Source organism: Dendrobates tinctorius, unplaced genomic scaffold (assembly GCF_039654945.1).
Source record: "Dendrobates tinctorius isolate UK_male_01 unplaced genomic scaffold, ASM3965494v1 ptg000028l, whole genome shotgun sequence".
In the NCBI taxonomy this organism is placed as follows: Eukaryota; Metazoa; Chordata; class Amphibia; order Anura; family Dendrobatidae; genus Dendrobates; species Dendrobates tinctorius.
Window position 1 is genome coordinate 37,077,550 of NW_027361696.1, and position 259,345 is coordinate 37,336,894.

Below are 259,345 nucleotides of genomic sequence, written 5' to 3' on the forward strand. Positions count from 1 at the left end.
TGGGCAGCTGCGGGCTGCTATTTTTAGGCTGGGGAGTCAGTACCAAAGAGCAGAGTGGATTTGCCTTAACTTCTATACCATTGATCCCTTTAAGAGACCCTGGGGTCAGAACCACAGAGCTGAGTGGAACGGTCCTAACTTCCATACCGGGGATCCCTTTAAGAGAGGCCTGGGGTCAAAACTAAAGCGCTGGATGGATTTGCTCTGACTTCCATACCAATGATCCCTTTAAGAGGGACGATGTGCCTATATGATGATTGATGTGTGATGTGTATATGGGCACGGGAGGAGGGATTCATTTCTGTAATGTGCTCTCTGCTCCTTTTTGGGGGCAGATAATGGCTGGGAGCTTATGTTCCCAGGGATGCTAGATTTCTCCCACCATGTCAGTGTCTGCTGAGGTGTTGTCAAGTGGGAAAACTTGCTCATAGCAACCAATCACAGCTCAGCATCTTTTAATCAGCTCTGTTGAAATGAGAGATGCTTAGAGATGGGTTGCAAGGAAAACTGTTGCTCATAGCAACCAATCACAGCTCAGCTTCTTTTGAACAGCTCTAATCCAGTAAAGGTGAAAAAAAAGGTTAAATCATCCTCTTTTTGGCCCATTAAACAATTAAAAAATACACATATTTGATATCACTGTGTTCATAAAAGTCTGATCTATGAAAACATAAAATAAATTAAACCGATTGGTAAACATTTTAGAGAGAAAAAAATCAAATCAATAAGATTGGATGTAGCAGCATTGTAATAAAATGCAATATGATGCGATCAACATATTGTATACCCAAGATTATATCAGTAACAATTTAAACTCAGGGCAAAAAAAAAAAAAATCTTCATATAGCCCTATATGCTGAAAATTGAAAACATTATGGGTCTCGGAAAATTGTGGCATATGCTAATTTTTTTTTACAAACTTTAGATTTTTTTTTGCAACTTAAATTTTAAAAAAAATTCAAAAAGCTATACATGTTTAGTATCAGCATACTCATACAGATCTGGTGAATCATATTGCCAGGTCAGTTTTTCCATATAATGAGCATGGTAAATAAAAAAAACAAACATAAAAAAATAAAAAATTGCCCTTTTAGTTTGCAATTGTTTTTTTTTTTCCCCAATGATGAAATGTGAAATGAATGATGTCACTCAAAATTACAAATATTCCAGCATAAAACAAGCCTTCAAATGGATGGAAGAATGAAAAAAGAAATTAAAACAAAAAAATGAAAAATAACCATGTGTGGAAGGGGTTAGCACTCTATTAAGACAATTCTAATTTAGCAACAATTCATGACAAATTATTCACCCTTAGAGATCATAAACCCTTTCAGCATAATGTCACATACAAAGAATGTATGTAGTAAGGAGCACATAGTGTATGAACTGTGAGAATTACACTATTTCAGAAATCTGAAATTACAGCTATACCAAATATTCCAGATCTGCAAAATTCCAAAATGAACACTTCCTATAGATCTGGTAGTTAATATACAGTTGATCCTTGCACAATTAAAATTAATAAACAATTACTTACAAACCAAGTCCCGTGAGTAGAGTGAGACACATTCCAGTTGCCTGCATCTGACAGTTGAGAAGTAAATTACCATACTTCATTTCCTGAGATTTGCAATATCCTATTTTGCAAATCATTCCAATATAGATTTTTTTTGTTAACTCAAAAGCTATTGTGCATTTCACAGACAATGTAACAAAAGAATTGGTTCTTCACTTTAATAACGTAAATGGTTATTCCCACAGTTGCAATATTTTTCATAAAGCACAGTAAATGTTTGCAGTCACTCCATGTAAGGCTAGTTTCACACTAGCATATGGAGGACTGCGGAGGGATGTTGACTTCCTCCGTGAAGCTCCGCCCATGGCCGCACCTCTTCCAGTCAGCACCTCTTCTGGTCAGCTCCACCTCCGTCAGCATGCGGCCTGCGTACACTATCTTTAGCATTGGGTATGCAGGCCTTGCTGATGTATGTGGATGCCTCCGCTTGTGTCGTTTGACGGTGCGGCGACCGCACCAAAATGCAACACGTTGCGTTCGGCGCAGGTCGCCGCACCATCAAAACAATGCAAGCAGAGGCATTCGCATACATCAGCACGGCCTGCATACCCAATGTTAAAGATAGGGTACGCAGGCCGCATGCCTACGGAGGCAGAGTTGATCAAGGTGTTGCGGCTGTGGGCGGAGCTTCACGGAGGAAGTCCACATCCCTTTGCAGCTCCTCCATATGCTAGTGTGAAACTAGCCTAACTGTTACAGAATTCTGAATCTTAATGTGTACATGTCAGGATTCTCCAATGTTGCTGTCGAGGGCGGGCGGTCATGTGTCCATCTAGATGTGCCCATCCACTCTCAAAACAAGTGAAATGAGAGAGGGGAGCTTATCAAGTCAGTATGTGACCAAATTTGTACAAATAGCATGCTTGAGTTCACAGGACTGTCCAGCCTAGGTAACTGCAACAGCGGTGTGTGGGCTATAAGGATTCAGAAGTCTGCAGTTACAGAAAGTGACTGCAGACTTTTACCACAATACTGGTCGACCCCTTTAATGTACAGAATAAGTCCAACATAATGATTCTTTCTTGTATGTTTGCGTCTATTCCAGCTCTGACTGCCACTATGCACATCCAGCTTCACATAGCTGAGTCGTCAATCATAATGATTCTTCCTTCTTGGCAATTAAAATCCATTTTACTATTTAATCTTTAACAAATATTCCATTTAACAGAAATCCTTGTTATACACAAGGGAATCAGAAAAAAGGGCACACTGCTGCTTTATGCGTGCAGACCACGGGGTTCAACCATCTTAGGCTAGTTTCACACTAGCGTTTATGAGCGCAGCAACGGCCTGTGCACGGCCGCCGCTAAGCCCCGCCCATGCACCTTTTTGACGGTGCGCCGATGTAACCAAACTGCAGCAGGTTGCGTTTGGCGCAGGTCGGCGCACCGTCAAAAGGACGCATGCGCCGCCAAACGCATACTGCGCACGGCCTGCGCCCCAGTGATAAAGATAGGGGACGCAGGGCGCATGCAGCGTCATGCGCCGGTGGGCGGAGCTACCGGCGGAGGCGCGGCAGGGGGCGGGGCTTAGCAGCGGCCGTGCGCAGGCCGTCGCTGCGCTCATAAACGCTAGTGTGAAACTAGCCTGAGGTCTTCTTCTTGGTCTTAAGTGTGAGCAGCGTCCAAGATGGTAACTCTCAGGAACTCAGTCCAATTAGGAATCCGACAATTTGCATAATTAAAATATGGTCTATACCCTTGTATTGCAGGGATAAAACTTTGTTATATGTGAAGTGTGCTGAAATTTAAAAGGCAAAGTGTTGCATTGTGCCCTTTTTCTCATGTTACATCATATACATCAAAAACTGTTAGGCTAAGTGCACACATAGCAGAAAATTTCTGCTTAAAAACCTGACTCTCTTCCCAGAAACCGCGCTTTTTTTCTGCACGTTTTCCACGCGGTTTTTGCGCAGAAAACGCTCGGTTTTTATGCGGTTTTTTTTCAGCGAGTTTTCAAAACGCATAGAACTAGCCAGAAACGTGGAAAAATCCACGAAATTAATGAGCATGCTGCGTTTTTTTACCGCGATGCGTTTTTTTCGCGATAAAAAGCGCATCAATATGCACAAAAAGTGCAAAATGCAAAAAATTAATGGAAAGCTTATTTTTGGCGGTTTTGTAGCGGTTTTATTGGAAAAACCGCTAAAAATAGCGCTAAAAAAACGCTGTGAACACAGCCTTAGATCTATTAGTGGTCACAAGCTCAGTGTTGTTTTGATTATTCATGAACTTTTTTTTGCCTCTAATATTCGGTAAAAAAAGGATGTTTATTATTTAGGCAAAAGATGCAATGACCTATCTTGAAACTGTTATCTCATATTTGTTTTCATTCTATTAATATTATTGTTGCATCTATAATATGCTAATAAGTCATTATAAAATAGCTTTACATCAATCTAATGTAGTTCTTATTTCATAATATTGTGTATCACAACTCCAATGTTAGAGTGGAATATATAAATAAATTAAAACAAATAAGAAAACAATTATAACTAGATCTTAAAAGATGCATTTTGATGAAAAAACTCGACTATTATTAATTATTGTCTTCATAGAAACAAGAATTTTTCATGTTCTACAACCTTTTGTCTATCTTTCTATACTGGAACGTCGGCAATTCAATATCAGCTGATTAAATCTTGCCAAGCGTTCAGACCATTTGGTACACGGCTTTCCAGTGTAAAGATCCAATAACTTTATTTAGTAAGATCCTCTTGCTGTTTCCTCCCCGCGAAGGTTTTTTTTTATCCTTTCTAAACCATAGAAAGATAGGTCACTCAGATCCCCTTTGTGTTCACCCCAGAAGTGCCTAGACACTGATGTGCAAATTGCCTCTTCAGAGAGAAAGTGGACTTGAACTCTATAGTGCCACCTGTTGGAAGTAGCGATCCTACAAGTCACAATCAACCCTTTAACGAGTCTTGCAATATGACTTAGGATTAAAGCCAAATCAGAATCTCAATTTGCAAACACGGAGTTTCGGGCTTTTGGCCCTTGTCAGTGCAAAGCATGAGATCTGATTTGGCTAGGTGAGAGACACTGATGAGCTTCCAATTGCCTTATCTTTTACTGCATCTGACAGATGTCTACGGATTCTCTTTTTTTTTAGAGGACCCGTGGTACATCCAATTTATTGCAGTTTACAACTGTTGCATTCAATAGAGTAAACTACATTCCTAGTATTACAATTGATGAAATCATTGATATGATATTCACTGCCATTTTTTACTGAGGCCATTTTTTTTGCAAACCTGCAACACTTACATTTCCTTGCTCCACATTTATAAAAGCCTTTCAGCTCTAGCCAAGAGTGAGATTTTTGTTGGCCAACAACATTATGTACACTAGGTGACAAAATAGACTGGATACATCGCTCTTTTCTAGAGACAAATCTAATTTTGCTGTTTTTTTAAATTTTCTCCAAATTCTTGTCTTGATTTAGGATAGGTAAATTTTTTTTTATGATTTTAATTATATCTGCATGTTGTGTTATTAGATAGATTGTTTTTTCTTGTGATTTTATTTATATCATTATTCAAAATAATTAACTCTTTTTCCACCAGTTCTAGAAAAGTGTCTAAAGGTACTGTCACACTTAGCGATGCACCATATGACGCGGTCAGGATCGCTGGTGCATCGCTAAGTGGTGGCTAGTGAGCTGCCACACAGGCAGATCTCACCAGCGACATCGCTGGGGACGGGGGTCGCTACTTACCTGTCACACCAGGCGATCCTGCATCCTCCCACCCGGCTCCACGCATCTAGCAGTCCTGGATGTTCTCGCGCGATCAGCGATAACCAACGGGGGAGCGGGTCGTAGGTAAGTATCAGACACAGCGATATCGCTAGCAATATCGCTATAACGTCACAAGTTATAGCGATATTGCTAGCGATATCGCTTAGTGTGACAGTACCTTAAAATAGACGGCCGAGATTTCAAAGTATAAAAAAAGGGGAAGTCCTGGTTCAGCATAATTTTCTCTAATTTGCCACTTTTTTTCCATAGCATTCATATTCATCAGGGTAATCTCTTCATCAAACAAAAACAGATTATCTTCTTCAGTTTCTTCTTCAATAGAACCAACTTTTTTTTTTAATCAAATATTAGAGACAAAAAAAAGTTTACGAATTATCAAAACAACACTGAGCTTGTGACAACTATTAGATCTAACAGATTTTGATGTATATGATGTATATTATGTAATATGAGAAAAAGGGCAGCAATATGCCTTTTAAATTTCTGCACACTTCACATATATCAAAGTTTTATCCCTGCAATACAAGGGTATACACCCTATTTTAATTATGTAAATTGTCAGATTCCTAATTGGACTGAGTTCCTGGGAGCAGGGTATGTTACTATCTTGGATACTGCTCACACTTAAGACCTGGAAGAAGACCTAAGATGGTCAAAACGCGTTGTCTGCACACATAAAGCAGCAGTGAGCCCTTTTTACTGCCTCCCTGTGTATATCAAGGATTTCTGCTAAATGGAATATTTTTTAAAGATGAAATAATAGAATGGATTTTAATTGCCAAGTAGGAAGAATCCGCTGGAATTATTATTTTTTTTTTTTCTGTGGCTATTGCATCATGGGTGTGCATCTCCCATTTCAACTCCGTGCGGCTTCCTGGCAGTAAGTGGATCTCCTAAAGATGACAGACTGGGTGAGCTGGCTATAACATTTATTGTGTCATAATGATTCTTTCAAGTATGATTGCATCTTTTACAGCTCTATCTGCTACTTTCTGCATCCAGCTTCACATAGCTGAGTGGTCAATCATAACAATTCTTTCTTTTTTGTGTCTTTTTCATCTCTATCTACTACTATCTTCATCCAGTTTCAGATAGCTGAGTGAGCGATCCTAAACTTTCACTGTTAAAACTTCTTTCCCTAGCTGCACCCTGCTTCTCTTCAGTGCTGCAAATCCCTTCCCTCCCTCTCCCATGAGCTCCTGACTAGTCTTACATCTAAGCTATCATCAGTCTACACTGTCGATTTCCCCTTATGCTTCTGTGCATAGCCTGCTCCTGTGCAATAACCTGCCTAACTACATCACAGTAGCTGTCTGTTTGGTATGTGAAATTGTTACATTTCATCGAGAATCAGAAAAAAAATAACCAGAAAGGCAGAAATACAAAATGATTATCATCTGATCTTATGTTACTGTCTTGTCACGTGACAATGGTTGTTGATGGAGACGAGCGAATCAATTCGATGTCAATGAAATTCAAGTTTAGTTTTATAAAATTTGCAGGTCCCAATAAATTAAAAAATAGCAATTTTATTTGTACAAAATGACAAAAGAAAGCCTTCCGTCTCTTTATATGTTGCAAAAAATTTCATTAGCAACAGAAGGCTGACATGACCTCAAGCTTGAGCTTGTGGGCTTCCCCATTATACCTTGCTGCCACTACATCATATGACATAGTCCTTATAGGGCAGGGAAAGAGGAGGAACTATGATATCTTGTATAAAAGGAGAGGCAGGGAAAGAAGCAGGCATTTCAGGGTGATTTAAGATAATGACAAGACATAAGGTACTGTCACACTTAGCGATATGACGCGGTCAGGATCGCTGGTACATCGCTAAGTGGTCGCTAGTGAGCTGCCACACAGGCAGATCTCACTAGCGACATCGCTGGGGACGGGGATAGCTACTTACCTGTCACACCAGGCGATCCTGCGTCCTCCCGCCCGGCTCCACGCGTCGCTCGTCCTCACAGCACGTCACTAGTTATAGCGATATTGCTAGCGATATCTCTTAGTGTGACAGGCCCTATAGAAGCTTCTAGTTCAGTAATACAGATAGGGAGAGATTATCATGAAAGATTAGACAAATACTTCAGATGATAATGTGTTGTACAACTTCAGCAGTGAAAAAATGAGTTTAGTAGTCTAGGAATAAAGCAGAGATTCAGTAGATACAAAGAGGGAGAGATAAGAGAGGGGGCAGTAGTTGTGCCAGATTCAATGTGATTGATCAGTGATAGGCTCTATACTGCTGGATTTGAGTTGCACTTACACATTTATTCCGACTGAATTAGAAATCAACAGAAAAATTTGAAATCAGTTGTCAGGCAGAGGCTGTGTGCTTGCTAGTCACAAGTGACTGTACAGAGTGTCACGATTGCAGCCGCAGACGCGGCCCTGCAGGCGCCTACACGCCGACGGCGAGGGGGCGGGCATCCCCCGGGGACGAGGTATGGACCCTTTATACCACAGAGGGGGACCCGTGCCTACCCGAACTAGGGAAGGGCAGCAACCTGGGCACTGTGGCAGCTGATCATGTGGACAAGGACACGTAGGACTTGATAAAACCACACAACTTCAGGTATAATAAAAGTAAAGTTTACTTAAAGTCACAGTACATAGACAAAACAGGGCTAAACCAGGCTCCCGATTCCACACCTCCCAGAAGGGTACCACCCAGTGGACCCCAAGGCACCATCGGATCACCGAGGCACTCATAAGCGGAACATCCGGACACAGGCAGGATGTCAGGACACGCGAGGTCATCAGGACACACGAGGTCATCAGAATACATGAGGTCATCAAGACACAGGCAGGACATCAGGGTACACGAGGTCATCAGGACATCAGGGTCACCCACAGGACATCAGAGTCACCGGCAGACATCAGACGGGAGTTGTTTGGTTCCAGACATCCAACATGATCTACAGGCACCATTGCAGTCATCAAGCTCCAGGCAGCGGTCATCAGGTTCCAGACTGCGGTCGTCAGGCTCAGGGCATAGGACCTAGGAAGGAACTCAAGCGTGATGGTGCTAACACCGCAGGATTGCTGGGCCTGCATGGAGCTAGCACCGCATGGTAGTCAGAGCACAGGATAGTAGATGCTCAGCAGGAACACTGGTTATAAAAGTCTCAGAGTCACTGAGTGCAGGGCTCCAAACACAGAGGGATTCCAGGAACATAACACAGCAGACAGTTCAGACATGGTCAGGTACTGGATAGGTACAGGATCAAGGATTCAAGCCTGGATACGCCGCCTCCAGGCCAGGGCGAATTTAGACAGGGTGAGGTACAGGATCAAGGATTCAGGCCCGGATATACCACCTCTGGGGCAGGGCAAGGGTACAGGACAAAGCAGGAATCAAGGCAGGGACTTTGGTACCATAACTGAGACAGACGAGGTCCAGAGACACAGACACGAGACACACATGGCAAAGTCCAGGAGCTTTGTGAGTTGTGAGTAGCTCTGGCCCCGCCCATAGGGCAGGGTAAGATTATAAAGGAGCTGCCCCTCAGCAATTGTCTGGGGACAGCATTTCAAGTACACACACTAACCCTGATAAAAGCAGGGGAGGTGTGGCCACGCACACCCTAAGCACACACAGAAACCATTGCAGCACAATCAGTGCAGGAACTGCAGCTTAGAGCACCTGGCATTGTCTGCAAGCCTAGACAGTGACACACGTTGAAAGTCATGCACCAGCTGCAAATGGCCTCACAACCCACGGACAGCTTCCACAGCGGTGACCAGGGACCGCACATGCGAATGGTCAAGCAACAGAGCAAAGACCTAACACCACAGGGGAAGAGTCTTGAGGAGATCATTTGCATATTCACAGTGCCTTCTGGGATAAGTGAAGAGTCTCCGCGAGCTCAACGATCACTGGGTTTTGGCGGTTGCAGCTGAAAAGAGGAAATCGGAAAACCAGGGGAAGAGTCTTGAGGAGATCATTTGCATATTCCCAGTGCCTTCTGGGATAAGTGAAGAGTCTCCGCGAGCTCAACGATCACTGGGTTTTGGCGGTTGCAGCTGAAAAGAGGAAATCGGAAAACCAGGGGAAGAGTCTTGAGGAGATCATTTGCATATTCCCAGTGCCTTCTGGGATAAGTGAAGAGTCTCCGCGAGCTCAACGATCACTGGGTTTTGGCGGTTGCAGCTGAAAAGAGGAAATCGGAAAACCAGGGGAAGAGTCTTGAGGAGATCATTTGCATATTCCCAGTGCCTTCTGGGATAAGTGAAGAGTCTCCGCGAGCTCAACGATCACTGGGTTTTGGCGGTTGCAGCTGAAAAGAGGAAATCGGAAAACCAGGGGAAGAGTCTTGAGGAGATCATTTGCATATTCCCAGTGCCTTCTGGGATAAGTGAAGAGTCTCCGCGAGCTCAACGATCACTGGGTTTTGGCGGTTGCAGCTGATAAGAGGAAATCGGAAAACCAGGGGAAGAGTCTTGAGGAGATCATTTGCATATTCCCAGTGCCTTCTGGGATAAGTGAAGAGTCTCCGCGAGCTCAACGATCACTGGGTTTTGGCGGTTGCAGCTGAAAAGAGGAAATCGGAAAACCAGGGGAAGAGTCTTGAGGAGATCATTTGCATATTACCAGTGCCTTCTGGGATAAGTGAAGAGTCTCCGCGAGCTCAACGATCACTGGGTTTTGGCGGTTGCAGCTGAAAAGAGGAAATCGGAAAACCAGGGGAAGAGTCTTGAGGAGATCATTTGCATATTCCCAGTGCCTTCTGGGATAAGTGAAGAGTCTCCGCGAGCTCAACGATCACTGGGTTTTGGCGGTTGCAGCTGAAAAGAGGAAAACCAGGGGAAGAGTCTTGAGGAGATCATTTGCATATTCACAGTGCCTTCTGGGATAAGTGAAGAGTCTCCGCGAGCTCAACGATCACTGGGTTTTGGCGGTTGCAGCTGAAAAGAGGAAAACCAGGGGAAGAGTCTTGAGGAGATCATTTGCATATTCCCAGTGCCTTCTGGGATAAGTGAAGAGTCTCCGCGAGCTCAACGATCACTGGGTTTTGGCGGTTGCAGCTGAAAAGAGGAAATCGGAAAACCAGGGGAAGAGTCTTGAGGAGATCATTTGCATATTCCCAGTGCCTTCTGGGATAAGTGAAGAGTCTCCGCGAGCTCAACGATCACTGGGTTTTGGCGGTTGCAGCTGAAAAGAGGAAATCGGAAAACCAGGGGAAGAGTCTTGAGGAGATCATTTGCATATTCCCAGTGCCTTCTGGGATAAGTGAAGAGTCTCCGCGAGCTCAACGATCACTGGGTTTTGGCGGTTGCAGCTGAAAAGAGGAAATCGGAAAACCAGGGGAAGAGTCTTGAGGAGATCATTTGCATATTCCCAGTGCCTTCTGGGATAAGTGAAGAGTCTCCGCGAGCTCAACGATCACTGGGTTTTGGCGGTTGCAGCTGATAAGAGGAAATCGGAAAACCAGGGGAAGAGTCTTGAGGAGATCATTTGCATATTCCCAGTGCCTTCTGGGATAAGTGAAGAGTCTCCGCGAGCTCAACGATCACTGGGTTTTGGCGGTTGCAGCTGAAAAGAGGAAATCGGAAAACCAGGGGAAGAGTCTTGAGGAGATCATTTGCATATTCCCAGTGCCTTCTGGGATAAGTGAAGAGTCTCCGCGAGCTCAACGATCACTGGGTTTTGGCGGTTGCAGCTGATAAGAGGAAATCGGAAAACCAGGGGAAGAGTCTTGAGGAGATCATTTGCATATTCCCAGTGCCTTCTGGGATAAGTGAAGAGTCTCCGCGAGCTCAACGATCACTGGGTTTTGGCGGTTGCAGCTGATAAGAGGAAATCGGAAAACCAGGGGAAGAGTCTTGAGGAGATCATTTGCATATTCCCAGTGCCTTCTGGGATAAGTGAAGAGTCTCCGCGAGCTCAACGATCACTGGGTTTTGGCGGTTGCAGCTGAAAAGAGGAAATCGGAAAACCAGGGGAAGAGTCTTGAGGAGATCATTTGCATATTCCCAGTGCCTTCTGGGATAAGTGAAGAGTCTCCGCGAGCTCAACGATCACTGGGTTTTGGCGGTTGCAGCTGATAAGAGGAAATCGGAAAACCAGGGGAAGAGTCTTGAGGAGATCATTTGCATATTCCCAGTGCCTTCTGGGATAAGTGAAGAGTCTCCGCGAGCTCAACGATCACTGGGTTTTGGCGGTTGCAGCTGAAAAGAGGAAATCGGAAAACCAGGGGAAGAGTCTTGAGGAGATCATTTGCATATTCCCAGTGCCTTCTGGGATAAGTGAAGAGTCTCCGCGAGCTCAACGATCACTGGGTTTTGGCGGTTGCAGCTGATAAGAGGAAATCGGAAAACCAGGGGAAGAGTCTTGAGGAGATCATTTGCATATTCCCAGTGCCTTCTGGGATAAGTGAAGAGTCTCCGCGAGCTCAACGATCACTGGGTTTTGGCGGTTGCAGCTGATAAGAGGAAATCGGAAAACCAGGGGAAGAGTCTTGAGGAGATCATTTGCATATTCCCAGTGCCTTCTGGGATAAGTGAAGAGTCTCCGCGAGCTCAACGATCACTGGGTTTTGGCGGTTGCAGCTGAAAAGAGGAAATCGGAAAACCAGGGGAAGAGTCTTGAGGAGATCATTTGCATATTCCCAGTGCCTTCTGGGATAAGTGAAGAGTCTCCGCGAGCTCAACGATCACTGGGTTTTGGCGGTTGCAGCTGAAAAGAGGAAATCGGAAAACCAGGGGAAGAGTCTTGAGGAGATCATTTGCATATTCCCAGTGCCTTCTGGGATAAGTGAAGAGTCTCCGCGAGCTCAACGATCACTGGGTTTTGGCGGTTGCAGCTGATAAGAGGAAATCGGAAAACCAGGGGAAGAGTCTTGAGGAGATCATTTGCATATTCCCAGTGCCTTCTGGGATAAGTGAAGAGTCTCCGCGAGCTCAACGATCACTGGGTTTTGGCGGTTGCAGCTGATAAGAGGAAATCGGAAAACCAGGGGAAGAGTCTTGAGGAGATCATTTGCATATTCCCAGTGCCTTCTGGGATAAGTGAAGAGTCTCCGCGAGCTCAACGATCACTGGGTTTTGGCGGTTGCAGCTGAAAAGAGGAAATCGGAAAACCAGGGGAAGAGTCTTGAGGAGATCATTTGCATATTCCCAGTGCCTTCTGGGATAAGTGAAGAGTCTCCGCGAGCTCAACGATCACTGGGTTTTGGCGGTTGCAGCTGATAAGAGGAAATCGGAAAACCAGGGGAAGAGTCTTGAGGAGATCATTTGCATATTCCCAGTGCCTTCTGGGATAAGTGAAGAGTCTCCGCGAGCTCAACGATCACTGGGTTTTGGCGGTTGCAGCTGATAAGAGGAAATCGGAAAACCAGGGGAAAAGTCTTGAGGAGATCATTTGCATATTCCCAGTGCCTTCTGGGATAAGTGAAGAGTCTCCGCGAGCTCAACGATCACTGGGTTTTGGCGGTTGCAGCTGAAAAGAGGAAATCGGAAAACCAGGGGAAGAGTCTTGAGGAGATCATTTGCATATTCCCAGTGCCTTCTGGGATAAGTGAAGAGTCTCCGCGAGCTCAACGATCACTGGGTTTTGGCGGTTGCAGCTGAAAAGAGGAAATCGGAAATTTGACTCATCTTTCATCGTTTTTTAAGAAATCTCAAGATGGAAGAGGCCAGGAGCCATTTGGTGAGCTGCATTTCTTGCTACATGTTCACAGATTTACCAGTGGAAAAGCCAAACTTCACATGCCACAAATGCAAGCTTGTGTCCCTGTTGGAGGAAAAGTTGCAAAATCTCGAAGAGAGGTTAGCTACGTTGAAGATCATTAAGGAAGGTGAAGAGTTCTTGGACAGAGCAGAATTATCTCTTCATGTTACAGAAAGAGAAGAAATTCGAAGTGCACCTGAAGAAACAGAGGAATGGAGACATGTGACCCAGAGAAGCAGGAGGATCAGGAGGCAGTCAGCACCCATACTGCTCAGAAACCAGTACCAGGCTCTCACGCAGGAAAACGATGAAGAAATACATCAGGATAAGACTTTGCCAACAAACAGCAACCTTGTACACCTTCAGAGTCCTCCTGGATGGAGAAAGAAAAATGTTGTGAAGAAGAAACGGAGAGTGGTGGTCATGGGGGATTCCCTGCTGAGAGGAACAGAGGCCGCTATCTGCAGACCGGATATAACTACAAGAGAAATGTGCTGTCTTCCAGGTGCAAAAATTAAAGATGTGTCTGACAGGATATCAGGACTCTTCAGACCTACAGATGACTACCCATTCCTGCTACTACATGTGGGGACAAATGACACCGCAAGAAACGACCTGGAAATCATCTGCAGAGACTTTGAAGACTTAGGCAAGAAAGTGAAAGAACTGGGAGCGCAGGTGGTCTTCTCTTCCATCCTCCCAGTGGATGGCCATGGAACAAGGAGGTGGAATAAGATTCTGCAGGTGAACAACTGGCTACGTCGATGGTGCCGTCAGCAACGATTTGGATTTCTGGATCACGGAGTGAACTACTTATACGATGGACTACTTGCTAGAGATGGGGTGCACCTTACGAAGACTGGAAAGCATGTATTTGGAAGTCGCCTTGCTACACTTGTAAGGAGAGCTTTAAACTAGAACAACATGGGAAGGGAAGCAAAAGACCAGAAAAAGCCATACACCTGACAAATGGTATTGAGAACTTTGCTATTAGAAGTGGAAAGGAAGAACAAAGACGAAATAATCTAATTAATAAAAATATTGGAGAAAGAGAAACCAATCACAAACTAAAATGTTTCTATACTAATGCACAAAGCATGGGCAACAAACAAGGAGAATTGGAACTACTAACACAGGAACAGAAATATGATGTAATTGGAATCACTGAAACTTGGTGGGACAATACACATGATTGGAATACAAGACTAGAAGGATACAACTTATTTGCAAGAAACAGACTTGATAAACGAGGAGGGGGTGTCGCATTGTATGTTCGAAACGCGTATATCTGCACAGAGATTGAAGCTTCAGAGACTGGGAGTTCTGTGGAAACTGTTTGGGTAAGAATACAAGGACAGAACAATGGAAAGGACACCATTGTAGGCATTTACTACAGGCCGCCTGTGCAAGCCGAATATATAGATGAACTCTTTATGCATCAGATGGCCAAGTTCTCCAAAAAATATGACATAGTTGTCATGGGAGATTTCAACTATCCAGACATTTGTTGGGAATCTCTCTCAGGCAAAACTAACAGGTCAAGGAAATTCTTATCCTCTCTTGCTGACAACTTTATCTTCCAAAAGGTAAGGGAGAAAACAAGGGGAACTGCTACCTTGGATCTAATCCTTATAAACAGGGAGGAAATGGTTGAGGAGGTAAAAGTGGCTGGGACCCTAGGAGGTAGCGACCATGCTATTTTAGAATTTTGGATTACTAGAGGTGGAAGACCTGTGAAGACTCAGACGTCAAGGTTAGATTTCAGAAAGGCAGATTTTAAGGGATTCAGAAAGAGAATTGGAGGGATCCAATGGCTGGATATCCTTAAAGACAAAAATGTCCAGGAAGGATGGGAAATCTTGAAAAATGAAATTCTCAAAGCACAGTTGTTAACAATTCCGAAAAGAGGGAAGAATAGGAAGCATTTAAGGAAACCAGGATGGATGAACACAGAACTTAAGCACATGCTAAAAAGGAAGAAAAAAATGTTTATAAAATGGAAAGAGGGAGGCATATCTAAAGAAGAATATAATGCTGTCTGCAGAACCTGCAGGGCACAAATCAGATTAACTAAAGCTGAAAATGAACTGAGGCTCGCAAGAGATGTCAAAAGCAATAATAAAGGATTTTGGGGATATGTCAAAAGTAAAAGAAAAGTCAAAGATGCTATAGGATTTTTACAGGATGAAAATGATGAAATGGTAAGACAGGATGTTGAGAAGGCTGAACTTTTAAATTCCTATTTTGCATCTGTTTTCTCTCAGAAAGGAAATGCAACATCAACTGTTATTCACTGTCCTATTAAGGGAATAGAAGAATCCAGGATATCTATAAACAGAAAGATAGTGAGGAAACACTTAGCTAACCTAAATGAATTCAAGTCTCCAGGTCCAGATGAATTACACCCCAGAGTACTGAAGGAGATAGCAGAAGAAATTTTTGAACCCCTCTCCATAATCTTTGAAAATTCTTGGAGAACAGGAGAAGTGCCAGAAGACTGGAGAAGAGCAAATGTTGTTCCTATCTTCAAAAAGGGGAAGAAGGTGGACCCAGGCAACTATAGGCCGGTGAGTCTGACTTCTATACCAGGAAAGATCTTTGAACAAATTATTAAACAACATGTATGTCAATACCTGGATAAGAATGAAGTGATTAAACAGAGTCAGCATGGGTTTCTAACTAATAAGTCATGTCAGACTAACTTAATTTCCTTCTATGACAGTATCACTGATTGGGTGGATCAAGGAAATGCTGTAGATATAGTATATCTTGACTTCAGCAAAGCATTTGACAAAGTCTCTCATACAATCCTTATTGAAAAAATGACTAAGTATGGAATGGACAAGGCAACTGTTAGGTGGATTCATAACTGGCTTAGTGATCGGACCCAAAGAGTGGTTGTAAATGGCTGCACATCCAGTTGGAAGAATGTCTCAAGTGGGGTACCACAGGGCTCTGTCCTGGGCCCTGTATTGTTCAACATCTTTATCAACGATTTAGATGAAGGAATTGAGGGTAAACTGATTAAATTTGCTGATGACACAAAGCTAGGAGGGATAGCTAATACTAGAGAAGAGAGAGAGAGGATTCAAAAAGATTTAAATAAACTGGAGAAGTGGGCAGCAACTAACAGAATGGTTTTTAACAGGGAGAAATGCAAAGTACTACATCTGGGCAATAAAAATGAAAAAAGCATATATAGAATGGGAGGAATAGGGCTAAGTGACAGCACATGTGAAAAAGACTTGGGTATACTAATAGATCACAGACTGAATATGAGTCAACAGTGTGATGCAGCAGCAAAAAAGGCAAATGCAATTCTAGGATGTATTAACAGAAGCATACAGTCTAGATCACGTGAAGTCATTATTTCCCTCTACTCCTCTTTGGTCAGACCTCATCTGGAATATTGTGTCCAGTTTTGGGCACCACATTTTAAAAAAGACATCAACAAACTGGAGCAAGTTCAGAAAAGAGCGACCAGAATGGTGACCGGTCTGCAAACCCTGTCTTATGAGGAAAGGTTGCAGGATTTGGGAATGTTTAGTTTGCAAAAGAGAAGACTGAGAGGAGACTTAATAGCTGTCTACAAATATCTAAAGGGCTGTCACATTGTAGAAGGATCAACTTTATTCTCATTTGCACAAGGAAAGACTAGAAGCAATGGGATGAAACTGAATGGGAAGAGACACAGATTAGATATTAGAAAAAACTTTTTGACAGTTAGAGTGATCAATGAGTGGAACAGGCTGCCACGAGAAGTGGTGAGTTCTCCTTCAATGGAAGTCTTCAAACAGAGGCTGGACAGACATCTGACTGGGATGATTTAGCGAATCCTGCTTTGAGCAGGGGGTTGGACCAGATGGCCCAGGAGGTCCCTTCCAACTCTACGATTCTATGATTCTATGATTCTATGATTCTATGATTCTATGTGCAGCTACGCAGCAGAGCAGGGAACTGAGCAGGTTCCATACAGGTAACAGCCAGCAGTATCCCAGCTCAATTAGGGGGAAAGGGGTTAAAGCAAAAAACATGCATTGTCATGCCGACAAGCAGACAAAGACAGAACAGCGTGACACAGAGTTTTTCTTTTTCTTATACAATCCTTTTAGTGAAGGAAAAGAAAATTCACAAAATCAAGACATTTAAGTGTGTGTGTCGCTTACAATTTTTTTAGTGTTCATGTCACAGCAATACAGTGCTATGTTGCACTTGTGGGCTTTTTGGTCATGTCTGCCTGCTAATTCTTATCACATTATTTTTTGGAAAGAAGGTTAAACTTTATTGAAAAATATATGTATACATTTTATTTAGCATGTCTATATTTGTATCTGCCCTACAAGTCCAATTTCACAACCGTACATGCCAGACCTATACTGCAGTGTGCAGTCAAATTCTGCTTGCTGTACATGTACTTACCTACCTAATATTTATTTTAACATTCTTTTTGTCAAGTTCTAAATAATAAGGGTTGAAAAGTTTGAAAAAGGTTGATTATTGTGTCGTATAAAATGTATGGTAAAAGAAAAAATGGAAATGAATGTGGTTGTGTAAAAGAAAAGAAAACATTTAATTCAAGGGTGTAGTAGGTGGTAAAAGCATCAGAAGCACCAACACAGCTATCTAGGCAGTAGTATGGTCAAGTGCAGAACACAATTGGCCTCCATTGCCTCTGCCAAACATTAAATTGGGGAGGAGTGGGAGAGTGTTGTGGAATATATAGTACATTACTTGTCCCCATCATCGCAGGATGATGTTACTTCTGACAGCCAGTGTCGCTGTCAGAGGTAAAATTATCCTGCTATGATGGAGACTAGAGTTGAGCGACTTTAGTCGTATCGGGTTTCATGAAACAAAATTTGTTTCAGATGAAACTGGTCCGACTAGGGCAAAAACAAAAGTCGGAGTTTCATCCGAAACCCAACCCCAATGCAAGTCAATGGGAACTAAAAGTCGGCATTGAGTGGATGAATGTCATCCGCTCAATGCCAACTTTTATTCCCCATTGACTTGCATTGGGGTCGGGTTTCGGATGAAACTCCGACTTTTTTTTTTGCCCTAGTCGGACCAGTTTCATCTGAAACAAATTTTGTTTCATGAAACCCGATCCGACCAAAGTCGCTCAACTCTAATGGAGACAAATGATGTGCCATATATTCCACATTGTTCTGCAAAGAACGGTCTGACTCATCAGTAATCAAGGATGATTTTTGGAGAGATTTTTTTTACTTTATAAAAATGTAAGTAAAATTTGACAACCCCAGAATATTGCCTATTTCTTGGTGAGGTCATTTTGACTTAACTAAGGCTTTGCTTGTTGTAAAGTACTTGACAAGAATTGGACACAGTCAACAGGTACCTCAGAGTGTTGCACATGTCTTTTCAGGGCAATTTTTGGAAAAATTAAAATAACCTGGTGATTATGAATTTCGAAAGATTCAGTTATATTTATTGCTGTTTGAGGTATTTTTTATCACTTTGAGGATTTTATCTTTTTCAATGTTGGTGACAATCATATTTCCCAAACTGGTGGCTTTCACAAAAACAATTTTAGAGGTTTCTGAAATATGTTCCCTATTCAAACTATTTGGATTAAACAATATTTAAAGACCACAGACACACAGATCCACTTGAGAATTGGACTTATTCAAACTTTAATAGTTAGAATATCTGAAGTACTAATTTCGATGATAAGATCCATCAGGGAAGGAACTTATTCTCCTCTATCACTTTTTCTAAGGAAATGGAATAATAGCCGATGCTGCTAAGTTGGTCATTTAAAAATTGACTTAAATTTAATAATCAATAATATGAATGCAATTTTAACATTTCTATTGAATTTCCCCATAGGGATATTGGCCATCTATGCCAGAAGAAGTCAACTAAATGAGAAAATAAAACCATTGGTATCCACATCGGTCCTGCAATTTATAGAAACTAATTGGTTATTTTTCACAAAAATTGTAGACAATGAACTTTAAATATACTACATATAGGAATATTTTTTAAAATATAATTCCTACTGATTTGTTTTAAAAATTAATCATGGAATCCTCTGACCTTTTCCATTTGAATATGACACAGCACATTATACAGAACGTACACTAAATGTACAAAATAAAAAAATGAATGATTATTATTTTATTTTATCAAACAGAACATTGAAGACTTTAGTAATAGAAGGATTGCAATATATCAAACTCTTCTTCATTATACAAGTGGAAAGCTCAATCACTTGCTGTCTATTAATGCATAGGTATGCTGTATCCTTCAAGGACAAAAATACAGTTTTTTTATATCTGCTCTTCTCTCCGGGCCAGTGGAAGAAGATCCTAAATTTGTTCCACTAACAAACAAAATTCTTTACTTTTTCACAGTTGCATATTCCACATCATCGTCATGTCGGGCTCTAGAAGAGTTTTGTCTAGCCTGTTTGGGATGTCTATGGGAAATTACTGAATATTCAACTTCAGTCGATGGCTGCGTCACCTAAAAAATAACAACACAACTAATTAAATTTGTAATATCACATTTTGTTAATAATCCACATGTAGACCAACAGGGAAATAAAAAAACAGCAGAAATTACATTCCAAGTTGAGTGGTAAATTCCGACTTAAATGTTGAGTTGTATCAGTTTGATTGATCACCTTATTTAATCAGTTTGACAATGTCCTGTCTAGCAATTGTGCCCCATAAAGATAGCAACAAAAAGTTAACTAGTGGTTCTAATGGAACATTTGCCTCAAGTTTTTGTTATGTGGCTCCAATGATATCGGTAGACAGAGAAGGGTCATATAATAATGAATTGGTAGGTTGTGAGTGGTTGTCTCATCAGAATTTTTCACCTGTCTTGGCACCATCTTTATTATATAGGTTTGATGCGTCCTGATTAGTGTTGAGCTTCCGATACTTTTTTCATATCGGATACCTGAATCGGAAGTTCCCATAATGCTATCAGCCCGCTCGCTTTTATCCAGCCAATGGGTTTCCTCAGAAGTGTGGGCACATCCTGTTAGGCATGTAGGCATGTTAACTATTGGCATGGCTGTGATTGGCTGCTGAAATGATGTCATGATGCACTATAAAAGCCACTGCCGCCGCCATTTCTGGTCACTCTGCTGTGAATTCAGTTAGGGACAGGCTGCTGTTGAAGACTGTGAGGGACAGTTAGAAATAGCGATTCTCAAAACAATATTGTGCTTTACCCAGGCTACATAAACCACCACTGTAGCTTGCTTTTCGCTAGCAGCAGTGTTCACAGCTGTCTGCAAGGGCTGTGTGAGTGCAGCTCACGCTGTGGAGTGGGTCCTGCAGCCACGTCTGGTTGTAGGCCGCCCAGCGTGCCTCACTGCTGCCTCATACATATTTTTCTTTTTGAGCTGCTTATTTTTCAAAAATTCTATCTAGTGTGCTTCCATCCGTATCCATATACGTTGGTTGCAAGCACTAGTAGTAGATAGCGGAGCCTTTCTGCAGCCTGTCAGTGCTAGTGCCCACTTAGCTGCACTGTTCACGGCTGTCTGAGAGGTCTCTGACTGTGTGTGAGTGCAGCTCACACTGAGTAGTGTGTCCTGCAGCTACGTCTGGTTGTAGGCCGCTCAGCGTGTCACTGCCTCACATATTTTTCTTTTATTGCAGCTCATTTTTTCTCCTATTAGTGTGCATCCATCCGTATCCATATACGGTGGTTGTAAAACACTCTAGGAGTACACAGCGGAGCCTTTCTGCAGCCTGTCAGTGCTAGTGCCCACTTAGCTGCACTGTTTACGGCTGTCTGAGAGGTCTCTGACTGTGTGTGAGTGCAGCTCACGCTGAGTAGTGTGTCCTGCAGCTACGTCTGGTTGTAGGCTGCTCAGCGTGCATCACTGCCTCACACATATATTTCTTTAATTGCAGCTCATTTTTTCTTCTCCTATTAGTGTGCATCCATCCATATCCATCTACATTGGTTGGTTGCAAACACTATATAGGAGTAGATAGAGGAGCCTTTTTTCTGGCTTGTGCCCTTCAGCTGCAGCCAGATTAGTATTAACCAATTTTTTTGGAGCCTCATCTTTTGCATTGTAGGTTACCTGCCTGCATTGTAATAGCTCCAGAAAGTTGGTGATATTCTGACATTCAAATCTTTGGTCACATCCTTTTAGTTTCCCCCCAAAAAAAAAAAAACAACAAAGTTAACCAAACACTACATTTGAAAGTTGTGTAGGCCACATTATCTCCTATTAAAGTGTAGTCGACACACATACTTCATAAAATTAGTGTTTCTTATACCTGTAACCAGCTGTTCAGGAATAAGCACACTAAGGCCCCCCTTTGTACTTTTCTGCCTATCTTTCTCAGTCTAGCAAGATGAAGAAGGCAGGGAGTAAGGCACGTGGCCGTGGGCATGGAGTTTCAGCAGGGAGAGGACGTGGGGATTCTGCCGGGAGAGGACGTGGGGATTCTGCAGGGAGAGGACGTGGGGATTCTGTGCCTGCTGTTGGCACCAGTGAGTCAGCATCCCCAAGTTTTAGCAGGCAACAGTCCTTTATGTGCAGCTTTGTAGGACCTCACCGTACCCCACTGCTGCGGGAGGAACAAATTGAAGCCGTTGTCGGATGGATGGCAGCTAACGCATCGACTTCAATGACTTCCACATCCTCTCAGGGCCAGAGCACCGAAGAGCAACCATCTGTCTCTTCACCACCTGCCAAAGTGCCCAGGCAGTCAGAGACCCCTGGACAGGAGCCATCACAGTCTCTACTTCTGTTCTCGGAATCTGTTGGTTTGGAAAGAGGGGGCCAGCCAAGCAGCATTCCAGAATGTGAAGAAGAGGGAGTATGCAGTGATGCACAACTTCTTTGTCCCTCTGAATCTGAAGAGGCGGGTGAGCCAGTGCCTATGGTCAGCACACCTCAGTACGCATCAGATGATGACGAGACTCAGTTACCACTTTCTGGTGCGTACGGTGCTGCAAGAGACAACCCAGGAGAAGCAGGTGTTTGAAGAGGGGAGTGTAGATGATGAGGTCCTTGACCCATCATGGCGTGAGGAACAGGAAGGTGGTGGGAGCAGCTCTGAGGAAGAGATTCCCCGAATGGCCAAAACCGGAGGGAGAGGGAGGGGGCAGACTTGGTTGCCTGTAGCCTCCACTTCGGCACCCGTTAGGAGCATTCCACTTTCAAAAGGCAAAAAGGGCGCTCCCAAGACTTGCAGTGCGTGGTCCTTTTTTGACACAGTTGCAAATGACATTTGCTTTGTCAAATGCAAGCTGTGTCATCAGAGAGTCAAAAGAGGGAAAAATGTCAGCAACCTCAATACCACTAATATGTGGAAACATGTGCGGACCAAGCACGAGCTGGAGTTACACAGACACACTGAAGACGTAGGCCAACGTACAGCACCACCTACCACCTCTTCAGCTCGTGTTGGGGCCTCTTCCTCCAGCTCACTCACTGCTGGTTCGGCTTCCACACAGGATCGCCAAGGAAGAACCTCTGGCACTGTTGTCCAGAGACCCTGTGACATTCCACCCACAGCACCACGTTCCCAGTCATCCTCACACTCCCAGGCCACTTGGCAGCCATCGGTAGCACAAGCATGGGAGAAAAGGCGGGCAAACTCGGCAAACCATCCCCGAGCACAGGATCTGAATGCTGACATTGCCAAACTACTGGCCCTTGAAATGCTGTCATTCAGGCTGGTGGAGACTGACACCCTCCGGGACTTCATGGCATTGGCAGTCCCACAATACACTGTGCCCAGCCACTTTTATTTCAGCAGGTGAGCCGTTCCTGCCCTGCAGAAACATGTGGAGGCAAACATAAAACATGCGCTACTAAACGCCGTCAGTAGCAAGGTCCACCTGATCACCGATGCGTGGACCAGTAACAATGGACAGGGACGATACCTTTCCCTCACTGCCCATTGGGTTAATGTTGTGGAGCTGGGTACAGATCTGGAGAGTGGCGCTCTACGTGTTCTGCCAACTCCATGGATTGCAGGAATCCAGTCTGTACACATTGACTCCTCCTCCTACTCCAGTTCCTCTGAAACAGCGCAGCAGGAGCCTGATACGACCGATTTGAGCACAGCCGTGGCCAAACGTCAACAGGCCGCACTGAAATTAATTTCATTGGGGAATCTAAGTCACACAGCGCAGGAGCTCTGGAATGCCATGAAGCAGGAGAGCGACGTGTGGTTTCTGCCAGAGAATCTCCAGCCGGGCTTGGTAGTGTGTGACAATGGCCGAAATCTGGTGGCAGCTCTTGGCCTTGGCAACCTCACTCACATCTCATGTCTGGCACATGTGCTCAACTTGGTCGTGCAGAGCTTTCTGAGGGACTATCCGGATCTTGATGCAGTACTGCACAAGGTCCGCATAGAGTGCGCTCACTTGCGGCGTTCCAGCACGGCAAGATCGCGCCTTGCTGCTCTGTAGCGCCGATTACGCCTTCCAGAACATCGCATCATATGTGACCTACCCACCAGGTGAAATTCAACGTTACATATGTTGGAGCGGTGGTGTGAGCAGCAGGCAGCAGTCATGGAGTACCAGCTGCATCAGGCGCAAACAAGTCGCAATGTGCGCCGGTCACACTTCAGCACCACTAAGTGGGCCTCTATGAAGGACATCTGCTTCGTTTTGCGTGCCTTCGATGATTCCACGCGGATGGCGATTGCAGATGATGCACTAGTCAACATGACTGTCCCCCTTATCTGCATGCTTCAAAAAACACTGCAAGCACTAAGGGATGAGGTTTTGGAAGAGGTGGAGGATGAGGAGTCCCAAATGCCATCTGCTTCTGGACAGTCTGCGCAACGCGCTTCCTCACAAAGGCCTAGGCAGGGGACACTTCGTGAGGAGGATGAGGAGGAGTCGATGGAGGAGGAAGACATCTCTCCACAGGAGTTAGGTACACAAAGCTGTAGTCAGTATGTACAGCGAGGGTGGGGTGATGCAGAGCAGGCAGAGATCACGCCTCAAGCAGGGGACAGCGGTTTTTGGCAGTTGGGAGTCTGCAGCACATGGTTGACTTCATGCTGCAGTGCCTGAGAAATGACCGCCGCATCGCCCACATTCTCTACACGGCTGATTATTGGGTGTACACCCTCCTAGATCCTCGCTACCGGGACAACTTGCAAACCCTCATACCAACGTTGAACCGGGAGCGTAAACTGCGGGAGTACCAAGACACACTGGTGCAGTCCATCATGTTTTCCATTCCACCCGACAGCAGTGGTGCTAGTGCTTTACAAAGCACCTCTGTTTGTCGACCCAGTGGAGGAAACTCAGCACAAAGAGGGAGCAGAGGCAGCGCCTCAGCACAAGGCAAGACCACTATGGCCCAAATGTGGCAAAGTTTTGTGTGTCCGCCACAATTGTCTACACCATCACTGACGGCTCCAGTCAGCAGGAGGCAACGTTTCCGTCAGATGGTGACAGACTACATGTCTTGCCCTGTGAGTGTACTCCCAGATGGCTCTTCCCCCTTCAAGTTTTGGGTCTCTAAGCTGGATACATGGCCAGAGCTTAGCCAGTATGCATTAGAGGTGCTGGCTTGCCCTGCTGCCAGTGTATTATCGGAACGCGTCTTTAGTGCTGCAGGTGGTGTACTAACAGACCGTCGCACGCGACTTTCTTCCGATAACATCGACCGGCTTACTTTTCTGAAAATGAACAAGGCCTGGATCTCCCCAGAATTTGCCAGTCCTCTTCCAGACTAAATAATTGGTTGGCAACTGTATCCTGTTGTTTTCATGTTTCTACCACCTGAACTATAATCCCTGGGCTTCAGCACAGCCAGTTGTTGCTCAGATGTGTCGTCTGCACAGAGAAAAACACTAGCTCCTGTGTTAATGGGGTTCAGTAACGCCAGCTGCTCCCCTGCTGTGTGGACGGCAAAGTCTCCTGCTCCATCCATATTCAAACTACTACTGATTTTTAACCCTGCTCCACTTAGGCCTCTAGCTCCACTGTCTCTAGTATTTCCCCTTGCCAACAACCCCGCCAGTGAAAGCTCTTAAGTGGCGTCTGCATAATCCACACTTGATCCAGTGTTACTTGGCCTCAGTCACGTCAGTTGATCCCCTGATGTGTGTCCGGCAAGGTCTCTTGCTCTGTTCACATTCCCATTACTAGTAGTGTGAATGAGGACAGAGCAGGAGACCTTGCCGGACACACATCAGGGGATCAACTGACGGGACTGAGCCCAAGTAACACAGGAACAAGCGTGGATTGTGCTGATGCCACTTCAGAGCTGTCACTGGCGGGGTTGGAGGAGAGGGGAAATACTAGAGACAGTGGAGCCGGAGGCCATAGTGGAGCACGGTTACAATCAGTTGTAGTCTACTACCTCTATAAAACGTGCTGCAAGTTGGCCTCAGCCAGCTCCATGCCTCATCCTGGGCTCCAACAATGTCAGTTGGTGTTCAGAAGTGCCGTCTTCACAGAGAAAAACACACTAGCTCCTGTGTTAGTGGGGTTCAGTAATGCCAGCTGTTCCCCTGCTGTGTAGACGGCAAAGTCTCCTGCTGCCTCCACATGCCAACACCATCAGGCCTCAGCCTACTCCAGGCCTCATCCTGGGCTCCAACAACGTCAGTTGGTGTTCAGAAGTGCCGTCTTCACAGAGAAAAACACACTAGCTCCTGTGTTAGTGGGGTTCAGTAATGCCAGCTGTTCCCCTGCTGTGTAGACGGCAAAGTCTCCTGCTGCCTCCACATGCCAACACCATCAGGCCTCAGCCTGCTCCATGGCTCATCCTGGGCTCCAACAATGTCAGTTGGTGTTCAGAAGTGCCGTCTTCACAGAGAAAAACACAATAGTTTCTGTGTTAGTGGGGTTCAGTAATGCCAGCTGTTCCCCTGCTGTGTAGACGGCAAAGTCTCCTGCTGCCTCCACATGCCAAAAAACAGCAGGCCTCAGCTTGCTCCATGCCTCATCCTGGGCTCCAACAACGCCAGTTGGTGTTCAGAAGTGCCGTCTTCACAGAGAAAAACACACTAGCTCCTGTGTTAGTGGGGTTCAGTAATGCCAGCTGTTCCCCTGCTGTGTAGATGGCAAAGTCTCCTGCTGCCTCCACATGCAAACTACTACAGATTTGTAACTTTGGTCAACTTAGGCCTCTGTCTCCACTGTCTCTAGTATTTCCCCTGGCCAACAACCACGCCAGTTACAGCTGTGAAGTGGCGTCTGCACAATCCACACTTGTTCCTGAGTTACTGTGGCTCAGTCCCGTCAGTTGATCCCCTGATGTGTGTCCGGCAAGGTCTCTTGCTCTGTCCACATTCACATTACTAGTAGTGTGAATGAGGACTGAGCAGGAGAGCTTGCCAGACACACATCAGGGGATCAACAGACGGGACTGAGCCACAGTTACACAGAAACAAGTGTGGATTGTGCAGACGCCACTTCACAGCTGTAACTGGCGGGGTTGTTGGCCTGGGGAAATACTAGAGACAGTGGAGCCGGAGGCCATAGTGGAGAACAGCGACAATCAGTAGTAGTCTACAATCTCTAAAAAACCAGCTGCAAGTAGTCCTCCGCCTGCTGCATGCTTCATCCTGGGCTACAACACAGCCAGTTGTAGCCTGGAAGTGCCGTCCGCACAGATAGAAACACTCGCTCCTGTGTCTGTGGGGTTCAATAACGCCAGCTGTTCCCCTGCTGTGCGGATGGCAAAATCTCCTGCTGCCTCCAACATCACACTACATGTTATTTTCCACTTGCTCCAAGTAGGCCTCAGCCTGCTCGGAGCATTGATCCTGGGCTTCAACACAGCCAGTTGCAGCTTGGAAGTGCCGTCCGCACAGATAGAAACACTCGTTCCTGTGTCTGTGGGGCTCAGTAACGCCAGCTGTTCCCCTGATGTGTGAATGGCAATGTCTCCTGCTCCATACACATGCCAACACCATCAGGCCTCAGCCTGCTCCATGCCTCATCCTGGGCTCCAGCAACGCCAGTTGGTGTTCTGAAGTGCCGTCTCCGCAGAGAAAAACACTCTAGCTCCTGTGTCAGTGGGGTTCAGTAATGCCAGCTGTTCCTCTGCTGTGTGGACGGCAAAGTCTCCAGCTGCCTCCAAACTCACACTACAACGCTTTTTCTCCTCGCTCCAAGTAGGCCTCAGCCTGCTCGGAGCATTGATCCTGGGCTACAACACAGGCAGTTGCAGCCTGGAAGTGCCGTCCGCACAGATAGAAACACTCGCTCCTGTGTTAGTGGGGTTCAGTAATGCTAGCTGCTCCCCTGCTGTGTGGATGGCAAAGTCTCCTGCTCCATCCACATTCAAACTACAACTGATTTTTAACCATGCTCCACTTAGGCCTCTGGCTCCACTGTCTCTAGTATTTCCCCTGGCCAACAACCCCGTGAGTGACAGCTCTGAAGTGGCATCAGCACAATCCACACTTGTTCCTGTGTTACTTGGCCTCAGTCACGTCAGTTGATCCCCTGATGTGTGTCCGTAAAGGTCTCCTGCTCTGTCCACATTCCCATTACTAGTAGTGTGAATGAGGACAGAGCCGGAGACCTTGCCGGACACACATCGGGGGATCAACTGACGGGACTGAGGCCAAGTAACACAGGAACAAGTGTGGATTGTGCTGACGCCACTTCAGAGCTGTCACTGGTGGGGTTGGAGGCCAGGGGAAATACTAGAGACAGTGGAGCCAGAGGCCTAAGTGAAGCACGGTTACAATCAGTAGTAGTCTACAACCTCTATAAAACGTGCTGGAAGTTGGCCTCAGCCAACTCCATGCCTCATTCTGGGCTCCAACAATGCCAGTTGGTGTTCAGAGGTGCCGTCTTAACAGAGAAACACACACTAGCTCCTGTGTTTGTGGGTTTCAGTAATGCCAGCTGTTCCACTGCTGTGCGGATGGCAAAGTCTCCTGTTGCCTCCAACATCACACAACATGTTATTTTCCACTTGCTCCAAGTAGGCCTCAGCCTGCTTGGAGCATTGATCCTGGGCTTCAACACAGCCAGTTGTAGCTTGGAAGTGCCGTCCGCACAGATAGAAACACTCGCTCCTGTGTCTGTGGGGTTCAGTAACGCCAGCTGTTCCCCTGCTATGCGGATGGCAAAGTCTCCTGCTGTGTCCAACATCACACAACATGTTATTTTCCACTTGCTCCAAGTAGGCCTCAGCCTGCTTGGAGCATTGATCCTGGGCTTCAACACAGCCAGTTGTAGCTTGGAAGTGCCATCCGCACAGATAGAAACACTCGCTCCTGTGTCTGTGGGGTTCAGTAACGCCAGCTGTTCCCCTGCTGTGCGGATGGCAAAGTCTGTGCTGCCTCCAACATCACACTACTACTGACTTTTAACCGTGGTCCACTTAGGCCTCTGGTTGTACTGTCTCTAGTATTTCCCCTGGCCTCCAACCCAGCCAGTCGCTGCTCTGATGTGCCTTCTGCATAATCCACACTTGTTCCTGTGTTACTGGGGCTCAGTCACGTCAGTTGATCCCCTGTGGTGTGTCCGGCAATGTCTCCTGCTCTGTCCCCATTCCCATTAATAGTTGTGGGAATGTGGACAGAGCCGGACACCTTGCCAGACACACATCAGGGGATCAACTGACGTGACTGAGCCCCAGTAACTCAGGAACAAGTGTGGCTTTTGCAGACAACTCTGCAGAGCAGCAACTGCCATGGTTGGAGGCCAGGGGAAATACTAGAGACAGTAGAGCCAGAGGCCAAAGTGGATCACGGTTACAATCAGTAGTTGTGTACAACAATATAAAACTCGCTCCAAGTTGGCCTCAGCCTGCTGCCTGATTGACCCCTGGGCTTCAACATCGCATGTTGCTGCTCAGAAGTGTGTTTGCCACGGGTACTCCCTCCTGCCCAGCCGGGTTCCAGCAACGTCAGCTGTTTCTCGGCAGAGCCTTTGGCCTAGGTGCCTCCTTCATGGTATCCGAGTTCCAGCAACGTCTGCTGGTCCTTGGTAGTGCTTTTTAGCACAGGTACCTCCTGCTTAGCAACCGTGTTCCAGCAAAGTCAGCTGGTCCACGGTTGTGCCATTGGCTCTTGTTCCTTTTGCTGCCCCTCCGGGTTCCAGCGCCGTCAGCTGGTTCTCGGCAGTGTCCTTGGCACGGGTACTCCCTCCTGCCCAGCCTGGTTACAGCACGCCTGCTGTTTCCGGGTAGTGTCGACGTCACTTTGCCACTGATGCGTTGTCCTGTCGTGTTGCGGTCGGGTTAGCCGAGTCTATGGTTCCTGCAGTTTCAGTGCTTCCTATGTGGGCTGCGGGTTCTGGTAACAAAGGCTGGTTTCATAGTGCCAATAGGACAAGCACTCCCTGTAGGACTGTGGGTTTCGGTAACTGCAACCGGCTCGCGGCCTTGCAACTTTGTTTTTCATGGGTACCTTCTGCTACCCATCTGGGTTCCAGCACCGTCAGCTGGTTCTCGGCAGTGCCTTTGGCTTAGGTGCCTCCTTCTTGGTATCTGAGTTCCACCAATGTCTGCTGGTCCTTGGTAGTGCTTTGGAGAACAGGTACCTCCTGCTTAGTAACCGTGTTGCAGCACTGTCAGCTGGTCCACGGTTGTGCCATTGGCTGTTGTTCCTTCTGCTGCCCCTCCGGGTTCCAGCACCGTCAGCTGGTTCTCGGTAGTTCCATTGACTCTTGTAGCTAATGCTACCCATCCGGGTTCCAGCACCGTCAGCTGGTTCTCGGAAGTGTCTTTGGCACGGGCACTCCCTCCTGCCCAGCCTGGTTCCAGCACGCCTGCTGTTTCCGAGTAGTGTCAACATCACTTTGCCACCGATACGTTGTCCTGTCGTGTTGCGGTTGGGTTAGCCGAGTCTATGGTGCCTGCAGTTTCAGTGCTTCCTATGTGGGCTGTGGGTTCTGGTAACAAAGGCTGGTTCCATAGTGCCAATAGGACAAGCACTCCCTGTAGGACTGTGGGTTTCGGTGTCTGTGGCCGGCTCGCGGCCTTGCAACTTTGTTTTTCCTGGGTACCTTCTGCTACCCATCCGGGTTCCAGCACCGTCAGCTGATTCTCGGCAGAGCCTTTGGCCTAGGTGACTCCTTCATGGTATCCAAGTTCCAGCAACGTCTGCTGGTCCTTGGTAGTGCTTTTTAGCACAGGTACCTCCTGCTTAGTAACCGTGTTCCAGCACCGTCAGCTGGTCCACGGTTGTGCCATTGGCTGTTGCTCGTTCTGCTGCCCCTCCGGGTTCCAGCACCATCAGCTGGTTCTCGGTAGTTCCATTGACTCTTGTAGCTAATGCTACCCATCCGGGTTCCAGCACCGTCAGCTGGTTCTCGGAAGTGTCTTTGGCACGGGCACTCCCTCCTGCCCAGCCTGGTTCCAGCACGCCTGCTGTTTCCGGGTAGTGTCAACGTCACTTTGCCACCAATACGTTGTCCTGTCGTGTTGCGGTCGTGTTAGCCGAGTCTATGGTGCCTGCAGTTTCAGTGCTTCCTATGTGGACTGCGGGTTCTGATAACAAAGGCTGGTTCCGTAGTGCCAATAGGAAAAGCACCCCATGTAGGACTGTGGGTTTCAGGAACTGCGGCCTGCTCGCAGACGCGACACTTTGTTAATCATGGGTACCCTCTGCTACCCATCCGGGTTCCAGCAACGTCAGCTGGTTCCCGGCAGAGCCTTTGGCCTAGGTGCCTCCTTGTCGGTATCCGAGTTCCAGCAACGTCTGCTGGTCCTTGGTAGTGCTTTGGAGCACAGGTACCTCCTGCTTAGTAACCGTGTTCCAGCACCGTCAACTGTTCCACGGTTGTCCCATTGGCTCTTGTTCCTTCTGCTGCCCCTCCGGGTTCCAGCACCGTCAGCTGGTCCTCGCTAGTTTCATTTGCTCTTGCAGCTTCTGCTACCCATCCGGGTTCCTGCACCGTCAGCTGGTTCTCGGCAGTGCCTTTGGCCTAGGTGCCTCCTTGTCGGTATCCGAGTTCCACCAATGTCTGCTGGTCCTTGGTAGTGCTTTGGAGCACAGGTACCTCCTGCTTAGTAACCGTGTTCCAGCACCGTCAGCTGGTCCACGGGTGTGCCATTAGCTCTTGTTCATTCTGCTGCCCCTCCGGGTTCCAGTACCATCAGCTGGTTCTCGCCAGTTCCTCAGCCTTCTTGTAACTTCTGCTACTTTTCAAAGTTCAAGCTTGTGGAAATGGTTTTTGATTCTCACTCTGGATCTCCCTGACAATGACCCTGAAGACGACGACCCTGAAGACCACACAGAAGAATACCTAAAAGATGACCCTGAAGAAGATGACCAAGAGGACAAAGAACAGGAAGACAACCACCAAGATGCAGAACAACAAGAGACAGAAGACCAAGAAGCATAAAAACCAAAAGCAGAAGAACATTAAGCATAAGACTAAAAATCTGAGCAATTGGGATTATCAAATTTATAAGCAGAAGAAGACTAATCAGTGTATGGGGGTGAGTCCGTTGCTCCTCATGGTGCCCCTGGAAAAGGCCTGCTGCTGCAGGCCAAACTGAACACGGACAAATCCTGTTGTAAATCTTTTGCGACAGGCTGAACGGAAGGTGTAATCTTCAAACTTTTAGAGATAACAACTACAGGAATGCCTGACACAAATAAGAATATGATGAAGAAGAATAGGAAGAAGAAGAAGAAGAAGAAGAAGAAGAAGAAGAGGAAGAAGAGGAAGAAGAGGAAGAAGAATAGGAAGAAGAATAGGAAGAAGAAGAAGAAGATACTGCTGCTGCTGAAGATGATGAAGGAGAAAGTGTGGGAGAAGTAAAAAGAAGGTGAATAGCATGGAAGTAGTGAAACATACATATCTGACAAAAAATTAAAGACTTTAACATAGTCAATATCTTTGTAACTACGAACGTCTTTAAAAAAAAAACAAATTCCTGCTATTCCATTTGATTGGGCTAAACCTCTATGGCTTTAATGTCTCCTACACCTCCCACAATACATTCTACATTATTATTAGTTGTTTTTCTCCATGTAGAATTAACCAACAGGGAAAGAAAGGGGTTTTTTTAATTCCGATATTTCTGTTCCATTGACTTGAATGGGACTTCCGGGATTGGAATCGGCGATACCCGAAACTTTTTTAGATCGGCCGATCCATTCCGATACGATATTTTTCAGTATCGGGTGGTATCGCTCAACACTAGTCATGATTATAGATGAGCGACTTTGCCTTTTTTCGGGTCGAGTCGGGTTTCATGAAACCCGACTTTCGCAAAAGTCGGGTCGAACGAAATCGGCCGATTATCGGGAAAAGTCGAAGGCCGACTGAAACACGAAACCCAATGCAAGTCAATGGGGAAGAAAAGTCGGCAGTGAGTGGAGGACAGGAAACGCACCTACAGTGCCCATTTTAATGCCAAAAACATCAATTCTTATTACTTAAGCTTGTCAACCATAATTTACTTTATAATAATAGTTAGGCATTGAAAATGGGGGGTTATTTGGCTAAAGTTGTGAGGGGGGGTGGGGCTGGCTCCAGATTTTCTTGGGCCCAGGGCCAAAGAGTGTCACTGGGCTCTTTTAACACATCCAACAATTCATGATCCTCTGATACGGCAGAGAAATAGTGGTGTAGTACAATGAAAAATACTTCACTTCTTACATCACATGACTGATATCCATTTTAAATTCTCCAATAGCTCCAAAAACGGACAGTATATTACTCCATACAGTATTATGGTCACCGCATAGTGCGCTATACAGAGTAATGAGGCCCATATATTTCTCCATACAGAATCATTGGTCCCATATAATGTTCAAAACAGTATATGATGAGCTCCACATAATGCTACAGTATATGTTGGTCCCCATGGATGAAGATTCACTGTCTTATGGGCCCAAATAATGCTCCATATATAATGGGCCCCATTTCTAATGCTCCAGTGTATAATGGGCCCTGTAAATGCCGCTCTGATGTCCACCTTTGGAATGCTCCAGTGTATGGTGGGCCCCATATATCATTCTCCAGAGTATAGTGCGCCCCAAAAATTGCTCCCAACCTTTAAACCAACCTTTAAAACATCTCTCTGCACTTGGACTGTTTAGGCAGAGGGCGTACAGACGTGATGTCATCGCGCTCTCTGACAAGAATGTCACTGTCAGGAAACGCGGAAGACGTCACGGCGGTGGAGCAGGGAGAGGTAAGTATTTCAACTTTGCAAGTGCTGTGATCCTGAGCAAGCATGGATGCCCACTCATTGGCGACGGCACGGGTACAGGGCCCCTCATAGTACGGCGGTGTGTCTGACGGCGGGTGTGCACCCCCACCTTCAGAGACACTCGATTGTACTATGAGGGACCCTGTGCCAGTGCCGTCGCCCAAGAGCAGGCCCACCCACCTGTCCAGGGCAACGGCACTCGCACGGGTGCTTGTGCCAGGTGGTGACCCCGGCCCTGGGTGGGGAGGCAGCCCAGTTAGGGAGGTTAAAAAAATGGCATATGTTGATGCTGGACATTCAGCAGCTGCAAATGGAGGAATTGGAGAAGTCTGAGGACGAGGAGGACAAAAGCGAGCCATTTTTCTGGCAACCTACGTGTCAGCAGGGGAAGGTGGGGCAAAATCCTTTAAAAGCCATGCATGGTTCATTTTAATGAAGGTTAGATAATCAACATTTTGGGTCAACAGACGGGTCCTTTTTTCTGTCAGGATTGATCGATCCAGCAGCACTGGAGACTCTTTCGGATAGCACACTAGCAGCAGGGCAAGCGAGCTCCTGTAAGGCATATTGTGCCAATTCAGACCAGGTGTCCAGTTTACAGGCCCAATAGTCAAAGGGGAATGACCTGTGAGGGAGAACATCGATATGGGAGGAGAAATAGTTTGTAACCATAGTTGACAACTGCTGTCTCCTGTCACTTTTAATCGATGCAGTATTAGCAGTCGTGTGAGCGGTACTTGAGAAATCATTCCACAACATGGTCATGAAGCCCCTGTGTCCAACGCCACTTCGGCTGTGTGCACCACGAACACCTCTTCCATGTTGCCCCCTACGGCTCGTGGGAGAACCATCACCGCCGCTGTGTGCTGGGAATGCCTCAAACAAACGGTTTAACAGAGTTGCCAGTATTAGCTCTAGGTTCTCCTGTGACATGATGTTTGGGAATTTGCCTTCATTGCATGGATCCAGTATGCTGGCCAACCAGTAGTCGTCATCGTTCATCATTTTGGCAAAGTGGGGGTCCCTTTTTAGGATCTGCAAGGCATAATCACAAATGTGGGCCAATGTTCCAGGTGTCAATGATGCACTGCGAGTGCTGGGTGGAGGAGCACTTTCTGGAAAATCAACATCCCTCCAGTCACGCACAAACCCTGTACCTGACCTTGCCATGACAACATTTTCTCTTGCCCCCTGAAAAGCATCCTCCTCCCCTAAATAATCATCCCCATCATCCTCCTCCTCCTCTTCTTCCTCCACCTCGTCCAGGAGAGTTCCCTGAGCAGACAATGGCTGACTGTCATCAAGGCTTCCCTCCTCCTCTTCCTCCTCGGCTGCAGACGCCAGATCCTTAATATGCGTCAAACTTTGCATGAGCAGATGCATAAGTGGGATGCTCATGCTTATGATGGCGTCGTCTGCGCTTACCAGCCGTGTGCATTCCTCAAAATACTGAAGGACACCTTATGGAGCAGGGCTGTTAACTCTGGATAATTATTGAGGAAGCACTGCACCACCAGGTTCAAGGTGTGAGCCAGGCAAGGTATGTGTCTGAGTTTTGAAGGGGCTATGGCTGCCACAAAATTCCGGCTGTTATCACTAACTACCTTGCCTGCCTCAAGATGTAGACTACCCAGCCATGACTCAGTTTGTCGCTGCAAGTAGTCGGCCAGTACCTCCGCAGTGTGTCTGTTGTCGCCCAAACACATCATCTTCAACACAGCCTGCTGACGCTTTCCACTAGCTGTTCGATAGTGGGACACCTCGTTTGCAACACTGGCAGCTGCGGATGGAGTGCTCGTGCGACAGCACTCTGTGGGCGAGCGTTCGCTTCTGGAAGAGGAGGAGGAGGAGGGTCGAACGCCTGCAGCCAACTGTTTCCTATACCGTGGGCTAGGCAGCACTTTCCGACCGCCGCTGTCCCCTGTGGACACTGCATCCACCACATTAACCCAGTGTGCAGTGATGGAAACGTAACGGCCCTGGCCATGCCTACTGGACCATGCACCTGTTGTGAGGTGCACCTTTCCACTCACTGATTGCTTGAGTGAATGGACAATGCGGTCTTTCACATGCAGATGGAGGGCTAGGATGGCTTTTCGAGAAAAGAAGTGCCGACTGGGTAGGTCATAGCGTGGTACTGCGTAGGCCATGAGCTCGCAGAAAGCTTCGCTTTCAACCAACCGGTAGGGCATCATCTCTAACGAGATTAGTTTGGCAATGTGGGCGTTCAAACAATGTGTACGCGGATGAGAGGATGAGTACTTTCTTGTCCTACTGAGAGTCTCTGGTAGGGTGAGCTGGACTTGAGAGCTGCATATGGTGGAACTAGCGGTGGACATGGCGGACTGAGAGAGGGTTGGTGATGGTGTTGGTGGTCTTGCTGATGGCCTAGATTCAGTCTTTCGTAGCAATAACATTGTGATTCCCTGACTGCTTAGGCCTCGCGACGACACCTCAACATTTGCTGCTGGTGGTGTGCTAACCGGTGGGCTTACAGTGGGGGAAGTGATGTAGCGTTGCTGGCTACCTTCATTCGGAGCAGGTGCACATGTGGTACGTGAGGTTTGGTAGTCCGTCCAGGCTTGCAAGTGCATGGTGGTTAAGTGTCTAAGCATGCAACTGGTATTCAAATTTCTCAGATTTTTCCCTCGGCTAAAGGTCTTTGCGCACTTCTTACAGATAACCTTTGCCTGATCATTAGGATTTTTTTCAAGAAAGTGCTACACTGCACTCTTCCTACTTTGGAAGACATTTTGAGGCCTTGCACACTGTGCTAATTTGACCGTCTGGCCAAGCTGTCCTGCAACCCTTTGGGTTTTTGTAAACTGTTTTTGGACTGCTATGGGCCTTCCAGATAACAGCTGTTGCGATGTCGATGCCTGCTGCGGATGCTCTTCCTCCTCTTCTGAGCTATTGGCAGCGGCACCCTCTTCCCCAAATGGATGCCAATCTGGGTCAACAACTGGGTCATCCATCACCTCCTCTTCAATTTCATGTGCACCTTCTTCTGTGTCACCGTGTAAGGTGGTATAGTATGTGGGAAGGGGCACGCACCTGAGTTTCATCAGGGTCAGATTCTGGCTCAGTACACTGCGAGGACAATGTAGTGCTCTGAGGAATGTACCAGCAGAAAAATCTAGCAGTGGCTGTGCATCAGTGCACTCCATGTACAATTCATCTTGGACTGGGTAATTCACGATTTGACTTGATAACCTAGGCATGGTATGTGAAAAGAGCTCCATGGAGTAATCTGTAGTGTGGCCTGCCGCATCCTTCACTTTTGGTAGGAGTGAAGGACACAAGGAAAAGTGTTGTTCCTGACCAGGAGCCTCCATTGACGACTCAGTGCTCTTATTTTTTGAAACTTCAGAAGAGGAGGGGATAGAGCTGGAGGCTGAGTCAGCAATGTAAGCCAAAACTTGTTCCTGAAGCTCCGGTTTTAAAAGCGGTTTACCTACTCCAAGAAAAGGGAGCCTTCGAGGCCTTGTGGAGCCAGACGATGACGCAGGCTCAACACCTCCTGCCTTAGGTGCTATTGTGCTTTTGCCACTACCAGCAGATGCACCACCACCCCCTCCACCATCAGTACCAGCTGGCAACCCCCGCCCACTTCCATGGCCTCTTCCACCATACTTCCTCATTTTTAGAAAAATGTACCCAAAATACCACCAACTATATGGTACTGTAAAACAAGGTACAAGGTGTATATAGTATTGGGGAGAATTGAAAGCTCCCTAGAGATTATCTCAGGCCCACTATAGATTACACCTCAATTTAACAGGCTGAAAAAGACAGGTTTAAAAACACATGTGACATGCACAAATGTGAAGAAGTCGGTCGGACAGTGTTCACACCACCCACTCTTATACCACGTGCCCATCTTAGGAAGCACCTGTCTGAATCCTGTTCATTTAGACACTGTTCATATGTTCAGGTTTGAAATACATTAGATAGGGACTGCTCCATTAAGGGTTACCTTGACGAGGTGGAGTAGCTTGGTATACATTTTTTTGCAAAAAAACGTATCGACTAAATACCCTGTATTTGTTGCCATCATTTTACCAGCACTTGCTGACTACTGTCATATTTGTTACTACAGGGGATTTCTGTACATTTGTCATTCTGTGTTTTCTTTTTGAAATAGGCAGGTGAATGACCAGGCACAAGGTGTGTGTATATAGTATTGGGGAGAATTGAAAGCTCCCTAGAGATTTTAGGAGGCTGAACTATTATCTCAGGCCCACTATAGATTACACCTCAATTTAACAGGCTGAAATAGGCAGGTGTATGACCAGGCACAAGGTGTGTATATAGTATTGGGGAGAATTGGAAGCTCCCTAGAGATTTTAGGAGGCTGAACTATCATCTCAGGCCCACTATAGATTACACCTCAATTTCACAGACTGAAATAGGCAGGTGTATGACCAGGCACAAGGTGTGTATATAGTATTGGGGAAAATTGGATGCTCCCTAGAGAGTTTAGGAGGCTGAACTATTATCTCAGGCCCACAATAGATTACACCTCAATTTAAGACCTCTTTCACACTTCAGTTTTTTGCAATCAGTCAAAATCCGCCAAAATTTGAAAATGGCGGATCCGCTTTTCTTGTTGCGATTCCGCTATTTTTTCCCATTGGGATACATTAGTGGCGGATTTTGACGGATGGTCGTCCGTTGCTCGGCGGATCCGCAAAATTCCTTGCGGATTCTGTCTGAGGGGGACGGAGCTTGCAACGTTTTTATTCGCCGTCAAAATGGTGGGTGACGGCGGATCCGCCGTCATCCGCCATGCGGTAGAATGGCCGCCTATGGGCGGCGGATCCGCCGGGATCCGTGATTTTGCGGAATCCGCCGGCAGAATCCGCAAAATCGCACTGCGCATGCCCAGAAGAAAAGATACTTTTCCAGACAGTCCCAAAACTATATAAGGTGGGCTAATTGGGCCCAGACATGCAGTAGCAGCCAGCAAGCCAACTAGCCTGCCAGACAGACAGCCAGCCAGCAAGCCAGCCTGCCAGACAGACAGCCACACAGCCAACATCAAGAGGCCTGCCAGTTACAGTACCAGCACGCCTGAAAGTGTGAGTATACCTATTTGTTTATGACATTTCTGTGTGTGTGTGTGTGTTTGGCCTGCTAGTGTGTAGCCTGCCTGTGTGTGTGTGTGTGTGTGTGTGTGTGTGGTCTGCGAGTGTTGCATGTCTGTGTGTATATTTATTTTTTTTCATACTTTTTTTTCTGTTGCATGTGTACTGCATTTTATTTTCATACAACTGTAATATTATTGTATTATTTATGCTGTGATTGTGTGGTGTACGGTATGTGGTGTAATTGGGCCCAGACAATCCGGCACCAGCCACACTGAAGACACCAAGCTAGACATCCGACCGCAGCCTGACTGATAGAAGACTGAACTAGAGCTATAAAACCTGCCTGTCCAGCTGCAAGTCTACCACCTGCAAGACCCCTGGAGCGTGTGTGTGTGTGTGTGTGTGTGTGTGTGTGTGTGTGTGTGTCTGTGTGTAATGCATTTTTTTTTTCCATACTTTTAATTTTTTTTTTTCTGTTGCATGTGTACTGCATTTTATTTTCATACAACTGTAATATTATTGTATTATTTATGCTGTGATTGTGTGGTGTATTGTATGTGGTGTAATTGGGCCCAGACATTCCGGCACCAGCCACACTGAAGACACCAAGCTAGACATCTGACCACAGCCTGACTGATAGAAGACTGAACTAGAGCTATAAAACCTGCCTGTCCAGCTGCAAGTCTACCACCTGCAAGACCCCTGGAGCGTGTGTGTGTGTGTGTATGGCCTGTCTGTGTGTGTGTCTAATGCATTTTTTTTTCCTGTTGCACGTGTACTGCATTTTTTCTTCATACTTCTGTAATTTTAATGTATTATTTATGCTGTGATTGTGTGGTGTAAGGCTGGTTTCACATTTGTGCTTTATAGCGCAGCGATGACATGCGCACGGCCGCCGCTAATCCCCGCCCCCCTGCCTGCCCCATCCGGTCATCGCCGCCTACTAGCGCACATGCCGTGCACGCCAAAATGCAACATGCTGCGTTTGGCGCACACGGGCACACCTTCAAAAGTGCGCAGCGCACGGCAAAATCATGCTAGCGCACGGCCAGCGCACGATCTGCGCACCCTATGCTAAAGATAGGGTGCGCAGATCGCAAGCGTCCATGTGCGCTAGTAGGCGGCGATGACCGGATGGGGCGGGCAGGGGGGCGGGGATTAGCAGCGGCCATGTGCAGGCCATCGCTGCGCTATAAAGTGCAAATGTGAAACCGGCCTAACTGGTATTGTATGTGGTGTAATTGGGCCCAGACATCCGGCATCAGCCACACTGAAGACACCAAGCTAGACATCCGACCGCAGCCTGACTGATAGAAGGCTGAACTAGAGCTATAAAACCTGCCTGTCCAGCTGCAAGTCTACCACCTGCAAGACCCCTGGAGCGTGTGTGTGTGTGTGTGTGTATGGCCTGTCTGTGTGTTATGCGTGTTTGTGTGGGTTTTTTTTTCATATTTTAATTGTTTTTGTTTTGCATGTTTATTGTATTTTATGTTCATATTTGCAACTGTGGTGTGATTAATGTATCTGTTGTATATCGGTGTTTTTTTATTTTTCATTTATTGTGGTATTTAAAATAAAGAACAGAGTAGCTCCTATTTGTGGGGAAAAAAAAATTATAAATGAAAAAAAAAAAAAAAAAACTGTTTTGAAAAAATCTCCGTAGTATCATTTTAAAACAAGGTAAAATTAAGTTACCATAAAGGTACATTAATTTTTTGGTATACAAGTGTGGTTAAAAGTGAGAGATTGCAACATGCCATCAAAAAATTCTGGGTATACACAGCAATTACACACCTTAAGTCACAGGTTAAACTCTTGGTGAGAGTTTTTCAGGGAATTCAAAAACATGCAAACACAGTGTGGGTATACACAGAAATTAGACACCTTCAATCACTGGTTACACTCTCGGTGAGACCTTCAATCACTGTGGTTACACTCTCAGTGAGAGTTTTTGAGGGAATGCAAACACAAAGTGGGTATGCACAGCAATTACACACCTTCAATCACTGTTTACACTCAGTTACACTTTTTCAGGAAATTCAAACACATGCAAAGATAAAGTGTGGGTTTACACAAAAAATTACACACCTTCAATCACTGTGGTTACACTCAGTGAGAGATAAGGGAATTTACACATGCAAACACTTAAAACTGCGCATACTTAGTTTCAGGGAATTATACTAATTATATACAAATGAAGATTTTTTTTTTATTTATTTATTTTTTTTAACTTTCATATCATTTTCTTTATACTTGCAGATCTAAGCATGAAGCACCACCAGCAAGGCAGCAGCAGAGACTGCCAGCCAGGCAGCAGCAGAGACCGCCAGCCAGGCCGCAGCAGAGACCGCCGGCCAGGCTGCAGCAGAGACCGCCAGCCAGGCCGCAGCAGAGGACAGGCAACCATTTCTAGTTTCCCTGTAAGTATAAAGGCCTGAAAGCTTATTATGATCCTTTGTATAGTAGCTTAACAAGTGTCTTTATACTTGCAGATCACTTCAGGAAGCACCGCAGCAGCCACCGCAGCTGACCCAGACCATAACGTCTTCTCCTGAAAGCTCCCCCTCACATCATCAGCGAGCTGAGGTAAATAATTTGTTGTTTTTTTTTTAACTCTTATTTTTTTTTTGTTTAAACACTATATCCATGTATTATGTTTTGACAGGAAGCTGATTCAGAGGAGCTTCCAGGAGGAGACGTGCAGGGTGGAGAGACACAAGGAGGGGGTGCGCAGAGTGTAAGTTTAGCACGTACACACATACATAATGCTACACCCAACACAAACATTCATCACAGTGCACACACAATAACTACGCATCCATCCAAACAAAATTTTTTTTTTGTTTTACAGTCTTCAGAATCAGGTGCCCACACTAGAGTGACTCCCAGGACATCCCAGGGTCGTCGAGGTGATGCCTCTGTTGGTCGGCAAATGGTAAGTAACCCTATTTGGATAAGTGATTAAATGAACATCATGTGTTTGAATAGAATGTAAATTTTTTTTGTTTTGTTTTGTTTTTTATCTTCACAGGTTTCACAGCGTGCTCCCCGGAGACATCTGGACGAGGGTCTAACTATCGATACAGATGAGCTCATCCGTGAGGTGGAAAACCGGGAGCTGCTGTGGAACATGGCAAACCATTTACACGCCGTCCAACCAACCACCCGACGGCTCTGGGATGAGGTCTGTTCTTCAGTTATAGAGAACTGGGAGGAACTCAATGCGAGAGCCAGGGATTTTGTGCGTAAGTATTACAACTTCAGTAAATTATATTCCAGCATGTGAAGTGTTGAATACTAAACCCCTTTTTTTTTTTTTGCTTCACAGGTGACAGTTGCTCCAGGATCGCTTCAAGAGGGACTACAACAAGGAGATGCAGACCCTGAGTGGATCGGGAGGACGACGGGGACCCCAGTACAAGAACTACAGAGCCCTGGGGTTCCTCCGATCAACAATGGTGTGCAGAAGGTAAATATTCCACAAACCATTTCTGTAGTAGAAATGTTTAACCAAATTTTTTTTCAGCAGAGTTAAATTAATTTATCAATATTTTTAATATATATTTTTTCTCCTTTTTTTTAGCACCATTTGCAGCACTCGGGAGTCTGCATCAGAGTTGCGTCCCTCTGGAGTGATCCCTAGTGAGACCGCCCCCGGTGACCACATCGAGGTATCCGACCCCTCTGTACCTACCCTCTTGTCTCATCCCTCTATCCCCTCCACCAGCACTGGAGCAGCAGGGCAGACTTCATCACATAAAGCTGCTGGTGACTACTTGTTCCCTGTTCCCCACCCCTCAGACACTGCCGCAACATCTCGACCAACTTTTGGTTCTGGCCGGCAGCGTCTGAGGAGTCAGGAAAGGATGACCTTGTCTGACTGTTTGAGTCTAAACTCATCTGTCCAGAATGGTTTCCACACTTATGGACAACAGTTATCTTCTGGGTTGACCATGATCAATCAAAGTATCATGGAACTCAGAAGATACATGGAACAGATGAATTTAGAATCAAACCAGACACCGAGACATACCTTTTTTCAATCCGTTGTCCGGCAAATGGAAGGTTTAAGTACTCACCAGCAGATGCGTGTGATGCAAGCCTGTCAGAATGCTCTAGTGGAAGTACTTGCAGAAGCATCCCATCCTCCCCCTGTCCATCCTCCCCCTGTCCATCCTTCTCCTGTCTATCCTTCCACAGTCCATCCTTCCCCCGTCCATCCTTCCCCCACCATCTATCATACAACCGTCCCTCCTCCTACCACTCCCTCTCCTTTCTCTAGTTCCCCATTCCATTCTTCCCAGTACCTTCCTTCCCCATTGCATTATACCCCAATGCCCTCACAATACCCACCCCCACATACACCTTCAATGTACCCACAAACCTCGTCTGTCCATTCACTCCCGTCCCAACCACATGTGTTAAACCCCCTTCCACTTCTGATCCTCACCAACTCCCTCCCCAGTCCTCCCCCCCCCCCGATGTGGTCAACCCTGTTAACCCCTCCAATACTATCTCCACCCAACATTATCACAATTTATAAAGTGATTTGTTTTTTCCAAAAAAAAAAGTAATATATACCAAAAAAAATTTTAGAAAAAAGGTTTAAGATACCAAAAAAACTGTTAAAAAAATATTAAAAATTCACAAAAAAAATAAAGTTATTACAAATTCACAAATAAACAATGTTTTTTTTTAAAAAAGAACTTTATTGTGTTGTTTCTTTTTTGTTCTTTCTTTCTTGGGAAATATTCAAAGTACACCAGTGGTGTAAAATGTAAACACAACACTTGGTAACACAACACTGGGTAATATTTCACAGTACACCGGTGGTGTACAAGGTACAAAAAACCAACACTTGGTAGCACAACATTTGGTACCCAACACTTGGTAACATATCAAAGTGTAAAACAGCGCTTGGTACACAACACTTGGTAAAATTTCAAAGTGTAAAACTTTACGCTTGGTACACAACACTTGGTAACATTGCAAAGTGTAGAACTTAAAAAAAAAAAACAACACTTGGTAAAACAAATCACATGGTAACACAATGCTTGGGAAAACCAAACACTTGGTAACATTTCAGTGTCAAAGGAAAAAAAAAAAAATGGTACTCACAATTGGTATATTAAGAAGAAAATTATATCATGTCATCTTGCCAGTCCACTTGTCCCTCTGGAGTCAGAAAATAGTCTGCAAAGGTGTCCCTCATTCTTGACACTGAGCCAGTACTCCGAAAAGTTTGCTACTCATAATCCCACAAGGTGGTTTCAGACAGATTTTCATCGATGGAAACAGGTTCCTTTGAAAGGACAAAATTGTGCAGGATTACACAGGCCTTCACCACTTCATCCACAGTCTCTGTTTTCATTTTAATGGCCATTAACAGAACTCTCCATTTGGCAGTTAAAATTCCAAACGCGCACTCCACCACTCTGCGCGCTCTGGTTAACCGATAGTTATAGATTTTTTTCCAGTGTGTTAATCCACGACTACCATATGGTTTGAGCAGTGTTTAGAAAGCTGAAAAGCATCGTCGCCAATGCACACAAAAGGCATTGGTGGCCCTGTTGTTCCAGGGAGTGGTCTTGGAGGTGGGAAGTCAAAACTGTCTCCATACAAACGACGGCCCATTGTGGACATCTTGAATACCTGAGAGTCATTAGAACGACCGTATGCACCAATGTCCACGGCAATGAATTTGCAGTTTGCATCCGAAATGGCCATAAGCACAATAGAAAAGTATTTCTTATAGTTGTAAAACTGTGAACCAGATCCCATGGGTTTCACAATCCTGATATGCTTGCCATCCACTGCACCGATGCAGTTTGGAAACTGGCAGATTTCTTGAAACTTGTCGGCAATCTCCAGCCACCTCTCCTGTGTTGGCTCTGGGATGTATTCCTCCTGTAGAGAATCCCACAATGCCCGGCAGGTCTGTTGTACAATTCCAGCAATAGTTGAAATCCCAATCCGGAACTGGAAATGGAGGGAGGTGAAGGATTCTCCAGTTGCCAGGAATCTGTTAAAAAAAGGGAAAAAAAGTAAAATTAATACAAACTACAAGCCAAAACATAACAATAAAAGCCTGCAGAATCTGAAACATTTTAGAAAGTAGATAACCTACCGAAGGGTCACCATCAAACGCTCCGCCGGTGATATAGAAAACCGCATTTGTGTGTCCCTTCTCCGGATTTGTTCTCCAACACGATCCACCAATATCTCGAACAATTCCAGCCTCATGCGCACGTAGTTGAAGAACTTGTCCGGATTATCCCTCAATTCCAGGTACAGTGTGGAAAAAACGCCATGGGTAAACCTCTGCGCATTAATGGGATGAATCCACTGGCGTCGTCTCCTCATACGCAGGAGTCGCAATCTTCTTTTCTCCCTCTGGAGAGCAATAATTGCCAACCGATTCAAGTGAAGATCAAATTCCACACAGAAGCTGTCAATACTCGCAATAACTCCTTCCAGACTCGCACTAACTCCTTCCATCGCTGCCACTAGCTCTAAAACCTTTCAAAGAAATTGTATCACAACACCCTAGATATATTTCTCCCTAGTTTCCAGTATCCTATCACATTTGGGAGCATTCTCCAAGAGCGAATCATATTTGGGAGCATCCCATTTTGGAGGTGTGGAAAAACTGATCCTCAAGAAAACGGATCCAACGGATGTGAAAAACGGATGCCAACGGATGGTACGGATCCATTTTGTTAAGGATCTGCACTAAAATCGGTATAGCGGATCCTTAAAAAAACGGATCCGTTCTCTCAGCTGGCATCCGTTTTTACACATTTTTAGCGGATCCGCCATTTTCAAATTTTGGCGGATTTTAACTGATTGCAAAAAACTGAAGTGTGAAAGAGGCCTAAAAGGCTGAAATAGGCAGGTGTATGACCAGGCACAAGGTGTGTTTATAGTATTGGGGAGAATTGGAAGCTCCCTGGAGATTTTAGGAGGCTGAACTATTATCTCAGGCCACTATAGATTACACCTCAATTTCACAGACTGAAATAGGCAGGTGTATGACCAGGCACAAGGTGTGTATATAGTATTGGGGAGAATTGGAAGCTCCCTAGAGATTTTTGGAGGCTGAACTATTCTCTCAGGCCCACTATAGATTACACCTCAATTTAACAGGCTGAAATAGGCAGGTGTATGACCAGGCACAAGGTGTGTATATAGTATTGGAGAGAATTGGAAGCTCCCTAGAGATTTTAGGAGGCTGATCTATTATCTCAGGCCCACTATAGATTGCACCTCAATTTCATAGGCTGAAATAGGCAGGTATATGACCAGGCACAAGGTGTGTATATAGTACTGGGGAGAATTTGAATCTCCCTAGAGATTTTAGGAGGCTGACAATGATGCTCTCAGTCCAAGAATGGCAGCAGGCAGCCTAATAAGCAGGACTGCTGCACACAAAAGTGTGGAAAAATGAACGTTTGGTAACTGTGCAGAAAAGAGGAAGAAAAGTATTTTTGCTTTGAAAAAAGCAGTCTGCACAGCAGTGTGCAAACAGCAATGCAGCTATCAGGGAGCCTTATACGGCAGCCTAATAACCAACAGAGCTGATGCACAAAAATATATCCTCCCCTGTCACTGCACACAAACTGTTGTGTTGTACATTGGAAATCGCTACCAGCAGAAGCAGTTTTTTTGTTCTTCTTCCCTGCCTAACGCTCTCCCTTATTCAGAATCAGCAGCTGCGACCTCTCCCTAATGCTAAGATCAGCAGAAGTAAGATGGTAGTCGGCATGCACGCCCTTTTATAGCTCCTGTGACGCCGCACAAAGCCAGCCAATCACTCGCATGCCCTTCTCAAAGATGGTGGTGACCGATGCCCATGTCATCGCGTTGCCCACAGTGTGCGTCCTCCATCATTGGCTGAAAAAGGGCCCTGGAAGCATCATTTGAAACGCGACTTTGGCGCTCTGGTCGCTGACCTCGTGGCCGACCTCACGCTATGGTCGGGTTTCGTTTCATGAAACCCGACTTCAGCGAAAGTCGGCGACTTATGAATTTGATCGTTTCGCTCAACTCTAATCCTGATGCATTAGTGCTTATACTTGGGCAGATAATTACTGTTGCCTTTTTTGCTGTGTTAATTATTGAATTTTTTGGGAAATGTAACTTACTTCTTGGCTTTGCTTTTAATTTCTTCAGAGCTGAGTCTTACGTAGCCGAATCAGGTGAGGGGAACCACCTCTGATCACCACGTTAATCTGGATAATAACCTACTGCACTTAATTTGTTCCCTAGCCATTTTCCTCATCATGAAAACTTATTTATATATGTACTGTTAGGTTATTTTTATGCTATAGAGGGATGTTCTAAATCTTAAACTCCACCTCTTTCAAGCAAAGTAGAGAATCACTACATGTGCTGGTTCTCACTCCAACAATCACAATCATATATTTAACCCCTCTCTCCCATTGGACGTACTATCCCAACCACGTGACCTGGGACTTAATACCCATGGATGGGATAGTACGTCATGCCCTTTAATGCGACATCGCAACTTAAGTCGCGGTGATCGCATTAAAATTCCGATGCCATGTTATCTTAGAGAAGATGCGGTCAGCATCCTGGGTGCTGTCCCTGCCCTCCCGGCCTCCCTATCGCTGTGATTGGCTGTTCAATTCTCACAGCATTTCTCATTGTTTCAGCCAATCAGATTGGCTGAAACATTGAGGTCCCAGGTTAGGATCGAGTACCGATGTATTCAATCCCAGGCCCGTGCCTGGCAACGCCAGGCATTGGCAAAAACCCCTCAGAATGGCGTGATCAACAATCACATCGATCGTGCCAATCGCAGGGCACAGCAGCGGTGTGACCACGCCGTGCCCTGCTGGTGACCTGCCTAGGATTGGAGCTGTGAGCTCCGATCCTAGGCTAGTGCCTAGCAACACCGGAGACACCAGGGCTATCTCTGATTGTTGGGATTGATGTGATCATCGATCCCACCAATGACAGGTCACAGCAGCTGTATGACCACTCTGTGACCTGTCTCTGACCTGTCTCTCATTTGTGTGCGACTGCTCTGCAGGTCCTCACAATAGCTGAGGATTCCTGCAGAGCGCTCACACCACTGAATCTCCTGCTGTGCTGGCCCTTGTGGTGCTACAGAAGCCTGTAACACCACAATCCGTGCTGAAGAAAGAAGACAGAAGAAAGAAGCGAGACTACAACCATAAGTGTTGATCTCTGATCCCTGCCTAATCTCTCTTCCTCCACCCCAATTTTTATTTTTTTATAGCTTTTTCTTTTCAGATAATAGTTTACATGTCCATGAGATCAGTCATTGCCAACAAACGGTTTTGTACCAAGTACTAGAAATGAACATTTTATTTACAATTATTTAATCTGTCCAATTACTTTTTGTCCCTTTAAAAACAGGTGGCACATGTTAAGGAGCGGAAACTCCTAAATCCTTCATCCAATTTTAATGTGGATACCCTCAAATGAAAATGGAAAAACTAAGGAAAAAGAAAAAGCGCAATAGGGTCTTATCTGGGTGGAAAATGGAATAAATTCAGATGGAATCTACTCACCTTTTCCAGAAGGGATACAAGCATGTAAATCAATGTCAGCCTGCTGCACGCCCGAAGGTTCACAACCGTGACCGCCAATATAACTCCTCTTGGATAAAATATTTTAACTCAGGCTTACTGTGTGCTGCTAGACCAGGATAGAATCACCACATGAGAAGTTTAACCATTTAATTCCCAACGCGTTTCAAAGTGTAGACCACTTCTTCCTCAGGGGATGACATGTAGTGAATAGATACAGCCTTCTCTGGTTAAATACATACAATATTTGAATTTAGGCGCCAAAAATCACATGTGATGAGAGGACAGATGTCAAAGTTCAAGGGTTAATAGAGCGTAAAATACATTTACAATTGTTCTTATTACTTAACAATTTAACCCTTTTGATTTCTGTTACAGATGATATGTAAAAATATATTGAAAAAAGAAGAAAGAATTCATTTTGTGTACTGAAAAAAAGGGATTATATGGGAGATGGAACGAACCCATTGAAAAAATATATATACCGGGTGAGTCATAAAGGACGGACGTTTTTAAACTAATCATAAAATCATTAAATATTTATTAAATATAAATGTATTCACAGATTTGGTTACGTATACTGACAAATATTTGACAAATTCAAGTGTGGAAAACAACATCTGCCATGTGGTGGCCATTATCAGTGATGCATTTCCAAAGGCGTTCTTGGAAGTTGGCATCAACACGTTCCAACACAACTCTGTCGATTTGGGCAACTTCCACTCGAATAGCTTCCTTCAGTTCTTGTAATGATCGAGGCTTAAGCTTGTATACACGTGATTTGAGGTGACCCCATAAGTAATAATCGCACATGGACAGGTCTGGGGACCTAGGAGGCCAATTAATATCGCCAAACCTGGAAATGATGCGACCAGGGAAGAGAGGGCGAAGAACGTTCATTGTTGCTCCGGCTGTGTGGGCCGTTGCCCCATCTTGTTGAAACCACACACTAGAGATGGGGATATGTTGCCGTCGTAACTCAGGAACAAAGAAGTTATTTATCATGGCGATATAACGTTGTGAGTTCACGGTAACAGTATTGCCATTATCGCCTTCGAAAAAGTACGGACCGATCACGCCATATTTGCCCATAGCGCACCACACCGTTACCTTAGGGCTGTGCAGCGGTCGTTCATGTAATTCTTTCGGATTTTCATAGGCCCAATAACGGCAGTTCTGCTGATTAACCATGCCATTGACATGGAAATGAGCTTCATCACTCATGAATAAAATAAGGTTGTCGTTTTGCTCAATAATTGCTTCCATCTCATGTGCGAACTTCAGTCGCGCTGCGTAATCCCCGCGCTCCAACTGTTGCACAATGGCCAATTTATAGGGGTGGAAATGCAGGTCTAAATGCAAAATACACCTTACTGTACGATTACTGAGGGCAAGTTTTAAAGAATGTTTCCGAGCAGATCGACTCGGACTACGCAGCATGGCTTGCCTGACGCGTTCCACATTTTCAGGGGTACGTGCCGTTCGTGGAGCCCCCGGTGGTCGTTTGTTCATTAGTGTACCTCGTGTACGGAGTGCTTCAACCCAACGTAGGATAGTGTTACGAGCGGGAACAGCTTGATTTCTGTGAATATTGAAATGACGCCGAAACTCACGCTGAACGGCTGTGATACACTCATTATTCTTGACAAAACTGTCGTACGCAAAAACGCGATGTTCTATCGTCCACGGCACCATAGCTTAAACTGAAACTAAAATAAAAACAATGCTTTCACCTCACAAACATAACCCCGCCTCCCGCACATCTCTACCTCCACCTGGTGGTGAGTTATAGCCACTTCAAATACATCCGTCCTTTATGACTCACCCGGTATATCATAGTCCAGAGTCAGTACCACTCGGCTAAAGAGGATTTCGTTTGGGAAAAGAAGACAAACGTCAATGGAAGAAAAGTTAAAAAATGTATTACATAAAAATATGTTTAATTAAATTACATTAAAAATTCCTTTTATTAAAAAGTGTAAATATGATAAAAATATGTAATAAAAAATAAAATACGTTGGATTAATATATGTGTGAATAAAAATTATTGTATGGGATTGGGAATATAACTCCGGAGGAAATATCTGAGAAAACATCAAGATGATTGATTGGTACATGGCAAAGGGAATGGACCTACAAAAATATCACTCCAAAACTACTTCATGAGAACTTCTTTTTTGGATCTACAGACTAAACACACTGAAACCCAATGGTCTTAACGAAATCACAGAGGTCTTTTTATAACTGCTCCTTTTAATGGTATAGCTTTCTTTTAACAATTTTTTGGAGTATATTTAGAGAGAACTTGTATATTTTTCTTGTTTTTTAGTAGAGCGTTCTCACTGAATTATTAATTTAAATTTTAATTATTTTTTACTTTCCTCTAATGATATTGCTAACACCAAATGTAACCTCTGTTCCAGGGATACGAACTCGTTCTCATGAAGTAGTTTTGGAGTGATATTTTTGTAGGTCCGTTCCCTTTGCCATGTACCAATCAATCATCTTGATGTTTTCTCAGATATTTCCTCCGGAGTTATATTCCCAATCCCATACAATAATTTTTATTCACACATATATTAATCCAACGTATTTTATTTTTTATTACATATTTTTATAATATTTACACTTTTTAATAAAAGGAATTTTTAATGTAATTTAATTAAACATATTTTTATGTAATACATTTTGTAACTTTTCTTCCATTGACGTTTGTCTTCTTTTCCCAAACAAAATCCTCTTTAGCCAAGTGGTACTGACTCTGGACTATGATATATATATATATATTTTTTCAATGGGTTCGTTCCATCTCCCATATAATCCCTTTTTTTCAGTACACAAAATGAATTCTTTCTTCTTTTTTCAATATATTTTTACATATCACCTGTAACAGAAATCAAAAGGGTTAAATTGTTAAGTAATAAGAACAATTGTAAATGTAATTTACGCTCTATTAACCCTTCTCATGTGGTGATTTTATCCTGGTCTAGCAGCGCATAGTAAGCCTGAGTTAAAATATTTTATCCAAGAGGAGTTATCTGAAATGAAAATGGAAAGTCTAAACTTCAACTGCATCTGAATTGTTTTGTTTAAAATTCATTGTGGTAATGTCTAGAACCAAAATTAGAAAAATGTTGTCTCTGTCCAATTATATATGGACCTAACTGTCTATGTGTGTGTTCATACAGTGGAGGCCAAAAGTATTGGCACCCCTGCAATTCTTTCAGATAATACTCAGTTTCTTCCTGAAAATGATTGCAATCACACATTCTTTGGTATTATTATCTTCATTTAATTTGCTTGCAAGAAAAAACACAAAAAAGAATTAAGCAAAAATCAAATCATTGAACATTTCACACAAAACTCCAAAAATGTGCCAGACAAAAGTATTGGCACCCTCAGCCTAATACTTGGTTAAACAACCTTTAGCCAAAATAACTGCCAACAACCGCTTCCAGTAACCATCAATGAGTTTCTTACAATGCTCTGCTGGAATTTTAGACCATTCTTCTTTGGCAAACTGCTCCAGGTCCCTGATATTTGAAGGGTGCCTTCTCCAGACTGCCATTTTTAGATCTCTCCACATGTGTTCTGTGGGATTCAGGTCTGAACTCATTGCTGGCCACTTTAGAAGTCTCCAGTGCTTTCTCTCAAACCATTTTCTAGTGCTTTTTGAAGTGTGTTTTGGGTCATTGGAAGACCCATGACCTCTGAGGGAGACCCAGCTTTCTCACACTGGGCCCTACATTATGCTGCAAAATTTGTTGGTAGTCTTCAGACTTCATAATGCCATGCACAAGGTCAAGCAGTCCAGTGCCAGAGGCAGCAAAGCAACCCCAAAACATCAGGGAATCTCCGCCATGTTTGACTGTAGGGACTGTGTTCTTTTCTTTGAATGCCTCTTTTTTTCCTGTAAACTCTATGTTGATGCCTTTTCCCAAAAAGCTCTACTTTTGTCTCATCTGACCAGAGAACATTCTTCCAAAACGTTTTAGGCTTTCTCAGGTAAGTTTTGGCAAACTCCAGCCTGGCTTTTTTATGTCTCGGGGTAAGAAGTGGGGTCTTCCTGGGTATCCTACCATACAGTCCCTTTTCATTCAGACGCCGACGGATAGTACGGGTTGACACTATTGTACCCTCGGACTGCAGGGCAGCTTGAACTTGTTTGGATGTTAGTCGAGGTTCTTTATCCACCATCCGCACAATCTTGCGTTGAAATCTCTCATCAATTTTTCTTTTACGTCCACATCTAGGGAGGTTAGCCACAGTGCCATGAGCTTTAAACTTCTTGATGACACTGCGCACGGTAGACACAGGAACATTTAGGTCTTTGGAGATGAACTTGTAGCCTTGAGATTGCTCATGCTTCCTCACAATTTGGTTTCTCAAGTCCTCAGACAGTTCTTTGGTCTTCTTTCTTTTCTTCATGCTTAATGTGGTACAAACAAGGACACAGGACAGAGGTTGAGTCAACTTTAATCCATGTCTACTGGCTGCAAGTGTGATTTAGTTATTGCCAGCACCTGTTAGGTGCCACAGGTAAGTTACAGGTGCTGTTAATTACACAAATTAGAGAAGCATCACAAGATTTTTCAAACAGTGTCAATACTTTTGTCCACCCCTTTTTTATGTTTGGTGTGGAATTATATCCAATTTGGCTTTAGGACAATTCTTTTTTTGTTTTTTCACTGAAGACAAATTAAATGAAGATAATAATACCAAAGAATTTGTGATTGCAATCATTTTCAGGAAGAAAATTAGTATTATCTGACAGAATTGCAGGGGTGCCAATACTTTTGGCCTACACTGTATGTAGTGTGTAAGTTGACCATGACACATGCAGTTCCTACATGCCATAGTATAAAAATATAGGACATTTTTGTGCCTATATTTTTATACTATATGGAGATAGCTGTGATCTTTTTGTGCCTGCATGACTGCGGAGATATAATGTGATTATGGATGTAGGCTTCGTTTATAGCGATGTGCTGGGATGCTATATTTAATGTGTCCATATGAAGTCACACTGTGTGGATTATATCTTTAATTTTGCAATTGGTTGTATACAATTGGTGTATTGGAACTGCATGTGTCATGGTCGACTGACACACTACGTATAAACACACACATATATTTTTCATGTGTATTTGTGTATGCTGCTCTAGATGACCTCCTGTTTTTGAGTTTTATGGTTTGAGGCATCTTATTTTATGTATTTTTGTTTTAATATTATTGAAATAAAGTAATACATTTTAATATTGGATAACTTGATAACATTTTTGATCTAAATGTGCTACATTTACTGCGGGGATCGATATGTTTCTTATACCAATAATGCACAATGTTCCCCACGAGATGATCCCAACTTTGACCATCTGTTCAAAGTTCGGCCGGTCATCGAACACTTCAACAAAAAGTTGGCTGAAATGTACGTGCCCCAAAGAGACATCTGTGTGGATGAGTCTTTAATCCATTTTAAGTGAAGGCTCAGATTCCATCAGTACCAGCCCATGAAAAAGGCCAGATACAGAATTAATCTCTACAAACTGTGTGAGAAAACCTCAGGGTACACCCACAGGTTTAGAGTTTACGAAAGAAAGGACACCACGATTGAACCCCCTGGATGTCTTCCTGTCCTGGGGTGAGTGGGAAAATTGTATGGCATTTGGTGCACCCACTGCTGGAGAAAGTTTATCACATCTACACCGATAACTTTTATACCAGCATCCCACTCTACAAATCCCTCTCTGTGCGAGGTACTACAGCTTGCGATACTGTCCGCAAAAATCAAGGAGGCCTCCCAAAAACACTACTTGGACAGATGATCAGATGGGGTGACAGCAGAGCCCAATGTAGCGACCACCTGCTGGTGGTCAAGTACAAGGACAAGAGGGATGTCCTTCTCTTGATCACCATGCATGGTGTTGGGATGCCCTCAGCACGGTTCGTGGTACCTCTACTCAGGTCAGCAATCTGGACTGTGTACTGGAGTACAACAAAAACATGGGTGGCGTTGATCTCTCTGATCAATTCCTCCAACCGTACAATGGTTTGAGAAAGGCCAGATTGTGGTACAAAAAGCTGGCCATGCACATCGTGCAAATGACAATGATCAACGCTTTCCTGCTGTCACAATGTGCATGCCACACTGATACGTCGTACCTTCAGTTCAAGGAGGTAGTGGTTAAGGCCCTGATATTTTTTGCATTCAGGAAGGAGCGGGCCTCAGTACTTCTGTAACTGAAAGTGCTTGTATCATACCAGATCAGCATTTCCAGAGGGTGGTCCCATCAACTGGAAGAAAAGGTAAGCCACCAAAAATGTGCCAAGTGTGTAACACAAGGAGAATACGCAATTACACCACTTATCAATGGACACCTGCCCCAACAAATCTGCTCTGTGTATGAAGGACTGCTTCAAACATGCACTACTAATTTACTTAGATTTACAGGAAACAGTAGATTAGTTACAAAAAGGGGGCACATCTAGATAAGTTCCTTGGGGGTCTAGTTTCCAAAATGATGTCACTTGTGGGATTTTTTTACTGTTTAGGTACATCAGGGGCTCTGCAAATGGAACATGATGGAAAACTTGCATTCCAAAATGACACTACTTCCCTTCCGAGCCCCGTTGTGTGCAAAAACTGTTTTTTCCCACATATGGAGTACCAGTGTACTCAAGACAAATTGGACAACAACTTGGGGTCCAATTTCTCCTGTTACCTTTGGAAAAATTAAAAAATGGGGACTAAATGATCATTTTTGTGATCAAAAAAATAGGATTTTTTGTTTTTACGCACAGGCATTATAAACTTTAGTGAAACACTTGGGGTTTCCAAGTTCTCACCACATATCTAGATAAGTTCCTTAGGGGGTCTAGTTTCCAAAATGGGGTCACTTATGGGGGGTTTCTACTGTTTAGGCACATCAGGAGAGCTGCAAATGGAACATGATGCTCACAGACCATTCCATCAAAGTCTGCGTTCCAAAACATCACTACTTTCTTTCCTAGCCCCGATGTGCCGAAACAGTAGTTTTCTCCCACATCATTATAAACTTTAGTGAAAAACTTGGGGGTTCAAAGTGCTCACCATACATCTAGGCAAGTTCCTTTGGGGGTCTAGTTTCCAAAATGTGGTCACTTGTGGGGGGTTTCCACTATTTAGGCACATCAGGGGCTCGCCAAATGCGACATGGTGTTCGTTCTCAATTCCAGCTAATTTTAGTTTGAAAAAGTCAAACGGCGCTCCTTTCCTTCTGAGCCCTGCCATGCGCCCAAACAGTGGTTCCCCCCACGTATGGGGTATCAACGCACTCAGGACAAGTTGGACAACAACTTCTGGGGTCCAATTTCTCCTGTTAATCTGGAGAAAATAAACAAATTGGGGACTAAATAATCATAACTGTGGAAAAATATGATTTTTTTTATTATCACGCCAGGGCATTATAAACTTTAGTGAAACACTTGGGGGTTCAAAGTGCTCACCACACATCTAGATATGTTCCTTAGGGGGTCTAGTTTCCAAAATGGGTTTGCTTGTGGTGGTTTTCCACTGTTTAGGCACATCAGGGGCTCTCCAAACGCGACATGGTGTCCGATCTCAATTCCAGCCAATTTTAGTTTGAAAAAGTCAAACGCCGCTTTTTCCAATCCGAGCTCTGCCTTGTGCCTAAACAGTGGTTTCCCCCCACATATGGGGTATCAGCGTACTCAGAACAAATTGCACAACAACTTTTGTGATCCAATTTTTCCTGTTACCCTTGGGAAAATAAAAAATTGGGGACAAAAAAATCATTTTTGTGGAAATATTTTTTTATTTTTTCACGCCCGGGCATAGTAAACTTTAGTGAAACATTTAGGGTTCAAAGTGCTCACCACACATCTAGCTATGTTCCTTAGGGGGTCTAGTTTCCAAAATGTGGTCACTAGTGGGGGTTTTCCACTGTTTAGGCACATCAGGGGCTCGCCAAATGCGACATGGTGTCCGATCTCAATTCCAGCCAATTTTAGTTTGAAAAAGTCAAACGGTTCTCCTTCCCTTCCGAGCCCTGCCGTGCACCCAAACAGTGGTTGCCCCCCCCCACATATGGGGTATCAGCGTACCCAGGACAAATTGGACAACGACTTTTTTGGTCCATTTTCTCCTTTTACCATTGGGAAAATAAAAAATATTGTTGCTAAAAAGATCATTTTTGTGACTAAAAAGTTAAATGTTCATTTTTGCCCTCCACGTTACTTCTGCTCCTGTGAAACACCTGAAGGGTTGATAAACTTCTTGAATGTGGTTTTGATCAGCTTGAGGGGTGCAGTTTTTATAATGGTGTCACTTTTGTGTATTTTCATCCATATAGACCCCTCAAAGTGACTTCAATTGTGAGGTGGTCCCTAAATAAAATGGTTTTATAACTTTTGTCAACTTTTAACCCTTATAACTTCTTAACAAAAATGTGTTTCCAAAATTGTGCTGATGTAAAGTAGACATGTGCAAAATGTTATTTATTAACTATTTTGTGTGGCAAATTTCTCTGTTTTAAGGGCATAAAAATTAAAAATTAGAAAATTGCAAAATTTTCCAAATTTTTGCCAAATTTCCGTTTTTTACACAAATAAATGCAAGATATATCGAAGAAATGTTACCACTAATGTGAAGTACAATATGTCATAAAAAAATAGCCTCAGAATCACCTAGATCCGGTGAAGCATTCCAGAGTTATTACCTCATAAAGGGACAATTTTCAGAATTGTAAAAATTGGCCCTGTCATTAACGTGCAAATGACCCTTGGGGGTGAAGGGGTTAATATTCACTCATACATTGCTGGCAGACTAATCACAGCCGTATATAGTTACTTAATAGAAAGGAGAGAGGTAATACTCTACTTTAGAAATTTCTGAAGAAATGAGTAATCAGATAAGTATCAAATTATTTAAATGGTGGAGTTTTTATCTCTTACAAAATTACTTACATCATTGTTGCTGTAAATTACTTGGTTTCCTGCAAAGCTCATATCAACTGAAGGCCTAAAATAAATAGAATCCAAAAAGAAAGATTATTCAACACAATTTTCTCTTAACAAACCACATGTGGGGGTTTGGGTTACACAAGAAAAATGTCTACATTACTTTGTGTTGGAGGTACAGTAGTAAGAAACTTAGTCCATGTATTTAAAGACGGACTCCTCTTCCCATCACATTGCTGTTAGGATACTGCAGGATATCTATATTAGATAGCATTGTGTACTTACAATTGCTCATTTTGCCTTTTTACCCAGCTAATTCTTCTCTTTTCCATTAGGTCTATGATATTACATGATTAGGGATGAGCAAGCATATTCGTGGGTATTCGATACTCGGCAAGTAATGCGTGTCATGCCCGCCATGTCTGTTGTGCCGCATGACCCCTGGAGCAGTGTGCACGTGCACTAAATTCTCATGCCCGTTATGTCTCATGCTGCAAGATCCCTAGAAGCAGTGTGCACACGCACCTCGTGACTGTTGTGCTGCAAGATACCTGGAGCAGTGTGCACGCGTGCCTTACCTCATGGCTGCACGCCATTGCTAGGTAACCATCCGTCTCTGCTCTGATTTTGCAATCCTCTCTGTATTCCTGGAACCCCTGATCATGTGACCTTTCCTATGTTCCAGCACTGCCTGATCCAGCTAACATCTCAGTGTTTGTGGAGCCCCTGATCATGTGACCTTCTCTATGGTCCAGCCCAGTCTGATCTAGCAACACTCTCTATGATCCTGGAGGATCTGAACCGGAAGTTCTCCCCTGGTCCTGACCCGGAAATGCAAGTGCTAATGCCCTATATCAGACCGCCCCTTCCTATGGTCGGGGCCTGAGTATCGTGTTGCTTCCCTGCATGGCTGCTTGGTCTGCTCGGTCGCTCTCTGTATTCTGTGCCCCTGCACTCTGCCCTGTAGTGCATCTCTGCACACGCTCTGTGCTTGTACTCTGCCTCTTGTCCCGTGCCTTGTCTTGTGCTTGTCCTTTGTGCCATGTTTTGTCCTTGTTGTGCTTTGCCTTGTAGTCCTTCCTGTGTTCTCTGCCTTGCCTGCTTTGCCATGTCTTGCCTTTGCTATGCTTTGCCTTGTGGTCCTTCCTATGTTCTCTGTCTTTGCTTGTTCTTCCTTTCTCTTACCTATGGTCTTCTGTTGTGCCTCCTGGCACACGCACCATTCCTCCTCTCTTACCTATGGTGCTCTGTAGTGCCTCCTGGCACACGCACCACTCCTCCTCTCCTACCTATGGTGCTCTGTAGTGCCTCCTGGCACACGCACCATTCTTCTCCTTTTATTTATGGTGCTCTGTTGTGCCTCCTGGCACACACACCATTCCTCCTCTCTTACCTTTTGTGCTCTCTGGCACATTACAGGGCTTGTCTGAAGGTCTCGCCCTTGACCCGGCTCTGGGCTTCGGCCTACGCTCCGCTGCTAGCTCTGTTCTCGCTCTGACCTGACTCTGTGTTTCTGCCTACATTCTGCTCCTTGCCCTGTACCTTGTCTTACCTTGTTTCTCGCCTTGCCTTGTTTCTTGCGTTGCATTGCCTTGTTTCTGCGTGTGCTCTTTGCATTCACCTGGCCTTCCTAGCCTCCTGTTTGTGCCTCAGCCGTGCCCGCCCTAGCCGTGCCCACCTGCTTGTGCCTCAGCCGTGCTTGTCGGCCAGTGACAGCCGTGTCGCCTGTTATGCCCCAGCCGGGTTCGCTGGAGTCTTGCCCGCCTATCTGTGCTGCAGCCTGACCAGCTAGCCAGTGCCCCAACCGTGCTCTCTGTGCTTCCTTGCACCCACGCTGTCTCTGCACTGTGTTTGCGTGCGCCTCTATTAGCATGCGCAGGCCCTCGCCTGCCCCGTGGCATACGTCCCTGTGCTTCTGTAAAAGTACGCACAGGTCTTGTCATGTACCCTGGCATGCCCCTCTGCTCGCGCAGGGCTCTGCCTTGAACCCTGACCCTGGCATGCCCCTCTGTACGCGCATGACTCTGCCTTGAACCCTGACCCTGGCGTGCCCGTCTGCACGCGCAGGACTCTGCCTTGAACCCTGAACCTGGCGTGTCCCTCGGCACGCGCAGGACCTTGTCTTGTACCCTGACCCTGGCGTGTCCCTCGGCACGCGCAGGACCTTGCCTTGGACTTTGAACCCTGGCGTGTCTCTACACACGCACCCTGTCTCGTATGTTGAATTTTGAACCCTGGCGTGTCCCCTACACATGCACCGTACTTTGCACGTTGAACCTGGCATGTCCCCTACACACGCACCTTGCACCGGACCCTGGTGTGCCCCTAGCATGCACCCTGCCTGGAATCTTGTCTTGGACCACAGCGTGTTCCCTAACAAGCACCATGTCTGGAGATCTGTCCTGCCTCCTTGCCTGTACCCTGGTTTGCCTGCTGGATTCCCTGAACCTGCCATTACTGCCAGAGATCGTAAGCATGAAGACTGCGGCTTGATGTCCGGAGCTGGTGTCCGCAGCCTGATGCCCTGATCCTTGCCAGCTGTCCGGAGTCCGATGCCATCGTGTCCTTGCCGGTAACCGGGCTTACCTTCTGGCATGTACCAGGACATGGACCTTGGCATGGCACACACACACTGTTAGGCGTCGGGTTACTGTCGCTGCACAGCGGGAATCCCGAGCCTTGCTTCCGACGGTCTCCCATTCCTCTACGGCAGCAGAGGAGGTTGCTCAGTAAACTCGTCAGTCCCGGCGCTCTGCCTAGACCAGCTCCATGGGTTTGCTTGCTGCTGCCACCTATGTCACAGCTATGGCAGTACATGCTGCTCAGCAACGAGATTCTCCAGGGACTAAGTCCCCATGTCGGGCCACTGAGCATGCCCGTGGAGTGATCTCCCATTGGAGATCGAAGGTCACATGCTGAGGTCCTGTTCCTGTTCGGATTGGCCCATCCGAGAAGCCAGGAAAGTCCAGGACGCTCGCGGCTATAAAAGGTTCACATGGCCGCTCGGCCATGCACTAGGATAGACTGTATTTTCAGACTATAAGGAGTGAGTGATGTATGCACGTATGAATGTCTCTGGTGACTGACTCATTATGAAACCCCTACCCTTGGTACGCATGTGATGTGCAGCCTAGCTTGCTAGCGCCCAGGCTTAGGCGTAGGTAGGTCAGAGTTTGAGTCATGCATTAGCCATCATCAGTGACTCAGCACGCCTCAGTGCGAGTGCTCCACACTCCATAGCCAGCGTCTATAGCGGCGTTCGTGGTAGCGACGCCACGCATTCAGTGGGTCTAGAGGGACTCTAACCCCGTGTCCTTGGGGTAGAGTTCTGTGGCCATTTGCTGTGCGCTCTTTGGCCAGGCTCTGTGAGCTAAACAGGCTCCGGCATCCACATTCAGCGGTTGTGCAGCTCTGTGAATTAACAGAGTCCGCTCCTGTTCACACTGGGTGACGTAACCCACGTGTGACTGTTTTCACGCCGCTCTATTCTTCCGCCATTGTCTAGCAGCAGTGTACCACCTCTGCACGTTGGACTCCGGGCTGCGAACACACCTACTACTACTTTATAATTTGGTGCATTCCGCCAGCCTTAACATTATCCTAGCGCCAGGTTCTGGCTAATAATGGCGGATGAACAGCGACTGCATAGGTACATCCAGCAGCTGGAGGGTAGGTTGGCAGCGCTAGAGCATTCCACCTCAGCTGCAGATGTTACCTCGGTCGCCGTCCAAGCAGCTACAGAGACTGTCGCCCGTGTCTCTATGGCCAGTCCTGCCCCGACCTTGTCCCGCCTCCCGCTGCCAGAGAAGTTCTCAGGTGATAGTGCCTCATGCAGGGGTTTCGCGAGTCAGTGCTCCATTCACCTGGAGTTGCTGGCCACACGATTTCCCTCCGAGCGGGCCAAGGTGGGGTTTATCATCTCCCTCCTGTCGGGCAGGGCCCTGGAGTGGGCCACCCCGCTGTGGGAGCGCGTGGATCACCTGGTACAGAATGCCACCCATTTCCTGGTCACTCAGAAGCAGGTGTTCCTGGGTCCTCGGGTCACGCACAATACCGCACTTCAGTTGCTGACTCTAACCCAGGGTGCGTCTCTGGTCAGCCAGTATGCCATCCTCTTCAGAACTCTAGCCTCGGAACTGGAGTGGCCAGATAAGGTTCTCATATCTGTTTTCTGGAGAGGCCTGGCTGATCATGTCAAAGATGCCCTGGCCACCAGGGAGGTGCCCACCACTTTAGAGGAGCTCATTACGGTCTCTACCCAAATTGACATTCGCTTCAGTGAGCGAGGGCTGGAGCGCTCCAGGTCCTGCCAATGATATAAGTTGGCTCCAAATTTTGCTAGACCACTGGAACCTCCCGGTCAGCCCCCCAAGCCTCCAGAGGCCATGGAGGTGTCCCGCACAGGGCCCAGGTCCCGGTCCACGTGGGTACCTCCAGTCTGATTCCGCTGTCGGCAGACTGGGCACCTTGCTAACCAGTGCCCACAGCGCTCGGGAAATGCTCCCGTCTAGTGGTTATCGGAGGGGACCTACTAGACACCGCGACTTTCTCCTCCAAGCTCTTGTTTAAAGGGGCGTTAGAGTTTAATTCATCCACTCTGATTGTGGAGGATTGCGTGGACTCTGGGGAAGAGGGCAATTTCATGTCATCTGCCTTCGCTCAACAACACGTAATCCCCCTGGTCTTACTACCTCAACCAGTCACCATCACAGTGGTGAATGGGGCAATACTCCCATCCCAAATCACCCACCAGATGGCTCCACTGAGACTCTCTTTGTCTCCTTCCCATCAGGAGATGCTGTCTCTCCTTGTCTTGCCCGAAGGGATCGATCAGGTCCTCCTAGGGGTTCCCTGGTTACGATCTCATTCTCCCCACATAGAGGGGACTTTGGGAAAAATCCTCGGTTGGAGCAAGTCCTGCGAGGGTAGGTGTCTGAGAGACTGCATACAGGTCGCTACTTCTGAGGTTCCTGCAGATCTCTCCTCGCTTCCCAAGCCATATCAGCAGTAGGCAGACATGTTCTCCAAGAAGGCGGCAGAGACCCTTCCGCCGCACTGCCCTTACGACTGTCCTATTGACCTCTTGCCCGGTGCTGAGCCTCCACAGGGTTGAGTATATCCCCTATCTCTCCCAGAGACAGAGGCCATGTCTCAGTATATCAGGGAGAATCTGGCAAGAGGATTCATTAGGAAGACGGTGTCACCGGCGGGAGCGGGATTCTTCTTTGTCCAAAAGAAGAATGGGGAATTACGTCCATGCATCGATTACAGGGGCCTTAACGCCATAACCGTTAAGAACAAGTATCCTCTGCCCCTGATATCGGAACTGTTTGATAGGCTACAGGGAGCGAGAGTGTTTACTAAGCTCAATCTGCGGGGAGCTTATAACCTGATTTGCATCCGTGAGGGGGACGAATGAAAGATGGCTTTTAACACCAGAGACAGGCACTATGAATATCTGGTGATGCCCTTCGGGCTATGTAACGCTCCAGCCGTCTTCCAAGACTTTGTGAACGACATCTTCCGGGATATGCTTACCACCTCGGTAGTAGTCTATCTGGACGATATTCTCATTTACTCTCCAGATATTGACTCCCACCGGAGAGATGTTCGCAAAGTTTTCGATCTCCTGCGGGCCAACTCTCTTTATACCAAATTGGAGAAATGTGTGTTTGAGCAGGAGTCCTTGCCTTTTCTGGGCTACATCATCTCAGCCCTGGGTTTGGCCATGGATCCTGCCAAGCTACAGGCAGTGATGGATTGGCAGGAACCCCTTTCTCTCAAAGCAGTGCAGCGCTTTATGGGGTTCATAAATTACTATCGCCAATTCATTCCCCATTTCTCAACTTTGGTAGCGCCTTTGGTAGCCCTCACCAAGAAGGATGCAAACCCCAAACTGTGGTCGGAGACTGTCTCCAAGGCCTTCGCCTCCATTAAGTCCCACTTTGCTAGTGCTCCCATTCTACATTGCCCTGATGTAGATAAGCTCTTCATCCTGGAGGTGGATGCCTCCTCCGTCGGTGCTGGAGCGGTCCTTTTTCAGAAGGACTCGCAAGGTCGGAAGCACCCATGCTTCTTTTTCTCTAAGACTTTCACACCGGCAGAGAGGAATTATTCCATCGGGGACAGGGAGTTGCTAGCAATGAAGCTGGCTTTCTCAGAGTGGCAACACCTCCTGGAGGGGGCTTGCCACCCATTCCAGGTGTTCACCGACCACAAAAATTTGGTCTATTTACAGACAGCCCAGCGGCTGAATTCTTGCCAGGCCAGATGGTCCTTGTTCTTCTCTCAATTCCATTTCACACTGCATTTTCTCTCCGGGGAGAAGAACGTCCGGGCCGATGCTCTTTCTCACTCCATGGTGTCATCGGAGGATGAGGAGCCTCAGCTGATAGTCCCATCAGAGAGCCTGAGGACCCTGGCTCCGGTTGCTCTCGAGTCTGTACCTCTGGGCAAAATATATATAAACTTGGCACACACCAAAGGTTTCTGATGCAGAAAGGTGATTTTTTAATTATACAACAGTACATACATACACAGACGTTTCGGTCTAGGACCTTCAGCAATGTACGATATATTGTACTGTGAGATTCTTAGTGACTGGGCTTTGTGAGATAGACCAATCCTGTGAGGAGGCACATGAAGCCGTCCCACTGCGTGGTGATTTGTGGAGTGTGGACGCAGTATCCACCGCGAATCCCAAGTGCTGCTTCTCAGGGTTGTGCCAACGGTTTTGTTCTTACATATGTACCTCTGGGCAAGACTTTGGTCCCTGCCCAACTGCGACCGGAGGTCCTCTCTTGGGCTCATTCGTCCAGGGTGGGTGGCCATTTTGGGATCAAATGGACCTCTGAACTCCTGGCGAGGACGTACTGGTGGCCGCATATGGCCCATGATGTCAGGGACTATATTCGGGCTTGCGTCTCTTGCACCCAGAATCGCCCCTCTCGGCAGCGGCCCGCTGGGGTACTCTATCCTCTGCTGGTTGCGGACAGGCCCTGCTAGATGGTCGGTATGGGCTTTGTGGTGGGTCTGCCCACTCCAGCAGCAGCACTGTCATTTGGGTGGTCACTAGGGTGATCGCAAAAAATCGATGTCGGAATTTTGTCCGTCTGGACCCCACAAAACGATTCCCCTTTCCAGATATTGAGATAGCCAAAATTTGAGCTCGATCAAACGACGTTAACCCGTGCCGCTCGTCGCTCAAAGTTTGAAAAAATCCAAATTGAGGTTTTTTAAGATTTAGGTATTTTGCATAGTCTGTTAGACTATAAAGAATGTGACAACAACATTGCAGAAATAGCCCTGACCAAATTTTCGAACCATTTTTGGTATTTGAATGCAGAGTTGGTGGGATTATCGTTTTTTGATCCCACCATTACAGACAATGAAAAGTTGTTAATGGCTAATAAATTGCTCAGTAGCACAGATGAACCATCAGAGCATGCTAGGGTTGTAAAGCCAAAAGTTAGGAAAGAAAAATTAAAAGAGGTAGGAAGTAACCGACTTTAACGACCTTCTGACAAAAGATGAAGAACAAAAACAATATGTCCTGCAAGTTGTAAGCAAATGCCGAGCATTATATTCTGACGTTTCAAAAACTACTTTAACAAAAGCTCTAGAATAGATTAGATAACTATGTAAAATTATCAACTCATGTAGGTAAGCGTGCTCTGATGATTCATCTGTGCTACTGAGCAATTTATTAGCCATTAACAACTTTTCATTGTCTGTAATGGTGGGATCAAAAAACGATAATCCCACCAACTCTGCATTCAAATACCACAAATAGTTCGAAAACTTGGTCAGGGCTATTTCTGCAGTGTTGTTGTCACATTCTTTATAGTCTAACAGACTATGCAAAATACCTAAATCTTAAAAAACCTCAATTTGGATTTTTTCAAACTTTGAGCAACGAGCTCAAATTTTGGCTATCTCAATATCTGGAAAGGGGAATCGTTTTGTGGGGTCCAGACGGACAAGATTCCAACATTTTTTTCCCCCCATATGAGATCCGGTCACCCTAGTGGTCACCGATCGTTTCTCCAAGATGGTGCATCTTGTACCACTCTCTCGGCTACCTTCGGCACGGGGTCTGGCAGCGTTGTTTATCAAACATGTTTTCCGCCTGCACGGTATGCCGGATAAGATTGTCAGCGACCGGGTTCCTCAGTTTGTGTCTCGGTTCTGGAGAGAGCTCTGTTCTCTGCTCAGCATTGAGCTAAATCTCTCCTCGGCCTACCATCCCGAGACGAACGGGTTGGTTGAGAGAGCCAACCAGACCCTGGTGACATATGTGCGACATTTTGTCTCGGCTAGGCAGGATGATTGGGCACCATTGCTGCCATGGGCGGAGTTTGCCTTGAACAATGCTGTGGCCGACTCCACCAGTCAGACCCCTTTCCTCTTAAATTACGGCCACCATCCACGTGACCCTGTGCCCATGCCTGTGTCGTCCACAGACTCTAGGGTGGCAGACTGGGTGGTGGAGGCACGTGACATTTGGGATCGCACGCAGGATGCTATCCGGGCCTCCAAGGAGAGAATGAGGTCCTCCGCTGACACTCGCCGGCGCCTGGCTCTGACCTTCGGCCCTGGTGACTTGGTGTGGCTCTCCACTCGAAACATCAGGCTGCGGGTGGAATCGGCTAAGTTCGCACTGCGCTCTATTGGTCCTTTCAAGGTCCTCGGCAGATCAATCCGGTGGTCTATCGCCTGGCTCTTCCACCACACTTGGCCATTTTGGACACGTTTCATGTGTCTCTACTTAAGCCGGTTCACATGTCCCGGTTTGCTGAGCCATCTGTAGGAACATCAGACCTGTCGTCAGATGAGTTTGAGGTCAATGCCATCGTGGGATGCAAGATGATGCGGGGAAAAAAAATTTATTTGGTGGATTGGAAGGGTCATGGTCCAGAGGCTTGGACCTGGGAGCCGGTGGAGAACATCCACGCTCCTCTTCTCATTGCGGAATTTGAGCGGAGCGAGGCTCAGAGAGGAGGGGGCCCTAGGAGGGGGGGTAATGTTAGGCGTCGGGTTCCTGTTGCTGCACAGCGGGAATCCCGAGCCTTGCTTCCGACGGTCTCCCATTCCTCTCCGGCCGCAGAGGAGGTTGCTCAGCAAACTCGTCAGTACCAGCGCTCTGCCCAGACCAGCTCCGTGGGTTTGCTTGCTGCTGCCACCTCTGGCACAGCTATGGCAGTACATGCTGCTCAGCAGCGAGATTCTCCAGGGACTAAGTCCCCATGTCGGGCCACTGAGCATGCCCATGGAGTGATCTCCCATTGGAGATCGAAGGTCACGTGCTCAGGTCCTGCTCCTGTTCGGATTGGCCCATCCGAGAAGCCAGGAAGGTCCCGGACGCTCGTGGCTATAAAAGGTTCACATGGCCGTTCAGCCATCCGCTAGGATAGACTGTATTTTCAGACTATAAGGAGTGAGTGATGTATGCACGTATAAATGTCTCTGGTGACTGACTCATTATGAAACCCCTACCCTTGGCATGCATGTGTTGTGCAGCCTAGCTTGCTAGTACCCAGGCTTAGGCATAGGTAGGTCAGAGTTTGAGTCAGGCATTAGCCATCATCAGTGACTCAGCACGCCTCAGTGCGAGTGCTCTACACTCCATAGCCAGCGTCTATAGCGGCGTTCGTGGTAGCGACGCCACGCATTCAGTGGGCTTAGAGGGACTCTAACCCCATGTCCTTGGGGTAGAGTTCTGTGGCCATTTGCTGTGCGCTCTTTGGCCGGGCTCTGTGAGCTAAACAGGCTCCGGCATCCACGTTCAGCGGTTGTGCGGCTCTGTGAATTAACAGAGTCCGCTCCTGTTCACACTGGGTGACGTAACCCACGTGTGACTGTTTTCACGCCACTCTATTCTTCCGCCATTGTCTAGCAGCGGTCTACCACCTCTGCACGGTGGACCCTGGGCTGTGAACGCACCTACTACTTTATAATTTGGTGCGTTCCGCGAACCTTAACACGTACCTTGCTGTTTTTGCCTGTTATCACATTTTGCACTTAATGTTATCCTGAATTTGCCTTAATGGAGATACCTTGAATGTCTTGTCTTGTTTCCTGCACATCCTTTGTCGTCAGACACTCGTACCTAGTGTCTACTTAAGCCGGCCGTCTGGTTCCAGCAGTCGTGGTGGCTCACCCCCTTGGTCTTGCCCCTGACACTCCCTGTATAGGGGGTGGTTCCTCAGAAGGTCAGCTCACCCTAGGTGGGTGGGTGCCATGACCCAGAGGGTCCACTCTAAAGAAATCGACTCAGCTTAAGCTGACCTCGTCACAATGAGGTACTCGGGGTACTCAAAACATAGCGAGTATTTCACTACTCGCCTCGCTATTCGGTTCTCCCGCCCAGCAGTTGCCAATCACAGTAATGCCGCACCCTTCTTGGTTGTGGGCAGCATTACTATGATTTGCTGGCCACCCAGCTTCCTATGAGTCACCAATCATAGCCTGGCACTAAGCCCTGCCTGCCGCCGCCATTTTCTGCACATTGCATGCAGAAACAGCTAGTGTAGGGAGAGTGTGAGCAGCTGCTAGGGAGAGTTGTGTTTTTTGGTTCAAATCAGCTAGAAATCCTCTGTGAAACCCAAAAGTCTTTTCAGAGCTGAATGTATAAGGTCAGGGACCGAGGAGTGACCGTTTTCCCAGCTTTATTTTAGGTCACATTTACCCCTGCAGGGCAGGTTTTTTGTGCTGCTGCCGTGCTGCATTCACAGCGAATAGCATGCACGATACTGCACAACTGACACGCAGCCAGCACCGCTGTCTTGTGTGGTGTCTGGGGTGTGTATTCTTGCCTTAAACCTCAGGGCAGTTTTTTTGTGCTGCTGCCATGCTGCGTTCACATAATCACAGCAAATAGTAAGCGCACACGGTACTGCACGGCTGACACGCAGCCAGCCCCACTGTCTTGTGTGGTGTCTGGGGTGTGTATTCTTGCCTTAAACCTCAGGGCAGTTTTTTGTGCTGTTGCGGTGCTGTGTTCACAGCGAATAGTATGCACGCACGGTACTGCACAACTGACACGCAGCCAGCATCGCTGTCTTGTGTGGTGACTGGGGTGCGTATTCTTGCCTTAAACCTCAGGGCAATCTTTTAGTGGCAACACCGATGTCTTGTGTGGTTACTGGGGTGCGTAATCTCACCTTAAACCTCAGGGCAATTTTTTTCTGCTGCTGCGGTACTGTTTGTAAAACACAAAGCAGTACTAGGCTGTAGTGCTATCTTCCACAAAGCACTAACTGTGCCTTGTTCCCAATATCTGCATCTGTACATCTGCTACTATGGCAGAAAAATCCAAAATTCCTAAAAAGGCTGTTGTGAAGGGACAGGGATGTGGACAAGAGGTCGTTGGTGCCCAACAAGGCACAGAGTCTGGGAGATTGAAGAAGGTTGATGCATCTAGTTTCCTGGCGAAATTTCCCGGTCTGGAACATAAACGGGCCTGGAAGCCAAAAGAACAAGAGCAGATACTGTCTTGGATGGCTGATCAGGCCTCCACGAAATGTTTTAGCAGCACCCAATCGTCCATGACAAAACAGTCTATTGTCCATACAGATAACACTGGGTTATCCTATTCTCAACCTATTCCTAGTTCATCACCCGGTCAGGAGTCACAGGAAACATTTGACCCCAACCTTGGTCATTCCAAGGATCTGTTTGGTCCGTTTTCTTTTGTTGCCTCTGGCCTCTCACCTTGCGAAATTGAAGAGGAACGTGAGGGGGTATCGTCTGTTGAGGATGGCCAAATATTTGAAACCCCACGTCCAGAAGAAAGCCACTTTCATCCACATGATATACCGGGTGAAGAGATGGAGGCTGGTGGTGATGACACACAGTTGCCATCTGTCCAGTCGCCAATATCAACACAGAAGAAGGATGACATGGATGATGAAGTGGTCGATGATGAGACCACTGATCCGACCTGGGCCATTGGCACACATAGCCAGCACAGCAGCACAGAGGAAGAAGGTGGATATGTAGCACCAACAAAGACACCAAGTCAAGGCATGGGTGCGTTCAGCCGCTGTCTGGAAATTTTTTTCCGATAGTCCTTCTGAACCAAATGTTGTCATCTGTAGCATCTGCCATAAGAAGCTGAGCAGAGGCCAGGGCAAAGGCAACCAAAGCACCACCAGTATGCGGAAACACATGGCAGCCAAGCACCCTAGTCGGTGGGATGAACAACAGGGTACCAAATCAGTGTCTGCGACTGCGGGTCAAACCATTGCCATGTCGCCTGTGATACGGCCTCACCAATCTTCTGGGCAGGAAGCAGGTGATCATCATACCTCTTGCTCACAAGCTGCGGTTGCACAGACACAGGTCACAACAAGCTCATCCACTTGTTTGTCCCAGGAAAGCATCCAATTGTCCGTGCCCCAGATGTGTGAAAGGAGGCGTAAATACCAAGCTACGCACCCACAAGCACAAATACTGAATGCGCATATTGCCAAGTTGCTAGCCGTGGAGATGTTGCCATTTAGGCTTGTGGGGACACAGTCTTTCCGTGATCTTTTGGCTGTGGCTGCCCCACGATACTCGGTTCCCAGCCGGCACTATTTTTCCCGGTGTGCCATCCCCGCGTTACACCAGCACGTCTTAAACAATCTAAAGCGTGCTCTCACTAACGCCATAACCGGGAAGGTCCATCTTACAACAGACACGTGGACAAGTACTTGTGGCCTGGGACGATACATCTCTGTTATGGCACACTGGCTGAACCTGGTGGAGGGTGGGACAAAGTCTCAAAATGGACCATCAACACATATCTTACCCACGCCACGAATAGCGGGCCCAACCTCAATCAGGGTTTCCGCCTCATCATATATGTCCAGTCTCCCCTCTTTCTCCTCCTAAGCTTCATCATCCTATGCTGAATTACCCAAGTTGGGAGCTGTGCAGCAGCGCATTGGCAAAGCGGCAAAACGCTCTGCTGAAGCTGATCTGCTTAGGTGACACACCACACACTGCAGCAGAGCTTTGGCAAGGAATAAAACAACAGATCGATCAGTGGCTCTCCCCACTGCAACTCCTACCTGGTCTGGTTGTCTGCGGCAATGGGCGTAACCTGGTGGCGGCTTTAAAGCTCGGGAAGCTGGTACACGTGCCATGCATGGCTCACGTGCTGAAACTGGTGGTGCAGAAATTTATAAAAACATACCCTGACTTGCCGTACCTACTTGAGATGGTGCGCTGTATTTGCGCCCATTTCCGCCACTCCTCAACCGCTGTTGCCGGTCTTGCAGCGCTTCAAAAGCAATTTAATTTGCCAAACCACAGACTCATTTGTGACCTGCCAACATGGTGGAACTCAACATATCATATGTTGACAAGGGTAAGTGAGCAGCAGAGGGCACTTTCTGAATACCAGCTGAAACATGCCCATCACACTGAGACTCAGCCAAGACACATAACAACTGTCGAGTGAGTGTGGATCGCTGATATTTGTGAGGTGCTTGATAACTTTGAGTACTGCACCAAGCTTGTGAGCGGTGATCAGGCTATTATCAGCATAACCATCCCTATGATATGTCTGCTGAAAAATCGCTGCAGAATCAAAAAATGAAATCTTTGCATGCCCAGCAGCTGGGTATGGAACAAGATTTCACAATGGGTGATCCTACCAAGCCCAGCCAATATCATCAGGTAACATTGGGGGATGAAGAGGATCATGAAAATGAGGAGGGAGAGGACTTCTTTTTCAGTGGTACCGAGGGGACATGTCATGCTACAGAGGGGAATCCAAACCCCAGCTTCATGTCTGTCCAGCATGGGTGGGCTGAAGAGGAGGAGGTGGAGGAGGAGAGTCAGTGTGAGGAGAGGATGGGTATTGTTCCTCCTTCAGGGGTCACAGAAAATTTGCCTCTATGCAGCTTGGTACACTTCCTATCTGACTGTCTCTGCCAAGACCCTCGCATAATCCACATTTTCAATTGCAACCTATACTGGTTGGCCACCTTTCTAGACTCACGGTACAAGGACAAATTTCCTTCGCTACTGTTGTAGTCACCAAGGGGTTTCATAATGGAATCCTTCAAGAAGGCCATTTTCGATAATTTGATGGCAACAGCACCCTCAGACACCACTGCTAGCAGAGATACCAGCTCTGTGCAACAGCATGCATTAATGGGGAGAGATACGCCAAGCAAGTCCAGAAGAGGTGGTGGTAAAATGTCCACAAACTGGGCCATCTTCAATAAACCGGCTCATCACCAAGGACTAGCTGGAACAGTAGCAATGTCAAGGCGGGAGAAGTTAAACAAGATGGTCAATGACTATCTAAGTGACCATACCTGCATCCTTCCTGACGCTTCTGTACCGTTTAATTACTCGGTATCCAAGCTGCATAGTTGGCCCGACCTCACCTTCTATGTCTTGGAGGTGCTGGCCTGCCCTGCTGCTGGTGTGATGTCAGAGCGTGTTTTCAGTGCCACTGGGGCAATCATCACAGATACACGCACACGATTGACTACAGAGAATGCAGACAGGCTGACTCTGATAAAACTTAACAAGGACTGGATTTCGCAACAGTATTTAAGCCCTCCAGATGACAGTATCCCAACCTAAAGTCACCCAACACGTTTTTTTTTTAAATTGGTCATCACATCCATGCCATTTCCTTCCCATACAAGCCCCTTTTCTTCTTCTTACACATGTTTTCAAAACCTGCTTCTGACACATGTACCTCATGGTCAATAAGCTAAAAACAATGTTACGTTAATTAATATTTCCCATCGGAGGCACTTGTGATGAGAGTGAGACCCTTCTTCCTTCATCAACCATACTATTTTGCCCCTTGGGCTAATTTTTGGAGGCACTATTGCTGTGCCTGGACATTGGGCACGGCCACCTCTATGCTAGTAGTCCTAGCTTCATCATAATTGTTTGTCCCTTCAGACCTGTCTTGCTTCCTTCATGAACTATGATACAGCCCCATGTGCTAATGTTTTGAAGCCACTAAATTTATGCCTACACATTGGGCAGTGGCACAACAAGGACAGTAGTCCAAGCTTTATAATTGTAAATCCCTTGTGATGATGATGATGAGGATGATGATGGGTGGCTTCTTCCTGCGTTAACCATAACACAGCCCCTACCCCTAGGGCAGATTGCTCTCCTTACACAACTTACACACTTAGCTGTCAGTAGATTGCCTCCATCATCACTCGCTCTTACGGTACTTCTGATATATCACTGGCACTGCGTACGTGGCATATGAGTCCCACTCTTCCGGCAAAAAACCAAAGGACTTAAAATAGTGTTTGTACATACTAGTGAAGCAGTGGTGTAAAAACAATCGTGCAGCCCCTGACCAGGTGCCCCGATGTTATATACATTTGTTTACAGCATACATTTTTTAACATTTGCACATTTTTTAGCATTTTCCTCAGCCCCCAGACTGCTTTGAAGGGTCCAGCAGACAATTACTCGCATTTTCCATTGGCTATCATTGGGCTCGCTATTCGTACCGAATACCCGAGTATTAGGGTATACTCGGTACGAGTATAGCGAGTCCGAATACTTCAGTACTCGCTCATCCCTACACATGATTAAAAACTCATTTGCTGAATCCTTCTAAGCTATATGTAGAAGGAGGAATTCAATTTTCCCTCCATTAGTCATGAGTCACTGCAAAAGTCACTGTCATGGGGAGGATGGAACATCTGGGTCCGGAGTTGAAGAAGGGAATGATTAATGCAAGGAAAAAAGCCTTCCTATTTCTACATAGAGCAGTGAAAAGAGAAGAATTAGCTGGGAAGAAAGGCAAAATGAGCAATTGTAAGTACACAGTGCTGTATAATATGATGATCACAATACAGAAAGAGGCTAAAAACTTTGAAGGGAGGAGGAGGAGAGGGACGAATGGAGGAGGAGGAGGAGCAGAGGGATGAGTGCTTCTTTAAAATATTTGTAGTTTTTAATAATAGAAATTGATGGCATATTGCTTGGTTATCCCTTCTATATATGATATGTGATGATCCTACTGCTTGGTTTACAACAGATCATAAGGTCAAAGGTACCTATGGACCTTAATGGTCTCTTTGACTGAAATTCCAGACATGACCTTGTATGAATTTGGTGATGCAGCTTGTATTTCAGCCTATCCTACTCAAAGAAATGGGGGCAAGCTCCAACTAGGATTCAAAGATAAACTCACTCTGATCTCACAGGAGGTGGTGGAGCATTCTGACTGCTCAGAAGATTTCCATGATGATTGTCATCCTTTACCAAATCGTTCTACGAGAAAACATTGCCATAATTAATTTTTTAAAATTTCCTGAATGAAGGGAATAGAAATATATAACAATGGTAACAAACACAATTAATTCACAATGGCATATGGATAAAATAAAAAACAATGGAGGAAGATCAATGTTGACCATTCAGAAGCACTCACCTTATTGGAAATCTTGGAAATCTTGGTCGATGTTTCATGAATTGAAGAGGACCTCTTCTTTCGTCTATTGAAAATAATAAAATGTAACACTGTAAATATATTCAAAAACTAAAGAACCATCTCTGTAAAAAAGTAAAAATATGAAATGTATGTTTTGAAAAAGTGAACATAACTTTTTTATCCTTCATCCTACATGAAGAATTTTATAGACAACACACATAGGTACAGTACGTAAATCCTTTTAAGGTGGCCTTGAACTAGATATTTTGAATGACTGAAAATGGTAATTTTTTGGGCAGCAAAGTCACTCACAAAATGGATGTTTGCAGGCTTAATATCTCAAATGCCGATTAATATGAATCTGAACCCAAAGTTAGGCCACAGATCACATCTGGACTCATTAAGACTTATTAAGACTTATTCAGGCTAACTTTTGAAATTTTGGATCAAAGCATAAATTTTAATAAACCAAACATGAATAATTCAGATTAAATATCCACCTGAAATAATATAATTTGAATTAAAAAAAAATTTTGGTTTCCAGAACTAACTATTGTCCATGATGACATTAACTATTCCCCCGGGTCATTTCACCTACAAGTTTAACAACATATAGTTGATTTGTTGATGATTTGTCCTCATCATAAATTACTTAAAGGACATAGTGAAACTCGCATCTATGCTGCGCAGTAAACGCAGAACATTTTTAATGCAAGAAAATTTTAGACTCGCTAATGGGTCGCCCTCCCAGGCTGTGGGGTACTCGGTACCGGGCCGGTCTCTCAGATGGGAATGTCACAGCAGCGGTGACCCGGTCCGTGGCCCTGGGCGCCCAAGTAAAAGGGAGATTGCATGGTGAAATGTAGTTGAAATCAATAGTTTGTGACGCCACCTGTGGTGTTCGGCAAGGGAGGTGTTAAGCCGACGCTGCATGCAGATCCTCCGGGACTGATTGTATGGCGCAGCAAAGATGTTATAGCTCCCCACAGGTGGAGCTGTAGTCCCAGTGTAGATGTAGAGACCAAGGGAAGGCGTAGGTGAGGCAATGTCGAGCACCAAGATGTAGCAGTGCTGGGTGTGTTGGCGCAGAAATAAGTGGAGGACACCAGAGCATGTAGTTCCAAAGCTTTACTCACAGTCTGTTGTGCAAACAGGTGCCTGCCTCCGTGCCGTGTCCTCAGGGTCAGGGACTCAGTCAACCTCAAGGCCAGATGGAATACTCCTTTCCAACACTACGCCAACATGTGCCTTTCTGAACGTCTCCGCTTATACCACCTTTAGATGAAGTACTCCTAGTACTGAGTTACACTGGAGTTTCTCCTGTCCGATGTTCCTATGAACTCTACTTGTACGGCAGACAGCTGTAGCCTGCTTCGGGGACTCCTTGCTACTAAGTTCCGGCTCACTATCCAGTTGCTGTTGTGCCCCCAAGTCTTGTGTGGGAATAAAGTGGTCACTACTTCTATTCCTCCGGTGTCTGCTGCAGGACCATTAGTATTCATACAACCTCAGGGACCAGGCCCCGGCCTTGTGCTTAGAACTTCTAGGAAGGGTTCTCCTCTAACCCACATCCTCTGTTCTCTTTTACTCCTCATGTTCCCTACTAATCCTTTCTTTTTTTGGAGAATCAGGCTTTCAGTCTATGTTGCGGTTTAAGAACATTTTGTATTCAAAATGCATTTTTTACAATATTGTGGCATTCCCATGATATGGACGAGACTTACAAATATTCCTTAATTTGTGATTTAAACAATCACAGTTTAGTTTTTAATATTTTTTCTTACCTTAAGCAAAGGCTCAGGAGCAGAATAAACAAAAGTAAAAAGAAAGCTCCGGCAACTGAACCCCAAATCACAGGTGAATACAAAATGTTATCTGTAAGGAAGCAGAAAAGTCAAAATGGCTTTAAGTAGGGAATTTAAATAAGTTGAGCAATGGAAATTAAAGGGAATCTGTCACTAGAATTTTGCTCTTTCATAGCTCTCAATGGATTGTGTTAATCTCTTCTGAAAAAAACAAAAAAAATAAGTTGCGTATTGGGAAAAATATAATTATTGGAATCTATTGAGAAAGTGAGTCAATGATGTTTCTAGTTGGAGAACAGTTACCCTTATAGTAGATCTCAGAGGAAGAGGAATCCCCGACACTGTTGTGAGCGATACATGAATATTGCCCATAGTTCTCTACATTGCTGCCCATGATTAGATTCTTGTCAGTCTCACTCCATAATATGGATCCATCCTTCATCCAGGTGTATTGAGTTACATCAGGTCGGCTGCTTCGGAAGTCACAGATGAATTTAGTGAATTCACCTTCATTCTTCACAGTGATGTGAACTCCAATTGGTGCATCTACAGTGGGGAGAAATAGCAATAAAAACACAAAACTATAAAATTTGTGACCCATCACGATGTTGATCTTAAGGAAGGCAAACAAAAATTCCACTGAAATATTAGCCAATTTACTAGAGAATCACTATTAGGATGCATTCCCACATTCAAGCAACAGATTTTTTTATGTTTTATCCTAGTTGCATCCTAGTTTATTTTGTTGTTTTTTTAAACTTCTGTGTTTTTTTCACTCATTAGGTGTTTTTTCTTGCAAACCAATCAAAAAACCTTGCAAAGTCACATTTGTTATTCAACTTTATCATTAAGCAACAGATCAGCGTGACACATAAGCAAATCAGAATCCTTACGATGCGCATTTGTATCTCGCCGGTACCCATACAATTGTTTAACCGAGTCTGATCCACAAATCGTATCAAAACACAACATGCTTTGAATCTCATGGAACTCAATGTAGGATCCACAATTTCAATAAATGAATTAATACACCCGAATTACCTTATGTGGCCAAGAGCAGGTTAGAAAAAAATTGGATAGCACTCAGTTGTGTCACACATATGTATGAACATAGCCTAAAAACTATTTAGGTCTTTAACATATTCTTTAGAGCTGAAGTAACAATTCACCTTTTGGAATAGCACATTCTAAAATTAAAGTGTTATTTTATTTCTAGATTTATTGTTTGTTTTTATTTTACAATATTCCATTTTTCCCCCATTTTTACAGAGCAAATTAAACTTTTAATAATATCTTGGAGCCATGATTTTTCTTTCACTTTTTAAAACTTAACACAAAATGGCAGAAATAAAAAAATAGATTTTTTCATTGTTATTTTTTTGTAATGTAGTTGTTTTTTTCCAACAAAATCTCTTATGAAAATAAACCATCCAATTCTCCTGAGACTCCAAATGGCAAAAATGTGAGTTGCATCTGACGCCTGACGTTAATATTGCCCTTGTACACAAAGAACCGCCATTTAATTTTTAGTTTTAACTGTAGCAATATTTTCTCTTTTACTGAGTTTTAACTTGAATTTTCGGGCCAACCGGGTCCTCAACTAATATGTGTCATTCACCATACTAAGTTTCCTAATGTTGGCCACAGAGATCTTTTGAGTCTCTCTTTTCTTCAAATCCGGCTGCTTCTGCATCCTTTAAGCCTATAAAATTAAAACTCTCCTCTCTTAGGTCATATGGACAAAAAAGAAATATATATTAATCTCCTGAATATATCAACACTACTCACAGAAACTTAGGGATATTTGTCTTTCGGGTGAAATTTATTCGGGTGAATTTTATTCTGAAAGTAGGACATTCAAGAAGAACCAGCAATGGTGATTTCCTAATTTCAAGCAGTTTATTGAAACAAAAGGTAACAACACTGGTGGGTATACCCCAACAAAAAATGTCTCAAAAAATTGTCATGCGGCCTTGAGCATGAATTACAGGTTGACAACAACATCTCCTGCTATTCTCAAGAGGAGTTACTGTCTGCTGAGACATGGCGTCCCACTCTTCTTGAAGTGCAGCAATCAGGTCATTGAGGTTCAGGGGTACAGAGTTATGAACTTCTACACGGTGACTCACCAGATTCCATAGGTTACATGTAAAAGCGTGCAGGAATAAGTATATATGTCACCACGGAGCAGACAGACCAACAGTTAAAGGGGAGGTTAATTTACAGGGAAATATACAGAATAATGGTGTAGATAAGAATAATATGTGAAGCTGGTTTAGCAAAACAGCTAAAAAGCATAAACAGTATTCGAACAGCAATAAAAGCTATTTTCCTATGGGACAAACTTATCAGTCCTCAGGGGTCTTGATTGCAGGAATCACTCTTGTCCAACGTTGGCACTGAGGCACCAGCGGTGCTTGCTGTCCTCTGTCTCCGGGGGTCCCTAGTGTAGTCCAGCTGGGGTATGAGGGGTTAACGCAGGAGCCACAGGGGTCTAAGGCTGACGATATTCCGGTCAGGGGCTCTGCCTCTACACACCAACCACAGCGACCCTGTACATTCTAAAGTCTCTCTGTACAGGTCACCATCCCATTATTAAATGCCCCTTGGTCACAGGGGAGCGTCTCAGCAGTTTACCCGGTCTCTCTGCACGGATCTGTGCCATTGCACGTGCTGCTGTCTCTACAGCTGCAGCCGTTGCTCTGAACACAGACTTCACACGGGGATCAGGACACAGCTCATCTGTCACTGCAGACTCCAACTGTTTGTAGTCACGGGCTACTGTCTCTGCAGGTCTATCTGTCCACGGGGGTCAGGGCGCAGCTCTAACATCTCCACAGTACACAGTCTCACATACTCATGTTCTGCGTTCTGCTGTCCCTAAGCGCGGTACCCCGGACTTTACTCTGTGACCAGGAGCTCTGTCTCTTCTGCACTCTCTGTCAGCGTCCTTCCCTGTCTACTGCCCAGGCTACTCTGAGGAAAGCCCACATTTTTTTCCCACCCTGTGCTCTGCTGGCTTCCTGTGCTCAGCCCCTCCTCTGTCCCCCGGGAAACCTGCTGCCCTGCTTAATGGTTCCAGGCATGGAGCAGAGGAAACAGCCCTCACCTGGCTCTTCTTGCACTTCACCCCCTTACGTTTATATGGGATTCAGGTGTGTAGAAAGTGCAGACCGCTCCATTGGAGGCACCCCAGTCTCCAGTAGCCGTTCCCTAATGATGTCACCTCAATGAACTGGAGCATTGTCATCCATGAAGATGAAATTAGGCCTACATTGTTCATGCAGAGTCACAATAGCTAGATTAATTATGTATGTAAAGTAGTAGGGGCTTGTCACCACAGTGATGTAAATGGTTTTGAATTGGAGACATAAGATTTATGGTGATGAATGGGGCCCTGTCATGTGTAGATTTATTTTCACTGTGATAAACGTATGTTCAATTTGCCTTTTTTCTGTTTTTTTGTGTTGTTCCAATATGAACAAGAGAAATAAACATGTGTATAACAAAACATATGCAATTGCAATAATTGTCTGGGAGAAATACTTAATTTTCTGTAACAATTCAAGGTTGCCATCACTTTCAGCCATGACTGTATATACCATAATAAGGATAAATGAGGCTGTTTTTTACATTGAAACTTGAGAACCTTGAGGAAACTCACACAAACACATGGAGAACATACAAACTCCTTGCAGATACAATGTATATAGAAAATAAATATTCAAGTTAAAGACTTTCAGGATACTAAAATATTAATGATAAGTAGAGTTGAGCGAAATGGGTTGGTCAAATTCAAAAGTTGCCGACTTTAGCTAAAGTCGGGTTTCACCGATCGAAACCCGACCATAGCATGAGGTCGGCCAAGAGGTCACCGATCAGAGCGCCAAAGTCGCATTTCAAATAATGCTTCCAGCGCCTTTTCTCAGCCAATGAAGGTGGACGCACACTGTGGGCAACGCGATGACATAGGCAGCGGCCACCACCATCTTAGAGAAGGGCATTGAAGTGATTGGCTGGCTTTGTGTGGCGTCACAGTGGGTATAAAAGGCTGTGACCGCCGACCGCCATCTTACTTCTGCCGATCTTAGAATAGTGAGACGTGTTGCTGCTGATTCTGAATAGGGAGAGCGTTAGGCAGGGAAGGAGAAAAAAATAGCTTCTGCTGATAGCGCTTTTCACTGTACAGTTAGTGTTCAGTGAAAGGGGAGGATTTTTGTTGTGTGCAGCAGCGCTGGTGGTGATTAGGCTGCCTTTAAGGCTACCTGATAGCTGCATTGCTGTGTGCACACTGCTGTTCAAACTGCTTTTTTCAAAGCACTCCAACTTTTATTATTTTGCTCTGGTCAGGTCCCGAGCGTTCATTTCTTCGCACACCGCATAGCCGTGTACGCTCCTCACACAACCGTGTACCGACTGGTATCACAGACAAATACAAGCTGTCTGTGACTCTGGAAGCAAACAGAGTCCACACCTGCGTGCAGCTGACCAGAAACAGAGTCCAGCAAATGAGTCCAAAGAGTCCAACATTTTGAGTCCAGCTTTCTGCAACGGAGTCCAGCATTCTGAGTGCAGCTCTACCCCATAGCTGCCACTCCACCAAGCAATGGCAGCCCTCCTTGCAGACACCATAGCTGATACTCCACCAATCCATGCCAGCCCTCCTTGCAGACACATAGCTGCTACTCCAGCACTCTGACTGGGCTGCCAGTGACTCTCCTTCAGCTCCATTATTTACCCAGGCTTGCTTGCAAATGAGGAACTTTCACCAGCAGTGATTAACACACCTGATACTCTTTTATAGAGCAATCACACCTGTTACATAATCACGAGCACAAACTAAGGTAACCAGAGTGCAATGACCCTAATGGCCACCGGGGGAAAAACTACAACTGAAATCACCACAGTGCAATGACCCTAATGGCCACCAGGGGCAAAACCTCCTTTGGCACACAGCCAAAGGAAAAAAAAGGTTACTTTGTGCATTTAATCTGTCAGATCCAACCTGGATCATGACAGTGTGACTCTGGAAAAACAAACAGAGGAGATTTTCCATTTTTCCAGACCTACACCGTATAGAGCTGTCCGCTTTTCAAACAGTTTCATATATCTGCTGTTTGATAATGGTCAAAACTATACAGAGACAGCGTGTGTCACTCCGTATAGAAATAGACGGAGATTTAAATTTTCCATACATACACCGCATAGCGGTGTACGCTCCTCACACACTACCGTGTACTGGCTGGTATCACAGACAAATACAAGCTATCTATGTGTGACTCTGGAAAATCAAACAGTGGAGATTTTCCATTTTTCCAGATCTACACCGTATAGAGCTGTCTGCTTTTCAAACAGTTTCGTATATCTGCTGTTTGATCACGGTCAAAACTATACAGAGACAGCGTGTCACTCCGTATAAAAATAGACGGAGATTTTAAATTTTCCATATAGACACCATATAGAGCTGTCCGATTCTCATACAGTATTGTATATCTGCTGTTCACATTACAGTCACATCTATACAGAGTCAGCGTGTGTGTGACACTCCATTAATACATGCATGGACGTTTCCATTTCTCCATACACCGTATTGAGCTGTCCGATTTTCAAAGAGTATTGTATATCTGCTGTTCGGATTACAGTCACATCTATACAGAGTCAGCGTGTGTGTGACACTCATAAATACATACACACGGAGATTGCTGGTTACTCAAAAAATGTATACAACTGTAAACTTCTGATACAGTACCGTATATCTGCTTGCTGGATTACGGTCAAATACATACTGGGAGAGCGTCTGTGACTAACAAAATATATACGTAGATTTAATAATACACCTTACACAGCTGGACGCTCCTCATACAGTACCATCTCTCTGCTGGTATTTTTGGTACATTTTCCCAAACATGAGGAAGTATGGTGGAAGAGGCCGCGGATGTGGGCAGGGGGGCGTGGCTGGTAGTGATGGTGGTGGTGCATTGGCTGGTTCTGGCAAAAGCACAATATCAGCTATGGCAGGAGGTGTTGAGCCTGCGTCATCGTCTGGCCCAAGAAGGCCTGTAAGGTTGCCTTTTCTTGGAGTAGGAAAACCGCTTTTAATGCAGGAGCATCAGGAACAGGTTTTGGCGTACATTGCCGAAACAGCCACCAGCTCTATTGCCTCCTCTTCTGAACATTCGAAACCTGCAAGTACGGAGTCATCAGTGCAGGGTTCTGGTCAGGAAAAACACCTTTAATTGTGTCCTTCACCCCCACCAAAAGTTAAGGATGCGGCAGCCCACACTTCAGATTACTGTATGGAGCTCTTTTCACATACCATGCCTGGGTTATCCAGTGAAATCCTGAATTCCCCAGTTCAAGATGAATCTGACATGGAGTGCACTGATGCACAGCCACTGCTAGATGATTCTGCTGGTACATTGACCCAGAGCACTACATTGCCCTCGCAGTCTACTGAGCCAGAATCTGACCCTGATGAAACTCAGGTGCCCCTTCCCGCATACTATACCACCTTACACGGTGACACAGAGGAAGGTAAAGAGGAAGGTGCAGATGACTTTGAAGAGGAGGTGATGGATGACCCAGTTCTTGACCCGGATTGGCATCCATTGGGGGAGGAGGGTGCCGCTGGTAATAGTTCAGATAAAGAGAAGGATCCGCAGCAGGCATTGACATCGCATCAGCGGTTATCTGGCAGGCCCGTAGCTGTCCAAAAACGTGGACCAAAAACTAAAAGAGTTGCAGGACAGCTTGGCCGGACGGTCAACTTAGCACAGCGTGCAAGGCCAGAAAATGTATATCATAGTAGGAAGAGTGCAGTGTGGCACTTCTTTGTCCAAAATCCTACTGATGAGGCAAAGGTTACCTGTAAGAAGTGCGGAAGGACCTTTAGCCGAGGTAAACAACTCAGAAATTTGAATACCAGTTGCATGCTTAGACATTTAACCAACATGCACTTGCAAGCGTGGACGGACTACAAAACCTCAGGTAGCACATGTGCACCTGCTCCGACTGAAGGTAGCCAGCAATGCTGCATCGCTTCCCCCACTGTAAGACCACTGCCACCGTTAAGCACACCACCAGCACTAAATGTTGAGGTGTCGTCGCAAGGCCAAAGCACTCAGGGAATCACAATGGTTTTGCAACACAACACTGAATCTAGGCCATCACCACCAATACCATCACCAACCCCCTCTCACTCCGTCCGGTCCACTGCTACTTCCCCCATATGCAGCTCTCCAGTCCAGCTCACCCTACCAGACACACTGAGTAGGACAAGAAAGTACTCATCCTCTCATCTGCGTACACTGTGTTTGAAAGCCTACATTGCCAAACTAATCTCATTAGAGATGATGCCCTACCGTTTGGTTGAAAGCGAAGCTTTCCACGAGCTCATGGCCTAAGCAGTCCCACGCTATGAGCTACCCAGTCGGCACTTCTTTTCTCGTAAAGCCATCCCAGCCCTCCACCTGCATGTGAAAGATCGCATTGTCCATGCACTCAAGCAATCAGTGAGTGGAAAGGTGCACCTCACAACAGATGCATGGTACAGTAGGCATGACCAGGGCCGTTACGTGTCCATCACTGCACACTGGGTTAATGTGGTGGATGCAGGCTCCACAGGGGACAGTGGCAGTGGAACAGTGCTGCCTAGCCCATGGTATAGGAAACAGTTGGCTGTAGGCTTTCGACCCTCCTCCTCCATAAGCGAAAGCTCATCCACAGAGTGCAGTCGCACAAGCACTCCATCCACAGCTGGCAGTGTTGCACACAAGGTGTCCCACTATCGAACAGCTAGTGGTAAGCGTCATCAGGCTGTGTTAAAGATGATGTCTTTGGGTGACAACAGACACACCGCGGAGGTACTGGCCGACTACTTGCAGCGACAAACTGAGTCATGGCTGGGAAGTCTACATCTTGAGTCAGGCAAGGTAGTTAGTGATAATGGCCATAATTTTGTGGCAGCCATAGCCCTTGAAAAGCTCACACACATACCTTGCCTGGCTCACACTTTGAACCTGGTGGTGCAGCGTTTCCTTAATAATTATACGGAGTTAACATCCCTGCTCCATAAGGTACGAAGACTGTGCTCGCACAGCCATCGCTCGGCCATACACTCCAGTTGTATGCAGAAGCTGCAGCTATTGCTCCACCTCCCCAAGCACCGTCTAATCATAGACGTTGCAACAAGGTGGAACTCCACCCTGCACATGGTGGAGAGACTGTGCGATCAGAGGCAGGCTGTAATACATTTGTGGGAGGATACACGAGCAGGCAGTTTGAGGGAAGACATCGAATTGTCTTGTGTGCAGTGGTCAAAGCTGAAAGACCTCTGTAAAGTCCTTCAGTGTTTTGAGGAATGCACACGGCTGGTAAGCGCAGACCACGCCATCATAAGCATGAGCATCCCACTTATGCGTCTGCTCATGCAAAGTTTGATGCACATTAAGGATCTGGCATCTGCATCGGAGGAGGAACAGGAGGAGGAGGAGGGAAGTCTTGCTGACAGTCAGCCATTGTCTGGTCAGGGAACTGTCCTGGACTAGGTGGAGGAAGAAGAGGAAGAGGAGGAGGAGGATGAGGGGGATGATTATTTTGGGCAGGAGGATGCTTCTCAGGGGGCAAGAGAAAATGTTGGCTTTCCAAGGTCAGGTACCATGTTTGTGCGTGACTGTAGGGATGTGGATTTGCCAGAAAGTGCTCCTCCACCCAGCAGAGGCAGTGCATTATTGACACCTGGAACATTGGCCCACATATGCGATTATGCCTTGCGGATCCTAAAAAGGGACCCCGCATTGCCAAAATGATGAAGGATGAGGACTACTGGCTGGCCAGCATTCTCGATCCACGCTACAAAGGCAAATTACACAACATCATGCCACAGGAGAACCTAGTGATAATAATGGCTAACAAACAAGCAACTCTGGTAAACCATTTGTTTGAGGCATTGCCAGCACACAGCAGGGGTGATGGTTCTCCCACTAGCCATAGTGGGCACAATGGAAGAGGTGTTCGTGGTGCACACAGCCGAAGTGGTGTTGGAGACAGGGGTCTCATGACCATGTTGTGGACTGATTTCTCAAGTACCGCTCACACGACTGCTAATACTGCATCGATTAAAAGTGACAGGAGACAGCAGTTGTCAACTTTTGTTACAAACTACTTCTCCTCCCATATCGATGTTCTCCCTCACAGGTCATTCCCCTTTGACTATTGGGCCTCTAAACTGGACATCTGGCCTGAAATGGCACAATATGTCTTACAGGAGCTCGCTTGCCCTGCTGCTAGTGTGTTATCTGAAAGAATCTTCAGATAACACAAAAGTCGGGTCAAACGAAATAAGCCGATTTTCGTGAAAAGTCGAAGTCCGACTGAAACACGAAACCCAATGTAAGTCAATGGGGAAGAAAAGTCGGCAGTGAGTGGAGGACAGGAAACACACCTAAAGTGCCCATTTTAATGCCAAAAACATAAATTCTTATTCATTAAGCTTGTCAACCTTAATTTACTTTATAATAATAGTTAGGCATTGAAAACTGGGGGTTATTTGGCTAAAGTTGTGGGGGGGTAGTGCTGGCTCCAGATTTTCGTGGGCCCAGGGCCAAAGAGTGTCACTGGGCTCCTTTAACACATGACACAATTCATGATCCTTTGATATGGCAGAGAAATAGCGGTACAGTACAATGAAAAATACTTCAATTCTTACATCACATGACTGATATCCATTTTAAATTCTCCAATAGCTACAAAAACAGACAGTATATTCCTCCATACAGTATTATGGCCACTGCATAGTGCGCCATACAGAGTAATGAGGCCCATATATTTCTCCATACAGAATCATTGGTCCCATATAATGTTCCATACAGTATATGATGAACTCTACATAATACTACAGTATATGTTGTTCACCATGGATGAAGCTCCAGTGTCTTATGGGCCCAAATAATGCTCCATGTATAATGGGCCCCATTTCTAATGCTCCATTGTATAACGTGCCCTGTAAATGCTGCTCCATTGACTGATGTCCACCTTTGGAATGCTCCAGTGTATGGTGGGCCCCAGATATCATTCTCCAGAGTATCGTGCTCCCCAAAAATTACTCCCAACCGTTAAAACAATTAAATAAGTCTCCTTGCTAGGGAATCCCTGTACTCTGGACTCCTCATCGTCCCCATCTTCCATCTCTCTGCACTTGGACTGTTTAGGCAGAGGGCGTACAGACGTGATGTCATTGCGCTCTTTGACCAGAATGTCACTGTCAGGAAAAGTGTTTGGTTTCCGGGGGGCAGTATGGTTGCAAAGCTGAACCTTAAAGGAATGTCCAGAAGGGAACCACCAGGAGAGGAGCCTGCGGCTTAATTGGACTCAACACGGGCAACCTCAACCATGCCATCCACAAAAAAGCTGCACAGATTGCAAGCTTAATTCCGTTAAAGAACGAGACTCAGGAATGCCCCCGCGGTCCGCATCCAGCTTACTAGAGGGACACACGAGGCTCTGGCACGCGAGATCAGCCAATAACAGGTCTGTCATGCCCTTACATGTCCGGGGCTGCACGCGTGCTGCAATGAAAGGACCAACGTGTATCGCTTACAGGTGCGGATAACACGTTGAACCCCGTTAGTGATGGGGATTTGGGATTACAATTCTTCCCAGCGAACAAGCATTTCCCAGTAAGTGCAGGTCAACCGTAATTCCGGAATTAGGCCTAAATGGCATTTCAGAAAGAATGTGAAAAAATTAAGTGTCCAAACCACAGGTGCTGTAGCTTGCTTAACAGCTGGGCTCCTCTGCTGAGTAGCACACAGTTCTTACATAAACAGGCGGCATAGCTTGGCCCACGGGTGGCCAAATCTGCTGAGTAGCATACACAGTTACTAGGCCCAAAGTATTAAATGGTGTAACCAGTCAAAAACTGGTTCTTTCATAAACAGGCGGCATAGCTCGGTTCACGGGTGGGCTCCTGTTCTGAGTAGCAAACACAGTTACTAGGCCCAAAAGGATTTTTGGGACAATATGCGGTAAAAAATTATTAGAAACACACACGGTGTAGCTCCTTCACAGGTGTACTACACCGCTGGCTACCAGACACCGCTACTTTACCCTAAAACTGTCTATTATCATTGAAAACCATTATTAATGTGAAAAAAAGATACGCTTTTGTTTAACGAAACGTACTCAAACAGCTGAATTTTTATCAAAGTGTTGTAGTTCGACGAATGGATCTAACACCACCCAAAACAGCTAGAATTTGAACTTGGCCAACAGTTCCACTCAAACACCACTCATCTGTAAACAGGAGGCAGACTCAGACGTCTCAGGCACAGTATGGATTCGACAAGATTGCAGAAAGTTGAGAAAGGGTACAGTATCTCCAGATAACAGGTATACATAGCATAGTTTAAACATTTAAAATCTCCGTGCTTATTTCCGGAGTCCGACAAAGACACTCACAGCCTCAGTATGGATTAGACAACAGTCTAAAAAGTAGAAAAAAAGCAAATGTTTTTGAAGCATACACCAGTAAACACTGTTGGGGTATTTTTAAATCTTCATATATATTTCTGTCTCAGTAAGACAGTCCAGACTCTCCGCAAGAGGAAACGAGATGGATAAAAATACAGACATAAAGTCGAGTGATTGCAGACATTTAGGAATTACTAATCATGGGAAAAACTCCCGGGAGAATTCTCAGAGGCGATGCTGACCCACAATTACTTTGTGTGTGGAGACAGCGAAAACAGTTCTTTGTGAAGAAAAGGTTGCTGTATCACATTACCATTGATCCCATCACCGTTACTCATCTCCATCAAATTTTGATCACAGGGAGAGATGTAGACATGGTCCTCACTGCCTATCATGATCTGTCAGGTAACTTAGGAGTGCAAAAGACAGAAGCCACAGGCTGTAGGCGATTCTATTGGATTGGCATGAGAGGGCACATTTAAAAATGTGGGCAAGAATGTCACACGTCTGTGAGTAGGAAAACTGGGAAAGATGATGATAAACCACCACTGCATCTCATTGTGAGCCGACGTCCATAAGAAATGGAAGCCATTGATCATCTGAAGCTAGAGCCCGGCCAGCAGGACAGGGCATAGCTACGTTATAACCATCATCTATCAGTTCACCAAATTTGAAGTGGCAGTCCCTTGGAAGGATTTGACAGCCCAGACTACACAGCGGAGGAGCAGGGAGAGGTAAATATTGCAAATGCTGGGGCCCTGCCCAGCAAGGGGGGCCCCCTTGTGGGCGTCAGTACTGGCACTGGGCCCCTCATAGCACGCCGGTGTGTCTGACGGTGGGTGTGCACCACCACCGTCAGAGACACTTGATTGCACTATGAGGGACCCTGTGCCAGTGCCCGCGCCCAAGAGTCGGCCCACCCACCTGTCCAGGGCAATGGCACTCGCACGGTTGCGTGCGCTAGGTGGTGACCCCGGCCATGGGGGGGAGGCAGCCCAGTTAGGGAGGTTTAAAAAATGGCATATGTTGATGTTGGACATTCAGCAGCTGCAAATGGAGGAATTGTAGAAGTCCGAGGAAGAGGAGGACAAAAGTGAGCCATTTTTCTGGCAACCTATGTGTCATCAGGGGACGGTGGGACAAAACGCTTTGAAACCCATGCATGGTTCATTTTAATGAAGGTTAGATCATCAACATTTTGGGTCAACAGATGGGTCTTTTTTTCTGCCAGGATTGAGCCAGCAGCACTGAAGACTCTGATAGCACACTAGCAGCAGGGCAAGCAAGCTCCTGTAAGGCATATTGTGCCAATTCAGGCTAGGTGTCCAGTTTAGAGGCCCAATAGTCAAAGGGGAATGACCTGTGAGGGAGAACATCGATATGGGATGAGAAGTAGTTTGTAATCATAGTTGACAACTGCTGTCTCCTGTCACTTTCAATCGATGCAGTATTACCAGTCGTGCGAGCGGGACTTGAAAAATCAGTCCACCACATGGTCATGAAACCCCTGTCTCCAATGCCACTTCTGATATGTGCACCACGAACTCCTCTTCCATGTTGCCCCCTACGGCTCGTTGGAGAACCATCACCACTGCTGTGTGCTGGGAATGCCTCAAACAAACGGTTTACCAGAGTTGCTTGTTTGTTAGCCAATATTAGGTTAAGGTTCTCCTGTGGCATGATGTTTTGGAATTTGCCTTTATAGCATGGATCCAGGATGCTGGCCAACCAGTAGTCGTCATCGTTCATCATTGTGGCAATGCGGGGGTCCCATTTTAGGATCTGCAAGGCATAATCTGACATGTGGGCCAATGTTCCAGGTGTCAATGATGCACTGCGAGTGCTGGGTGGAAGAGCACTTTCTGGCAAATCCACATCCCTCCAGTCATGCACAAACCCTGTACCAGACCTTGCCACGCCAGCATTTTCTCTTGCCCCACGAGAAGCATCCTCCTCCCCTAAATAATCATCACCATCATCATCCCCCTCCTCCTTTTCCTCTTCTTCCTCCACCTCATCCAGGAGAGGTCCTGGAGCAGACAATGGCTGACTGTCATCAAGGCTTCCCTCCTCCTCTTCCTCATCCTCCTCGGCTGCAGGCGCCTGCTCCTTAATGTGCGTCAAAGTTTGCATGAGCAGACGCATAAGTGGGATGCTCATACTTATGATGGCATTGTCTGCGCTTACCAGTTGTGTGCATTCCTCAAAACACTGAAGGACTTTACAGAGGTCCTTCAACTTCGACCACAGCACACCCGACAACTCCATGTCTGCCCTCAAAGTGCCTGGCCATGTATCCTCCCACAAATGCATTACAGCCTGCCTCTGGTCGCACAGTCTCTCAACCATGTGCAGGGTGGAGTTCCACCTTGCTGCAACGTCGATAATTAGGGGATGCTTGGGTAGTTGGAGCAATCGCTGCAGCTTCTGCATACAACTGGAGTGTACGGGCAACCGGCGGATGTGCGAGCGCAGTCTTCGCACCTTCTGGAGCAGGCCTGTTAACTACGGATAATTATTGAGGAAGCACTGCACCACCAGGTTCAAGGTGTGAGCCAGGCAAGGTATGTGTCGTAGTTTTGAAAGGGCTATGGCTGCCACAAAATTCTGCCGTTATCACTAACTACCTTGCCAGCCTCAAGATGTAGACTGCCCAGCCATGACCCAGTTTGTCGCTGCAAGTAGTCGGCCAGTACCTCCGCAGTGTGCCTGTGGTCGCCCAAACACATCATCTTCAACACAGCCTGCTGAAGCTTACCACTAGCTGTTCGATAGTGGGACACTAAGTGTACAACACTGGCAGCTGCGGATGGAGTGCTCGTGCGACTGCGCTCTGTGGACGTGCTTTCGCTTCTGTAGGAGGAGGAGGAGGCGGGTCGAACGCCTACAGCCAACTGGGGGAAACGATGTAGCGTTGCTGACTACCTTCATTGGAAGCAGTTGCACATGTGGTACGTGAGGTTTGGTAGTCCGTCCACGCTTGCAAGTGCATGGTGGTTAAATGTCTAAGCATGCAACTGGTATTCAAATTTCTCAGATTTTTCTCTCGGCTAAAGGTCTTTGCGCACTTCGTACAGATAACCTTTGCCTGATCATTAGGATTTTGTTCAAAAAAGTGCCACACTGCACTCATCCTACTATGGAAGACATTTTGAGGCTTTGCACGCTGTGCTAATTTGACCGTCTGGCCTAGCTGTCCTGCAACTCTTTTGGTTTTTGTAACCCGTTTTTGGACTGCTCCGGACCTGCCAGATGACAGCTGTTGCGATGTCGATGCCTGCTGCGGATGCTCTTCCTCCTCTTCTGAGCTATTGGCAGCGGCACCCTCTTCCCCAAATGGATGCCAATCTGGGTCAACAACTGGGTCATCCATCACCTCCTCTTCAATTTCATGTGCACCTTCCTCTGTGTCACCATGTAAGGTGGTATAGTATGCGGGAAGGGGCACCTGAGTTTCATCAGGGTCAGATTCTGGCTCAGTACACTGTGAGGATAATGTAGTGCTCTTAGTGAATGTACCAGCAGATAAATCTAGCAGTGGCTATGCATCAGTGCACTCCATGTCAGATTCTTCTTGGACTGGGTAATTCACGATTTGACTTGATAATCCAAGTATGGTATGTGAAAAGAACTCCATGGAGTAATCTGTAGTGTGGCCTGCCGCATCCTTTACTTTTGGTAGGGGTGAAGGACACAAGGAAAGGTGTGGTTCCTGACCATGAGCCTCCAAAGACGACTCAGTGCTTTTATTTTTTGAAAGTTCAGAAGAGGAGGCGATAGAGCTGGAGGCTGTCTCAGCAATGTAAGCCAAAACTTGTTCCTGAAGCTCCGGCTCTAAAAGCGGTTTACCTACTCCCAGAAAAGGGAACCTTCATGGCCTTGTGGAGCCAAACGATGATGCAGGCTCAACACCTCCTGCATTAGGTGCTATTGTGCTTTTGCCACTACAAGCAGATCCACCACCACCACCAACACCATCATTACCAGCTGGCAACCCCCACCCACTTCCACGGCCTCTTCCAACACACTTCCTCATTTTTGGTAAAATGTACCCAAAATACCACCAGCAATATGGTACTGTAAAACAAGGTACAAGGTGTATATAGTATTGGGGAGAATTTGAATCTCCCTACAGACTTGAGGACACTGAACTATTATCTCAGGTCCAGTGTAGATTACACCTCAATACAACAGGCTGAAATTGGATGGTGTATAAAATGTCTATATAGGACTGGGGAGAATTTGAATCTCCCTACAGACTTGAGGACACTGAACTAATATCTCAGGCTCAGTGTAGATTACACCTCAATATAACAGGCTGAAATTGGATGGTGTATAAAATGTCTATACAGGACTGGGGAGAATTTGAATCTCCCTACAGACTTGAGGACACTGAACTAATATCTCAGGCCCAGTGTTGATTACACCTCAATATAACAGGCTGAAATTGGATGGTGTATAAAATGTCTATATAGGACTGGGGAGAATTTGAATCTCCCTACAGACTTGAGGACACTGAACTAATATCTCAGGCTCAGTGTAGATTACACCTCAATATAACATACTGAAATTGGATGGTGTATAAAATGTCTATATAGGACTGGGGAGAATTTGAATCTCCCTACAGACTTGAGGACACTGAACTAATATCTCAGGCTCAGTGTAGATTACACCTCAATATAACTGGCTGAAATTGGATGGTGTATAAAATGTCTACACAGGACTGGGGAGAATTTGAATCTCCCTACAGACTTGAGGACACTGAACTAATATCTCAGGCCCAGTGTTGATTACACCTCAATATAACAGGCTGAAATTGGATGGTGTATAAAATGTCTATATAGGACTGGGGAGAATTTGAATCTCCCTACAGACTTGAGGACACTGAACTAATATCTCAGGCTCAGTGTAGATTACACCTCAATATAACAGGCTGAAATTGGATGGTGTATAAAATGTCTATACAGGACTGGGGAGAATTTGAATCTCCCTACAGACTTGAGGACACTGAACTAATATCTCAGGCTCAGTGTAGATTACACCTCAATATAACCGGCTGAAATTGGATGGTATATAAAATGTCTATACAGGACTGGGGAGAATTTGAACCTCCCTACAGACTTGAGGACACTGAACTAATATCTCAGGCCCAGTGTTGATTACACCTCAATATAACAGGCTGAAATTGGATGGTGTATAAAATGTCTATATAGGACTGGGGAGAATTTGAATCTCCCTAGAGATTTTAGGAAGCTGACAATGATGCTCTCAGTCCCAAGTATGGCAGCAGGTAGCCTAATAAGTAGGACTGCTGCACACAAAAGTGTGGAAAAATGAACGCTTGGTAACTGAGCAAAAAAGAGGATGAAAAGTATTTTTGCTTTTAAAAAAGCAGCTTGCACAGCAGTGTGAAAACAGAGGATGAAAAGCCTTAAAAGGCAGCATAATAACCAACAGAGCTGATGCACCAAAATATAGCCTCCCCTTGCACTGCACACTAACTGGTGTTTTGTACAGGCAAAATCGCTAGCAGCAGAAGCAGTTTTTTGTATCTTCTTCCCTGTCTAACGCTCTCCCTACAGAATCAGCAGCAGCTCTCCCTATTCTGAAATCAGCAGAAGTAAGATGGCGGTCGGCGTGCACGCCCTTTTATAGCCCCTGTGACGCCACACAAAGCAAGCCAATCACTTGCATGCCCTTCTCAAAGATGGTGGTGACCGCTGCCTATGTCATCGCATTGCCCACAGTGTGCGTCCTCCATCATTGGCTGAAAAAGGGCGCTGAAGCATCATTTGAAACGCGACTTTGGTGCCATGGTCGCCGACCTCGTGGCCGACCTCACGCTATGGTCGGGTTTCGTTTCATGAAATCCGAATTTTGCGAAAGTTGGCGACTTTTGAAATTGACCGACCCATTTCGCTCAACTCTAATTTTGTCCCACCTTCCCCTGATGACACATAGGTTGCCAGAAAACCACCTCGCTTTTGTCCTCCTCTTCCTCGGACTTTCCCAATTCCGCCATATGCAGTTGCTGAATGTCCAGCCTACAAATCAACATATGCCATTTTTTAAACCTCCCTAATTGGGCTGCATTCCCCCCCAATGGCTGGGGTCAACACCTGGCGCACCCGGGCAAGTGCCGTTGCTCTGAACAGGTGGATGGGCCCACTGATGGCCGACGGCACTGGCACAGGGCCCCTCATAGTACAATACAGTGTCTCTGACGGGGGGCCCCACTCACCATCAGACACACCAGCGTACTATGAGGGGCCCTGTGCCAGTACCGTCACTCACGCGTGTGCCTCCCCTGCTCGGTAATGGCCACAGCACTTGCAAATTGCAATCCTTACTTCTCCCTGCTCCACCGCTGTGTAGTCTGGCCAGTTAAATCCTTCACAGGGACGGCCACTAGAAATTTGGTGTATTGATCGATGATGGTTAAGATGTAGCTATGGCCTGTCCTGCTGGGCTCTACCTTCAGATGATCAATGGCTACCATTAGTAATAGCCGTCAACTTACAAGCAGATGCAGTGGTGCTTTATGATCACCTTTCACAGTTGTGATAGTCACAGACATGTGACATTCCTGCCACCATTTTTCAATGTCTCCTCTCATGCCAATCCAATAGAATCACCTACGGCCTGTGGCTTCTGTCTTTTGCACTCCAAAATGACCAGACACATCATGATAAGCAGTGAGGACCATGTCACGAACAAGCATTTCCCAGTAAGTGCAGGTCAACCGTAATTCCGGAATTAGGCCTAAACGGCATTTCAGAAAGAATGTGAAAAAATTGTGTCCAAACCACAGGTGCTGTAGCTTGCTTAACAGCTGGGCTCCTCTGCTGAGTAGCACACAGTTTTTACATAAACAGGCGGCATAGTTTGGTCCACGGGTGGCCAACTCTGCTGAGTAGTATACACAGTTACTAGGCCCAAAGTATTGTGGTGTAAATGCAGTCAAAAACTGGTTCTTTCATAAACAGGCGGCATAGCTCGGTTCACGGGTGGGCTCCTCTTCTGAGTAGCAGACACAGTTACTAGGCCCAAAAGGATTTTCGGGACAATATGCAGTAAAAAATTATTAGAAACACACACGGTGTAGCTCCTTCACAGGTGTACTACACCGCTGGCTACCAGACACCGCTACTATACCCTAAAACTGTCTATTATCATTGAAAACCATTATTAATGTGAAAAAAAGATACGCTTTTGTTTAACGAAACGTACTCGAACAGCTGAATTTTTATCAAAGTGTTGTAGTTCGACGAATGGATCTAACACCACCCAAAACAGCTAGAATTTGAACTTGGCCAACAGTTCCACTCAAACACCACTCATCTGTAATCAGGAGGCAGACTCAGACGGTCTCAGGCACAGTATGAATTCGACAAGATTGCAGAAAGTTGAGAAAGGGTACAGTATCACCGGATAACAGGTATATATAGCATAGTTTAAACATTTAAAATCTCTGTGTTTATTTCCGGAGTCCGACAAAGACACTCACAGCCTCAGTATGGATTAGACAACAATCTAAAAAGTAGAAAAAAGGAAATGTTTTTGAAGCATACACCAGTAAACACTGTTGGGGTATTTTTAAATCTTCATATATATTTCTGTCTCAGTAAGACAGTCCAGACTCTCCGCAAGAGGAAACGAGATGGATAAAAATACAGACATAAAGTCGAGTGATTGCAGAAATTTAGGAATTACTAATCATGGGAAAAACTCCCGGGAGAATTCTCCGAGGCGATGCTGACCCACAATTACTTTGTGTGTGGAGACAGCGAAAACAGTTCTTTGTGAAGAAATGGTTGCTGTATCACAGTACCGTTGATCCCATCACCGTTACTCATCTCCATCAAATTTTGATCACAGGGAGAGATGTAGACATGGTCCTCACTGTTTATCATGCCTATCATGTTCACAATTTGATGGAGACGAGTAACGGTGATGTGATCCACGGTACTGCAGTGAAGTATTTGTCATTGTACTATACCTTTATTTCTGTGCCATATCGGAGCATCATGAGTTGTGGTATGTGTTAAAGGGGCGCACTGACACTCTCTGATCCAGGGCACATGAAAACCTGGAGCCAGCCCTACCCCCCACAACTTTAGCCAAATAACCCCCAGTTTTCAATGCGTAACTATTATTATGAAGTAAATTAAGGCTGACAAGCTTCAGTAATAAGAATTGATGTTTTTGGCATTGAAATGGGCACTGTAGGTGTGTTTACTGTCCTCCACTCCCTGTCAACTTTGCTTCCCCATTGACTTGCATTGGGTTTCGTGTTTCAGTCGGCCTCCGACTTTTCCCTATAGTCGGCCGAATTCGTTCGACCCGACTTTTGAGAAAGTCGAGTTTCATGAAACCCGACTCGACGCTAAAAAAGGCAAAGTCGCTCATCTCTAATGATAAGTATTTATTATAAGTAGAGTTGAGTGAAACAGGTCGGCCAGATTCATAAGTCGCAGACTTATCGCAAAGTCGGGTTTCGCTGACCGAAACCCGACCACAGCGTGAAGCCAGCCATGCAGTCGGAAAAACGATCACCAAAGTTGGATTTCCCAGAATGCTTGCACGTGACTTTTTTCAGCCACTGAGCAAAGACGTACACTCTGGGCAATGAGATGACATGTGCAGCGTCCGGGAGAGAGAGAGTTTTTCTAGCGCGATCAGCGGCGCCCACGTGGTGAGCGCCGCTGATCACGGCCGGGTCTCAGCTGATTATCACAGCTGACACCCGGCACAATGTGTCAGGGGCAGTCACGGACCGCCCCCTACACATTAACCCCTTGCACACCGCGATCAAACATGATCGCGGTGTACCGGGGGTTAAAGGGTAGCATCGGCAGGGAGGGGGCTCCCTCGGTGCTTCCCTGAGCCCCCCACAGCAGCGCATTGTGTAGCGCTGCTGCGGGGGGGGCTCTTTCCCTACAGGCCCCCGAATCCAAGATGGCGACGGGGGCCTTCGGGGGCCTGCAGGGAGATGGCTTCCTCAGTGCCTGCAAAGCGCAGGCATGAGGAAGTCTGCAGTAGTGCCTGTGACAGATCGCTGATCTGTCACAGTGATCTGTCACAGGACAGTGAAGTCACCCCGGGGACTACGTAATAAAGTTAAAAAAAAATAAAAAAAGTGTTAAAATAATTTTTAAAAAAATCGCCAAATAAATTAGAAAAAAAAAAATATTCCCCCAATAAATCCATTTTTTGGAAATAAAAAAAAAACAATAAAAGTACACATATTTGGTATCGTCGCATCCGTAACGACCCGCCCGATGAAAATTTTCCCATTAGTTAACCCCTTAAGCGAACCCCTTAAAAAATAAAAAAAAAAAACGAAGCAAAAAATAATGATTTATTATCATACTGCCAAACAAAAAGTGTAATAACGCGCGATGAAAAAGACGCATATAAATATCCATGGTACCGCTGAAAATGTCATCTTGTCCCGCAAAAAATGAGCCACCATACAGCATCATCAGCGAAAAAATATAAAAGTTATAGCTCCCAGAATAAAGCGATGCAAAAATAATTATTTTTTATATAAAATAGTTTTCATTGCATAAAACCACCAAAACATAAAAAAATGACCTAAATGAGGTATCGCTGTAACCGTACTGACCCGAAGAATAAAACCGCCTTATTAATTTTACCGCACGTGGAACAGTGTAAACGCACCCCCCCAAAAGAAATTCATGAAACGCTGGTTTTTGTTCATTCTGTGTCCCAAAAATCGGAATAAAAAGCGATCAAAAAATGTCACGTGCCCAAAAATGGTACCACTAAAAACTTCAACTCGTCCCGCAAAAAATAAGACCTCAAATGACTCGGTGGGTCAAAATATGGAAAAATTATAGCTCTCAATATGTGGTGATGCAAAAACTATTTTTACAATAAAAGCCTCTTTTCGCGTGCGACAGCTGCCAAACATAAAAACCGCCATAAATAGTAAATCAAACCCCCCCCGTTATGACCCTCTTGGTAAGGGAAAAATAATAAACTTAAAAGAAAATGTATTTATTTCCATTTTCCCATTAGGGTTAGGGTTAGGGTTAGGTCCAGGGCTAGGGTTAGGGTTAGGGCTAGGATTAGGGTTAGGGATGTGTTGGGGTTCGGGTTGGAGTTAGAATTGGGAGTTTCCACTGTTTGGGCACATCAGGGGCTCTCCAAATGCAACATGGCGTCTGATCTCAATTCCAGCCAATTCTGAGTTGAAAAAGTCAAATGGTGCTCCTTCCCTTCCAAGCTCTGCCATGCGCCCAAACAGTGTTTTACCCCCACATGTAGGGTATCACCCTACTCAGGACAAATTGCAAAACAACTTTTGGGGTCCAATTTCTCCTGTTACCCTTAGGAAAATAAAAAATTGGGGTCAAAAACATCATTTTTGTGGAAAAAAATGATTTTTTTATTTTCACGTCCGAGCATTATAAACTTCTGTGAAGCACTTGGGCGTTCAAAGTGCTCACCACACATCTAGATAAGTTCCGTGGGGGGTCTAGTGTCCAAAATGGGGTCACTTGTGGGGAGTTTCAATAGTTTAGGTACATCAGGGGCTCTCCAAACGCACATGACACCCGCAGACCATTCCATCAAAGTCTGCATTCTAAAACGTCACTACTTCCCTTCCGAGCCCCGACGTGTGCCCATACAATAGTTTTCTCCCACATATGGGGTATCAGTGTACTCAGGACAAATTGGACAACAACTTTTGGGGTTCAATTTCTCCTGTTACCCTTGGGAAAATAAAAAAATTGGGGACTAATTGATTATGTTTGTGGAAAAAATACGATTTTTTTATTTTCATGCCCGGGCATTATAAACTTCTGTGAAGCCCTTGGGGGTTCAAAGTGCTCACCTCACATCTAGATAAGTTCCTTAGGGGGTCTAGTTTCCAAAATGGGGTCATTTGTGGGGGGTTTCCACTGTTTAGGTACATTAGGGGCTCTCCAAAGGCAACATGACACCCGCAGACCATTCCATCAAAGTCTGCATTCCAAAACGTCACTACTTCCCTTCCGAGCCCCGACGTGTGCCCATACATTAGTTTTCTCCCACATATGGGGTATCAGCATACTCAGGACAAATTTGACAACAACTTTTGGGGTCCAATTTCTCCTGGTACCCTTGGGAAAATAAAAAAAATGGTGACTAAAAGATCATGTTTGTGGAAAAAATACAAATTTTTTATTTTCACGCCCGGGCGTTATAAACTTCTGTGAAGCACTGGGGGGTTCAAAGTGCTCACCACACATATAGATAAGTTCTACATTCTATGTGGGGTATCAGCGTACTCAGGACAAATTGCACAATAACTTTTAGGGTCCTGTTACCCTTGGAAAAATAAGAATTGAGGGTGAAAAGATCATTTTTTTGGAAAAAATATGATTTTTTAATTGTACGTTTGTATGTTATAAACTTCTGTGAAGCCCTTGGGGGTTCAAAGTTCTCACCACACATCTAGATAAGTTCCTTAGGGGGTCTAGTTTCCAAAATGGTGTCATTTGTGGGGGGTTTCCACTGTTTTGGTACATCAGGGGTTTTCCAATCGCGACATGGCGTCCGATCTCAATTCTAGCCAAAAACGTCAAATGGCGCTGCTTCCCTTCCGAGCTCTGCCATGCGCCCAAATAGTGCTTTACCCCCACATGTGGGGTATCAGCATACTCAGGACAAATTGCACAATAACTTTTAGGGTCCTGTTACCCTTGGGAAAATAAGAATTGAGGGTGAAAAGATCATTTTTGTGGAAAAAATATGATTTTTTAATTGTACCGCTGTACGTTATAAACTTCTGTGAAGCCCTTGTGGGTTAAAAGTTCTCACCACATATCTAGATAAGTTCCTTGGGGGGTCTAGTTTCCAAAATGGGGTCACTTGTAGGGGGTTTCCACTGTTTAGGTACATCAGGGGCTCTCCAAACGTGACATGGCGTCCGATCTGAATTCCAGCCAATTTTGCATTGAAAAAGTCAAACGGCGCTCCTTCCATTCTGAGCTCTGCCATGCGCCGAAACAGTCGTTCCCCCCACATATCAGGTATCAGCGTACTCAGGACAAATTTCACAATAACTTTTGCAGTCCAATTTCTCCTGTTACCCTTGGTAAAATAAAAAAAATTGAACCTGAATTATTTTTTTTGTGAAAAAAAGTTAGATGTTCATTTTTTTTTAAATATTCAAAAAAATTCCTGTGACGCACCTAAAGGGTTAATAAACTTCTTGAATGTGGTTTTGAGCACCTTGAGGGGTGCAGTTTTTGGAATGGTGTTACTTTTGGGTATTTACTATCATATAGACCCCGCAAAGTGGCTTCAAATGTGATGTGGTCCGTAAAAATAAAATGGCGTTGCAAAAATGAGAAATCGCTGGTCAATTTTTAACCCTTATAACTTCCTAACAAAAAAAATGTTGGTTCCAAAATTGTGCTGATGTAAAGTAAACATGTGAGAAATGTTATTTATTAAGTTTTTTATGTGCCGTATCTCTTTGATTTAAGGGCATAAAAATTCAAAGTTGGAAAATTGCGAAATTTTCAAAATTTTCGCCAAATTTCCATTTTTTTCACAAATAAACGCAAGCTATTTGAATGAAATTTTACCACTACCATGAAGTACAATATGTCACGAGAAAACAATGTCAGAATCACCGGGATCCATGGAAGCGTTCCAGAGTTATGACCTCATAAATGGACAGTTGTCAGAATTGTAAAAATTGGCCCGGTCATGAACGTGCAAACCACCCTTGGGGGTGAAGGGGTTAAAAAGCGGTCCGGCATGTGGGTGTGTTTACTGTCCTCCACTCCCTGCCGACTTTTCTTCCCCATTTACTTGCATTGGGTTTCGTGTTTCAGTCGGACCTTCGACTTTTCCCGATAGTCGGCTGATTTTGTTCGACTAGACTTTTGAGAAAGTCGGGTTTCATGAAACCAGACTCGACCCTAAAAAAGGCAAAGTCGCTCATCTCTAGTTATAAGTATTTTTTCTTTGCACTTACGTAGCACAGGTATCTTGGTCAGGGTTGATTCTCCTCTCCCCACATCATTTATTGCAGCACAGGAATATGGCTCCTCGTTCCTGGTCACATTCCTTACTGTGATCTTCCATCCTTTCTCCGGTAATTTGATTTTGTTTTTCCCTTTGTACCATTCATACTTATAAACATCACGCTTGGAGAAACTGTTACATTGTAAAGTTACATCACTTCCTTCCGCCACTTCATCCTTCGCAATGACAGCAACATTTTTGGGTGTATCTGTGGAATGGAAAGATTATTATGGTTGAATTAAACTGTCACACAAGAAATATACCAGAAACAGTCTAGAAATGGGTCAGAAGGTAAGAATACCACTTCTTTCTTATTTTACTTGCCTTTCTTTTCTTACCCTGCTCTTTAACCATGCTCACATTTGCCATCACCATTTTTGCTCCACTAATCTTCACTCTCCTTCGCTACCCCCAAACCCAGCACTCTCGAACCAAATAACTATCTCCCCCTCTCACTTACCCCCTCCCCTTGCCTCATCTGCAGACCTGCTCCTTAACCTCAGACCTCTCCTACCAAAATGCAATACAAGTCGGTCACTCTTTTTCACCCACCTGCTTTCACTTTCTCTGCTTCTTCTCACTGCTGGTGACATATCCCCCATTCCTGGCCCCCCACCTCATACATCCCACTGATCCTCACCCCTATCTTTCTCACTGCCGCAATCCCTCACACTTAACCTGTGCCACTGACCCCCACCCTCCTTCTCTCTCTAGCACTTTGGAATGCCCGCCCCATCTGCAACACGCTCAACGACCTCTTCACAACCTTTACTTCCTGGCCCTCACTGAGACCTGGCTGACACGGCCTCCCCTGCCGCACTGATTTACGGCGGCCTCCACTTTACCCACACTCCTCGCCCTGGCAGCAGACATGGTGGAAGAGTGGGTTTCCTTCTTTTGAAAAACTGCTCCTTTAACCCTCTCCACCCCCCACCCTCCCTTATCCTCCCTTCTTTCGAGGTTCACTCTGTCCATATCTACTCTCTCTCTAATCTCCAAATGACTGTCATATACCGACCACTGGGCTTAGCCACTGCCTTCATCGACCAATTCTCCACCTGGCTCCTCCACTTTCTCTCTGCTGACATCCACACCATCATCATGGGGGACTTCAACATCCCCATTGACACCCAACAGCCAGCAGCCTCCAAACTCCTGTCACTTACCTCATCCTTTGGACTTACTCAGTGGTCCTGCACAGCCACCCACACAGATGGACATACATTACCTCATCTTCACCCGCCTCTGCCCCTACACCTTCTCATCCTTGTCATCCTCACCTGCCCCCCATGTCCAGCCACTAGCATATCCTCGCAGAAACCTCGCACACCGAGACACTCACAGACTCTCAGACTCTCTTCTACCTCTATCCTCCATATCTTCTCTCCACGATACGGACTCCGCCACCACTTTCTACAACGCCACCCTCACATCAGCCATATACTCAGTTGCCCCTCTCATGCATGGCAAAGTGCAACGAATCAATAGGCAACCCTGGCACAACAACCTCACCAAAAAACTTCGACAAGCATCCAGGGTCGCGGAGCGGCATTGGAAGAAAACACGCTTGCCAGATGACTTCACTGCTCTCAAACAAGCTACACTTGCCTTCAAATCAGCCCTCACCTCTGCTAAACAGACCTATTTCACAAACCTTGTATCTTCATTATCCCACAACCCAAAACAACTGTTCAGCAGATTTATCTCTCTCCTCCACCCACCACTGCCACCTCCAACTTCCCTCAACTCTGCTGAGGACTTTGCCACCTACTTCAAAAACAAGATCGACCAAGCAAGGCAAACCTTTACTGTTCCACTAACCCAACCACTCCACATACCAGACCTCTGCCCTTCCCTAATAACCTCCCTCTCCAACGTCACTGAAGGAGATCTTACTCATCTCCTTTCCAAATCACACCTCACCACCTGTGCACTTGACCCCATCCCTTCCCACCTGCTCCCCAACCTCACTAACATGCTCATCCCAGCCCTAACCCATCTCTTCAACCTATCGCCATGTTCTGGTAGCTTCCCCTCTGCCTTTAAACATGCCACAATCACACCCATCCTCAAAAAAACAAACCTTGACCCAACTGCTATGCCCAGCTATCGCCCCATATCACTGCTCCCATTTGCTTCCAAACTCCTTGAACAGCATGTCCATGCTCAACTTTCCTCCCACCTCTCATCTAACTCCCTCCTTGACATCCTCCAATCTGGATCCACCGTCACCACTCCACTGAAACAGCCCTGACCAAAATGACTAATGACTTACTTACAGCCAAAGCTAAAAGACAGTTCTCCATCCTACTCCTTCTCGACCTGTCCTCTGCCTTTGACACAGTTGACCACTGCCCACTGCTACAGATTCTTTCTTCCCTTGGCATCAAAGACCTTGCCCTGTCCTGGATTGCCTCATACCTTTCTGACCACACATTTAGCAGCGTTTCCCACTCCCACACTATCTCCCCATCACGCCCTCTCTCTTTTGGAGTCCCACAAGGCTCTGTCCTGGGGCCCCTACTTTTTTCCATCTATACCCTTGGCCTAGAACAACTCATAAAGTCCCATGGCTTCCAGTACCACCTGTAGGCGGACGACATTCAGATCTACCTCTCTGGCCCAGATGTCACCTCTCTGCTGTGTCTATCAGCCATATCCTCCTTTTCACCTCTCGCTTTCTAAAACTCAATGTAGACAAAACTGAACTCATTATGTTTCCTCCATCTAATGTATCTTCCCTACCCAATCTATCTATTAAACTAAACGGCATCACGCTCTCTCCCGCACCAGAAATCCACTGCCTTAGATTAACTCTCCACTCTGCCCTGTCCTTCAAACCACACATCCAAACTCTTGCCGCCTCCAGCTCAAAAATATTTCCAGAATCCGTCTCTTCCTCAGCCCTCAGTCTACTAAAACTCTTGTACATGCCCTCATCATCTCCCACATTGACTACTGCAACACTCTCCTCTGTGGTCTCCCTGCTAACTCTCTTGCACCACACCAGTCTGTCCTCAACTCTTCTGCCCGACTAATCCACCTCTCTCCTCGCAACTCCCCTGTCTCTCCCCTCTGAAAATCTCTCCACTGGCTCCCAATTCCCCAACGAATCCAGTTCAAACTACTAACACTGACCTACAAAGCCATCCACAACCTGTCCCCTTCCTATATCTTTGAACTAATCTCCCAATATCTTCCCTCGCATAATCTTTGATCCTCCCAAGATCTCCTACTCTCCTACACACTTATTCGTTCCTCACACAACTGCCTCCAATATTTCTCCCGAATATCCCCCATCCTCTGAAACTCCATGCCTCAACACATCTGGTTATCTACCACCCTCAGATCCTTCAAACGGAACCTGAAAACCCATCTTTTCAGGAACTTACAGCCTGCAATAACCATTCTGCCGCCTCACCATCGCCTGAGCTGCCGCCTCATCACCACCAGAGCTGGTGCACCCCCGACCTTCTGTCTCTTCCCCACTATCCCGTAGTATGTAAGTCCGCAAGAACAGGGTCCTCTCTCCTCTGCACCAGTCTGTCATTGTAAATTTGTTAACTGTTAACGATATCTATAATTTTGTATGTAACCCCCTTCATGAGAACAGTACATGAGTACAGCACCATGGAATTAATGGTGCTATATAAATAAATAATAGTAATAATCAAATTAAACTATAAAATATGCAGCCTTGCAGTGCTGAGGTCCTGGGTTCAAATCCCACCAAGGACAACATCTGCAAGGAGTTTGTATGTTCTCCCGTGTTTGTGTGGGTGTCCTCCGAGTACTCCGGTTTCCTCCCTCATTCCAAAGACATACTGATAGGGAATCTAAATTGTGAGCCCCATTGGCACAGTGATGATAATATCTGTAAAGCGCTGTATAAGTGAGTAAAATAATTGTCATCATTAGTGTATTGTTTACAACAAAATATTATTTACACATGTACCTTAAATTACAGAAGTCCTCCTACTGCTCCCATCAAAATTTTTATCCTCTTAATATATTGCATTCATCATATTATACAGCACTCTGCACTTAGAATTGCTCATTTTTCCTTTCTACCCAGATAATTCTTCTATTGTATCTGCTCTATGTAGAAACAGGAAGTATTTCTGCCTGCAGAATTCATTCCCTCCTTGTCCCAGCTGCTCCCATATCCCCTATGCCAGGGATTTTCGCAATGACTCATGCAGGGAAAATTGACCTCCTGTTTCTACACAGAGTTTAGAAGGGTTCAGCTTATCAGTGTATAATCATGGGATGTCATTGATCTAATAGGAAAGAGAAGAATTAGCTGGGTAGGAAGGCAAAATAAGCAATTGTGAGTACACAGTGCTGTATAATATGATGACTGTAATATATTAAAAGGATAACACTTTTGTTGGGAGGAGGGCTTCTTTAAGTTAGTTCTGCAAAATAGAAAAAAGTGCAATTAAAATCCTTCTTTGAATAAATTTTATATACCTATTAGTTGTCATCAAAGGTTATTGAAGAATCTATCCTGTGCATATGAAGTGTGAGTTCTCAGTATGTCTACTCATGGGACCAACATTCCTGAGCCAATCAAACCCTCCAATATCAATGGGACAACAGTCCAATGTATACGAGAGCCCTCGACTTTCCCTGGATAAATGAAGTTAGAGCAGATAAAGATCTGGCATCTGCGATTTTTGACTGCTGATCATTTTGTTCTGAAAGCAATAAACCACCAAAAAAGGAATCTGGCAGTGGATCACTCATAGATAGTGATGGTTGAGCATGCTTGGGCACCATGATCAGTACTCAGGCACCATGCTCGATTCCCCACTCGGCATGTTTCGCGGCTGATTTTAAGTGCCAACCACTGTAATGCTGTAGCCATGTGTTGACTACTGGCATGACAGGAAATTGCCGGCTGCATAGCATCATCGGATCTATATTAGACCCGGTAACGCCTTGCTTGGTCTTTGTACCAAGAAATAGTGCAGCAAGAGTTTCTGCTGTAGATGGGACAGTGTGTTAAAGAGTTACAATGGAGTCTTGAGCAACATTAAACTAACAGCCCTTTTCAGGACTAATTCAAATAGAGTGTATTTTCTAGTAATACCTCTCTTAACTCCACTTAGTGAAGGATTAGCTACTGGAGTACGGCTTGTGTATTAGAATCATTTAAGCAGAGTTCATTGCCTTACAGTCCTTGGTGCTGCCATGTACAACCAAAAGTCTTTTCTGGGCCAATTTGAATAGTTTACATTCTCGAATAATACCGTTCTTATCTGGAATTTGTGTAGGGTTAGCTGCTTGAGTAGGGCTTATGTATTACAATCATTTTCGCAGGGTTCATTGCGTTACAACTAGAGTTGAGCAAAAAGGGTCAGTCAAATTCCAAAATCGCCGACTTTAGCTAAAGACGGGATTCGCCAATCGAAACCCGACCATAGCGTGAGGTCGGCCATGAGGTCGCCGAGCCGAGCGCCAAAGTCGCGTTTCAAATAATGCTTCCAGCGCCTTTTCTCAGCCAATGATGGAGGACGCACACTATGGGCAATGCGATGACATGGGCAGCGGCCACCACCATCTTAGAGAAGGGCATTGAAGTGATTGGCTGGCTTTGTGTGGCGTCACAATGGCTATAAAAGGCCGTGACCGGCATCTTACTTCTGCCGATCTTAGAATAGGGAGAGGTGCTGCTGCTGATTCTGAATAAGGGACAGAGTTAGACAGGGAAGAAGAAAAAAAAATTGCTTCTGCTGATTTCTAGAGATAAGCGACTTTGCCTTTTTTAGCGTCGAGTCGGGTTTCATGAGACCCGACTTTTGCATAAGTCGAGTCGAACGAAATCGGCCGACTATAGGGAAAAGTCGGAGGCCGACTGAAACACGAAACCTAATGCAAGTCAATGGGGAAGCAAAGTTGGCAGGGAGTGGAGGACAGTAAACACACCTACAGTGTCCATTTCAAAGCCAAAAGCATCAATTCTTATTACTGAAGCTTGTCAACCTTAATTTACTTCATAATAATAGTTACGCATTGAAAACTGGGGGTTATTTGGCTAAAGTAGTGGGGGGTAGGGCTGGCTCCAGGTTTTCATGTGCCCTGGGCCAAAGAGTGTCAGTGCGCCCCTTTAACATATACCACAACTCAGGATGCTCCAATACGGCACAGAAATATAGGTATAGTCCAATGACAAATACTTCACTGCTTACATGACTGATCTATTTTAAATTGTACAATAGCTCAAAAAAAGGACAGTATATTACTCCATACAGTAGTATGGCCACCACATTGTGCCCCATACAGAATAATGAGCCCCATATATTTCTCCATACAGAATAATTGGTCTCATATAATGTTCCATACAGTATATGATGAGCTCCACTTAATGCTACAGTATATGATGGTCCCCATGGACGATGCTCCAGTGTGTTATGGGCCCAAATAATGCTCCATATATAATGGGCCCCATTTCTAATGCTCCAGTGTATAATGTGCCCCATAGATGCTGCTCAAGTGCCTGATCTGCCCCATTTAGAATGCTCCAATATATGATGGGCCCCATGGATGATGCTCCAGTGTATGATGGGCCCTAATAATGTTCCATATATAATGGGCTCCATTTCTAATTCTCCAGTGTATAATGGGCCCCGTAAATGCTGCTCCAGTGTCTGATGTCCCCATTTGGAATGCTCCAGTATATGATGGGCCTCATGGATGATGCTCCAGTGTATGATGGGCCCTAATAATGCTCCATATATAATGGGCTCCATTTCTAATGCTCCAGTGTAAAATGGGCCCCGTAAATGCTGCTTCAGTGTCTGATGTCCCCCATTTGGAATGCTCCAGTATATGATGGGCCCAATTATTAATGAACCCAGGCATGGTATGTGAAAAGAGCTCCATGGAGTAATCTGAAGCGTGTGCTGCTGCATCCTTCACTTTTGGTGTGGGTGAAGGACACAAGGAAAGGGGTTTCTCCTGACCAGAAGCCTGCACTGACGACTCAGTGCTTTCATTTTTTGAAACTTCAGAAGAGGAGGCGATAAAGCTGGAGGCTGTTTCAGCAATCTAAGCCTAAAACAGTTCCTGATGCTTTGACTTTAAAAGCAGTCTACCTACTCCCAGAAAAGGGAGCCTTACAGGCCTTCCGGAGCGACACCATGACGCAGGCTCAACACCCCCTGCCTTAGCTGCTATTGTGTTTTTGGCACTACCAGCAGATGCACCACCACCATCAGTACCAGGTGGCCCATGTCCACATCCTCTTGGACCATACTTCCTCATGTTTTGGAAAATGGACCCAAAATACCAGCAGATATATGGTACTGTATCAGAAGCGCACAGCTCTATACAGTCTAGGGATAACAGTAAATCTCCGTATATATTTCATGAGTCATACACAGATGCTCACAGGCTCAGTATGGATTACACAATAAAATAAAAAGCTGAAAAAGGGTACAGTATCACCAGATACAAGGTATATATAGTATAGTGTAAACATTATGAATCTCCATATATATTTCAGGAGGCAGACACAAACGCTCTCAGGCCCAGTATGGATTACACAAGAATATGAAAAGCTGAAAATGGGTAATGTAACACAAGCGTACAGCTGTATACAGTGTTGGGGTAATCTTAAAGCTTCAAATATATTTTCGGAGTAACAGACAGACGTTCACAGGCTCATTATGGATTACACCAGAATCTAAATAGCAAAAAAGGTTACTGTATCAGAAGCGTACAGCTGTATACAGGGTTCGCCAAATTTGAAATCTCGGTATATATTTCCGGAGTCACCCTCAGACGCTCACTCAGTCTGGGTTTGACCATAATAAAAAATGTTTTAAAAAAGGTACTGGATAACAAGACAGCAAGTATATATATATTACAGGGTACAATTGAAATCTCCATATACATAGTCCCGTAGTCACTCTCAGACGCTTACTCACTATGGATTTGAAAGTAATACTAAATGTCGAACAAAGGTACTGTTTAACATGATACAAGCTGTATCGAGTGTAGGGTAAAAATTGGTATCTCTGATTCACCATATATATAGAAGGCGTAAACCACACATGCTCACTCACTATGGATGATACCATAATAAAAAATTTTGTACAAATGACTGTATCAGCACATACCAGGTGTATCCAGTCTAGGGTTAATTGTAAATTTCCATCTATACTTCTGGAGTCAGACACAGACACTCACAGGCTCATTATGTATTACACCAGAATTTAACACTAGAACTACCAGAGGGATCATTTTTACCCTTTTGCTATTTCTTTTTCCTATCATTTCTAAAATTTTAACAAATGAGTTCTGACTTTTTGTGACTTTTATTTATTCATGGTAGTGTATATTTTAGGACACAAAAATGAATTGTAACTTTATCAGGGGCCCGGATTTTACAATTCATACCTAAAAGTACTGAAGGGGTCAATTTGACCCCATACATAAAAGTAGTAGTAGGCAAGTCACCTAATATTACAGAGTACAGAAAATCACAATGCTTCTCCCTAGTTGTAGAGTGTAATTGAATCTTTGCATATCAGGGATGATTCAGCAAACTTGTCTGAACATGTTTGATCCATGTCTCTTGTAGCGATTTCTGTCTGCACTTTAGTAGCAACCATTACAGTTGAAGCTACAACTCTGCATGTTTGTACAGTGTCGTTTTATTACTTCTGCGATCTTACAAGTCCCTTTTTGCGACGTATATTTGAAGCATGAGTAAGCAGAGGGGTCTGACAAGTGATGAAATTTTGAAATGTCTTCAGAATTTATCTGAAAATGAGTCAGAAGAAGTGGCCCATCATCCGCAATGTCTGAACCACAAACAAAAGGACAAGAAATCTGCAAGCGTCGAAAATGTGGAGTTGGAAGATGCAACTAAAACAAAACAACTAAAACTTGCTCAAGCTGTAACAAACCAGTTTGTGGAAAATGCACTGGGAAAGTGGAAGAAAGTACTGTTTGTTAACTGTTGGACACCGCATGCTATGACCATGTAAAAGGAAAATGCGTGGTGTACTTGATCTTAACACTGTTCCTACTAAGTTAAAATAAATGTTCTTTAATTTGTTGGCAACAAAAAAGTTATTTTTACTCCAGAGTCAGTACTTTTGAATGGGGGTCAAAATGACCCCTAATGGTAGTTATAGGTATTATGAAACATGCGGTAGTTCTAGTGTTAAAAAGTAGAAAAAGGGAAAGGTATTCGAAGCGTACAACAGTATACAGTGTTGTGGTACTTTAAATCTTTGTATATATTTTAATCTTAGTAAGCCAGTCCAGACTCTCTGCTACTGGAAACTACATGGATACAAGTACAGAAGGAAAGTCGAGTGTTAGCAGAAATTTGGGAAATACTCATCGCGGGAAACACCTCTCGGTAGATGTTGCAGAGGCGATGCAGACCCTCAATTACTGTGTCTGTGGAGACAGCGAAAGCGGTTCTTTGTGAAGAAAGGATTGCTTTATCGCAGCAGCGTGGATCACATCACCGTTACTCATCTCCATCAAATTGTGATCACAGGGAGAGATGTAGACATGGCCCTCACTGCCTATCATGATTTGTCTGGTCATTTTGGAGTGCAAAAGACAGAAGCCACAGGCCGTAGGCGATTCTATTGGATTGGCATGAGAGGAGACATTGAAAAATTGTGGCAGGAATGTCACACATCTGTGATAGAGATGAGCGACTTTGCCTTTTTTCGGGTCGAACGAAATCGGCCGATAATCGTGAAAAGTCGAAGGCCGACTGAAACACGAAACTGTTATGAGCTCATTTTCTCCTTCACCTTTGATGTCCGATGAACTCCCTCTGCTGGTGAAAGGAGGTAGTGAAATTGATTTGGATGGGAAAAACCTGTCATCTGGACAGGTAGAGTGTGATTGGACATCCGGAATCTCTGAGTGGATATAAGGCCGCCGACGCCCTGCTGGGTTGCTGGTGATTCTCTCTGCTTGGAGCTCTGGCCTCCAGTTTAGTCCTGTCTACTAAAGCTAAGTTTTTGCTCTGCTTTTGTTCCATGAGATTTTGTCTGGTTTACTTAGTGTTTGTGTTCAGCCAGCCCTGGTTGGGACTGGCTGAACTCCATTTTTGTCTCTGATCAGTTGATTTCTTTGCTCTGTTTTCAGAATATACCTGAGTGCTGATATAGTGATTTTGAAGTCTAGTGACTTCAGGGCCTTTTCTATCAGACGTGTTGGACATTATTTTTGGCAGGGTTTTTGCGTAATTGCAGACAGTTGCTTTTCTTTCCTGTCCTATCTAGTTAGTGAGGGCCCCATCATTTGCTCAGCCTGTCTTTCTGTCTGTGTTTGTGTTTTCCTCTGTTTTCACCGTCAATACATGTTGGGGGCTGTCTATTGTTTTGGGGTCTGCTCTGGGGCAGTTTAGATTTCCCCTTTCTTTCTTTAGGTTTATTTAGTTCTCCGGCTGTGAACGAGGTGTCTAGGACCACCGTAGGAACACCACACGGCTACTGTTAGTTGCTGTGAATAGGATCAGGGGTCTGCAATCCGCTAGCTACCAACCTCTCCAGTTTTCTGGACTTAGCTTGTATTTTTGTTTTTTCCTCCTCCGGTGACTCATTCATAACACGAAACCCAATGCAAGTCAATGGGGAAGAAAAGTCGGCAGTGAGTGGAGGACAGGAAACACACCTAGAGTGCCCATTTTAATGCCAAAAACATTAATTCTTATTCCTTAAGCTTGTCAACCATAATTTACTTTATAATAGTTAGGCATTGAAAGCAGGGGGTCATTTGGCTAAAGTTGTGGGGGGGGTAGGGCTGGCTCCAGATTTTCGTGGGCCCTGGGCCAAAGAGTGTCACTGGGCTTCTTTAACACATGCCACAATTCATGATCTTCTGATACGGCAGAGAAATAGCGGTATAGTATAATGAAAAATACTTCACTTCTTACATCTCATGACTGATATCCATTTTAAATTCTCCAATAGCTCCAAAAACAGACAGTATATTACTCCATACAGTATTATGGCCACCGCATAGTGCGCTATACAGAGTAATGAGGCCCATATATTCCTCCATACAGAATCATTGGTCCCATATAATGTTTGAAACAGTATATGATGAGCTCCACATAATGCTACAGTATATGTTGGTCCCCATGGATGAAGCTCCACTGTGTTATGGGCCCAAATAATGTTCCATATATAATGGGCCCCATTTCTAATGCTCCAGTGCTTAATGGGCCCAGTAAATGCTGCTCCAGTGTCTGATGTCCACCTTTGGAATGCTCCAGTGTATGGTGAGCCTCATATATCATTCTCCAGAGTATAGTGCTCCCCAAAAATAGCTGTCTCAACATTGAAAACAATTAAATAAGTCTCCTCGAGAGAGGCCTGTGGGATTCCAGGTGAGGAGAGCAGGAAGGCACCTTATCTACAAGCCCAGAACCACAGAGCGGGAATAGTTTTACCCGCAGAGGTTCCGAATCCCTGAGCCACACACCCCGCCACTTGGGACCGGATGGGAATGATCCCCCCGCTGCCACGGCCTTCCCTCCCTCCTACCTGGGAGCTGAACGGGAGCGCACGAAACGTGAGTCCTGCCTGCTGTGCTGCGGACGCCTCTCCCTTCCTCCCGGCTGGCCACACTGACCGGAGACCGGAACTACAGAGACTGGTCAGTGCACGCTTGTTTCTGGGGGGTGCCGGTCCTCAGTGTTTGGCTGCCCCGCTGGACCGGGGACGCGGAGACCGGTCGCGGGGGGTGGGTGGTAGGATTCGCGCCCTTTTCTGGGACCGGGCGGGTGCCATATTTCCTCTTGTGCTGTGGTGCTTGAGAGGGAGGAGGAGGAAAAGACGCCGGGAGCTATACTGAGGCAGAGGAGGGAAGTTGCGACTGGGCTCTCATGCTCTCTACCCCAATGTGATTGCACTCTTGCTAACTGTTATATGACCTCTAATTGCACAAGGCATCCTGATCATTAAAACAGGAATTGGAGCTGGGTATTTGAAGTTTATACCAGACGCACAGCGGCCATTTTGACATTAGTCAGTGGATACTGGAGAAGACACTGTAACATAGGAGTCTCATATCTTTAACCCCTGGGACACAGGTGGAGTTCGAAAAGGGAGGAGTGAGTAACCCCCAGAGAACAACAGGGGGAACTATTTCTCCAAGATCCCAACCACTATAATAAGGGAAAAAAAAATCCCTGACAAATCTTCCTTCAGGCCGAATAGCAGTCATAACAAAATTCGTGCCAGAGAACAGAACGACTTCTTATCTCCCGGAACCAATATAAGAGCCACTAATTACCTCTACCTACTATCACAGCAAAAATTCAATTCTCCTATATGGAATCAACACTTGGAATGCACCCCTAACTCTGTAACTTGTAGACAGGGGGAAATCAACATTACAACAACATAAAGCAAATCTCAGAGCCCAGCAGCAATTATGGGAAAAACCACGATTAAAACTCTGAAGAGCACTACTAGAGCCACAAAATCTCTAACACAAGCAGATGTAGATAAAATTCTGAAGAAGCAAGCCACTTTCCCGGACCCTATTAAATCTTCACGGCAAACAGACTCTCAAATGGAAGATGACTCAGAAACAGATCTGGAGAGTGATTCAGATAGAGGGGGAACCACGAAAGACACCCTGGTGACCCGCTCATTTATTAAAAAGATTCTCTCAAAAGCTTTGGAACCTATTGGAAGAGAACTGGCGGAGATAAAGCAGGACATTATACAACAAGGTCACAGGCTCGAAGTGGTTGAAAGTTACCAGACGACCTTGACGCAACAGACTAACTCCATGCATAATTGCCTTAATGAGCATGAAAGCCAGATTCACAAGATCCAAAATACACTAGAAGACCACGAAAACCACGAGCGAAGGAATAACATCCGTATAAAGGGGCTCCCGGAGTCCGTGGCCATGGAGGCGTTAACTAAAGCGTCCACTGAGATCTTTTCTAATCTTCTACTAGACAACGACCCCAAAGACATTGAACTCGTAAGAGTGCACAGGTGGTCTTTGCGTCCCAGACCCAAACAAGGAGAACCCCCAAGAGATGTGCTGTGCCGTTTCCTTGACTATCGGGTGAAAGACTTGATCCTACGCAGGGCCTGCGAAGCACAGGAAATCCTATATGAAGGCTTACAGATAAGACTTTTCCAGGACTTGTCAGCCACAACTCTTAAAAAACGTAAAATTCTAAAACCATTGACAGAAGTACTAACACAAAAAGGCTATCAATACCGTTGGTTGTTCCCATTTGGAATCTATATTACAGCGGGAGACAAAAATCTTCAAGCCAGATCATCCACAGACATCAAATAAATCTGTAAGACTCTGGACATCTCCTTGGAGCACGTTTCATGCCGCTTCAAATTACCGACACCTGCCAAATCCACCTTCCTGGCAAGTGGTGGGGACTCCGAAACTCCAGAAACAAAGGAAGAAGATGGCTAAATCCCCAAGCTCAAGAGGAGATGACGGAGCAACCTGAATAAGCGAACCTCTTGTTTGTCGGCTGATTAACAATAAGGTTCCAGATTTGATATTTCTGGGTTTAAGACCGACACCGCTGCTTAGTAGCGATGGCGGCTGTTTTAGTATTACTAGAATACTTAGTTAGATTGGACCCACTGGGCTCTGAATTTCATAGAATAGTTTTCCCTCAAAAAGTCAACAAGAACAATGATTAAGTTCAGTAGATACGTTATTTGTAACTTTTTGCTTGTCATGCTATACATGAATCTCATCACGATTTGTTTTCTTCTCTTTTCCTATCTATTCTTCGCCTCCTGTCTCTCTCCCCCCCAGCCTTTATTCAAGTTCCAGTATCAAGAAGCGTCCGAATCAGAAAAGGTCACAGAGACAAAAAAGATTCACCCGCCAATCCTCTCAACCCCATGGCAATTCATAATAAGGTATTCACTTTTGCCTCTCTAAACGCAAACAGCTTAATCTCGCCGACCACTAGACGTCAAACATTAGACATGCTTAAAAAACAAAAAGTAGACATTTTGATGGTTCAGGAAACACACTTTAAATCAGGAAACTCCCTAATTTTGAACGCTCATATTACAACTCATGGTACCACGCTACAACCACACAAACGGGATCTAGGGCTACTTCGGTGGCGATAGCGAAAGGAATACCGTTTCAGATACATGACATAAAAGCAGACTCAAACGGGAGATACATATTCGTAAAGGGACTATTGGCGGGGAACATGTACACTATCTGTAGCCTTTATGCCCCGAACAAGAAACACTTGAAGTGGCTACTAGCAACCTTTACGAAAATAGAAGAATTTAGGGAAGGGACACTAGTCATAGGGGGAGACCTGAATGCAGCACTAGACCCTCAGTTGGCCACCACAAGAAAGAAAAGCTCAATATCCCAGCGAGACTTGATTAAAATTAAAACTAAAATTAGAGCAATGCAGATGATAGATATTTGGAGATATTTACAGCCCGGTGACAAAGACTTCACATACTATTCCCATCCTCATAAGACCTATCATAGACTGGACTACATACTAATCCCGAGATGATTACTCCCCAACGCCGTTGCCTCAAAAATTCTTCCAAACATTCATTCTGACCATTCAATAGTTACACTCCAAATGACGCTGCCCAAGCCTTTTTCCCTCACAAGAACATGGCGCCTAAACAAATCAATTTTGACGGACCCAGAGGTACGTGCTCGCATATCCAAAATACTTGAACAATATTTTACACAAAATGATACAGAAGAGGTTCCAATCCCTATTTCATGGGAAGCACATAAATCAGTAATAAGAGGAGAACTAATTTCAATCACTTCATATCTGAATAAGAAGAGGCAGCACGACATAAACACACTATACGAAGAGATCTTTGAACTAGAGACCTTACACAAGAAACATCCAGATACAAATTGGCTAAAAGCGCTAACCAAAAAGAGACAAGAGATGAAAGATTTTTTAAATAAAAAATCTGCAAAATGGTACGCCTCTTGGCGAAATAGAATGTTTGTACATGGAGACAAAGCTGCTAAATTTATGCTCTCGAGTATAAGAAAGCGCCAAAATCGCACATATATACATTCAATTAAAAAATCAGGAGGATTAAGCACTCAAAATTATGCGCAAATAGAGTCAGAGTTCCTAGAATATTACAAACAACTTTATAACATACGCCAGAAAGAAATACATGAGGATCAACAAAAAAGGAAGAGGGCAATTGGCAGATTTTTAGCCAGACTGAATCTGTCTCAACTGACAGAAACGCAACAATCTCAATTAACTAAGCCATTTAAAGTGCATGAGCTCAGGTCAGCCCTGTCGAAAAGCCCAGGGGGAAAAACACCTGGACCAGATGGCCTACCAATAACCTATTATAAGACCTTTTCCCCCATCCTCAATGCGCGCCTGCTGGGAATGTGTAATTCCATTCTGGGCAAAGATCAATTTCCAGCCCAAGCTTTGGAAGCAAAAGTATCCTTAATATATAAGGAAGGCAAAGATCAGGAACAATGCAGTAGCTACAGGCCAATTTTGCTATTCAATGTAGACCTGAAGTTATTTGCAAAAATGCTAGCAAACAGACTAGCAAAGGTCCTACCGTCGGTAATTTCCCTAAGCAGGCTGGTTTTGTGGGGGGGAGAGAGGGGAGAGATAACGCGTACAAAATAATACATCTTATGCAACACGCGAAAAAGAACAAACTCCCTTTGGTGCTGCTGGGTACAGATGCCAAAAAGGCTTTTGACAGGGTAGATTGGACTTATTTAGAAGAAACGTTACTGGGGTTTGGATTCCCGAGATAAACAGTTGTTACTATAATGAAATTATACAAAAATCCGAAGGCCCGCATTGATATTAATGATTCACTCACAGACACATTTACTATAGGAAATGGCACACGCCAGGGATGCCCGCTGTCGCCACTGCTTTTTGTGCTGACAATGGAGCCGCTCCTAACTGCAATGCAGCAATGCCCAGAAATAGAGGGCATAAAAATTTGAAAGCAAAACTATAAATCCACAGCCTTTGCCGATGATTTACTGGTCACAATGACGAAGCCAATTAGAAGCTTTCCAGCTCTCAAGAGGATACTGGAAGAATATGGCAGTGTCTCTAATTTTAAAGTGAAAGTGTCAAAATCAGAGGCATTAGATTTAAATGTCCCAACACATATCCTAAATAAACTGAAAAAGGAATACCCGTTTGCCTGGCCCAAAAATGTTATCACATATTTGGGAGTCAAAATAGCCAGAACAGAAAAAGAACTGATAAAATATAACTATGATCCATTGTTAGAACAGGCGGTAAACACAATCGGATGATGGAGAGACTCGTTCCTATCATGGACAGGGAGAAAAAACCTTTTAAAGAGCCTGATACTACCAAAATTCACCTATATGTTCCAAATGCTACCTATCCAAATGCCAGATTCTTATTTAACTAGTGTGAATTATCTTTTTTCTAAGTATATGTGGAATAAAACGAAGCCACGAATAGCTTTCCACACACTGACCCTGCCTAGGGCAAGGGGGGGAATGGGTGCTCCTGATATTAGAAAATATTACTACGCATCGGTGCTATCTAGGTCAATACATATAAGCCGAGATTCATATGACAAGCAATGGGTGGCAATGGAAAAAGAACTATCGCCTCTACCCATTAGACAGCTGTTATTGACCTACTCAAAAGGGGGTCCCGTCCCTACCCTTCCCAACGCACTCACACGGTCACTGCTAAAAGTTTGGGCCAGAACATATAGCATCCTGACACCCCCCTCATCACCAATATTACTGCTATCGGACATCTTAACTCACTCTATCGACTCCACGACAGACGAGGCCCCGCCAAGGCTAAAAATCGCAGTTGACCAGTTATTAATTGATGGAGTGCTTCCAACACTTCCTGAACTCCGCAAACTACCTGGACTAGCCAACATTAACTTCATACAATATTCCACAATAAAAACGACATTGAAAAGAATTCATTACAACACTGACCTCATGCGCAAACTTACGCCCTTTGAGACTCTATGTTCTAAATCAAATAAGCCCACAAAAATATTATCCACTATATACCACGCGCTCCTCCTGGCAGAACAATGTTTGAAACGCGCATATATAGCAAAGTGGGAAAAAGACCTAGGCTATGCTTTCTCACAAGACCAGGTACTTCACATCTATAAACACTCTCATGGTCCGACTAAATGTGTTAAAACCCAAGAAAATTCTAATAAGATAGTGTCCAGATGGTATATTTCACAAACCAGGCCTGGCGGGTGAATCATCAAATGAAATGTTGGAGATGTGGCATCGGAGAAGGTGACTATCTCTATATATGGTGGTCCTGCCCAGTCATAAAATGCTTTTGGACGCTTACTGAATGTGCCATCAAAAAGATAACTGGAAAGAAAGCCACACTAATGCCGGAAACCGCCCTTTTGAATTTTCCCCACCGTCAGAGACACTTGATTGCACTATGAGGGACCCTGTGCCAGTGCCGGTGCCCAAGAGTCGGCCCACCCACCTGTCCAGGGCAATGGCACTTGCACGGTTGCGTTCGCTAGGTGGTGACCCCGGCCATGGAGGGGAGGCAGTCCAGTCAGTTAGGGAGGTTACAAAATGGCATATGTTGATGTTGGACATTCAGCAGCTGCAAATGGAGGAATTGGAGAAGTCCGAGGAATAGGAGGACAAAAGCAAGCCATTTTTCTGGCAACCTTTGTGTCATCAGGGGAAGGTGGGACAAAATTCTTTGAAACCCATGCATGGTTCATTTTAATGAAGGTTAGATCATCAACATTTTGGGTCGACAGACGGGTCCTTTTTTCTGTCAGGATTGAGCCAGCAGCACTGAAGACTCTTTCCGATAGCACACTAGCAGCAGGGCAAGCGAGCTCCTGCAATTCATATTGTGCCAATTCAGGCCAGGCGTCCAGTTTAGAGGCCCAATAGTCAAAGGGGAATTACCTGTCAGGGAGAACATCGATATGGGACGAGAAGTAGTTTGTAACCATAGTTGACAACTGCTGCCTCCTGTCACTTTCAATCGATGCAGTATTACTAGTCTTGAGCGATACCTTCCGATATCGGGAAATATCAGATCGGATTGGATCTGATCGATACCCCAAAAATATCGGGTATCGCCAATTCCGATACCGGAAATCCATGCAAGTCAATGGGGCACAAATATCGGAATGAAAATAAACCCTTTCTTTCCTTGTACATCCAGTTCGGGAAGGGGGGGAAGAGTGTGGGTGGTGCGTGGGCGGAGACTGTGCGTGTGTGTGCGGGCAGGGGCTGTACGGGCCTCTCGGGGCTCTGTGCGGGCATGCCGGGGGTCTGTGCGGGCATGCCGGGGGTCTGTGCGGGCCTGCCGGGGGTCTGTGCAGGCCTGCCGAGGGTCTGTGTGGGCCTGCCGGGGGTCTGTGCGGGCTGCCGGGGGTCTGTGCGGGCCTGCCGGGGTCTGTGCGGGCCGCCGGGGGTCTGTGCGGGACGTGGGTCTGTGTGGGCCGCCGGGGATCTGTGCGGACCTGCCGGGGGTCTGTGCGGGCTGCCGGGGGTCTGTGCGGGCCTGCCGGGGGTCTGTGCGGGCTGCTGGGGGTCTGTGTGGGCCTGCCGGGGGTCTGAGCGGGCTGCTGGGGGTCTGTGTGGGCCTGCCGGGGGTTGTGCGTGTGTGCAGGCATCGTCTGATGGGACTACAAGTCCTATCGGGCTATGCCTGCTACAATGACAGTGATTGACACATTAGCCAATGATGGGATAGTAGTAGTCCCATCATCCGGCTAATGTGTTGAATGTAGAAAAAAAAACATACATACTACATACATACTGCATACATACTACATATATACAACATTCATACAACATACATACATACTACATACATACTTCATATATACTATATTCATACAACATACATACATACTACATACATACTACATATATTGTTGTGAGTTCATTTTCCCCTTCACCATTGAGGTCTGATGAACTCCCTCTTCTGGTGAAGGAAGGTAGTGAGGCTGATTACCAAGCACCTGAGAAGAATGATGATGACTGGGTGACTGGAATTGCTGACTGGATATAAGGCAGCCGACGACCTTCTGCCTTGCGGGTGATTTCTCTGAGGGATTCTAGGAGACCAGTCTGATTCCTGCTCCTCAAAAGCTAAGTTTTCTGCTCTGCTTTTTGCATTTGTGTTTTGGTTTTGTTTTGCCTTGTTTTTCTGGATTTCTGCCATTCCCTGCTGGGGTGAGCTGAATTCCTTTTTGCTCTGTCTTCAGAAAATACCTGAGTACTGATATAGTCTTTTTGAAGCCTAGCATCTTCAGGGCTTTTTTCCCTATCAGTCTGTTGGCTCTTGTTTTGATAGGGTTTTTGGCGGATTGCAGACAGCAGCTTTTCTATCCTGTCCTATTTAGTTAGCTTGGGCCCCATCATTTGCTCAGCCTATCTTTCTATCTATGTGAGTGTTTTTTCATCTTGCTTCACCGTCATTATATGTTGGGGGCTGCCTATTGCTTTGGGGTCTGCTCTGGGGCAGTTTAGATTTCCCTTTCTGTCTTTAGGCTATTTAGTTCTCCGGCTGTGATCGAGGGGTCCAGGGCACCATAGGAACCCCCCACGGCTACTGCTAGTTGTTGTTGATAGGTTCAGGGGTCTGCAATCCGATAGCTGCCAACTTCTCTGGTTTTCTGGACTTAGCTAGTATTTCTGTTTTTGCCTCCTACGGTGACTCATTCATAACAATACAGTCATATGCTAAAGTTTGGGAACCCCTATTAATGTTAACCTTTTTTCTTTATAACAATTTTGGTTTTTGCAACAGCTATTTCAGTTTCATATATCTAATAACTGATGGACTCAGTTATATTTCTGGATTCAAATGAGGTTTATTGTACTAACAGAAAATGTGCAATCTGCATTTAAACAAAATATGACCGGTGCAAAAGTATGGGCACCTGAATCATTTTCTTGATTTGAACACTCCTAACTATTTTTTACTGACTTCCTGAAGCACTAAATTGGTTTTCTAACCTCATTGAGCTTTAAACTTCATAGCCAGGTGTATCAAATCATGAGAAAAGGTATTTAAGGTGGCCACTTGCAAGTAGTTCTCCTTTTTGATTCTCCTATGAAGAGTGGCATCATGGGCTCCTCAAAACAACTCTCAAATGATCTGAAAACAAAGAATATTCAACATAGCTTTTCAGGGGAAGGATACAAAAAGTTGTCTCAGAGATTTAACCTGTCAGTTTCCACTGTGAGGAACATAGTAAGGAAATGGAAGAACACAGGTACAGTTCTTGTTAAGCCCAGAAGTGGCAGGCCAAGAAAAATATCAGAAAGGCAGAGAAGAGGAATGGTGAGAACAGTCAAGGACAATCCACAGACCACCTCCAAAGACCTGCAGCATCATCTTGCTGCAGATGGTGTCACTGTGCATCGGTCATCAATACAGCGCACTTTGCACAAGGAGAAGCTGTGTGGGAGAGTGATGCGAAAGAAGCCGTTTCTGCAAGCACGCCACAAACAGAGTGGCCTGAGGTATGCAAAAGCACATTTGGACAAGCCAGTTACATTTTGGAAGAACGTCCTGTGGACTGATGAAACAAAGATTGAGTTGTTTGGTCATACAAAAAGGCATTGTGCATGGAGGCTAAAAAACACAGCATTCCAAGAAAAACACTTGCTACCCACAATAAAATTTGGTGGAGGTTCCATCATGCTTTGGAGCTGTGTGGCCAATGCCGGCACGGGAATCTTGTTAAAGTTGAGGGTCGCATGGATTCAACTCAGTATCAGCAGATTCTTGACAATAATGTGCAAGAATCAGTGACGAAGTTGAAGTTACGCAGGGGATGGATATTTCGGCAAGAAAATGATCCAAAACACCGCTCCAAATCTACTCAGGCATTCATGCAGAGGAACAATTACAATGTTCTGGAATGGCCATCCCAGTCCCCAGAACTGAATATCATTGAACATCTGTGGGATGATTTGAAGCGGGCTGTCCATGCTCGGCGACCATCAAACTTAACTGAACTGGAATTGTTTTGTAAACAGGAATGGTCACAAATACCTTCATCCAGGATCCAGGAACTCATTAATAGCTACAGGAAGTGACTAGAGGCTGTTATTTTTGCAAAAGGAGGATCTACGAAATATTAATGTCACTTTTATGTTGAGGTGCCCATACTTTTGCACCGGTCAAATTTTGTTTAAATGCAGATTGCACATTTTCTGTTAGTACAATAAACCTCATATGAATCCAGAAATATAACTGAGTCCATCAGTTATTAGATATATGAAACTGAAATAGCTGTTGCAAAAACCAAAATTGTTATAAAGAAAAAAGGTTAACATTAATAGGGGTGCCCAAACTTTAACATATGACTGTATATACTACATTCATACAACATATATACATACATACTACATATATACTGAATTCATACAACATACATACATACAGTTGTGGCCAAAAGTATTGACACCCCTGCAATTTTGTCAGATAATTCTCAGTTTCTTCCTGAAAATAAATGCAAACATAAATTCTCTGGTATTATCTTCATTTAATTTGTCTTAAATGAAAAAACACAAAAGAGAATGAAGCAAAAAGGAAAACATTGATCATTTCACACAAAACTCCAAAACTGGGCCAGAAAAAAGTATTGGCACCCTCAGCCTAATACTTGGTTGCACAACCTTTAGCCAAAATAACTGCGACTAACCGCTTCCGGTAACCATCAATGAGTTTCTTACAATGCTCTGCTGGAATTTTAGACCATTCTTCTCTGGCAAACTGCTCCGGGTCCCTGATATTAGAAGGTTGCCTTCTCCAAACTGCCATTTTTAGATCTCTCCACAGGTGTTCTATGGGATTCAGGTCTGGACTCATTGCTGGCCACCTTAGAAGTCTTCAGTGCTTTCTCTCAAACCATTTTCTAGCGCTTTTTGAAGTGTGTTTTGGGTCATTGTCCTGCTGGAAGACCCATGACCTCTGACGGAGACCCAGCTTTCTCACACTGAGCCCTACATTATGCTGCAAAATTTGTTGGTAGTCTTCAGATTTCATAACGCCATGCACACGGTCAAGCAGTCCAGTGCCAGAGGCACCAAAGCAACCCCAAAACATCAGAGAACCTCCGCCATGTTTGACTGTAGGGACCGTGTTCTTTTCTTTGAATGCCTCTTTTTTTCTCCTGTAAACTCTATGTTGATGCCTTTGCCCAAAAAGCTCTACTTTTGTCTCATCTGACCAGAGAACATTCTTCCAAAACGTTTTAGGCTTTTTCAGGTAAGTTTTGGCAAACTCCAGCCTGGCTTTTTTATGTCTCGGGGTAAGAAGTGGGGTCTTCCTGGGTCTCCTACCATACAGTCCCTTTTCATTCAGATGCCGTCGGATAGTACGGGTTGACACTGTTGTACCCTCGGACTGCAGGGCAGCTTGAACTTGTTTGGATGTTAGTCGAGGTACTTTATCCAACATCTGCACAATCTTGCGTTGAAATCTCTTATCAATTTTTATTTTCCGTCCACATCTAGGGAGGTTATCCACAGTGCCATGGGCTTTAAACTTCTTGATGTCACTGTGCACGGTAGACACAGGAACATTCAGGTCTTTGGAGATGGACTTGTAGCCTTGAGATTGCTCATGCTTCCTCACAATTTGGTTTCTCAAGTCCTCAGACAGTTCTTTGGTCTTCTTTCTTTTCTCCATGCTCAATGTGGTACACACAAGGACACAGGACAGAGGTTGAGTCAACTTTAATCCATGTCAACTGGCAGCAAGTGTGATTTAGTTATTGCCAACACCTGTTAGGTGCCACAAGTAAGTTACAGGTGCTGTTAATTACACAAATTAGAGAAGCATCACAAGATTTTTCGAACAGTGCCATTACTTTTGTCCACTCTCTTTTTTATGTTTGGTGTGGAATTATATCCAATTTGGCTTTAGGACAATTCTTTTTGTGTTTTTTCATTTAAGACAAATTAAATGAATATAATAATACCAAAGAATTTGTGTTTGCAATCATTTTCAGGAAGAAACTGAGTATTATCTGACAAAATTGCAGGGGTGTCAATACTTTTCTCCACAACTGTACTGCATACATACTACACATATACTACATTCATACAACATACATACATACTGCATACTACATACATACTTCATATATACTACATTCATACAACATACATACTACATACATACTACATATACACTCACTGGCCACTTTATTAGGTACACCTGTCCAACTGTGTGTTAAGACTTAATTTCTAATCAGCCAATCACATGGCGGCAACTCAGTGCATTTAGGCATGTAGACATGGTCAAGACAATCTCCTGCAGTTCAAACCGAGCATCAGTATGGGGAAGAAAGGTGATTTGAGTGCCTTTGAACGTGGCATGATTGTTGGTGCCAGAAGGGCTGGTCTGAGTATTTCAGAAACTGCTGATCTACTGGGATTTTCACGCACAACCATCTCTAAGGTTTACAGAGAATGGTCCGAAAAAGAAAAAAAATCCAGTGAGCGGCATTTCTGTGGCCGGAAATGCCTTGTTGATGCCAGAGGTCAGAGGAGAATGGGCATACTGGTTCGAGCTGATAGAAAGGTAACAGTGACTCAAATTGCCACCCGTTACAACCAAGGTAGGCAGAAGAGCATCTCTGAACGCACAGTGCGTCGAACTTTGAGGCAGATGGGCTACAGCAGCAGAAGACCACACTGGGTACCACTCCTCTCAGCTAAGAACAGGCATCTGATGGCTACTTTCAGCAGGATAATGCGCCATGTCATAAAGCTCGAATCATCTCAGATTGGTTTCTTGAACATGACAATGAGTTCACTGTACTCAAATGGCCTCCTCAGTCACCAGATCTCAATCCAATAGAGCATCTTTGGGATGTGGTGGAACGGGAGATTCGCATCAGGGATGTGCAGCCGACAAATCTGCGCCAACTGTGTGATGCCATCATGTCAATATGGTCCAAAATCTCTGAGGAATGCTTCCAGCACCTTGTTGAATCTCTGCCACGAAGAATTGAGGCAGTTCTGAAGGCAAAAGGGGGTCCAACCCGTTACTAGCATGGTGTACCTAATAAAGTGGCCAGTGAGTGTATACTACATTTATTCAACATACATACATACATACTACATACATACTACATATATACTATATTCATACAACATACTGTACATACATACTACATATATACTACATTCATACAAAATACATACATACTACATATATACTACATTCATACAACATACATACAAACATACTACATATATACTACATTCATACAACATACATACATACATAGTACATACTACATACATACAACATACATAAAACATGCTACAGACATACAACATACATACTACATACAATACATTCATACAATACATACATACAGACATACAGTACATATAACATAGAGTACATACTCACCATCACTTGTCACTTTGATCCCCGAAGCCAGTGTCATCTGTAAAAAATATTAAAATAACAAACTACTAATATACTCCCTGATCCGCAGAAATCCACGAGTGTCCCACAATGATCTCCCGTGGAGAACAGCAGCATCAGCTGATGCGACCGCTCTCTAGGGGCTCCAGGAATACAATGACTGGAGGTAGGTATCCTTCCGCACTGTATTCCTCCGCCACTGTAAAAAATAGTCCCTAGTCTCACTTTTGGCATTGCTGTGTGAGAAAGTTCCCACGCAGCTTTTGCCATAAAGTAAGACCAGTGAACTATAGTAACCTCTCAGTGATGCACTGCAGGAGATCATCGTGGGACACTCGTGGATTTCTGCGGATCAGGGAGTATATTGGTTGTTTGTTATTTTAATATTTTTTACAGTGAGATAACACTGGCTTCGGGGATCAAAGTGACAAGTGATGGTGAGTATGTACTCTGTGTTATACACTCACTGGCCACTTTATTAGGTACACCATGCTAGTAAGGGGTTGGACCCCCTTTTGCCTTCAGAACTGCCTCAATTCTTCGTGGCAGAGATTCAACAAGGTGCTGGAAGCATTCCTCAGAGATTTTGGACCATATTGACATGATGGCATCACACAGTTGGCGCAGATTTGTCGGCTGCACATCCCTGATGCGAATCTCCCGTTCCACCACATCCCAAAGATGCTCTATTGGATTGAGATCTGGTGACTGAGGAGGCCATTTGAGTACAGTAAACTCATTGTCATGTTCAAGAAACCAATCTGAGATGATTCGAGCTTTATGACATGGCGCATTATCCTGATGAAAGTAGCCATCAGATGTTGGGTACATTGTGGTCATAAAGGGATGGACATGGTCAGCAACAATACTCAGGTAGGCTGTGGCGTTGCAACGATGCTCAATTGGTACCAAGGGGCCCAAAGAGTGCCCAGAAAAAATTCCCCACACCATGACACCACCACCACCAGCCTGAACCGTTGATACAAGGCAGGATGGATCCATGCTTTCATGTTGTTTACGCCAAATTCTGACCCTACCATCCGAATGTCGCAGCAGAAATCGAGACTCATCAGACCAGGCAACGTTTTTCCAATCTTCTACTGTCCAATTTCAATGAGCTTGTGCAAATTGTAGCCTCAGTTTCCTGTTCTTAGCTGAGAGGAGTGGTACCCAGTGTGGTCTTCTGCTGCTGTAGCCCATCTGCCTCAAAGTTCGACGCACTGTGCGTTCAGAGATGCTCTTCTGCCTACCTTGGTTGTAACGGGTGGCAATTTGAGTCACTGTTGCCTTTCTATCAGCTCGAACCAGTCTGCCCATTCTCCTCTGACCTCTGGCATCAACATGGCATTTCCGGCCACAGAACTGCCGCTCACTGGATTTTTTTTCTTTTTCGGACCATTCTCTGTAAACCCTAGAGATGGTTGTGCGTGAAAATCCCAGTAGATCAGCAGTTTCTGAAATTCTCAGACCAGCCCTTCTGGCACCAACAATCATGCCACGTTCAAAGGCACTCAAATCACCTTTCTTCCCCATACTGATGCTCGGTTTGAACTGCAGGAGATTGTCTTGACCATGTCTACATGCCTAAATGCACTGAGTTGCCGCCATGTGATTGGCTGATTAGAAATTAAGTCTTAACACACAGTTGGACAGGTGTACCTAATAAAGTGGCCAGTGAGTGTATGTACTGTATGTCTATATGTATGTATTGTATGAATGTATTGTATGTAGTATGTATGTTGTATGTATGTAGCATGTTGTATGTATGTAGTAACTTTGTAGTATGTATGTATGTATGTTGTATGAATGTAGTATATGTGAAGTATGTATGTAGCATGTAGTATGTATGTATGTTGTATGAATGTAGTATATATGTAGTATGTATGTATTATGTAGTATGTATGTATGTTGTATGAATGTAGTATATACTGTATGTAGTATGTATGTATTATGTAGTATGTATGTATGCTGTATGAATGTAGAATATATGTAGTATGTATGTAGTATGTATGTATGTTGTATGAAGGTAGTATATATGAAGTATGTATGTAGTATGTAGTATGTATGTATGTTGTATGAATGTTGTATATATGTAGTATGTATATTTTTTTTTTTTTTTACATTCAACACATTAGCCGGATGATGGGACTACTACTGTCACATCATTGGACTTGTAGTCCCATCGGACGATGCCTGCACACACACACAACCCCCGGCAGGCCCGCACAGACCCCAGGCAGCCCGCACAGACCCCCGGCAGGCCCGCACAGACACCCGGCAGGCCTCCACAGACCCCCGGCAGGCCCACACAGACCCCCGGCAGGCCCGTACAGACCCTAGGCAGCCCTCACAGACCCCCGGAAGCCTGGACAGACCCCCGGCAGACCCACACAGACCCCCGGCAGCCCGCACAGACCCCCAGCAGGCCCGTACAGACCCCCGGCAGCCCGCACAGACCCCTGGCAGGCCTGCACAGACCCCCGGCAGCCCGCACAGACCCCTAGCAGCCCGCACAGACCCCCGGCAGCCCGCACAGACCCCCGGCAGGCCCGTACAGACCCCCGGCAGGCCCGCACAGACCCCCGGCAGGCCCGCACAGACCGCGCATCATGATGACATCATTTCAGCAACCAATCAAAGCCATGCCATTAGTTAACATGGCTAACACAACTGGCTCATTGCATTATGGGAACTTCCGATTCCGGTATTCGATATTGTAAAAATATCGGAACTCGGTATCGGAACTCCGATACAGCGAATATCGGCCGATACCCAATATTTACAGTATCGGAATGCTCAGCATTAAGTATTACCAGTCGTGTAAACGGGATTTGAAAAATCAGTCCACAACATGGTCATGAAACCCCTGTCTCCAACACCACTTCTGATGTGTGCACCATGAACACCTCTTCCATGTTGCCCCCTACGGCTTGTTGGAGAACCATCACCGCTGCTGTGTGCTGGGAATGCCTCAACCAACCGGTTTACCAGAGTTGCTTGTTTGTTAGCCAATATTATCTCTAGGTTCTCCTGTGGCATGATGTTTTGGAATTTGCCTTTATAGCGTGGATCCAGGATGCTGGCCAACCAGTAGTCATCATCGTTCATTATTTTGGCAATGCGGGGGTCCCATTTTACGATCTGCAAGGCATAATCTGACATGTGGGCCAATGTTCCAGGTGTCAAAAATGCACTGCGAGTGCTGGGTGTAGGAGCACTTTCTGGCAAATCCACATCCCTCCAGTCATGCACAAACCCTATACCAGACCTTGCCACGCCAACATTTTCTCTTGCCCCATGAGAAGCATCTTCCTCCCCTAAATAATCATCCCCATCATCATCCTCCTCCTCTTCCTCTTCTTCCTCCACCTCTTCCAGGAGAGGTCCCGGAGCAGACAATGGCTGACTGTCAGCAAGGCTTCCCTCCTCCTCTTCCTCATCCTCCTCGGCTGCAGACGCCTGCTCCTTAAAGTGCGTCAAAGTTTGCATGAGCAGACGCATAAGTGGGATGCTCATGCTCATTATGGTGTCGTCTGCGCTTACTAGTCATGTGCATTCCTCAAAACACTGAAGGACTTTAAAGGGGTCTTTCAGCTTCGACTACTGCACACCTGACAACTCCATGTCTGCCCTCAAAGTGTCTGGCCGTGTATCCTCCCACAAATGCATTACAGCCTGCCTCTGTTTGCACAGTCTCTCAACCATGTGCAGGGTGGAGTTCCACCTTGTTGCAACGTCGATAATTAGGCGGTGCTTGGGAAGGTGGAGCAATCGCTGCAGCTTCTGCATACGACTGGAGTGTACGGGTGACCGGCGGATGTGCAAGCAAAGTCTTCGAACCTTCTGGAGCAGGCCTGTTAACTACGGATAATTATTGAGGAAGCACTGCACCACCAGGTTCAAGGTGTGAGCCAGGCAAGGTATGTGTCGGAGTTTTGAAAGGGCTATGGCTGCCACAAAATTCCAGCAGTTATCACTAACTACCTTGTCTGCCTCAAGATGAAGACTGCCCAACCATGACTCAGTTTGTCACTGAAAGTAGTCGCCAGTACCTCCGCGGTGTGTCTGTCGCCCAAACACATCATCTTCAACACAGCCTGCTGACGCTTACCACTAGCTGTTCGATAGTGGGACACCGAGTGTGCAACACTGGCAGCTGCGGATGGATTGCTCGTGCGACTGCGCTCTGTGGACGAGCTTTTGTTTCTGGAGGAGGAGGGTCGAACGCCTACCCCCAACTGTTTCCTATACCGAGGGCAAGGCAGCACTGTCCCACCACCGCTGTCCCCTGTGGACCCTGCATCCACCACATTAACCCAGTGCACAGTGTTGGACACGTAACGGCCCTGGCCATGCCTACTGGACCATGCACCTGTTGTGAGGTGCACCTTTCCACTCACTGATAGCTTGAGTGCATGGACAATGCGGTCTTTCACATACAGGTGGAGGGCTGGGATGGTTTTATGAGAAAAGAAGTGCTGACTGGGTAGGTCATAGCGTGGTACTGCGTAGGCCATGAGTTCGCGGAAAGCTTCGCTTTCAACCAACTGGTAGGGCATCATCTCTAGATTAGTTTGGCAATGTGGGCGTTCAAACCCAGTGTACACAGATGAGAGGATGAGTCCTTTCTTGTCCTACTCATAGTCTCTGGTAGGGTGAGCTGGACTTGAGAGCTGCATATGGTGGAACTAGCGGTGGACATGGCGGACTGAGAGAGGGTTGATGATGGTGATGGAGTTGGTGTTCTTTCTTATTGCCTTGATTCAGTTTTACATAGCAATAACATTGTGATTCCCTGACTGCTTTGGCCTTGCGACGACACCTCAACATTTGCTGCTGGTGGTGTGCTAACCGGTGGGCTTACAGTGGGGGAAACAATGTAGCGTTGCTGACTACCTTCATTGGGACACAACAAGAAAGCACAGAATATCAAATTTGCAAAAATACTCTGCAGTAAAGAATATGAAAATAATCAGCAAGTGCTGGATAACAAATACAGGGTATTTAGTCAATACATTTTTTGCAAAAAATGTATATCAAGCTGCTCCACCTTGTCACGGTAACCCTTAACGGAGCAGTCCCTATCTAATGTATTTAAAACCTGAATATATGAACAGTGTCTAAATGGACAGGATTCAGACAGGCGCTTCCTAGTATGGGCTCGTGGTGTAAGACAGCTCATTTATGTGCATGTCACACAAGAGAGGGGTGGGGTCTCCCAAACCATGCTAAGCAAGGACATGCACAAATGTGAGCAAGTCGGTAGGACAGTGTCCACACTACCCACTAACTGAAGCACTGTCCTACCGACTTGTTCACATTTGTGCATGTCACATGTGTTTTTGCCTGATCATTAGGATTTTGTTCAAAAAAGTGCCACACTGCACTCTTCCTACTATGGAAGACATTTTGAGGCCTTGCACGCTGTGCTAATTTGACCGTCTGGCCTAGCTGTCCTGCAACTCTTTTTGTTTTTGTAACCCGTTTTTGGACTGCTCCGGGCCTGCTAGATAACAGCTGTTGCGATGTCGATGCCTGCTGCAGATGCTCCTCCTCCTCTTCTGAGCTACAGGCAGCGGCACCCTCTTCCCCCAATGGATGACAATCTGGGTCAACAACTGGGTCAGCCATCACCTCCTCTTCAATGTCATGTGCACCCTCCTCTGTGTCACCATGTAAGGTGGTATAGTATGCGGGAACGGGCACCTGAGTTTCATCAGGGTCAGATTCTGGCTCAGTAGACTGCGAGGGCAATGTAGTGCTCTGGGTCAATGTACCAGCAGAATCATCTAGCAGTGGCTGTGCATCAGTGCACTCCATGTCAGATTCATCTTGGACTGGGGAATTCAGGATTTGACTGGATAACCCAGGCATGGTATGTGAAAAGAGCTCCATAGAGTAATCTGAAGTGTGGGCTGCCGTATCCTTAACTTTTGGTGGGGGTGAAAGACACAATTAACGGTGTTTTTCCTGACCAGAACCCTGCACTGATGACTCAGTGATTGCAGGTTTCGAACGTTCAGAAGAGGAGGCAAAAGAGCTGGTGGCTGTTTCGACAATGTACGCCAAAACCTATTCCTGATCCTCCGGTTTTAAAAGCGGTTTTCCTACTCCAAGAAAAGGCAACCTTACAGGCCTTCTTGGGCCAGATGATGATGCAGACTCAACACCTCCTGCCTTAGCTGCTATTGTGCTTTTGCCAGAACCAGCCGATGCACCACCACCATCATTACCAGCTCCGCCCCCCTGCCCACGTCCGCGACCTCTTCCACCATACTTCCTTATGTTTGGTAAAATGTACCAAAATTACCAGCAGAGAGATGGTACTGTATGAGGAGCATCCAGCTGTGCAAGGTGTATTAAAAAAATTAAATCTACGTATATATTTTGTTAGTCAATGACGCTCTCCCAATATGTATTTGACCGTAATCCAACAAGCAGATATAGGGAACTGTATCAGAAGTGTACAGCTGTATACATTTTTTGTGTAACTAACAATATCCGTATATGTATTTACGGAGTGTCACACACACACGCTGACTCTGTATAGATGTGATTGTAATGCGAACGGCAGATATACAATATTGTTTGAGAATCGGACAGCTCTATACGGTGTCTGTATGGAAAATTGTCAATCTCCATCTATTTTTATACGGAGTGACACACGTTGTCTCTGTATAGTTTTGACCGTTATCAAACAGCAGATATACGAATCTGTTTGAAAAGCGGACAGCTCTATTCGGTGTAGGTCTGGAAAAATGGAAAATCTCCTCGGTTTGTTTTTCCAGAGTCACACACAGATAGATTTACTCCAGAAAATATAGACAGTGTTCTTTCAAAAATACAAAAGGCATTACAAAAGGAGACAAAATACAGTATATACAAACATTTACAAATTAAAGAGGATTAAAATATGAACATACTCATCTCAGTCACTGGTATGACGTGTTGATGAGGGGAAGGAGAATAATCCCAGAATAAAGGGTACATCTGCATGTAGCTGATTCTCCAGGTAAGTGACATCCCCTTGATTTAGCCTCTGAGCTTTATATCTTTTCTTTGCTGACCTCACTGAGGGGCTTAGCTAGAGGATATTCGCCCCCTTTTAAAAAGTTCTTAGAAAATTCTATCTTTTGTATCTCTGGATGGGAAGCTCACAGAGTGACAACAGGGGTATCATATGCTCGTTTGCCAATTTATCTTTCTTTAGATAAGAGATATGGCCTATCTACGGCCACCTGGAAGGCAGAAACCCTTTTCACAGTTTCTGGTTGGCGCACAGGCTGCAAAAAGTTGCTGTTTGTAGCTTTAATTATGCCGGTCTTGAAAATATAAGTTTCCTGTCTCTAGGCTTATTATGTGTTACTAAATTCTATCTGAAATAGACAAAAGAACATGTTGCTGGAAAACTTTACTCCCTGCTTGAGCCGGGCAGACCATGATCTCACATTACACAAAGCTCATTTAGCTGAAGGGAGGGGCGAGTAGACATTCCAACAGGGGAAAGAGGGGAGGGGACTGCAGCTCCGAGGGGGAATGCAGCATGAGAAGCTCAGTGTTACACTACAAAAACCTAATGTGGGTTGGGCAGCATGTCATTCACAAAACAAGGAGATGCAGCAGGCAACCCTGGATGGATGCTTCGGTTATTTAGGTAATGACTCATATTTTCCTGACAGTCAGGTCACAGTCCAGGGGTCAAAAACCAGGAGGGAACATCATAAATAGAGAGATGATAAAAAAAAAATAGTCAGGCCACAGTCCAGAAGTCTAATTACCAGGAAGACAGTCAAGCAGATGATCAGAACGAGCTCCAAAGTCTGGCAGCAGGTGATCAAAGCACAGAGCAACAAGGTAAACATACACCAGTGAACATGAAGCTTCAATTGGCAATATTTTAGGGTAGAGGACTGGCTAAATAGCCAGGTAATTGTCTGAACAGAAGACGCCTGGATGAAGCTCAAGCAACACTCAAACTCTAATTGGACAATTAAATTGTCAATCAAGACACTGACAGCTCAGCATGACCCAGCATCCAATTGAGCTACTGAGTTGTCCATCAAATACTGACAGCTCAGCATGCCCCAGCTCTAAATTGGATGACAGACAGTAATTCACTGCATCCAGACACATAGAAGGATGAATCGTTACAGCAGTTAACTGTTCCCCAGTGTACCCACATGCGGTCAGGTCCCAGACCAAAGGCTAAGTGTTCCCCAGTTTGGTGATTTTTTTACAGAAAGTGCAAAAGACAAGAAAACACTAATTTGCAACCTGTGCCATACCAAGCTCAGCAGGAGCCTGACCACTACCAGCCTGATCACCACTAGTATGCTCAGGCGCATGTCATCCAAGTCCCCGACTAGGTGGGCTGAAGGAATGGTCCACAATCAATGTCTGCGGGTGACTGCACTGCCTGTTCCCTTGTGCTACATGCTTGCCAATCCCCTGTCCATGATGCAGGCACAAATGCTTCCTGCCTTGCACTTATCATTGCACATTCATAAGCACTATCAGGAGCTAGGTTTCCTTCCTTGTCACAGCGCAGCTTTCAGATGCTCCCTACCATAGGCCTTGGAATGCAAGTGTAAATACCCAATAACCCACCCACAGGCCCAAAATCTAAATGGTCACATTTCCAAACTGCTTGTACTAGACATTTTGACGTTTAGGCTTGTGGGCACTGAGGTTTTCCGCAACTTCAGCACTTTTTTCTCCAGCCATCACTAGTTTTCCTGGAAAGCCATACCCACTTTACACCAGGATGTGTCCCATAACATCATCTATGACTTGACCAATGCAGTTACTAGGATAGTCCACTTAAAAACCAACACGTGACCTAATGCTTTTGGCCAGGTACGCTACAATTCAATGGCAGCTCACAGGGTGGACCTGGTGAAGGCCATGACCGAGTCAGACCCTGGGAGGACACACATGCTATTGATGCCTAGAATTGCAGGCCCAAATTCTATAAGGGTTTCCTCTCCTATGCCATTTCCTGCACCCCCTTCTCATCCTCTATCTTATAGTTATCATCCATATCAGTCGAAAGCTGGAAGCGCTTACAATTATTATAACAGTGCTCCGCTATCATCAGTAGTTAAGTCTCCTGGACTCTCTGATGTACAGTTGACCTTTATTGAACCAGTTCTGGCACTTCCTGACAGATTTTTTTGAGGAGGGCCAATTTAGAGTATTTAAGGAGAGCTGTAAATTATTCTTTACGCTACGACCCAGGTCTTCTGGGGATGAGTCCCAGTGGGTGGGTATAATTATGTCCTTATTGTGGGGGTCCTCAGACTTGGGCATTCTCTATGTCCCCACTAGCCCCAGAATGCTCTTCTGTTGACAACTTTTTTGACACTATACGGATGATTTATGGCAAACCTGATAGGATCCAGGTCACAGAATCTAAGATCATGAACCTGACGCAGAGGGGCAGCACCGCTGAAGATTATAGTTCAGAATTCTGGTAATTGTCATCTGAGGTTCAATGGAACAATGCTGCTCTCAGGTGCCAATTTCACCGTGGCCTTATGGATGCCCTTAAATATGCTCTGGCTTTCATTCTCCACCCTGTTCTTTGAGGGAGGCCATGAAAGGCCATTTGTATCGATTGCAGAATTCGGGAGAGAAGTGATGAGCAACAATGGGTTTTGATCATCCCTCCCAAGTCAGTTTCCTTACTTGAGACGGTCCCTATGGAGGTTGGAACCGCCAGCTCTCGGACCGTGGAGAGGAGACGTAGGTGTGATTTGGGACTCTACTTCTACTGTGGTCGCTCTGGACATTTTCTCAAGGATTGCTTGGTTTGCCCTCAAGCAAACAAGCAGTAGGGAAAATCTCCTAAGTCTGGGTGATATTCTATGAGGTCACCTAGACTTCCAGGTACCCTTTTACTCATCAGATAAAGAACTGTTGAATGTAGAACTATGCTTTCAAAATCTCTGGTTTTCTGCACTTGATTTCATTGACTGTGGGTCTGCAGTAAACTTTATTGATTCCGGGAATGGTTCTTAAATTATGATTATGGACATTTAGATTGGCGAGACCTATTCAGATTGTTGCTATTGACAAAACACCGTTACTCCAGAATGTTGTCCAGCTGGTAATGGTGGAATTCACATTAAAAGTGGGAGCACTCCACTCTGAGTCAATCTCGTGTTGTGTATTGGATAATTTACCTGCTGGGTTGGTGTTGGAGTTTCCTTGGCTGCACATTCATAATCCTGTAATTGATTGGTGGCCTAAGTATGTTGTTACGTGGGGCCCCAACCGTCATAAAAAGTGTTTTCATTCTCTGAAAATTTGCTCCGCTAGTCTGGAGGGTCTGTCGGCATACCTCAAGGACTTTGGAGATGTGTTCTCAAAAAAAAGGCAGAGATTCTCCCTCCCCATCATCCTTATGATTGCATTATTGATCTTATTCCTAAAGCCAAATTGCCTAAAGCTCGCCTGTACAACTTGTCAGGACCGGAAGGGTCCGCTATGAAAGAATATGTCAAGGAAAGTTTACGGAAGGGTCATATCCGTTACACCATACATGATAAGTGGCCACTTTTCTAATCGTTATGTATGCTCCATTGTTAGGGCACATTGAATATGGTGGACCTTTTAAGATCTTGAAGTGGTTATTTGTGTGTTCTTAAAAAATTTTTCTGGGATTGCTTACATTAGCTCTAGGGCATTTTTACCATTCATCTCAGCACTATCAATTATTGTTTTCATACCTGTGATATCAGGGACTGTCAGGGTAGTGACGGATAGTCCTCACTGAGTGGGGGAGCCAAAAAATCGGGATCTCTTAGGGTGCCAACCTCCACGGATAGGAAGGTATCAGAGAGGCCTCTTCTAGGGCTCTGTAGCATCTCAGTTGAGGTCTATTTATATTGTGGCATTTGCATGTTTTTCACTGGGAAAATGGTGTTTTATATAGTATGAAATAAAATTAATTTTTTACATGGATTGTATGTTCACTGTTTCTGATTGGCAATTCCTACAGTATCAGTATCTTCTTGAATCATATCCGTCCAGCCTCCTCACCTGTAGCAGCTGGATTCTTTGTGAAAAGGAAAGATGGGGGGCTCCGCCCTTGCCTCGATTTCCGTGAACTGAACAAAATTACGGTTAGAAATACCTACCCACTTCCACTCATCCCCGACCTATATAATCATCTTATTTGGGCCAAATGGTTATCTAAGCTTGACCTTAGAGGGGCATATAATCTGAAACAGATACGGGAGGGTGATGAGTGGAAGACAGCGTTTTTAACATCTGGGAGTTTATTTGAGAACCTGGTCATGTCTTTTAGTTTAACCAATGCACCTGATGTCATTCAGAACTTTATGAATGACATTTTTTCTGATATCATTGAAAGGTTTACTGTGGTACACCTTGATGACATTCTAATCTTTTCATCTGATCTGGATTCACACTATCAGCATGTTCGTTATGTTTTACAGAGACTCAGGGAAAATTCTTTGTTTGCCATATTTGAAAAATTTACTTTCTCTGTTTAGGAAATATAATTCCTGGGGTTCATCATATCTGTTGGATCCTGGGAATGTGAAAGCTATAATTGATTGGGTTCAACCCCACGACCTTAACCCCTTTACCCCCAAGGGTGGTTTGCATGTTAATGACCAGGCCAATTTTTACAATTCTGACCACTGTCCCTTTATGAGGTAATAACTCTGGAACACTTTCATGGATCCCAGTGATTCTGACACTGTTTTCTTGTGACATATTGTACTTCATGATAGTGGTAAACAAATTTTGATAAGACTTGGGTTTATTTGTGGAAAAAAATGGAAATTTGGCGAAAATTTTGAAAATTTCGCAATTTTCCAACTTTTAATTTTCATGCCCTTAAATCACAGAGATCTGTCACACAAAATACTTGATAAGTTATATTTCCCACATGTTTACTTTACATCAGCACAATTTTGGAACCAAATTTTTTTTAGTTAGGAAGTAGTGTTGAGCGATACCATCCGATATAGAGAAATATCGGACGGATTGGATCAGACCGATACCGAAAAAGTATCGGGTATCGCCAATTCCGATACCGGAAGTCCAATTCAAGTCAATGGGACAGAAATATCGGAATTAAAAAAAAAACCTTTCTTTCCTTGCACATCCAGGAGGGGGGAAGAGTGTGAGCGGTGCATGGGCGGATACTGTGCGTGTATGTGTGTGCGGGGTCTGTGCGGGCCTGTCGGGGGTCTGTACAGGCCTGCCGGGGGCCTGTGCCGGGGGTCGGGGGTCTGTATGGACCTGCCGGGGGCCTGTGCCAGCTGCCGGGGGTCTGTGCGGGCCTGCTGGGGGTCTTGTGTGTGTGCAGGCATTGTCCGATTTGACTACAAGTCCCATCGGGCTACGCCTGCTACAATGACAGTGATTGACACATTAGCCAATGATGGAACAGTAGTAGTCCCATCATCCGGCTAAGGTGTTGAATGTAAAAAAAACCAAAAAACACAAACATACTACATACTACATACATACTACATATATACAACATGCATACATACTACATACTTCATATATACTACATTCATACAACATACATACTACATATGTACAACATTCATACAACATACATACATACTACATACATACTACATATATACAACATTCATACAACATACATACAAACTACATACTACATACTTCATATATACTACATTCATACAACATACATACATACTACATACATACTACATATATACAACATTCATACATACTACATACTACATGCATACTTCATATATACTACATTCATACAACATACATACTAAATACATACTACATATATACTGCATTCATACAATATACATACATACTACATTCATACAGCAAACATGCATACAACATAATACATACATACTACATATATACAAAATTCATACAACATACATACATATTACATGCATACTTCATATATACAACATTCATACAACATACATACATACTACATACTACATACATACTTCATATATACTACATTCATACAACCTACATATACTGTATACTACATTCATACACCATACATACTACATATATACAACATTCATACAACATACTTACTACATACTTCATATATACTACATTCATACAACATACATACTTCATATATACTACATTCATACAACATACATACAACATACATACATACTACATATATACAACATTCATACAACATACATACATACTACATATATACAACATTCATACAACATACATACATACTACATACTACATACATACTTCATATATACTACATTCATACAGCATACATACAACATACATACTATATATACAACATTCATACAACATACATACATACTACATACTACATACATACTTCATATATACTACATTCATACAGCATACATACAACATACATACTACATATATACAACATTCATACAACATACATACTACATACTTCATATATACTACATTCGTACAACATACATACATACTACATATATACAACATTCATACAACATACATACATACTACATACTACATACACACTTCATATATACTACATTCATACAACATACATACATACATACAACATATATACTACATTCATACAGCATACATACATACATACATACTACATAATACATACATACTAAATACTACATACCTACTTCATATATACTACATTCATACAGCATACATACTACATACATACTACATATATACAACATTCATATAACATACATACTACATACTTCATATATACTACATTCATACAACATACATACTACATATATACAACATTCATACAACATACATACATACTACATACACACTTCATATATACCACATTCATACAACATACATACATACTAAATATATACTACATTCATACAGCATACATACATACATACTACATAATACATACATACTACATATATACAAAATTCATACAACATACATACTACATACTACATACATACTTCATATATACTACATTCATACAACATACATACATGCATACTACATACAACATACATACAACATGCTACAGACATACAACATACATACTACATACATACTACATACAATACATTCATACATTCATACAATACATACATATATACATACAGTACATATAACAGAGTACATACTCACCATTACTTGTCACTTTGATCCCCGAAGCCAGTGTCAATTGTGAGAAAAATATGAAAATAACAAACAATATACTCCCTGATCCACAGAAATCCACGAGTGTCCCACGACGATCTCCCGTGGAGAACAGCAGCATCAGCTGATGCGACCGCTCTCTATGGGGCTCCAGGAATACAATGACGGGAGGTAGGTATCCTTCCGCCCTGTATTCCTCCGCCACTGTAAAAAAATAGTCTCTAGTCTCACTTTTGGCATTGCTGTGTGAGAAAGTTCCCACGCAGCTTTTGCCATAAAGTGAGACCAGTGAACTATAGTAACCTCCCAGTGATGCAGTGCAGGAAATCGTCGTGGGAAACTCGTGGAATTCTGCGGATCAGGGAGTATATCGCTTGTTTGTTATTTTCTAATTTTTTTCATAGATGACACTGGCTTCGGGGAACAAAGTGACAAGTGATGGTGAGTATGTACTCTATGTTATATGTACTGTATGTCTATATGTATGTATTGTATGAATGTATTGTATGCAGTATGTATGTTATATGAATGTAGTATATATGTAGTATGCATGTAGTATGTATGTATGTTGTATGAATGTAGTATGTATGTAGTATGTATGTATGTATGTTGCATGAATGTAGTATATATGAAGTATGTATGTATTATGTAGTATGTATGTATGTTGCATGAATGTAGTATATATGTAGTATGCATGTAGTATGTATGTAGTGTGTATGTAGTATGTCTGTAGTATATAAGAAGTATGTATGTAGTATGTATGTTGTATGAATTTTGTATATATGTAGTATGTATGTTTGTATGTATGTATGTATGCTGTATTAATGTAGTATATATGTAGTATGTATGTAGTATCTACATACGTTGTATGAATGTAGTATATATGATGTATGTAGTATGCATGTATGTATGTTGTATGAATGTAGTATATATGTAGTATGTACATAGTATATATGTAGTATGTATGTAGTATGTATATTTTTTTTATTTTTTTTTACATTCAACACATTAGCCGGATGATGGGACTACTACTGTCCCATCATTGGCTAATGTGTCAATCACTGTCATTGTAGCAGGCATCGCCCGATGGGACTTGTAGTCCCATCGGACGATGCCTACACACACACAAGACCCCCAGCAGGCCCGTACAGATCCCCGACAGCCGGCACAGGCCCCTGGCAGGCCCGTACAGACCCCCAATAGCCGGCACAGGCCCCCGACAGGCCCGTAGAGACCCCTGACAGCCGGCACAGGCCCCCGGCAGGCCCATACAGACCCCCAACAGCCGGCACAGGCCCCTGGCAGGCCCGTACAGACCCTCGACAGCCGGCACAGGCCCCCGGCAGGCCCGTACAGACCCCCGACAGCCGGCACAGGCCCCCGGCAGGCCCGTACAGACCCCCGACAGCTGGCACAAGCCCCCAGCAGGCCCGTACAGACCCCCGACAGCTGGCACAGGCCCCCGTCAGGCCCGTACAGACCCCCGACAGCTGGCACAGGCCCCCGGCAGGCCCGTACAGACCCCCGACAACTGGCACAGGCCCCCGGCAGGCCCGTACAGACCCCCAGCACCTGGCACAGGCCCCCGGCAGGCCCGTGCAGACCCCCCGACAGCCAGCACAGGCCCCCGGCAGGCCCGTACAGACCCCCAGCAGCCGGCACAGGCCCCCGGCAGGCCCGTGCAGACCCCCCGCAGTCGGCACAGGCCGCGCATCATGATGCGCACAGACCGCACATCGTGATGACATCATTTCAGCAGCCAATCACAGCCACGATAGTGGCTCATTGCATTATGGGAACTTCCGGTTCCGGTATCCAATATTGAAAAAATATCGGTACTCGGTATCGGAATTCCGATACAGTGAATATCGGCCGATACCCGATATTTGCAGAATCGGAATGCTCAACACTATTAGGAAGTTAAAAGGGCTAAAATTTGACCAGTGATTTCTCATTTTTACAACACCATTTTTTTTATTTTTTAGGGACCATATCAAATTGAAGTCACTTTGAGGGATCTATATGAAAGAAAATACCCAAAAGTGACATCATTCTAAAAACTGCACCCCTCAAGGTGCTCAAAATCACATTCAAGAAGTTTATTAACCCTTCAGGTGCTTCACAGGAATCTTTTGAATGTTTAAAAAGTGAACATTTAACTTTTTTTCACAAAACATTACTTCAGGTCAAATTTTTTATTTTACCAAGCGTAACAGGAGAAATTGGACAAAAAAAGTTATTGTGCAATTTGTCCTGAGTATGCTGATACCCCATATGTGGGGGTAAACCACTGTTTGGGCGCATGGCAGGGCTCTGAAGGGAATGAGCGCCTTTTGACTTTTTCAACGCAGAATTGGCTGCACTCCATGTCGCGTTTGGAGAGCCCCTGATGTGCCTAAACAGTGTAAACTCCCCAAAAGTGATCCCATTTTGGAAACTAGACACCCCCAAGGAACTTATCTAGATGTGTGGTGAGCACTTTGAACCCCCAAGTGCTTCACAGAAGTTTATAACGCCCGGGCGTGAAAATAAAAAAAATCATATTTTTCCACAAACAAGATCTTTTAGTCCACAATTTTTTATTTTCCCAAGGGTAACAGGAGAAATTCGACCCCAAAAGTTGTTGCGCATTTTGTCCTGAGTATGCTAATACCCCATATGTGGGATAAAGCTACTGTATGGGCACACGTTGTGGCTCGTAAAGGGAAGTAGTGATGTTTTGGAATGCAGACTTTGATGGAATGGTCTGTGGGTGTCAAGTCACGTTTGGAGAACCCCTGATGTGCCTAAACAGTGGAAACCTCCCATAAGTGACCCCATTTTGGAAACTAGACCCCCAAAGAACTTATCTAGATATGTGGTGAGCACTTTGAACCCCCAAGTGCTTCACAGAAGTTTATAAAGTAGAGTCGTAAAAATAAAAAAATCATATTTTTTTCCAAAAAATGATCTTTTTGCCCCCAATTTTTTATTTTCCCAAGAGTAACAGGAAAGATTGGACCCCAAAAGTTGGTGTACAATCTGTCCTGAGTAGGCTCTGTCCTGAGTAGGCTGATACCCCATATGTGGGGATAAACCACTGTTTGGGCGCATGGCAGAGCTTGGAAGGGAAGGAGCACCTTTTGACTTTTTCAACGCAAAATTGGCTGGAATTGAGATCAAATGCCATGTCACGTTTGGACAGCCCCTGATGTGCCTGAACAGTGGAAACCCCCTTATTCTAACTTCAACCCTAACCCCAACACACCCCTAACCCTAATTCCAACCCTAACCCTAGCCCTAACGCTAGTCCTAACCCTAGCCCTAACCCTAACGGGAAAATGGAAATGAATACATTTTTTAAATGTAATTGGAAATGAAATGAACACATTTTTTAAATGTAATTATTTTTCCCTAACTAAGGGGGTGATAAAGAGGGGTTTGATTTACTATTTATGGCGGGTTATTATGTTTGGCAGCTGTCACACTCTAAAAGATGCTTTTTATTTCAAAAAATAGTTTTTGCATCACATTTTGAGAGAGGTATAATTTTTTAATATTTTGACTCACACAGTCATGTGAGGTCTCATTTTTTGTGGGACGAGTTGATATTTTTATTGTTACCATTTTCAGGCACATGACATTTTTTGATGGCTTTTCATTCCAATTATTGGGACGCTGAATGAACAAAAACCAGCAATTCATTAATATGTACTCTGTCAGATCAGCGATCTGACAGGCACTGCAGGCGGCTTCTCAGCATTTGCTCTCAGCAGGCAGTGAGAAAGCCGCTTCCCTGCTGGACCCCGAAGGTCCCTGCGGCCATCTTGGATCCGGGGGGCCTGCAGGGAGGAGGCCCTCGGAACTACGCGAGCATATTGCGTTGTTCCGAGGTTCTCAGGGAAGCACGTCCCCTCCCTGCCTGATGCTTCCCTATACCCCTGGTACACTGCGATCATCGCAGTGTGCTAGGGGTTAATGTGCTGGGAGTGGTTTGTGCCATGTGATAATCAGCTGACACCCAGCCACGATCAGCTGCGCTCCCCCCGGAGCGCAGCTGATCACTATGATGTACTATCCCGTCCATGGGCATTAAAGGGAATCTGTCACCCATTTTTTGTGATATCAGGTAAAGATATCACTCAATTTTGCGTCCCATAAATATTCTAGTTTCAAAAACAGACCGTCACATCCAAGCATAAGCGTAGTGTGAACAGGTGCTTAACCTAGAGTCACCAACTCATATACACTGTGTTCCAAAAATGGAAAATGAGAAATGCCTTAACGTTGGCTTCCAGGTACACATAACTTGGCCATTTTATGCGCTAAACTTTCTCAATTTTTCATATTTCTAATGCAGTGATGCAATTCATTATTCATTTTTCATGTTTGCATGGGTTTGGCGCTGCAGTGTGCTTCCTTTTTTGCTTGCATGTATATGAGTTGGTGACTCTAGGTTAGGCTCCTGTTCACACTATGTTTATGCCTGGATGTGACGGTCAGTTTTTGAAATTTGTATTCATTTACCTTCTGACTGAGCACTCCACCTGTTAGCTGCAGGCATTTTTAATCAGACTAGGGCCATTTCCCCTCCACAGAGATATAGACTTCAGTCCCAACAGAGGATTTTTCATACGTTCCCATTCAGATGGAGACTACAGTCTTAGTGAGGATTGGCATAGAATAGGGATCTGGAAAACAAGAAATGCCTTAACGTTGGCTTCCAGGTATACATAACTTGGCCATTTTATGCGCTAAACTTTCTCAATTTTTCATATTTCTAATGCAGTGATGCAATTCATTATTCATTTTTCATGTTTGCATCTTTTGGCGCTGCAGTGTGCTTCCTTTTTTGCTTGAATGTATATGAGTTGGTGACTCTAGGTTAAGCTCCTGTTCACACTATGTTTATGCCTGGATGTGACGGTCAGTTTTTGAAATTTGTATTCATTTACCTTCTGACTGAGCACTCCACCTGTTAGCTGCAGGCATTTTTAATCAGACTAGGGCCATTTCCCCTCCACAGAGATATAGACTTCAGTCCCAACAGAGGATTTTTCATAGGTTCCCATTCAGATGGAGACTACAGTCTTAGTGAGGATTGGCATAGAATAGGGACCTGGAAAACAAGAAATGCCTTAACGTTGGCTTCCAGGTACACATAACTTGGCCATTTTATGCACTAAACTTTCTCAATTTTTCATATTTCTAATGCAGTGATGCAATTCATTATTCATTTTCCATGCTTGCATGGTTTGGCGCTACAGTGTGCTTCCTTTTTTGCTTGATTATAAGCATTCTAGTAGTACCTTTCATAGCCCCTGACCCCCCATCTTTGATGCAAAAATACCTTTTCAATCTGTCTTTCAATGTATGCAAATCGCCGCGGTACGGTCCGAAGGGCAGGGCTTATTCTCCTTCCCCCCTCCTGTCTTGCCCTACAAGCTTGTTTCTTCTTATTACTGCATTCACGTAGAGTTTCCGAGCGTGCGCATTATGCTTTGCCCAACTGGGCAAATCATAAAATTAGCATTGCGCATGCGCCAGTATTTTGCATCACTTTCTATGCCCCGGAAGTCTTCCAAGGCAAGCTGTCTGTTCCTGGACGCCGGAAATCTTACTGAAGCCCTGCACATTACACCGGAAGCTTCGGATAGCAAACCTGTTTGTTATCCAAAGCTTCCGATGTAATGTGCAGGGCTTCATTCCTATTGTGTAATGTGCAGGGCTATTCCTATTCCATTTGATAACTTTTTTCATCCATTTTAGTGATTTTACTGCCCACAATTTCTCATAGGAGAATTTGCCAGGAAAATGCTCTAGTTTTACATTGACTTTCATTATACTCATTACCCGAGTCGAGCACCTGAGCAGCATGACGTGCTTTATTCGAGCATTTTCGTGCTCGATCATCACTAGAGTTGAGCGACTTTTGGTTTTTTAGGGTCGAGTTTCGTTTCATGAAACCCGACTTTTCCAAAAGTCGGGTCGAGCAAAATCGGCCGACTATAGGGAAAAGTCGGGGGTCCGACCGAAACACGAAACCCAATGTAAGTCAATGGGGAATTAAAGTCGGCAGTGAGAGGAGGACAGGAAACACACCTACAGTGCCCATTTGAATGCCAAAAGCATCAATTCTTATTACTTAAGCTTGTCAACCTTAATTTACTTCATAATACTAGTTACGTACTGAAAAATGGGGGTTATTTGGCTACAGTTGTGGGGGGGTAGGGCTGGCTCCAGGTTTTCGTGGGCCCAGGGCCAAAGAGCGCCCCTTTAACAAATACCACAACTCATGATGCTCCGATACGGCAGAGAAATAGCAGTATAGTACAATGAAAAATACTTCACTTCTTACATCTCATGACTGATATCCATTTGAAATTCTCCAATACCTCCAAAAACGGACAGTATATAACTCCATGCAGTATTATGGCCAGCGCTTAGTGCGCTATACAGAGTAATGAGGCCCATATATTTCTCCATATGGAATCATTGATCCCATATAATGTTTTAAACTGTATATGATGAGCTCCACATAATGCTATAGTATATGTTGGTCCCAATGGATGAAGCTCCACTGTCTTATGGGCCCAAATAATGCTCCATATATAATGGGCCCCATTTCTACTGCTCTAGTGTATAATGGGCCCTGTAAATGCTGCTCCAGTGTCTGATGTCCACCTTTGGAATGCTCCAGTGTATGGTGGGCCCCATATATCTTTCACCAGAGTATAGTGCTCCCCAAAAATTGCTGTCCCAACCTTGAAAACAATTACATAAGTCTCCTTGCTAGGGAATCCCAGCACTACTCTGAACTCCTTGTCGTCCCCATCTTCCATCTCACTGCACTTGGCTGTTTAGGCCCTCCCACCGGCAGAGACACTTTTGCGTACTATGCAGTGCCCTGTGCCAGTGCCATCACCCATGAGTATGCCACCCCCACCTGCTCAAGGAACCTGCACTTTCATCTGCACCTTCCTCTTTATCACCGTGTAAGGTGGTATAGTATGTGGGAAGGGGAACCTGAGTTTCCTCTGGGTCAGATTCTGGAAGTGTAGAGTGCGAGGGGAATGTAGTGGTCTGGGTCAATGTACCAGCAGCATCATCCAGCAGTGGCTGGGCCTCAGTGCACTTGTGGCGTCCCCAAGAGTACGGTCGCCACTGTGGCATTACCTTCCTCCTAGGGAGTGTGTTGTCAAGCTTGGGAGCAGCAAAGGATCTCTCTAGCAGTGAAACCAACACCCAACACATTTCCCACTCCAGGCTAGCAGGGAGACCTCTGAACCTGACTGCTGAGGAGCTGCTCTCTGTGGTCGGGAGGAGGTAAGTTAGGGCACTCTGTGCAGGGAAGGGGAAGTGTGTGGACGTGAGAAGGGGAGCTGGAGGATGAGCAGAGTTAAGGCTCACTCCTAGCTGGAGCGCATGGTCCGGATTCCGGTCTCCGAGATTGTAGGGACACTGACGTTCCTGCAGCAGAAACCGGGGGAAGTAGCAGCTATAAATGCTCTGTACCCAACTAGGGCTCGGAGGCCCCAGCATCGACATGTGGGAGCCAAAAGGAAAAGGCTACAGCTGTCTGCCATACAAGTAAAGTCTGAGGAACATCTGTTAGACAGGAGGCGCTTCAGTGAACCACGGTCCTGTGAGTGCTTCCCCCACAAGCGCTAGAAAGGAGACGTTCAGGAAGGTACATGTTGGCGGAGTGTTGGAAGGGAGCTTTCCATTTTGGTCCCGGAGGTTGGCTGAGGTCCTGACCCGGAGGACACAGCACGGAGGCAGGCATCTGTGTAACCTGCAGACTGTGAGTAAAGCTTTGGAACTGCACGCTCTGGTGTCCTACAGTTATTCCAGCACCGCTACATCTGGGTACCAGCACCTACACCGCCTGTGCCTTTCTCCCATCACTACATCTTCACTTCCCTGGGACTCCAGCTCCACCTGTGGGGAGCTTCACCATCTTTGCTGCACAACACCATCAGTCCCAGAGGATCTGCATGCAGCGTCGGCCTAACATCTATGTTGCCGAACAGCACAGGTGGCGTCAAACTATCTATATAAACTCTTTACCATTATACCATGCCATTTACATGGGCGCCCAAGGCCACCGTCCGGGTCACCGCTGCTGTGACACATCCCACTGACACCAGCCCGGTACCGAGTACCCCACAGCCCTGGGAGGGCGACTCATATGCCGACTGCTGATCGGGCGGCGTTATTCCCACGAACCTCCAAACAGCGTCCATGAAGGCAAAGTTTTTGGTTTCCGGGGGCAGTATGATTGCAAAGCTGAACCTTAAAGGAATGTCCAAAAGGGCACCACCAGGAGTGGAGCATGTGGCTTAATTGGACTCCACCCGGGAAACCACAACCATGCCACCTAAAGAAAAGATGCACACTTTGAAAGCTTTGTCGATTCTGTGTGTGGTGTGGTATGTGTGATTGTAGTTGTGCTAGCGATTTCTCAGCTTTATTCCGTTAGCAACCGAGACTCCGGCATGCCCCGCAGTACACGTCAAGCTTACTAGAGGGATAAGCGAGGCTCTGGCACGTGAGATCGAGCAATAACAGGTCTAGCATTCCCGTACATGTCCAGGGCTGCATGCACGCTACACTGAAAGGACCAGCTTTTGTCGCTTACAGGTGCAGATAACCTGCTGAACTCGGTTAGTGATGGGGATCTGGGATTCAGATTATTCCCTGCGAACGAACAATGATTTCCCAGTAAGTTCAGGTCAACCGCAATTGCGGAGTTAGGCCTAACCGTCATTCCTGAAAAAATTACGTGTCCAAACCACAGGTGCTGTAGCTTGCTTAACAGCTCGGCAGCCGTTCTCAGGCCCAGTATGGATTCAACAACATTGTAGAAAGTTGATAAAGGGTACAGTTTCACCGGATAACACGTATATATGTAGCCTAGTTTACACATTAAAAATATACAGTATGTCTAAAGATCAGGAGGCAGACTCAGATGTTCTCAGGCCCAGTATGGATTTGACCAGATTGTACAAAGTTGAGAAAGGGTACTTTATCACTGGATAGCAGGTATATATATAGCATAGTTTAAACATGTAAAATCTCCGTGTTCTCAGTATGGATTACATGGCAATCTAAAAAGTGGAAAAAATGAAATGCATTTGAGGCGTACACAACTATATACTTTTGGTGTTATTTTTAAATCTTCATATATATTTCTGTCTCAGTAATACAGTCCAGCCTCTCCGCAATAGGAAATGAGATGCATACAATTACTGACATAAAGGCAGTGATTGCAGAAATCTAGGAATTACTATTCACGGGAAAAAAATTCCGTCACAATTCTCATAGGCGATGCTGACCCTCAATTAATTTGTGTGTTGAGACAGTGAAAACATATTTTTGTGAATAAAGTCCTGCTGTATCGCACTTCTGTTGATTCCATCACTGTTACTCATCTCAATCAAATTTTTATCACAGGGAGTGATGTAAACATGGTGCTCACTGGCTATCATGATCTGTCACGTAACTTTGGAGTGCAAAAGACAGAAGCCACAGGCCGTAGGCGATTCTATTTGATTGGCATGAGAGGGCACATTTTAAAATGTGCGCCGGAATGTCACACGTTTGTGAAAACTGTGAAAGCTGATGATAAACCACCACTGCATGTCATTGTGAGTCGACGTCCATAAGAAATGGAAGCCTTTGATCATCTGGAGCTAGAGCCCAGCCAGCAGGACAGGGCATAGGTACATCTTAACCATCATCTTTCAGTTCAATCAATTTGTAGTGGCACTCCCGGTGAAGGATTTGACAGCCCAGACTACACAGCGGAGGAGCAGGGAGAGGTAAACACTGCAAATGCTGGGGCCCTGCCCAAGCAAGGGGGGAACACTCGTGGGCGTCGGTACTGGCACTGGGCCCCTCATAGTACGGCGGTGTGTCTCACGGCGGGTGTGCACCACCACCGTCAGAGACATTTGATTACACTATGAGGGACCCTGTGCCAGTGCCATCAGTCCACAACATTGTCATGAAACCCCTGTCTCCAACGTCACTTCTGCTGTGTGCACCACGAACACCTCTGCCAAGCTGCCCCCAGTCCGTACGGCTTGTGTGAGAACCATCACCGCTGCTGTGTGCTGGGAATGCCTCAACCAACCGGTTTACCAGAGTTGCTTGTTTATTAACCAATATTAGGTCAAGGTTCTCGTGTGGCATGATGTTTTGTAATTTGCCTTTATAGCGTGGATCCAGGATGCTGGCCAACCAGTAGTCGTCATCGTTCATCATTTTGGCAATGCGGGGGTCCCTTTTTAGGATCTGCAAGGCATAATCTGACATGTGGGCCAATGTTCCTGGTGTCAATGATGCACTGCGAGTGCTGGTTGGAGGAACACTTTCTGGCAAATCCACATACCTCCATTCACGCACAAACCCTGTACCAGACCTTGCCATGCCAACATTTTCACTTGCCCCACGAGATGCATCCTCCTCCCCTAAGTAATCATCCCCATCATCATCCTCCTCCTCCTCTTCTTCCTCCACCTCGTCCAGGAGAGGTCCCTGAGCAGACAATGGCTGAATGTCATCAAGGATTCCCTCCTCCTCTTCCTCCTCGTCAACATTGGCTGCAGACGCCTGCTCCTTAAGGTGCGTCAAAGTTTGCATGAGCAGACGCATAAGTGGGATGCTCATGCTTAGGATGGCGTTGTCTGCGCTTACCAGCCGTGTGCATTCCTCAAAACACTGAAGGACTTTACAGAGGTCTTTCAGCTTCGACCACTGCACTCCTGTCAACTCCATGTCTGCTCTCAAAGTGCCTGGCCGTGTATCCTCCCACAAATGCATTATGGCCTGCCTCTGTTCGGACAGCCGCTCAACCATGTGCAGGGTGGAGTTCCACCTTGTTGCAATGTCGATAATGAGTTGGTTGGGAAGGTGGAGCAATCGCTGCGGCTTCTGCATATGAATGGAGTGTACAGGCGACCGGCGGATGTGCGCGCACAGTCTTCGCACCTTCTGGAGCAGGGCTGTTAACTCCGGATAATTGTTGAGGAAGCACTGCACCACCAGGTTCAAGGTGTGAGCCAAGCAAGGTATGTGGCTGAGTTTTGAAAGGGCTATGGCTGCCACAAAATTATGGCCGTTATCACTAACTACCTTGCCTGCCTCAAGATGTAGACTGCCCAGCCATGACTCAGTTTGTTGGTGAAAGTATTCGGCCAGCACCTCGGCGGTGTGTCTGTCGCCCAAACACATCATCTGCAACACAGCCTGCTGACGCTTTCCACTAGCTGCTCGATAGGGGGACACCTCGTGTGCAACAGTGGCAGCTGCAGATGGAGTGCTCGTACGACTACGCTCTGTGGACGAGCTTTCGCTTCTGGAGGAGGAGGAGGAGGAGGAGGAGGGTCGAACGCCTACAGCAAACTGTTTCCTATACCGTGGGCTAGGCAGCACTGTCCCACCACCGCTGTCCCCTGTGGACCCTGCATCCACCACATTAACCCAGTGTGCAGTGATGGACACGTAACGGCCCTGGCCATGCCGACTGGACCATGCATCAGTTGTGAAGTGCACCTTTCCACTCACTGACTGCTTGAGTGCATGGACAATGCGGTCTTTCACATGATGGTGGAGGGCTGGGATGGCTTTGCGAGAGAAGAAGTGGCAACTGGATAGGTCATAGCGTGGTACTGCATAGGCCATGAGTTCGCGGAAAGCTGCGCTTTCCACCAACCAATAGGGCATCATCTCTAATGAGATTAGTTTGGCAATGTGGGCGTTCAAACCCAGTGTACGCGGATGAGAGACTGAGTACTTTCTTGACCTACTCATAGTCTCTGGGAGGGTGAGCTGGACTTGAGAGCTGCATATGGTGGAACTAGCGGTGGACATGGCGGACTGAGAGAGGGTTGATGATGGTGATGGAGTTGGTGCTCTTTCTGATGGCCTAGATTCAGTCTTTCGTTGATATAACAGTGGGATTCCCTGACTGCTTTGGCCTTGCAACGACACCTCAACATTTGCTGCTGTGCTTACCGGTGGGCTTACAGTGGGGGAAACAATGTAGCATTGCTGACTACCTTCTTTGTGATCAGTTGCGCATGTGGTACTTGAGGTTTGGTGTTGTGTCCACGCTTGCAAGTGCATACTGGTTAAATGTCTAAGCATGCAACTGGTATTCAAATTTTTCAGATTTTTCCCTCGGCTAAAGGTCTTTGCGCACTTCTTACAGATAACCTTGGACTGATCATGAGGATTTTCTTCAAAAAAGTGCCACACTGCAGTCTTCCTACTTTGGAAGACATTTTGCGGCCTAGCACGCTGTGCTATTTTGACCGTCTGGACAAGCTGTCCAGCAACTCTTTTGATTTTTGAAACCTGTCTTTGGAGTGCTCCGGGCCTGCCAGATAGCAGCTGTTGTGATGTCGATGTCTGCTGTGGATGCTCCTCCTCCTCATCTGAGCTATTGGAAGCAGCACCCTCTTCCCCCAATGGATGCCAATCTGGGTCAACAACTGGGTCATCCATCACCTCCTCTCTAATGTCATGTGCACCTTCCTCTGTGTCACCGTGTATGGTGGTATAGTATGCGGGAAGGGGCACCTGAGTCTCATCAGGGTCAGAATCTGGCTCATTACACTACGAGGACAATATAGTGCTCTGAGTGAATGTACCAGCAGATTCATCTATCAGTGGCTGTGCATCAGTGCACTCCATGTCAGATTCATCTTGGCCTGGGTAATTCACCATTTCACTTGATAACCCAGGCATGGTATGTGAAACAGCTCCATGGAGTAATCAGTTGTATGGCCTGCATCATCCTTCAATCTTGGTTGGGGTGAAGGACACAAGGAAAGGTGTGGTTCATGAACATAAGCCTCCAATGACGACTCAGTGCTTTTATTTTTTACAACTTCAGAAGAGGAGGCGTTAGAGCTGGAGGAAGAGTCAGCAATGTAAGCCAAAACTTTTTCCTGAAGCTCTGGTTTTAAAAGCGGTTTGCCAACTCCTAGAAAACTAAGCCTTCGAGGCCTTGTGTAGCCAGACGATGACGCAGGCTCAACACCTCCTGCATTCGGTCCGATTTTGCTTTTGCCACTATCATCAGATCCACCACCAACACCATCATTACCAGCTGGAAACCCCCACCCAATTCCACGGCATCTTCCACCAGCCTTCCTCATTTTTGGTAAAAATGTACCCAAAATCCCACAAACTATATAGTAATGTAAAACAAGGTACAAGGTGTATATAGGACAGGGGAGATGTAGAACTTCTGAACACACTTGTGGACACTGTTGGATTGTGTGAGGCCCAGTGAATATCACACCGCTATGTCACAGGCTCAATGTCACAGGTGTGAAAAATGTCACTATAGGACAGGGGAGATGTAGAATTTCTGAACACACTTGTGGACACTGTTGGATTGTGTGAGGCCCAGTGAATATCACACTGCTATGTCACAGGCTCAATGTCGCAGGTGTGAAAAATGTCACTATAGGACTGGGGAGATGTAGAATTTCTGAACACACTTGTGGACACTATTGGATTGTGTGAGGCCCAGTGAATATCACACTGCTATGTCACAGTCTCAATGTCGCAGGTGTGAAAAATGTCACTATAGGACAGGGGAGATGTAGAATTTCTGAACACACTTGTGGACACTGTTGGATTGTGTGAGGCCCAGTGAATATCACACCGCTATGTCACAGGCTCAATGTCGCAGGTGTGAAAAATGTCACTATAGGACTGGGGAGATGTAGAATTTCTGAACACACTTGTGGACACTGTTGGATTGTGTGAGGCCCAGTGAATATCACACCGTTATGTCACAGTCTCAATGTCGCAGGTGTGAAAAATGTCACTATAGGACATGGGAGATGTAGAATTTCTGAACACACTTGTGGACACTGTTGGATTGTGTGAGGCCCAGTGAATATCACACTGCTATGTCACAGGCTCAATGTCGCAGGTGTGAAAAATGTCACTATAGGACTGGGGAGATGTAGAATTTCTGAACACACTTGTGGACACTGTTGGATTGTGTGAGGCCCAGTGAATATCACACCGCTATGTCACAGGCAGAAATTGGCTAGTGTATGACAAACTACAAGGTGTATATAGAATTGGGCAGAATAGGAATCTCCCTAGAGTGTAGGTCTGTAAGAACGGAACATGTCCTCGACTTATTCTTACAGAGTCACACACAGATAGCTTCACTGTGGCCGTGATAACAGCTGTTACACGGTACTGAGAGAGGAGCGTGCATGTACACCGCTGCCCGGTGTCCGTAAAATTGTCAAGCTCCGTGTTTTTTAAGTATATGGACTGACACACGCTGTCTCTCTATAGTTTTGAATGTGATCAAACAGCAAATACACTTAACTGTTTGAAAAGCAGACAAAACTAGAAGGTGGAGGTCTGTAAGAACGGAACATGTCCTCGACTTATTCTTACAGAGTCACACACAGATAGCTTCCCTGTGGCCGTGATAACAGCCGTTACAGGGTACTGTGTGATGAGCGTACACCGCTGTATGGTGTGAAAAAATGCACGCTCAGTACCTCACCAGGACAAGAAAAAAAAATTTGGATTGCTTTTAAAAAAGCAGTTTGCAGAGCAGTGGGAAAACAGCAATGCAGCTATCAGGAAGCCTTATAAGGTAGTCTAACAACCAACACAGCTGATCCAGCAAAATATAGCCTCCACTTGCACTGCACACACAGTGACTGGTGTGTTGTACAGGCAAAATCGCTAGCAGCAGAAGCAGTTTTTGGTGTCTTCTTCTCTGCCTAACGCTCTCCCTACAGAATCATCAGCAGCAGCAGCTCTCCCTATTCTGAGGTCAGCATGAGTAACATGGCGGTTGGCGTGCACGCCCTTTTATACCCCCTGTGACGCCCCCCAAAGCAAGCCAATCACTTGCATGCCCTTCTCAAAGATGGTGGTGACCCCTGCCTATGTCATCACGTTGCCCACAGTGTCCGTGGATCCTGATTGGCTGAAAAAGGGCGGAAAACAAACTTTTGAAATGCGACTTTGGCGTTACCGACCTCACCCTAGGGTCGGGTTTCGTTTCATGAAACCCGACTTTACCAAAAGTCGGCGACTTTTGAAATTTTTCGACCCGTTTCGCTCAACTCTAATCATCACTACTCATGGAGAACTCTGGAGCACTTGGCAGAGAGTTCACTCCTGTGTATGGGAGAGTCAGGTGAGATACATGAATGATCAGCCCAATCATCACTCAGTCAACAGCTATATAAAGTGTATGGTGTGGGGCTTTAAAGTGAATTTATACATACATAAAGTATATCTGACCAATTTCTGTCCAATAAAACCCAAATTTTTGTGTACAAGTAACCATTAGATCAGATTGAAGTTTATTTTATTTGTCTTAAAATTGAGCTCTGTGCTTAAAACTATGTCTACCAAACCTACTAATTGTGCCATGTAAACAATATCTGAAAGAGAAATATATTATAGGAGATAAAAGTTTTACTTTTAGAATAATTTCAACAGATGAGGAAGAGTAGAAAACCTGTTTCTGTATATGCCAAAATCAGATCTTGTTATTTTCTGTAGCAGCAGCAAAACCTTCCAGCTGTAAAGTTTCAGGGCAGTTGTACCATCTTATTTTCTGATACGTAACAATAACTTATAGGAACTGATTTTTTTGCCTCTTTGAGCAATAAACATTTTTTTAAATGTATTAAGAAGATTAGTGATGAGTGAGTATACTCGTTGCTCGGTGTCCTCCGAGTATTTTGGCGTGCTCGGAGATTCAGTTTGTGTCGCCAGAGCTGCATGATTTGTAGCTGCTAGACAGCCGGAATACCTGTGAGGAATGCCTGTTTGTTAGGGAATCTCCACATGTATTCAGGCTGTCTAGCAGCAGCAAATCATGCAGCTCCGGCGACACAAACTAAATCTCCGGCCAAATATTCGTAATACCGAGTATACTCGCTCATCACTAATATAGATAATTTATTGTAGTAAAATGATGGCAGGAAAGAGTATAGGCGGCAGCCAAAGTTATAAAATATGTAAGGCTGGTTTCACATTTGCGTTTTTTTTGCGCTGGAAAAAAACGCATACGTGCGCATGCGTTTTTTCCCCTATATTTAACATGGGTGCGCATACCTGTGCGCTGGCAAGCGCACGTATGCGATTTTCATGCGCTGCGTTTTTTTGGGGTGTGCGTTTGTATTTTACAGACGCAGCATGTTGCATTTTTTGGCCCTGCAAAAAAGCGCATGCGCACGTATGCGCATGTTTTGCGCTAAAAATGGCCATTATAGCCTATGGATGCGCATACGTGAGCACTGGCATGCTCATGTATGCGTTTTTTTAGCGCTGCGTTTTTTTGGTAGTGTCCACTTGTTGTACTAGTTATAATCTTCTAAAGTCAAAAAAAAAAAGTCTATATAAAGGAGGTGCCTGCCAAAACTCTGCCAATACTACACTGACAGATTGGAGAGCAGACAGTCAACAAGGAAACCATCTTCTATCAGCGAAGAATGTGAGTATATTACATTATATGCCTGTCCTTTTAAATTATGTATGTACTAATGATTTTTATTATTTTTACATGCAGTATGTCTTCGGAATCCGAGTATTCCCCATCGCAGCAGGAATTGGCGCAAGCAGACCGTGAGGTGATTATTTTCGTGCATCTGGTAAGTATATCTGCTGCTTCTCCAAATCTCTTACGTTTTTTTCAACTTTTTTAAGACATCGTCATCATCATCTTCTTCTGCGGACGGGACTAGTGAGGGCGAAGAGCAGGAGCAGCGAAGCCAAGTCCCGGTGGTGATACGGAATGTATGTATCAAATGGTTTGTAATGTTCTTTATTTTTTATCTTCTATTTTTACTCTTTTTTATGTTTCTTTTTTTGTAACTTTTTATTCAATTTAAATTTGATTATTCTAATGAATGTGTTTTGTCTAGGTTCCACAACGGGATGAAGACGTCTACCTGGATAATGAGCAGCTCATCAGCCTGGTCCAGGAGCGTTCGCCGTTGTGGGACAGCCGTGACCGGCTGCACAAGGACATTGTGGTGACCCGGCGGCTATGGAATGAGGTGGCCGCAGCGTTGATGGATGGCTGGGACAGCGCCACAGCATCCTCCAAAAAGGCGTTTAGTGAGTATTTCCCTGCTCTGTATTGTGCCGCAGTGACTGTTGTCCTTGACGGCACTGTTGGGTTTCGTGCTAGGCATATTCTAGCAGGAAACCCAACAGTGTCATCGGGGTCTACAGTGACTGCTTTGAGTATTGTATTGCTACATTGTGCCGCAGTGACTGTTGTCCTTGACGGCACTGTTGGGTTTCGTGCTAGGCATATTCTAGCAGGAAACCCAACAGTGTCATCGGGGTCTACAGTGACTGCTTTGAGTATTGTATTGCTACATTGTGCCGCAGTGACTGTTGTCCTTGACGGCACTGTTGGGTTTCGTGCTAGGTGTATTCTAGCAGGAAACCCAACAGTGTCATCGGGGTCTACAGTGACTGCTTTGAGTATTGTATTGCTACATTGTGCCGCAGTGACTGTTGTCCTTGACGGAACTGTTGGGTTTCGTGCTAGGTGTATTCTAGCAGGAAACCCAACAGTGTCATCGGGGTCTACAGTGACTGCTTTGAGTATTGTATTGCTATATTGTGCCGCAGTGACTGTTGTCCTTGACGGCACTGTTTTTTTTTTAACAACAGTGGACAAAGTCCGAACACGTTGGCGTTCGATCAAGGACCGCTTCAACAGTGATGTTCGTGCTGAGGGCCAGGTTCGCAGTGGATCTGCGTCAAGGACCAGAACTAGATACCGTCACTATCACGCGTTGCAGTTCCTAAGACCGGTCCTTGCCACGAGATCGTAAGTATTATAAATTTTGGGTTTTTATTTTTATTAATCTGTGTTTTTCTAATCCACAGCTGATGCTTCTTGTAAAGGCATGGTAGTAATGATTTTCCTTTCTTCCACAGCACCTGGAGCAGCACCCTGCAACCTGGCCCTGGAGCGGTCCTTCCTCGGATGTCCTCTGACCCGTCCCAGCCATCCGACAGCCAGGAAGCACCTTGCAGGTCAGCCACACACACAGCTGGTGACCAGGAAGCTGGGCCATCAGGTGTTCCCCTGTCCCAGGTCTCTGCCACTGGTTATGCGGGCACTACCCGCCAGCGGCAGAGGGCCTTGGACAGGAATGTCTTGCCCGAGTTTATGCATTTGAGCGAGGCCTTTAATTCCAGCCTCAAGTCACTGTCCGACAGAGTTGAAAGCGGTTTTGCACTCATGGAACGTGGTTTTAACCACTTTGAACACCGCTTCAATTCTGTATAACAGCGCCTTGACCGTCTGGAGGCCGACCTCAACAGACCAGCACACCATTTTTTTAGTAAGATTGAAAAGGGCATGGCGGAACACCTTAGTCCTGAGCAACAGCTGAATGTGCTGCAGGCCTGCAACAATGCTTTCTTGCAGGCTATGCAGCATAATCGGTACGGTCAGCAGTCAGTGGTGTCATTTCCACCTGTGCCACCATTGACTCGCTTCACCTCACTACCGACTTGTGCTGCATACCACTGCACGGACACCTCTATTCAAAGCCAGGACACCCACCGTTACACCACCACAAGTTTGAGTGCAGCTGGTCACTTCACCGACACCACCATGGCAAGCGCTGCTCCTGTCTGGAGCACCACCGCCACTCCCATGCATGCGTGGAGCTCAGCCACCACTAGGCAAACATGGAACAGCCCTGCCGCTACAACAACATGTAGTAGCCCTGCCACCACCACTCTGCAAACCTGGACCATCACTGCCGCCACCAGTCCTCCTGCAAGGACGAGCACTGCCAACGAAGAGCAGCAGCAGCAGCCACCTCAGCAGCAGCAGCCACCTCAGCAGCAGCAGCCACCTCAGCAGCAGCAGCAGCCACCTCAGCAGCAGCAGCAGCCACCTCAGCAGCAGCAGCAACCACCTCAGCAGCAGCAGCAGCCACCTCAGCAGCAGCAGCAGCCACCTCAGCAGCAGCCGCCACCTCAGCAGCAGCAGCCACCTCAGCAGCAGCAGCAGCAGCCACACCAGCAGACGGGGGACCTACACTCAATATTTGCCCCTAGTTCAAGGCGAAATCTATCAAGGCGGGCATTGGGCCAAAGTCGGTCCAGGCACACAAGCCTACGGCGACATGCCATTACAACTAATGTACCTGAACAGATTTCCTCTCCTCCAAGTGTTCCTAGTTTAATTCCCTTAACTGGACTACCTTCCCCCACAAGTTTTGTTGCCCCTTCCCCTCAAACACCGTCTTCAACTGCAAGTGTTGCATATTCCCTGCACACCCCCAAATTGAAACCATCTGCCCCCAAACGCCGGAAAAAATAATTTTTTGGTTTATTTTTGTGATTAAAAATAAATTTACATTTGTGGTTCACCATTACAAAGTTTCATTAATGTTGTTTGCGCCACTCACACACACTGATGGGTAAATACATGTTAAAAACCAACCCAAGGCCTAGTATAGTCATATGTGAAATAACACGGACTAGTATAGTCATACCAAGGCCTAGTGTAATAACTCGAGTTTTACCAACTTGGATCTGGTTTCATGAAAAACAAACTGTTGAAACTTGTCTAAAAAATAAGTTTCTTTCTAGTTTCACCAGTTTGTTTTTTGTGAAACAAGATGCTAGTTGTTAAAAATCGAGTTATTACAGTAGGCCTTGGTATGACTATACTAGGCCGTGGTATTTCACATATGACTATACTAGTAGGCCCAAGGCCTACTATACTCATATTTGAAATACCACGGCCTAGTGTAGTCATTCCAAGGCCTAGTGTAATAACTCTAGTTTTACCAACTAGAATCTGGTTTCATGAAAAACAAACTGTTGAAACTTGTCTAAAAAATAAGTTTCTTTCTAGTTTCACCAGTTTGTTTTTTGTGAAACAAGATGCTAGTTGTTAAAAATCGAGTTATTACAGTAGGCCTTGGTATGACTATACTAGGCCGTGGTATTTCACATATTACTATACTACTAGCCCCAAGGCCTACTATACTCATATTTGAAATACCACGGCCTAGTGTAGTCATTACAAGGCCTAGTGTAATAACTCTAGTTTTACCAACTAGAATCTGGTTTCATGAAAAACAAACTGTTGAAACTTGTCAAGTTTCACCAGTTTGTTTTTCGTGAAACAAGATCGTATTTGGCAAAAATCGAGTAGGCCTTGGTATGACTATACTAGGCCGTGGTATTTCACATATGACTATAATAGTAGGCACAAGGCGTAATATATACTCATATTTGAAATACCACGGCCTAGTATAGTCATTCCAAGGCCTAGTGTAATAACTTGTAAGTTGGAATGGAGCAGATTACATTCATCCACTCAATGCTGACTTGTATTCCCCATGGACTTTCATTGGGGTTGGGTTTTGAGGGTTGTGTTTTGAGAAAATCACATACTTTTTTTTCAACTAGTTGCACAATTTTCTCTTGAAAAAAATTGGTTTCCTGATTCATGGCCTGCAGCTTTGCTCGTTCCAATATATTTCACGCAGACTAGCAATGCTGCATTTTAACTCATATGTGTATTTACCTGCCCAGGTGTGTGAACATCAAAAAATTAAGTTATACATGGGAAGTTTTTTATTTAATTGGAGTTTAAAAAATATAGTGCACTCAGTAATGGTATCAAATAAGGTTTTTTATTACCATAAACAAACAAAAACATTACACCATTTCATCTTGCCAGTGCACCCGTCCTACATCAGAAATAAAGTAGGCCGCAAATTGGTCCCTCATTTGGCCAACTTCAACGGATGACCTGAGAGTGTGCTGAGTGAATTCAGGCAATGGGTTAGGAGCATCATCGTCCAGTTCAAAGGTCGGGTGCTCTTTAGCCATCACAAAGTTATGTAGAACCACACAGGCCTTCACCACCTCATCGACTGTTTCAAGTTTAAGATTAATGGCCGTGCCCAGAATTCGCCATCTGGAGACAAGAATCCCAAAAGCACACTCGACAGTTCTTCTGGCCCTGGTCAGCCTGTAATTAAATATTTTTTTGGTGTGGTCCAAGTCCCGGCTGGAGTAGGGTTTCAGTAAGTTTCCGCACATTTGAAAAGCCTCATCGCCAACCATTACAAAGGGCAGTGGCGGAGCTTCGGTGTGAGGAAGAGGCCGTGGCATAGGGAAATTAAATTGGTTGCCATACAACCTCCGGCCCATGTCTGAGTTTTTAAAAGCCTGTGAGTCATTACCACGGCCAAATGCTCCAATGTCCACTGCTACAAACATACATCCGGCATCCGCAATCGCCATGAGTACTATTGAAAAGTACTTTTTGTAATTATAGTACTCAGATCCCGTTCTTTGGGGTTTGATGATCCGTATGTGTTTACCATCAACAGCTCCCAAACAGTTGGGAAAATTGCATACTGTCCAGAATTTGTCAGCAATTTCCATCCACTTTTCAGCGGTGGGCAGGGGCATAAATTCTGGACAAAGAACATTCCAGAGAGCCCGGCAGGTGTCAGCAACAATTCCAGACAAGGTAGAGATTCCAATACGGTACTGGAAGTGTAGTGAAGATAGGGTTTCTCCAGTCGCCAGGAATCTGTGAACAGACAAAGAAGTAAAATTAATATTTATGTATATTATTTTAAAAAACTATAAAATAAAATATTAGTACATTCACGAAAACTAATTACCCAAGGTTTTGAATACTAAATTTAAAAAAAAAACATCAGACCGCACCCCTTGGTTTTTAAAACATACCGTAATGTCACCAGTAGCCGTTCCTCAGGAGGAATCGCACGACGGAGCTGTGTGTCCTGTCTCCGGATGGATTGTTGGACACGAGCAAGCAAATCCATTAAACTTTCGTGGGACATCCGGATATAATCTGTAAATTTCTCCGGGTTTGACTGGAGCTCGCTGTAGAGGGTGTGGTATGCCCCACGGCTCTCCCGGAGTTCAACAATCGGATGTATCCACATACGCCGCCGTCTTCGCTGCCTCTCTCTCTTCCTTTGTTCATGGCAAGCAACTGCATACGCCTGAGCCATCGCGATGTCCAAATCCAAGTTGAAGTGAAAACTCTTCCAGCGCAGATCCATGGTCACGAGAAGAATCAAGCAAATGTGAAGAATACTGTAGACAGGGTCTATATATTAACATACCACACCCACAATGCAGTCCCATTGGTCTTGTGTGTTGTTGAATGGTTGTTTTTTCTTTTTTGTGGGGTTTTTCCAAAATCTGTAAAAAAACGCAAACGCACAAAAAACGCATACAAACGCACAAAAACGCTGCGTTTTTTTCCTGCATGCGCATAAAAATGCTTGAAAAAAACGCAGCGTTTGTATGCATTTGTATGCGTTTTTTCAATGCGTTTTTTTGCGGGAAAAACGCGCTGCAAAAAAAAGCAAGTGTGAAACTAGCCTAAGCAAGTTGAAAATGTAACATTCATCGTAGTCAGTCATCTTTAATACGTACACTTGATGTTCAGAGTCCCTGATTCGTGAAAACTTTGTCCACTAGGATATATAGCCATGCACCGTACAGGAGTGTCATCATCCACATATGAAGGAATATATATAAGACTTGATTGTTCTCTCCAGGATCTTCCAGGAATCTCCACTGACTCATTATGAACTTGACCCGGTTTGTTCCACTGTAGAGAAGGAGGACTGGAGCCGCACGTGTGCTCTACACTACATCGTATGGTGGTGGCTTCTCCTTCAGTCAGTTTGTTAGACAAATCAAGCCGAACATCCGCTTCTTCTGTGGAAATTTATTTTAGAAGTCAGACATTATTGATCATTGTTATTACTTTATTAGAAAATTAGCATCATGCTACAATGATTTCATGCCAGGCCAGCTAAACTAAAAGGGAATTGTGGATGCAGTCAAGTGGGAGGCGGTTATCAGGACTCCAATCCAGTGGCCAATGACTACTGACCTGGATATTGGACTGGGTCTTGTAAATCCATTTGTATCAATTCTACTCGCAATGTTAAAGCATGTACTTTACTATAGTCTTTATCTACCAGGCAGAGGGCATGTTCTTTTAGCTTCTGTCTGGCTGGATGCCACTCCACACCATTAGATGACCTGTATACAGAATCATATGCACTGCATTTTCCTATTCAGAGAGCAACTGCAAAAAATATACAATGCATTGCACTTGTTTTATGAATAGGTCCCTCCTATAATGGACAAATTGCTAGCAAATTATAGTTATTCTAACTGTTGCCATTGTTGGCAGAGATCACAACCATGGAGCAGCGGCGGATTAAGTGGACTATGGGCCCGGGGCTGTTCATAAAACCTGGGCCCCTGTACCCCCCTTCCCACCTGAGCGCTGCGGTCCCCGTGCGGGAATTGACAGCCGTACGGACCGCAGCACTTGGTTTGCTGCGGGTCCATACGGAAAACCCGCCACCATTCCACCATGTGAAGCCCCCACTCATCCCCCCTTCATCCTGTGAAGCCCCCACTCACCCCCTTCATCCTGTACAACCCCAGTCACCCCCCTTCATCATATACAGCCCCCAGTCACCCCCCTTCATCATATACAGCCCCCAGTCATCCCCCCGTCATCATATACAGGCCCCAGTCACCCCCCCTTCATTGTGTACAGCCCCCACTCACCCCCTCCCCCATTTAATTCATTTTATAAATAAAAAAAAAATAAAAAAGTTCCCCATACTTACCTCACAGCCGGCTCGCTCCCCAGCAGCGCCTCTGCTTTCAGCATCCTCCGGGACATGTCGGCGCGTGCACGATGACGTCATCGCGCACGCCCGACATCTGACCCGGAAGTATAGCCGGAGGGCAGAGGCGTATCTAAGCTTTCTGGCACCCGGGGCAAGAATTTGGTCCGGGTGGCATTTGCCTCTCTGCCACCCGGCCCAGCCCGCCCCTGCCCCTGGGCCCCCAAAAAACCTTGGGCCCGGGGCGACCGCCCCATCTGCCCCTATTAGGATCCGCCATTGCCATGGAGGACACTTTACAATGTGAGAGTTGACTGGCAGGTTGCAGAAAAATTGGCTGTTGTCTCTTAACGAAAGCAGCTAATATGAAAGACCCCTTATCTAATTTGTCCCCATTTCAAGTCATCCATAGAATCTATAGACAGACATCATTTCATTGCAAAGTAGCAATTCTGCAATCTGATAGGAGTTATGTGACTTTACCGGTATCTTTCGTTATAGTGCAAGACAGGATAAAGGGCATGAAAGCAGAGGTCTCCCATCTTCTGCTTATGTGGTGGAGCCCCAAGGTGCCATCCATGCCAGTTTATGCACATGCGGTGTATGTTTAAGAAGCAATGGATTTTTAACAAGTGGTATTGTAAAAGTGATCCATTGTTGGGTAATGGTAATAGGCTTGGTATATTCTGAATAAACAATAGCTTATTTTAGCCATCATACAATTTTGTAGAGTATCAACAGCTTAGGTGTTTGTTCTTAAAGAGGTTGGCAAGGTTTGATTTTGTGACTGTAGACCTCTGAATCCTCACATTTCACACTGTCTAAGGAGGTCGACGAAATCGCAGATACCTGCATTCCGGCTCCAGAACTAAAAGGGCTGCATCCTCTGTTCCCGGGGGGAAGCCTGAGTGAGCCGGACTAACCTCTGAACCCAGGAGAGCGGGAAGAAAATGAAAAGGGCACGCAGCATCAGAAGCATAAGAGAAGAAAGCGCACACAGCAGGGGAGTCTGGCATCGGCGGAGTGCAGTGCAGAGGGCAGCGCAGAGAGTAGTGTGCAGAACAGTGAGCCCTGCTTCCCCCACCAGCCACCAGAGGATACCGTGTGGCGATGGGCCATATAGAAGGATCCTCAGTCGCCTGCAGAGAGAGTCGTCCAGAGCAGAGCCATGTCAGCAGAACAGAGCCATGCAGAGCCATGCCATCAGAGCAAAGCCATGCAGAGCAGAGCTGTGCTAGTGGAGCAGAGCCATGCCATCAGAGCTGAAACATGCAGAGCTGAGCCATTCCAACAGAGCAGAGCCTAGCCAGGTGTTGTAGCAGCCAAAGAGAGGAGTGCTCTGTCCTGGGAATACCAGCTGCTCACAGACCAACGTGCTCTGTCGCCTGCCGTCAACAGCTGGGACCAGGGAGAGCTGGACGTGCAGTGTGTGTCCATTGATGACCAGAGAACCAGGTGCCATACACTAAGTGACTGTGAGTACCACACAAGCGCTGCCCAAGAGGGACCGCATACCAGACTGACACTTGCACTCTGGCATTGTCAGCTGTTTGTTGCCCTGACCCTTGTGACCAGACTTCACCAGTTAAGATAGTTAAGGAGCCACGTTGGACTCATACAGGACTGTGGACCATGCCTTTATTAGCCACATCAGTATATGGACTAGGGGCAGTGGAAGGTACCAGAGACTGACCACTGCCGCTGGAAGATGGACCAACGACTACAGTACCATCCTGCGGAAGGCAATGCGCCCGCCGTTGCCAGCGCTATTGAGTTCGTAGCAGGAGCTGCAGTGTTAGGACTTCCTGACACGCTTGCTACCGAACTGTCGCTATTTGAGCCGTTGTAGTTCATTTTGCCATTTATACTGTTTGACCCTTTACCTCCCTGCGTGGAGTATTCCCCTGTAAATAAACCTGTTAACCCTTGCTCTGCCTCCCGTTTGGCGCTGCATTCCGCGTTCCTGCAATTTCTACAAGTGCATAATGTCAGGATTCTACACTGCTGGCATAAAGAGCGGGTGGTCGTGTGTCATAAAGTATGCAATATGAATACTTCCCACCACATTCCTTCCAGACGTGACCTGCCTCACTCAATTTACTTGGGATTGATCTAGGCTGCGTACATCTAGTTGGAATGTACCCAGAAGTATTCATATCATATACTTGTAGACACATGACAGCCTGCTCTGGGGCTGCGAGATCATGATGTGAGGATTCACAGTTCCGCAGACACATGCATAGAGTGAGTACAGACTTTTGTGTCAAACCTGAATATCCCCTCTAAAGTAAATAAGCAATGGGGAAGCACCAGGACTTAGATAGCATGGCCGCCAATAAAGTACTTATGTGTCCACCTTTTTTGGTTTTGAACCTCTATGGAGGAGATATTATACAATGGAATAAATGTTAAGTTTTATTTAAAAAAGAAAATTTTAGGATTGTTTTAGTACGGTAGATTTTTTTCTCTTCCTTCTATGCACAGGCAATGTTACATTCAAGAAGAAGAGGTGGAGGAAGAGGAAATAAGAGAACTCGAGAATGAGAAGTTAGATGCAAAAGAGGATAAGAAGTTTAGACAGGCACAGATAAGGGACAAGGCTGACACTCGTGGTGACAATGCTGGAACAACTGGGCTCTCCATCACGCTCGTAAACTTGATAAGCCTTATAATTGGTTGCTTACATACTGACAGACATATTGCTAGTTTCAAGCAAAGGGATGACTGTTGGATTGCAAATGCTTTTAGACCTTTGCTACAAAAAAACAATAATTAAATCAGATCATTTTTTTCTTGCTTCTAGGAGGTTGAGGAAATCGGTATATTACAAGAAAAGGTATTTACCCAGTTATTTAAAGCTTTTACCAATTAATACCTATCAGCCAGGTCTGACCATGACGCTTGCCTTCGCTCCCTGCTACCTTGATGAATTGATTCATTCTGAATCAAATATTTCAACAGAATTGGAAAAATCGACTCCAGAATAGATTTCAGGCTATTCGCTCATATCTACCTGGGGTCTATATATTTCTTTTTTTCCCAGCGTACTTAACCTAACATGGACCAATAGAATTTGATATCATAATTACACCAATCCATCTCACTACATAGATGGACACATGCACATATAACAAACCCCAGTGTATTATATGTGTATGTGATTGTCATTAAATACTATGATACAATTAAGAAGATTTACATTGGTTCCTGGTAATAATCATATATTTACCTGTAACAGAGAGAAGAACATAGCTTTGCTGTTTATCATATGCATTTATTGTTCTATCTTCTGCAATCCCTGGATAATAATAATTGCCAAAATCTTTTCTTACAGGATCTATCCGCAGGGTGCAACTGTTATTTCCCGATACCATTGAAGAACCATCTTTATAATGTGTCCATGCATAGGATGAATCCTTGGAGTTTGGGATTTCTGTCCAAGAACCATCAATGAACGTATACCACACAGTGCTGGAAGTTCCTAATCTCCCGGCAGGATCATATGTACAAGGAATCTCCACACAGGAGCCAATCAGAGCAGTAATTCCAGAAGGAAACGTCCATTGCTGACATACAGAACCCAGATAGAAGCCTGGAAACAATGAGCAGAACATGAGGCCGAAGTCACAGAATCTCATTATATCAGATTATTCTGTATTTGTGAGATTATTTACCATGACAAATGAGGAGAAGATAAATCTGCTTCATAGGATCCATTCTGGATTAGGTTTGCCTGTAACTAAAAGAGGAAACCAAGTAATAGACACATGGAGGATGTGATATAGATGCAATAATGTGTTACTGTCATTAAATAGGTTTCCACCTTGAAGAACAACTGATCTTTGCTCACCTCACCACCCCCGCCGGTCCATCAATGATGCTGAGTAGTAAGTTACTCGGGATAAAAGTCACAAGGTGCTATTGGCTAAACCTTTGCATTAACTCAATAAGAAAACTTCTCTCTGAGTGACAATTGCCATAAAGAATAATAAGAGACATGGTACCATAAAGTGCAATAAACCTGATATAAAGTGGAGTATGTGTAGATTAGTGGGGGATGCACCCACTCTCTGGGGTCATGTACTGTAAGTGCAGGCACAACCCTGGTAAAGCCCTGTATAATTATGGTCTGTATAATTATGGTCTTTCCTCTGCAGCTTCTTTCCTGATCAATGAATGACAAGAAACACCACGGGATACCCAACAATATAGAATGCAGCTGAAAATGATAAAATAAAGATCAGAAGATGTCGTCCAGGTTCCTTCATTGGTAAGACATTCAGGATTTGCCTTTTGATAGCAAATTGTTATTGTCATCAGGTCAAATACAATAAAAGTGCAGATGCATGTGGTATAAAAATTTGCTCCATTTGGCTTAAAAAACAAAACTAAAATAGGCAAAAAGTGCAATAAAAACTATTTTATATTTAAATTGATATGAAAATACAAATCAAAGAGAGGAAAAAAACCTCATTGTTTCGTCACTTTACCTCATGGTAACATTTATACTTTGCCTACTCTACAAGCCATGAGAATAATCGAGGACACATTCACTATTAAGGAACAATTCCAACATCTTCTCCTCCACAAATGTTTCAGCCTGCAAGAACACATTGAAAGGGGCTCACGACTCTTGCTGCCAAAGCTTATATCACCTTGATCTTCATAGACCTGTAGGAGAGAGCCCCCGCTGTGTAACCGGGCCGGAACCAAGGGGGCTGTCACTAAGGTTCCCAGAGGATCTGTTTCCGGGGGAAGGAATTAGAGGTCGGACCATAGACTCTTCTAGAAAGTGTGGGGGCGGAGCGGTTATAAAAAGGGAGAGGGCCTGCGGGGGGAGATCGACAGAGAGAGCGAGAAGGAGCAGGAAGCCGGAGCCTAGGTGGCGATGGAGAGCAGGAGTACACCAGCGTCTACCAGAGAGACAGGACGGGGGCTCACCTGATCCAAGGAGATGATGGCACCGAGCAGCGCGAGGGAGTGACACAGACCTGACACCCATGGCTGCTCCCCAGAGACAGAGACCCGTGACTGCCGTAGCCCCGCTGCATTCCGTGGCAGCGGCCTGTACGCTGCCACCCGCGACCGCCATAGCCCCGCTCCACACAGTGGCTATGGCCCGTACCCTGCCACCCACACCCACCACTGCCCCTCTCCAGCCCACTGCCGCGGCCTGTACGCTGCCACCCACAACCGCCATAGCCCCGCTCTACACTGAGGCTGCACCCCAGAGACAGAGACCCACGATCGCCATAGCCCCGCTCCACATCGTGGCTGCGGCCTGTACGCTGCCACCCGCGACCACCATAGCCCTGCTTCACACCGTGGCTGCGGCCCGTACCCTGCCACCCGCGGTTGCCACTGCCCCACTCCGGCCCCCGGCTGCAGTCTGTACGCTGCCACCCATGGTCGCTACTGCCCCGCTCCACACCGCGACTGTGGCCTGTATGCTGCCACCTGCGGCCGCCACTGCCCCACTCCGGCCTACGGCTGCGGCCCGTACCCTGCCACCCATGGCCGCCACTGCCCCACTCCATCCCGCGGCTGCAGCCTGTGTGTTGCCACCTGCGGTGGCCACTATCCCGATCCACACCGCGGCTGCGGCCCAGACACTGCACCCCGCGGCCGCCACCGCCCCGCTTCAGACTGCAGCTGCGGCCGATACATCCAGGCCTGTGGCTGCCACCACCTTGCCTCCCCGATGGGGCCCGACACTGAGGAATCCTCCCGGGGCCTGTTGTGCCCCTTCTACAACCAGGCTTAGGAACACCCGAAGCCTGCGACAACTCCTCATCGGCTGTGTCCAGCGGCTGGGACGCCGAACGGACACCTCCCGGATAACAACTCTGCAGGACGTCAGAGAAGGATAAGTGACACTCCCTCCGTTGTTAGTTGATTATATTTCCAGGACTCGTAGTTGGCCATCCCACGGCCATATAGTTGCTGGCCAGGTAGTTGATATCGGGTTATTTGGTTGTATTATTGTCTAATTTCCTGTGAGGAAAACCATTGTCAGCTTACCAGTTATCCATATTACTCATATATAGTGTTAAGCATTCCGATACTGCAATATCGGGTATCGGCCGATATTCGCGGTATCGGAGTTTCGATACTTTTAGAATATCGAATACCGGAATCAGAAGTTCCCATAATGCAATGAGCCAGTTTGATTTTATTCAGCCAATGAGGAATTCTAAGAAGTGTGGGCACATCCTGTTATGCATGTTAGGCATGTTAACTAATGGCATGGCTGTGATTTGCTGCTGAAATGATGTCATGATGCACTATAAAAGCCGCCCCCGCCATTTTGGGTTCACTCTGCTGTGAATTTACTTAGGGACAGGACGCTGCTGTTCTGACTCTGAGGGACAGTTTGAGCTAGCGATTTGCTTTATTGTGCTTTACCCAGGCTACTTTAGCAACCGCTGTGTGAGAAGCTTTCTTTTGCCTTGCAGCGCTGTTCACGGCTGTCTGCGAGGTCTCTGTGTGTGTGCAGCTCACGCTGTAGTGTGTTCTGCAGCCACCTCCCGTTGTAGTCCGCTCAGCGTGCGTCACTGCCTCATACATTGTCTTTTTTGCATTAGTGCTGCTCATTTTTCCTGATTTCTCCTATTAGTGTGGTTCCATCCGTATACAGCTAGATTGCTTGAAAACACTATATAGAAGGAAGATAGAGGAGCTTTTCTGCAGCCTTGCAGTGCTGTTCACGGCTGTCTGCGAGGTCTCTGTGTGTGACTGCAGCTCACGCTGTAGTGTGTTCTGCACCACCTCCGGTTGAAGTCCACTCAGCGTGCGTCACTGCCTCATACATTGTCCTTTTTTGCATTAGTGCTGCTTATTTTTCCAGATTTCTCCTATTAGTGTGGTTCCATCCGTATCCAGCTAGAATATTTGCAAACACTATATAGGATTAGATAGAGGAGCCTTTCTGCTGGCTTGTGCCCTGCATCCCCAGCCAGATTAGTATTAGCCTATTTTTTGGAGCCTCATCTATTGCATTGTAGGTTACCTTCCTGCATTGTAATAGCTACAAAAAGTTTGTGATACTATCGGCTTTACATCTTTGGGCACATCCAGTGTCTTTTTGTGAAAAAAAAAAAGTTAATAAAGTTCACCAAACACTTCACTTTACAGTTGTGTAGGCCACATTAGCTCATATTAAAGTCTAGTCCACACTTTAAAAAATTTGTGTTTCTTATACCTGTTAGCAGCTGTTCAGGAATAAGCACACTAAGCCCTTAGTAATTTTCTGCCTACCTTTATCAGTCTAACAAGATGAAGAAATCAGGGAGTAAGGCACGTGGTCGTGGGCGTGGAGTTTCTGTAGGGAGAGGACGTGGGGATTCTGTGCCTGCTGCGGGCACCAGTGACTCAGCATCCCCCAGTTTTACCAGTGAACAGTCCTTTATGCACAGCTTTGTAGGAGCTCGCCGTACCCCACTGCTGCAGGATGAACAAATTGAAGCCATTGTCGGATGGATGGCAGCTAACGCATTGACTTCAATTAGTTCCAGATCCTCTCAGGTCCAGAGCACTGAAGAGCACCCATCTGTCTCTTCACCACCTGCCAAATTGCCCAGGCAGTCAGAGAGCCCTGGACAGGAGCCATCTCTACTTCTGTTCTCTGAATCTGTTGGCTTGGAAAGAGGGGGCCAGCCAAGCAGCATTCAAGAATTTGAAGAAGAGGTAGTATGCAGTGATGTGCAACAGCTTTGTCTCTCTGAATCTGGAGAGGCAGGTGGGCCAGTGCCTATGGTCAGCACACCTCAGTACGCATCTGATGATGAGACTCAAGTGCCACTTTCTGGTGCGTACTGTGCTGTCGAGACTACCCAGGAGAAGCAGTCATTTGAAGAGGGTAGTGTAGATGATGAGGTCCTTGACCCATCATGGCGTGAGGTACAGGAAGGCAGTGGGAGCAACTCTGAAGAAGAGATTCCCCGAATGGCCAAAAAAGGAGGGAGAGGGAGGGGGCAGACTCGGTTGCCTGTAGCCTCCACTTCGGCACCCATTAGGAGCATGCCTCTTCCAAAACCCAAAACGGGCGCTCCCAAGACTTGCAGTGCTTGGTCCTTTTTTGACACAGTTGCAGATGACATTTGCTTTGTCAAATGCAAGCTGTGTAATCAGAAAGTGAAAAGAGGGAAAAGTGTCAGCAACCTCATTACCACAAATATGTGGAAACATGTGCGGACCAAGCACGTGGTGGAGTTACAAAGACACACTGAAGACCTAGGCCAACCTACAGTGCCACCTACCACCTCTTCAGCTCATGTTGTAGCCTCTTCCTCCAGCTCACACACAGCTGGTTCAGCTTCCTCACAGGATCACCATGGAAGAAACTCTGGCACTGGTGTACAGAGACACAGTGTCATTCCACCCACAGCACCATGTTCCCTGTCATCTTCACACTCCCAGGCCAGTCTACAGCCATCGGTAGCACAGGCATGGGAGAAAAGGCACCCATACTCGGCAAACCACCCCCGAGCACAGGCTCTGAATGCTGACATTGCAAAACTACTGTCCCTTGAAATGCTCTCATTCAGGCTGGTAGAGACTGACACCTTCCGTAACTTCATGGCATTGGCAGTCCCACAATACAACGTGCCCAGCCACTTTTATTTCAGCAGGCAAGCCGTCCCTGCCCTGCAAAAGCATGTGGAGGGAAAAATTAAACATGCGCTACTAAACGCCGTCAGTAGCAAGGTCCACCTGGCCACCGATGCGTGGACCAGTAACCATGGACAGGGACGATATCTTTCCCTCACTGCCCATTGGGTAAATGTTGTGGAGCCTGGTACAGATCTTGAGAGTGGCGCTGTACGTGTTCTGCCAACTCCAAGGATTGCAGGAGTCCAGTCTGTACGCATTGACACCTCCTCATACTCCAGTTCCTCTGAATCAGTGCTGCAGGAGCCGTCACAGTCTACCTCCACATGGACCCGTGAACGCTTACCTGTTATGACTGATATGAGCACAGCCGTGGCCAAACATCAACAGGCCATATTGAAATTAATTTCTTTGGGGAATCGAAGCCACACAGCGCAGGAGCTCTGGAATGCCATCAAGCAGGAGAGCGACGTGTGGTTTGTGCCAGCGAATCTCCAGCCAGGCATGGTAGTGTGTAACAATGGCCGAAATCTGGTGGCAGCTCTGGGCCTAGGCAACCTCACTCACATCCCATGTCTGGCACATGTGCTTAACTTGGTCGTGAAGAGTTTTTTGAGGGACTATCCGGATCTTGATGCACTGCTGCACAAGGTCCGCATAGAGTGCGCTCACTTGCGGCGTTCCAGCATGACAAGATCGCGCATTGCAGCTCTGCAGCGCCGATTCCGCCTTCCAGAACATCGCATCATATGTGACCTACCCACCAGGTGGAATTCAAGGTTACATATGTTGCAGAGGTTGTGTGAGCAGCAGGCAGCAGTAATGGAGTACCAGCTGCATCAGGCGCAAACAAGTCACACTGCGCGCCGTTCACACTTCACCACCACTGAGTGGGCCTCTATGAAGGACATCTGCCATGTTTTGCGTGCCTTTGATGATTCCACGCGGATGGCGAGTGCAGATGATGCACTAGTCAGCATGACTGTCCCCCTTATCTGCCTGCTTGAAAAAACACTGCAAGCACTAAGGGAGGAGGTTGTGGAAGAGGTGGAGGATGAGGAGTCACAAATGCCATCTGCTTCTGGACAGTCTGCGCAACGTGGTTTCTCACAAAGGCCTAGGCAGGGGACACTTTGTGAGGAGGATGAGGAGGAGTCAATGGAGGAGGAAGACATCTGTCCAGAGGAGGGAGGTACACAATGCTCTAGTAGTCAGTATGTAGAGCGAGGGTGAGGTGATGCAGAGCAGGCAGAGATGACGCCTCAAGCAGGGGACAGCATTTCTTGGCCAGTTGGCAGTCTGCAGCACATGGTAGATTTCATGCTGCAGTGCCTGAGACACGACCGCCGCATCGCCCACATTCTCAACACGTCTGATTATTGAGTGTACACCCTCCTAGATCCTCGCTACCAGGACAACTTACAAAGCCTCATAACACCATTGAACGGGAGCATAAAATGCGGGAGTACCAAGACACACTGATGCATTCCATCATGTTCTTCATTCCACCCGAGAGCAGTGCTGCTAGTGCTTTACAAAGCAGCTCAGTGCGTTGAAGCAGTGGAGGAAGCTCTGCACAAAGAGGGAGCAGAAGCAGCGCCACAGCACAAGGCAAGACCAGTATGGCCCAAATGTGGCAAAGTTTTGTGTCCCCGCCACAAATGTCTACACCATCACAGACGGCTCCAGTCAGCAGGAGGCAACGTTTCCATCAGATGGTGACAGAGTACATGTCTTGCCTTCTCAGTGTTCTCCCACACGGCTCTTCCCCCTTCAAGTTTTGGGTCTCTAAGCTGGATACATGGCCAGAGCTTAGCCAGTATGCATTGGAGGTGCTGGCTTGCCCTGCTGCTAGTGTATTATCGGAACCCGTTTTTAGTGCCGCAGGTGGTGTACTAACAGACCGTCGCATGAGACTATCCTCCGATAACGTTGACAGGCTTACTTTTCTGAAAATGAACAAGGCCTGGATCTCACAGGAATTTGCCAGTCCTCTTCCCAATTAAATAATTGGTTGGCAACAGTATCCATGTCTCCTGTTGTGTTTATGTTTCTGCCACCTGAACTGTAATCCCTGGGCTCCAACACCGCCAGTTGCTGTTCAGAAGTGCCGTCTGCACAGTCAACACTTGCTCCAGTGTTATTGGGGTTTAGTAACATCAGCTGATCCCCTGCTGTGTGTCCAGCAATTTCTCCTGCTCTGACCACACTCACACTACTACAGATATTAAACTTGCTCCAATTAGGCCTCTGGCTACACTCTGTTTCTCCTGTAATCCTTGGGCTCCAACACCGCCAGTTGCTGCTCAGAAGTGCCATCTGCACAGTCAACATATGCTCCAGTGTTATTGGGGTTCAGTAACGTCAGCTGATCCCCTGCTGTTTGTCCGGCAATTTCGCCTGCTCTGTCCACATTCACACTACTACAGATATTAAACTTGCTCCAATTAGGCCTCTGGCTACACTCTGTTTCTACTGTAATACCTGGGCTCCAACACCACCAGTTGCTGCTCAGAAGTCTCTTTGGCACAGGGACTCCCTCCTGCTCAGCCTGGTTCCAGCACGCCAGCTGTTTCCGGGTAGTGTCAACGTCACTTTGCCTCCAATACGTTGTCCTGTCGTGTTGCGGTCGGGTTAGCCGACTCTATGGTCCCTGCAGTTTAGGTGCTTCCAATGTGGGCTGCGGGATCTGGCAATGAAGGCTGGTTCCGTATTGCCAATAGGACAAGCTCCCCCTGTAGGACTCTGGGTTTCGGTAACTCCGGCCGGCTCGCGGCCTTACATCTTTTTTTTCATGTGTACGTTCTGCTGCCTATCTGAGTTCCAGTACCATTAGCTGGTTCTTTGGAAGTCAATCTTGAATATGTCCCCCTGGGTTCAAGTAACGTCAGCTGGTTCCAGGCAGAGCCTTTGGCTTAGGTGCCTCCTTCTCGGTATCCGAGTTCCACTAACATCTGCTGGTCCTTGGTAGTGCTTTCTGGCACAGGTACCTCCTGCTTAGTAACCGGGTTCCAGTACCATCAGCTGGTCCTCGGTAGTTCCATTGGCTCTTGTACCTTCGACTACCCATCCAGGTTCCAGTACCGTCAGCTGGTTCTCAGCAGTTGCTCAGCCTTCTTGTACCTTCTGCTACATTTCCAAGTTCAAGCTTTTTGAAATGGTTTTTGGTAATCACTCTGGATCTCCCTGATGACAACCCTAAAGACGACGACCCTGAAGACCACCCCGAAGAAGATGACGACCCTGAAAACGACGACCCTGGAGATGACGACCCTGAAGACCACCCCAAAGAAGACCAAGAAGATGACCCTGAAGAAGATGACCAAGAGGACAAAGAACAAGAAGACAACCACCAAGATACAGAAGAACAAGAGACAGAAGACCAAGAAGCAGAAGAACAAGAAGCTGCAGAACAAAAAGCAGAAGAACATTAAGCATAAGACTAAAAATCAAAGCAAAAGATATTATCTGAATTATAAGCAGAAGAAGACTAAGCAGTGTATGGGGGTGAGTCCATTCCTCCTCGTGGTGCCCCTAGAAAATACCTGCTGCTGCAGACAAAACTGAACACGGACAAATCCTGTTGTAAATCTTTTGTGACAGGCAGAACAGAAGGTGTAATCTTCAAACTTTTATAGATAACAACTACAGGAATGCCTGTCACAAATAAGAATATGATGAAGAAGAAGAATATGAAGAAGATGAAGAAGTAGAATATGAAGAAGAATAACAGTTGAATAAGAAGAATATGAAGAATGTAAAAAAAAGAATAATAGGAAGAAGGTGAAGAAGAAGAAGATGAATAAGGTGAAGAAGGAGTTGATGAAAAAGATGCTGTTGCTGAGGATGATGAAGGAAAAAGTGTGGGAGAAGTAAAAAAGAAGGTGAAGAGCATGGAAGTAGTGAAACATAAATATCTGACAAAATATAAAAAAGCTTAACATAGTCAATATCTTTGTAACTCCGAACATCATAAAAAAAAAAATAATTTCTGCTATTCCATTTGATTGGGCTAAATCTCTATGCCTTTAATATCTCCTCCACCTCCCCCAATACATTCTACATTATTCTTAGTTGTTTTCCTTCATGTAGAATTAACCTACATGGAAAGTAAGGGTTTATTTTCATTCCGATATTTGTGTCCCATTGACTTGCATTGGTTTCCGGTATCGGAATCGGCGATATCCGATATTTTGGGGGTATCAATCCGATCCAGTCCGATCCGATATTTTCTGATATCGGAAGGTATCGCTCAACACTACTCATACACAGGCCCGGATTGGCAATATAATCAACCGGGCATTTTCCCGCTGGGCCGCTGTCACGTGGGCCGCGGGCGGCAGCGCCCGATCATCTGGCCGCTTGCCAGCGGCTGCGGCCACTGTTGCTCCTGCCGCCGGCCCTCTGCGGGCACAGCGGTGATAGTTTCAAGTTCCTCCTGCACTGCAGGGAGATAAGCCGCCACGCCCCCCCCACGCACCCCATCCTCGCCGTAGCATGAGACCCCCTCCCCCCTGCAGCCACTCACAGCGTCGCATTGGCTTGCCTGCTCGCTCTGTTTGCAGGACCTGTGATGAGGTCACAGGAGGGGAGGAGTCAGGGGATCACATGATCAGGAGCCTTTGTCCAGACCCCCGATCATTTTCCTCCCTGACTCCGCCCTCCTGTGACCTCATCACAGGTCCTGTGCGCTCAGCCTTGCCTCTACCGTCTGCAAGACTCTGCTTTGCTGTTGTCATGGTGCTGGTTGAGGTAACTATGTGGGGTCAGGATTTACAGTGTGGATGTAGCAGAGCTGTGTGTGTATGAGATGTACGGAGCAGAGCCGTGTGTACGAGGTGTACGGAGCGGAGCCGTGTGTGTACGAGGTGTACGGAGCGGAGCCGTGTGTACGAGGTGTACGGAGCGGAGCCGCGTGTGTACGAGGTGTACGGAGCGGAGCCGTGTGTGTACGAGGTGTACGGAGCGGAGCCGTGCGTGTACGAGGTGTACGGAGTGGAGCCGTGCGTGGTACGAGGTGTACGGAGCGGAGCCGTGTGTACGGAGAGGAGCCGCGTGTACGAGGTGTACGGAGCGGAGCCGTGTGTGTGTACGAGGTGTACGGAGCGGAGCCGTGTGTGTGTACGAGGTGTACGGAGCGGAGCCGCGTGTGTATGAGGTGTACGGAGAGGAGCCACGCGTGTACGAGGTGGACGGAGTGGAGCCGTGTGTGTATGGAGTGGAGCCATATGTGTACGGGATGTACGGAGCGGAGCCAAATGTGTACAAAGCTTACAAAGCGGGCTTTTCCCACGGACACAGGAGTACACGGCGGAGCATTTAAAAACTCACACATGATGTTCCACCTGAAGTGATGTGCTGGAAGCTGACCGGAAATGAGATAATCTCTTGAGGAGATTGTGACGGAACCAGGAATGCTTCAGATCCATCACCGTGTCCTCCTCCGACAGCGCAGACAGCAGGATCGCCTTGGAATCGGGGATGCCGGCCATGTGAGCGGATCATGATAGGTCCTGCACCGGGAGGCTCAGGTGGGCATTACAATGGGAGCCGGGCTGCTATAGTATCTTTGTAGAATCTTTCTTTATTTCTTTCTCTCTTTTTCTTTCTTTCTCTGTTCTTTCATTCTCTGTTCTGTCTTTCCCTCATTTTCTTTCTCTCTCTGTTCTTTCTTTCTCTCTCTGTTCTTTCTTTCTCTCTCTAATCTTTCTTTTTTCTCTCTCTGTTCTTTCTTCCCCTCTTTCTTTCTTTTTCTTTCCTCTCTTTCTCTCTGTTCTTTCTTTCTTTACTTCTTTCTTTCTCTCTGTTCTTTCTCTGTCTCTCTCTGTTCTTTCTTTCTTTCCCCTCTTTCTTTCTCTCTCTGTTCTTTCTCTGTCTCTCACTGTTCTTTCTTTGTCTCTCACTGTTCTTTCTTTCTTTCCCCTTTCTTTGTCGCTCTCTCTGTTTTCTTTATTCTCTTTCTCTCTGTTTTCTCTCTTCCTTAGTGTCAGTCAGTGTGCCCATAATGCCAGCCACTGTGCCCTCAGTACCAGTCAGTGTGATCAGCAGTGCTAAATGGGTGCGATTAGGTGTGGACATGGGTGTGACTAGTTGTGAAATGGGTGTGGCTGGGCGTGGCCAAAATTTGCAGCGGCGCGCGCAGCATGCCGCAGTCTTTGTCCATCTTTCCCTTCTTCAAAAGTTGGGAGGTATGATAGGGGCGGCTATGACCAGGGGGTCTGGTTGCCCAATAGAGAGCAGTTCTGCCAGGAATTCTGTCACCGTGCGTACAAAAGGGGACAGAGATTTGGGAGGAGTACTGTACCTAAAAGCAATAAATAGGACTGAGCTGAAATACTGGGCATAGCTGTGACTACATGTTATATAGTCGTGTTAATCTCCTCTCACTTCTTGTAACCTACAAGTGTACAAAGATATTATATAGTCACCATGTGACTAGTGGGCCTGTGTAACTTCAAATGCCAGGGCTGAATTTTAGTCCCAGTCCGGCCCTGCTCATACAGTATATAAAGGTTGAATTTAGGCTTGCTCGGTCTCCGTCTCTTCACTGCATCCTGCGTACCTGCGAGTACCACATTTGGCGTAGTAGGCAGGATGCAGTCTCCGAGCGCGAGCGGGGAAGCTGCAGACTAAGGGGACGAGGATGGCCCCCGGTCCAGCTTATCCCTAGGGGCTATGTTAGGCAACTTGCCCAGGTTTACATGCAGTAATGCCATGCTATGGAGCTGGACGGAATGTATGCGGGGGTTGTTTAGGATGCACCCGATGACCCCTGACCTGGAGGCCGAGGTGGCCCTAATGGCATTGGATGGGGAGGCCCGGGATTCCATAATGTTAAGACCCCCGAGACAACGAAAAACCTTTGTCAGGGTGTTGCAAATCCTGGAGGAGATCCATGGGGACACGACTGACGTGGGGGAACTGAGAACCTGGCTGAACTTGCAGGGGGAGGGGGAGATGGTCACACAATACATGAATGTCTTGAAGGAGTTATACATGGCCATTGAGCGGAATGACAGAGTAGGAGTGGGACCCATTGACATAACCCTACAAGACCTCCCACTTTGCGGGAGCGGGTACGAGTAAACCCGCCTTTGACCTTGGGAGTGAGGCATGCACCCGTGAGTGGGAATAAGGGATGACAGTCCCCGTGGGAAAGGCCCGGAGCACTGAAGCCTCTGTGAACGCCAATAGTGAGCCCCAGTGGGTGGAGAAAATGTGCCAAGAGCTGAAGAGCATCAGAGGTGAACTTGCTGAGGTAAAGAAAAGGGCCGAAGCTGCAAGTAGCCGGCAAGGGCCCAGCGTGGCCACTTGGATCCCTCGTAATCCCCAGGGCAGCCGGCCTCTGCAATTCCTCTCTTGTCTTAATTGTGGCAAAGTGGGCCAACAGTGCCCTCAACGTGGGAAGTACCCGCCCCGGCAGCCATTAAACTATAGGGCTCTGAGCTGGGGGGATGCCGCTCGGAGCCAGAACCCACAATGCGGGGTGGAGGAAGTCCTGAAGATCTAGTTGCAAAGTGTCCGCTGATTTGGGCAGAGTTCGAAGGCCGTGCGGTACGTTGCTTCGTGGACGGGGTCACAAGTTACTACCATGCCGGAAACCTACTACCGGCAGCACTTCCCCGGAGCTACTAGGCCCCCATGGGGGTCCGTGATAAAGCAGGTGGCCGCCAACCACCTACCAGTCCCCATCATCGGAGTAGCCTGGATGCAGATCTCGATGGGCGGCAAGCAATTGGGCTGGTGAGGCATGGTCCTCACTCAGGGAAATACAGGCGAGAAACACGCTGTCACCCTGGGCATGAATATACTATAAGAGTTTGGCAGCCTTCTCCTCAGTGAGCCCGCCCAAGAGACTTTGAAACAGTGGAGCACCCATACACTACAGGGGCAGATCTTTCAGCAGCTGGTGTGGGGGGCGTGAGTCCAAGATGCCTACCAGGAAGGGGAGGTGCTGGGAAGGGTGGTCGCGCCTGTGGCTCCCCAGCTCGTGCTGCCGCCAGGACAGAAAGTTGTCGCTCTGCCCGTCTGGGCCCATGCACCTCTGGAAGGAGTAGAGGTGCAGGTGGAGCCATGCTTCTCTGAGCACTTACCCCCTGGGCTCCTGGTGGCTCACACCCTGGCCACCGTGCGGAAGGGGACAGCCCTCGTACGCTGTGTCAATATGGAAGATCAAGATCAAGACATCGTCCTAAAACCCTGCACCGAAATGGCAAAACTGGTGAAACCACTGGAGGAAGTGCTCCTGGCGTTACAACTGGGGGTGAAAGTGAGGGACCCCTGGGCCGTAACTGTACACTCCATCCAGACCGCAGGGTCGCCGCCTGAGCAGGAGGGGTGAGAAATTTTGGAGAACATGCGAGCGGATCTCTCCAGACTAGGGCCGACCTGAATAAACCAGGTAGAAGCTCTTCTGGGTCTTTATCGAGAGGTATTCGCCAGCCACGAAGACGACTTCGGGTGCACCGCAGCTGTCATGCACGGCATCCCCACCGAAAGAACGATAACGGCAGATCCCTCCGCAATTATACCAAGAAGTGAAGACTCTGCTAAGCCAAATGCTGCGAAAGGGGGTTATCCGGGAAAGCCAAAGTCCCTGGGCGGTGCCCACCCCATTGTGCTGGTGCGGAAGAAAGATGGCATGCTGCAGTTCTGCATGGACTATCAGAAGCTAAACGCTTGTACCATCAAAGACTCATATCCGCTTCCCCGTATCGAGGAGTCCCTGTCAGCCCTGGAAAAGGCGAAATATTTCTCTACTCTGGACTTGACTAGCGGAAACTGGCAGGTGCCAATGTCAGAAGAAGATCGTGCAAAAATCGCCTTGATCTTGCCCATGGGACTATTCGAATTCAATCGTATGCCATTCGGACTGGCCAACTCCCCCGGAACCTAATGGAGTGGTGTCTGGGTGATCCAAACTTTGAGGCCACCCTAATATACTTGGATGACATCATCATCTATGCCATCACGTTTGAGGACCACCTGCAACGCCTGGGCCTAGTGCTCGGCTGGCTACAAAAATACGGGTTGAAGGTGAAGCCCCAGAAATGCCACCTGTTCCGCACACAAAACGAGTATTTGGGGCATGTCATCTCAGCCGAGGGCATGAGACCTTCGGTGGAGAAGGTCGTGGTGATATGGGAATGGCCTACCCCCGAGACAGTGAAGGATGTGCAGGCCTTTCTGGGGCTGGTTGGATATTACCATCGCTTCATGAAAAACTTTGCCCGCCGAGCCCTGCAAGACCTATTAAAAGGAACCCCGGCTGGTGCCAACAGCTGGAAGGTCGAAAGGCATGAACCACAGGAAGAAGCCTTCTGAGATCTCAAAACCGCACTCTCGGAAGCCCCGGTGTTGGCCTATGCGGTGTAGTACATGTGCCGACTAGGGGTGGTCCCTTTCGGCCATGGAACAGACTGGAGGCAGAGGCAGGAATCTGTTCAATCAGGTCCAAACTTTATTCGGTGTCCTCTTGACACCCACAGCAGACACACCAGCTTCTGCTCCCTGGCCTGGGTACCTGTCACCTTACTTCCTCTTCGATTGGCGAAGACCCTCCGGGTTCTTTCACCGTGGCTGCCGTTAGGCCCACGGCCACAGCGCTTCCCCCTGGCTAAGTCTGCCCGCTGTACACCTACTCACTCTTCGGTGTCCCAGCCGTCCGGTACCCAAACCTTCCATCAGTCGCTGCTGTCCCTTCCTGCGGCTGCCTCCTCAAGGTCACCCCTCTTTCCGAGAAACTGTCTCTGGCTCTCCTCTGTCCTTCCTGAGCTTCTCTCTTAGTCTTCTCCTGTGCTCTTCTCACTTCTCTCTTCCCTGCCTCTCTTATATAACACCTCTCTCTGGAAATCCCCTTCTCAGTTCCGCAACTCCGCCCACCATGACTATGCAGTTTCCCCAGCCTAAGATCTGCTATTAAGTCCTTTTCTCACTGTTCTCTGTCTCCATCTTGTAGCCAAAACCCGGTACTGCTCTTTCTTTTTCAAAAGTTTAATCCTATCTCCGCCACGCCTCAAAGCTGGAACTCCATCAATCACTCTAAATCGCAATTGGTTGACTGAATGTTTGCTATCAGAAAAATGCTTAGGTACAGGTAAGTCTAAGAGTTTAGTTCTATTAGAGCTCTTGTGTTTGCTAATCCTCGCCCTGATCCCCATGGACGTCTCGCCCAATGGAAAAAGAAGGAGTTAAGGTGGATATCTACATTGGACACATTACAGCCGAGGGGTTTGAATGTGGGCTATAATTTACATGTTTGTACCTGTTGAATCTTTCCCACCCTCTAAATATATTGACATCCTCTTTCATTGTCAAGTGTATATATTGGAGTTTTTTATTTGTATTTTAATTTTTGTATGTTTTTTGTGCTTTAGGTGGTGTTTGGGGAACGACTGGAGGAAATGGGGACTGAACAGTCCTGAAATCATTATCTTGTATTTGTGATGTGTTTTTTGGTGTTCGATCCCCTTGCCCTCTGTCCTTCCCTATATGCTATTATTTTGTTGTTGTTATACAATAAAGAATGTAATGCGGTCCATATAAGAGGTTTTTATGTATTGCTATTATACTATTGGCTATTGCAGCCTGGATTATGCCATGGATTTGGTAGTATTAAATTCTCTGACCCCGTAGTCTGGCTACATTTGTGGGTATTTTGCTAGCGGTGGTGCATTTGTTTACTTGACGGGTCATGTGACCTGTCATGTGACGTCCTCCCCTGTCTGACGGATACCCGCGGTTGTGCTGACATGTCTGAGTCCTATACTGGGCTGTATGCGAGGATGTGGGCTTTTGCGTAAGCGCAGTTGAGGGTGGGCGGAGCAGGGCTGGCTCCTGCAGATTGCGTCCTGTCTGTGGCACCGCGCATGCGCGATGTTTCAGGCATAGGTGCATCGCGGGATTTCGCCTGCATCACTGCCCTCCCTGCGGCTGCGCGGCACCATCGCACGCTATCTTTGAGCCATTATACAGGTAACTACGGTAGCAGTTTTGTTTAGTAATTTGTATGGACTGCAGCTATAGGCTATCTGTTTTGGCGCTAACGCTATACTGCGCTCCTATTTGTTTGGAGAGGGTGATTATGTATGGAGGACAGTGATTGGTGATTTATCACCATAGTGATCATTATGCCATATGGGGATTGGGGGATCGTTTTGTGAACACTGCTTACAAATACATTTGTTCCTCTGTGTAATTTTTTATATTTAAATGATTACACTCTGTATTATATGTAATGCACTGATTTTTTTTATATCTGATGTCTTGTTTGAGGAGATGTATATATGTACTTTTGACTAAGGGGCGTTTCCTGAATGGTGATTGGTTTGTCCACACCATTTAAGGCCACTCCAATTGCTATTTGATGTACTTGATAAAGACCATGCTATGGTCGAAACGTTGTATCTATTGATGGCAGAATAAAACTAAAGATTTTCCTTCACCTGGAATGGATGCTGCTCCTTTTCATGCTTTCTGAGGTCCAAGGGTCAGTCCACCCCCTACATGCCTCCTTCATTTAAGCATTGTCGTCTCCGACAATCCCATGCTTCCCTTTTCCCTTTTTTGTACTTCTCCACTTTCTTTTGCCCTTGTGGCCGGCTTGCCCCAGCAACACTTGGAGCCCTCTAGCTCAACACAGGGTGCTGGGCAGAGCCGGGAGTAGTAAACTCTGAGTAGCTGACGGCTACTCACCGGTGCAATTTTCATTCATTGGGGTGGGATCACTCGGACTCCTCAATGAGTGCCTCCCCCATTTTTGTCACTTTCAGAATTACGTTCAACTCCATGGCAACATGACTGAGGCTCTGGCCTACCAGGTCACTGCGTGCCCTTTTTTTTCCATTCTGGGTGTTTTCCACCTAGGACCTGACCAATGGACCTCTGTCTGTTCCATATCACCAACTCTCTTACCCCTTCTTTTGTAATTTAGTCATGATAAGCATTTTTTTCCAGATTAGCACCTAGGACCTGTTGAACATTTTTTTCAAACAATATTTTGAGATTCTACAATATTTAACTATACATGGTTTCAACATTTTGCTATTTCTGATAAATACAACATTTAGCCTATTTCCTACACCATTCTACAGTGATTATCATTTTAATTCCTTCAACACTTAAACTATCCCCTATCTCTGCTAATATATACGACATTTACTTTGATAAGTTGACATAGTTCACTTATCATAGCTTGTGCATGCTGATTTCCTTTTTTTTTTCACCCCCTCTTTGCGCCACCTGACTACAAGCGTAAGTGCTAATCCCTGTCCGATCTCTCTTCATCCCCACCCTTCCCCCTTCCCCCTCTTTTTACCCCCTCAATCCCCTTTGCGTTGCCTCTGTGCCCATATTTAGCAGCCCCCTTTGCGCCACTCTGTATTCGCATCCCACAGCCGCCAAACTGTGATAAGTGACATAGTTCACTTATCATAGCTTGTGCTTGCTGATTTCCTTTTTTTTTTCACCCCCTCTTTGCGCCACCTGACTACAAGCGTAAGTGCTAATCCCTGTCCGATATCTCTTCATCCCCACCCTTCCCCCTTCCCCCTCTTTTTACCCCCTCAATCCCCCTTTGCGTCGCCTCTGTGCCCACATTTAGCAGCCCCCTTTGCACCACTCCATATTCGCATCCCACAGTCGCCAAACTGTGATAAGTGACATAGTTCACTTATCATAGCTTGTGCCTGATGATTTCCTTTTTTTTCACCCCCTCTTTGCGCCACCTAACTACAAGTGTAAGTGCTAATCCCTGATCCCTGTCCGATCTCTCTTCATCCCCCCTTCCCCCACTTTTTACCCCCTCCATCCCCCTTTGCGCCGCCTCTGTGCGCACATTTAGCAGCCCCCTTAGCGCCAACTCCTTATTCGCATCGCACAGCCGCCAAACTGTGATAAGTGACATAGTTCACTTATCAGAGCTTGTGCCTGCTGATTTCCTTTTTTTCACCCCCCCTTGCACCACACCTGTATGCACACCCAGCAGCCGCCACTGAACTTTGATAAGTGACACCGTTCACTTATCAGAGCTAGGGCCTGCTGCTTTAGACTTTTCTTTTCACAGGTATTTTTCTCCCCATTTCCTTTTTTCTTTTAGCTTTTTCTTTACAGGATAGTGTGCACCAATCACTAGCTCCCCCACACCTACACATAGTTGTAAATAAAGTACACCCAAGCACCACTTTCACAAAAAATGTCCCGCCCATCGCGTTCGTCCCAACAGCGCTATTCAATGGAGGAGGCATATTCTTACCTTGCCTCCGACACTGATAGCAAGGATGACGATCCGACTTTTCTTTATTTTTCGGATTCATCATCCTCTTCCCCTCCTCATCTTCCTCCTCGGGTCCTGCGGAACCGCCACGCAGACGCTCCAGGACAGAAGATGAGGCAGCGCCCACCATGCCCGAAGCTGATTCAGTAGACCCTGTATGGACTTCGCCCCCCCGAAAATTACGAGCCACTGATTCCTGATTTTGTGGCAGAATCAGGAATCAAGTTTGACACCACCAGCCTCACAGAAATAGACTTTTTCAAAGTCTTTTTCTCTGAGGATTTTGTTAACCTCATGGTGGAGTAAACTAATTTGTACGCTCGTCAATTTTTGGCGGAAAACCCGATTTCAACATATTCCAACTGGTCTCCTGTGGACGCAGTTAAAATGAGGCAGTTTTGGGGCCTGGTCCTCCACATGGGGATACTGAAGAAGCCGGAAATTCGGCAATATTGGAGTGTTGATATTTTATACAACACTCCAGTGTTCCGAATGGTCATGGTCCGGACGCGTTTTGAGGCCATCCACAAGTTTCTGCATTATACCGATAATGCACTGTGTCCCGCACGAGATGACCCCAACTTTGACTGTCTATTCAAAGTTCGGCCGGTCATCCAACACTTCAACAAAAAGTTTGCTGAAGTGTACGTGCCTCAAAGGAACATCAGCGTGGATGAGTCCTTGGTCCATTTCAAGGGAAGGCTCGGATTCCGTCAATACATGCCCAGTAAGAGGGCCAGGTACGGAATCAAACTCTACAAACTTTGTGAGGGTACCTCAGGGTACACTCACAGGTTTAGAGTCTACGAAGGAAAGGACACCAGTATTGAACCCCCTGAGTGTCCCCCTTGTCCTGGGAGTGAGTGGGAAAATTGTGTGGGATTTGATTCACCCACTGCTGGATAAAGGTTATCACCTCTACACTGATAACTTTTATACCAGTATCCCACTCTACAAATCCCTCTCTGTAGAAGGCTTGCTGATTTCCTTTTTTTTTTTTCACCCCCTCTTTGCGCCACCTGACTACAAGCAGCCTGCGGTACTGTCCGCAAAAATCAGAGAGGCCTTCCGAAGACGCTACTTGGGCAGATGCTCAGAAAAGGTAGAGCCCAATGTAGCGACCACCTGCTGGTGGTCAAGTACAAGGACAAGAGGGATGTCCATCTCTTGACCACCATACATGGTGATGGCAGCACCCTCTGCACTGTACGGGGTACCTCCACACAGGTCAGAAAACCGACCTGTGTAGTGGGGTACAACAAAAACATGGGGGGCGTTGATCTCTCCTATCAATACCTCCAACCGTACAATGCTCTCAGAAAGGCAAGGGCGTGGTACAAAAAGCTGGCCGTGCACATCGTACAAATGGCAATGCTCAACGCATTCCTGCTGTCACAATGTGCACACCCCACCGATACGTCGTACCTTCATTTCCAGGAGGTAGTGGTTAAGGCCCTGATGTTTGGGGCTCAGGAAGGAGCGGGTCCCAGTACTTCCGGAACTGCAGGTGCTCGTATCGTACCAGGTCAGCATTTTCCGGGGGTGGTCCTGCCAACTGGTAGAAAAGGTAAGCCACAAAAAAGGTGCCGAGTGTGTTGCAAAAAGGGAATACGCAAGGACACCATTTACCAGTGCGACACCTGCCCCAAAAAACCTGGCCTGTGTATGAAGGATTGCTTCAAATTGTACCACACCTCCATGCACTACTAATTTACATTAGTGTAGTTGGGGGCACATCTAGATTTGTTCTTTGGGGGTCGAATATACAAAATGATGTCACATGTGGGTTTTTTTCCTGTTTAGGCACATCAGGGGCACTGCAAGCGGAACATGACGCCAGCAGACCCATCAAATTCTGCATTCCAAAACGTCACTACTTTCCTTTCGAGCCCCGACATGTGCCTAAACAGTTTTTTCCCACATGTGGGGTACCAGCATACTCAGGTCAAATTGGACAACGTCTTTGGGGGTCCAATTTCTCCTGTTACTCTTGGGAAAATTAAGAATTGGGGACTAAAAATAATTTATGTGGAAACAAAATAGGATTTTATATTTTCACGCCCGAGCATTATAAACTTTAGCGAAACACTTGGGGGTTCAAAGTGCTCACCACACATCTAGATAAGTTCCTTAGGGGTCTAGTTTCCAAAATGGGGCCACTTGTAGGGGGTTTCCACTGTTTAGGTACAACAGGGGCTCTGCAAACGGAACATGACGCCCGCAGACCATTCCATCAAAGTCAGCATTCCAAAACGTCATTACTTCCCTTTCGAGCCTTGCCGTGTGCCCAAACAGTGTTTCTCCCCCACATATGGGGTATTAGCGCACTCAGGACAAATTGGACAACAACTTTTGGGGTCCAATTTCTCCTGATACTCTTGGGAAAGTAACAAATTGGGGACTAAGAGATCATTTTTGTGGAAAAAAAATTAATATTTTTTTTTCACGCCCGGGCATCATAAGCTTTAGCGAAACACTTGGGGGTTCAAAGTGCTCACCAAACATCTAGATAAGTTCCTTAGGGGGTCTAGTTTCCAAAATGGGGTCACTTGTGGGGGGTTTCCACTGTTTAGGCATATCATGGGCTCTCCAAACGGAACATGGCGTCCGATTTCAATTTCAGCCAATCTTAGGTTGAAAATGTCAAACGGCGCTCTTTCCCTTCCGAGCCCTGCCGTGTGCCCAAACAGTGCTTTTCCCCCACATATGGGGTATCAGCACACTCAGGACAAATTGGACAACAACTTTTGGGGTTCAATTTCTCCTGATACCCTTGGGAAAATAACAAATTGGGGACTAAACCATCATGTTTGTGGAAAAAATATGATTTTTTATTTTTATGCCCGGGCGTTATAAACTTCTGTGAAGCCCTTGGGGGTTCAAAGTGCTCACCACACATGTAGATGAGTTCCTTAGGGGGTCTAGTTTCCAAAATGGGGTCACCTGTGGGGGGTTTCCACTGTTTAGGCATATCATGGGCTCTCCAAACTGAACATGGCATCAGATTTCAATTTCAGCCAATTTTAGGCTGAAAGTGTCAAACGGCGCTCTTTCCCTTCCGAGCCCTGCCGTGTGCCCAAACAGTGTTTCTCCCCCACATATGGGGTATCAGCACACTCAGGACAAATTGGACAACAACTTTTGGGGTCCAATTTCTCCTGATACCCTTGGGAAAATAACAAATTGGGGACTAAACGATCATGTTTGTGGAAAAAATATGATTTTTTATTTTTACGCCCGGGCGTTATAAACTTCTGTGAAGCTCTTGGGGGTTCAAAGTGCTCACCACACACCTAGATGAGTTCCTTAGGGGGTCTAGTTTCCAAAATGGGGTCACTTGTGGGGGTTTCCACTGTTTAGGCGTATCATGGGCTCTCCAAACGGAACATGGCGTCCGATTTCAATTTCAGCCAATTTTAGGTTGAAACTGTCAAACGGTGCTCTTTCCCTTCCGAGCCCTGCTGTGTGCCCAAACAGTGTTTCTCCTCCACATATGGGGTATCAGCGCACTCAGGACAAATTGGACAACAACTTTTGGGGTCCAATTTCTCCTGATACCCTTGGGAAAATAACAAATTGGGGACTAAACCATCATGTTTGTGTAAAAAATATGATTTTTTATTTTTACGCCCAGGCGTTATAAACTTCTGTGAAGCTCTTTGGGGTTCAAAGTGCTCACCACACATCTAGATGAGTTCCTTAGGGGGTCTAGTTTCCAAAATGGGGTCACTTGTGGGGGTTTCCACTGTTTAGGCGTATCATGGGCTCTCCAAACGGAACATGGCGTCCGATTTCAATTTCAGCCAATTTTAGGTTGAAAATGTTAAACGGCGCTCTTTCCCTTCCGAGCCCTGCTGTGTGCCCAGTGTTTCTCCCCCACATATGGGGTATCAGCGCACTCAGGACAAATTGGACAACAACTTTTGGGGTCCAATTTCTCCTGATACTCTTGGGAAAATACCAAATTGGGGACTAAACGATCATGTTTGTGGAAAAAATATGATTTTTTATTTTTATGCACAGGCGTTATAAACTTCTGTGAAGCCCTTGGGGGTTCAAAGTGCTCACCACACAATCTAGATGAGTTCCTTAGGGGGTCTAGTTTCCAAAATGGGGTCACTTGTGGGGGTTTCCACTGTTTAGGCATATCATGGGCTCTCCAAACGGAACATGGCGTCCGATTTCAATTTCAGCCAATTTTAGGTTGAAAATATCAAACGGCGCTCTTTCCCTTCCGAGCCCTGCCGTGTGCCCAAACAGTGTTTCTCCTCCACATATGGGGTATCAGCGCACTCAGGACAAATTGGACAACAACTTTTGGGGTCCAATTTCTCCTGATACCCTTGGGAAAATAACAAATTGGGGACTAAACCATCATGTTTGCGTAAAAAATATGATTTTTTATTTTTACGCCCGGGCGTTATAAACTTCTGTGAAGCTCTTTGGGGTTCAAAGTGCTCACCACACATCTAGATGAGTTCCTTAGGGGGTCTAGTTTCCAAAATGGGGTCACTTGTGGGGGTTTCCACTGTTTAGGCGTATCATGGGCTCTCCAAACGGAACATGGCGTCCGATTTCAATTTCAGCCAATTTTAGGTTGAAAATGTTAAACGGCGCTCTTTCCCTTCCGAGCCCTGCTGTGTGCCCAGTGTTTCTCCCCCACATATGGGGTATCAGCGCACTCAGGACAAATTGGACAACAACTTTTGGGGTCCAATTTCTCCTGATACTCTTGGGAAAATACCAAATTGGGGACTAAACGATCATATTTGTGTAAAAAATATGATTTTTTATTTTTATGCCCAGGCGTTATAAACTTCTGTGAAGCCCTTGGGGGTTCAAAGTGCTCACCACACAATCTAGATGAGTTCCTTAGGGGGTCTAGTTTCCAAAATGGGGTCACTTGTGGGGGTTTCCACTGTTTAGGCGTATCATGGGCTCTCCAAACGGAACATGGCGTCCGATTTCAATTTCAGCCAATTTTAGGTTGAAACTGTCAAACGGCGCTCTTTCCCTTCCGAGCCCTGCTGTGTGCCCAAACAGTGTTTCTCCCCCACATATGAGGTATCAGCGCACTCAGGACAAATTGGACAACAACTTTTGGGGTCCAATTTCTCCTGATACCCTTGGGAAAATAACAAATTGGGGACTAAACCATCATGTTTGTGGAAAAAATATGATTTTTTATTTTTACGCCCGGGCATTATAAACTTCTGTGAAGCCCTTGGGGGTTCAAAGTGCTCACCACACATCTAGATGAGTTCCTTAGGGGGTCTAGTTTCCAAAATGGGGTCACTTGTGGGGGTTTCCACTGTTTAGGCATATCATGGGCTCTCCAAACGGAACATGGCGCCCGATTTCAATTTCAGTCAATTTTAGGTTGAAAATATCAAACGGCGCTCTTTCCCTTCCGAGCCCTGCTGTGTGCCCAAACAGTGTTTCTCCTCCACATATGGGGTATCAGCGCACTCAGGACAAATTGGACAACAACTTTTGGGGTCCAATTTCTCCTGTTACCCTTGAGAAAATAAAAAAAATGTTGCTAAAATATCAGTTTTGTGACTAAAAAGTTAAATGTTAATTTTTTCCTTCCACGTTGCTTCTGCTCCTGTGAAACACTTGAAGGGTTAATAATCTTCTTGAATGTAGTTTTGAGTAGCTTGAGGGGTGCAGTTTTTAGAATGGTGTCACTTTTGGGTATTTTCTGCCATATAGACCCCTCAAACTGACTTTGAATGTGAGGTGGTCCCTAAAAAAAATGGTTTTGTAAATTTTGTTGTAAAAATGAGAAATCGCTGGTCAACTTTTAAACCTTATAACTTCCTAATAAAAACAAATTTTGTTTCCAAAATTGTGCTGATGTAAAGTAGACATATGGGAAATGTTATTTAGTAATTACTTTGTGTCACATATTTCTCTATTTTAAGGGCATAAAAATACAAAGTTTGAAAATTGCAATATTTTCAAAATTTTTTCCATATTTCCATTTTTTTCACAATTAAATGCAAGTTATATGAATGAAATTTTACCACTAACATAAAGTACAATATGTCACGAGAAAACAATCTCAGAATCGCCTAGATCCGTTGAAGCATTCCAGAGTTATGACCTCATAAAGGGACAGTGGTCAGAATTGTAAAAAATGGCCCGGTCATTAACGTGCAAACCACCCTTGGGGATTAAGGGGTTAATGTTCCTTTCCTGTGCCAGCGGACCCAGATCACTGAGGTCGGCTGCAGCACTTCCTTCATCCATCCCACTCAGGGGATCCCCTTTCACAGACTGACCTCGTCAGACTCCTGTGACTAACTGCCTAAATCCTATCTTCTTCCCGCTCTTTTAGTGCAAACTAAACTCCACCCGCCTCCCAGCACGCTTCGTGTTCCAAGCAGGGAGCCACCAAAGGGTGCTTTGCTACACTACTATGTTGTGTGGGATGCAGGTGTTGGAGTGTGGTCAGGTGTCTCCACCTTACCTGGATAGTGGGGCACCACACCTTAGGAGGAGGTGCAGTACCTCTGTGGCGACTGAACCCTCAGAGGCGCCACATAGTATGTGTACCGATTGGGGGGGTGGTCCCTTTCGGCCACGGAACAGATTGAAGGCAGAGGCAGAAATCTGTTCAATCAGGTCCAAACTTTATTCGGTGTCCTCTTGACACCCACAGCAGACACACCAGCTTCTGCTCCCTGGCCTGGGTACCTGTCACCTTCCTTCCACTTCGATTGGCGAAGACCCTCTGGGTTCTTTCACCGTGGCTGCTGTTGGACCCACGGCCACAGCGCTTCCCCCTGGCTAAGTCTGCCCACTGTACACATACTCACTCTTCGGTGTTCCAGCCATCTAGTACCAAAATCTTCTGTCAGTCGCTGCTGTCCCTTCCTGTGGGTGCCTCCTCAGAACCACCCCCCTCTCCGAGTAACCGTGTCTGGCTCTCCTCTGTCCTTCCTGAGCTTCTCCTCTCTCCATCTTCTCCTGTGCTCTTCTCACATCTCTCTTCCCCGTGGGTATCTCTCTGCCCTGCCCCTGGGACTCTCCTCTCTTATATCTCCTGCCTCTGGAAATCCCCTTCTCAGTCCTGTAACTCCACCAGCCATGACTATGCAGTTTCCCCAACCTAAGGCCTGCTGTTAAGTCCTTTTCTCACTGCTCTGTCTCCATCTTGTGGCCAAAACCCAGTACTACGTTGTCCTGCACAAATTCTCAGCTGTTAGCCATACACATACAATAAAGCATAGTGCACATCATTCTTTACATGTTCTTTCCATCTCAGACAGGTCCAAGGGTCAGTCCACCCCCTACAGCGGATTTTTCGCAACCATTTATTGTGCACACCGACGGGAGCTTGCACGGGCTGGGGGCTGTGTTTTCGCAGATGAAGGATGGCCGAGAGAAGGTGATCGCCTATGGCAGTCAGTCGCTTCATGACTCTGAACGCCATCCCGACAACTACAACTACTTTAAGATCCTGGCGGTGGTGTAGGCCATGACGGAGCGATTCGCGGAGTAACTAGCAGGTTCCGAGGTGGTGGTACATAATGACAACAACCCGCTTGCCCACCTCGAGAATGCCAAATTGTGGGCCCTGGAGCAGCTTTGGGTGGCCAGGATAGTAACATAATAACATAGTTTTGAAGGCTGAAGGAAGACCTTATGTCCATCTAGTTCAGCCTATTTTTAGTGCAGCTGTTCTGCATTGTTGATCCTGGGGAAGGCAAAAAACCCACAGAGTAGAAGCCAATTTTCTCCATAGTGAAAAAAATTCCTTCCCCTAAGCTGGGTCAACCATCTACCTATAATATTATGTTATTCATAACCTTGTATACTGTTACTCACAAGAAAAGGATACATTCCTTTCTTAAATTCATTCAGTGAGTTGGCCATCACCACTTCCTCAGGAAGAGAATTCCAGCGCCTCACTGCTCTTACCGTGAAGAACCCTCTTCTATGCTGGTGCAGAAATTGTCTTTCCTCCAAATGGCCAAATTTAAATATAAAATCATTTACAAACGAGGGGCAGAAAACATCCACGCTGATGCCCTGTCCCGCATCCAACACACTATCCCAGGGTTAAGCCGAGATGAAGAATTAAAGGGAGAAGATACACCGTTCTCCTCGAGCCCCGCCGTAACCACAGCGGTGACAAGAGAACAGTCTCGTGCGGGGCCCACTAGGGGCATCCTGGAACAGTTCCGGGATGAATGGATACAGCAGCAGCAGGAAGACGGAGAGATCGGCACCTTACGCCAATGGGTCGCCATGAAACAACTGCCCAATGATACACAAAGGAAGGCACTCTCTAAAGACATCATGCTAATGCTTCGCCAGTGAGAAAAACTGGTGATCAAAGATGGACTGTTGTACCGGAAGATGGCACTACGCACAGAACCAACCACAGCATGGCAAATGGTAGTGCCAGGGGCCCAGCTAAATGAAATGGCTCGAAAAGCTCATGAAAAGGGGGCTCATTTCGTGGCACAAAAGATTTTCCAGTGGCTACAACGAATAGCCTACCATCCTCGACTACAAACCGAGGTGGAAGAAGTTTGCCAAACGTGCCGCCAATGCGAGCTGACTAAACCACCAGAACAGTGAGCCTCTGTACAAATGATAGTAACGACAGCACCCCTCGAGCTACTAATGGTAGACTACCTAACCATCGGTCCGGCCCACCAGGTGTACGGGCACTGCCTAGTTATGGTGGACCATTTTACCAAATTTGCCATTGTGACTCCCACCAGAGACCAGACTGCAGAATCTGCTGCCTACGCAATCTGTAAAAACTTTATCCAAGTGTATGGCTGCCCTCATCGAATTCATTCAGATCAAGGAGCCTGCATTTTAGGAAAAGTAATGGAGGAACTACATTGTCTATACGGCATCGACAAATCCCAGACCACACCAAACCATCCACAGGGAAACGGGGCCTGCAAACGATTTAACCGGACCCTAATCCAGCTGTTACATACCCTGGAGGACAACCGAAAGACCCGTTGCCCCGGCTATGTACCCGAACTGGTCTTGGTATATAACAACCGGGTACACTGCCTATACTCCATACTCAATACTCTTCGGCCGAGAGGGCAAGGGGATCACCGAGGTGGAGTTAGACCCAGAAGAGGAACGGCCCTGGGCAGGGGTCCCCTCATGGGTCGAAGATCACCGGTATCGGCTACAAACCATGCACCGGCTAGTCCAAACTAAGCTCCGAGACCGGGAACACCCAGGGATAGCACCGTCACAACCCGCCGGGTTCCAGAAAGGGGATCGCGTACTAGTACGCGACCAGCACCCCCAAAAGAAATTGGGGCACTGGTGGGAAGAAAGCCTACCCTACCGAGTACTCTAACAAATAAGTCCCGATGGGCCGGTGTATGAGATACAGTCTGAGAAAGGAGGGGACCACCCCATTAGAACAGTACATTGCAACATGCTGCGGCCCTGCGTATCCATGGACCCCAAGCAGCCCCAGACCATTCTTCAAGCCCCAGATCCCCTGCCAGCTGTCTGGGATGATGAAGATGAAGAGGACCATCCAGTAATATGAGCAGTGACTCCCAGGGCCAGTGCTCCTGTGGCCCCAGCCACCCAGCCACATTCCACCACCCCATCAGACTCCACTACAGCGATTGAATCGCGACACTCTGAGCGGTCCACAGCAGGAGCAAGATCAGTTCCTGTGGCAGAAATGATTCCAGCACCAAGACAAGAGCACAGACCTCCTCAAACCCTTGCCCAAGGACTGGTGAGCAAAAAGGATGGGGTTGTGTAGGAGATAGCCCCCGCTGTGTAACCAGGCCGGAACCAAGGGGGCTGTCACTAAGGTTTCCAGGGGACCTGTTTCCGGGGGAAGGAATTAGAGGTCGGACCATAGACTCTTCTAGAAAGTGTGGAGGCAGAGCGGTTATAAAAAGACTGCAGGGAGCCAGCAGGGGGCACTCGATGGAGAGAGAGAGAAGGAGCAGAAAGCAGGAGCCTAGGTGGCACTGGAGAGCAGGAGTGCACCAGCGTCTTCTAGAGGGACAGGATGGGGGCTCACCTTATCCAAGGAGAGGACGGCACCGAGCAGTACAAGGGAGTGACACAGACCTGACACCTGCGGCTGCACCCCGGAGACAGAGACCAGTGACCGCCGTAGCCCCGCTCCACACTGCGGCTGAGGCTTGTACACTGCCACCCTCGACCGCCGTAGCCCCGCTCCGCACCGGGGCTGTGGCCCGTACCCAGCCACCCAAGGCCGCCACTGCCCAACTATGGCCCGCGGCTGCAGCCTGTATACTGCCACCCACGGTCGCTACTGCCCCGCTCCATCCCACGGCTGTGGCCTGTGTGCTGCCATCTGCGGCCGCCACTGTCCCGATCCACACCGCGACTGCGACCCAGATGCTGCACCCTGCGACCGCCAACGCTCCGCTTCAGACTGCGGCTGCGGCCAATACATCCAGGACTGCGGCTGCCACCACCTCGTCTCCCCAAGGAGAATCCTCCCGGGGTCTGGTGTGCCCCTTCTATACCCAGGAGTAGGAACACCCGAAGCATGCGACAACTCCTCATCAGCTTGGCCCAGCGGCTGAGATGCCGAACGGACACCTCCAGGATAACAACTCTGCAGGATGTCAGAGAAGGATAAGTGACACTTCGCTGTTAGTTGATTATAATTCCAGGACTCGTAGTTGGGCATTCCGCGGCCATATAGTTGCCGGCACTGGCCGGGTAATTGATATCGGGTTGTTTGATTGTATTATTGTCTAATTCCCTGTGAGGAAAACCATTGTAAGCTTACCAGTTATCCATATTACTCATATATAAAGGTTGAAGTTAGGTGTGCTCCGTCTCGTCACTGCATCCTGCATACCTGCAAGTACCACAGACTGTTTAACGGGAATCAGGTTTTGGTTTTGAGAACAGCATGATGTAGAGGAAGGGATCCTGATTCCAGCGATGTGTCACTTACTGGACTGTGTTTTACTCTTTCAATTCAATGAGTGTTTTATAATCAGATACCAGTTATCATTACAGGACTAAAGGGGGTTTTACACATAGTGATATCGCTAACAATATCGCTAAAGCATCACCGATTTGGTGACGCAGCAGCGATATCGCTAGCGATATCGCTATGTGTGATACTTACCTCCGACCGGCTGCCCTGCTGTCTATCGCTGATCGTGCGAGATCGCGCAGCTCCATTTCTCGTCGGGCGCTTCCTGCTGGGCTTCCTGCTGGCGCCGACAAGCGACGCGTGGACCCGGACGGGAGGACGTCATGATCGCCGTGTCTGAAAGGTAAGTAATGACCGCTGTGTCGCTGCTGCATCGCTGTGAGATCTGCCTGTGTGGCAGCACACTAGCCACCATTTAGCGATTCACCAGCGATCCTGACCGGGTCGTATAGTGGTTGGGATCGCTGGTGCATCGCTAAATGTAAAGGGGCCTTAAGTGTCTCATGTTTCTTAGTTCAACTATACCCCCAACACTGATAAGCAGCTCTCTGTCAATGTACAGTCTACGTAGAGAGCTGCAAATCAGCAATGTGGATGGAGTTATACAGGGCTCAACATTCCGAGCTCTGCTAGATCTGCAGCTGAGAAAATCGTGATTCTATCACAACTGCTGCACCCAGGGTCATACTGGCCCACCGGAGAACTGGTGGGCTCAGGCACTGACACCTGCTGGCAGATTGGCCAGCAGCTGTCTAGGGCCCCCACTGCTCTAGGGGCCCCCAGCCAGTGGCGTGTCACTAATAGCGGCACATCCAGCTGCTATGGGGCCCTGCATCAAAGGGGGCTCTCCCGGTTCCAGCAGAGCAGCAACTGGACACAGGAGCCTGTCCCCGCTGCTAAAGAGAAATGAATATTCACGTTTCCCCATGCCCCCATGGGCGTGGAGAAGAGTGAATACCATTTCACTTTAATAGCGGGCACTGTTATCCGCAGGTTGAGACTAACACTGCCCTCATGTAAAGCCGGTGCTTCTGAATCAGGGCTCCGGAGGTGGGCCCCTAAAGGGCGGCGAACCCTAATTGCTATCCCTGCAGTTTGGGACTGGAGCGTAGATGCAGGTATTTGATGCTATCCTCCTTCCTGCCTGCCCAACACTTCCTGTCTGACACTGCGCGGCTGGATGACGTCATCATTCAGCACGGGTGTTTCAGAGAGGAAGCTGTCGGGATGTGCTGCGGCTGCGGGGAACGTGCAGAGAGGTGAGTGGGTGCTGTGTGTGGGTCTCTGCCTGCCTGCGTGCATGTATGTATGTGGTGCGGTGCTTTGTGTGTGTGTGTGTGTGAGAGAGTGGTGCGGTGCTGTCTGTGTGTGGTGCTGTATGTATGATAGTGGTGCTGTGTGTGTGTATTGGAGATTGGCAATGATGTGGGTGATGGAGAGAGCAGTGATTGGGTGGTGGGGGAGAAGGCAATGTTGTTGGTGGTGGAAAGGATGATGGAGTGGTGGGGGAGGAACCAATGCTGGAGGTGGTGGGGGAGGAGGCAATGATGGTGGTGGGGGAGGCAATAATGATGGTGGTGGTGGGAGGCAATGATGGAGGTGTTGGAATGAGCAATGATGGGGGTGGTGGGGGAGAAAGCAATGATGGTTGTGGTGTTAAGGACAATAATGGTAGTGGTGGAAAGAACAATGGTGTTTGGGGAGGAGGCAATGATGGAGATGGTGGATGAGAAGGCAATGATAGGGGCTGGAGGAGAAGAACAAAGATGGAGGTGGAGGGGGGCTGCATTATACCCTTTGAGGAGGGCTGCATTATACCCTATGAGGGGGCTACATTATATTCTGTGGGGGGGCTGCATTATTTTCTGTGTGGGATCTGCATTATTCTCTCATGGGGCTACATCATACTATATGAGTGGAGCTGCATTATGCCCTATGATGGGTTACAGTATATTCTATGGGGGGCTGCCTTATGAGGGGGTAGTATTTTACTCTGAGGGGGCTACATTATATTCTGTGGAGTGGCTGCATTATACTATATGAGGGGGGCTGCATTATATTCTCTGTGGGGGCTGCATTATTCTCTCAGGGGGCTACATCGTACTATGAGGGGAGCTGCATTATGTCCTATGAGGGGCTACAGTATATTCTATGGGGGGCTGCCTTATGAGGGGGTTGCATTATAGTCTTAGGGGGCTATATTATATTCTGTGGAGGGGCTGCATTATACTATATGAGGGGTCCTGCATTATGCCATATGAGGGGGTTGCATTATATTTTGTGGGGTGCTGTATTATACCCTATGAGGAAGGCTGCATTATATTCTATGGAGGGCTGCATTATATCTTATGAGGGGGTTGCATTACATTTTGTGGGGTGCTGTATTATACTCTATGAGGGGGGCTGCATTATATTCTATGAGGGGGCTGCATTATATTCCATGAGGGAGGCTACATTATATTCTATGAGGGGGGCTACTTTATATTCTATGAGGGGGCTACCCCAACCACTGCTACATAATTAAGACGTGTACTACCTTATATTATATCCTGATATTAGCGCGTTTTACCACACAATTGGTGGTCTTGTATTTATTTCTATATAGCTACATAATGGGCCCCAAGAATGATTTTCTCTGATGGCCCAAGGTGCTCCAGTCCGACGATGGCTGCACCCAGTAAACAAAGTGAAACATCACTGGATTCAGAACCTCTGTCCCTACATCATGCTGCTGTCAGATTATAGAGAAAAGACCTTGTGGCTGACTCCATTTAATCGTAAATATAAAGTGGTAGGCCAAGTTCCTCATCGATTGACTTAAACCCCTTTGGCCCAAAATTATTTGCTCTTTAAGCTATCATCAATAGTGTTGAGCATTCCGATACCGCAAGTATCGGGTATCGGCCGATATCAGCGGTATCGGAATTCCGATACTTAATTCCGATACTTTTTTCATATCGGATTCCGGGATCGGAATCGGAATAGGAAGTTCCCATCATGCTATGAGCCTGCTTGCTTTGATTAAGCCAATGGGAATCCTCCGAAGTGTGGGCACATCCTGTTAGGCATGTAGGCATGTTAACTATTGGCATGGCTGTGATTGGCTGCCGAAATGATGTCATGATGCACTATAAAAGCCACCGCAGCCGCCATTTCTGGTCACTCTGCTGTGAATTCAGTTAGGGACAGGCTGCTGTAGAAGACTGTGAGGGACAGTTAGAAATAGCGATTCTAAAAACAATATTGTGCTTTATCCAGGCTACATAAACCACCACTGTAGCTTGCTTTTCCCTAGCAGCGCTGTTTTCACAGCTGTCTGCAAGGGCTGTGTGAGTGCAGCTCACGCTGTGGAGTGGGTCCTGCAGCCACGTCAGGCTGTAGGCCACCCAGTGTGATCACTGCTGCCTCATACATCTTTTATTTTTTGAGCTGCATTTTTTAAATAATTTCAATCTAGTGTGCTTCCATCCGTATCCATATACGTTGGTTGCAAACACTAGTAGTAGACAGCGGAGCCTTTCTGCAGCCTTTCAGTGCTAGTGTCCACTTTGCTGCACTGTTCACGGCTGTCTGAGAGGTCTCTGACTGTGTGTGAGTGCAGCTCATGCTGAGTAGTGTGTCCTGCAGCTACGTCTGGCTGTAGGACGCTCAGCGTGCGTCACTGCCTCACACATATTTTTATTTGAGTGCAGCTCATTTTTTCTTCTATTAGTGTGCATCCATCCGTCTCCATCTACGGTGGTTGCAAACACTATATAGGAGTACACAGCGGAGCCTTTCTGCAGCCTGTCAGTGCCAGTGCCCACTTAGCTGCACTGTTGACGGCTGTCTGAGAGGTCTCTGACTGTGTGTGAGTGCAGCTCACGCTGAGTAGAGTGTCCTGCAGCTACGTCTGGTTGTAGGACGCTCAACGTGCGTCACTGCCTCACACATATTTGTCTCTGAGTGCAGCTCATTTTTTCTTCTCCTATTAGTGTGCATCCATCCGTATCCATCAACATTGGTTGGTTGCAAACACTATATAGGAGTAGATAGAGGAGCCTTTTTTTCTGGCTTGTGCCCTGCCGGCGCAGCCAGATTAGTATTACCCAATTTTTTTGGAGCCTCATCTTTTGCATTGTAGGTTACCTGCCTGCATTGTAATAGCTCCAAAAAGTTGGTGATACTATCAGTTTCAATTCTTTGTTCTCATACTTTGAGTTTGTTTCAAACAAAGAAACCACATAAAAAGTTCACCAAACACTACATTTTGAACTTGTGTAGGCCACATCAGCTCCTATTAAAGTCTAGTCCACACACACACACTTCATAAAATTAGTGTTTCTTGTACCTGTAACCAGCTGTTCAGGAATAAGCACACTAAGGCCCCCCTTTGTCCTTTTTTGCCTATCTTAAGCAGTCTTGCAAGATGAAGAAGGCAGGGAGTAAGGCGCGGGGGCGTGGGCGTGGGCGTGGAGTTTCAGCAGGGAGAGGACGTGGGGATTCTGCAGGGAGAGGACGTGGGGATTCTACAGGTAGAGGACGTGGGGATTCTGGGCCTGCTGCGGGCACCAGTGGATCAGCATCCCCCAGTTTTAGCAGGCAACAGTCCTTTATGCGCAGCTTTGTAGGACCTCAACGTACCCCACTGCTGCGGGAGGAACAAATTGAAGCCGTTGTCGGATGGATGGCAGCTAACGCATCGACTTCAATTACTTCCGCATCCTCTCAGGGTCAGAGCACCGAAGAGCAACCATCTGTCTCTTCACCACCTGCCAAAGTGCCCAGGCAGTCAGAGAGACATGGACAGGAGCCATCACAATCTCTACTTCTGTTCTCGGAATCTGTTGGCTTGGAAAGAGGGGGCCAGCCAAGCAGCATTCCTGAATGTGAAGAAGAGGGAGTATGCAGTGATGCGCAACTTCTTTGTCCCTCTGAATCTGAAGAGGCGAGTGGGCCAGTGCCTATGGTCAGCACACCTCAGTACGCATCAGATGATGACGAGACTCAGTTGCCACTTTCTGGTGCGTACGGTGCTGGCGAGACAACCCCGGAGAAGCAGCTGTTTGAAGAGGGGAGGGAAGATGATGAGGTCCTTGACCCATCATGGCGTGAGCAACAGGAAGGTGGTGGGAGCAGCTCGGAGGAAGAGATTCCCCTACCGGCCAAAACAGGAGGCAGAGGGAGGGGGAAGACTTGGTTGCCTGTACCCTCCACTTCGGCACCCGTTAGGAGCATTCCTCCTTCCAAAGGCAAACCGGGCGCTCACAAGAGTTGCAGTGCGTGGTCCTTTTTTGACACAGTTGCAGATGACATTTGCTTTGTCAAATGCAAGCTGTGTCATCAGAGAGTCAAAAGAGGGAGAAATGTCAGCAACCTCAATACCACAAATATGTGGAAACATGTGCGCACCAAGCACGAGTTGGAGTTGCATAGACACCCTCAAGACGTAGGCCAACGTACAGCACCACCTACCACCTCTTCAGTTCGTGTTGGGCCCTCTTCCTCCAGCTCACACACTGCTGGTTCGGCTTCCTCACAGGATCGCCAAGGAAGAACCTCTGCCACTGTTGTCCGGAGACCCTGTCAGATTCCACCCATAACAGCACGTTCCCATCCATCACAGCCATCGGTAGCACAGGCATGGGATAAAAGGCGCCCTTACTCGGCAAACCATCCCCGAGCACAGTCTCTGAATGCTGGCATTGCCAAACTTCTGGCAGTTGAAATGCTGTCATTCAGGCTGGTGGACACTGACACCTTCCGGGACTTAATGGCATTGGCAGTCCCCCAATACAACGTGCCCAGCCGCTTTTATTTCAGCAGGCGAGCCGTCCCTGCCCTGCAGAAACATGTTGAGGGCAAAATAAAACATGCGCTACTAAACGCCGTTAGTAGCAAGGTCCACCTGACCACCGATGCGTGGACCAGTAACCATGGACAGGGACGATACCTTTCCCTCACTGCCCACTGGGTCAATGTTGTGGAGCCGGGTACGGATCTGGAGAGTGGCGCTGTACGTGTTCTTCCAACGCCACGGATTGCAGGACTCCAGTCTGTACACATAGACTCCTCCTCCTACTCAAGTTCCTCAGAAACAGCAGAGCAGGAGCCTGTTACGACCGATATGAGCACAGCCGTGGCCAAACGTCAACAGGCTGTACTCAAATTAATTTCTTTGGGGAATCGAAGCCACACAGCGCAGGAGCTCTGGAATGCTATCAAGCTGGAGAGCGATGTGTGGTTTGGGCCAGCGAATCTCCAGCCGGGCTTGGTAGTGTGTGACAATGGCCGAAATCTGGTGGCAGCTCTTGGCCTAGGCAACCTCACACACATCCCATGTCTGGCACATGTTCTTAACTTGGTCGTGCAGAGCTTTCTGAGGGACTATCCGGATCTTGATGCACTGTTGCACAAGGTCCGCATAGAGTGCGCTCACTTGCGACGTTCCAGCACGGCAAGATCGCGCCTCGCTGCTCTGCAGCGACGATTTGGCCTTCCAGAACATCGCATCATATGTGACCTACCCACCCGGTGGAATTCAACGTTACATATGTTGGAGCGGTTGTGTGAGCAGCAGGCAGCAGTCATGGAGTACCAGCTGCATCAGGCGCAAACAAGTCGCACTGTGCGCCGTTCACACTTCAGCACCATTGAGTGGGCCTCTATGAAGGACATCTGCCTCGTTTTGCGTGCCTTCGATGAATCCACGCGGATGGCGAGTGCAGATGATGCACTAGTCAGCATGACTGTCCCCCTTATCTGCCTGCTTCAACAAACACTGCAAGCACTAAGGGATGAGGTTTCAGAAGAGGTGGAGGATGAGGAGTCCCAAATGCCATCTGCTTCTGGACAGTCTGCGCTACGTGTTTCCTCACAAAGGCCTAGGCAGGGGACACTTTGTGAGGAGGATGAGGAGGAGTCGATGGAGGAGGAAGACATCTCTCCAGAGGAGGGAGGTACACAAACCTCTACTCAGTATGTACAGCGAGGGTGGGGTGATGCAGAGCAGGTCGAGGTCACGCCTCAAACAGGGGACAGCGGTTCTTTGGCAGTTGGGAGTCTGCAGCACATGGTTGATTTCATGCTGCAGTGCCTGAGAAACGACCGCCGCATCGCCCACATTCTCGTCTCGGCTGATTATTGGGTGTACACCCTCCTAGATCCTCGCTACCGGGACAGCGTACAAAGGCTCATACCAACGTTGAACCGGGAGCGTAAAATGCGGGAGTACGAAGAGTCACTGGTGCAGTCCATAATGTTTTCCATTCCACCCGACAGCATTGTTGCAAGTGCTTTACAAAGCAGCTCTGTGCGTCGAGGCAGTGGAGGAAACTCTGCACAAAGAGGGAGCAGAGGCAGTGCCGCAGCACAAGGCAAGACCACTATGGCCCAAATGTGGCAAAGTTTTGTGTGTCCACCACAATTGTCTACACCATCAGCGACGCCTCGAGTCAGCAGGAGGCAACGCTTCCGTCAGATGGAGTCAGACTACATGTCTTGCCCTGTCGCTGTACTCCCAGATGGCTCTTCCCCCTTCAAGTTTTGGGTCTCTAAGCTGGATACATGGCCAGAGCTTAGCCAGTATGCATTGGAGGTGCTGGCTTGCCCTGCTGCCAGTGTATTATCGGAACGTGTCTTTAGTGCCGCAGGTGGTGTACTAACAGACCGTCGCACGCGACTATCTTCCGATAATGTTGACCGGCTGACTTTTCTGAAAATGAACAAGGCCTGGATCTCCAAAGACTTTGCCATTCCTCTTACAGACTAAATTAGTGGTTGGCAACTGTATCCAGGTCTGCTGGTGTGTTCATTTTTCTACCACCTGAACTATAATCCCTGTGCTTCAACACAGCCAGTTGTCGCTCAGATGTGTCGTCTGCACAGAGAAACACACTAGCTCCTGTGTTACTGGGGTTCAGTAATGCCAGCTGATCCCCTGCTGTGTGGACGGCAGAGTCACCAGCTCCATCAACATTCAAACCACTACTGATTTTTAACCGTGCCCAACTTAGGTCTCTGGCTCCACTGTCTCTACTATTTCCCCTGACCTCCAACCCCGCCATCTACATCTCTGAAGTGGCGTCAGCACAATCTACACTTGTTCCTGTGTTCCTGTGGCTCAGTCCCATCAGTTTATCCCCTGATGTGTGTCCGGCAAGGTCTCCTGCTCTGTCCACATTCCCATAACCAGTAGTGGGAATGAGGACAGAGCTGGCGAACTTGCCGGACAAACATCAGGGGATCAACTGATGGGACAGAGCACCAGTAACACAGGAACAAGTGTAGATTGTGCTGACGCCACTTCAGAGATGTAGCTGGCGGGGTTGGAGGCCAGGGTAAATAGTAGAGACAGTGGAGCCAGAGGCCTAAGTGGAGCATGGTTAGAATCAGTAGTAGTCCACAACCTCCATAAAAACCGCTGCCCATTGGCCTCTGCATGCGGCATGCGTAATCCTGGGCACCAACAGCGTCAGTTGGTGTTCAGAAGTGTCGTCTCCACAGAGCCAAACACATTCGTTCAAGTGTTAGTGGGGTTCAGCACTGCCAGCTGTTCCCCTGCTGTGGAGATGGCAAGTCTCCTGCTGCCTTCACCTGCCCAAATCCAGTAGGCCCCAGCCTGCTCCTCGCCTAATCCTGGGCTCCAACAGCGTCAGTTGGTGTTCAGAAGTGTCGTCTCCACAGAGCCAAACACATTCGTTCAAGTGTTAGTGGGGTTCAGCACTGCCAGCTGTTCCCCTGCTGTGGAGATGGCAAGTCTCCTGCTGCATTCACCTGCCAAAATCCAGTAGGCCCCAGCCTGCTCCTCGCCTAATCCTGGGCTCCAACAGCGTCAGTTGGTGTTCAGAAGTGTCGTCTCCACAGAGCCAAACACATTCGTTCAAGTGTTAGTGGGGTTCAGCACTGCCAGCTGTTCCCCTGCTGTGGAGATGGCAAGTCTCCTGCTGCCTTCACCTGCCAAAATCCAGTAGGCCCCAGCCTGCTCCTCGCCTAATCCTGGGCTCCAACAGCGTCAGTTGGTGTTCAGAAGTGTCGTCTCCACAGAGCCAAACACGTTCGTTCAAGTGTTAGTGGGGTTCAGCACTGCCAGCTGTTCCCCTGCTGTGGAGATGGCAAGTCTCCTGCTGCATTCACCTGCCAAAATCCAGTAGGCCCCAGCCTGCTCCTCGCCTAATCCTGGGCTCCAACAGCGTCAGTTGGTGTTCAGAAGTGTCGTCTCCACAGAACCAAACACATTCGTTCAAGTGTTAGTGGGGTTCAGCACTGCCAGCTGTTCCCCTGCTGTGGAGATGGCAAGTCTCCTGCTGCCTTCACCTGCCAAAATCCAGTAGGCCCCAGCCTGCTCCTCGCCTAATCCTGGGCTCCAACAGCGTCAGTTGGTGTTCAGAAGTGTCGTCTCCACAGAACCAAACACATTCGTTCAAGTGTTAGTGGGGTTCAGCACTGCCAGCTGTTCCCCTGCTGTGGAGATGGCAAGTCTCCTGCTGCCTTCACCTGCCAAAATCCAGTAGGCCCCAGCCTGCTCCTCGCCTAATCCTGGGCTCCAACAGCGTCAGTTGGTGTTCAGAAGTGTCGTCTCCACAGAGCCAAACACATTCGTTCAAGTGTTAGTGGGGTTCAGCACTGCCAGCTGTTCCCCTGCTGTGGAGATGGCAAGTCTCCTGCTGCCTTCACCTGCCAAAATCCAGTAGGCCCCAGCCTGCTCCTCGCCTAATCCTGGGCTCCAACAGCGTCAGTTGGTGTTCAGAAGTGTCGTCTCCACAGAACCAAACACATTCGTTCAAGTGTTAGTGGGGTTCAGCACTGCCAGCTGTTCCCCTGCTGTGGAGATGGCAAGTCTCCTGCTGCCTTCACCTGCCAAAATCCAGTAGGCCCCAGCCTGCTCCTCGCCTAATCCTGGGCTCCAACAGCGTCAGTTGGTGTTCAGAAGTGTCGTCTCCACAGAGCCAAACACATTCGTTCAAGTGTTAGTGGGGTTCAGCACTGCCAGCTGTTCCCCTGCTGTGGAGATGGCAAGTCTCCTGCTGCCTTCACCTGCCAAAATCCAGTAGGCCCCAGCCTGCTCCTCGCCTAATCCTGGGCTCCAACAGCGTCAGTTGGTGTTCAGAAGTGTCGTCTCCACAGAACCAAACACATTCGTTCAAGTGTTAGTGGGGTTCAGCACTGCCAGCTGTTCCCCTGCTGTGGAGATGGCAAGTCTCCTGCTGCCTTCACCTGCCAAAATCCAGTAGGCCCCAGCCTGCTCCTCGCCTAATCCTGGGCTCCAACAGCGTCAGTTGGTGTTCAGAAGTGTCGTCTCCACAGAACCAAACACATTCGTTCAAGTGTTAGTGGGGTTCAGCACTGCCAGCTGTTCCCCTGCTGTGGAGATGGCAAGTCTCCTGCTGCCTTCACCTGCCAAAATCCAGTAGGCCCCAGCCTGCTCCTCGCCTAATCCTGGGCTCCAACAGCGTCAGTTGGTGTTCAGAAGTGTCGTCTCCACAGAACCAAACACATTCGTTCAAGTGTTAGTGGGGTTCAGCACTGCCAGCTGTTCCCCTGCTGTGGAGATGGCAAGTCTCCTGCTGCCTTCACCTGCCAAAATCCAGTAGGCCCCAGCCTGCTCCTCGCCTAATCCTGGGCTCCAACAGCGTCAGTTGGTGTTCAGAAGTGTCGTCTCCACAGAGCCAAACACATTCGTTCAAGTGTTAGTGGGGTTCAGCACTGCCAGCTGTTCCCCTGCTGTGGAGATGGCAGTCTCTCCTGCTGTCTCCGCATTACAAAGACAGTAGGCCTCTGCCTACACCCTCCTATTTCCTGGGCTTCAACACAGCCAGTTGTAGTTCGGAAGTGCCGTCCACACGGAAAGAGATACTTGCTCCCGTGTCTCAGTGGGGTTCAGTAACGTCAGCTGATCCCCTGCTGTGTGGATGGCAGTCTCTCCTGCTGTAAACTCATTCAAAATACAGTAGGCCTCTGCCTACACCCTCCTATTTCCTGGGCTTCAACACAGCCAGTTGTAGTTCGGAAGTGCCGTCCACACGGAAAGAGACACTTGCTCCCGTGTCTCAGTGGGGTTCAGTAACGTCAGCTGATCCCCTGCTGTGTGGATGGCAGTCTCTCCTGCTGTAAACTCATTCAAAATACAGTAGGCCTCTGCCTACACCCTCCTATTTCCTGGGCTTCAACACAGCCAGTTGTAGTTCGGAAGTGCCGTCCACACGGAAAGAGACACTTGCTCCCGTGTCTCAGTGGGGTTCAGTAACGTCAGCTGATCCCCTGCTGTGTGGATGGCAGTCTCTCCTGCTGTAAACTCATTCAAAATACAGTAGGCCTCTGCCTACACCCTCCTATTTCCTGGGCTTCAACACAGCCAGTTGTAGTTCGGAAGTGCCGTCCACACGGAAAGAGATACTTGCTCCCGTGTCTCAGTGGGGTTCAGTAACGTCAGCTGATCCCCTGCTGTGTGGATGGCAGTCTCTCCTGCTGTCACCTCATTCAAAATTCAGTAGGCCTCTGCCTACACCCTCCTATTTCCTGGGCTTCAACACAGCCAGTTGTAGTTCGGAAGTGCCGTCCACACGGAAAGAGATACTTGCTCCCGTGTCTCAGTGGGGTTCAGTAACGTCAGCTGATCCCCTGCTGTGTGGATGGCAGTCTCTCCTGCTGTAAACTCATTCAAAATACAGTAGGCCTCTGCCTACACCCTCCTATTTCCTGGGCTTCAACACAGCCAGTTGTAGTTCGGAAGTGCCGTCCACACGGAAAGAGACACTTGCTCCCGTGTCTCAGTGGGGTTCAGTAACGTCAGCTGATCCCCTGCTGTGTGGATGGCAGTCTCTCCTGCTGTAAACTCATTCAAAATACAGTAGGCCTCTGCCTACACCCTCCTATTTCCTGGGCTTCAACACAGCCAGTTGTAGTTCGGAAGTGCCGTCCACACGGAAAGAGATACTTGCTCCCGTGTCTCAGTGGGGTTCAGTAACGTCAGCTGATCCCCTGCTGTGTGGATGGCAGTCTCTCCTGCTGTCACCTCATTCAAAATTCAGTAGGCCTCTGCCTACACCCTCCTATTTCCTGGGCTTCAACACAGCCAGTTGTAGTTCGGAAGTGCCGTCCACACGGAAAGAGATACTTGCTCCCGTGTCTCAGTGGGGTTCAGTAACGTCAGCTGATCCCCTGCTGTGTGGATGGCAGTCTCTCCTGCTGTAAACTCATTCAAAATACAGTAGGCCTCTGCCTACACCCTCCTATTTCCTGGGCTTCAACACAGCCAGTTGTAGTTCGGAAGTGCCGTCCACACGGAAAGAGACACTTGCTCCCGTGTCTCAGTGGGGTTCAGTAACGTCAGCTGATCCCCTGCTGTGTGGATGGCAGTCTCTCCTGCTGTAAACTCATTCAAAATACAGTAGGCCTCTGCCTACACCCTCCTATTTCCTGGGCTTCAACACAGCCAGTTGTAGTTCGGAAGTGCCGTCCACACGGAAAGAGATACTTGCTCCCGTGTCTCAGTGGGGTTCAGTAACGTCAGCTGATCCCCTGCTGTGTGGATGGCAGTCTCTCCTGCTGTCACCTCATTCAAAATTCAGTAGGCCTCTGCCTACACCCTCCTATTTCCTGGGCTTCAACACAGCCAGTTGTAGTTCGGAAGTGCCGTCCACACGGAAAGAGATACTTGCTCCCGTGTCTCAGTGGGGTTCAGTAACGTCAGCTGATCCCCTGCTGTGTGGATGGCAGTCTCTCCTGCTGTCACCTCATTCAAAATTCAGTAGGCCTCTGCCTACACCCTCCTATTTCCTGGGCTTCAACACAGCCAGTTGTAGTTCGGAAGTGCCGTCCACACGGAAAGAGATACTTGCTCCCGTGTCTCAGTGGGGTTCAGTAACGTCAGCTGATCCCCTGCTGTGTGGATGGCAGTCTCTCCTGCTGTCACCTCATTCAAAATTCAGTAGGCCTCTGCCTACACCCTCCTATTTCCTGGGCTTCAACACAGCCAGTTGTAGTTCGGAAGTGCCGTCCACACGGAAAGAGATACTTGCTCCCGTGTCTCAGTGGGGTTCAGTAACGTCAGCTGATCCCCTGCTGTGTGGATGGCAGTCTCTCCTGCTGTCACCTCATTCAAAATTCAGTAGGCCTCTGCCTACACCCTCCTATTTCCTGGGCTTCAACACAGCCAGTTGTAGTTCGGAAGTGCCGTCCACACGGAAAGAGATACTTGCTCCCGTGTCTCAGTGGGGTTCAGTAACGTCAGCTGATCCCCTGCTGTGTGGATGGCAGTCTCTCCTGCTGTAAACTCATTCAAAATACAGTAGGCCTCTGCCTACACCCTCCTATTTCCTGGGCTTCAACACAGCCAGTTGTAGTTCGGAAGTGCCGTCCACACGGAAAGAGACACTTGCTCCCGTGTCTCAGTGGGGTTCAGTAACGTCAGCTGATCCCCTGCTGTGTGGATGGCAGTCTCTCCTGCTGTCACCTCATTCAAAATTCAGTAGGCCTCTGCCTACACCCTCCTATTTCCTGGGCTTCAACACAGCCAGTTGTAGTTCGGAAGTGCCGTCCACACGGAAAGAGATACTTGCTCCCGTGTCTCAGTGGGGTTCAGTAATGTCAGCTGATCCCCTGCTGTGTGGATGGCAAAGTCTCCTGCTGCCTACACAGTCGTACCACTACTGATTTTTAACCGTGCTCCAATTAGGCCTGTGGCTCCACTGTCTCTCGTATTTCCCCTGTCCTCCAACCCTGCCAGTTACAGCTCCGAAGTGGCGTCTGCACAATCCACACTTGTTCCTGTGTTACAGGTGTTCAGTCCGATCAGTTAATCCCCTGATGTGTGTCCGGCAATGTCGCCTGCTCTGTCCACATTCCCATTATCGGAATGTGGACAGAGCAGGCGACATTGCCGGACACACATCAGGGGATTAACTGACCGGACTGAACACCTGTAACACAGGAACAAGTGTGGATTGTGCAGACGCCACTTCGGAGCTGTAACTGGCGGGGTTGGAGGACAGGGGAAATACGAAAATCAGTGAATCCACAGGCCTAAGTGGAGCTTGGTTCAAATTAGTAGTCTACAACCGATCTTAAAATTTCTTCAATGCAGCCTAAGCCTGCTCCGTGCTTGTCCCTGGGCTTCAACACAGCCAGTTGTTGCTCGGAAGTGCCGTCTTCACAGAGTAAAACACTAGCTCCTGTGTTTGTGGGGTTCAGTAACGTCAGCTGTTCCCCTGCTGTTTTGATGGCAATCTGTCCTGCTGCCTCCCAATTGACAGCACATCAGGCCTCAGCCTGCTAAGTGCTTGTCCTGGGCTCCAACATCGCCAGTTGCTGCTCATAACTGACTTTGGCACGGGTACTCCCTCCTGCCCAGCTTGGTTCCAGCCCTGCCTGCTGTTTCCGGGAAGTGTCAATGTCAGTTTGCCACCCCAAGTTGCCATGTCGTGTTGCGGTTGGGTTAGCCGAGGCTAGGGTGCCAGCAGTTTAGGTGCTTCCTATGTGGACTGCGGGTTCTGGTAAGAAAGGTTTGTTCCATAGTGCCAGTAGGACAAGCACCCCCTGTAGGACTGTGTGATTCGGTAACTGCGGCCAGCTTGCGGCATGCCAACTTTGCTTTTCAGGGGTAACTTCTGATACCCCTCCGGGTTCCAGCACCGTCAGCTGGTTCTCATCAGAGCCTTTGGCCTAGGTGCCTCCATCTCGGTATCCGAGTTCCAGCAACGTCTGCTGGTCCTTGGTAGTGCTTTGTAGCACAGGTACCTCCTGCTTAGTAACCGGGTTCCAGCACCGTCAGCTGGTCCTCGGTTGTGCCATTGGCTCTTATTCCTTCTGCTGCCCCTCCGGGTGCCAGCACTGTCAGCTGGTCCTCGCTATTTCCATTTGCTCTTGCAGCTTATGCTACCCCTCCGGGTTCCAGCACCGTCAGCTGGTTCTCGTCAGAGCCTTTGGCCTAGGTGCCTCCATCTCGGTATCCGAGTTCCGGCAACGTCTGCTGGTCCTTGGTAGTGCTTTGTAGCACAGGTACCTCCTGCTTAGTAACCGGGTTCCAGCACCGTCAGCTGGTCCTCGGTTGTGCCATTGGCTCTTATTCCTTCTGCTGCCCCTCCGGGTGCCAGCACTGTCAGCTGGTCCTCGCTATTTCCATTTGCTCTTGCAGCTTATGCTACCCCTCCGGGTTCCAGCACCGTCAGCTGGTTCTCGTCAGAGCCTTTGGCCTAGGTGCCTCCATCTCGGTATCCGAGTTCCGGCAACGTCTGCTGGTCCTTGGTAGTGCTTTGTAGCACAGGTACCTCCTGCTTAGTAACCGGGTTCCAGCACCGTCAGCTGGTCCTCGGTAGTGCCATTGGCTCTTGTTCCTTCTGCTGCCCCTCCGGGTGCCAGTACCGTCAGCTGGTTCAAGAGGACAAAGAACAGGAAGACAACCACCAAGATGCAGAACAACAAGAGAGAGAAGACAAAGAAGCATAAAAAAAACAAAGCAGAAGAACATTAAGCATAAGACTAATACTCTGAGCAAATGATATTATCTTATTTATAAGCAGAAGAAGACTAAGCAGTGTATGGGGGTGAGTCCGTTCCTCCTCGTGGTGCCCCTGGAAAAGGCCTGCTTCTGCAGGCCAAACTGAACGCGGACAAATCCTGTTGTAAATCTTTTGTGACAGGCAGAACGGAAGGTGTAAACTTCTAACTTTTCTAGATAACAACTACAGGAATGCCTGACACAAACAAGAATATGATGAAGAAGAATAGGAAGAAGATGAAGAAGCTGAATATGTAGAATAATAATTGTTGAATAAGAAGAATATGAAGAATGTAAGAAAAGGAAGAAGAAGAAGAAGAAGAAGAAGAAGAAGAAGAAGAAGAAGAAGAAGAAGAAGAAGAATGTAAAAAAAGGAAGTAGAAGAAGAAGAAGAAGAATGTAAAAAAAGGAATAAGAAGAAGAATGTAAAAAAAGGAAGTAGAAGAAGAAGAAGAAGAATGTAAAAAAAGGAAGTAGAAGAAGAAGAAGAAGAATGTAAAAAAAGGAAGTAGAAGAAGAAGACATACATGTCTGGCAAAATATAAATGAGGCTAACATAGTCAATATCTTTGTAACTCCTAACATCTTTAAAAAAAAAAGTTTAATTCCTGCTATTCCATTTGATTGGGCTAAACCTCTATGGCTTTAATGTCTCCTCCACCTCCCACAATACATTCTACATTATTCTTAGTTGTTTTTCTTCATGTAGAATTAACCTACAAGGAAAGAAAGGTTTTTTTTTAATTCCGATATTTTGGCCCCATTGACTTGCATTGGTTCCCGGTATCGGAATCGGCGATACCGATACTTTTTTTAAGATCGGCCGATCCATTCCGATCCGATATTTTCAAGTATCGGCTGGTATCGCTCAACTCTAATCATCAACCATCTTCACGATCTGCGCTCCAACACTCTCCAAACTTAAAGGGAACCTGTCACCTTGTTTTTCAGCCATAAACTGCGGCCACTGCCTTTCGGGGATTATCTACAGCATTCTAGAACTAAACTTTATCAGACAAATCTAGCATGCCAAAACCATCGCAAGAAGCGCACAAAAATTGCATCAAAAATGTAGGAAAAATGCAAACAAAACTAAGGAAAACATGTTTTTTTCTGCAGCTTCTTTCCTGCCAAGAGATCAGGTTTTGCTGCAGAAAGAAATGCTGAAAAAACACCTCGTGTGAACTTACTCTAATAGATCATTCAGTGTGCACAGGCTGCCCTTATTAGGCTATGTGCACACGGTGCGGATTCACCCGCAGATTTTTCCACGCAGATTTTGCACAATTCGCAGGTAAATCTGCAGGTCAAAAGACCTGCGGTTTACCTGCGGATTACCCTGCGGTTTTGCCCTGTGGTTTATCACCTCCACAATGGAGGAGATAGCAAACCACAGCGGAATCCACAGAAAAGAATGACATGTCAATTCTTTCTGTGGATTTGAAACTGCAGGCAAAACCGCGCGGAAAAATCCGCACCGTCTGCACTGCGGTTTCAATTTTCCATAGGCTAGAATGGTACTGTACATCACCTGCAGTTCTGCTGCGGATCCGCAGCAGAATCTACACCGTGTGCACATAGCCTTATTGGCACAGTAGCTCTTTCCTGTTTACACAGGACTATGCACTGCCGAGAATAATGATCTTTTCTGCACACCAAAAGATCATTTCATCTAATGAACAAGCGTTTTGCTCCTTCATCAAGAGTACAGCAGCTGACAGCCAAATAACTATCGCAGGTACAATGGAACCAGAAAGCATTTGCACAGTTTTTTTTTATATTCTAGCCAACTCTAATAAATGGGGATCATAGATTTCCTGTCACGGGTTTACCATGACAGAGAGGAGCCAGAAGACCGCAGTGTCTGATTTCTCCTTTTCCTGCACTGATTAGAAGCACTTCATCCTCTTGTTAAATGGTGAAAATTACTTTTAGTAGTGCCGGGGTGAATCTTTTCTATTGAGAGCTCCTGGAAGCTTTCCTGCATTAAAGCTCTCAGCTGTGCACTGTTAGCCACTCTCATCTCCTACATAATCTGGGCCCTGGCTAGCACACATTGTCAGAGGAGATAGCTTATGCTGTATGGCTGGAGGTTGTTGGTTATTATAGGAGAAAGGTGATTGCAGTTTTATTTGTGATTGTTGGTAGGTTTTGAGTGCGTGATAATTCTCTTTCTTTTCCTATTTTGGTTTAACCCCATCCTCTACTCCCCGATGCATTCCTCTATTGTAAGTGTGAGTATATTTTTATGTTTAGCATTGTTCATTATCCCTGTTCGTATTACCTTGTTAGTCTGAATGGTGTATTATGGTACACCACTGCTCCCCTCTTCCCTTGGTGGGGAAAGGGTACAGACTGAGGGCAGAATCAGGAGCTAAGGCAAGGTATGTGGCCTCGGCATCTTCACCATCAGAAGTAATTTTGGAAACAGAGCGATCTAGGGTGCTGCTAGTGGTAGGGACAAGGAGTTGTGACATTTCCTCTTACAAATTGAAGGCTCTATTGAGTCTTCACTGGTCTCGCTCATATTATTTAAACCCCAAATGTGTTGCATTCAATATTCAGATAATCATACTAACAAAGACCTCACTCCCCCTCCAACTACAAATGAGTAAAATAAATGCATTATCCTGATTATCTAGCGTCTCTAGAAACCCTCTTGGAGATGGCCGCCTGAGAGTACCTAAGCGTGACGTCCCTGATGAAGAAGGCTGACTGTGCCTTCAAAACGTGTTGGTTAGCTTTTTGGCCTGCACACTTCCCTATACAGGCTGTGACATCACACGCTTAGGTACTCTCGGGTGGCCATCTCCAAGCGGGTTTCTAGGGACGCTACCGGCCGGAGCTTTCCCTTTCCCGCTTCCCTCACCTCTGGTCCTCCCCTGTACATCGCGCACACGCTCTCTATCTGGAAGGACGCCCATTGTGCACGGATCTTTCACGGCAATACCGCTCTTCATTGTGCCTAGGTTACCACTGTTGGTATGTAACTGCTACAGCTGCTGCAGCTTGCACCCTTGTTTATCACAGAGCACGCTCAGCTCACTTCTCCTTGCAGCTCTGCACTTCCAGGCCAGCACTGGCACCACGTTCATGCTAATCATCCTCTGCAACTCACATCATCAACATTTCTTTTGGTGAGTGCTTTCCTATCTGATTCAGGATTATTTTATGCTATTACCATTTTTTATGTGCATTAGTATGTTGTATTTATCTTTGCATTATTGCTGTACCGGCATATCATTTAAGTGGTGCTTATGACCTAGAAATGTTCATTTGGCAGCCTCTGTTTAGCCCTTCAGCGCAGGTCTCCCTGATTGTTTTACCATTGTTTTTTAATTGCGGGCTGACACGGACCCGCATTTGACCTAGCAGCTGGGGAATTATTAGTGTTTAATTTTTGGATAAGCGCTTGTGTGATTTTTAGTTTATTTATAATACATTCCTTAGTCCTCCAAATAGTAAAATGCACTCCTCATAGTGCTCCATATAGTATAATGCACCACCATAATTATCCATGTAGTACAATTCACTTCCCATAGCATAATGTATTCCCCATAGTCCTTGATACAGTATAATGCAGCCCCACCATACAATATAATGTAACCCCCCCATAGAATATAATGCAGCCCCCCTCACATAGAACAATGCAGCCTCTCCATAGAATATATGGTAGCCCCCTCATAGAGTATAATGCAGTCCCCCACAGAATTTAATGCAGCCTCCTTATATTGTATAATGTAGCCCCTCCATAAAATACAATGTAGCCCTCCTCATAGAGTATAATGCAGCCCCCATAGAATATAATGTAGCCCTCCTCATAGAGTATAATCCAGCCCCCCATTGAATATAATGTAGCCCCTTCATAGAAGATAATGAAGCTCCCCATACAATATAATGTAGCCCCCTCATAATATAGTGAAGCCCCCATACAATATAATGTGCCACCATTGTGTATAGCACAGCCTCCTCAATTCTCCCCCCCCATTGTATATAACGGCCTCCTCAATTCTCCCCCCATTGTATATAACAGCCTCCTCAATTCTCCCCCCATTGTTTATAACACAGCTTTCTCCATTCTCCCCCCATTATAAATAACAGGCTCCTCCATCCTCCCCCCATTGTATATAACACAGCCTCCTCCATTCTCCCCCCATTGTATATAACACAGTCTCCTTCATCCTCCCCCCCCCCATTGTATATAACACAGCCTCCTCCATCCCCCCATAGCGCCACAGTACTCATGGCTATATTTTTAAAAAAAACACACAATCCTAACCTCTCCTCGTGCCCCACGCTGCTCCCGGCTCCGGTCTCAGTAGCTGCAATCTGCCTGACACACACTGGGCGCGCGATGATATGATGTCATCGTGCACCCACAGTGGCAGAGGGGAATGATGAGAGAGGGAGCGTCATCTGTTGCTCTCTCCTCCATCATTGCTTTGAACTATACAGGCATCTATGACGACGGTATAGTTCAATGCGGCGAGGGGAGTCGGTGCTGGTGGCAGGCAGGACGCCCTGCCTCACGGGCTCCATAGCAGCTGTGTGATGTTCCGCTAGCTGGGGGATCGGGGGCCCTAGGCAGCTGCCCGGTCTGCCTGCTGCTAACGCCGGCCCTGATGATAGTGGCCTACCTATCATTTCTAACTATTGTATATTCTAGTTGCACAACAGCAGGAGAGATTGAATCACAATCAGTGTTGAATTCACAGAAGTTTGACTTGGAGTTACATTTTGTTGTTTAAGTGTTCCCTTTATTTTTTGAGCAGATTTTTTATATATATATATATATATATATATATATATATTAGTATATAGCTGCACACACACATAAATGTATATATTACATAGTCTCCTTTATTATGTGTTAGGACTTTCCACAATTTGCACAGTTTTAGGCGCTCTCTCAAAACATCTATTCAGAGCAGCCTATCACGTTCACTAATCAAAGTCATTTTATGTGCAAGTGTGAGTATGTAGCCCATTCACTATCTCTATCCCCCACCTTCTCAAGATGGCTGGACCATCATTGTAAATACAGTTGGGAAAAAAAGTATTTAGTCAGTCAGCAATAGTGCAAGTTCCACCACTTAAAAAGATGAGAGGCGTCTGTAATTTACATCATAGGTAGACCTCAACTATGGGAGACAAACTGAGAAAAAAAAATCCAGAAAATCACATTGTCTGTTTTTTTTTCATTTTATTTGCATATTATGGTGGAAAATAAGTATTTGGTCAGAAACAAAATTTCATCTCAATACTTTGTGATATATCCTTTGTTGGCAATGACAGAGGTCAAACGTTTTCTGTAAGTCTTCACAAGGTTGCCACACACTGTTGTTGGTATGTTGGCCCATTCCTCCATGCAGATCTCTTCTAGAGCAGTGATGTTTTTGGCTTTTCGCTTGGCAACACGGACTTTCAACTCCCTCAAAAGGTTTTCTATAGGGTTGAGATCTCGAGACTGGCTAGGCCACTCCAGAACCTTGAAATGCTTCTTACGAAGCCACTCCTTCGTTGCCCTGGCGGTGTGCTTTGGATCATTGTCATGTTGAAAGACCCAGCCACGTTTCATCTTCAATGCCCTTGCTGATGGAAGGAGGTTTGCACTCAAAATCTCACGATACATGGCCCCATTCATTCTTTCATGTACCCGGATCAGTCGTCCTGGCCCCTTTGCAGAGAAACAGCCCCAAAGCATGATGTTTCCACCACCATGCTTTACAGTAGGTATGGTGTTTGATGGATGCAACTCAGTATTCTTTTTCCTCCAAACACGACAAGTTGTGTTTCTTCCAAACAGTTCCAGTTTGGTTTCTTCAGACCATAGGACATTCTCCCAAAACTCCTCTGGATCATCCAAATGCTCTCTAGCAAACTTCAGACGGGCCCGGACATGTACAGGCTTAAGCAGTGGGACACGTCTGGCACTGCAGGATCTGAGTCCATGGTGGCGTAGTGTGTTACTTATGGTAGGCCTTGTTACATTGGTCCCAGCTCTCTGCAGTTCATTCACTAGGTCCCCCCGCGTGGTTCTGGGATTTTTGCTCACCGTTCTTGTGATCATTCTGACCCCACGGGGTGGGATTTTGCGTGGAGCACCAGATCGAGGGAGATTATCAGTGGTCTTGTATGTCTTCCATTTTCTAATTATTGCTCCCACAGTTGATTTCTTCACTCCAAGCTGGTTGGCTATTGCAGATTCAGTCTTCCCAGCCTGGTGCAGGGCTACAATTTTGTTTCTGGTGTCCTTTGACAGCTCTTTGGTCTTCACCATAGTGGAGTTTGGAGTCAGACTGTTTGAGGGTGTGCACAGGTGTCTTTTTTTACTGATAACAAGTTTAAACAGGTGCCATTAATACAGGTAATGAGTGGAGGAAAGAGGAGACTCTTAAAGAAGAAGTTACAGGTCTGTGAGAGCCAGAAATCTTGATTGCTTGTTTCTGACCAAATACTTATTTTCCACCATAATATGCAAATAAAATGAAAAAAAAACAGACAATGTGATTTTCTGGATTTTTTTTTCTCAGTTTGTCTCCCATAGTTGAGGTCTACCTATGATGTAAATTACAGACGCCTCTCATCTTTTTAAGTGGTGGAACTTGCACTATTGCTGACTGACTTTTTCCCCACTGTACATCATTGTAAATACACACCTGTACTTTGTACAGTATCTCCCCCACCTCATTGTAGATTGTAAGCTCTCACGAGCAGGGTCGTCTTATTTTACTTTAATTACTGTTTTGTTAACGTTGTTACTTATGACTTGTGTTTTGAAACTGTTAAACTGTAAAGCGCTGCGGAATATATTGGCGCTATATAAAAGATTATTATTATGTATATTGCCATCCTTAATTATACTGTGTCCTCTCTTGTTATGTACAGCACTGTCCCTTACATATTGGATTATATACTGTAGAGCCCTGTTTTTTATTACATACCGTCCTGTCTTGTTAGCTGTACAATGCAATGATGGCTGATGGAGCATGGGAAAGCTTATTTTCTAATGGAGGAGCTGATGGACTGATAGTCTGTTCACGGCTCCTCCATCAGCAGTCATTTTATATCTAACAAGAGAGTGGAATATGTAATAAAAGAGGGCGCTGTGAATAAAAAAAAATAACAAACTATGTAAGAGACAGCACTGTACATAACAGCAGAGGTAGGAATATAAGGATCAGCATCATAAAAAGTGACTACACTATATATGGAGGGACGGCGCTATACATAATAAGCAAGTACACTATATACTAAGGAACTGTTTTAGACATAATAAGCGATAATAACGTCTTCCTCCACATCCCCTGTTAATAAATCCACTATAAATCCCCATTCCTCCCATCGCAATCCCCCACACCCCTCATTGTCCTTCTCCCGCACATCCCATTTTTGTTCTCTCCCCCACCCTAATCATTGCCCTCTTCCCCACCTCCATCATTGCTTTTTCCTCCACCACCTCCATTATTGCCTTCTCCCCCAGCATTCCCATCATTGTCCTTTCAACTGCCACCATCATTTTCTTCACTCCCACCACCCCCATCATTGTACTTTCCACTGCCACCATCAATGCCTTCTCCCCCACCCACACAATTGTCCATTCCACCACCTTCATCATTTCCTCCTCCCCCACCACCCCATCATTATCTTTTCAACTGCCACCATCTTTGCCTTCAACCCTCCTACCACCCCCATCATTGTCCTTTCTACTTACACCATCATTGCCTTCTCCCCACCACCCCCATCATTGCCCATTTCACCACCTCTATCATTTCCTTCTCCCCCACCATTGTCCTTTCAACTGCCACCATCATTCCTTTTGCCCCCACCACCCTCATCATTGCCATCTCCCCTATCACTGCCCTCTCCTCCACCTAAACATACAGCACCATTCACCTCTCTGCATGTTCCCCCGCAGTGACACACACACACACAACCATTCACCTCTCTTCATGTTCCCCCCGCAGCGATACACACACACAGCACCTCTCACCTCTCCACACCTCTCCGGACGCTGTCCCACAGCATCACCATTGCCGTCAGCTTCCTCTTGTCAGGAACACCACACTGCTCTTGCTCACTGAGCCAGTGCGCATGTCCTGAGTACAAAAACAGTGCTCAAAGATACCTGTGGAGCAGGGCAGCAGCGGTAATGATGCGTGCTTCAGACTATCAGGACCTGAAGCACGTGACTGCTGGGGGCGTGACCTAAGCTCCACAGAGCTAAGAGCTGCAGGGAAACTCTTAGAAAGGTAACTACGGACAAGTTACCAAGGGGCATAGACAGGGACATAAACCAGATCAAGCCGGGTCAAAGCACGAGATAGCAGGACAGTACCAAAGGGTTAGACAGAGCTAATAGTAAGGACGTAGCAATAGATCAGAAAACCAGAACGGACAATGGACAGTATAATAGGGACAAACTGTAACTGAGTAACAATAACCAAGCCAGGAGGTCAGAACCGGAGAAGACAATAGTACCAAAATTAGAGGCGGAGTACAGAGTGAGGGGACAGACCGGGTCATACACCGGAATCAAACAAGCAATGCAGTATGCACGCATACCAGGGGGGCTGGACACACAACCAGAGCAACAGTATAGCTGACAGGGAATCCTAGTCTGGAGTGAGTATAAATACCCCACCCAGATCCAAAGAGAGGTTGGCAAATGTTAACCCTGTGAGAACAGGACATTAACCATGTCCTAACCATGTCAGTATCCCCCCCTTAATGGGGGGCCACTGGACCCCCAGGTTTCTCAGGGTATCTGGCATGAAAAGCCTGCACCAGTCGATCAGCGTGCACCGAACTGGCTGGAACCCATGACCGATTTTCAACGGAATATCCCTTCCAATAGATAAGGTACTGAAGTCTCTGGCACACCCACTGTGATTCAATGATGCACCCTACCTCATACTCCAGTTGACCCTCTACCAACACTGGTGGAGCCACAGATGAGGGATCTTCTCTAACTATCCCCACCGGTTTTAATAGGGACCTGTGGAAGACGTTAGATATTTTGAAGGAGGTGGGCAACTGTAATCTGTATGCCACCGGGTTGATCACCTCTACAATCTTGTATGGGCTAATAAATTTTGGGCCCAACTTCATAGAGGGTATTTTAAGTTTGATGTTATGGGTGGACAACCAGACTTTTTCCCCCACTGTTAATGCAGGACCCAACCCCCCCTCCTGTCCGCAAAATGTTTGTACTTCTTCTGGGCTTTGGAGATGTTCCCCTGCACCTCCCCCCAGTGAGTTTTTAACTGTTGTACCATACCCTCGGCACCAGGGCAATCGGAATCCATAGGGGAAAATTCCCCAAACTGCGGAACAAACCCATAATTGACCTGAAAGGGAGACTTTCCAGTAGACTGATTAATACGACAGTTGAATGCAAATTCTGCCATGAGCAATACTTCACACCAGTCTTCCTGTCTGGAGGAGGCCAGGCATCTCAGAATCTGCTCCAACGACTGGTTGGTGCGTTCAGTCTGTCCATTGGATTCCGGCAGAGGAGAATGACTACGTGACCCCCAACTTCATACAAAACGCTCTCCAAAACCTGGCCACAAATTGCACACCCCTGTCCGACACAATGTTCACGGGCACTCCATGCAATCAAACAATGTGCTGTATAAGTCTGGTTTCACATTAGCGCTTTTTAAGCGCACGCACGGCCGGGGGTAGCTCCGCCCCCGAGCCGGCTCTCTGCCCGGCGTGCCCGCCCCTTGCTTGTAGCGCCGCCTCCTAGCAAACAGCGGCACCTGCGATCGGCGCACCCTATCTTTAGCATAGGGTGCGCAGATCGTGCGCAGGCCGTGCGCTAGTTGCGCTTTGACCTGCGCTGCGCACTTTTGACGGTGCGCCGTGCGCGCCAAAATCAAACTTTTCGGATTTTGGCGCGCACGGCGCACCATCAAAAGTGCGCAGCGCAGGTTAAAGCGCAACTGGCGCACGGCCTGCGCACGATCTGCGCACCCTATGCTAAAGATAGGGTGCGCCGATCGCAGGCGCCGCTGTGCGCTAGGAGGCGGCGCTACAAGCAAGGGGCGGGCACGCCGGGCAGAGAGCCGGCTCGGGGGCAGAGCTACCCCCGGCCGTGCGTGCGCTTAAAAAGCGCTAATGTGAAACCAGCCTAAGCAAGTGGGCCAAGGTTTCATCAGATGGTAACGCAGGTAATGGCACAAAGTGGGCTTGCTTAGAAAATCTATCAACCACTACCCATACCACTAAGTTGCCCTTGGAAGATGGAAGATTAGTGATAAAGTCCATGAACAGGTGTGTCCATGGTTTATCCGGTATTGGCAAAGGCACCAACTCCCCGGCTGGCCGGACCTGAGAGCTTTTAGAGCGCGCACACCCCACAAGTATTTATAAACCATTTTATATCAGTACCCATAGAGGGCCACCAAAAACCCCTAGCTACTGCCCCCCGGGCAGCTGCAATACCAGGATGTGCACTTAACACAGAATCATGAAATTCTTGAAGGAGTGTGAGACGGAATTTTTCGGGTACAAACAATTTACCTGGGGGTTTATTCCTGGGAGCTTGTGCTTGTGCTTCCAGAATCTCTCTCTTTGTAACTCAGAGGAGATTTCGGCTACAACCACTCCCGGTTGAAGAATGGAGGAAGGAGGTTCTGGAGGGGACACAGAATCAAAACTTCGGGATAAGGCATCCGCCTTTACCTTTTTTGACCCTCGTCGGAACGTGATGGTAAAATGAAATTGAGAAAAAAAGTGCCCACCGAGCCTGTCTGGGGGTCAGTCTCTTAGCAGACTCGATATAGGCCAAGCTTTTATGATCAGTGATGACCGTAATGGGATGAGCGGCCCCCTCCAAAAAAAATGCCTCCATTCTTCGAAGGCCAATTTAACCGCTAACAATTCCCTGTTACCGACATCATAGTTTCTTTAGGCCGAAGAGAACTTCTTAGAGAAAAAGGCACAGGGTTTGAGGTTAGTCATGGTAGAGGGGCCCTGTGACAATACTGCCCCCACCCCCACCTCCGAAGCGTCGACCTCGACGATAAAAGGTCTTGACGAATCGGGTTGTACCAACACAGGGGCTGTGGTAAAACACTTCTTTAATGAAGGGAAGGAATTTTTTGCGGCCACGGACCAATTTTTTTACATCTGCCCCCGTAAGAGTGAGGTCCGTCAAGGGTTTCACCACCTACGAGAACCCTTTAATGAACTTCCTATAATAATTATCGAAGCCCAGAAATCGCTGCCCCCTTCAGGTCATGAGGCTGCACCCAATCGGTAATGGCCTGAACCTTCCCTGGATTCATGCGGAATACCTCCCCGGATACAATTACACCCAGAAAAGACAGTTCTAGCATAAAAAATGAGCACTTCTCCAGCTTAACAGACAAGTGGTTCTCCCGGAGTCTCATAAGAACCGTACGTAAATGGTGTAAGTGTGACTGACTACCTCAGAGTATATCAAGATGTCATCCAAGTAGATGACTACATAACGCCCAGTCAAGTCAGAAAAAACAACATTAATGAAGCTCTGAAAAACAGCAGGAGCGTTAGTGAGGCCGAAGGGGATAACCAGGTTTTCAAACAGACCCTCAGTTGTCAGGAATGCTCTTTTCCATTCGTCCCAATCCCGGATCCTTATAAGGTTATAAGCCCCTCCTAGATCAAGCTTAGAAAAGCATTTGGCCCCCGTGAGTTGGTTGCATATATCGGGAATCAACAGGAGAGGGTACTTGTTCTTAACAGTAATTTTGTTCAGTTCCCGAAAGTCGAGGCACGGTCGCAACCCACCATCTTTTTTTGTTTACAAAGAAAAACCCCGCTGCCACAGGTGAGACTGAGGGCCGAATATGCCCCTTGCAAAGGCTCTCTTTGATGTACTCTTTCATAGCTTGGCGCTCGGGCCCGGACAAATTAAACAAACGAGCCTTGGGTAATTTGGCTCCAGGTACTAAATCGATAGCACAATCAAATGGTCTATGTGGTGGGAGCGCCTCAGCCTCACTTTCGGAAAACACGTCTTCAAAGTCTCTCAGGTACTCCGAAATACCCTCCAGACCGATAGACGACACAGATACAGATCTTATCGGATTGACAAAAGGAACCGGGTTACAACACAGATCATTATCATTACATCCCCATCGGATGATCTCCCCCTTCACCCAATCTATGAGAGGATTGTGGTGTTGTAACCAGGGCATCCTCAATACCAGTCCTGCAGGCAGACTATTCATAATGAAACAACTTAACTTTTCCACATGAGTGGAACCCATTTTCATAGAAAAAACTTCAGACATAAAGCAAATTCCATTCCGGGTAAGAGGGGATGAATCCACAGCCACAAGTTTAACAGGGTCTTTTAACCTGACTGTCCCTATCTTATTAAGAGTCACAACTTGGGCATCAATCAGATTAATGGAGGAACCACAGTCAACAAAGTCGGTAGTCTGAACAGGACCGCCAGCTAGATCAAATTCAACCTGGAGCACCATCTTTTTACATGAGAAAAAATGTACCTGGGAGTCAGGACAACCTCCTCGATTGTTGCCCAGACTCAGTCGTTTCTCTGATGGTTTCTCTGAAGAAGGGCAGGAGGGGCAATTCCTTTTCCAATGTCCAGAGGCTCCACAGTAAAAGCATATTAGATTGTCTCTACGGTGCCTTCTCTCTCCTTAACCGAGACTGACCCAACCTCCACGGGCTCAGATACAGGTGCAGTGTCACACAATTTGGGGTACAAGGGAGACTCTTGTTGCATCATTCCTCTAGCACGGAGTCTCCGGTCCATACGGACCGCCTGTATCATGGCATCCTCCAGGGTATCAGGGGGAGGATGTAATGCCAGAGCATCCTGCAGACGGTCAGACAGGCCCCTGCGGAACAACCCCCTCAGGGCAGTGTCATTTTAGGATACTTCGGCGGTCCAACGTCTAAACTCTGAGCACAACCATTCAGCAGAGTGCCTCCCCTGTGTCACACTCATCACTATATCGTCTGCCAGACGCACTCTATCAGGCTCATCATAAATGTGCCACAGAGCCTCAAAGAACAAATTCACAGACATACGTTCAGGAGCAGAGGAAGAGAGAGAGAGAGAGAGAGCCCATGCCTGTGGAGCCTCCCGAAGTAGGCAAATGATGACCCCCACCCTCTGGAACTCATCCCCGGAGGAGTGGGGCCTCAGAGAAAAAAAAAAAAAGCTTGCATTCTTCTCTGAACGACCTGAAGTCCCTTTTATCCCCTGAGAAAGGGTCTGGCAATTTGACCGGAGATTCGGGGGACGCCAATGACACATCTCTGTCCCCAGCACTAGGAGCCCCTGCACAGTATCCACCAACTGTTGCTGGGTATGGGCCATCGTGCGCTGTTCCACATTGAGTTTGTGGAACATTTCGGTCAGGTGCTTGACCTGATCAGCCAAAGCTTGTATGGGATCCATGAGGATAACACACTTTTTTTTTTCTTTTCCTTCAGAGGAAAAAAAACTGAAAGGGTCAACTATAATGTCAGGAACACCGCACTGCACTTGCTCACTGAGCCAGTGCGCGTGTCCTGAGTACAAAAACAGTACTCAAAGATACCTGTGGAGTGAGGCAGCAGTGGTGATGATGCGCGCTTCAGACTTTCAGGACCTGAAGTACGTGACTGCTGGGGGTGTGACCTAAGCTCCACAGAGCTAGGAGCTGCAAGGAAACTCCTAGAAAGGTAACTACGGGACAAGTTACCAAGGGGCATAGACAGGGACGTAAACCATATCAAGCCAGGTCAAAGCACGAGATAGCAGGACAGTACCAAAGGGTTAGACAGAGCGAATAGTCAGGACGTAGCAATAGATCAGAAAACCAGAATGGGCAATGGACAGTACAATAGGGACAAACTGTAATTGAGTAACAATAGCCAAGCCAGGAGGTCAGAACCAGAGAAGACAATAGTACCAAAATGAGAGACGGAGTACAGAGTGAGGGGACAGACCGGGTCATACACATTAATCAAACAAGCAATGCAGTATACACGCACACCAGGGGGGTTAGACACACAACCAGAGCAACAGTATAGCTGACAGGGAATCCTAGTCTGGAGTGAGTATAAATACCCCTCCCAGATCCAAAGAGGCTGGCAAATGTTAACCCTGTGAGAACAGGACATTAACCATGTCCTAACCATGACACCTCTCTGGCACAGCCTCGGCACTAAATGATGACATCATCCAGCCATGCTGCTGACTGTGTGAGAGACAGGAAGCGTGGGCAGGGAGCAGGACGGATTACTGCAGCTCCGTTCCACTGCCATTTTCTCTTGCAGGCAGTGGAGCTGCAGGGATCTCTCCCTGCCCGACGCACATGAGGGCAATCTGGCAAGGGGCCCATTGGGGCCAGATAAACAGGCCAGATTGCCCTTATTAGCTGTCCTGCAGGGGCTCCCTTCCACCTCCAGGCCCCAATGCAGCCACATTGGCTGCTCATGCGGTATGTCCGCCAGTGAGGCTGGGGTCCTACTAGCGTATGACATCTGATGTGAGAGCATCGAATGCGATATATTAATGACATTCGGCTCCTGCTATACTGTGAGCAGGAATTGAGTGTCAGTGCTCTGTGCTCCGATCCTTTCGCATGAGAGAATTGTAGCAAAGGTGTGGACGAGATGGAGAAATTAATTTCTCCTTATTCTCTGCTACCAGCATCGACGGAAATCGCATTGCATTCGGGTGAAATTTGAGTGCAGTGCGATGTTTCACATGCACCTATAGACTTATATGGGTTTGTGCGATCCAAATTCTGCATGCTGCATTTTTTTCCCATCCCATTGCAATCTGATAGGAGCAAGGAAAAATGTGAGATTAGAAGCATAGGATTAAATTGGTATGAAAGCAATTCGATTTTTAATCAGATTGCATTCGTTCGATTTAACTGCAAGTGAGAGCGAGCCCTTACAGATGTTTTCTGCTGATTCATCAATTGCTTCTTTTTAAAAGGTCTCAACATTTCTGTTTTCCCTAACCCCATCTTCATGAGAAATGTTATGTGCGTATGGAGTCTTTCACACAAATTATGTGACATTTTAGCAACGTGACTTTTTACACTAAAATGTTTTAAAAAAAAAAGATTAAAAGCAAAAATAAAAAAAAATAATTTTCTGAAAAATTCATGGACCAAGTGCACCATTTTGAAGATTTTTGCATGAAAAAAATAGCAAATAACACAAGATAAAGAAAAGACAACTAACTTGAAACAAAAACACACAAATTACGAAATTGGGCCCCATATGCAGAACGCAGGAATTAGTTGGGACCCCCATACAGCACATCAATTTTTCAGGGTCCCTTATTTAACGCCCAATCAACTGGAAATGACAATAACTCCTTCTTTGCTAACCCGAGATGGTAGTATGTCTTGCCTGGTGTCTACTGTAACTATTTCTAAACTCTTAGGGTATGTGCACACGCTGCGGATTCTGCTGCGTTTCCGCAGCGTTTTTGGCTCTGCAGAAACGCAGCAGATTCTGCTGCGTTGTACAGTACCTTTATTTCCTATGGAAATAAAAAAAAGCTGTGCACATGCTGCGTTTTTTTCCGCGCGGTTTTGCTGCGGTTTACAATCCGCAGCATGTCAATTGTTTGGTGCAGAAACGCTGCGGTTTTACACCTCATCCATTATGAGGTGTAAAACCGCAGGGCAAAACCACAGAAAAAACGCAGATAATCCGCAGAAAAACCGCAGCACTTTGTCCTGCGGATTTCCTGCGGTTTTCTCTACAAAATCCGCAGAGACTAAAAACTACGTGGGAACATACCCTAAGGGTACGTGCACACGCTGCGGAATCCGCTGCGGATTAATCCACACGGATTTTGCAAAAACCGCAGATAATCCGCAGGTCAAAAGACCTGCGGATTATCTGCGGTTTTGCCTGCGGTTTGGTCCTGCGGATTCACTATCTCCACAATGGTGGAGATAGGAACCCGCAGCGGTTTCCGCAGAAAGAATTGACATGTCAATTCTTTCTGCGGATTCAAAACCGCAGCAAATCCGCACGGATTTTTCCGCAGCGTCGGCACAGCGTTTTTTTTTCCCATTCATTTGAATGGTACTGTACACCGCAGCTAAAACTGCTGCGGGTCCGCAGCGGCCAAAACTGCTGCGGAAACGCAGCGGAATCCACAGCGTGTGCACGTACCCTAAAAGGGATTAGATAAGACTTTGTAAGTCTCATGTGAACTAACGGCCATTGATAAGCTTTTTTTTCTAAATATGTTGCTTTCTCAAATCTTTCTGTAACCTTAGTTGCTCCCTTGGTCACCTGATCTCTGGCTGAGAATCCACTGACTTCCTGTGATGTCACCTCAGATTATCCCAAAATTCCTGACTCTGACATCGCAGTGACTTTCATGCTGGGTGAGTGGCTGGGTGGGGATCACTCACTTCTTTGCGTATGTCTGCAGACTCGGCTCTCCTATCTCCCAGAAAATTTCTCTCTCTAGAGCCCTCCCTTCTGTCTGTACATATATGGAAGAGTGTATACAGTATGTGTACACACCTTGCTCTATGCTCTGCACAATATATACAGTGGGTATGGAAAGTATTCAGACCCCTTTAAATTTTTCACTCTTTGTTTCATTGCAGCTATTTGGTAAATTCAAAAACGTTAATTTTTTTCTCATTAATGTACACTCTGCACCCCATGTTGACTGAAAAAAACAGAAATGTAGAAATTTTTGGAAATGTATTAAAAAATTAAAACTCATTAACCACACGGGGGTTTACGGAGACATACTAATTTCCCTTCCCCCATGTCTGGCTTTCCTCATATGTACGTCTATTTGAAAATCACACATGCTGGGGCACTGAGGTTTATGTAGTAACACTGCATAGCCGGCATATTTGAGCTGTCAGCTGCTAAGGACCGGGCCCGGATTGATAATCTGCCCAGGCGGGCAGATGCCCGCTGGGCCGGTGGCTCTAGGCTTCAAATTGGGCCACCGGCCCTTTAAATCTTCTGCGCAGGTATAAAATAACAGATATACACCGGCGCTTCCTAATGCAAGTGGGGGTGGATATGTGCAATACAGCCGCTGATGGTAAATGTCCTTGGTCTGTGCACACCCAAAGGAAAACCAATTGCAAATAGAAAAAGTGAAAAAATACCTGCGCTGGCTGACTATATCCTGAGGCCACCCATACAATTGGATGTAAATGAGTGTATCACTTACTTCATGCAAACTGAGGGCTGCAGATGGATAAACAATGGCGGCGCTCTCCAGCCGAGACGTCACCTGATCCTCCTCAGCCGCTGCACGCCGGCGGCGCCTCTCGGCCGGAGAGCGCCGCCATTGTTTATTGCGGCTGTCAGCTTCTGAGACGCTACTGCGTCTCTGTTTTTACCACCGTGGTACAGCCATCTCCACACGTGGTGCACGCTGGATCCATCTGCAGCCCTACAGTTTGCATGAAGTAAGTAGTACACTCATTTACATCCAATTGTATGGGTAGCCTCAGGATATAGTCAGCCAGCGCAGGTATTTTTTCACTTTTTCTTCTGCACAGGCCCTGGTGCATGCGCTGACCAGGGCTGCAGGCTATGGGCCCCTGTGAGGCAAGGGAGCCCACCTGCCCCTAGTGCCAACTCCCCCCCCACTGCCACATTGAACTGTTTAAAGGAAGGATGGAGGAGAGAGCGTCAGCTGACTCTCCCTCTCCCATCATTCCCCGCTCTCCCTCTGACACACAGTGGGTGTGCGATGACGTCATTGCGCACTCACTGTGTACCAGCCAGGCAGAGCAGGAGACAGGGGTCGGGGGCATGAGGAGAGGTGAGGATAGTGTGGGGTTTTTTTTTTTCTTTTTCAATGCAAAAGTGAGTACTGTCTGGACTATGGGGCCATTCTTGGGGGGGGGGGGCTGTGCTGTGCTATATATTATGTGGGCTGTGTTATATACTATGCGGCTGTGTTATATGCTATGTGGCTGTGTTATATACCATGGGGGGTACATTTTACACTATATTCTATGGGGGAGGCTGTGTTATATAATATCGGGGGCTACATTATATTCTAAGGGGAGGTGGGCTGTATTATATTCTATTTGGGGCTACATTATATTCTATGGGGGGGCTGTATTATATTATATTACATTCTGTAATACTGTAGATAAGCCTCCTATGTAACCTCAAAGAGAAGAAAAAGGAGTTAGATTATACTCACCGGGAGGTGGTCTGTTCTTGGTCCGATGGGTGTTGCGGTCCGGCGCCTCTCATCTTCATACGATGCCGTCCTCTTCTTTCCTTCCTGTCATGGCTCTGGCACTGCTCTGCCCTGTTGAGGGCAGAGCAGAATACTGCAGTGTGCAGGTGCCGGACGTCTCCTGGCACCTGCGCACTGCAGGACTCTGCTCTGCCCTCAACAGGACAGAGCAGTGCACCTGCACCAGAGCCACGACAGGAAGGAAAGAAGAGGACGGCATCGTATGAAGATGGGAGGTGCCGGACCTGACTTCGACACCCATCGGACCGGACTGGACACCAGGGTGAGTATAATCTAACTTTTTTTTTCTTATCTTTCAGGTTACATCTGGAGCTTATCTACTGCATTACAGAATGCTGAAGATAAGCCCCTGATGTCGAAGATGGCAGCTCATAGTCCAAAAAAAGGGTGACAGATACCCTTTAAAGGGGGTCTGCACATTATGACGGGGGAAGGAGTTAAGGGGACTGCACATGATGAAGTAGGGGGTAAACGGGACTGCACATAATGAAGTGGGGGGGAGGGGGGCTGCATATGATGAAGTGGGGGGCAGGACGGGAGACTATGAATACTCACTGCTCTCTCGATGAACAGCCCCGGCATGCAGAAAACACAGTATTCTGGCAGCTGCCTTTCGTCTTGCAAGCAGCACATGACATAACTGCCATGAGCTGCTTACAAACATAAAGCAGCTGCTGGTGTCGGAGCAAGATGCTGCGAGGGAGTGCCGGGAAGGTAAGTTTAATGGTTTCGTTTTTGTAATCTTTTTTGATTGGGCCATGTTTACCAGGATTAAAGGATGAGACCAATCATATCAGGATAAGGATGGGGGCCATGCACACCCAGACTGGGATGGGGCCAATCATAACAGGTAAAGGATGGAGCCCAGCATACCAGGATAGGGATGGGGCCATGCATACTTGGACGAGATGGGGACTCTGCATACCAGTATATGGATGAGGGCAATCATTCCTGCCAGAATAAGGATGAGGTGGACCATTTCTACCAGGAGAGGGATGAGGAGCCATGCATACTAGGATGGGATGGGGCCCTGCATACCAGGATAGGGATGTGGCCCTGCTTGCCAGGATAGGGATGGGACCCTGCTTACCAGAATAGGGATGGGGCCCTGCATACCAGGTTAGGGATGGGGCCCTGCATGCTCAGACGAGACGGGGACCCTGCATACCAGTATAGGGATGAGGGCGATCATTCCTGCAAGGATAGGGATGAGGGGGCCATGCATACCAAGATGGGGATGAGGGAGGGAGCCATGTGTATCAGGATGAGGGGACCATATTTTCCAGGATGGAGAATATTAAGTACAGAATTTACCACATTTTTTCCTTCAGGTTTTTTTTTCCCCCTAAATTCCTCCTCTAAAACCTAGGTGCGTCTTGTAGTCCAAAAAATATGGTGTATATATTGGAAAACCCATTTAAATGGATTATGCCAAAGTAATCCCCTATCCTGCTGGTGTCTTAGCAAGATGCTGCGAGGGAGCGCCGGGAAGGTAAGTTTAATGGTTTGGTTTTTGTAATCTTTTTTGATTGGGCCATGTTTACCAGGATAAAAGGATGGGACCAATCATATCAGGATAAGGATGGGGGCCATGCACACCCAGACAGGGATGGGGCCAATCATAACAGGTAAAGGATGGAGCCCTGTATACCAGGATAGGGATGGGGCCATGCATACTTGGACGAGATGGGGACTCTGCATACCAGTATATGGATGAGGGCAATCATTCCTGCCAAAATAAGGATAAGGTGGACCATTTCTACCAGGAGAGGGATGAGGAGCCATGCATACTAGGATGGGATGGGGCCCTGCATACCAGGATAGGGATGTGGCCCTGCTTACCAGGATAGGCATGGGACCCTGCTTACCAGAATAGGGATGGGGCCCTGCATACCAGGTTAGGGATGGGGTCCTGCATGCTCAGACGAGACGGGGACCCTGCATACCAGTATAGGGATGAGGGCGATCATTCCTGCAAGGATAGGGATGAGGGGGCCATGCATACCAAGATGGGGATGAGGGAGGGAGCCATGTGTATCAGGATGAGGGGACCATATTTTCCAGGATGGAGAATATTAAGTACAGAATTTAGCACATTTTTTCCTTCAGGTTTTTTTTTCCCCCTAAATTCCTCCTCTAAAACCTAGGTGCGTCTTGTAGTCCAAAAAATATGGTGTATATATTGGAAAACCCATTTAAATGGATTATGCCAAAGTAATTCCCTATCCTGAGACCGATGTAGTCGCTGGGGTCCGACCGTTGGAACCCTCATGATCCTGAAAACCGGCACTCTAAAGAAGAGGTCAATCATGCGCACAGCTGCGACATTCACATATGGTTTTTCACATAACTCTCCTTTAAGAGGAGTGTTGAAGGGCACGACAAGGTATAGCAAAATCCACTGATCGCGTGTTGGGGGAGTATTATAGTATGTGGGGTTAGTGTGGCAGGGCTGCTTTTTTGTCCCAATCCGGCCCTGCTAAGGACTGACACTTTCCCGACATTCCCTCACCTGCAGCTATCACTACTCCCTTGGGCTCAGCGTTTTACACCTACATGCTCATTTATTTTTCGAGACTTAGGAAAGCATACCGATATCCATCTAACCTTTAGCATCAAGCTGGCAGCTCTGCTAGCTGCGATGCTAAAGCTGAAAAATGTGCAAGATTATTACCTGCCGACACATCTTTCCTTGCAGCTGCTATCATTCAAAGCTCTTGAAGCACCGGCCTACACAGCTTTCCAAAACACATCTGCAGCTCAGAGTGCTCATCTAAGGGAACATTGTCAGCAACAAAGGTAACTTTGTTTATGCATTACATGGTTACATATGTTTAATACATTTAACCTCTGTGGATCATTGTTGAGACCTTTTGACAGTCTCCATTATTTGAGGGATTTTGGGAAAAGGCTTTTAGTAAGTTCATTTTATTTACACTTTATTTCTGGTTATGCATACTTTCTGCTGTTACCTTACAAAACATTAACTCTGGAATCCCGGACTCCTGGTGTGACACACGTCCTAGTGCCATTAATTATAATAATTATTTATTATTGTTAATATTAATTAATAATAAAATATTGATACATTTACTCATTTGTCTTAACTTTCATTGTTTAATTTGTATTAATCTGCTTCTTCTGCAGTTTTTTCATTCAATCTTTAGTTATTCATTGATTGTAAATGTTGCATATACTGTAGTTTTAGTTGTAGTCATTGCTGATTTACTGTACTTTATTAATGTTTTCACTCAGCTTGCAATATGCAATAAATAAAAAATATGCTTGGACGTCATTGTAACAGATTTCTAATGCAACGTTTTATAAGATAATTGCCTTTGAGCTTGTTTAAATAATAGAAAATTAAATTAATTTTAGAAAAAAAATATTGGCAAATGTGCAACGACCAAAAAATAATAATCCTTTTTAACAAATTGGCAGTGCTGTAAAAAGCTAATAAACTGCAATAACAAAAGCTCAATATGTGTAAAACTTGTCCTCACAGGTCTTAAAAAGTTGTTCCCTATATTCATCAACTTCTTTAATCTACATAGTATACTGTACACCACAATGGACAATTAAAAGTATTCATTTTTTCTATGCTACTTTTCTATAGGGAATACATCAGTTTGATTTGCCCCTAAAAAAACTAATTATTCTGTTTGCGCTTTCAAAATCAAGTCCAGCAATACCTTAACATATGGCCAATCTTTTCCTCTACTAAGAGAAATCAGTGTATGAATCATTATGCATATGAGGCTGAAGATCTATGAGAGATCTGAAGCTTTGGTAACTCCAGAGCTATTCCCCTTCCAGCACCACCTCCTCCTGCTTCACCACTATTTGTGAGACTTCTGGCTAAGTCCTGTTTCATACCTCCATCGTTGGCGGTCAGCTGAAATCCGCCAATGGATGAAAGAAACTGATCCGTCGCCGTTTAGTGATGTCGGATGACATCGGACCACGTAGGAGAACGGATCCGTGGAGGGGCGTGATTTAAAGGGACTGCGGTCGTCACGGCAGCTAGTGGGAGGTCGGTGGTGACATCGGCGGCCGCGATCTCGCGGGAGGTCGGTGGTGACAACGGCGGCCGCGATCTCGCGGGAGGTCGGAGGTGACATGGCGGGAGGTTGGTGGTGGCAGTGACATCGCGGGAGGTCTGTGGTGACCGCGACATCGCGGGAGGTCGGTGGTGGCCGCAATCTTGCGGGAGGACGGTGGTGGCTGCGATCTCGTGGGAGGACGGAGGTGACATAGCGGGAGGTCGGTGGTGGCCGTGATTTTGCGGGAGGATGGAGGTGACATCACGAGAGAGAGCTCCTGGAATGGTATTAAATGGTTAAAAGAGCTCCCGGCCGGGCATGCGCAGCCACAAATAGCGGTCTGTCAAGCCAAAAAAACGTTGCAGGGTCCGTTTCATCCGCCCGGGAGCCGCTAAAATCTTGGCGGATCCGTCAAAAAGCAGGTGAGACGGACAACCATCAGTCACAATCCGCCACTAACGCTAGTCTATGGAGGAAAAAACGGATCCGCCCCTTTTTTGGCGGATCTGTTTTTTTAAAAAAAAATTGGTGGATTTTGACTGATGACAAAAACGGAAGTGTGAAACAGGCCTAACCAGCCATCAGTCGAGCAGAAGGAGGTGGCACTGTGCAGGAGTGACCAAGGCTTAAGATCTACCATAGCTCTTTAGCCCCAGTTGTATATCAATTCAAGCACTGATTTCTCAGTAATGGGGGAACAGACTGGACATGGAGTGAGTAGTCTTTGAAGAAGCTGCAGACACATATACCATAAATAAAAGCCAAGTCTTAAAAAATCTCAAATTTTTATTATGGTATTATTTAAAATTTTTTTTCATTAAATATGAAAATCAATTAGTACATAAAATATGAGGACACTGCAACAAGAAAAAGTACCGCTGCACCATGATGGTAAATAGCATAAATGACTGAAGAAAATAAACATCCCAATTGATGTGAATTGATATTTACATATAAAGGTAAAATATGCCCCAAAAATACTGTGCAAAAAGCAGAGGTTTATGTCCACATGTATATCAAAAAATCCTGTGATTTAAATAAAGATACCATGACAGTATTCAACAGTATTCATAGAATCATAGAATCATAGAATCGTAGAGTTGGAAGGGACCTCCTGGGCCATCTGGTCCAACCCCCTGCTCAAAGCAGGATTCGCTAAATCATCCCAGTCAGATGTCTGTCCAGCCTCTGTTTGAAGACTTCCATTGAAGGAGAACTCACCACTTCTCGTGGCAGCCTGTTCCACTCATTGATCACTCTAACTGTGAAAAAGTTTTTTCTAATATCTAATCTGTGTCTCCTCCCATTCAGTTTCATCCCATTGCTTCTAGTCTTTCCTTGTGCAAATGAGAATAAAGTTGATCCTTCTACAATGTGACAGCCCTTTAGATATTTGTAGACAGCTATTAAGTCTCCTCTCAGTCTTCTCTTTTGCAAACTAAACATTCCCAAATCCTGCAACCTTTCCTCATAAGACAGGGTTTGCAGACCGGTCACCATTCTGGTCGCTCTTTTCTGAACTTGCTCCAGTTTGTTGATGTCTTTTTTAAAATGTGGTGCCCAAAACTGGACACAATATTCCAGATGAGGTCTGACCAAAGAGGAGTAGAGGGAAATAATGACTTCACGTGATCTAGACTGTATGCTTCTGTTAATACATCCTAGAATTGCATTTGCCTTTTTTGCTGCTGCATCACACTGTTGACTCATATTCAGTCTGTGATCTATTAGTATACCCAAGTCTTTTTCACATGTGCTGTCACTTAGCCCTATTCCTCCCATTCTATATATGCTTTTTTCATTTTTATTGCCCAGATGTAGTACTTTGCATTTCTCCCTGTTAAAAACCATTCTGTTAGTTGCTGCCCACTTCTCCAGTTTATTTAAATCTTTTTGAATCCTCTCTCTCTCTTCTCTAGTATTAGCTATCCCTCCTAGCTTTGTGTCATCAGCAAATTTAATCAGTTTACCCTCAATTCCTTCATCTAAATCGTTGATAAAGATGTTGAACAATACAGGGCCCAGGACAGAGCCCTGTGGTACCCCACTTGAGACATTCTTCCAACTGGATGTGCAGCCATTTATGACCACTCTTTGGGTCCGATCACTAAGCCAGTTATGAATCCACCTAACAGTTGCCTTGTCCATTCCATACTTAGCCATTTTTTCAATAAGGATTGTATGAGAGACTTTGTCAAATGCTTTGCTGAAGTCAAGATATACTATATCTACAGCATTTCCTTGATCCACCCAATCAGTGATACCGTCATAGAAGGAAATTAAGTTAGTCTGACATGACTTATTAGTTAGAAACCCATGCTGACTCTGTTTAATCACTTCATTCTTATCCAGGTATTGACATACATGTTGTTTAATAATTTGTTCAAAGATCTTTCCTGGTATAGAAGTCAGACTCACCGGCCTATAGTTGCCTGGGTCCACCTTCTTCTCCTTTTTGAAGATAGGAACAACATTTGCTCTTCTCCAGTCTTCTGGCACTTCTCCTGTTCTCCAAGAATTTTCAAAGATTATGGAGTGGGGTTCAAAAATTTCTTCTGCTATCTCCTTCAGTACTCTGGGGTGTAATTCATCTGGACCTGGAGACTTGAATTCATTTAGGTTAGCTAAGTGTTTCCTCACTATCTTTCTGTTTATAGATATCCTGGATTCTTCTATTCCCTTAATAGGACAGTGAATAACAGTTGATGTTGCATTTCCTTTCTGAGAGAAAACAGATGCAAAATAGGAATTTAAAAGTTCAGCCTTCTCAACATCCTGTCTTACCATTTCATCATTTTCATCCTGTAAAAATCCTATAGCATCTTTGACTTTTCTTTTACTTTTGACATATCCCCAAAATCCTTTATTATTGCTTTTGACATCTCTTGCAAGCCTCAGTTCATTTTCAGCTTTAGCTAATCTGATTTGTGCCCTGCAGGTTCTGCAGACAGCATTATATTCTTCTTTAGATATGCCTCCCTCTTTCCATTTTATAAACATTTTTTTCTTCCTTTTTAGCATGTGCTTAAGTTCTGTGTTCATCCATCCTGGTTTCCTTAAATGCTTCCTATTCTTCCTCTTTTTGGAATTGTTAACAACTGTGCTTTGAGAATTTCATTTTTCAAGATTTCCCATCCTTCCTGGACATTTTTGTCTTTAAGGATATCCAGCCATTGGATCCCTCCAATTCTCTTTCTGAATCCCTTAAAATCTGCCTTTCTGAAATCTAACCTTGACGTCTGAGTCTTCACAGGTCTTCCACCTCTAGTTATCCAAAATTCTAAAATAGCATGGTCGCTACCTCCTAGGGTCCCAGCCACTTTTACCTCCTCAACCATTTCCTCCCTGTTTATAAGGATTAGATCCAAGGTAGCAGTTCCCCTTGTTTTCTCCCTTACCTTTTGGAAGATAAAGTTGTCAGCAAGAGAGGATAAGAATTTCCTTGACCTGTTAGTTTTGCCTGAGAGAGATTCCCAACAAATGTCTGGATAGTTGAAGTCTCCCATGACAACTATGTCATATTTTTTGGAGAACTTGGCCATCTGATGCATAAAGAGTTCATCTATATCTTCGGCTTGCACAGGCGGCCTGTAGTAAATGCCTACAATGGTGTCCTTTCCATTGTTCTGTCCTTGAATTCTTACCCAAACAGTTTCCACAGAACTCCCAGTCTCTGAAGCTTCAATCTCTGTGCAGATATACGCGTTTCGAACATACAATGCGACACCCCCTCCTCGTTTATCAAGTCTGTTTCTTGCAAATAAGTTGTATCCTTCTAGTCTTGTATTCCAATCATGTGTATTGTCCCACCAAGTTTCAGTGATTCCAATTACATCATATTTCTTTTCCTGTGTTAGTAGTTCCAATTCTCCTTGTTTGTTGCCCATGCTTTGTGCATTAGTATAGAAACATTTTAGTTTGTGATTGGTTTCTCTTTCTCCAATATTTTTATTAATTAGATTCTTTCGTCTTTGTTCTTCCTTTCCACTTCTAATAGCAGAGTTCTCAATAGCATTTGTCAGGTGTATGGCTTTTTCTGGTCTTTTGCTTCCCTTCCCATGTTGTTCTAGTTTAAAGCTCTCCTTACAAGTGTAGCAAGGCGACTTCCAAATACATGCTTTCCAGTCTTCGTAAGGTGCACCCCATCTCTAGCAAGTAGTCCATCGTATAAGTAGTTCACTCCGTGATCCAGAAATCCAAATCGTTGCTGACGGCACCATCGACTTAGCCAGTTGTTCACCTGCAGAATCTTATTCCACCTCCTTGTTCCATGGCCATCCACTGGGAGGATGGAAGAGAAGACCACCTGCGCTCCCAGTTCTTTCACTTTCTTGCCTAAGTCTTCAAAGTCTCTGCAGATGATTTCCAGGTCGTTTCTTGCGGTGTCATTTGTCCCCATATGTAGTAGCAGGAATGGGTAGTCATCTGTAGGTCTGAAGAGTCCTGATATCCTGTCAGACACATCTTTAATTTTTGCACCTGGAAGACAGCACATTTCTCTTGTGGTTATATCCGGTCTGCAGATAGCGGCCTCTGTTCCTCTCAGCAGGGAATCCCCCATGACCACCACTCTCCGTTTCTTCTTCACAACATTTTTCTTTCTCCATCCAGGAGGACTCTGAAGGCGTACAAGGTTGCTGTTTGTTGGCAAAGTCTTATCCTGATGTATTTCTTCATCGTTTTCCTGCGTGAGAGCCTGGTACTGGTTTCTGAGCAGTATGGGTGCTGACTGCCTCCTGATCCTCCTGCTTCTCTGGGTCACATGTCTCCATTCCTCTGTTTCTTCAGGTGCACTTCGAATTTCTTCTCTTTCTGTAACATGAAGAGATAATTCTGCTCTGTCCAAGAACTCTTCACCTTCCTTAATGATCTTCAACGTAGCTAACCTCTCTTCGAGATTTTGCAACTTTTCCTCCAACAGGGACACAAGCTTGCATTTGTGGCATGTGAAGTTTGGCTTTTCCACTGGTAAATCTGTGAACATGTAGCAAGAAATGCAGCTCACCAAATGGCTCCTGGCCTCTTCCATCTTGAGATTTCTTAAAAAGATGAAAGATGAGCCAAATTTCGCGCGCCTATCGGTGTATTCATTGTGTGAGCTTTAAAATATCAAGGTGTAAAAAAGGTGCAGAGTGCAAGGATATGTAAACAGTAAGTAACTAAAGCCATTAATGCTTGCTAGTGCAATGTATAGGGATAATTACCCCCGGGATGCATGCTGAGACATCAGAGTAGACAAAGAAGGTAAGAGGCTAAAGTGCCATAAGTAAACAGTGTAATGAATGCATATTACCTCACTGATGCAGGCAGGAGAACCCCCGACACGTGTTTCGCGTTGGTTTTTCCGTGGGGCTTGCCCCCTGTTTACTTATACATGTGGAAATAAACCTCTGCTTTTTGAGCAGTATTTTTTGGTCATAATTTATCTGTATATGTAAATATCAATTCACATCAACTGGGATGTTTATTTTCTTCACTCATTTATGCTATTTACCGTCATGGTGCAGCGGTACTTTTTCTTGTTGCAGTGTCCTCATGTTTTATGTACTATTTGATTTTCATATTTAATGAAAACATTTTTTAAATAATCCCAAAATAATAATTTGAGATTTTTTAAGACTTGTCTTCCATTTGCCCTTTTTCTGATGATTTATATTTGAAGCTGTCTTCTAGGCACTTTCTCATTAGGAATTCCCATATACCATAAATAGTTTGAAGTCTGTTCTGCTGTTTAATTCCTTTTGACTTAAATTAGATATTTAATCAATCCGCCTGAATCTCTTGATATTCTTATATTCACCCATCCTTTATACCTCTGATTAGTTTATATCTATCTACGGGATCATTATATCAAGTCGCTTACTGATATCAGTCTTAACACCATTGAATAATAATACTATTAATAGCAGACAATATAGGGAATGACTGGCCCACTTTAAACAAGTGCAAAAAATAACCTAATCCACAGTCCTCTAGAAATTAAAAACAGCTCAACTTCAATCATTATACTACAGAAAATTGTGGCACCCACCAAATGTCTTTATCTATGTTCACACCGAGAGCTTTTGCTGAGTTTTGGAGTGGAAACTGAAAAGAAGCTCCATGCTTTTGAACATTTTTGAGGATGATTTGGAGTCTTTCAGCTCACATTCTATATAACTTTTCATGAAACATAGTGTGAACATAGCTAAAGATTTTGTTTTTAACAATTAATGAGTAATAAACACAATGTCCATAAACATGCCAATAACCTGTAAAGGACCTTAAAATAAGGAAAAATGCCCATCCACATTTGTGGCATTGTGTATGGGCATTTCATACAACTCTATGGGTAAGTTATAAAGTATATACTTCCCTTTGGTTGCTTTCATGGCTGTTATATTTTGACCATTATGGTCTGCACTATATGCACTCTACTATCAGCCTGACATCCTAGGTTCTCCTTTTGGACCTATTTAGGGTTTTATCACTTAGCTACCCTATAGCATGTTATTATTCCACTTTACCACTTATTGTACTTGAATACTACCCTTCTTTTGATTGTCTCCTCATACATGTTTCATGTCTTCATTTCTTGATTCATGTTTTCGTCACTGGATGTATTGAACTTTTACATTTAACAATAAAAATTGTTATATTTCTCCCAGTGATGTGTGTTATATCCGTTGTTGTAGAATAATTAATGAGTTCAGTGAGTGTGACTGTATGTTTTTGTTTTTTTTTATTTGAAGAATAATACTATTATTTCTATAGAATACTACAAAGACAATCCTACTATCTGGTAGCTACGCAGGCAGTGTCTCTGACCTCTGCATTCAAAGCTCCAAGTTTGAAACCCAGAAAAGACAAATTAAAAAAGCTGTAAATCAATGAAAGTGTTAATTTCTTAGGTCGCAAAAGCATCTTCTATCTATGGGACAGGCATAACTTACTGATCAGTGGGGATCTAACCGATCATTCATTGGGATTGGTGGAAATAGCCGAGTCAGAGTACACTGGACGTAGAAAGGGTCGTCCACCACTTCTGGCTCGAGAGTCTTTTATGTTTTGATTAATTTTTACCAAACTTTGTTTACAAGTTGGTTTCAAATAAAGTCAGTGTGAGAAAAATATATTTTTATATAATTTAAAAAGAAAATAGAACATTCCCCTTTTAGAGTTTCCTTACACTCAGCCTGTGCTGTACTGACATTTCTTTAGTTTCAATCTGTTGTTACTTTTCCTGATGTTATATACAATTATGATAAAACACTTAAACTGTTTTTGCTGTAGTTTCAAATTCTTTTCCCCTTACACTTTAAGGCAAATTTCAGCACAATGTCACATACCTTAGACAAATAGCAAGGAGCACATAATGTATCCCATCAGGGAATTACATTGTATCAGTGACCAGTTGTTACAGATGTAACAAACCACAAAGATCTCTGATTGCAGATCTTGTAGTTTATGATCTATTGCTTATATTAATCAATATACTTACATGTTGTGACAAAAAAAGGTCCCGGAGGGCAACAAGACAACTCAATTTCTGCATCTGACACAAGAGGAAGTTTCTGTTTTACTGTATTTCCTGAATTGTACAACATCCTCTATTGCAAATCATTCTATTATAGATCTTCCTTATCCACAGAATTTGCTGCCCTTTCATAGATAAGATGACAATCAACAATAGACATTACACTGTGGTTTCTATTGAAGCATGTTAACTCATTGTAGGATTTGTCTCAGCAAAGGCAATCGTGTCTGAGGATTAAATATCGCATTAATTATATATCATTCATGTTTGACTACTGTGATCCCCATCAATCACAAAGATGGTAGGAAAACAAAAAAAGCTTTTAAGGAAACAGGAACATTGTCCATTTGGGAATGATGATAATGACAGATCATGGCAGCTACTAGAGGCTGAGGGAGGAGAGGAAGATGTCCCATGAGCAAGGAAGAATTTTGTATAAAGCCAGCCTAATCAGATGGCGTATATAATGAAGAAATAGCAACCAAATATTGTCCAATTTTTTAGTAGTATTTTGAAAAGTCCATATAAAATCATGTTTTTTAAAATTACATCCATATACATTAACTAAATTGAGCAGTACATTTATGTTTCCCATCTCTACAGCTTGCAGTGCCTTGCTCAGTCATAGGCAAAAAGCAAGGGCTATTATTGTCACACATTCAGCATAAACTACTTGCTAAAGGAAAATTTGAGGTTTGGCATTATGATAGAGATTCCAAATGATTCATTATTCTCATATCGCTTGACTTTTACATACAGTAGCTACTGATCAGAGGTTGGCTGGCAAATTTTAACCTGAGGGGCAAACACAAAGCACTGGGCTAGGAGTGGTGGCCCATCCTTAGACTAGGCTCTCACATACCATTGGGTTTGTACAGAGCACATCCGAGGTGCGGCTTCAAAGAAGCCAATTCATAAAACCCAAATTGGTCACTGTGTTCTACTGATCTTGAAGATGAGGGGAAGAAACATGCTTTTTTGTATTCAAAGATAATTTGGAAACCGCTTTGGAAATTATCATCTGAAATCTCACATAATTGGGTGTAATAATGGGACTAAAAACCACTTAGCACTTTGCAAGTGGTTACGAGAAAAGAATTACAAACAGTTTATACAAACTGTGAGGACGCAGCTCTGTATCTTATTTTTAGCAAGCCAGGAAGAATAGACTTTTATCTATATGTTGACTTTTGAATTTATGTGTTTCTTTCTGGTTGATCAAGAAAAAAGACTTTTGCTTGTGTAAGCTTTTAATATTGTTTTGTAAGTGGACATTTGATGTAACATACTGTGCTCTTATCCTGGATGACTAGTGATATTTGCTGATATGTTAATTATATATTGTCTATGCAAGACAGTGTGTTGGTATTCAAAACAGAGGGGGAAAATCTGTGCAAATAGATTACATAATCAAACAATGAGTTGGTGTTATCAGCATTACCTCTAAATGCTGAATGAAGGACACTTATTAATCATAAAAAAGGTTATGAGCCACTGTAAAAGAGAGAGAACCAGAGATTCAGCCAATAAATCCAGAGAGTCTCTACAGGACAGCCATGGCTCCATCATGAGGGACAGAAATTTATCATTCTATAGGATGCCAGCATAGGGGACCGCGGCCCCGGCTGAAAGAATACAGATCTGCTCCATTGACCATCGCAAATCCATGGATGTTTGGAGAATGCCAGGATCAGGACCCATCAGTCGCCTGGTTCCATGGAGATGTTTGGAGAAGCCAGGTTGTGACTCTCCGGTCAACTGGCCTTGTACCTGAATGGACTGTCATCTTCCTATGCTTGTTATTACCTCCTCTCTATGTGTGGGAGTAATCGACCCTGAAAGATGAAGCCAGGTTGTGACCCTCTGGTCAACTTGCCTTGTACCTGAAAAACTGTCATCTTCCTAAGATTGTTGCTACCTTGTCTCTGTGCGTGCCACATGTGGGGTAGTTGGCCCTGGAGGATAAAGCCAGGTTATGTCCCACCGGTCAACTGGCCCTTGTACCTGAAAGGACTGACATGCTCCTAGGCTTGTCGTTACCTCCTCTCTGTGTGCATGACACAGGTGGGTTAATCGGCCCTGGAAGCTCTGAAGTTACCTCTGCTCTTATCCCGGCAAGTCAGCAGGACCATGAGAGTCTGTAATGTGCACCATCTTAGGTACTGTGCTTGGACTGTTCTATGTGTTATCTGCTTGTTTTGTGGTTCAATAAAGTATTGCCACACTGTGTTATCCTCACCCTGTGCTGTCTGAATAGCATTACGCCCACGTTAAAAGGAGATCTGGTGTTCGTTGGGACGACCCCTGGTCCATGCGGTTTCAGCTTGCCGATCGGCACCCCAACCGTCCGCCAGGTCTCCACACAAACCTTTACACTTTAATAAGAATGTTTGTCTTGATGCCAGTGACAAACTCCTCGACTGAAAGGTCTTTTTCTTCTCTGAAAAGAATCAAGGATCACTTAAAATCTACACTGCAGCAAAATAGGCTGAATGCCCTTCATTTCTTTACATTCAAACACACTTAACAAAATTTGTCAAATACAATGAAACAATTGAAGCCTTTTCATGGACAAAAGTGTAAACAAAGATATTCTATTAAGTATTTAAGAAAGCTTTAAGAAATTTGATGGAAATTTTTTTTTAGGTCCTACTATTGTGCAGATTATGATAATAATAATTTTATTTCTGTAGAGCCAACATATTCCGCAGCACTTTACATTTTAGAGGGGACGTGTGCAGACAATAAAAGACATCACAGAATAAGAATAATCACAAAAATCAACAGATGCCAAGAGGAGGGAGGGTCCTGCTGCTCGCAAGCTTACAGTCTATGAGGAAATAGGAAAGACACAAAAAGTGCATGGTAACAATTGCTTGCATTGTATGGTCCGGCCATTAATGTAATTGGGTGTTCACGTAATGCTGAGGTAAACGGTCATCAACCAATATGTGTACAGACACAGAGGGCTATTAAATGCACAAAGGGGTGAGAACAAATAATTTGAAGGTCCTGGTTTAGAAGATAATTTTATATGGAAAAACAGGGATAGTTAGATAAATATGTTGAGATATTAGGAAAGTTTGAAGAAATGCATTTTTAGGTCATGCTTAAAACTGTGGTGATTAATTGAAATGTCCTGGGTAGTGCATTCCAAAAAATGGGAGCAGCAAACGAGACGTCTTGGAAACGGGATGGGTGGTTTGGATTCAGGATGTTAATCTTAGGTCATTAGCAGAATGGAGGGTGCGGGTAGAGTAGTAGACTGAGACAAGGAAGTAGATGCAGGGTGGTGCTAAACTGTGAAGTGCTTTGTGTGTGAGAGTGATAAGTTTATATTGAACTCTGGAGTAGATGGGTAACCAGTGCAATGACTGGCACAAGGTGGAAGCATCGTTGTAACAGTTGTTGAGGAATTATAAATAGTATAAAAGCGTAGTTTTGAATTAAAAATATAATGTGGTTCAAAGATTTGAAAGATTGTATTAAGTGCCTTTTGTTTAAAAAAATATACTAATACATAGAATCATAGAATCGTAGAGTTGGAAGGGACCTCCTGGGCCATCTGGTCCAACCCCCTGCTCAAAGCAGGATTCGCTAAATCATCCCAGTCAGATGTCTGTCCAGCCTCTGCTTGAAGACTTCCATTGAAGGAGAACTCACCACTTCTCGTGGCAGCCTGTTCCACTCATTGATCACTCTAACTGTCAAAAAGTTTTTTCTAATATCTAATCTGTGTCTCCTCCCATTCAGTTTCATCCCATTGCTTCTAGTCTTTCCTTGTGCAAATGAGAATAAAGTTGATTCTTCTACAATGTGACAGCCCTTTAGATATTTGTAGACAGCTATTAAGTCTCCTCTCAGTCTTCTCTTTTGCAAACTAAACATTCCCAAATCCTGCAACCTTTCCTCATAAGACAGGGTTTGCAGACCGGTCACCATTCTGGTCGCTCTTTTCTGAACTTGCTCCAGTTTGTTGATGTCTTTTTTAAAATGTGGTGCCCAAAACTGGACACAATGTTCCAGATGAGGTCTGACCAAAGAGGAGTAGAGGGAAATAATGACTTCACGTGATCTAGACTGTATGCTTCTGTTAATACATCCTAGAATTGCATTTGCCTTTTTTGCTGCTGCATCACACTGTTGACTCATATTCAGTCTGTGATCTATTAGTATACCCAAGTCTTTTTCACATGTGCTGTCACTTAGCCCTATTCCTCCCATTCTATATATGCTTTTTTCATTTTTATTGCCCAGATGTAGTACTTTGCATTTCTCCCTGTTAAAAACCATTCTGTTAGTTGCTGCCCACTTCTCCAGTTTATTTAAATCTTTTTGAATCCTCTCTCTCTCTTCTCTAGTATTAGCTATCCCTCCTAGCTTTGTGTCATCAGCAAATTTAATCAGTTTACCCTCAATTCCTTCATCTAAGTCGTTGATAAAGATGTTGAACATATTAATTGGAACATTATAAATTAACTTTTTAAGGTGTGGAGGGGGCAGAATTAACGTATTTTTAGGATTATAAGACACACTTTTTTCTTCCAAAAATGTGGAGGAAAATGGGGGGTGCGTCTTATAGTCCAGATTAGAGTTGAGCTAAGCGGGTCGGTCAGATTCAAAAGGTGCCGACTTTCGCCAAAGTTGCGTTTCGCCGAGCGAAACCCGACCATAGCGTGAAGTCGGCCATGCGGTCACCGACCCGAGCGCCAAAGTCGCGTTTCCCATAATGCTTTCAGGCGCCTTTTCTCTGCCAATGAGCAAGGATGCACACTGTGGGCAACACGATGACATGGGCAGCGGCCACCACCATCTTAGAGAAGGGCATTGCAGTGATTGGCTTGCTTTGTGTGGCATCACAGTGGCTATAAAAGCCCTGACCACCAACTGCCGTTTTACTTCTGCCGATCTCAGCATAGGGAGAGATTGCTGCCATTGGTTCTCAATAGGGAGAGTGTCAGGCAGAAAAAAAAAACAAATAGGCAGGAAAGAATAAACATTCTGTGCTTCTGCTGATAGCAATTGTGCTGCACAGTTAGTGTACAGTGGCAGGGGAGGATTTTTTTGTGTGCAGCAGCGCTGGTTATTAGGCTGCCTGAGAGCTGCATTGCTGTGTGCACACTGCTGTACAGACTGCTTTTTACACAGCACTCATATTTTTAATTCTTTTTTTCTGCACAGTTACCGAGCGTTCATTTTTTCCCACACCGTCTAGAGCTGTACGCTCCTCACACACTGCCATGTACCGGCTGGTATCACTGACAAATACATGCTATCTGTGTGTGACTCCGGAAATAAATGTATGGAGTAGAGTTGAGCGACTTTTGGTTTTTTAGGGTCGCGTTTCGTTTCGTGAAACCCGACTTTTCCAAAAGTCGGGTCGAGCAAGATCGTCTGATTATAGGGAAAAGTCGGGGTCGTCCCGAAACACGAAACCCAATGTAAGTCAATGGGGAATAAAAGTCGGCAGTGAGAGGAGGACAGGAAACACACCTACAGTGCCCATTTGAATGCCAAAAGCATCAATTCTTCTTACTTAAGCTTGTCAACCTTAATTAACTTCATAATACAAGTTACGCACTGAAAAATGGGGGTTATTTGGCTAAAGTTGTGGGGGGGAGGGCTGGCTGCAGGTTTTCATGTGCCCTGGGCGAAAGAGCGCCCCTTTAACACATACCACAACTCATCATGCTCCGATACGGCAGAGAAATAGCGGTATAGTACAATGAAAAATACCTCACTTTTTACATCTCATGACGAGGCCCATCTATTTCTCCATACAGAATCATTGGTCCCATATAATGTTTGAAACAGTATATGATGAGCTCCACATAATGCTACAGTATATGCTGGTCCCCATGGATGAAGCTCCACTGTCTTATGGGCCCAAATAATGCTCCAAACATAATGGGCCCCATTTCTAATGCTCTAGTGTATAATGGGCCCTGTAAATGCTGCTCCAGTGTCTGATGTCCACCTTTGGAATGTTCCAGTGTATGGTGGGCCCCATCTATCATTCTCCAGAGTATAGTGCTCCCCAAAAATTGCTGTCCCAACATTGAAAACAATCAAATAAGTCTCCTCGCTAGGGAATCCCTGTACTTGTCTGGATTCCTCGTCATCCCCATCTTCCATCTCACTGCACAGTATTTCAACTTTGCAAGTGCTGTGATCCTAGGCAAGCAGGGGGGGCCCACTCGTTGGCGACGGCACTGGCACAGGGCCCATGATAGTACGGTGGTGTGTCTGATGGCGCGTGGGCCGAACCTGCACTTTCATCTGAAGCTTCCTCTTTGTCACCGTGTAAGATGGAACTGTATATGGGAAGGGTAACCTGAGTTTCAACAGGGTCAGATTCAGGTCGTGTAGCGTGCGAGGGGAATGTAGTGGTCTGGGTCAATGTACCAGCAGATTCATCGAGCAGTGGCTGGGCATCAGTGCACTTGTGTCGCCCCCAGGAGTACGGTCGCCACAGTGGCATTACCTTCTTCCTAGGGAGTGTGATGTCATGCTTGGGAGCAACGAAGGATCTCTCTAGCAGGTTAACTGATTGGGCGGCGTTATTCCCACGAGTCATGACCCTCCAAACAGCGTTCATGAAGGCAAAGTGTTTGTTTTACGTGGGCAGTATGGTTGCAAAGCTGAGCCTTAAAGGAATGTCCAGAAGGGCACCACCAGGAGTGGAGCCTACTGCGTAATTTGACTCAACACGGGCAACCTCAACCATGCCAGCTACAGAACAGATGCACACATTGCAAGCTTAATTCCGTTAACGAACGAGACTCCGTCATACCCCGCGGTCCGAGTCCGGCTTACTAGAGGGACACGTGAGGCTCTGGCACATGAGATTGGCCAATAACTGGTGTGTCATGCCCTTACATGTCCGTGGCCTCATGTGCGCTACACTGAAAAGGCCAGCGTTTGTCGCTTACAGGTGCAGATAACCCGCTGAACAACGTTAGTGATGGGGATCACTGATTACAATTATTACCCGCGAACAATGATTTGCCAGTAAGTGCAGGTCAACCGCAGTTCCGGAATTAGGCCTAACCGTCATTCCTGAAAAAATGAAAAACTTACATGTGCAAACCACAGATGCTGTAGCTTGCTTAACAGCTCGCCAGCCGTTCTCACGCCCAGTATGGATTACACGTGATTGCACAAAGGTTAGAAAGGGTACCGTTTCCCCGGATAATATGTATGGATAGCGTACACATTCAAAATATATGTCTCAGGAGGCAGGCTCAGACGGTGTTAGGCCCAGTATGGATTGCACGTGATTGCACAAAGGTTAGAAAGGGTACCGTATCCCCAGATAACATGTATGGATAGCGTACACATTCAAAATATATGTCTATACAGCAGGAGGCAGGCTCAGACGGTGTTAGGCCCAGTATGGATTGCACGTGATTGCACAAAGGTTTGAAAGGGTACCGTATCCCCAGATAACATGTATGGATAGCGTACACATTCAAAATATATGTCTATACAGCAGGAGGCAGGCTCAGACGGTGTTAGGCCCAGTATGGATTGCACGTGATTGCACAAAGGTTTGAAAGGGTACCGTTTCCCCGGATAACATGTATGGATAGCGTACACATTCAAAATATATGTCTCAGGAGGCAGGATCAGACGGTGTTAGGCCCAGTATGGATTGCACGTGATTGCACAAAGGTTTGAAAGGGTACCGTTTCCCCGGATAACATGTATGGATAGCGTAGACATTCAAAATATATGTCTCTGGAGGCAGGCTCAGACGGTGTTAGGCCCAGTATGGATTGCACGTGATTGCACAAAGGTTTGAAAGGGTACCGTTTCCCCGGATAACATGTATGGATAGCGTACACATTCAAAATATATGTCTCAGGAGGCAGGCTCAGACGGTGTTAGGCCCAGTATGGATTGCACGTGATTGCACAAAGGTTAGAAAGGGTACCGTATCCCCAGATAACATGTATGGATAGCGTACACATTCAAAATATATGTCTATAGAGCAGGAGGCAGGCTCAGACGGTGTTAGGCCCAGTATGGATTGCACGTGATTGCACAAAGGTTAGAAAGGGTACCGTATCCCCAGATAACATGTATGGATAGCGTACACATTCAAAATATATGTCTATACAGCAGGAGGCAGGCTCAGACGGTGTTAGGCCCAGTATGGATTGCACGTGATTGCACAAAGGTTTGAAAGGGTACAGTATCCCCAGATAACATGTATGGATAGCGTACACATTCAAAATATATGTCTATAAAGCAGGAGGCAGGCTCAGACGGTGTTAGGCCCAGTATGGATTGCACGTGATTGCACAAAGGTTAGAAAGGGTACCGTATCCCCAGATAACATGTATGGATAGCGTACACATTCAAAATATATGTCTCAGGAGGCAGGCTCAGACGGTGTTAGGCCCAGTATGGATTGCACGTGATTGCACAAAGGTTAGAAAGGGTACCGTATCCCCAGATAACATGTATGGATAGCGTACACATTCAAAATATATGTCTATAGAGCAGGAGGCAGGCTCAGACGGTGTTAGGCCCAGTATGGATTGCACGTGATTGCACAAAGGTTAGAAAGGGTACCGTATCCCCAGATAACATGTATGGATAGCGTACACATTCAAAATATATGTCTCAGGAGGCAGGCTCAGACGGTGTTAGGCCCAGTATGGATTGCACGTGATTGCACAAAGGTTAGAAAGGTTACCGTATCCCCAGATAACATGTATGGATAGCGTACACATTCAAAATATATGTCTATACAGCAGGAGGCAGGCTCAGATGGTGTTAGGCCCAGTATGGATTGCACGTGATTGCACAAAAGTTAGAAAGGGTACCGTATCCCCAGATAACATGTATGGATAGTGAACACATTCAAAATATATGTCTCAGGAGGCAGGCTCAGACGGTGTTAGGCCCAGTATGGATTGCACGTGATTGCACAAAGGTTAGAAAGGGTACCGTTTCCCCGGATAACATGTATGGATAGCGTACACATTCAAAATATATGTCTCTGGAGGCAGGCTCAGACGGTGTTAGGCCCAGTATGGATTGCACGTGATTGCACAAAGGTTTGAAAGGGTACCGTTTCCCCGGATAACATGTATGGATAGCATACACATTCAAAATATATGTCTCAGGAGGCAGGCTCAGACGGTGTTAGGCCCAGTATGGATTGCACGTGATTGCACAAAGGTTAGAAAGGGTACCGTATCCCCAGATAACATGTATGGATAGCGTACACATTCAAAATATATGTCTATAGAGCAGGAGGCAGGCTCAGACGGTGTTAGGCCCAGTATGGATTGCACGTGATTGCACAAAGGTTAGAAAGGGTACCGTATCCCCAGATAACATGTATGGATAGCGTACACATTCAAAATATATGTCTCAGGAGGCAGGCTCAGACGGTGTTAGGCCCAGTATGGATTGCACGTGATTGCACAAAGGTTAGAAAGGGTACCGTATCCCCAGATAACATGTATGGATAGCGTACACATTCAAAATATATGTCTATACAGCAGGAGGCAGGCTCAGATGGTGTTAGGCCCAGTATGGATTGCACGTGATTGCACAAAGGTTTGAAAGGGTACCGTTTCCCCGGATAACATGTATGGATAGCATACACATTCAAAATATATGTCTCAGGAGGCAGGCTCAGACGGTGTTAGGCCCAGTATGGATTGCACGTGATTGCACAAAGGTTAGAAAGGGTACCGTTTCCCCGGATAACATGTATGGATAGCGTACACATTCAAAATATATGTCTCTGGAGGCAGGCTCAGACGGTGTTAGGCCCAGTATGGATTGCACGTGATTGCACAAAGGTTAGAAAGGGTACCGTTTCCCCGGATAACATGTATGGATAGCATACACATTCAAAATATATGTCTCAGGAGGCAGGCTCAGACGGTGTTAGGCCCAGTATGGATTGCACGTGATTGCACAAAGGTTAGAAAGGGTACCGTATCCCCAGATAACATGTATGGATAGCGTACACATTCAAAATATATGTCTATACAGCAGGAGGCAGGCTCAGATGGTGTTAGGCCCAGTATGGATTGCACGTGATTGCACAAAGGTTTGAAAGGGTACCGTTTCCCCGGATAACATGTATGGATAGCATACACATTCAAAATATATGTCTCAGGAGGCAGGCTCAGACGGTGTTAGGCCCAGTATGGATTGCACGTGATTGCACAAAGGTTAGAAAGGGTACCGTTTCCCCAGATAACATGTATGGATAGCGTACACATTCAAAATATATGTCTATAGAGCAGGAGGCAGGCTCAGACGGTGTTAGGCCCAGTATGGATTGCACGTGATTGCACAAAGGTTAGAAAGGGTACCGTATCCCCAGATAACATGTATGGATAGCGTACACATTCAAAATATATGTCTCAGGAGGCAGGCTCAGACGGTGTTAGGCCCAGTATGGATTGCACGTGATTGCACAAAGGTTAGAAAGGGTACCGTATCCCCAGATAACATGTATGGATAGCGTACACATTCAAAATATATGTCTATACAGCAGGAGGCAGGCTCAGATGGTGTTAGGCCCAGTATGGATTGCACGTGATTGCACAAAAGTTAGAAAGGGTACCGTATCCCCAGATAACATGTATGGATAGCGAACACATTCAAAATATATGTCTCAGGAGGCAGGCTCAGACGGTGTTAGGCCCAGTATGGATTGCATGTGATTGCACAAAGGTTAGAAAGGGTACCGTTTCCCCGGATAACATGTATGGATAGCGTACACATTCAAAATATATGTCTCTGGAGGCAGGCTCAGACGGTGTTAGGCCCAGTATGGATTGCACGTGATTGCACAAAGGTTTGAAAGGGTACCGTTTCCCCGGATAACATGTATGGATAGCATACACATTCAAAATATATGTCTCAGGAGGCAGGCTCAGACGGTGTTAGGCCCAGTATGGATTGCACGTGATTGCACAAAGGTTAGAAAGGGTACCGTATCCCCAGATAACATGTATGGATAGCATACACATTCAAAATATATGTCTATACAGCAGGAGGCAGGCTCAGACGGTGTTAGGCCCAGTATGGATTGCACGTGATTGCACAAAGGTTAGAAAGGGTACCGTATCCCCAGATAACATGTATGGATAGCGTACACATTCAAAATATATGTCTATACAGCAGGAGGCAGGCTCAGATGGTGTTAGGCCCAGAATGGATTGCACGTGATTGCACAAAGGTTAGAAAGGGTACCGTATCCCCAGATAACATGTATGGATAGCGTACACATTCAAAATAAATGTCTCAGGAGGCAGGCTCAGACGGTGTCAGGCACAGAATGGATTTGACGGCCCAGATTACACAGCGGAGGAGCAGGGAGAGGTAAAGATTGCAAATGCTGGGGCCCTGCCCAAGCAAGGGGGGCCCACTCGTGGGCGTCGGTACTGGCACTGGGTCCCTCATAGTACGGCAGTGTGTCTGATGGCGGGTGTGCACCACCACCTTCAGAGACACTTGATTGCACTATGAGGGACCCTGTGCCAGTGCCCGCGTCCAAGAGTCGGCCTACCCACCTGTCCAGGGCAACGGCACTCGCACGGTGTCGTGCGCTAGGTGGTGACCCCGGCCATGGGGGGGAGGCAGCACAGTTAGGGAGTTTTAGAAAGTGGCATATGTTGATGTTGGACATTCAGCTGATGCAAAAGGCGAAATAGGTCAAGTCCCAGGAAGAGGTGGACCAAAGCAAGCCATTTTTCTGTCACCCTATGTGTCATCAGGGGAAGGTGGGACAAAATCCTTGGAAACCCATTCATGGTTCATTTTAATGAAGGTTAGATCATCCACATTTTGGGTTGACAGACGGGTCCTTTTTTCTGTCAGTATTGATCCAGCTGCACTGAAGACTCTTTCCGATAGCACACTTGCAGCTGGGCAAGCAAGCTCCTGTAAGGCATATCAGGCCAATTCAGGCCAGGTGTCCAGTTTAGCAGCCCAATAGTCAAAGGGGAATGACCTGTGTGGGAGAACATCGATATGGGAGGAAAAGTAGTTTGTAACCATAGTTGACAACTGCTGTCTCCTGTCACTTTCCATCGATGCAGTATTACCAGTTGTGTGAGCGGTATTTGAAAAATCAGTCCACAACATTGTCATGAAACCCCTGTCTCCAACGTCACTTCTGCTGTGTGCACCACGAACACCTCTGCCAAGCTGCCCCCGGCCCGTACGGCTCGTGTGAGAACCATCACCGCTGCTGTGTGCTGGGAATGCCTCAAGCAACCGATTTACCACAGTTGCTTGTTTATTAGCCAATATTAGGTCAAGATTCTCCTGTGGCATGATGTTTTGCAATTTGCCTTTATAGCGTGGATCCAGGATGCTGGCCAACCAGTAGTCGTCATCGTTCATCATTTTGGCAATGCGGGGGTCCCTTTTTAGGATCTGCAAGGCATAATCTGACATGTGGGCCAATGTTCCCGGTGTCAATGATGCACTGCGAGTGCTGGGTGGAGGAGCACTTTCTGGCAAATCCACATCCCTCCAGTCACGCACAAACCCTGTACCAGACCTTGCCACGCCAACATTTTCACTTGCCCCACGAGATGCATCCTCCTCCCCTAAGTAATCATCCCCATCATCATCCTCCTCCTCCTCTTCTTCCTCCACCTCGTCCAGGAGAGGTCCCTGAGCAGACAATGGCTGAATGTCATCAAGGATTCCCTCCTCCTCTTCCTCCTCATCAACATTGGCTGCAGACGCCTGCTCTTTAAGGTGCGTCAAAGTTTGCATGAGCAGACGCATAAGTGGGATGCTCATGCTTAGGATGGCGTCGTCTGCGCTTACCAGCCGTGTGCATTCCTCAAAACACTGAAGGACTTTACAGAGGTCTTTCAGCTTCGACCACTGCACACCTGTCAACTCCATGTCTGCTCTCAAAGTGCCTGGCCGTGTATCCTCCCACAAATGCATTATGGCCTGCCTCTGCTCGCACAGCCGCTCCACCATGTGCAGGGTGGAGTTCCACCTTGTTGCAATGTCGATAATGAGGCGGTGGTTGGGAAGGTGGAGCAATCGCTGCAGCTTCTGCATACGAACGGAGTGTACAGGCGACCGGCGGATGTGCGCGCACAGTCTTCACACCTTCTGGAGCAGGGCTGTTAACTCCGGATAATATTTGAGGAAGCACTGCACCACCAGGTTCAAGGTGTGAGCCAAGCAAGGTATGTGGCTGAGTTTTGAAAGGGCTATGGCTGCCACAAAATTACGGCCGTTATCACTAACTACCTTGCCTGCCTCAAGATGTACACTGCCCAGCCATGACTCAGTTTGTCGCTTCAAGTACTCGGCCAGCACCTCGGCGGTGTGTCTGTTGCCCAAACACATCATCTGCAACACAGTCTGCTGACGCTTTCCACTAGCTGCTCGATAGGGGGACACATCGTGTGCAACAGTGGCAGCTGCAGATGGAGTGCTCGTACGACTGCGCTCTGTGGACGAGCTTTCGCTTCTGGAGGAGGAGGAGGAGGAGGAGGAGGAGGAGGAGGGTCGAACGCCTACAGCCAACTGTTTCCTATACCGTGGGCTAGGCAGCACTGTCCCACCACCGCTGTCCCCTGTGGACCCTGCATCCACCACATTAACCCAGTGCGCAGTGATGGACACGTAACGGCCCTGGCCATGCCGACTGGACCATGCATCAGTTGTGAGGTGCACCTTTCCGCTCACTGACTGCTTGAGTGCATGGACAATGTGGTCTTTCACATGATGGTGGAGGGCTGGGATGGCTTTGCGAGAGAAGAAGTGGCGACTGGGTAGGTCATAGCGTGGTACTGCATAGGCCATGAGTTCGCGGAAAGCTGTGCTTTCCACCAACCGAAAGGGCATCATCTCAAACGAGATTAGTTTGGCAATGTGGGCGTTCAAACCCAGTGTACGCTGATGAGAGACTGAGTACTTTCTTGACCTACTCATAGTGTCTGGGAGGGTGAGCTGGACTTGAGAGCTGCATATGGTGGAAGTAGCGGTGGACAGGGCGGACTGAGAGAGGGTTGATGATGGTGATGGAGTTGGTGTTCTTTCTGATGGCCTAGAATCAGTCTTTCGTTGATATAACAGTGGGATTCCCTGACTGCTGTGGCCTTGCAACGACACCTCAACATTTGCTGCTGTGCTAACCAGTGGGCTTACAGTGGGGGAAACAATGTAGCGTTGCTGACTACCTTCGTTGTGATCAGTTGCACATGTGGCACTTGAGGTTTGGTGTTGTGTCCACGCTTGCAAGTGCATGCTGGTTAAATGTCTAAGCATGCAACTGGTATTCAAATTTTTCAGATTTTTCCCTCGGCTAAAGGTCTTTGCGTACTTCTTACAGATAACCTTGGCCTGATCATGAGGATTTTGTTCAAAAAAGTGCCACACTGCACTCTTCCTACTTTGGCAGACATTTTGCGGCCTAGCACGCTGTGATCTTTTGACCCTCTGGACAAGCTGTCCAGCAACTCTTTTGATGTTTGGAACCTGTCTTTGGAGTGCTACGGGCCTGCCAGATAACAGCTGTTGCGATGTCGATGTCTGCTGTGGATGCTCCTCATCTGAGCTATTGGAAGCAGCACCCTCTTCCCCCAATGGATGCCAATCTGGGTCAACAACTGGGTCATCCATCACCTCCTCTTCTATGTCATGTGCACCTTCCTCTGTGTCACTGTGTATGGTGGTATAGTGTGCGGGAAGGGGCACCTGAGTCTCATCAGGGTCAGAATCTGGCTCTGTACACTGCGAGGACAATGTAGTGCTCTGAGTGAATGTACCAGCAGAATCATCCATCAGCGGCTGTGCATCAGTGCACTCCATGTCAGATTCATCTTTGCCTGGGTAATTCACCATTTGACTTGATAATCCAGGCATGGTATGTGAAAACAGCTCCATGGAGTAATCAGTAGTATGGCCTGCGTCATCCTTCAATCTTGGTTGGGGTGAAGGACACAAGGAAAGGTGTGGTTCACGAACATGAGCCTCCAATGACGACTCAGTGCTTTTACTTTTTACAACTGAAGAAGAGGAGGCGATAGAGCTGGAGGCTGAGTCAGCAATGTAAGACAAAACTTTTTCCTGATGCTCTGGCTTTAAAAGCGGTTTGCCAACTCCTAGAAAACTATGCGTTCGAGGCCTTATGTAGCCAGACGATGACGCAGGCTCAACACCTCCTGCATTCGGTCCTATTTTGCTCTTGCCACTACCATCAGATCCACCACCAACACCATCATTACCAGCTGCCAACCCCCGCCCAATTCCACGGCCTCTTCCACCAGCCTTCCTCATTTTTGGTAGAAATGTAGACAAAATCCAACAAACTATATAGTAGTGTAAAACAAGGTACAAGGTATCTATAGGACAGGGGAGATTTTGAATTTCTGCAGACACTTGTGGACACTGGACACTTTTGGATTGTGTGAGGCCCAATGAATATCTGAGCGCTATGTGACAGGCTCGATGGCACAGCTGTGACCAAAGTGACGAGAGGATAAGGGAGATTTTGAATCTCTGCACACACTTTTGGACACTGGACACTTTTGGATTGTGTGAGGCCCAATGAATATCTGAGCGCTATGTGACAGGCTCGATGGCACAGCTGTGACCAAAGTGACGAGAGGATAAGGGAGATTTTGAATCTCTGCACACACTTTTGGACACTGGACACTTTTGTATTGTGTGAGGCCCAATGAATATCTGAGCGCTATGTGACAGGCTCGATGGCACAGCTGTGACCAAAGTGACGAGAGGATAAGGGAGATTTTGAATCTCTGCACACACTTTTGGACACTGGACACTTTTGGATTGTGTGAGGCCCAATGAATATCTGAGCGCTATGTGACAGGCTCGATGGCACAGCTGTGACCAAAGTGACGAGAGGATAAGGGAGATTTTGAATCTCTGCACACACTTTTGGACACTGGACACTTTTGGATTGTGTGAGGCCCAATGAATATCTGAGCGCTATGTGACAGGCTCGATGGCACAGCTGTGACCAAAGTGACGAGAGGATAAGGGAGATTTTGAATCTCTGCACACACTTTTGGACACTGGACACTTTTGGATTGTGTGAGGCCCAATGAATATCTGAGCGCTATGTGACAGGCTCGATGGCACAGCTGTGACCAAAGTGACGAGAGGATAAGGGAGATTTTGAATCTCTGCACACACTTTTGGACACTGGACACTTTTGGATTGTGTGAGGCCCAATGAATATCTGAGCGCTATGTGACAGGCTCGATGGCACAGCTGTGACCAAAGTGACGAGAGGATAAGGGAGATTTTGAATCTCTGCACACACTTTTGGACACTGGACACTTTTGGATTGTGTGAGGCCCAATGAATATCTGAGCGCTATGTGACAGGCTCGATGGCACAGCTGTGACCAAAGTGACTACAGGATAAGGGAGATTTTGAATCTCTGCACACACTTTTGGACACTGGACACTTTTGGATTGTGTGAGGCCCAATGAATATCTGAGCGCTATGTGACAGGCTCGATGGCACTGCTGTGACCAAAGTGACGAGAGGATAAGGGAGATTTTGAATCTCTGCACACACTTTTGGACACTGGACACTTTTGGATTGTGTGAGGCCCAATGAATATCTGAGCGCTATGTGACAGGCTCGATGGCACAGCTGTGACCAAAGTGACGAGAGGATAAGGGAGATTTTGAATCTCTGCACACACTTTTGGACACTGGACACTTTTGGATTGTGTGAGACCCAATGAATATCTGAGCGCTATGTGACAGGCTCGATGGCACAGCTGTGACCAAAGTGACGAGAGGATAAGGGAGATTTTGAATCTCTGCACACACTTTTGGACACTGGACACTTTTGGATTGTGTGAGGCCCAATGAATATCTGAGCGCTATGTGACAGGCTCGATGGCACAGCTGTGACCAAAGTGACGAGAGGATAAGGGAGATTTTGAATCTCTGCACACACTTTTGGACACTGGACACTTTTGGATTGTGTGAGGCCCAATGAATATCTGAGCGCTATGTGACAGGCTCGATGGCACAGCTGTGACCAAAGTGATGAGAGGATAAGGGAGATTTTGAATCTCTGCACACACTTTGGGACACTGGACACTTTTGGATTGTGTGAGGCCCAATGAATATCTGAGCGCTATGTGACAGGCTCGATGGCACAGCTGTGACCAAAGTGACTACAGGATAAGGGAGTTTTTGAATCTCTGCACACACTTTTGGACACTGGACACTTTTGGATTGTGTGAGGCCCAATGAATATCTGAGCGCTATGTGACAGGCTCGATGGCACAGCTGTGACCAAAGTGACGAGAGGATAAGGGAGATTTTGAATCTCTGCACACACTTTTGGACACTGGACACTTTTGGATTGTGTGAGGCCCAATGAATATCTGAGCGCTATGTGACAGGCTTGATGGCACAGCTGTGACCAAAGTGACGAGAGGATAAGGGAGATTTTGAATCTCTGCACACACTTTTGGACACTGGACACTTTTGGATTGTGTGAGGCCCAATGAATATCTGAGCGCTATGTGACAGGCTCGATGGCACAGCTGTGACCAAAGTGACGAGAGGATAAGGGAGATTTTGAATCTCTGCACACACTTTTGGACACTGGACACTTTTGGATTGTGTGAGGCCCAATGAATATCTGAGCGCTAAGTGACAGGCTCGATGGCACAGCTGTGACCAAAGTGACTACAGGATAAGGGAGATTTTGAATCTCTGCACACACTTTTGGACACTGGACACTTTTGGATTGTGTGAGGCCCAATGAATATCTGAGCACTATGTGACAGGCTCGATGGCACAGCTGTGACCAAAGTGACTACAGGATAAGGGAGATTTTGAATCTCTGCACACACTTTTGGACACTGGACACTTTTGGATTGCGTGAGGCCCAATGAATATCTGAGCGCTATGTTACAGGCTCGATGGCACAGCTGTGCCCAAAGTGACTACAGGATAAGGGAGATTCGATTGCTTTTAAAAAAGCAGTTTGCGGAGCAGTAGGTAAACAGCAATGCCAGCCTGTCAGGAAGCCTTAAAAGGCAGCCCAACAACCAACACCACTGATACACCACAATATAGCCTCCCCTTGCACTGCACACACAGTGACTTGTGTGTTGTGCAGGCCAAATTGCTAGCAGCAGAAGCAGTTTTTTTTTCTTCTCAGCAGGACAAAAAAAAAAAAATTGGGATTTCTTTTAAAAAAGCAGTTTGCGGAGCAGTGGGCAAACAGCAATGCTGGAATGTCAGGAAGCCTTAGAAGGCAGCCCAACAACCAACACCACTGATACACCACTATATAGCCTCCCCTTGCACTGCACACACAGTGACTGGTGTGTTGTGCAGGCCAAATCGCTAGCAGCAGAAGCAGTTTTTTTGTCTTCTTCCCTGCCTAACGCTCTCCCTGCAGAATCAGCAGCAACCTCTCCCTATACTGAGATCGGCAGAAGTAAGATGGCGGTCGGCGTGCACGCCCTTTTATACCCCCTGTGACGCCCACCAAAGCAAGCCAATCACTTGCATTCCTTTCTGAAAGATGTTGATGACCCCTGCCTATGTCATCACGTTGCCCACAGTGTCCGTGGATCCTGATTGGCTGAAAAAGAGCGCAAAACAAACTTTTGAAACGCGACTTTGGCGCGTAAGTCGCCGACCTCGTGGCCGACCTCATCCTAGGGTCGGGTTTCGTTTCATGAAACCCGACTTTGACAAAAGTCGGCGACTTTTGAAATTTTTCGACCCGTTTCGCTCAACTCTAGTATGGAGATTTACATTTTCCATACACCGTATAAAGCTGTCAGCTTCTGATACAGTACCGTATATCTGCTGTTTGGAATACGGTCAAATCCATACTGACACAGCGTGTGTGTGTGACCCCGGAAATAAATATACAGAGATTTACATTTTTCCATATGCCGTATAGAGCTGTCCGCTTCTGATACAGTACCGTATATCTGCTGTTTGGATTATGGTCAAATCCATACTGAGAATGCGTGTGTGTGTGTGTGTGTGTGTGACTCTGGAAAAAATTATACGGAGATTTACTTTTTTCCATATACCGTATAGAGCTGTCTGCTTCTGATACAGTACTGTATATCTGCTGTTTGGATTACGGTCAAATACATACTAACACAGTGTGTGTGTGACACCGGAAAGAAATATACAGAGATTTACATTTTTCGATACAACGTGTAGAGCTGTCCGCTTCTGATACAGTACCGCATATCTGCTGTTTGGATTACGGTCAAATCCATACTGAGATAGCGTGTGTGTGTGACTCCGGAAATAAATATACAGAGATTTACATTTTTCCATACCCCGTATAGAGCTGTCCGCTTCTGATACAGTACCGTATATCTGCTACAAGAATATAACTACTATAATACTGCCCCTATGTACAAGAATATAACTACTATAATACTGCCC

The 259,345-nt window shown here is 46.0% G+C and overlaps 1 protein-coding gene across 3 annotated transcripts; it reads right to left on the bottom strand.

Annotated features, from left to right (window-relative positions):
* Positions 1 to 18,441: 18,441 nt before the first annotated feature.
* Positions 18,442 to 239,929, bottom strand: LOC141085293 (B-cell receptor CD22-like). 3 transcript variants are annotated; one of them, XM_073570570.1, is made up of 11 exons: positions 239,871 to 239,929; positions 165,481 to 165,545; positions 165,036 to 165,398; positions 160,587 to 160,874; positions 99,441 to 99,698; positions 75,275 to 75,517; positions 74,951 to 75,041; positions 73,167 to 73,230; positions 72,927 to 73,006; positions 56,756 to 56,810; positions 18,445 to 19,499 (listed from the first exon to the last, which is right to left on the bottom strand). In XM_073570570.1, the coding sequence occupies exons 2-11, from the start codon at positions 165,521 to 165,523 to the stop codon at positions 19,374 to 19,376; spliced, it is 1,611 nt and encodes a 536-aa protein (XP_073426671.1). In that variant the 5' UTR covers positions 165,524 to 165,545; positions 239,871 to 239,929; the 3' UTR covers positions 18,445 to 19,373. The 3 variants fall into 3 exon arrangements, with proteins under 3 accessions (XP_073426672.1, XP_073426673.1, XP_073426671.1); XM_073570571.1 differs by lacking the exon at positions 99,441 to 99,698 and having other exon boundaries at positions 18,442 to 19,499; XM_073570572.1 differs by lacking the exon at positions 160,587 to 160,874 and having other exon boundaries at positions 18,443 to 19,499.
* Positions 239,930 to 259,345: the final 19,416 nt, after the last annotated feature.

Bases quoted from the DNA above. Each gene is read 5' to 3' on its own strand.
- LOC141085293 (XM_073570570.1), bottom strand. From the start codon at position 165,523: ATGGATCCTATGAAGCAGATTTATCTTCTCCTCATTTGTCATG. The intron at 75,042-75,274 runs GTAACTGTTCTC...GCTTCCTTACAG, and splicing joins CTCTGAGATCTACTATAAGG to ATAACATTTTGTATTCACCT. The intron at 73,231-74,950 runs GTAAGAAAAAAT...TATTTTCAATAG, and splicing joins CTCCTGAGCCTTTGCTTAAG to ACGAAAGAAGAGGTCCTCTT.